We start from the raw sequence: 255580 nt of genomic DNA on the forward strand, positions 1-255580 counted from the left end.
ATCTAATTTTCCAAAGGACCAGTTTTTCATTGCCCTGTTTTTGGAGCTTCTGGTTACCTCTTATGGTAGGGACTTTATTAGCGGTTTGTATATATATTTATAATGTAGTTTAGTCACCCTATTTGTCCACCTATTTCTCCTGGAACCGCGTGGCGGCTTATTTCAAAGACATATACAAGATGACAACAAACTATTATGTCAATTTTTAATTATAATAATTAACTTCTGAAATCGCATCAACAACAACGGAAACATTAGACTTGCGTCATAAGGTATAGTTCTTATTGCGTTCAAAGACATACCCGACTATATTAATTGATCATTAAAGCTTCGTCATCCTATCAGGCTCTTGGCCGAAATTGTTCAAGGCATCCTTCAATTGAACATTAGATTACTAATTTTATGTAGTTTTATAGGAGATCCCGCTTACGAATATCAAAGTCATGGCTGATAGGCAGTTGTGAATCATTAACTAATTGGTTCATTTTGTTATGTTCATAAAAGGAGATACTCTGCAGCAATGTTCCCCAACCTTTTTTCATCTACAACACACTAGAATCGTTCCTAGCATTTCGCAGCATACCGAAAGCTGGGTCTCAATTAACTAATGTGTATAATGAAAAATTTAAATTTATTAATTTCAACTGCGGCACTCTTGTATCCGACCTACGGCACACCAGTGTACCAAGGGACACCGATTGTGGAGCACTGTTCTACAGTATACCATGTATTTATTACCTTTAGGACAATAAATCATTCTTATAATTATATACGTCAGAAAAATATTTGTATATAAGCCGAGGTATTAACTTAACAATACATAAAGAAAAATATTCTATCATAAAATTTGTGGATCATTCGCATGTTAGCTGCCTATTACAGTAAATGGAACTTTACTGTAATAGGTTGGGTTATAAGATAGCAACAGGTGGCCGCTGGGTGCTTAAGATTTAGGAGTAAAGACCACCGATAAGGTGAACAGATCTTCTTGTTAAGATCATCGGAAAACGCTGGAAGCGGGCCATCTAAAATTGATCCTGTTGGATGACATGGGGGTGGCCTAAGTCACCCGTGGACATCGAAGCAGTGAACATCATTTTATACAAGTCCAAAAATCTAGTGGTTAAATTTTTTCTTTAAATTTTTTAAGAATTACACATTTGTAAAGACTAATGAAAAGAATGTATAGTGAGTACTAGATATGACAGGGATTATTCCAAAAAAGGATTTAAAAGACTGCTTCGAGGCCTACAGGTTTACGAACAATGGCTGCTTCCAAACGTTACGTCTTATGGAAGTACAGACAAAAGAACCCATAACTTAAAAAAAACATTCTTTGACCTTAAAACACCTTTCTAAAATGTCGAAATAGGAAACAACATATAAACAATAGGGTAGGTACTGAACTGTTCGAGAAACAAACACACCCGAAACATTTCGTGTCCCCTTACTACCTTGACATTTATGGGTCGACCTACTTATTTACTAGTCGTGTTTTGTGCTAAACAGTGAAGAGCGACTGAAAGACAAACGACAATTTAAAACAAACAAACAATTAGATAAACTAACCTTAAAATATGCTGTAACAAATTAAACTAATTTTCCACAAGACAATATGGTAGTACGTTATTACTAATGCGTTGTAAAAATAATAATTTTCATAATTTAATTAACTTTTTTCTTTCTATCTAAAACTTTTTTACGAACGGTATAATGTCTGAAAAACGTCCTATATTATATTTTGCTAAAATTTCAAAAATATAATTATACATTTTGGTAGAGTCATAAGTATAGTAAATAAAAATTAAACTATTTATATTCCACAATGTATCAACTAATCTAAAAGTAACTTTTTATGTCAAGAAATACTCTATGATAACTTACACGCCAGGAAATATGGAACAGGTGGGATTGTCGTCGTTATTTTTGTTTATTTATTTATCATGTTTATCAAATAATGGTATTTTATTTATCACATAGTAAGCAAAAACCACAAATATCTCTCAACGACGGTATTAATCAGTCATCAACATAATAAGTTATAGGATAAACAACGTAAAAACATAAAGCAGTCAACAGCAGCATAAGTCACTGTGCAATTGACTGAAGAAGTACGACATTTTGCGATATGAGCAGTGGTAACATAGCAGTAGAGTAAGAAAAGGACCAATATTTAGCCACTTCCGCACATGTAGTGGTAGTCGTGCAACAAAGTGCACCGCGCGCCAGCCCGGTGATAAATGAACCATGCGAATCACATAACCGCCATCGCCAAATTACTCAACACGTGTTTTACCCCTCCACGGGGCATCTTCAGGAGTTTTGTTACACCGATTAGTGACTGTGTGCACTCTTTATACGCATTTATCAGTGTATTTTGTTGCACGACTACCACTGCATGTGCGGAAGTGGCTAAATATTGGTCCTTTTCTTACTTAGGATGGACTTCCGCAAGGTAACGCCTGATTCCATTAAATAGCAGTAGAGGACCAAGGTTTGTGATTGTAGGTTGCGGGTTCGAGTTTTGGGATACAATCTTTCATAATTTCACTTGGTATATAATTATGTAGGATTGCCACTGTTCACAAACAAGTTATAATATATCGCCCATAGATATCTTTAAAGAAGGCCTATACCTTTGAAATAGTGACAACGTAATGCACTGATCTAAAGTAAACTGCTCTTTAAAACTTTTACAAGAGGGAATAAATATCTGGGGAAAAGATAGCTACAGGAACTGACGTACTTGGCCACGACTCTCAATTGTGGTAACGACGAAGAAGAAGAAAAAATGCACTTAAATAAACACTGACAGCGTTTACAGTATAAACTAAATAAAGTTATGCGCGCATCGCTACATGTAGCAATGTGACGGTAAGCATTTTTTCAGATCTTGCCTTAAATACCTAGTCTACTATTAACTACTCTAACAGCCGTTTACAATTCAATATAGTTAAATTTACAAAGCAATGACTCGAGGGACATAAATTATTTCTGCATAGCTGCACGCTTCGCAGTCACGATATGAAGTTCAAGGTGTATCAACACTCAGCGTTGTCTACTGTAACAACTGAATTCCTTAGTGTGTGTAATGACTAAACCAAGGGTTGCTGATTTGATTAAATACTATATTAGCAATGTATTAATGTTTCCAAAGATAGAGTAAGGTTTATAATCAACGAGAATTAATGAATGTAATATATATCTGTCGGATTTTGGGGTCCTGCATGCCAATTTCCTTCCGACATTCCACCAAGTAACCTATCCGGTGGCTTGTAGACTAAATCAAAGAACTCTTAAAAAATCTCAAGTTTTGATAAGCTACCAACAAGGATACTCTTCAAGATATACTTGCCGCCCAAGTACTAGTTAAACAAAATTTAAATGTTATCGCAAATTTATACTTTAATAAAATATATACGTAAATAATTAATGTAACATTCATACGCAATATTTTTTGAGTGCATTACATCGTTTTTACATGAACATCACACCTGATAATATTGTCGTTATCATAATGAAGGTCATGTTATTTAATTTGCATTAGTTAAGCCACGTATGTCGTCACATAGCACTATGTTTTTTTATAATTAAATTAACAAATTAGTATTCCGTTCACTCGAATGTTGAGCGCAATGTTAGCTTACACTTGTGCTTGTTAGTGATCTCTTCAAATTTTTAAATAAATATAATGTTATTACATATATAACGTAGAGAAAGGGCAAACAATAAAAACACTAAAATAACAATGGTCATTCCTTTCGGGAATATAAACAAAAGAGCTATCGGCTGCTTCTTCAAGGTCAGATTCTTTAAATTATTTAGTCAAGAATTGAACCTCTAACTTGCGTTTACAGCTTCGGAGGCCATAAAACCCGAGGTGAATAAATTAGAAATTTATAACAGTCTTTGGCAAAATAAAACCTATTTCCTGCTATTTTCTTTCTAGTTTTACTATTCAACATTTATGTAATAATAAGAAAATAAACTGTAAGAAACTAAGAAAAATGTAGACACGGCAAAAATGTATATTCATATACTGAACACACAAAACTTTTTAAAAAGAAAAAAATTTTGACGTCAGTTATTTATAAAAATATATTATCTTGTAAGCCCAGCACCTTTATTAATAAATTTATTTTAAACTTAAAAATGTCTTCATGTCGAACTACGTACAAAGTTTTCACCGTTATCATTGACGTTGCTGTTGATCTTTATTAGATAAAACAACGACTAGGTTCGATTCCGAAGATACAATGTTATAGAATTCATATTTTGTGAATTCATTATAAAGGATTTCCACTGTTCGTAAATAAATTTCCGGAGAATGGAGAGCAGTGTCCTCTGCGATACGTCCAATAATACGCATAACATACAGCGATCGCTAACCCACTTACCAAGTGTGGCGATGGTATCCCTTATAAAATATATATATAAATATCTTTAGGGAAGGCCTGAAACGAAGAAATAGAATAACTAAAGATATAGAAGGATGTAACAATAATTTTATCGTAGATAAATTTTTACCAAATGTCTCTAAATTTGCTGAATGTAATCTTACTGCAGATAAGATTTTAAAAATGATTGTATTAAAGTTTATTATAGCCTGATCAAAGATTGTCGATCCATTTTCCTGTTATGAATATTCCAAGTGCAGATATCGGACTGTGTGCACTCGTTACACTGATATCGTCAATGCATGACCAAAATACTAAAAACTTATCGATGTTGCTAATAAAGTGATAACTTATGATACAGAAACTAAAAGTCGCCCAACAAGCCAAGTCAAGCCGTCAGGGCTGACGAGAGAAATCGGTAGATGAAAGGACAGGCCACGAAGAATTTATGGCCGCTGGGTTCTATGGGTTCCGGAGTGAAAAAAATCGTACCGGCAATCGCAGCACAGCCTCTCACAAGTGGACGGATAACATTATTAAAGACTTTGGAAAACGCTGAATGTTAACCATATCTTACCAGTCTTATTAGAAATCTATGGAAAGATATAAGTCCGGCATTAGATATCTTACAGCTGAAATGAGGATGATAAAATTTGATTAATTTCTAACGCGCTTAGAATTTTTTTAGTCCCACAGTTATCCATATAATGTTTAGTCACATATTAGTCGAGTTGACGAATACTCTCTAAAATTCGTTTGAAAAATATTATTTTGTCAATACTCCTAGTACCTGAGACGAAAAATACGTATAATGTATGTACGTCCCTCATAAGTAAGTAAGTAGGTTAACATATCCCATTATACGCAGATACTAACATATAACCTAAAAAAATGATATATGGTTTAAGGTAACCTTGCTTATTTCATATAAAACAAACTTAGTTCTGCTTGCTTCCAACCGTAACACATAAAATATATTTAAAAGCCTGGATACGAAATGTACCAACTAACCTGAGCCCAAAATTTTTTACGTCATAATTTCTTACGTAAGTTAAATAAAATATGAAATATTAGACTGACGGTAGTGATACGAGTACCTGTATTTCCTATAACAAACATAAATATTTCTGTATTCTTAAGAGCTAGGTATATTTCATATTATATATATTCTGTTTAGATCGTTTACTCCTTCTTACCTTAAATTTAGATTTATTTTCTTACGTGTCTTACAAGATAAGTTGCTTAGATCATCGGAGAATTTGAAATTGACTATGCCTGCTCATTCATATAAAATATGCCTGCTCATAACAATGGAGAAATCTTTTACTTTTGTCGCTAATAGGTTATGGAATGAGATACCAGAACCAATGAGATGCGCTAAATCGCTGTCAGCAAATAAATAAATGGTAAAACAGCACTTCCTTGGCCTCTGAAATAGGATATTGTGTATCATTTGTTATTTATTCGTATTTTTGTTATACTTTTTTCCAGGAAAATATATACATGTAGATGTGTATATATTTATAAGTATTTTTGTATGTGTGTACAGTATTGTATATATTTATATGTTTATTTCTATATGTATTTATGTAACTATGTTCGTATATATGTAAGTATATAATGTTTGTACACCCTAAATTGCCCTCTCCTTCATGTCTCTCATCCTCCATCCAAAGGTTGTCTGGTAGAGATCGTCTCGAACGATAAGACCACCTCTTGTACTCTATAAAATGTTACTTTTTTACCTTATATCTATGGTGTAGAATAAAGTTAGTAAAAATAAGTAAATAAATAGTCGGGTTTGTCAGCAGAATTTCTTGCAATTATGAGATTGGGAAACGTAGTCTACTTAATAAATTTATTCTTAAGTGACTGTGGTCTCTCTGAACTACTACTCTAAGATATCTGTCTTGAAATAAACAAAGTTCTTGTTAAAAATCCTTTTACTTATGTATATGTATAGACTAAAGATATATATGATATTGATAAACCCACTGTCGACCACAGGCATGCCGGCCTATAAAATAATATAAATTAATCAATGCCCGAGCGTTATCGTTAACATGAAATGCGGTTTTGACGCTGTAAAATGAATAGAGCATTAAGCTCACCTAATAATTGCGTAATTTCTGTTTTCGTTTCCATCTTTTTATAATTATGTACGCCTGCTACCTATCTATTAATAGATTTAGAGATCAAATCATTCGTCTTAAAGGTCCAAATCAAAAGTATTGAAACGTGAATTCTTGATATTCCATGAATTCACACCTCCTTACAAAAAACATGAAAATATTTTAGAGGCCATCTTTACTAGTATCACCGTCACCCCTTTACCTTTCGCAAAAGTGTGGTAAGTATTTCTTTTATACATTTTTTTACAATTCAACGTTTTGTAAAAATTTATAGCTTAACTTATATTAGATGACGATGGCTCCAGGCGCGTGCAGACATGTTAATCATCCATGATTTTTTGTCACAAATTTTTTTGTGATTAACATGATTAACATTTTGTGATTAGTGTTTGATGAATTTACATTTCATGGTTTCCTGTAAAAGACAATCCGGCACACCAAGACATGAAATAAAATCTTATTATAAAGACAATAGAAAATACAAAATTCGAAATAATACGAAAATTTTACACTGCCAAAGTAAAAATAAATCTTTCGATACAGTTCTCTTGTGCATTTGATTATGCTTATGCTTACGATTATGAACGCATGTGAAATAAACTCCAACGTAAATGAAAAACGTACCGTAAGTGTAATATATGTTATTAAGAAAAAATAAAAACACTGCCGAGCTCGTAGGTTATTACTAAATATATAAAAAAATTGTAGGAGAGCACAAACCTCCTTTCCTTAGCTATAAACTCAACGATAAGACCATTGAACACTTTCATGAAAACCTATATTATTTATTTTCATTTAACAGGGGTGCTGTAAAGACGTCGGCTGGACAAATGTATTAAACAAAGTAACGTATCTATTTAAAAAAAAAAAAACATAGAAATTTACGACGAATAGGTATTACATAAACCGCTGTAACGCGTCTTAGGAAAGCCAAGCGTCATAGGAGCCGATGAAAGAAAAGCATGGTCGTTGCAGCCGTAAGCAGTTTCAGTTGCACAATAGGCTAATAGTAAAGGATTGTGTGCGACAGATATGTCTAAATTGAGGATTCGATTCCCGTCAGCTCAAAATCGAATCCGCGAAAATAGTTTTATTGTACATTTTTATGATTATCACATACGATACGATTGCAATATCAGTGTTTCGTCAATTTGAAATTTTTTAGTAATATAATATTACATAATCATTAATTTAATTGTTAAAACGAAATCTTATGTATCATTTTTATCAGTAAATTATGCCTGAAAAATGCTTACTAAGGGAATTCCTTTCAGCTGATTATTCACCTCGCTGAATAGTAAACACCGAGACCGCTACAATATATTTCAGTGCGGTGCGAGCCTTCGTCGGCAGCGGACGTATATAATTTCAGTGGTCATCATTAGGTGTAACACGCGGGAATAATTTCGCCAATTATATCACGTAAGTGTTATCCTATATTAACTTGAAAAAGATGCAAGGGTTAATTTCAAAGCTTTTGTTTATCTCCGTTCGTCGCTTATGTTAGTGCAAGCAAATGTCTTAGCTGGAAAGTGGATGCTTTTTAAAACATCATACTGAAACGTAATCCGCCTCGCTGCCATATATTGGTTGACACAAATCATATTTTTAAATTTTCAATACCTTTTCATATATGTATATGTAGCAGATTACTCTTATTGTAAATGTAATTAATGTAAATGTCATAATTATTATACAAGTTCAAAACATTAGAACTATAATATATTGCACAGTTATATTTGTAGAGGGCTTTTAACAAATTATGTTTACACGATAACATTGCACAATTTTATTGAAATTTCGTTTTTAAATCATGACCGTAAGTAATTAATTTAAAAGCCTAATTTTTCATCAACACGATGCGAACACGTTTATGTCGTCAGTTTTACGCCTTTTAGGTAAGAAATTAAATGGAAAGAATAATTAAATTAAACGTGAATTACCTTTTTTTAACTACTTCCTGTAAAATTATTGAATGTGTTTGTTGTTCATACTTATAAATTTTTTAACTAATTATTCATAAATATGTTTTTGATGATTTAGTTTGTAGGATAAAATTGTATACTTGTTTTCTAAATTATAAAACTTTTTTATTTTGAAAGTTTCAAAAAATCAATCGTTATTTTTTACTTTAAAAAAGCGCTTTGTCCTTTTTTATCTATATTATGCTCTATACTTCAACAAAAAAAATATTACTAGTACTTACACAGTGTTGTAACAGATAAAAGTTTTTTTAATAATTAAATAAAGCTTAATTTTCAATTTAAATATCTTAATAATGATAAATTTGAAATCATGTTTACTATTTGGTACACTACTAGGCTTCATTAATAATGTAATTATGTTTTAATAGTAATACTTCACGATTGCGTTTGTTTTGTTTGATTATATCCTAACACGCCTTTTTGATTTCGAACAAGGTCAAATGTTTGACAGCTGGGGATAGGTATTTTAATTTACTTTGTGGTTTATATGGGAAAAGATTAGTGAACTTTTTATAATTTCACTCGCATTTGTTTCATTACTTCCCATTAAGAATCTTTCGACGTTCACTGCTGGATATACGCCTCCCCCGTAGATTTCCACTAGGACTGGCAGAAAGCGGCCTGACATTTTCCCACAACATTCACTAGGTCGTCTGTCTACCGTAATCTTCACTCCAAAATCTTTAGGCCCCAACGACCTTTCATTCTGCGCGCTTTAGCCGAATCGGTAGAGCCAACTTCGGGCTTTGCGCTTAGGAATATATCTGGCCATATTTTTATATAAGACTATCATGATCGCATCAAAAATCCATGTTGTAGTATTTACATAATGGATTTAGTAGCTTTTCATCAATGCTTTTTAATTCTTCATGAAGACTGAATTTATTTGGACGAATGTTACCAGGTATTCATTTTTGTAATATTTCTTTAGCCTATCACGAATTCTAGGTTGGTTGGGCATAAAATAAAACTAATTTTTCTGACATAGTTCAAAAAAAATAAAACAGTTTTTTTAACGTTAAAAAATGCTATTTTTAAAGGTGACTTGGATTTTTAAAGACAATCCTTAAAACCACTATCTAATCGGAACGTTTTATCATGAAATCGTTGCTTATATGTGATAACCAAAAATGTTAACTCACTGTACAGCTCGTATTATCTTTTTTTATCTTTTAAACGTTTTTTTTTTATTTTTTATCTTTAAAATATTATAGCGTTTTTGGCTTTTCATTAAGTATGAAATTTTTTAACATTTTTATACCACTACTTAGTACGCAGCGTTTTCCTAAACCTAAGTTGGTTGGTAGGTCGTTTACCTGTCAATAACAACGTAGCTTTACCAAACCTTTTAAATACGTAATATAAAAACTGTCGCAATATTATACTTCACACTACTACACATCTTGAAACATGAGAATATTTTTTATCTTTAAAATGGAAGTGATAATTAAAACATTATATGATAGTTTTTATCGTCATCATTTCGCCACTCCTGAACATAGGCAGACTTCCGACCAATACCTAACGACTAACATCCAGCGTCTTCCAACTACCTTAACAAGATGGTATTTCTCCCTTTTAGTCGGGCGTCCTATGATGCGATCGGCGGTTCCTGGTTCTCATTCCAGAACCTTATGCCAAGCGGCACCTGTTCTACGCGCTATGTGATCTGCCTTTTGCCTCTTTAACTAACTAATTCGCAACGCCATGTCGGTCACTTCCGTTCGGTTACGGATCTCCTCCTTCCTACATTAAGCTCATAGAAAAATCCCGACCATAGACCTCTTCATGGCCCGTTGAACGACTGCGAGCTTGCTCATGAAGCTGAAAATGCTAGGACTCGCTGTAACCATCACTGTACTGCCTTCTATATTAAAAGGTTAACAAAATAGCACAAGCACATTGTGTAAGAAAAGAATAAATTAAGTATGCTATTTAATATATATTAAAATAATATATTAAAACTGTTAACATAAGTTTCAGTCCGAAAATACTAACATAACACTTATAAGTTTAAGTTTTTGAACGCACCTTGTGCATAACCACACGAGGACAATAAGCTGCACGGTGATTCCCGTTACACTGCCTTCATCCGAAGGGGGAGGGAGGACTATCTACGGCTCGCAAACCACATGCAGCTCTTGAAGGATTATTTGAGGCACCCGACGTTATTTAATTTTCAGAAAAACATTCTAATGTAAATCATTTAATTTCACTTTAAATTTTTTTTAAAACACAAACCTCAACCAGTATTAACTAACTAAATTATTTAAAATGTTTTAAAGAATTATCGAGAGAAATAAAACATGGGTTAAAACATTTTATTTTAACATAAATGTTTTATAATTTTATTTACATGTTTTAAATAAAAATAAATTTAGCAAATTATATTTTTAGTATCTTTTTTAATATGTATTTAATTGCGACTGGCTAAACATTTTATATCTAGAATAATGGCTTAGGCTGTTAAAAAGTTTGGCCACTCCTGGTCTATTTTAAAAGAAACACTACAAGTGGTCTTAAAAAATAAGACCTTATTTTTTAATAATTTTCCTAAATTTTAAAATGGAAATAGAAGTGTAATATAAATACGGAAAATTTCGAGTTAAGTCGTTCAAAAAAAATACGTTCTACCTCTCTCAACTCTATAGAGATACTTCACATGACATATGCAATAGACGTTCCAATACCGGAAGTTCAGGTGCAAAGCGATGGCAACTTTCACATCTGTTTGCACGTTATGCATTATATAGGTGATTGGAAATAGTTGTAAAAGCTTTAAAGGTGTAAACGTATTTCTATTGTTGTTAATAATGTATGAGTATACTCTGTCTTGTAAATCAATGGTATCAGAAATAATAATAGATTAAGGAAGTTCGTTTTTAAAAATCAGATTACTACATATTGAATTGAAATAGTTTTTAATATCTATACCTGCAGACTTCGCACTGCCAAAAATTACTGGCCTGTCAATATTGTAATAGAAAAAATAAATATTTGAAACATATTACAAAGTGATCACTTTATAGAGGTTATTGAAAATAGTTGTAAAAGCTTTAAATAATCTTTTAAAGTAATGTTTTATAAATATATAGATCGAAATTTCACACAGAAATTTCTAGATTAAAATCCATATCACAGAAAGTATTTTCACGAAATAAATAATTTCAAATGCTAGTATTATTTCTACCGAAATCGAATTTACAATTCTCGAATCGGTTACACAACATTGCAAGTAGACATAGTCTGTCACGACCACTAGAAAATCAATATTATGCTTAAATATAGTCACAATACTTGTTCGTCTAAAATAAAGTATTGTGTTCAGAACAAATATATTCCGAACTAAAACTGACAGGTTTTTAAATTCAACCGCAAACTGTGAATCATTAAATGATTAACTAAACTAATGGACAAAGAATTCCACATATTCTGCTTCAAAAATAGTTTCCCCGTGAACAGTATTTTAATAAGTCAACAACACACGTATAATAGCAACAACACATTTATTTTTGTAATAGTTATTTGGCAAATGATCTCTCTCTATCAATTTATCATTTTACTTTATTTTACTTTTTTTTATTTATCATTTTACTTGATTGTAATAAGGTCTTCGTAATAATTTGAACTAAATAATGGATTTAACGCAATGAAAGCTAAGGCTTTATAATTCTTGTTTATGTTTGACAATAACAGGTCTCCACATTCGTGGCTCCCCAGCCTATATAAATAAGAACAAACAATTTAAATATCGTAATAAGTGTTATTGAGTTTCTGGAGTGAAGACCACGGACTGGCAAGCGCAGCGTCAAATGTTCACCCGCAAAATGGACAGACGATTTTGTTGTTTCCAACAGGAACAGTTAAAAGCAAACCGCTTCCTACCGGTTCCGAACGTCCTTCGGCTTCTCCTGTCACATTTGCACCAACTCTCCAGATTAGTAAGTCGAATCTAGTTGTGCCTTTAAATTTTATCACTTTTTTAATTACATTCTTGAATATTATAACTTTACGTAAATTTTGAGGGACCTCTGAGTGATCTTCACGGCACCCCGGGATTCCGCGGAACACAATTTAAGAAACGCTGCTCTACATCAAATTTTTCTATCATAAAAACGTATGTGGAAGTTTCTTTTTAAACATTACCCATCATGGCTTATACATGTACCTTATCCCATAAATCAACCAGGACAATTTTCCTTGTTGAAAAAGATCTGTTAACGTTAGATGTAATATGTACTTGCATTTTAGGGATCATTTATGGATAAAAATGCTATTTTCTCTGAGATAAATCTCTGCTCCTCCCAAACGGTTAACTGACAGAAAATACCTTCGACATTAAGTGCGCCCGTACACATTCATTTTATAAGGAAATGTTTAGATAAATAAATAGATTATCTAAAACATGTGAATAGTACATAAATAACTGTAAATCAACTAACTCATTAAATAATAAAACACCAACAGACCAAAACGTAGGCAATTGGAACATTCAAAATGTCTGGAATAAAAAGCCATCCGACAATAAAAACGAGAGGTCTTTGAACTCCACATCATGTTAAATATGATGTATATGACTGATAATAAAATCACATGATTACTAACTATTAATTTTTTTAATTTTTGTTTCACGTTAACCACTTATTGCTTGCCAACAACATCGAATTGCTTTAGAGAAATTGAATATAAAACAACCAAAACAATAGATTTTCAAGGCTCCCGGTAAATATTTAAAATTAAAAACATCAGTAGCGCGCCAACTTTCGACTGGAAAAGACTTGTATTTGTTTTACACTTACAACAATAGTGTTAAATATTGTTCGAAATTAATAAAAAAAACTGTGGTAATATTTTAAAAAATCACAAAGGTAAACATTAATACTTATATAATTAAACTATTAATAATATTAAAATTCTCGTATCAACGATGTGTGAGGAAAAAAAACTAATTCGTGCTTTACTAATAATTACAGAATAACCAATAAATGATTAATGATTCAATTGTTTAAACTTATTTACATTTGCTACAACACCTGTGTGTCACAGTTATTAAAATAATATAGTAAAAGAGGAAAATAATAATTCATTCATGTAATTTCTCACTAAACACATGCAATATTATATGAAATCATGAATTGGCACGCTTATATTTACTGTGAAGAATTAAAATCGACTTACGAATACCGGAAACCGGTTGCTAAGATACATTTAAATTTTTAAATGCCTATGTCACGAATCTGGCTGGCTACTAAACAATCTTCCGGCATCTCAACATCTTTGTTCTAATTTTCGAATTGTAATATTATTACATTGAATAATTTGTTTCTTACAAATAATAATACATAAATATTTCTTACAAATTACAAAAATATAATAATAAACGACATGAAGGAACAAACGAAACATATTATTTAGCGTGTATAATCATATATGTCTATGCTATGGCGTAAAGGAAAGTCTCCGATTTAAAAGATTTTGTTTTTAAAATGAATTTGTAATTATAACGTTAGCGTAGTATTTCAAAATTTGGACGTTTTAAATTTCAAACTAATTTATATTGCGATTTTAAAACGATATTTTTCAATTGCAATTAATTCTTAGTTCATTTTTCATGTTTGTTCTTGATTCAAAATAATGATAGCCTATATTTAATAGGTTCAGGTAATTAACTAAAAGTTAAGATTTTAGGTACACTTACACACAGTATTAGTGACCTTTGAATATTGTGTATATTAAAAGTTAATAAGATAAAATTCATTTATTCAAAATTGGAACACTTAATAGAAATTTTACTAATATTCGACTCATTATTTATTTGTTTTTAACCTATTTTATTTTTGACTCTACTCTGCTTCGTAGGGTGTTATAGTTGTGGTAAAAAAGGAGTAAGAAACTCCACAACAACACAACTTTTAATAAACTTTAGCCATACAGATTTTAACATATACACTTTATAAAATATATCCTACATCACTGACAAGGATTTTAATAACACAAGATATGGCTACATTGGGCGTGAACGATAGGTTCGATTTCTTAGTTCAGAATTATGTATGCGTGTATGTATGACGATTCGTAACCGAACTACTTGATTGTGTCACACAACATTTGATTTTGAATTATTTAAATGATTTTAATGTAAGTTGTTTATCTAGTTCGACATTTAACTTTTTTTTACATTTAATTAGCGCCAAATTAGAGCCATTTTAGGTCCCAGATTCGATGCCCTACAGACTCTACGTGTATTACAAACAGTGAAGTAAAACATAACGAGAAGTCTGATTTCAAATTCAATATAAAATTCACGAAATCTTAATTCATTACACATTGGATTACATCTTTTATTAACTTCAAATTTACTCTACTATTTGTTCAGATTATAAAGTGTAAGCCCTGAGACCACAGGTCAAAGAATCTCTGTAAAACTATATTATTATTATTATTTAAATTACAGGAAGTAATATGTTATATATTTAATATACATTGATATGTTTAATATACATTGATATATTCTGGTAAGTAAAATATACTCACGTTATAGTAACGTCAATGAAGCCATTTGCAGGGTAACGATCCTTAACACACAAACGTTCTTTAACATTTTTTTTAAATCTGGCAAGTTCAGCTTTCTAAGCATTTTCTGGTCGTGGTTTCGCGTCGTAAAAACATATACGCTGCCTCTAGAAAGATTTGCTAACTCGAAGAAGTCGAGCCTTAGTCTTAAAAGTCATCTAAGATATGTGAACCTTAAATTACGACCTGCAGCCTCTTTCCGTTCACATAACAAGTGTTTTCTATATTTATTTTACAAAAAAAAGGTCGGGATATTTATGGTGTAAAAGCTAGAGATTCCCTTAAAGATATATTTAAATAAATTATTGGTAGGTATGTTTATAATAGGTATTCTTACCATTGCTTCTTAATATTTATTAAGTAACAAGCGCTAAAATCAAAAATTTTATAAAAAAAAAATAGTGACAGATACATGATAAATACAAGAAATAAAATTATATTCGGAACGCCTAAAATTCTCATTCTGAAAGTTAACAAATCCTTTATGAGTCCGAGTGTACGCATACATAATAAAAAAATATATTTTATGTCATCGTTTTCATAGCACTAACTTTTGGTTTTTTTGTTCTTACTAGCCACTCACACCTTTGCCTATGTCAGTGCTATGAAATTAAAATCAGTCTACAAAGATATCGTAGAATAAATAGAAATAGCATAAAAGCCTTAAAACTGAAGTTTTTCTCATGCATAAACACGTCTTTACCTAGTTTTAACTAACTAATTAAAAACGTCAAGTATTTTCTTACATTAAGTCTGTCCGGCGAATACAATATTATCCTTAAAAAAAAGATCGTTTGCTAGTCCCTTAGAATACGTGAGTCGAAGAAAAAAATAATTAAAACGAACTCAATGTAACTGCTAAACGAGGGGACAATTAAACCGTCCAATTTACTGTTTAATTAAGAATGTACGTAGCAAAACGTTCATTTTTTCTGGAGTGCGTGGCTACGACCTTTTTTTCGAGTGTGAAATGGCACTCGTTAATTAAGAAAACTCAATTATACATGAAAATTACGCTTTTTTAAATGGTCTTCATAAGTTTACTTTTAACAATTGAAATCAGCAACTGCCCATTTGATGTTGTGGAGTGTAAAACAACTACTACATTTATTTCCGTGAATGTGCTATTATTGTTTTAACTCATAATATTGTCTTAGCAACAATATCCTTTAATTATATCACAATACTTACTTTATACATAATCAATTCAAATTATAAACCTAATCCATTAAAACAGCATTTCACATACTGCTTACAATTAATAAATAAAGATAAAAATTCAAGCAATATTCGAGTTTATCACCAAATTACATTTCTTAACACCCTGCGCATATAAATACATGGATTTGAAATTTTAAAAGATACAAAATTAGGATAAAAAATAATTAATGGTAATAAATTGACAAAACTAATAGAAAAATAGTCGATCTTTTTATTAAAATAGTTTATAAATGATTAGATATACAATGTATAAAAGCAAACCAATAAAAAAATTAAAAAATTCGGCAACAAAGATACGTATTGAGGCATATTTAGGCTGTTTATGTTATTATTTCGTGATAGAATATATAGATATTCTATCACGAAATAATTGTACGAGATATATAACTGACATCTGCAATTAATTCTATTATTGATGATATGTTAAATGCTTCATCTTTTATGCATTACGAAGTTTTGTTACCTTGCTATTAAAATCTAAATTATATATTATTTATACTATATTTTTCTTGTTAATTATATTATGGCAATAAACTAGATGATTGATGATAGGTGTAAAAACCTTGGGAACGTGAATGTATAGCTCATTTGCTGACAATCAATGTGTTCTTCGCCCTATCAATAAGAGATGATAAATAATTTATTGATACAACAAAAAGCGTTTTCAAAATTCGAAATATTACATTTAAAATATATATAATAGTTCACCTCTCGAATTCTTTTAGAAAAAAACCAATTAATGAAATTTAATCACTTTATACGGGGTGATTTAAAATAGGTGTACAAGCTTTATAGTTTTTTGCTTTTGTTTTATGTTTTTAAGAGCATACTTTAATAAACAAAATGCAAGTTATAAACATTATTTAATAAATACTATAAGAAGCAATAATTAATTAAATTATTGCTTCTTTAACTATATAATGCCATGCGAGCCTACTATATGTAACATAGAAGTTAATATGTACTTTTTTTACTTGCACGTTTTTTGTATCTATCTACTCCTACTCTCTATGTAATAAAATAAGTAATATCTACTCATTTCAGAACAGTATTTATTGAATTTTATATATTATTAGTTAACAAATCAACATAACAACGGAGGTAAGTAAAAATATAACTAGTATTTTTTTTATTAATGATACCGATTTTAATATCGATATCCCAATATTTCAAATATCAAATACTACCGGCATTCAGATTTTAATTCGGTATTGTATGTCCTAGCCTTAATACGTTATTTTGATTACTCCAATACGTAGTAATTATAATGACACAATTAACGTTTCCATTCGTTCTATTGTTGTGTCGCAAGAGTATATATTTGTTTGTCTATTAATATGTGGACATGCCACTCCTCAGCTTCAACTTGACGTGCGCATATAAAGAGCGTGTGTGGATTATCTATGTTATTATATTTAACTTTTATTTTATTGAAATTCATCGGTATGAAAATCACCAGAATGCTTATTCCATTAAACAGTGGTTATTTGTCTTCGATCTTCAAATTTCGTAGATAAATCTCTAAGGCAGTCTTCTCCATAGGTTAATAAGGATCTGTGCTTGTTAATGAAACACAGATTGGGAGATCATGTTTCAATTCCGTAAATCATCACTGATAACACATTTGTTTTAGACTTTCGTCTTTAGCTACTGAAGTACATTTTTTTGTTTAATCTCGTTCCTCTGCTTTGTTAGGGACCGGGACCTTACAATGCAGGTTTAAAAATCTTTTTCATTATTTAATTTTATTGCACTTTCTCCTTTCGTTTCTATCAATTTTATCTCTCTTTTCCTCACATTCTTCACAAAATCTTCCATTCTGATCTTCTTTCACACGTCGCCTTTCTTTCCTTGTCTATATTCGTAATTACATTGGTTCTTATTTCGCAGAACGTATTTAATTGTTTCGGCCATTTAATTTTTTTTTAATTTAAGGATATTACTCAGGTAGTAAAGTAACTGAACTTAAATGATGCACCATCTCGTCTCAAGGTTTTGACCACAAATGTGACATTACGAAGGTTATTGTTTGTAAGAAATTATATATGACGCATACGGTTATGAGCGGACCTTACTATCCGGTAGTTTTTGTACATCGCTGGTTTCCTTAGTCGCATTTAATGTAAATCTCGGGAAGTATTAATCTTAAACATCGTTTTTAATGACTACACTCATAGACTCTGCCAGTCTCGGCTCGGGCGCGGGTGTGGAAAACTAAATTAAAGATTATTAAGAGAGGATCACCGATTATCGGTAGATATTGTGGGAAACAGTTTACTTCTAGCCATTTTGATGACCTAAACCAGGTCATCTGTCTTGCGCTGCGTTTTCTGGTCTAAAATCTCCACACTAGAAGCTTAAGATTTCAGCTTCTGTTAGGTTCCCAATAAATGATTTATTGAAAAATATTACTTTGACATACAATCAACGAATATACGATCAGTTATTTTAATTTAGACAATTATCAAATTTACATATACCGGTTTAAAATTAAAGCATAAATAATTTTCCAAAAATATGTAAGAAAATAACACGCTGCACAAATTCAAGTATCACTATTATCTTTTTAAAATATTATTAAAACCGCTTCTATTTTTTAAATATTACTTCGATATTTATTTTAAAATTGAAATATTTAATGGAATACGTTATTACGAAATCCGTATTTCAAAATGGCCGATGTCTCAACGGAATACTCCGCACTGAAACAAAAGCATCTCATCTAGCTGGTTATAATTAATAATTAAAAGCCACTTGGATCGTAACAGCGCATGTAATTAATATTTGTTCCCGTCTGAACATTAAGGCGTCTATCACAATTATATATTATTAGGTCGAAGTGCCTGAACTTTTCATAAATAACATATTTTATATGCGTTCTATCTCAGAGATTACATTACCTTTATCCTCTTAAGAATAAAAACAAACACACGCAGAATGATTCTATAAATGTATAACTCATTTACTGACAATAATAACAATGTATAAGTATACCGTATTCAAAAATCAATTATTTCCGAAATAATTAAAGTTCAGTTAAGTTGAAGGATGCCATTAGAGGAAATCTTAATCTCAATCTAATTTATAGTAAATTAAGCTCTTCTAGCATCCTTCTTATGACTTACACAGGTAGTCACTTTAAATGACCCTATGTGGACCCTAATTATCATGTCAGGCGATAGACGCCCATTACAAGGGTTAGATCTCCTCCAAAGATCGCCTCGATGACTGTTCTTCCGCTGCCCGCATAATGATTGCGACTGTCTGGGTCTTTTAAAACCTCTTTATGTTTTTATAATTTTAATATTGACAGTTTGAGTCGTGATGCAGTTGTGCATGTTCGTTTGTTCTGTCAGTTTAATATTACGTATTATTTTACTGTTACTTAGTTTTATAAAATTATAATTAAAACACCACTATCATTTTCATTTATTTAATCCGTTTACAAAGTCCATACGTTTGCCAACATTTTCTAGACTTCGACTGTGTCGTCTCACTTCGAGTCTCTAACGTCGAGTATACCGGCTCGTGGTCGCCACTAGAGGACCGTAGATAAAAAAAGTGAACAAATTAATATAGCTGTACTAATATGATAAAATCTCCACAGATAAGAATATACATTATTATAACACGTGACAAATTATGTGAGTGGTAATGTTGGCAATTAATGAGAATTCACCGCACGCCCTCACGCGTTAACCGAATTGAACCTCGATAATTGCATTAACCTAGAATCCAGCGCGCCATCTTTAATGTTGATTGAATGATCGTTTCCAACGCGTTTCCCGCCATTGAAGCGATGATTTAATTATTCCTAGAGTTAATGCACTCCAAAATCGTATTTCTTAAGTTTTCAAGGTTACCTAGAATACAGTTAAATAAATCTTAATGATTTCTTTTTCATAAAGCTGACAAGTCTGCTTTCTGGTGAATTTTTATTCAATCCTGTCGTCTGTACTGTACAGGTCTTCATGTGGTGATGTTTTAAGTGCATCCTTTATTCAAACTAAAACGGAATCTGTTTCCGACGGCTTAGGTAGAGACAACCAGTTTCTTTTCTGTTATATAGAAAATAAGAAATGAAATTCTTACGAGTGTTCTTTATTCAATAAAGAGGAAATTGAAAGAATTAAGTATCAATAAATACCAATTTCCTGGATGATTGATTTCGATAATTTAAAAAATAAAGTTTATCTATACTCGTCTAAACTAAATATTTCATTATAATTGTATATTACCGTAAAATAAATTTAATTGTCCATTTCGTTCGCTACGTTGTTCATTTGTTTCAAATATTGAAACCAAGTGAAGTATATTATATATTTTTCCAATTTCTTTTTGTTTTTTGCCACTGTCAAAATATAATACTATAAGACAGGGATGAGCAACACGCGGCCCGTTAAACATGTTTATTCGGCCTGCCAAGTATTCCTGAAATTCAATCTTATTTATCGAATTTCTCTCGTAAATTATTATAAAATTAATTATAATAAAATTTTGGTACACGTTAATACCGACACAATTAATTAATAACAACCACCGATCAAAACAGTAATGCAGGACTAGACTAGCTGAGTTCGTATTATATCTAATATGACCGAAAAACGATGCCAAATTTCTCATTACAATTTTCAAGTACATTTGTTTTTCAGTTCTTATCTTGTTTGTTTTTATTTAGCATAAAAATGTGTTTATTTTATTATTTTAATGTTTATTAAAAATAAAGTTTTGTAAATTATTAATAAGTGTTACATTATGTGCGACCCGACAAATAATTTCTAAAATTTAAATTGGGCCGTTGGTTAAAAAGGTTGGTCACCCCTGATGTAAATAATATTTAAATCTGTAATTGTAATATAAAGAAATAACACCATTATGTAACTTCATTAAACGGTTTTTGACTACAAAATTGACGGTTCTATTACTGACCAATACTTTAGTCTAGAAGTCATTTACATATTTATTTTAAAAAAATATATTATTCCATCAAATAAATTCGCATATTTGCGATTGTGAACACAATTCACGCTATTTTTATTTATTTCATTTCATATTTTTTTACATGTTGACGTTTTAAAACTTGAGTATGTTGATCAAGTTCTTCCAAATTAGTTGTGTCTTCCATGGAGTACTCTCGAAAAATTATATATTAATTAAAACCCGGACTCGAGCGAGCGTATGGCTAGTAGCAAGAAGGTGCAAAAGATGCTCCAATCTGTATAATGATATACAGACATATGATATATATATATATATATATATATATATATATATATATATATATATATATATATATATATATATATATATAAATTTGCGTTGCACGATGAATGCAGGAGTATTTTGTTTAATTAAAGTTCTAAGTTTAAATCAAATGTTTTCACTGCCACATCGTAAAACCATAACTAATACTACTATTTTTTTAACAATTCAAGCCGGTGCTTCTATTGTATAATAACCTTTACCTTAATAACCTTTTAACTTAATATACAGTAAATTTCATTGAGGTAACTTCTTTAATTCTTGAAACACGCCATACATGTAAAGGTTCTTTTTCAATACAAATTTGAAAGGTTTATGGTTTTGCGGCTTCCTTTCATGTCATAAAACGAACATTATTTCGTACCGACGGTTTCAGTAAAAAATATAAAATTATCTTTTTCTTAAAAACATTTACTCATTCAGTGTACCGGTTAAATATTTATTATTATTGTGGTACAAAAGAGTTTTACATTTATATACCGTATAGAGGAAATGGTTATATGTAGGTTTCAAAACTTAAAGCGCTGAATGTAGCTCATTTGTCATATATCTAATCACCCTCTTTATAAAGTGAATACACCTATCCCCCGATTTACACGGTAGATACGTTCCTGAGAAAAACGTGTAAATCGAAAATTAAACATTTTCAAGTCAAAACCGTGTAAATCGAAAAGCTTGCATAAAATTCATAATTTTGCAGTTTAACAGTTGTGATTCTTTTCAATAACTTTAGGTGTACACAGAAATAAAAGTAAAATGCATTGACAAATTAAAATATTTAATATATTACGAAAAAACTATTTTTTTTATTTAATTACAATTCATTAAACGAAAGAACAAAAAAGAAATTACTCTCATTCTTTTTTTCGGAATCGAAGGTTCGAATTCAGTTTCATCACTCGAAGTTATTTGTGCCGATTCCGTTTGAAGCAGAAATATTTATATTACAAGAGATGGTAATAAAATCGGTTATTAAAACAAAAAAAATGAAAACTTTTTGGAAAACCGTGTAAAAGCGAAAACGTGTAAAACGAAGTACCGTGTAAATCGGGGGATAGGTGTACTCTCAAATATGTTACATTAATTTATTTATCCTATTCGAACTTGACATCCTTATAGCTTTTGGCAGTACGAAGTCTGCAGAGACAAATAGTCAGCCCATAGACTCCCACTGCATGACATAGGCTTCTTTCAAAGATATCTATAGGGGGGATATACCGTAATCGCCACGCTCAGCAGGCAGGTTGGCGATCGCGGTATGGTACTATTGTATTCTGAACAAATAATAACTATTTTTAACATGTAGTATTTTGAACTCTCATTTGTTTTTGAAATTTCAATTCAGAGTTTTCTATTTTTTTTTATTGGATGTACCATCCATTAGCTCTTTTATAGCTTTTATACCAATAATCAATCAGCTTGTGTTTAGGTCTATTGCTTCTATCATTTTTATAGCTATCCGCTCCCCACGGTACTCGAATCTTAAAACCATTTGCGGTTGGTTCGTATCATATTGTTTATCTTGCCTTCACTTATATTGATTAAGGCGGTCAAGTGTGGCTGGAGACTTGTCCAATTAATCTCCCGGTATGAGTCCAATTTTTAAGTCTACGATTTACAAGTTTAAAATATGTAAACCGTCGAATATTGCAGTTAGTTTGTATATCGAAGGTTTTTTTTAAAAAAAAAAACTTTTTATTTAATTTCTTCCGTTTCACAGGCAATGTCATTCTCGTCACGTCACGTCATCATTTTTCTTTAATTAAATTTGGAAAAAAAAACACCCGAATAATACAAAAATGATTCTTTTTGTAGTGGTCGAAACAAGAACCGTTTCGATTTCTGAAAGAACTCAACCGTCTGCATCAAACCTGTATATAGAGCAATGTCTGAAAGAATTAAAAAAATGTCTATATTGTCCTATTTTTGATTGAATTTAAAGAGCATGAGTAGTTTCAAAGAAACTGTTCAGTTAGAATTTTTCATACCATTGAATGATGTTTGTCTTCAAATAATTTATATTTGTCATTATTAGCTTCCATAAGCAATCAAAATGTTTAACTGCAACAAACAGTACTTCCTTTGAAACGAAACGAACTAATTTGTACTCCCTATACTTAAAAAGTTGTTCGAAACGATTTAATAGAATTAAAATGAACACTAAAACCCGAAACATAAATTATAATATCGTTTAAAGTGAATTATAAAAAAAATATTTACATTTGAATTTATGGCACAAAATGAAACGTCAAAGCGGGACCACGGTGGCACGTTTGCGCTCACTTTTATTTCCTATTGTCAGCGCTTGAGGTATGCGATATTGGATTTCTAAAACTACAGCAGTTTCGACAGTGTGCGAAATTTAACCTTTTGTTATTGACCCGTCCCGTGATATTAAATCACGGAATTTATATATACAATGTCTAACTTTACAACCTGAAATATCGTTTATTTCATCACGGATCCTGAGTTGACTAAAAGTCATGGCATTATAGTAACTTTATGTAACATGAAACCTTTATGAAACAGGTCTACTTTGTGTCTGCCACGTATATCTGAAGTGAAGTCTTCGAGAACAACGGTGAAGGTTTTCTTTGGATATCGTGAATGCTTTTGATAGAGTCTTACACTACAGCCTTAACAACAAGCTTTCTTCGTACGACTTACCCTCTGGCTTGTGTGCATCGACTTTCGAAATCAATTGATACTAGTGGTAATTGATGGCTGCTCGTCAAGTATAAACCCATTCTGCTATAAAATGATTACTAGTTGTATTTTAATTTGTTTACATTGAACGCCTCTGACGATAAATTTAAACACATACCCAGACTTTTATAAAATACTGTGCTACTACGATGTAGTCAAACTTATGATAGAATATGTTGAAACAATACAAACTTGTTTATGAAAGATGATCCTTGCTGTCCACAAGCTTACACCGAAATTATTAAGATCTAAACGCAACAACTAAGTTGTTTTTTTTCACGATTCTAAACTTTATAAAAAATAATTCTAAAATAAACAAACCTAACTAAATATTACCTCTTTACACAAGCACAATGTGATCGTTGATCAACTTTATGTGTAGTCGTGTCAGCTGATGACTATTCTATTTGCTTTTGTCTTGTGAGACAGATGATTTTGTTTTCCCGCAGATAAATAGTACCTCGTGATAAAACGATAAATTAATTATCTCGAAGTTTAGTTCGCCGCAGTTGATAAGAAAGGAAAGTAGTATATAAGTCGTCGGTAGCGTGAATAATGCTTCTGTTCACTTATCTCTCGTCTATATTCGTTTTGCTGTCGACATTTTTAGTCTTGAAGCGAGTAAAAACAAAACAGAAGGTACTTAGTCTTAAATATAGCCTAAATTTATATTTACGATTCCATAAAATTACAACATGAATTAATTAATAATACAATATATTTTCATTTAAAAAATCAGAAAAGTCGTCAAGTGTTTTCTTCAGAGCTATGAAGCTGTTTAAATATAATGCCTTTCTAAGCAAAGAATGAGTAAATTTTTTATTTATATGATACCATTTTATTTAGTGTTTTAGAATAACCAGTAGTAATAAAAGACTGCAGACGACGCAAAATGGGCGGATGGCTGAGCTACCTCTGGTGGGGAGGAGATCCCGACGTAGTGAACCCTGTATCAGGACTGACCCGCAGGGAGGTCTACGCAGTACAGCAATCCTGGGCACTTGTCTACAAAGATTCCGTGGGAAACGGGATTGAATTATTGAAGAGGTGAATATAAAATACAATTTAAATCTACATAATGGAAATGAACTGGTTCGAGATTTTTCTACTAGAACTAATCAGGAGATCCGTAGACAAACAAAAGTAACATAGCCCGGGCAAGCCACATAACGCACGGAATGGCTCCTGAGTCTAGAGATTATGGACTGGAGACAACAGTCCGGCAAACACAGCTTAGGACTTCCGTCTCACGGTGGAAAGACGACCTTGTTAAGGAGCTCAGAAGACATTGAATGCAGTTCGCTACCAATCGATAATTTTGTATATCTATGGTTGAGGTCTATGTCCATCAACGGACGTCCTGCGGCTGAAATAATGATGATGAATAAAAATTTACTTGTATGAGAAACACGAATCTCTAATTAATCGTATGAGAACAACGCTCCTTAAACACCTTGATTAAACCCTCATTATTTATGAACGAAATGTAAATTGGTTCGGGTTATAATAGAATCTCTTTGACTTGTGTATTTCACAGAAAATCCAATAGATTTATGCTCCTGTTTTAAGCCGTTTAATCTCTCTTGCGATCTTCTAGTACTCTTCTTTTGACGTGCACAAAACGATATTACTTCAATCAATTCAAAGTGGCAATAAAGTGAATAAAATTTCTACGGGCAGGCAAGCGCAGCGTAAAATGTTCCAAAACCGTGGACAAATTACTTTGTTAAAGTTCTTCAGACCGCTTTCAACCGATTCTAATGGAAATCTATGGCCCAGGTCCACGTTCATCAAACGACGACCTGCGGCTGAAATAATGATTATGAAATTAATTTATTAATTATTTTAAATTTAATTTGAAAATAATGCTATTCGTATTTCGAACAGATTATTCCGTGCGTATCCAGAAACAAAAGAATTCTTCAAAATGGTAAGAAAACTGCCCGAAGAAGAATACGACAAAAACTTTCAATTTAAAGCTCACGTCATCAACCTGATGTCTTCCTTAAACCTGGCCGTTACCAATCTTAACCAGCCAGAAATCGTTGTGGAAATGATGCTCAAGCTTGGCGAGTCGCATCGGAAGAGGAAAATTCAGCAACAACATTTCTTTGTGAGTACAATTTTTATCATGTGCCATATAAAAATTTGACTTTCATTTTGTCACATAGATTGGTTCACAAATTCTTACATCGTTTATTCTTTCTCAGATTTTTCTTTATGATAAAAATATTAAGAATTCTTTGGTCAATTATGAAAGAAATGTTTACTACACAATTTTTCATAGGGCTATTCTGTTTATTTTCCTTGCCATTATTTTCAATAGCACACGAATAATATTAAAGAAATCTCAATTTATACTCACAGGGAAAGTTGCTATCAAATTTTGCCGAAAATATTTTTTCAACCTGATGCCCTTTGTCAATAAATATTATTCGATACCTACGTGAAAACGTCAGACATACGTTCATTATTATTTTTAGGAAAAATATAATTTTATTAATCAAAATCTTAAAATTAGCCACGCATTTTTACTTACTAGGTTAAATTACTGAATAATAATATTAAGTTCATATTACATTCATATTCATATGTAATTCTTAATATGTAATAATATCATTCTTAATTAATCTACTATATTTATGGGGAAATCTTTGACTGTTGTTGCTGTCAAGTGGAAGGAACACATTACCAGTAGGAATAAAACAAGCTAAGTTTTTGTCAGCTTTTAAAAAAAATTTAAAAGAGCATTTCTGTGGCCTGTAAAGAAGAATATTGACTAGAATTTGCTATTTAGTCGTGTCTATGTAATACCTTATTTATAATGAATATACGATATGTATGTTTGTGTGTACAGTTAAGTATTTGTATGTACTATATTAGGTTTATGGGTATATAATATGTACTTAGTGTATAATAATCTAATATATGTATTATGTCTTATTTTCCTTATGTGCGCCCTAAACCACCATATCTTTCATGTCTATCATATCCATCAAAAGATTGTCTGGTAGAGATCGCCTCTAGCGACATATTTTGTTGACAGTAAAAACTATCAACAAAAGCCGCTCAGTACATGGGTAATTACCTCATTTTATTGAAACGCGGAATGTCACAGACGCCACACTTATATATAAAATAAATGTAACACAATTTATATAGTAAATTAAAGATGCAAGACATATCTTATTTTTATTAATCAATATTTTATTATTACAAAATATTTACAGAGATGTGCACTATATTTTGATTTCATTACGATAAAGTCATTGTTAGTCCTAAACAATAAAGAACTACGTTTTCCGGAAACTGAAATTTACGTTTTTGAAAAATACTCTATTCTGACATCTTCCTCGAAACTTAACGCGCGCTATGAATTACGGCCAGTTTTTCTATTTTAAGCATCATATATAAACGCGAATAATATTTAAAAAAGTTAAATCAAAAACATAGAGTATTCTTAATATCAATTAATATCGAATTATTCAAACATTCATCTGAAATTATTAAAATCTATACGATCAATGTTTAATTCGTAACACAAATTGTCAATTAGTAATTCAAGTGGTTACTAATATAACATAATAATTCATAAGGTTGATTGACAGGCCGTGCAAAACCGCTTAATTAGGTACTTCTGTTGGCCCCTTTCCGCTGCCTAGCGAAGTTGTATAAATTTTTCCTCTCGTATTTTCTACATTAAAGTCGAAGGTTTAAATGTAATCTTAATAATTGAATTGAATTACAAAAAATTAGTCTTGTATAACTATCATGCGACCTCCAAATCCGGTAATTCAGAGGAATGCCCAGAAGCTTTGCTGCCTATAAAAGAGGTTTAACGCCATCTTTGCCCTGCCGAAATGATTGTAAATAGGTGTCAACTTTACTGCAGGGCCGTAGATCACGACGTGATTAAAAGAAACAGTACCGAATAATAACAAAACTTGAAGATAGCAACAAAACATATAAAAAACACTAGAAATAATGTAATAAATTTAAAATCTTTCTTTTAAAAAAATGTGAAAACTATTACAAAATAAGAAAATAAACAGATTATTAACAATGTACAATCCTGTCTAAAAGTAAATAGTAGTAGAGTAAGTAGCAAGTAAGGGATGAGTGTATAGCTCATTTGCAAAAAGCTTTAAATTTTTACACCTATTTACAATCACCCGTATAAAGTGTTCGCTAATGCTAATGCGACAAACCAATGACTTCCGGCAATATGATTAATATTGTTTGATATATAGTTAAATTTTAAAGATTGGTAGACTTCTTTCTTTAAAACCACTATTAAATTTTACAAAATAAATATGTTTACCTAAACTTACTAAGAACCGATTTCGTGCCCTTATAGTATCTTATACTATGGAGTCTATGGAGATTATATCTAGGAGTCGATTTTGGGACTGGGAGTTCACCGAATTACTCCGTGTGCAGTGATTCCCTCGCAGCTTAAGTTAGATCTGGTGAAAGCGTCATCCGACGTCACTCAAGTTGTTTGTTTTTATGAGGCCTCCGCTATAGGGACCTCTCCTTCCACCCCTATTTTGTTGGGAACAGGGTTTTTTATTTCTTAACAATTTTTTCACATTAATTTTTTATTTTCGTCTTCCATAGTTCACAAAATCTTTTTTTCTTCCTTCTATTATTCCATAATTCCATCTTCCTTTCTCAATCATTCCATTCCTTTTATCCAAATCCACCAGTTTTTAACTTTTTATTCTAGGACGTTGGATGTTTATTTAATGTCAAAAACAGCTTGCTTGCTAAAGCCAATGTCTATGAATCTTCTTTTGCTTACTTTGCACATTAATTTCTAGGACAGATAGTAAACAATAATTGATTTTAATAGGTATTAATGCGAAATTTGAAATCTTTTTTTTTACTATAACAATGTTTATTTTGTGAGTACTTCGATTTTTGGATGGAGTGTACCAGGCACTGTTTCTCAACAAATGAGCAATAAATTCACATCTTTAAAACTTTTACACTTATTACCGAACACATTGATACTTTTCTTGTACCTTTTAAATGTTTTAAGATTCTAACAATTATAAATAAGTCAAAGTAACAATTATAAATTAGTAGAACACATTTACAATACATAAATAATATACATATCAATGTGCATATAATTAGCAATTTATGGATAAAAATGACAGAAACAATTAAAGTTAAAGTTTAGCACTAATAATAAATAATAAATTTATTATTAATGCTAAACTTTATCTTTAATTAATGAAATAATACAATATATTTTAAGATATTTCAAATATTTTTATAAATTGGCGTGAAAATAGTAAAATACAGAGAAAAATCTTAAAAAAATTACAGATTCCAATTTCACACGCAATTTTATATTTATTTTTAATTATAATAGTTTTTATGGCCAGACTAAGTATAGGTAACACAAGTTTTATAGATCAATTTGCCGCTGCTACATTGAGTGAATGAATACTGGCTCAAAATAATAATATATTTAAAATTAATACGACTTTATAAAGCTTACTCTGTTGCAATGCATTCACATCTTTCTTTATATACAATGTGAATATCAGTGTAATATGTGAACGGTATATATGTAAAGAATGTAAATGATGTTAGTCACAAATGACATAAATAAGGTCGTCGGAAAATAATGGATGCAGGCCTGTTCCAATCAGTTTTATTAGAAATCTATAGAAGGGGTATAGACCTCCTCCATGACGTTGACATTGGTCCAGCTGTGGACTTTCTTCGATGGAAATAATAACGATGATATTAACCAGAATAATAATATTTATTTTAATTGTCGGCAGGATTTAAAAGACGTCATAGTAAAGATGTTCATAGAAGTTTTAAATCTGGATTCGTCGACACTTGGCGCGTGGGGCAAGACTGTAGACTTCTGGTACAAACACATATTCGAAGCTCTGACAGACGGTGATGGAAGATAACAGATATCGTGGAACATCTGTAACTAAACTGTTATATGCATAACTAAGATAACATGCTGGCTATGTGTACATAGGCGAATATTGCTTTAGCTAAAGAAAGCTACCTAATTTAAGTCATATTAAAATACATATTGTATCAATTTCTTTTTAATATCCAAAGACTTCTGCCTACGTTTTTACTTCGACCATATATGATTTGTTTTGTTTTAAATCTGTTATGTTACACAAATAATAATTCTGCTTTTGTCAGACGAGGCAGAAAATAAGAGAAGTGATAACTAGTTAAGATAATATTATAATGATATTTAATAAAATGATACAATAAAACATAGTTTTATTTTTACCTAAACCTTTTCTATGTATCTCGAATTTGTATAGATTTTTAGAAAATCAGTAGCAAAAATAAAACTTCAAGGAAATAACTTTAAAATAATCCGTGTTTCAATAAACCAAATTGAAATATTATAATGAAATGTTCCAGCGTCTTTGACTTTGTCGTCGCTCCATCTAATGGGGGACCTAGCCACGTCGCATCTACTTGCGTGACCGATGTGCTCTGCCTACTGCTACTTCAGGATACGTGACGATATTTGCATAGGCCGTGCAGTGAACGTCTACAGACTGATATGATTATGATAATTATATGATGTAACATTCATGATAATGTATTATTGGAAATTAAGGCTGTTAGAAGTATTTTTTCGACAAAACTATCATGGAGATCTGTAGACATGTAAGTAACTAACATATCCCAGCGATTTGACGAGTTAAATTAGTAGTGGGCAGGCCAGTTACTGCGCAGAACAGATGACCGCTGTGGCCATAAGATCCTGGAGTAGTAACTACGTCGCTACTTATTACAGAGTTAAAAAAACATTTTAACAACAAAATAACGCGCAAACAAATCCATTGAATAGAGTCCATTTAAATACATGAATAAAAGCAATGGCTCATAAATATTTATGATTCTCATGAATATTAAATAAATCGACAATATTATTTTGTGAATACAAAATAAAACTACACTGCTGACTAAGTACTCCAAACATTTTCGTTATGTTTACCACATTACATTAATAACGGTGCAAACAAACAATAATACTGTATTTAAATTCAGACTTCTTTGTATCTTCTATATAAAATTACATCACTATAAAGTATACAAAACTTTCGAACTTGAGACCAAAACAACTTCTACTTTTCTCTTTTAGTCAATAACTATTATATAATTTGATAGGATTGTCTTTAAAATTATTTTTTTTTGTCTTCACCAGACCAGTCTATATTTTATTGATTTATTTGAATATGATTATTAATTGCACTATTTATTTGATATGCAGCGTTTGAAATATTCAATAAATAGAGCAGCACAATAGCAATACTTAACAGTACACTATCATGTCAAATTGTTAACGCCATCAAAATATCAAACTCCTTTAATGGTAGCTGCTAATATGCTCCATTTGTAAACAATCGATCATTGTTACAACTATACCTAAACCTAAGTGTCCTGTTTTGTTAAAGATTTTATCTTTATATTTTTAATTCCTTTGCTTCGTGCTAGGAAAGGAACTTGGGAAGGGTTTGAAATAAAACACACTCATTTATTGATTTTTTTTTATTTTTTTACAATTAATCAGATAACATACATATCAAACCAGCCGAATTATGGCTAAACCCATTTATTATCTAAACTTATGAACGATACAAGAAATTGATACATCTCAAATTCATCTTACTTTAAATATATAGATATATTATATATGCATCCACTCTACATATAGACTACAACCTACTTACTCATAATCTAAGTTTTGCATAAATTCAAAGTAAATATGCCCAAAAGAAATATTGTTGAACTATGAATATACATATAACTTTTTGGCAATTAATTGAGTATCATTTCTGTGCATAGCAAAAATTAATTTTTCTTTAACATGTAACTTAGATCTTATTTATAAAGAGGCCACAAATATAACACGCGTTTCTGTCGTCAGTTCGATTACATAGGGACTTTTTGTTAAATGTTAATTATTGCCTATACTATAAACGTTACTCTTATGAAATGTAAGAAAAATATCCTTACGCGATAACTGAATTAGCCTAGCAGTGCTGTGCAGTGAGTCGGGGTCTACGGGTCGGGGAGCGTGCACGGGCGCGTCGCCTCCCGACCCGCCTCACCGTTGTGCGTACATTGCGCTAACGACACTATCCGATACGACACGACACGACACGATACGATGCGATACGACGCGGCACGATACGACACCGCACCGTACCATACAACACTTCACATAATGATCAAAACAACTATTTGTCTACATAAAATTTGCTCCAAATGTTTATATTAAAAATATGTCTACTTATTGTAACTTCTAATTAGTTACAGCCAACTTTACAAATAATTGATACATTAGACTCTCAAATAGATCTCTACTAACTATTATTAATGGTAAAAAGTAAAGAATAAAATACTTCTAAACATTGCATTTCAATCACATAAGTTTAAAGGTTTATTTTAATTATACAATACAATAATAACATCTTTTTAAAACCCGAACATAACTATTACAAGAACATTGATATCGTTGAGTTCTGGAATGGAAAATAGCACACTTAAATTCACTAACTGTTACACTTACATAATAATTATTGTTCTCCTGTTTTGTTTGTAAAATACATTGCTTTTAGGTAGTTTCAGAAAAATAACAATATACCAACTATATATTAAGCTGATAATTCATGATAAATCTTAAAATAACTTAAAGAGAATTTCATAAGGGTGGGTGTACCAAATAACAGTGCTGTGCGTTTGATAAGTACGGAAAGTCAATATAATAGTCTGATTATACGTGAGGTTACTGAATGAGGTAATAAAGATATAAAGAACATGACACTGCAGACGCCGCGGGGGCGCGGGGTTGCGTCTCTTATTTGGTACGCTACTGAACGAGCAGTAGTCAGTTGTTACACGGTTACACGGACAGTTACAGATGCAGATTCGACGCACAGAGTTCAGCGGAGGCGGTTCACTGATACTGACTGATACTGACGACGGTTTACATGTCATATTTCTGTTTACTGCTCATACACCGACAACACACGAGTTACAAATAAATGCCGAAAGTTATACAAGAACAAAGGAACACTACAGCAGCAATCAAATTGCGAACACATTTGTACTACATAAAAATTAATACACAACCCTTTGCGCGAAAAGACTGAAAAGTTCAACTTTTTTATTAGCGCAACATAACCGGCGCGACCGGCCGCCGAGCGCGCGACGGTCGGTCGTGCCTGCTACGTCAACAATTAATACTAGTTCTTTAGAATTAAATTTTTCCCATCACAGAGATTTATTTGCACAGAAAAATTCATTTTATATTTAGCTTACTGATATAATTATGAAAAATTTAGTATTTGCCTAGTTCAATACATGTCCAACACGAATATCAAGGAGTTTACATTAGTGTTTGTAATATGAGACGAGACAGCCTTAATCTACACTAACTTATCGATTAGCTTTATTCTGATATTGTTTAACTTGAATTATTCCACTGAAACACACGTTTTTTTTTTTATAACTACATTGTACTTTAACTCAAAGGTGGTACCGAAAAATATATTTTATCGTAAGACAACGCCAATCGTTCATTAGTTTAGAGAGAGAGAGTCCACTCACTACACATTAGAAGGCAATCGATTGAGTTCCGTTTATTATGTTAACTCAAGCATCGTTCACAACATCAACCTAACGCATATTATGGAAATTACGGATACGAATACAACAAAATCATTCGAAATAGAAATGTTAGTCGATATGCAACGTTAAAGATCAAACACTAGGGAAATAATTTTCAGATGACATCGGTGGTATTGATACTAATCAACGTGTATGCAACAAGTTCAGTCTCTGTGCGTAGAGCGGATGTCACGTCGAACGGAACGCGCCTCGCCGCACTACCGCCCTGACGCCCTGACGCCCTACCGTACAATACTAAAGTAAAAAAATATGCGAAGCAATTATGTCTCGTCACATACATACGTGTCGCTGGCAGTAGGAAACCTCTAATAAAATAAATATTCTCATCCGACACACTGGATAATATTAAAAATATTTTCTTAATCACAGCTATCAGTCTGTCAAAATTTAAATTAAGTATATATCAGAATCGGATTAGTCGTCTCTCACTTAATTAAGGTTCAATATCCATGTACAAGTACGATCAAGGTACAAACGTGACTAATTTAAGACCGCAGAGTATTAAACTTTCGCTAACACGACACATACTGAGAGGATTAGTTTCGAGGAAACGGTCTAAACGCGAACCCGGTCGCCGGTGCTGCGTGATTACGTAATTACGTATATCAAAAGTACGGAGACGTCGAGACCAGTTCGCTTCTCTAACAGTACGAATGAACATTGAATATAAACTTGACCCAGGTACAACAGAGATCTAATGAAAGAATAATACGAATAATAACTACTTTCTTATTAGGATATGATGATTTAATAAAATTATGCTCGATAATAAAAGCTCGTCGAAAGCGATGTCCGAATGCGAGACAGACTAGAGAAGCAGTGTCTTGTGAGTGGGCTGGAGTGAGCTGGAGTGAGCTGGAGTGAGCAGCACAGCACGAGTCTACTGCATCAATTAACTGCAATTCCGTTGGTGGGGGCTCGGGGGAGGGTTGGCCTTGATACACATACATACATAATATACACTTAAATAGTGGTTAGACAGAGAAGGAATCGAATCTAAGTACCTACACGGTCACGGGTTGGGTTTGGATGCCGTTGGACGCGAGGGGTTGTGCGATTGCATCGCTCGTCCGCGGCGGCCACCCGAACATGGCTCCCGCCGCATCCGCGCTGCGTACTGCCCAGAGAACTACGGGTAATGTCCTTACTGACCTACGATATCTATACATATAGCAGTTAAAAATATTCGCAGCGATCACATTTATTAATATTACCACATAGAGAATTTAGCTTAGTTCAACATTTTAATCAATGGCCCGCTCTGTTTACACGTAAAGTCACTCAGTACATTTTGTTTAATATTTTGTATTAATCAGTTGCTTGTGTTTATCAAGAACACCCTTTAACTTACAGCTATATACCAATAATACAAAAATCCATTCACTATAATTAAGGTAAATTTTAGATATTTAAACACTAAAATGTAAAATATGAAACATCCTAAATAAACTCTGATATTCCAATTTTAGGCATTAGCTCAATTAATTAAATATATTCTTGAGTGACTATGACAAAAAGAGAAATAAATGCATTATAATAATACTACCCAACCATTCCCTTGTTAAGTTTCATAGGGTCCAAGCTGCTCGGGCCGAATCTATGGTACCGCCTACACGCTAACATCAAAGCCTTCGTTAATTTATATTTGGTATTCTCTTAACCGCACCACGTAACTAGACTAGAGGAATGATTGCCTCTCTCCGACGCCGCGTAGCGCCTCTGCCCTGCCCTCATAAGCAAGGAAGACTAGTTCTTTGTAGATATCACCTAAGTGCTTCTATCGTTACGTCCGTGCGTGCGACGCGCAATAAGACACGCATACGTAAAAACAAAGACAACAAGCGAGCTTTTAACCTCACCAAATCGAAAAGGCCTTCATTTATTGTACTCTATCACTACGACGCGCCGGCTTCGTCGCGCTAAACCGAATGCAAATGAGAATGTCTTTCAGAGTCGATTGGACGTCTCGTTATAAACCAAACTGGGTCCGTACATACTTTGGTCCCTACGAGAAGTTGTACCACGGATACATTAGGCTCACTGGTGACTAAACAGGATTAAAGTAACACAAAACTCGACAAGTCTAAAATAGTGATGATTATTTAAATTTAAAACTAATTCACAGGTAGAGCGATAAGGAAGAATACTTAAGTTTCAAAAGGAAACGTACACAAAAGAAAGTAAAAAAATACTATTTGCAAAAACATTCTAGGCGGTTTAACGGTTGTGCCAATACGATGCGGTAACCTCGGATAACAGACCGTTCAATTTAAAACATTAGAAGCTAAAACATTCGATATTTGAGAACGCAATTTCAAAGCGACACCCCGTTCAGTGGAGTTCACCTTCATCTACACATCAGTATTATTAAAGAAATAAAAAATAACAACAATATGAGCAAACCTACTATGAGAGTACTTGAGCTAATAAACAAACACCAGAGCAGCTTGGATGGAACAACCTCGACGGCGGCTGTGTATAAAATGGCTCCATTTGTACGATTAGTAGTTTTTGTGATGTTAGAGATCCACGCAAGTCAACTAAGAACGTAGCGGTCGTTAATGGCAATGAGATATCGACTTTGGCATACAAAGTGTTATGGAATCAGATATCGACCGGAACTAACAAAGATACTTTATAGAAGCAACTAAGCGAATAATTCGGGTAAACTTCATGAAAAACCCAAAAAAATAAATAGATAAAAATATTTACAGTTATGTATGTATATATAAAATGTTGATTGATGACATAACACTTATGATAAAAAGTAAAACAGCTAAGCTCATTTACGATTACACAAGGCATGACGCGGGCTCCGCTGCTCGCAACTTCATATTGTCTACGGCTGGCCACGACCCGCCACGACCGGCCACGACCGGCCGCTAAGAGCCGCGACCGGCGCCGGCGCCGACTCCCTACACAATAACATCTTCCGAGGAAACGATTACACCTGCCGTCGTTTACGGTAACGTACCACAGTTCATTGAGGCACAATCATTGGTTTATTTTAATTGCTTTTCGTTCATTTTTTTCGATTTTTTTTGTTTTTGTTTTTATTTTATTATTATTATTTATTATCATTACATTCTAACATTAATAACTATGATAATTATTATAATTACTTTTAGGTACGTAAATTTACTCTACATAACAGAAACAACTCACGAAAAAATTGTTAGAATTGAAAGCGTGAAGCGTATTAAAATCGTTTAAGGATAAAATTTCACGATATATACATATTACAAGTGTAAGTGTAAGATATAAATATACAACAACGTAATAAAATAACACAGACTAAATTGCACGTGGCGCAATTGTGTAGAGGAAATAATGAAGCAGTCATTGAACCGAGAGGAGATTCAGTATCGCGGCGCGACAGCCACTTCACAACCTTGCCGGCGGGTACCCTATGCTACCAGAACTTGCGCCGCTACGCCGCTACGCCGCTACACCGCTACACCGCTACTTCGCTACACCACAACGCTTACTTTTACGTCTCTTTTACAATTAACATACTCATTAAGTACCGTATCGTTTACACTGACTAAAGATTTCAAGGCGTGACTTCATCGTCTTTATTCTATGGACAACGTATTCTAATGGGCACTGGATCCTTATACTTTTCATTTATGTCTAAACATTAAAAATGGAATTTCTTTTACAAAATAATGAACTTTATTGCTGTTATAAATTAACTAGACCAAAGTAACGTAAAGGCTTGTTCGACATAACGTTATTTAAAATAATATACTTTTATTATAATCTATGAAAAGAAAACACCCTTACTCGATTGAGCTCAACAATAGAATTGACATGGGATGTTAAAAATTGCGTGCGCTATGGTTTCATAGAAATAACGCGTGGTTTAGGAACATCAGATCAATAACCCGTACCGCAAAATAATTTCAAATTTAATTTGGAAGATATCCATCTGCCTAGGATGCTATCGTATTATTCCAGATACCTTTACCATATCTTTGATACTCTCTCTTTGGCACCTAACATAAACGTCGCGATGACAAGGTTATTATGGCCCCTTGTCGCGGCAGCATTCGACTTCCTGGATCTTTTGTACTTGCATACGCACCAACTGGTTTCTACGCTATGTTGGTCGGGCCACTATTGATCTCAACATGGAATACGTGCCCGAAATCCTCCGCTAAACAGAGGATGTTGTCTTTTTTATCGCGAGGGCATAAAAGTTATTAAGGCCCCTACTAATGAAACTAATCTTTTTGTGTTCCTATTGCATAAACCCTGCCATTAAACATAGTGTTTTTCGTAATCTAATTTTCAATACAGCATAAAGAGATCGCCACACAGCGTATAGTCTAAAACTTAAATATACGCGAAAAAACTTGTGAACATTTTAAACTTTAAAAATAAGGCAACAGAGTATACGCAAATAAAAATAAGGACATTTAACATCGATCATCGGTCCCTCTATTACGGTGAATAGGTATTTATTATTAAGATATTAATTGTGTGAAGACGCTAGTCTGGTCTCTAATGTTTCTACATGAACACATCACACAGCGAAACATTTAGCACTACGTCTACCGCGAGTCCGAAGCGCCAAGTTCCAACGCGCTTCCAAACAGTTTGAAGCGTCACACTCTCACCTAAGCTTATGTCATTAATTTGTGAAATTGGCGAGCGTGCGCCCGACAAGGTACAGCGAGTACTTAACGACTACACTTAGTACTACGAAACGTTATTATAAATCGTAAGATCACTGGAAGATGCTCGAAATACAAAATACAATGCACATGTGCACGCCAGTCGTTCGCTTTGTGTGATCGATTGTTAATCGTAAAACGTGGTGGGTCCGTTTTATGAGGGGGCGTGTGGCCACCTAAGTCTCATCAAGGGCTGAAGGTGAGGGTGGCACGGTGTCACGGGTGCAACGCGGACAGGCCCGGGGAGTGCTGCCCGGCAAGGAAACCCCGCCCTCCTTCGCCGATCCCGTTAGCATTGGTAATGATATATTTTGGCAGAGTATCTGTGTGGCACGCCGTAATAAATAAAATAGTAAATAATAATGTAAATAAACTTTATCGTAACGACGTAACGAACATTCACACGCGCGGATCGTTGCCGTCGAATATCAGTACGCTTATCGAAACCTACGATAGGACTTAAGTGATACTTATTACCTACAATGATGTAATACCTGGAGACCTACAACTACAAGTATATTATTAACAGAATATCTAAAGCATATGTCACTTTGAATAACGTTCAAATTGAGCCTATAGAAAATACCACAAATCTTTTATTAAATAGATATTGATATGGCTAAATTTAAGTTAGAACTTTATCCTTACCTATACACAAAAGTGTAATATTTTAAATTACTGTCAATTATAGTACTTTATAACACTTCTCACAAATGTATGTAATATAAAATGATAAAACAATTTTCAATTTAATATATTAGGTTACCCTTACATTAATCGTATATTCTAGATAATCGTTTCATATATTAAACATAAAGTGGCACTTGAATCACAAATACTGGAAAAAATTTGGGGAAACTTCAGCTCCGGCGGCGTCGCGCCTACCGCCGTCTCTCCGACAAAATAGATTATCCTTACGTTAGGCAAGATACTTTACATCACAGGATAATGGATTGCGTTTGCGGTTGCGATCGCCATTGCCATTGCCGTTGCGGTGAGCGGGTGAACAGGCCCACGCCAGCACGCGCGCTCCACCTCGGACTATGCATGCGGCTACGATGCACTTCGAATCTCAAAATTTACGAATTTTGTTACTCTTAAAACGTTATCAACTAATTTTAAAACAAACTATACCGGGCGAAATTCACTTACACGTTTATTGCTGAATCAAATATCACTAATGAAAACGAGCGCTCGACTCGCCATTGAGAATTCATAAACAGAATAAATAATAATTAAAATAAATTCAGTATGCACAAAACTAGAATAATTAAAAAAATAAAACACGAAAGAAACTCGAAACGCAACCGCTCGGAGGGCGAAACAGCAACAGCCCTCGAGCGCAACAAAAAATAAATACACACTAAAATAAGGCCACGGGACGAGTGACTGAGGTAGCCCGCGACGCAACTACTCTACATCCGATACCTTACGTTATTTGGTAAATACAGGAGCGAGCCGCGGACGCGACCGAAACCACGACGCGAGCGCAGCGACCGTCGACACGACCGCCGTCGTAGCTCATCCGCGAGCCGAACGATGGCTACGAGAGCGCTCGCGGCGCAGTCCAAATTCCGATCACGAAAATCATTTTACAGACACGAGCGCGAGCACGCTTGACAACGACAAAGAACAGCGAGCGGGCTGGTTGAGTTTCACCCACGCTGTAGCCCGCCCCGACATAACCTAATATATTTCATATAGGTACAATAACCGTCGATACATTATATGTCTGCCGTTGTATATGTATAATTCTTATGTACACTAAATCTACATGAACACTTACGACACAGTAGATAATAGAATTGTGGACAGTTTGCTACAGCGAACGCTTCCAGTCGGGTCTCGCGACTGCAAGCGGCCGCTACGATCTGACTAGGCGAATAAAATTAGTCCTTTCCCATGTGGGAGACGACAAAGCGTAATTAAAACTAACACCTAAGACCTCCGGCGTCACGACGCACGCGCTGGTGGGATGTTAGGCGCTGCGGACGGGGCGTTAACAACAACTAATAAAACATTTCATTACACAAATCCAAATACGCAAGCAGCGTACGCAACGAGCCCCGTCACACATACTTTTTGTACATAAACACCGAGAAATACATTTGATTAAATATTAAAAACTCATTGCATAGCTTAAGAATTACTGACATAATCCCAGCAACGTTTGCGTCGTGGTGTTCGAAACCTTTGCCTCACGAACGAGAGTTGGTGTCGATCCGTAGGTACTTGGGTTCCTCCATTTCTTATATGGACTCACCACCAAGCAAGTCAGGAGGTAGGAAGGAATTAAGGGAGGAAGGAGTGGCTCGTTGTTCGTGCTGGTCTGGCCACAGACCAGGGTATCCCCAGCCATCCTTGCTCCCGCCGCGCCAACCACCTCCTCCTCCAGAGCCAAGATGCTGCAATATCAACTGAACTTCCGACTCGGCAGGCGACTCCGCAAATATCGTTGTGTTGCTCAACACGCAGTTGTTCAGAGCCATCTGCGCCTACAAAACAAAAATTAAGATTATGTCAGAACTTTAACCATTAGGAAAGGGATGACAATCAACACATTTTGAAAGTATAAAATTCAAAATAACATATGACAGTTTAAGTGAAGCTCAATAAATAATTAAGAACAGTCAAATAAGAAATATTTAATAATTATCTGCAATGTTTGAATATGTTTGCATACCTTAGCAGCCTCCTCACGAGTAGAGTATCGTGCCAATGCAAGCCCTTGGTTCAAGTAAAGATGAAAATTTTGTAGCGGGCCATGCTGAACACACAGCGTTTTAAGGGTTGATCCATCAATCTGCACATTAAATCAAAACTATGTTGGTTAAAGTATTATTTCTTATTATTATATAATATTATCTCTTATATTTAAATAAACTCATCAATATGAAAATTTATAAGGACATTCCAGAAAGTACAATTTTTCAAGGACAATATTGAACAATAACCAACCATTTTGTTCAAGTTTGATAGGCAAACTTGATACTCAAATTTACAATGCACAAAAATACTTTGCCTGTTAAATAGTAAACCATTCACGCCTCAACAAAAAAAAGCTTTTAATATATCTTACCTGTGCTGTAAGATTCTTTAAGAGCAGCCAAGTTGATGCCTGCCAAGAAGGAAGTGTCCTCTGGTTTACATGATGCTGTGGCCAGGCTTTGTTAAGGCCTGGAGGTGCTGGCTTAGGTTTTGCACCCCAAGCATCTGATTTCAATCCAGTTCCGGTGGCACTGGAATTGCTTACTGGTGGAGCATAGCTCCATGTAGAATTGGAGAGAAGGCGTTCACCTCCGGGTGGTGATGTCTTGCCTCCCAACATATCTGTGTCTTTAATTGTGGCCAATGAAAGAGGTGAGCGTACTACTGAGCCAGGTGTCATCGCCGGGTCATCTTCTACATTCTTCATCATCTGATTTCCCTGTTAATAATTACATGCTTTGTTTACTTTTTAATAGAATTAATATTAAAGAAAGCATGTTTCTTATGTCACATACATATATGTATATTGCTGATCTTCATCTTCTTTATTAAAAATATATATGTTGGTGCAGATCCATTTGACTAGTCAATTAACACTTTACAGCAAGGTTTTTGGATAGTCAACTTTTGAAGCAGTGATTTATTAATAATCAAGTTAGAAATTAAATAATCAAGGTGTGTCATCAGTAATCAATACCAAATAACTGTAATTACTTTCTTATAATTGTTATGCATAAGCAATTGACTTATCGGCCCAAATGCTACCTGTGCACATAGAATAAGCCTTGTAAAACACCTCTAGGGTCACTATCTTGTTGAATATGAGAAGATTCCGCATATCTGTGTTACATTGGAAGTGTGTCATAATCATCAAAATCACATTAGTGACATCAGCAAAGCTTACCTTCCATGGCTTGCCAGGTTCGAACTCTGGCACCAAATCATAAACAGGCTGATGTGCAGGATGTGAACCCCACGCATCCTTGCCGTCGGCTACGTCAGCACCACTATCACCCCAACCTTCTGAGCTGCGACCAACGCCCCATGTTCTGAAAATTACCAGAGAACCATGATTGTTTTCTCTTTATTGCCTCTTCCTAAAGATAATCACAATCACAGTTTGAGTAACCAAATAATATACATAATATATTAAATACTATTCTTTAAGTCATTATAAATTTTTTATTGATCCTACTGAAGAGAAACATAATGCCTGATATGTAACAGAGAGAGGGAAAAAGGATGTGAATAACCATGCCATAAATAACCTAGCCACACTCAGTATGCAATGGTATGCATGAACAATAATTTTAACTTTTTTATCCCAGAACAAATGATTTCATCACAGTGTTATAATTTTTTAGGTGTTGCTATAAATTCATATAAGATAAACCACACCACAACAATTGTAAATCCTTTTCCACTATACTACATCTCTACTCATGAAAAAATTGTTTGTGCTATTAATGAATTTTGTAAATCTCTTGTGTGCGAACCTAAAATCCCTTAAAATTTGACTGTGAAAGAATTTGAACGACTGAAATTGTAATAACAAAAACATTATTCTTACGAATCAGGCTGCAGGCCAAGTTGGTTCAGCTGAGGACTGGTAGTTGATTTGGCTGTGCCTGGTGCCCTACTGAACTCCGAACCTTCGCCATCCTTGTCCAGCGAAGGCAACTTCCACTGAGTAAGGCGTGACTGTTGATTGCTGCTTGCACCATAAGCCTGTATATTGTCCAATTTATTAAACATGAGAACTTCTAGAAATAGCAAACAGTTGTATAGCAAATTTTTTTCCACATATTTATTTATGTACTATGTTGAAATAATATTTGTTTATAACCGTAAACATTATATATTTATTATTATATAATAGCACTGTGTTAATGGTTTAATTCAGTAATTCTCATACTTTTTTCTTATAGTTCCAGTGTACCCCTTGAATGAATTGAAGTCTATATTTTAAGTTCTTCAATATCGAAATCACATAAATTTTCGTTGTCCCCACCGCTAGCGAATTGACAACTCACATTATTTTGTCACACCATCATAGACCTCCGTCGATTCTCCCGACAAACCCGGGGTGTCCACCTGAACCGCATTGGAAACTAATGTGCATCTAATTCAGTTAGACAAATGATGGAGACAAAGATGTGAAGACTTCAAAAGAATAACGCTAGTTTAATTTATTACCATGAAAATGAAAATATATTAAAAACTTACAGATTGCGGGTCCTTTGAGATACTAATTTCATTGAAGTTGTTTTGTAAGTGGCCCAGCGGATCATGGCTCTGTTTGAATAAGTCTGCTCCTCCGGCTTGTTGCTTCATGTACAAGGCTTGCTGGGTAGCTATTTGACTCTGTTTTAAATACAAAATTTATGTGGATATTTGATAAAGGCACAAAAAAATATTTCTCATTAAAGAAAAGTGCTAAATTTCTGCTAAACGTTTTAAGATCACTAACTTATGAAAAATGATACCAAGTGTAAGTCTAATTTTCAAATTAACTTGAATAATAAAAATTTCAGTTTACATTTTATTCATTTTCAAAAAAAACTATGCATACTCATTACTTATTAAAGTCTTTCTGTGGAAGACAAACTAGTCCTTTTAAAAATTCTTCATTTATTCTATATGTTTTACATGCACATGTAATACAACATTTAAAAAAAACTCACTTGTAATGCTGTAATTTGATTCTTTGCTTTCGTTATTTGCAGTGTGTATTGCATAGCAAGTGAAGTATTCCCTTTAGAAATAGCCAATGTATGTTGTTGCACCAATTGCTGGAGTACTTTAATCTGGAACAGAATGTTGCAATATCACAAACACACAATCACAAACAAATGATGCAATATCACATTAATATTACATACCTAAAATATTTTCAACAAAATATTAAATATGAGAAATAGTTGAAGACATTTGAATGTTCAATTCAATAAAAACATTTAAATACTTAACCAATTTTTGAAAATACTACTACACATAGTAATCATGTTTTAAGAAATTGATTTAAAAATTACCTGCTGTAACAGCTGATTTAGCAGCACTAGAGTTTGGGGTGCAAGAGGTTGGTTGAGAATCTGGTGGTTTAGATAGCCGGCAGACACAGCCATTTGAATCTGTTGTACCAGCATTCGTAGTTGTGCAGTACTTGGTTGACCACTGTTACCACTTCCACTGTGTAATTTACATATATACTTAAATGTTTGTATTTGCAGGCATTAGTTAAAGTATTACAAATAATAGATGTCAAATTAGACCTATATTAAAATATAAGTAAATAGTAATCAAATGATTAATTTTCTTAGTGAAAATTCTTTTAAATACCCAGGGAAGTGTATGATAACATCAAAAAACAACACAAGTAATAGTAAATAAATAACCAATAATATAGGGTTTAAAAGATTTTTTTAAAATAAAAAAGTAACACTTATGTAAAAGTGCCAAGTAGTGGTAAACCTGTCAGTAACCAATTTACATTAAAAATAATCAATGGGACATCTTTTATCTGTTTCCCACCATAGAGAATACAAAAAGATTTATCAACAGAACAACAAACACTCTCGTTTCACACTGACCTGTTTGGATTATAAGAGTGATGATGTTGTACAGGCTGTGGTGGCGGCTGATTAAGCATCTTTTGTACAACAGCAGGTGAAGGACAAACAGGTGCTGTGGGGGGTTGGAATGGCGCATGGTGGAAGTGGTCGTCGCGACGCCAACCGTCGCCTCTTGCTGCCGCTAACAGCTCCAACGCCTCTTCCGTGTTCATATCGCGGCTACGAAGAGCGGCTTCCACTTCCTCTTTCTTGTAGCCAAGTTCAACCAAATACCTATGATTGATTTTATATATAAATAACACAAGTCTGTTGCTAATCAAAGTTAAAAGTAAATGACCAAAGCACATTTTAAGTAAAAAAAATCAGGATATTTTTAAAACATATGTCCAATTAGTTATGAAAGAATAAAATTGTATAATATATAATACAGACCTGAACTGTTTGCTGTTCCAAACCATTTCTTTAGGAATTTGCTTGCCAAGTGGACCACTTTGAGGTAATTTAGGTCCACCCCATTCACCAATATCATCAGGCCAGCCACCGCTGGGACATGCAGGTTTGGGTTTTGGTACAGGCCAAAGTCCAGGGCCTGTTGCATCTGGCCAACCAGCAACTTCACGATCAGGCCATCCTGGAGTATGAGGTTCTTCCCATGAACCATTGCGCTGAGTATGTGCACCCCAAACAGCATCTGGTTTAGTGGGTGTTGGTGGAATTCTTTGAGGAGCTGGTGGTCCTTGTGGTGCTCCACGACCGGCCATCCCCAAACCAGGCCGTTGTGCCCAAAGAGAAGTACCGTCATCAAAACCTCGCCTTGCAGCTGGGGGAGATGGTTCTTCCCATCCTGTTGCTTTAATTGGATCTTTAGGTCCCTGAAATAACAACTTACAGTTTAGCCAAAGAAATTTATTTTGATTAAAAAAAAAACAAGTGTAGAGACATGCTCCAGTAAACAAAAATACTGTCATATTTAATAATGCTGATGGTTGATCAGATTGGTGTTCATAATATAAATCTAAAGCTTATGTATACACTTGCCAATCATGTAAACTAAAATTTATTTCTAACAGTTGAAGATAAACTTTAAAAATTTCCTATGATGACTTTTGCAATCCATCTTCAACATGTATTAATCACTTATATATTATAAATATGATTATTATAATTTTTTAACAATACATAAATACTGGTACCATAAATAACAAAAGACAATACAAGTGGTCAAGACATCTCTACTGTTTATATTCTCCAATGTTTGTTATTATTTTTTAAAGTATATTTACCTGTGTACCCCACTGGTTGACTCCGCCTGATGGCATCATCTTATTTGGACCACCAGCATGCTGATGATGCTGACTCCACATATCACCATTAAGTCTCCCTGAAATTCCACCGCGAAGATCGTGTCGAGGGTCTGATGGTTGCTGACGCGGATCTTGCGCACGATGGGGATCCAATCTGGGGTCTGTAGGTCTATGAGGCTCTCCCCAAGCATTCCAATCATCTTTCTTTGGCACTCCCCACTGTTGGGCATGTGGTGGAGGTACAGCTGTCCATTGCTGTGGAGGTGGGGGACCTGTCCAAACATTAGCGGAATCTGCAGCATCATCATCTTCACCCCAGGTACCACCAATATTAGTGGTAGGTGTGTGGCCCCATGGTGTCTTAGCTGCTGGTTGTGGTGGTGGTTGTCCACCATTTCTTAAATTGGCTTCCCATAAATCTGTTCCAAGGAATGCACCATTGTTAATATTTGGTTTCCAAGGAGGCGGTCCGCCAGCAGATGGTTCAACCTTTGAACCTGGCTCAGGAGATCCAGGTACATCCCAGTTTGTATCTTGGTTTACATGTTGCTAAAATCACAAAAGTAATTTTTATTATACATTATTATTCTTATTTTATTATTGAATAGGGAATATATAGATATCAACCTTACAAAATATACAAAGTAGTAATAATTTTGTCATTTGTAATAAAAGACGACTATGGAGAAAATTTGACGAAAATATGATTTCAAATATACTTACACCACCCCAACCATCTTGGCTGAATAAGGCTTCTCTCATAGAGTTTAGCTGTTCTATTTTAGCAGATGAAGTGGTGTTGGCATTGTTACCATTATTACCATTTGTAACAGAAGACCCGTTTGTGTTAGATGATGGATTAGAAGGATTGCTGCCTCCATTGTTGCCATTGCCAGGATTATTTGTACCTATACATGAATATAATGTTAGTTCATATTTTGACAAAGATTTAACAATAACATTGCCAAAATATTTATACCGTTGCTCGCAGGAGCTCCATTGTTATTTGGTGGCACATTTTGCATATTTGCAGGGGATCCTTGCCAGCTTTGTCCAACAGATGCACTAGTTGGAGGCATTTGATTGCCATTTCCTTTGTTGCTGTTTACTGTAAGACAGGAATGTTTTTAACCACCATTTTCTTGTTACATGTAAAAATAAAATACAAATTATAATAATACTTACAATCGGCTTGTGAAGTAGGTGGCCGCTGTGCTGAGTTGTTCCATTGAGTATTGCTTGTCCCATTATTAGTTTGGCCACTGGCGTTACTACCCCAATTGCCTGCTGATGTTGGCACACAAAGTTCTATCATGATTATTAATATATGATTTGGTGTTAAAAAATAAGCAATGTAATCATATTTCATACAAAATTGTACTATTGTACACTAAGAAAAATAATTTATTTTGATATAAACACACAATAAGATTATTTATAGGTGAAAAAACCTTAAAAGGTAATAATATATAACTCATTTGCTGTCAATTCATGCATAGTACATGCTATTCATAAATCAATAGTTTCACAAATAAATATTGTAATAATAATATATTACGAAAAAGCATTACCAAAATTCAGATTACTATATTTAAATAATTATTGTTTACTATCTATCCCTGCAGACTTATTCCAGATGTTATTGGCCATTTGCATTCCAATAGAAAAATAAATTAATATGACATATAACAAAGCTTGTAAGGTTTTTACTGACATGCAAAGCTTTTACACCCATAACAAACCACTTTATGTAATAATTACATTATCTTATTTACTTGCACATATTGCATGCAAACAATTTGAATTATGAGACTTTTTCATTAGCTACTTTGTGACATTTCTAAGAAATATTTAAGATTGCCTTGCTCGGAAAGGTTGCTGCATGTTGCAAAAATATCTTATATTTGTAACTTACAAAGTTATTTAGTACTTACATAAAAGGCTTCATCAATATATAATATTAATTAGATGAGAAAAAATTTAATGAATTACAAGTACCCTGTATGTATATTTATAGCTTTTTAATTGACCTACTAAACCAGTCAATATTTTTAACCTCTGACATCAACATCAAAAGATATGTGGCCACTATTACATGCATTTTTACACAGAATAAGAAACAAAGTTACAAGAAAATACTAAATAAATTGTTAAATTACAAGAAATTATTCTTACCATTATTAGAAGTGGGTGGACTGCCCCAACCTGTTGCAGCATTTAAGGAGCTCTCTCCACCCCCACATAATCGCAAGCGCAGCGGTACACCCCATGAATCAACCTCATTACATTTCTTTATGTCAGTTATGATTCTATGCTCTCTATCCACTAGTTCCAGCATTGCATCAAATGTGAGATCACCATTTGCAAAGGTTCTTATGGCTCGCTCACTAAGTATATGTTGATCATCAACATTTGATGTATTATTGTCATGGTAAGTTTCAACAGACTTCTCATCATAAGTATTCATTCGAGTTTTCGTTTTGCATATTTTATGAACAGACTTTTGGTTAAGTAGTTGCGTCTTATTCGTGCAAGGCTCATGTATAATATAAACAGAAGATTTAAAAGCGTAATCAGACTTGTTCATATATTCTGGCGCACCCAACGCCATCTTATATTTTAAGTTAAAGCTACTGAAATACGGGTCACTGTATGAGATACCCTGGACTGTTATGGCGTTAATTGTTAAAGGAATGCAGTAGTTAGGCATATCGCCAATCATTTGGTTTTGTTGGATACTATTAACAAACTCTACATTATAAATATTATTATCTACCATTTTTACACTAATTTGCTGACTTTCATTCTTCTCACCGACTCGCTTAAAAGCACCAAATTTATTTGTGTTCACCACCAACATCAAGGTGGAGTAATTACATTGCATTGGTTCGGTAACAGTATCAATAATGGAGTAACAATTATTCTTAATTAAATGTGGAACACATAATATTACAGAAACATTAGACATCAGACAATTATTTATAAATAGAACAATTTTCTACAATATCCACCTAACATTATACTTATTTTCACAGATTGCATATTGTTTCAATTAAAGACTAAGTAACAATGGTTCGTAGTGATGCAGTCAAAAAAGCAGGTAGCAGTGTTTTATGCCTCTATGGCAGAGGGCGGGGTGAGGTCACCACTGAAGCTGCTGTGGATTCGCCTCCTTGCCCCAATTGGCCCAGCCCTACAACATATGAAGTCATCATAGCAGTTTAAATTATATTGATCAAATATTACTATAAGTATGATACTAAAATTGAAAATATTACTTTATCTATTAATTATGCTTGTTTCAGAATGAAAATAATGAATGTAGATACATACATGTGTATATATATAATTAACTACAAAACTTAAGATTACAAACAAAATTGATAATGAAATTCTTACAAGATAAGTCTAGTTAATATAATAATAGATCACGAATATGTAAATTAAATTATTAATAAATTCCAATAATAAAAAAGTAACGTAATAAAACTCACCTTATAGGACGGACGAGAGGCTGAGCTGTATATCACAGATAATGCGGGCTCGGCAGATCCTTTGGAGCAGCTTAGCAGTTAGCTCGTGACGATTAATTTAATCTGTAGCGACGAAATAAACATTAAGTCAAACTACAACTCCTAATTTACACCAAAGAGAGCCGTTCGGAGTTGATGATGCCTTCGATCGATGAAGTTATCAAAGATACGTAAAAAATGTTTTGAGGTTACCTTTATGTACTTAACCATCACATACCTTTGAGTTCGTTCCTACATGAGGTGTTGTTGGCAAGTGGCACAAACATTTATAAAACGACATGAATTGCGTCGTAAACAGGCGGAATGAGCGGACAGAATAAGGTATATCAAAAAACAATAACCATTTGAAACTTAGTAAGAATTAGCCACTTTACCTAGCCATGTTCATCGAAGTCACAATTGATGCTCACCTAAGCTCCATAATAGTTTTAAATATATATTTATAGTCTCAACATTTCTATTCAAACTATAGAATTATTCTTCGAGCAGCAGGTACATATAGGTACATTAGTATTTGTGTATTTCGGCCTTGAGACTCGATGTTGAATATCTACAGACTATACTTATAGCTATCTATCCATGCTACGTATATTTATCTACAATACCTATCTATACATAGAGTGAAAGTTAATTCGACCTAATATCATTCAATTTAAGCATATATAACTAAAATATTATACCTTTATGAATATCGTTATTAGAACTTTAAGAAAAACATAAAATTTTAGCAAGATATATAAAATGTACTGGAGAAAATACAAAAAATCTTACGTGACACGAACGAGCACAACGGTGTTATATTACTAGATCGAGCAGGACAGAAAATAAACGCGATGCTGACGTGCCGTGTATTAGAACGAGACAAACTACGCCAATGAGAAAGCGATGCCATAAATGCTAAATGCGTTCAACAAAGGATTTAGCCAATGGTTTATGGAAAATAACAAATATCTGTAGTTACCTTCGTTTTGTATAGTTGTTGGCACAATAACTATATAGATTTATACAAAATCACAATCCCAAACCCCCGAGAACACGGCTTCGACGGCTGGATGGAATGATTTCGTCGACGGGGTTCACACGAAGTGTTACGAAACTGTACTAACTTAAGATGGTCGATGGTCTTACGTCAATGCCTGTTCATCTGAGTCTTTTTGCTGTAGTTGGGTTATAGCAATTTGCTATATACAAGTACATGGTTGATGTAGTATATTGCACATTAATACCGTACTCGTACGCTATACCAATAAGTACTCGCTATAGCCAATAAGTTAACTGTATAGAAGCTACACAACTTGCTATCTTTTTTGATGAAACGTTACGAGTTTATCCCTATTAAAAATAACAATTCGGTGTTTATAACAATAACTGTTATGATAAAAGCCAAATTGCTATTAATAAAGCATGTTGTGTAATTAAATGTTTTGTTTTTGTTATGAAGGTTGGCTATTTTAGTATACAAATAATGAAGCTCAAAAACTAGAGGTTTCAAGTTAGTAAGCAATGTAAACAAAATACAGGAGGAAACAATGTTCAATAGTATATTTCTTACGAACAATCTTACTAAAAATGTATGTAAACTATTAAAATTATAAATATACTAGTTTGAAACGAGATAGTCAATCGAAATCTATTCGATAAACCATGATAAATAGAATATAAATGTAAAATAATATTAATATTAGCCTAAAAGAATACAATGTCGATTGTAGTTGGTTATTTTCTTATTACGGTTCTTTATTTAAAGAGAAATATATAAGCATCTATATAATAAATAAAGTCCTATATCAAGATTACTAAATCTTTATTAAACTAAAGTCTAGCATAGGAAATAAATGATTAGAGGTCATGTTTGATGTAATAAATTGAGTAATATTGGCTATAATTTCACAATACACTTTAAAAATTATATGAACTCCTTAACAGGTAATTTATCCAAATTTGACAATACTTGTAAATGAATTACAATACTTGTAATGAATAAATACGTGCAAAAAGGCTTTTATGAAAGTAAATTATAAAATACATGATAGATAGATTATTTTATAACATATATATGTATGTATATATATATATATATATATGCATATATATAAATAAATATATATAGATACATTTATTAATTTATGTATATTTATTGGTCTAAGTTACCGGTACTATTATGGTTGAAATTAATATGGGCCGAGATCCATGGACTTCTTAAATGTTAAAATAAATATAATATTAATTAATGCGAAAATTGACGTAAATATGAAAATATTCCCGAAGCAGATTTATTTTTTTATAAGATATTCTTTAATAATAACGATGAACAAATTTAGAGGGAAATTTAAGTTATGATCAAATCTATTTTTAATGCGAAATATTGTATTATTAAAAATAAATTTTAACTCGGCAGGGCTTCTTATATAAAAAAAATTGTAAAACTTACAAAGTGACCTGATATGTCTATGCTAAAAGGAAGCAATCGACTGATTTTTTTGTCGGTTGTTTTCTCTGGGCTGTTAATCGATTGTAGCGATGACTATATCGACTACCATAAAATTTAATGATATAATTTGCCTATATCTTGTAAACAATTTCTTTATTGAATATATAGAAATCTAAATTATCTTATTTTGGCTAAAGGGTTCGAAGCGAATGCTTAAACAAAGAAAAAAAACATTCAAATGTTTTCATTTGTTAAAAGTATAAGAGTAAACTTATCGATCAAAATTAGCTTTAGATGATTTTTGTTATAGCCAATAAATGGTGAAGTATACGTGTATTTTCAAACATTCACGTATTAACTATCATCTCGACATGTTGTTCCAAAATTTTGTGAAATGCCGCGTCGTTTTTTAAGTATAAGAAAATTGTTAAGAATGCCTGTAACAGAGACAGGGGATCAGTATTCAATATGGGTAACTATATTATCGCATATTTAAAATATGTTTTAATTTATACCTTATACTAAGTTTAATTATTAACTATACCTTTATAATTAATGAAATTTTAAATATTTAAGAAAATTTTAAAGTTTGTGTTATAATAAATAAAGGATTCAATAAAATATTTAATTTAGATGTTTTTCTGCACAATATGTTTCGTTATTATAATTAAAAATGGAATGGAAATGCTTTTATATAAGGCTATAAAATATTTAAAAAAATTGACACGGGCTTCTGTCTTTGTCTCGTAAATACTTTTGGTCTTGTTTGATTAACTATTCATCTAAATTACTCATATTTGTAGTATCGTCCCAAGTATATTAGCCGTAAGCCGTACGCTGCTTAACATGGACCTCCCTTGTAGATTTCCGACAGGACCTAAAGTGTTTGTCAACGACTTTCATAAGTTCCTCTCCTACTTGTGGCATGCCCACTGCCAATTCAAATTGCCAATCCGTTGGTACCTATTGGCAACATTCATTCATTTATGGAGAATATTCAAAATCCCAGGCATAGCTTTGATGTATCTATTAATTATATTTTTTTTTATTATCCTACTTTAAGTAAACTAATATCTCAGAGAGGAGTAAGGGCTGCACTGTACTACCGAGTGAGTCAGGTGTAAATTGTTGTTGTAATTTCACTTTTACATAAATGTTTACAGGTTGGTTTGATATACATATTCAACCTAATTGTTGGCACGGGTGCTCTAACACTGCCTGCTGCATTTGCTCGGGCTGGCTGGGGCCTCAGTACAATTTCATTGCTGTTCCTTGCATTTATGAGCTTCATGAATGCCACATATGTCATAGAGACTATGGCATGTGCTAATGCAGTTTTTAAATGGAAAAGACTACAATTCATCAAAAGAAATAGTGTAAGTTTATATACTTTATAATAATCCTTATTATTTATAATTTATTAAAAGGATTTTGTCATAGTTACATAATATATTAATATAAAATAAATTAAAGACAATATTTGCATACATTTGTGTGTTAAGGAGATTCCAAAAATAGCCTTTCAAATATTTTTTTATTTACCCGATAGTAATTCGTTCAAGTGCCTTGGGTATATCCAATTATTAAATTTCTGCTGACTTTAGGTTTTGATGATAAATAAAAGTAGTTGTTGTATTGATATATTAATTTATTATGTACATGTTTCAAAATAAACATTTTCAACAGATCCAAGAACACGAATCAGACGAAGAACCTAATACTTCACAACATTCCTATGGTGATTTGGAGGATCCTCTTGTTTGTGGGGATTCTATTCCCTCAAGATATTACAGCCTGGATAACCGGATTGAACTTGGCGAGATGGCAAATCTCTTTTTGAACAAAACTGGGAGGACCATGTTTTACTGCACTTTATGCATTTATTTATTTGGAGATCTTTCTATATATTCTGCAGCAGTGGCAAAATCTCTAATGGATATAATATGGTATGTTATTAATTATATATAATTTAAATTGTTTAAGCATATCTTGGTAAGGCTGCTGGAAGACACTATGCATACACCTTCCAACAGGTCTTATTTGTAATCTATAAGGGAGACCTATGTCCAGCTGTTGACATCCTACTGCTGAAATGATGACAATGATCATATTATAATTCTTAATACAAAGTCACTTTATGTTCAGTGTGAGCCTCGTGTTCACTATAATATTTATACATGTAAACAGTTTATAAATATTTCTGTGAATTCTGTACTCGTGAAAATAAAAAAAAAATAAAAAAAAGATATGCAATTTTTTCTAAGAGATCAGATTAAATTTGCTTTCACATCTTTAATTAACCTGACTATTTTTCAGTGTTTTTCTTTACTTTCCTAATGTATAATTTTTGGATTTTTAATTAAAGAGATTTAGTAAAAAAATATTTAAATATAGTAAAAGCTAAATTTTAATTTATTTAACAAAGTAGACATGAATTAAATATATAATAAGCATTCTCTACTAATCAATGCACATTGTGGAGAAGTCGGTTTAGTTATGGATGTATGCAGAATTTAAATAGCAATTTATGTATATATTCAGAAAATGTTTATTTATTATTCAGTCTTTCCTTAATAACCAGATTATTACATCATCAACATCATTTCAGCGGTAGGATGTCTACTGTTGGACAAGGGCCTCCCCATATATAAGCAACACAGCATTTTAAAACTGGTCAGTACATAGACAAGGAGGACTGTATGCAGGCCGCTTCCAACCGGTTCTTTTGTAAATCTATGTCCAACAGTGGATGTCATACTGCACAAATGATGATGATGAACCCTTGTATCTTAATAAAAAATAATGTTTAGTAGTTTTGCATCGAAAAGTTGTCGAACTCCTCTTTATTGTATTTTGTTTTATACCTATCTACTGATTACGCGATTAGATAAACGTGATATTATTTGAAAACGTGTTTTATGTCCCATTAATCAACGTCAAGTCGAAATAGGGTGATATGGCAGGTATAGTGTGCGCGGAAGTGGTGTATAATGCCCGGAAGTGCTGAGGTATGTGAGCGGTAAGACATGGAGGATGCGGTTGATTGCGCAAGACGCACATGAGATATTTGAGAACTGACTGAACTGAACAGGCTTAACGTTTGTAATGTCCACCGCCCTGCCGCCTCAGAAAATGATTGGCACTTGCGCTCTCGCTATAGTGACAATTTTATTTATTAACTTTATGGTTTTGGCCAGTACATGCTATCGACCGATACGGCTAGACGTTAAGATACAGGACACCTGTATATATTTGACCGAGTTTTCAATTTTGCAATCTACGCAGCAGTGAGATTCGTTTGGAATCATTTCCGAATCCGTAATGAATTTAGCCTCGATGTTAAAATCATTGATGTGTTACAATTACACACGAATTTGGGGCTTGCTCAATGATTTCCCTCATCGTATAAAAACGGCGGTTAACAACCAATAGATGTATATCAGTGATTACTTACAGAAACGTGGTCTCTCTCTTTGGACTTGATTGACAAGCTCACAGTGGCTCAACGAGCCATGGAAAGAACTATTTTCGGGATTTCTTTACGAGATCTAATCAAAAGTAAAGACATCCTTAGAGGAACGAAAGTACCCTATATTGCCCAGTGGATTGGCAAGTTGAAGTGGCGGTAGGTAGACCATATACAGCGTAGAAGTAATGGTCACTGGAGCCTTTAACTCATCGAGTAGAGAGCACGGATCGGTAAGAGCATCATAGTGACCGGGTGGTCGGTCAAGAGTTTAAGGAACGAAAGGGTCCGTGAACTATACTAAAAAACTAAGGCATAGTGTTTCAGTGTCTGCATATGACACTCCGACGGAAGTGAAACGAGACGACCTGATCGTATCAATGTTGTGAGTGTAGAGTCCGGGTTGAAGGGCAGCGTGGTTACTGATCCTACCACGGATCGCTCACGCCCTGACCCAGAAGACGGGGTCGGGCGGCAGACGGCATACTTTTGGTCAGTGGAGAGTGTGCTTAATGTTTTGTCTAGCGTCAGTAGAGGAATGATATTTAAACAGAGCAGTAATACGAAAAGACCCTACTATACACATTATAAATCACAGTAGTAACTGCATACTTAGGATACTAGGTCGTTGCAAAGGGCGGAGGTTTTTGAATTTCATAACTTAAACGCCAAACGCAGTGGAAGACGTCCATTCACATGTCTGACAGATCCTCTTGTGGCTGTAATGTTGATGAACCGGTGGCAAAAACCTGGGTAATACTGTGTTTAGTTATATGTAAATCGCAAAAACATATGGATAAGTTGCAAGTAGCAACAGTTACATATTTAATCAAGTGTGAGTTGCTTTGCGGGGGGTGACGTCACATTCGGCTCGACGGACGCGGCGATACAATCGTTTCGATTTTATCGCAGCTCGCCGATTGTGAATAAATCAATTGGTACGCGTGCGGTACGTATACGGCAGTCGGAATATACTAGTTTTATACGTGCGCTAAATGTGCGATATCTTGATGAAATATATTAATGTAATATTTTAATGCTAGTTTAAGAGTAGAGTACTTAAGGAATAGTCTTTCGCCCTAAATAAAATAAAAGACAATTTAGTGAAGTAAACTGCAAACTGTTCCATACGGAATTCCACTAGGGAATGCTTTTATTTGCCAGTCACATGGCTATTTATACACCTACTGGAATATTATTACGGAAATGTCCTTTTGCACCTCAGCCGTTGCTCGAAGTCCGTCTGTCTGCCAACAAGACGATCAAGCCTGTAGAATCTGTAGATGTCTTTGCGCCTTCTGCGCTCTGCCTCAAGCGTGCAGAATCTGTAAATGTGTTATTAACGTTCTACAGCGTGCTTGCATAAGTGTAATGTACTACTACGCCAAAAGAAGTAATAGTGTTATCGAAGTATTTATTTCGTGTTCGAAAATAAACGAAATCATATTTATTTTTAGTAGAGCAAATCAATATTAAATGTTAAATGTACTCAGGCTACCATTGACATTGAAATACATTCATTCAGTTTTAGTATTCAGTTTAATTTAAAACCATCTGTGCTTGAACATCAAATAACAGCTGTCTGTATTAAACACTGAATTAATAATTTTTGATTTTTTTTGTTACTATTTTCATTGTTTCCTACGTTGTTTATTTAACTATTTATTCTAAGAAAAAAAAACATGTCTTTAAAATGTATATTTTTGTAATAAATAACATTTTTGTCCATAGATGATGCGAAACTATAGATTTACTTTATTAATAAGTTTTTAATTGGAAAGGATAAAAAATATTTTTATAAAGCAAAATGGTACTCAAATGTATGTGTAATGTAAAAAAATGTAAATATTACGTACAAGTTTATGAATTTATGAAAAAAAAATTCAGTGTCAAAATTTTGAAAATAACATTCCTGTATTCATCATCGTCAAAAAGCTTTGAAGTGGACTTCGACTACAACTAGCCGCAGGACATCCACTTCCATACATAGGCCCCCTCATAGATTGCTAATAAGACCGGTTGAAATCTACCCGTATCCAACGTCTTAGCAAGAACGTCTGTCTTTCTGGTGAGTGAACATCTCACGCTGCGCTCGCCGCTCCGTGGTCTCCATTCGAATCTTAGACCACGGTGGCCATCATCTGCCCAAGAGCCACTTCAGGTTCCTTTATAAACGTAAAAATAAAATACTATAGATAAAATAGTTTCCTAGTAATAATGTAAGGTTTTTCGTCATTTCTCACTTTGGAGAAATATACATATACACTATGTTACTAGAAAAACAAAATTTGAATGTTGTCATTTCAAGCGAATCGCTATAAAAAGAATATACGTATATTGATTTTAGTGTTATTTAACAAATGTATATTTGGAACCGGTTTTATAGTGTATGGCATAATATATGTAATGATGTCCGCCACCTAACCAAACTAGATCTAGCACGAATTAATGAGCAGATACATTAAGTATGCGCATATGTTATGTCTAGATTTTTAAACTGTGCTATACTGGGGTGCTCTAATAAAAAATTATTACGTAATGTGCCGAGTCGCGTTTGCTAAAAGAGCTCTTGAGTTTTGTTGTTGTACAACCACTTGGGTTAACCTGTAAAATGGTAAGGAACGAACGACGTTCGTGCTGAAATAAAATAACTGTTTAAATAAAATAGATTAGTTGAGTGTCCTTCTTATGTGTCCCGCACTTTCTCAAAGACCAGGAAGAGACGTTCTAAGCATGTTCTTACCGATTTCATGTCAGAATTTCCACGACCCAATCACCATACCACACCCTCCTCAGTCACTCGGCACTGCGAGTCAGACCTCATCTCAACAACAACCATTACGATGCAACAGAATGAGGCACTATACTTCTTACAATCCGCTTCGCTTTCGGGGATGGTCGTTGCGATCGTCGAGTATTCCTTACTGCCATCCCAAGTCGAACACTTACATTCACTGCAGTCTACACTCACCTTTTAGTCAGTGGACCTCTGTTTCTACGGGCTCATTTTCGATGAAGCTGTACAAAGCCTGGACCGGCTAGCAGCACAACAAATAGCAATATCACACTTAGCTTCATCGGTTTTGCGTTCGCGGACCCTTCAGTTCCGCGAAAAGCTACAAAAGCCCCCAAGCCTAGCAACAACTATATCACCAGAAACAATGTAAATAGTTTAATGCCCTTGTCTGTGCTAAATATATATATATATATATATATATATATGAATATACTTATTAAAGATATTCTTAAAAAACGGGGTGGTTTTTCACTTTTTTAGTACGAATATTGCATGGATGGCCAAAACTTTTACTGCCACAAACGGAGGTTTCGTTGTAACATTGGTCAGACTAAGTATAACTTTAATGAACCCCAATAATGTTGGTAATCACTGACTTAAGTTATTTGTCCGTAGCTCGTCAGTGCCGTCGAACATGACGAACACGACCGATTGGGACGACCTGCCGTGTTTCAACGCGACTTCGTCGGAGGCCGGCGCCTATACACGCCGCGACTGCTATCGCGTCGCTTTGCTTACATTCGTGGCTATCACTGCACCTTTCGTCTTCTCCAACGTGCAGAAGACGAAATACTTGCAGCTGTTTACATCGGGTATGAGGTGGCTTGGTACGTGTCATAATTTGTTTTGTAATTAATCATATTACCTCTTAATACACTCTTTCAAAAGTGTTGGACACTGCTTAAGTTTACAGACAAGATGATTGTTTATAAGTGTGAAAGTTTTAAAGGTGTGAATGCTCATTTGTTGTCCAATAATGATACGCTCTATCCAAAAGTCAGTGGTGTCGTCAGTAATAAACCTAAAATTATCTTAAGTATAATTTTCATAGACACAAAATTTAAAAAAAAATATAAATTAAAAAAAATTATGTTAATAATAATTTCGCTTTAATTTAATCAAATAAGACTGTTTTGAAAAAGAATGCTTCTTGATTTACAAAAGTGATCACTATCATGGGTGATAAATGGAAAATAAGTATTTGAGAGTAAATAAACAAACATTTTTAGCAAAATATATAGTACATATTTACAATAATTAAGTTTAATATGTAGTAATCTGAATTTTTTAAACGCTTTTTCTTACTGTATTAACATAACGTTATCTATTATTTAAAAAAAAATTATATAGATACGTTTATTGATAGCAACTCAGTTTTTACATTCACATTGTAATCTCGTGTTACACTACTGACATTTTGAATTGCATTTTGCAGCGTTCGCGATCATGATCACGATGGCAATACACCTGCTGATCGTGCGCGGGCCGCAGGGCAGGCCGCCCGCGTTCGACTTCACCGGCATGCCCACACTGTTCGGAGCGTGTGTATACTCCTTCATGTGCCACCACTCTCTACCGGCTCTCATAAGCCCGATACGTGGAAAGAATCGTCTCGGTTTGCATCTCGCTCTAGACTACGGTTTGATAAGTATATTTTATCTCCTTCTAGCGTTTACGGGTGCGTTCGCTTTTGCGCACTTAAGCGACCTGTACACCCTCAACTTTGTTCCCACGGACAACGAGAATATATTTTTGGAGATCGTTGAATATTTCCTCGCGCTTTTTCCGGTTTTCACGTTGTCAACTAGTTTTCCAATTATCGCTATCACGCTAAGGAATAATCTGCAGGGTTTGTTCTTGGACACTACCCGCTTGGAGTCGTACAATTTTGTGTCGAGGAAACTTCTGTTTCCAATCGTGACGCTTGCACCTCCTCTCTTGTTGACGTATTTCTTAGAGGATATTGGAATTTTGATCAAGTTCACGGGCTCCTACGCTGGTACTGGTATCCAGTACCTCATGCCCACGTTCCTAGTTATGTCCGCTCGGCGCCACTGCACCAACCTTCTGGGTCTGGGTGTCGTCAACAAGTACAAGAGTCCATTTTCGCACATCGCATGGGCCGTTTTCGTACTGCTGTGGTCTTTTATGTGTATCATCCTAGTGTCGGTAAATATTATCGAGAAAAAATCATGACGTTAATGTGCGTAACTGTAAAATTGTAATTCAAAACTCATATATTTTGTTTTAATTGGAATATGAAATTATATTAACAATCTGTATTGGCATAACAGTACTTAATGTATTTTTTATGCTTTACTTCGAGGAGAGCTATCGCATACCCGTGCTTGCTGGGTCAACGACAGGTTATGTCCAACTTGCACTGGCTAAAACCCTCATGATGTATTTCATCATCGCTATATTGCAAGAGCCTGAAAACGTTTTTACGCATCCAGTGACTGCGACCCACGAAGCCCCGTGTCAGAAAAGAAATCCATAACTCTTCGTTAATGTCTCCTTTTCCTTCCGACTACATTGGTGATCGTGAAAGTTTTTGTAACTGGCCAGGTTTAAAAGTAATATTTAAAAAATAATTAAAATTTGATCATTACGTCACTGTCATTAATGTTCTTAAGTAGGCAGCAACTAAAATTTACGTTTCAGCGTCATTGTGTGGATTTAACACATGAACATTTTGGTTCTATTTTTTTGGTTTTCGATGTGGTCTCAATCTGTAACAAACACGAAATTCGTTTGGTTATTGATACTAATGCTCGTTGTAATTATTACAAGTTATGTATTGAGTTCAACATAGTCGTATCACTCACAGTGATGATCGTATGAAGCAGGTTCTTCAACGGTCACTATTGAAACTGAAATTGAAGCTATGCAGTGCATGGTAGTCTGCGTCATACGCAGGTAACGGACCCCCTTCCCCTCCTACCTCTGTTCGTAGTCCACATGCTTATGAAGTCCACTCCTTGCGGCTACCATTGGCTTATCCTATACCTCGGACCGGCCATGACGGTTCCTCTTACCTTAACCGTGTTTAAATAGACCTCGGTTTCTGAGTAACCCTTCCTTCCCCCATGACAAGGAGAAAATTAGTTCGGAAGGGTGTCCTAACTCATTTGCCAATGTAACCATACTGAAATCTAAATATAAATATATAAAGGAATGGAGGAACAATATAAGCATACTTGTTTTCAGTAAAAAATAATATAAAGATTGTCTTGATTGTTCTGTGCGTTCATCGGGTTTAATTTTTTATCTATTTTAGAATAGCACGAATATGAACTGCTCGATTATAACTGAAGTAGCTCTCGAAGTTTTACGAATACTCACGAAGTTAAATGAATTTTTCTCCATAAAAAAGAATGTTACACGAATCAATAGTTTCTTTATAAAAATATACAAGACGGTTGGTTATAGGTTTTAAAGCTGTATAGAAGTGAATACATAGGTCATTTTCTGTCTGATAAATGTATAGTATACCCTATATCGAAGGAGTGGTAGCTCAGCTGTATAGGAGTGAGACCTACGGTCGTAAGTCGTGGGTCGATTCCTAGGATACACTCTTATACATCATTCACATTTTGTGTAATAATTATATAGGATTGCAACTGCTCGCAAACAAGTTTCAAGATGATGAGCACCAGCAATCTCTGCGTACCATAACACCACACTGCGATCGTCAAATTGTCTGCCAAGCGTGACTTATGTAATATACCCCATAGAAATTTTTGGGGAAAGCCCATGCCTACACCGATACCCCTATAGAAAAATTAATGGTTTTAGAAATAATATATAACGTAATGCGTAAAAAGTTTCAAAATTGAGATTACATATTAAAAATAATTATTGTTTGTTATCTGTCCGTATAGATTTTGTACTGACAGAAGTTATTGGTCTTTAGCGTTCCAATAAAAAATAAAATTTTCAGAATGATTACTTTATAAAGTACTTTAAAAAAGGTGTATAATCTTTAAAGTTTTTTGCTGACAGATGATCTAACATTCACACAGCTTTAACAATAATAACCAATCATCCTGTATGTTATGAGTTTTTGTGTATCTATAGTCGTATTCAATACGTGGAGATATACATTTAGCTTGTATAATTTTTAATCGAATTATTTTTTGAGGAATTAGATATGATGTTTGTGAATTTTAGTTCCATTATATTTTAAAATGGGAACGTATGTTTTTACATTCGACATTTTTTTGTATATCCAGTCAGTATCCATGTGTAATTATTTTTTAAACTTTAAAACTAGATGTAAAATGTATACAACTTTATGGTAATAATCGTTATGCATGACAATAATTAACTTTAAGGCTTTCTTTAATTTAGCTGAAATTGTTGATTAAATTTATGTAGTTTAGTTTGTGTTATCTGTCGATTGGATAAAAAATAAATTAAGTGTAAATTTTACAGGTGTCTTTTAAATCAATGTCAAGCAGATCGTGTGATATTTTAAATAGTTGGCTAACCTCAAAATTAATGAAAATATATGTGTGTATATATATATATATAAATTTTAGTCTGTTGTTTACAGACGGGTTACTTGCAGTAACATATATAGAAAACATTACAGGGTTCATAAAATTCATTTCAATTTTTTTTCAATAATTTACTGAAGCTACTAGCTGGCTCGATTTCAATATTGACGTTGATTTATGGGACAGCCTGTATGTATTTTTGTTTGTATTGTCATTTATATTTTATACAAATGAGGTAGCTAGTTTTATATTACGCTGTGCGTAATTTCTTGTACGTATGAATTAATTCATTAGCAATAATTTAAATAGCGCAACAAATTTATACTGTTTGCATAATTGAATGTGTAGAATCAACTTGTTTTGATGTTCAAATATTATGTTTGCATTAGTAATAGTTTTGCAAAAATACGGTTTTATATTCTCTATTAGTGTTTATGAAAATATGTTCGCGTCTTCCAAATATACGTCAGTAATGTACTAAACTGTGAAAAGCATAAAATAAACTTTAATAGTTTGCTTTAGAAATGTCTGATATACATTAAAATCTTTCCATTACTAACAAAATAATGTTGTTTAGCTTAGAAGTTTGCATTTTGTGTGAAGAATATTAAACTAACATATACATTATTAATGTGGCTCTAAATGTTTAATGAAATGAGGCTAAAAGTAACGTTATATAAGTATACTTCTTATAGCTGATTCTTGCCGTCTTATGTATGCGAGTATTATTAAAAGCTTTAGATATATTTTATTTAGAAGATTTTTATAATGTATCCGGATAGAGTTAACATCAGGTAATGCACAACTAATTCCATTGGTTATTGGTAATGAAGTAAGCTTGTGTTTACATGGTGACAAATTGTAACTGTCGTTAGTACAGTGTGTGTTTGGCATTTATTTCTTATGTATTTTGGCATTGGTTTTGGTAATAATAGTAGGCTTTCTGTTCTGCAAGATAGGTCACTTTAGCTTGCAGAACAGATAGCAGCTGGGGTCTTAAACTACTGGACTAGAGGTCATGGTACAGCAAGCGCAGCGTAAGACGTCTAACCACAAGGTGAACAGTCAACCCTGTTAAAATTGTCAGAAGACGCTGGATGCTGGATGCAGGCCGCGTCCATTCGGTCCTATTGGAAATCTAGGGGGAGGCCTACAATAGACCTCCTACGGCTGAAATAACATAATTTGATAATTCAATTGTTGACGCTCACTGTCCTATTGGATCTTTCCTCTTGTTATAAAATTGCTTGAAGGAACTCTACATTCTGTCCGATGAATATTCAATATTAGTTTAAAGGAAGATGTTAAAAATAGATAATTTTTTTAGTTTCATACGATACGAGAGTAGAGGACCTTGGTTTCTACGTATGCAATGTTACACTGTACTCCGATGTGAGTACAATATGGTGCAAAAGTACATTCATGAGTACATTGAAATAATTTAAAACATGTCACCATTGTCGACAAACTTAATGTTTTTGTCGTGATAACATAAACGCCAACCAACTTATAGTATTAAGGAATATAATTTCGATTAGCCTTCACGTGTGATTGTTTTGACAACTGTGATAGAACTACCATTATGTTGTTTACGGGGGTGAATGTGAGATTGACTGATTTATAACCATTTTTATAGTGTGAAAATATTTTTTATACATAATTAAAGATTATTTTGTGTGTTTGTATTCTTGTCTTTTATTCCTATCCTAGTCGCAGCAGTTTTAAGATTTACATACATAGATATGACAAGATAGGTCGTCGACGGGTATATGTTATGTTCCTGCAAGCAAATTAAAAGATAAAAGCTTGCCCAGATTTGTAGGACGCTGTATCATCTCTTTTTTAAATTTACTTATAAAAGAATTAAGTTAGGGTCCTCGGAAAGTGCTGGATGCAGGGGAGGTCTATATGGCAATGGACACCTTTTTCTTGCGTTCATATTTTGATTTTCTTTCTCCTTACATTCTTCACAATGTCTATTTTCCTCATCTATTTTTCGTCAGAATATCTTACTCTCCTGGCTTTCTTGTCTCCTTATACACACCTCTCCCTTACATCCGCACCTAAAATACTACAGTAAATTACTTCTTTATATCACAGTACAATTTTATCAATTGTATTTTTTCTTCCTTTTAATATCTCTGTCCGATTTATATACTTTTCATTTTTTATTAATATAATATTTACCTTTCTAAAATACAAATACAATAAACATTTTTGGTCATATGGTCGGGACCCTTCTTATTTGTTTTATTTGTGACTTTTTTGTAACAACTATTAAAAGAAATAACTATCGACAGGACCTCTGCAGGTCGGGCGCCATTTTGAATTTCGCAAATGTCGAGGTCATACACAAACTTTCATTGTCTTTTAGTCAAAATAATCGAACAGGGTCGTAACAAGAGGGAAAGAGGCATCATATCCGGGCGATAATTTTTATTATAATCGATTTTGTGAAAAATATGTTTAAAATTTTCTGCCAGTGTAATATAGTTATTTGCCATTATATTTTACATATAAAAATTTAGATACAGGGGCGCCAAAAAGTTATCATGTCCCGGGAGCCACGCTACCCCGCTGTAATTGAATAAATCAGTCGATAGTAGTTTTATAGAACGTAGCAATTAATATAACTCATATTTTAGTTATGTCGTTCGTTTACAAATTGCGTATGAAAATATAAATTTAATTTGATTGGGATGTTTTGAAGTGAAAAAGTAATTGCTTTAAACCATATTACTCCACCTTAAGGTCCACTGTACGATGTATGTTTACTATAGAGGACCTTTTTGAGTTAAGACATGCAGTAGCTGTTGCTATTTAGAAATTATAAAATCATACACAGCTTCAAATTTACACGCGTCAAGATGATAAGTCTAACAACCTGCCATAGATTTTAAATTTGAAATATTTGATGTAGTGTTATTAACCTATGTGGTCAATATATGAAAGAAAAAAACCAGTAACATATTTTTATGTTAAGCGATGTTATGTTAACTATAGTTAAAATAAAAACAAGAGATAAAAGGTTGAAGAATTATTTATTTTATTATCATCATTACATATATTTGTCACTTATCGCATACACAAGCGACAGAAAGCCTTTCATAGCTCAATTGACTTTGGCATGGAGTTACATTGTATTTGTGCTGGCGTTGCGGCCCGCTCATTGTACAACTGTAAGCGCTAAACAGTGGAAACGAACAAAAACATCACCTAGATAATTTAACGAGATTCCTGCAACAAACATCCGGACATTGCTCTGGAAATTATAATAAACAATTTAGATTCTATCGAATACAGGTTCCACGCTAGAGCGCGAAGCAAAACGGAAGTATGCATTTAGCTACAACAAACAGAATCACATTTTAATACAGTTTTGTTATGAGCATCACAATTTTAAAAAGTACATTAACATTATAAACTATGCAATTATTTAAATTTATTGCTAAATCGCTAACTAAGGTTTACTATTAAAATTTTTATTTTAAAAGGAAAATTGCAATGCTCGTTGATTTAAAAAATTTACAGATAGATAAAATTAAAAAAAATCTAATATTGTCGTGAAAATATATATTTTTTAATTTGTTACATGTAGAATAAATAAGAAATGTGATATTACAAGTGTCAGTTTTGTAAATTAATTTAAAATTCATTATTTATGATGTATGCTGACAAAAATGAGGTGAATGTAGTAAATTATGTCTTTCATTAATAAATAAATAGGCAATGGTAACTGAGAAAGAGAGGAATCCCATTGTTTGTACAATCGAGCCGAACCATCATCAAAAATTGTTTTTACACCTCGTAACTACAATATAAATTAATATTTTCCATTGTGTAAAACAAAATAAAAGTAAAAACTAGCATTACATATAAGAAATTGAGTGGACGCGTATCGACCACGCGACATTACAACAATATTAAAAGTAAAAATGAGATATTCCATACAATTCGACACTAAAAACAATAAAGAATCTCTTGATCCCTACAATAGGCTGCGGTAACCTATTCTACTAACAGAAAACTTTACGCACAGAACAAATTGTCTTTACTGTATCCAATGATAATGTGTTAAACAATGAATTGGCTTACGCATTAATAATTTATAAGTACTCAATAACATCATAACGGCGTATAATCGAAACGTACCGTCACTTTCAATAAAAAATAAATAATTTAATTATACACGCTACGATTACCTCTTGCCAGTAGTCATTAGCTATTACGGGCAATAGTAATGACTACTGCCAAGGTCGAGAATTACATTTAGAATTTCATTTCATATATAGCGAACTGTTAGATATCATATTACAGAGTAATATGAACAACAAATTCGATAAAGCGCCTCGCGGGCTGGATTTGGAATTAATTCATAATTATTATTATTTCATTAGCGAAAAAATAATCAATAATAACAATAATGTGACCTATCGCCCTGTTCGAACATCTAAAACGTTTTCTATAGTCGAAAAGTACATCACAATAAATACTATAACTACGTGTATTGTTTCATGAGACGCCTTGCATCCTGTGAGCGAATGTACCCAGCGGTTAACTGTTTACTTGTGTTGGACGATTACGAACGGTCCTTACTGTGTACAATCTTTTACACGGAGATGAAGCGACGCAAGCAGAACTGTAATTTTCGTATAGGATATTAGATCAATATCTAAAATTTAGATTTTAAATCTTTACTCACAGATTTTAAAAGAAAAATCGAATCAATGCGATTGATAGCGTCGTAAAAACTCGATAATTACGTTAATAATAAGGATCCATATAATTTTAAAACGGTAAAAGCAAATTATAAATATATTTAGACAATTTATACAAGTGTTGCATGCAAAAAATAACACACGAGTGCTTACTGTTTTTAAAAACCTTATATATAACTCTATACCTCGGACGATGTAACATCCTTCAATCACTTACAACGTGATATTTAAAACCCATATTTAAACTACAAATTGTAGATTTGCTATGTGTTTAGTTTAAAAATGGTTTCGTTTTAGGTGTTTTAGACTTGAATGATGTTCCAACATATGGCCGTCGATGAAAGCGACGCCACCAATCGCATGCAAGCACTATATATATTTCATTTTAGTATGAACTGATTTATTGATTTGTAAACAAGCCACTGGTATAATCACTAATATTTTTTCTATTTATATGTATTTATACGTAGCGTGCAAAAACTCGTGGATTTAGACTTGCAGTAAGTTAAACATTAATTTTTACAGTTTAATTTATAGTTGGTGAAGTTTTATTCGAGGTACGAAACTGTAAATTAATTTTTCACAGAGTACAAATCTTATAAGACCGTCGGCTCACTACGGAAATGTAAAAGAGCTTAGAAATCGTTAGTCAACCGTTCACAACTGTTCAATGTGGAGGGTATCTTGTGTATGTGTGAGTGAATGTACGCTTAGTGTGTGCGCGTCACATATACCTATTTTTCCAGTGTACAAATCTTATAAGACTTTTGGTTCGCTACGGAAACGTAAATATAGCCTAGATCGACATCCTCCCACAACTGTCCAACGTAGTGTTTTTATGTGTCTGTATACGCTGCGTGGGCGTATGTATGACGTAAGTAGATTTTTCACAAAGTATGAATCTCATAAGACTTGGCACGCTACAGAATGTGTAAGAGCGTGATGTAGATCGCTCGGCATTCGCTCACAACCGTCCAACGTGGAGGGTTTCTTGTGTGTGTGTGTATATGTACGCTGGGTGTGTGTGTGTGCGTGACGTAGCTAGTGGTAGGCGAGCGGCTATAAGACGGAAGGCGGGACTGCGATGTCGTTGCGTCGCAGCGCGGCGCGGAAGGCGTCGAGCGATGAGCGCAGCGTGAGGCAGAAGCCCCTGGAGGCGGGCAGTAGCGGGTAGTCAGGCGGCTGCGCGTCGGCGGCGCCTCCGCCGGACAGCAGCACGAGCGATTCGAGGCGGCGGCACAGGCCGGCCGCCGCGCCGCGCATGTGCGTCAACACTTCCTCGCGGAACGGCTCCGGCGGGTTGAGGACCATGCGCGTCATCGACTGCACCAGCTTTAGGAGCACCATCTCGTTGTACATGCGCGAGTTTTCCTTGCCTTGCTGTGTGCCTAGAAATGAATTCAACAATCCTTACATACATATTTCATTACAGTTCAACTAAAAAATATCAGATCACAAAGCTTTTGGTTATTTAATCATTTCACACTACATGTAGTAATTTTCCTTTAGTCGGATGCGTATTGCACTAATTGCGAACAGAACAGTAAATAAGTATTCTCTTTGGGTATTTTCTTCCGAATTCATTACTATTTGTTTTTGTATCGATTGTATGGATTTATTGGTAGTTAATTTTAAATTATACTGCTGGCAGAGAATTCGTCTAGGGCTAGGCATTATGTTCATCTTTTACTGTTCCGTAGCGCATGTGTTGACGCAGTTTTTAATTTAACTAGGTCCTCACCTTTCTGCTTCTCGTAGCCGGCCTCGTTGAAGTATGGCTCGGCGTTTAGTATGAGCCCCTGCAGCGACACGATGACCTGCAGCAGCGAGCTGTCCTTGCCCCACACCTCCACGCCGCGCCCCGACCACGTGCCCAACAGCGACACGCACACCTGCACCGCACAGTCATTGTATAGTACAAACGATTTTTTTTATTTGTTTATGAATATAAAATTAAGTATAAATGAATATACAAGCTGAATAGTTATAGTTGTTAGCACATTTGATGTCAATTTATATGTGAAAATAACGTGAATTAAAGTTTCAAGATTACTATACATAAAATTTATTGTTATTTACTATCTGTACAGACTTAGTGTCAGAAGTTATAAGTCTGTTTTGTCTGGTCTTCCTCCACACTTTAGGTGGTGCCGCTGGATCTTCCACAGAACAACGAAGGCAAGGTAAACCTCCCCCAGCACTCTCGTTGTGCTACAGAAACATGTGAGCACTTTGCATTGGTGCCCTCCTATGGGTTTTTTTATATTATGGCTCCTGTTATCTTGTTATCCCTCTTGTACACCCCTATCTGGTTTTGGACAGGTCTTTACATTTTTAATATGATTCCATCATCATTTATACTACAATTCTCTAACACGGCTATACCATAGTTTATTGCTTTCGCTTTTTATTAATACTGTGCTGTTTATTACCTTATTTTTATAATCTTTATCACATTTTTTCACAGCAACTTTTGAAAATGATTACATTATTTGTATATTTTTTACATTTATTTTGATATTATCTTCGTATTTTGTTTAAACGCCCTCCTCGGGCTTGCATTGTGTGGATGATGGTGCCTACCTTCAACGTCAGGGATACTTTAGCCTTATTGTAATTAACCCGGGCGAAAGGGTTAACAGAGGAAAGCAAGTTTTAATGTTGAGCTGTTGTAATTGGTGAACATGGCACGGACCTTGCCGTCCTCGTAGAGGTTGGGGTTGAGCCGGTCGCTGCAGTAGGAGTGATAGTGGCAGAGCGGTGGCGCGCGCGGGTACTCGCCGCCCAGCTGGACGTCGAACACGAACAGCCCGCCCTCGTACGGCGTGCGGCTCGGGCCCGCGATCATCACCGACAGCAGGTCGATGCGATCCTCAAACCCGCGCACCCACACCTGCTCGCAAAAATATCTTATATAAATATTACATCAATGTCCATATGTTATTTTTATAAATTTTAGTTAGAACCAAGAATACATATAGCAAGTTTAATTAGTAATCAGCAGGCCAAATACAAATACAGATGGACCACGGACCTGCAAACAAATGCAGGTCTCTACTAACCAATCCTATAAGAAATACGTTTTACGGCAGAAATAATGATCGTGATTTTTATATTTACTAGCTGACTCAGCAAACGTTGTTTTTGTCGTATGAATTATTTCTGCGGTGTATCTAATAATAACTAACTTATTTTAGGTGTATGCAGATGTGACATTTAAGTCACAGAGGCCAGTGCTGTGAACGATGAAGGAATGCGATAGTAACAAAATACTGAAAAAATATTTTTTAAAGTCCCTGGGAAAATCGGTAATATTTTTGTGCATATTTATCATCAACCTAACAGTTGATAAACACCACTACTAGGCGAATATCCCTCCACCGAGGATAGCATAGGATATTATCCCGTTAAAATTGCAAAGGTCACTGACCCCAGGTGGCAGGTCACTTTTGAGCAGTTTGATTTCGCGCTTGACGGCGGAGTAGAAGGAGCGCGGCTCGGAGGGCTGCAGCATGGACAAGCGGAAGCGGTGCGCGGCGGGGGCCGACTCCTGCACGCAGAAGCCTTCGCCCCCCTCTGCCACTTCCGTCGCCTCGCTCTCAGCTTCAGTAGTTTCAGCTGTCGCTAATGGCGCGGTGTCTGCTGTCGGAATATCTGCTTGAATTAAGAGAAAACCTATTAATTGTAATATAAACAAACATAAATAAAAATGAATTGTCAAATATTGATGCTGTGCGAAAATCACTAATGTCTCTACCAATTCATTCATTCATTCATTGTTTTCATATTTAGTCTTGAGGGAATAAATAGAAATATAGTTACTTCTTGTACCATCAAAACCACAAACTAAAATAAAACACCTGTCTTTAGCAATCAAATGTAAACGGATTGAGATTTAATGATTAGGAAACAGGAAAAAAGAAGTGTTGAGGTATAAACAAATATACTGTGTGCCTTAAAGCATCAAAATTTTATCAATTATTACTAAATTATTAAATTCTTTGCCCTTTCATTATTTTTCTAGGTACTGGGATAGGCAGAAACTTTTGAAAAGAAGTTTTATGAGGAAGCTAATGTTTAGTAAATGTTTATATTGTTAATTTTACTTTATTTTAGTAAAGGAAGCAAATACAATAAAATACAAGGATTATTTGTAATGGAAAACCAATAAAGTTTCTAATACAATTTTTTGGAAAAACATTATTGAATATCAATTGCTTAGTTGGCCTCCTCTTATCGTGCTTTTCTAATTAATGAAAGTTGAAAGCCACCACTGCAGCCTTCTTATTGCCTTTAGGAATACGTTATGGCCTGGTCAGTGAAAGAGAACTTTCAAAATTCCTTTTCCTTTAAAGTTACATAAGCCTTGTATTTATGCTATTTGCTTATATTAAGCTAGTATGTGTCAAAACCATTGTATTGCTTTTTTATGTCTGTCTGATTACACACATAACCAGAACGCATCTACAAAACCAGAATTCAAATGCTATTTGTTTCTAGAATAATTAAATTGAAACCTAATGGTATAAGAGGCAAATTAAAGAATATAAGTACTCACTCTTCGGATCGGGCGAGGCTGCGGTTGTAGTGGTGGCGTCTTTTAAGTCAGACCCAACCACCTTCTCTCCTTCTCCTTTCTCATCTTGATCCGCCATGCTGACCACTAGAGCACCATACTGACTGTAAACATATCGATATAAAATACAACTATCACGAAATTTATCTATTTATAAATATAAATAGTGTATCATCAAGAACAAAATTTGTTCTTATAAAAACAGAGAATAGCTCGAATTCAATGTTTCAAAAAAGCATGCAGATTTAGTATTAGTAGATATTTACGTACATTACACTCAGCACATATACAGGATAGTTAAAAACTATTATGTCTATAAAGGATTTACATATTCGAAATGTCAAATAAAATGCTGAACATTACCAGATTTAAAAAAGAGATTAAATATTCTAATAACTCCTAAAATATCAACAACCTAAAATTTATAAATCTAGCAAGTAATGTTATCTCAATCAGGTAAAAATATTTTGTAAAAATTACCATTCGAAAATAAGTTTAAACCTAACAAATTTACATAGTAAAGTTGACAACAGGTCTGCATTGGATAGCACCGCGTGATCCATCACATAAAACACTAGACAGGCGTTGTTTTAGTAAAATATTTCAGCTACTTATCTATAATATATACGAAAATAAAAATTCCGAAATTTAATATTTATCCATTTCACTATTATACCTTATTATACATAATATTGTTAAAGATATAGTAAAAATATCTAATTAGTCCTGGATAAGTTTTGATATTTATGTATCAAAAATGATACATAAAAACATAGTAATAAATAAAATTATTCATTCCTTAAAATATAGTTTTATATGATGTTGCAAATTTATTTACAAATTTCACACCATAAATAATTAAATACCAATAATAACAGCACATTATTATTAAGATATATAAAAATACACTGGTTTCATTCACAAGGGGTTAATTATAAACGGTTTATTCGAATTAAGAATGCCGGGAATCGTTGTCGACCACTGGCCTAGTACAAGTTAGAAAGTCAAGTTTACAATGACCAGTCAAAAGGCATGTCATGTATTATTCAATAACTATTCAGGAAATACTGGTTATAGAGCTTTTCTAGACCGTCAGACAATTCATTGCATTCTTAAATCTGTTGGCGCGAATTTATCATGCATATTATATCTTCAAACAAGATGAGAAGACAAACAGGTACTGTATGCAAGACTTACATTAAACAAATAATTGTTATGACAACACTACGCGGGAGCAACTACATGTACGAGGTTTATATAAAGAACTAATGTTTCGGAAAACAGAGAAATTAGTTTACCACTTTTTGCTGAGTCATCTACGAAATAAAACATAAAAATAAATAATAAACTAAATAAAAAGGAAATGAAGTGTAATGCGGATATTTTATTTATCAAAGTAGCTTCTTTCGTTAATTTTACAGACGTTTTATCCTTAATGATAACTAAATGAAAATTAATATAAATAGTTCGGAATACAACAAACACAGATAAAAACAAAAAGTTTAGAATGACTCGGAATAAAATATTATGTTATGAAAATTATTAATACTTATTTGTTTAATATAAGTATTGCAAAATAACTTTTAGTACATGTTACTCGAGAATAATAAAGTTTAAAAAAGACCTAGCAAGGATAATTCTTAAGGTAAACACTAATTTAATTTAAAAAAGTAATGATCATATCAGTGAATACAGAAAAACCAAAATTATAAAGATGTAACAAAAAATAAATGCAATATAGTTGTAACAGCAAATAAAATATGTATGGAAATCTGTACATACATTTGATAATTTAACATATGTTTAAGAATTTTGATTGATGATTCATCCGAATGTCGATTTAATATTTTTTATTACTCGAACCTTGTAATCAAATGTTTTGGGTTTTCTAAAGTTAATGGTGTAAAAAAAGATAATAGGGCTGTTTTATAAATATTGTATCGGAAGTATTGAGGTCTTTGTATACAGATCTCCTTACATGGAACATAAAGAGAGAGGCGTAAAACATAAAATGGAATCTCACACTGAAAAGTGGTAGGGTAACTTCTCTTCGATCGCGTTTGGATTTTTCATTAAGCTGTTAAGAAATTCGGCCAGCTCTTGCGGCCTTCTCCTGCGGAAAACAAATTACAGCCTTTATACAAAGCTTTCAAACGTTTCATTATCAATCTAAAATCTCAAAGATTACAAAGCCTAAACATTTTCTTGCTAAAATTACTATGTTTCAGCTGTAACATGAACGCCATAGAAATCAAATCAAATCTTACGTACTCAAAATAAAAACCAAAGACTACAAGCATTGAGACACTTCCAAATCGTATTAAATATATATTTAAATTATAGTTCAAAAATTAAAAAGCCGTATTAGTAAATTTAATGCGATTTTTAAAATATAGGTCCATATCAACATATTTATTTCACAAATTTTTCGTTATAAAAAATAATATTTTTTAGTAATAAATAGCTATAAATAAAAATAAAAAAATTTTGTAACACATCTAATGTTTTTTGTAATATTTGACACTTGATGTCTGCACAAGCTTTTTGCTTTCAAAGTCCATTTTCATTGGATCATTTGCTTTAGAGAGGTGGTGATAATTTATTGATTTCTTAACTTTATTTACCCTCCTTAAATTTAGATATTATTATAAATATCCATAATTATTCATTATTTTGAGGATGAGAGGGGTCTAGCTTTTGTGACCTAACATTTCCACTGTGTATAAAAAAGTGAATTTCAAGTGACATATTTTATGAACAGCCCGAATGAAAATGAGTCCTCAGTTTCAGACGTATGATCAAGCCTCTCTCGCATGTTGTCAAGGCAAACGGCTTTACGCAATTTGTCAATGTCAATGTGTTAATACATTTGTAAGCTTGTGCGAGTGCCAAAGTGGGTACGTACCGGCTGACCTCGGCGTGCGCCTTCACCAGCTGGGTATGTATGAGCGAGCACAGCTTGTAGCAAACGTTGCGCGTGGCACCATCCGCATCTGCCTCGCTCGAAACTGTACGTACATTGGGAATACAGTCAACGCCCTGAATCTGATTACCAATAAATACCCAAACACCTGATAGTTAATAAATAAATTATTATGGGATTTAACAAATATTCGACATATTTGTTAAATCTTTGTTGGTTACTTAAGAATTCTTAGCTAGATCATTTGGATCTCTGAAGACATTGTTGCACTGTAAAGATATTGTGTAGTATTGGAAATTTATTATCCATCACAAATATATTAGTATATTTGTGATGGATAATAAATGTTGGTAAAGTTGATGTCGAATATTTTTTTAAAAACACTACTGATGCTGTTTTTCCTGTATATAAATGTACTACAGTGACATTGCAAAACTAGGATATTAATTGAGATATAATATATAAGGACTTATAGTACTTGACTGTGCTCAGGTTATCTTCACTTTAAATCATCTTTGTGATTACTTGTGAATATTAAAAGAATACCCAAAAAGCACAATTTAAAATAGTATAAAATTGAGAACCCCTCACTTATAAGCCATTGACCATTAAAAATTCTTAGTTTTTTTTTTTAATTAATCAAGAAACTCACCATTGTCCGTCGACGGATTTTCAGACACCACTGCATCAGACCCTGAAGCTTGTATTGGTTCGATGTTCAAATGCAATGGTTTTTTGGGTAAATTCGCTTCCACCTGGTTAAATAATGATTATTCTAGAATATTTGCAGCTGTCTACTGCAAGAGGCCTTGTATTAACTTTAATTAACTTAAGGCCTCTTTCATGAAAACTGTCCATGCTACTTGAGCTGTCCAGTTGTTTTAAAAAAAGATGGTTGCTCATTTGTGTTCAAACCTAAATCTCGTCTTCAAAAGCAAACCAAAATTTCATGGGTATACATATTAAAGTTCCACAGAAGATATAGACCTTCCGTTCCTTAATATTAAACATAAAATTAAAAGTATATTATTAATTAAATCTTGTTATAGTGTTCAAGAGTTTCTATTAGCTCGAAATTATAACATACACATGAAACATTGTAAAATTTCAATTAAAAAGAGAAACTATGAAGTTTTTGGCCGGCTCTTCCCATCAGATCAGCATTTCCAAGCCGGTGATAGCTTTCTACATTTTAAAATGATTGACGAAACAAAATTGTGTGTAAATGTCTACTTAAATATAAAGATATTAAATTAGATTAATTATACCATAAATATATGTATGGTACGTGGTTAAGCTGCCCGTGTAATATACAAAGTTAAAATAATAAAACAAGTACCTATGACGGTTTCTTTTGAAGATCAATTATAGGAAGTAGTGAACAAAATTATAATCATGACGTTGGCAATGCTGACATCGCTCTTTTTAAAACAACACTGAGGTTATAAACACATCATATATTACAGCCGAATGCTTAGTGGCAACAACTGGATTTTAAGGTATATTTGCCTTTTGTATTTGTTTTCGTGGTATCTACAAACACACCTCGTTAAGGATGCAGTATTTCATCATGGTTCACTTATTTTTATAGCGAATAGTCCCCATATGGTACTATTAGATGGTTAGAAAGACAATCCGAAAACGGAGTCAAACCGAATTTAACCTTTCACTGTAATATAAAAAATATATAGATTACACAGGCCCTCATATAAGAATTTGAAGTTGATACAAAAAAAGTTTGGGAAATACTGCTCTAGAACATCCTGTCTGCCAATAGACAGCATAGGCCTCCTTCAAAAATTTACACGATAACCGGTCTTACCCTGCCCGCATTTAGTGATTTTTCCACGACCTTGACTATGTCATTGATCCACCTAACGGACCGTCTACTAGCTTGCGGTCGCCACTGGAGAACCTTTCAATCTCAATGGCCGTCGTTTTCACTAGCAATGTGTCCCGTAATAGCGACCTAGATTCTTCAGCAGATATCATAGCCCTTTCCATTGCTCTCTGAGTTACATTGAATGTTCCTTATAAACCCACTACTAATTCTGCAAGTCCTGTAAGTTTAATATTTCTCACCTCCATTGCTTCGACGGTGACATTGGCAGTAATAATAGCCTGTCCTTGTGTTTTATCTTCGTCGACTAGCATAGCTTCGAGAGAGGTCTCAGCCGGCTCGCTGGTGTCGTTGACGTCTAAACCGGGCTCGTTGGGTGTGAACAGGCGAGCCAGCTGCTCGTGCACGCGGCGCTCACCGGCGCGCGGTGTGCTAGCTCCGCGTTCACGTACACGCTCTAAAAGACCCTAGAAAATATTTGTATAGCGTGAAAATTAAAATTTGGTGCAAGTTTTTTTTGGTATGAATAGATCATTTTGGATTAACCTTTAGCTAAACCATGGATGATTCAATAGGAAAAGCGCTTGTCAGAACTATGTAACTTTTACGCTATTTCTCTTACAATACAATTTATTTTAATTTTAATAGACAGTATAAGCAGAACTGCTGCTAAAATCGAAAGGAGGCAAGTTTTCAGAACAACTTTTCAGAATTTTCTTTTTGCAGAAGACACAAACATTGAATTACGATTTCACCAAAAACTCGCACATATAGCCAGGTTTTTGGTTGATAAACATTCACACCTACCCGTGGATTTACTGCATTCAATACATTAAGCAAGCAAAGGAAATTTATATTGCTTCCTACAATTTAAATTTTCTTACCATACATGGTTATAAGTGTAAAAATTATGTCACATTTATATAATAATAAATTAAAATTAAAATTTCAAAACAAAAATATTTATTGACACACATTCAAATAATTATAATCAAAAGGATTCTAATCGAAGGAAATAAATATACAATAAAAGCTCTTTATTCGCCGGATATATAATATAAACATGTTTCAAATACAAAAACCGTGAATATGGAATGGTAATTTATATGGAATTAATTAATTTGGCGTCCATATTGTAAATAATGATTACTTAAAAAATATTTTTTTCAATTCTCATTAAACTTTTGATTATTATTCATATACATTAAATGATAATAAAAGGTAGTGTATTTACCAGAAAATGATCCTCATGGAAGAATGTTGTACCCATCAAACGATCAAGAAAACGACAGTCCTTGTAAAGATTCAGAAGTTTTCTCATTATCTGCAATGAAATACAAAATTTGTTCAAAGGATTTCGATTTTGAGATTGTTCAAGTAGCATTATTTAAAACTTTTGTTACATGCTTCTAATCTTTTACAATTATGTACTAACTTCAACTATTATTGTGTAAATTACAATAATTACAAGATAATTAAAAATTTTCGCTAAAAAGTAAGAATTACATTATTAATAAAAAGTTAATAATTAATGAGTCACTGCACTGAAAGCCAAACAACTATTTATAAATATCTGTATACTTTATCGAGTTATGTGGGCTTTAAGTTTCTTTCTCATGGAACAGTAAATAATATTAGTAGCATATTAAAGATTTTATTCAGCATGAATCTAATTTAGCTAGCCAGATCTAACTTGCTCTAAAATTTTCTATTGAAAGATTAAGTGGCTGAATTGACCCATAGAGTATTTAAATGAATGCATAGAAAAGCTTTACGCCCATCTTTATGTTGTCTGTAGACTGTTTACTTATTCAAGAATGATTAGGAAGAAGAGAAAGACACCGCTTCGTGATGGTACTGTCATGCATACAAGAAATAGAATGGTACCTCTTGGCTTTGCAGTGTCGGGTGTTTCGCGAACATCTCCTCGAGACGTCGCATGGCTACCCGCCCGCGTTCTATGTGCGCCGCCACTCGCGGCTCCAATAGACGGGGCACACCACTGCTGCTCACCACCACCGCCGTTGTACTGCTCACTATTTCCGGCGCATGTTCATCACTTGGACTTTCGCCTATTACTGTAACAAATAATTTTCTTTTATTTTCACCATATTAGCCGATAAGTGCCCACTGCAAGGTATATTCACGATGACTGGTCTCGCGCTTCCTGCATCCAGCGACTTTCTGTTATAGATTGTTATATTACCCTTTATGCTATATAACTACGTCATCTGTCCACCTAGTGATGGGCCTACCCACGCCCCTTCTACCAGCTTGTGGTTGACCACCAATTGCACGAACTATGTACCGCGTCTACTGCCACTTCAGATTTTAACCTGAATAAAATAGTATAATTATGATTGTCCGTAAGATATTGTCTTGCATGATAAGATCGCCCATGGTACTTTTTTTTCTTTTTTATTAAACAACTACGTATATCTTTTTTCACGTCTCCAAATAAGTATGTAACGTAGCTATGCAAACATGTTACCTACATGACCTTAGTAGATTGACAAGTTGCAATGTCAGTCGACAGGCCACATAGCGCCAGTCAATCGTTCAGCTTTGGGAGTCCTATAGCCGAAATGATGCAAACATGATTCAACCCACACTGATAAGAATAGAGAAAAATGATTTTTAGATAAGCGAGCTTAATAGACGATCAACTATTTTCTACGGGTTTTATCTATATTATTCGAAGTCTAAGACAATGCGACCTTAAAATATGGGACATTAAGACATTATCTAAGAAAAAATGTTTTACAACTTAGATTATACTTTTTATTTGTCATAAACATATAGGAATTTTGAATTGAACCTCAAAATTAAAATCATATTCAATGGCCGTCGGCCTTGTAAATCTGCTATATTTTTCTGACCTCAAAACATCAGAGATATCCATTAAAAAATATTTCACCTCCTGATCATGACTAAATTGGTACAAAATTTTTTCTCACGACATAGAATTATAAATTTGTCAGTACCAGGTAAGCTGATCTTCCTCCGGCCGAATGGAACGGGCAGTTGTGGGAAAAGAGCAGGTTGAGCTGGTGGAGGTTGTGCGGGCTGTGCAGGCGTGGTGTCGGGGGTACGTGGCTCGTCCCGCGCCGAGCTCTGCGTCTCCCAAGAGTCTTCTGAACCGGATCCCTCTGAGCCCCAAAGTTCGCCCTCTTCAGAGTCGTATTCACCAACCTGCAAAAAAGATATAGATATTTTTTCAGAATACTAAATTTATTTTTATTTGAGCTACTCTTACCTTTACATTATCTATTTAAATAATAAATTAGTTTTTTTGTGACAATAGGCTAGCCAATGTCGATAAATAATACACAAAATTATATTTCACATAATTACTAGTTCAACCTATCTATAATTAGTTCATTTATAATAAACTAGTAAATAATTTGAATCAATAGATGACCTTTATAACAATAAGTAAAAATTATTAAAAATAAAAGGGACTATATACTCCAGAGAAACAAGCCTACATCTAGATTAAGTTAACATTGGGCTTCTTAATTTCATTTAATTAATCATGATTGAGAACTAGAGTAACAAAGAGAGAATGTAACCGAATTTAAAAAGTAAATAGTATGATTTTAATTAAAATAAAAATAACTGCTATTATATTACAAAATTAAAATAATTTACATACCTTATACAAATCTTGTGGCCAACACATGCTTGTATGGCCATCTACCCACCATACCTTCACACGACCTGATGGAAAGTTGTCGATGACCTAAAATACAAAGTTAAATTCATAAATATTAATAATTCTAAATTATATTCAGTTCTTTAAAAAATTAAAAAAATACTATTATATTTTGTAGGATTTTTGGAGTGATATGGTAATGAATGAATTACTCTACTGTATTAATGAGATTGAAAAAGCGACCACAAAAAACCCACACAATTTGATGTCAATATATGGGGAGTATGGTATGATTATAATTTCTGTATAATTCGACTCTACTGGAATTCTTCCCATAATATATGAGTGGTCACTATAAATGAACCTAAGTGAATAGTATGAATTTAAAATACACGAAAAATCCAACTCTGGAAGTTTTATATTTTAGTCTAGGAACATCTAAACCAAAAGATTAAAAAAGAAATATATTAATGACATCTAATATTTTTAATTGAGTTTGTACCTGTCCAGCAGTACAGTTAGCATCTTCTCCTGTGAAGTTCGCAACCCTGATGACGACGGTGCCAGGGCGGTACTGGAAATCTGGGTGGTCTTTCAAGTCGTACACACTCATTTCGCTTTCGTTCAACATTTGTGGCCTGTTAAGAAATACAACGTAAGAAAAAATATATATATAAAGAGCGATATCAAATGTACATTAAATAAGAAAAGGACTAATATATAGTTATTTCTGTTATATAGCAATAGTCGTGCAATGAAGTGCACCGCTCGTCATCCCGCTGATAAATGCGCATGCGGCAAACAATGCGAATTACACAACCACCACCGTTAAATCACTCGACACGTGTATCACCCCTCCACGAATATTAGTCCTTTTCTTACTTAGAATGGACTTCCGCAAAATAACGCCTTAATCTATTAGAAATGTACAATACTTATAAGTTATCATCATCATCATGTCAGCCGACAGCGACCACTACAAGTTCTAGGCCTCCCAATGATCGACATAATGACCATGTCTTGCGCTGCTAGCATTCAGTAACTTCCCGCGACTTTGACAACGTGGTCGGTCTACGTAGTGAGCGGCTTACACACGCCGCTTCTACCGAGCCGTGATCACCACTCCAAAGCCTTTCTTGCCTAACGCCATCGGTTGTACGAGCGATATGCCCCGCCCCACTTTAGACACTTCAGACGATCAATTCTTCGGGCTAAGGTGAACTTTGTTATTCTGCTCCTTATTATATTAAGTACAGATAATGAAAAAGTTTTTTTTTTTTAACGTAATGCAGGCAAGAGTAATTGGCAAGCTAATTATTTCAAGTACTTACACAGGCTCATCGGCGCTAGTGTAGGTACGGTACCAGTTGACGATCGCAGTCCGACCGTGGTGGTCCACACGCTGCACTACGCCGTATTCCCTGTGCTTCAGCTTAAAAAATTTCAAATATTGTATTAAAAAAAATTGATGTCCCTAGTTCCATAATTCATATTTGGCGCTGTCAATTGACATTTTGAAACTTTTACATCTGCGTTAAAACTCGGACTCGTGGATTCAGATTTCGCAAGTCAATAACACTTCAAAGGTTTTATAGCAGTATAACTACATTAATTTCATCAGAAAATTTAAAATGATTTAAACAAACACCATAGCTGCATTACAAACTATGGTAATAAATTTTATATATTATTGACTTATTACTTATAGACAACTTGCTACTCCTTAAGCAGCCAGTCCATGTTTTTGTGTTTAAAGCTCACTGCTTTGTTTTTAGACATCATAGCCATGTAAGCCTATGGTCAAGGTTGATAAATATATCTATCTGCATGAGTTAGTGTGTTTTCTCCAAGGTGGACGAGATCACACCATGCTTGTTTACAAGTAAAGTTAATATGTATAAGGATAATTGAAGAATTTTCTTCACTCACCTGCTGATTCTCCTCGACATTGGCCGCTCCGCTGACAACAAAATCACCAGGGAAACATTCTTGACCATCCAAATGATGAATAGGATACAATTGGGTTGATGGTATACCCATTTCTATAGTGCCATCCTGTAAAATAAAAGAATAAGATTTTAAAATGGAAGTTGTGGTCTGATGTTAGAGTGCATATGTGTAATATGTGTTCCCTCATGATCTACTCGTTTTTTTTTCACTTGTCTCTTCTTTCTCTGCAATATAAGTGTTAACACTTTGCTGTCCGCACGTCCATAATTTTCATTTTTTTTTATTACTCTTTCTCCTTTCCTTCCTCATCTACATTCCTAATAACTCAGCATACATTCAATTATTTCCTTTTTTAGATCTACCAATTACTTACACATCTACTAGATGTTTATACACTCTCACATACAACACTGGTGTTGATGCTATTCGTGTCATAGGCGACAGTGGATGTATAAGGTTGCATGATACATATCTCGAAGACAATGTAGACAGCTTATGTCGTGTATGTGTCTGTGTGTACAATGTTAGCGCAGCTAGTAATGTTTGTGTCTGTTAGCAGGTGTACACTGCACACTCACAAAATATTGAATATAATGAGTACGGAGTTGGTAGTCACTCTCTGATATATACGGACGATGAGATGTGCGAGGGTGCAATTGACACGACGCACAGAAGATATTCGAGAATAGTCCCCTTGACATTTATTTGCCTTTCCCATCTATGCATTCACATACCTATTGTTAAAAATGTCACCTAGTCTAGTAATATTAGTTAAAGAACCTTAATTTTCTAAATATTTAATATTTTTATTAACTGCCGCAGTTTCTTTTCAAATCAATTTTTCATTAGCATAGATATTTTTATTCATAAATTAACTATTTAAACGGAAAACATTGCATAAACAGGAGTAAGAGAAAAGCTATTTAATAACTGTTTTTTATTACTAATTTTACAGTCAATAATACTTTAATTTAACACTTTACTAATGTAGGTCAGTTTGTATCTCGAGCCCTGAGTTATATCAAATTGTGACAGCCTCGCAATGCTTATAATAGGTTCAACAATTCTAAATAAAGAATGTAGGTCAGAACTTTATAACGGAAATTAAGATTAAAAATATTTTTTATAACGCTTAAGATAAAAATTTGATATGTATTTATAATGATAAACTGTGGTTTGTTAGTTTGTTATACTCATTCCAGTTTTTAACAAGTAAACACTACTAGTACTCGTGTGTGTGTTTGTGTATGAGTGTGTGTACGTTGCACTCGCCTGCCAGACGACGTTGGCGCGGCTGGTCGTGTGCAGCGTTTCGACGACGACGCGCTCCCCGGCGCGCGGCGGGGGGGCGGGCGGTGCGCGGCGGACGGTGCGCTTGAGCCGCTTACCGCGCAGCAAGCGCACCGCCAACTGCGGCGACCGCTTGCCGCGCTGCGACGCCGCCGAAGAGCAGCGCGACGACCACGTCGCACCACTACACGCAACACATCGTTACACATCGGAATATTATTTTAGTCCCCCGTCATCATCATGTCAGCTGATAAACGATCACTGCAAGGCATAGATTCCCCACAGACTGACGACAGCGCAAGTGTGACTTTGCAGTTTGTACCGACAAACATTTTTTTGCAAATATTAATATATTCCTGTATTTAATAGCAATGGCGTTTTAAATAGTTCGGTTTGTTTCTACATATATAAATGCCAATAAGAAAAAAATATATTTCAACTATTTTGTGCGGTAAAGGTCTCTAACATTCAAATTTGTACGCCCGTATCAAAAGAACTACACACAAACTTTTTTATACGTGTTATATGTTACGCAGAGCAAAATGCAAAAAAAATCGTATGTCGACATTTACTGTAAATTTGAAGATATGTTCAAACACTTTCAAAAATCGTGCAAGATGAGAACACACTAAAAACGATTCATTTTATTACAAAAAAAAATTAAGCTGGTGTACAGTGAAAAATCAAAGTTTAAAAAATAAATTAGCTACTATAAATGTTAATAACAATCTGCACCTTTATTGCAGACAGGTCCAAAAATGTTATCATCAGTAGATATAATAAATATGTCTAGCACAAGAATATTTAAAACAACGTGGCTTTGAAGAAAATTCTTAACGGCTTTTATTGGTTTTCTCTTTCGTTATTTATTAACGGATGGTATTTTTTTTTGTTTCTCAGATGGTTTTCATAATTCTTAATATCCAGCTGTAGAAAACTTTAGGTTTCGTTGAAATTTTAATGCTCGTTAAAATTATTTTTTGAATACATTTTAATGTCTATTTATTGTATTTATGAACCACGTTATTTTAAAATCGTGTAAACAAATATTCAAGTGTACTCATGTTTACATGTTTTTAAATAGTTTATGAAAATCATTTACATTATTTTTCTCTTTTCCCAGAACATCTCTGTAACGCAAATATTTAATCTTGGCTATAATTAATTAAATATACAAGTGATTGTTCGTGTTTTATTTTATTATTATTTAGGCGGCCGTTTAATATTGTTTTCTGTTTTTATTATAGTTATTAAATATAGACTATCATAATGTTGTCCTAAATACTGACTTTGAAGACTTTATTGAATAGATAAATGTTTCATTGCAAAGTTATAAATATAGTAATCTGCTGATAAATAAATAATTATTAAACCTTTAAATTAAACCAAAAGAACATTGCTTGCCTGTCTGTATCACTACCATCACTGCTGGTGTTCTCCCAGTTGTCTGAGTCATCATCGTTAAGGCAGGAGTCTCCGGTCTTGTTGTCTCCATTGAGTAGCTGGCTGTCTTCCTTCGCTGGTTCAGGGCTGCAGATGTGGGATTTGCTTAGCCCACTTAATTATAATTAGAGTTTAATATACTACTGGAAACATTTTTTTACTATAAACACATGCAATCAGTACCTACAGCACAGACAAACTAATGGAATAAATTTAAATAATTATAACAGAAAATTGATTTTCTAAAGATGAATGTAGAGACTATTAAAGTTACGTGGATTGTGCGCCGTAATTGTATTGCGAAAAAAATGTGGAAATGCGCACAAAAGTAGTCATTAAACTAATATGGGAGTGAATCTATAGCTCTTTTGCTGACAAAACACTGTATAAAGCAATCTTTGAAAGATGACACATAATTTATTCTTTCTATTAGAATGCAAAAGGCCAATAACTTATGGCAGTACAAAGTGTGAAGGGCAAATAGCAAACAATAATACATATTATCATTGCATTATATATTAGTTTTGAAAGCATTAATTTTTCGAAAGGGTGTACATACTTTAATTGAGAGCAAATGTGGTATACATTCAAACCTTTCAAAATTTTATACCCATTTCCAAACACCCTTCATAACACAGAATAAATATAAACTATGAGAGCACCACAGACAAGAAAATAAAAAAAAAAATGGTTTGTGTGTATCTACACATGCTTGTAGCAATAAGTTTTCTAAAAAGAAAGGTTTTCATTTCATTATATTGCTGCTTGCTAATTAACTATTTTAATTGAAGCATGCTTGTGGTATGTTGTCTTTTACTGTAATGGAACACCAATAAATAATACCAATGATTTATAACACATGAAAAATGCACATGATCAAGAATTTAAAACAAGATATAATAAATTACTCATAACTTGTATTGTTATAGTCCAGTCTTATTAACTACGTGAATCTTAGCTAATTGATAATCATATAATAAGTTGGTATGTAATACCCATAGGGCTACTTCACATTTATGGAATACATTACAATACATTATCAATGTGTATGTAATGTAAAGTTTTGCAAATATAGCAAAACTAAAATATACGTCATACTAATTTGTTATAACACTTAAATACCTTATAATACTTTTAAAATTACTAATGACTATTTGTAAGTGGAGTTGAGTTTACCTAATGCCGGAGTCGTTTTTCTCCTCTGTGGCCGTATCTTCCTGACTGCTTCCCACTGGTATAGTTACATCAGCACTTGGTTCGATTTTGATGCTGGGACAGTTGGCATCAGCCTTCAAAGCCTCATCAAGTGACTCTAATTTGTCATCCGCCGTATCCACATCCATTTCATTCTGAAAATAAATATATACTATTTAGTTTACTATACATGATTATAACTATTTAACATCTGAAAATAGATAATAAAAAGAAAAACAAAACTAAAAAAAAAAGAAAAAAGAAAAGCTAAAAATTATCAGCCATGTGGTTTAACCTTTTTTGTACTAGGTTTCCTCTTAATTTACTCGATGTCTCCAATTGAAAGGGATTTCATTTAATTGAATAGTATCAAATCAAAATTAAAACCATCGTCAATTGTGTTACAAATAGTTTACAAAAAACTCGATAATAGCTTTTTTACCCATTCGAATAATTTATTTTTGAATATTTTTTCATATTTTCATCAAGACAGGAAGATAGTTTTTATTGAAAGGATTGAAATATTTATAGAAAAATGGTTACAAATTACACTTTTCTCTTCTCATACAAACTGTCAAAAAATTGAAGTCCATTAAAAAAAATATATAGTGTTCATTATTACTAAATTCTTACTGTGTGATTTTTTATCCTGCATAATTGTGTTTGTTTTAAAGACATTAAAATTAATAAATATAGTCATCCCTCCATAATATTTTATTTTTTTCTGGACTATAACAGGCTGATACTTTGACAATGCATAGTGATTTGCAGCTATATTTTTTTAAAAATAGAAGCTTTTCGCATAAACCAAACCAACCAAACCAAAGATAAATAACTAAATTATTGAAAGATAATTATGAGAAGCTTCCAAAGCACAATGTGTAAATCATTGTTAAAAGTTTAAACAAGAAATTAATTAATTCTATGTAAATAATACATACATCAGTGGACTTTAGTTTACGATGTGACGACGCACGTTTTTTAGGTCTTGAAGGCAGGTGTTCGGCCGAATTTGTATCAGTCTTTGAGGGTTTCTTCACTGGCTTCGTCTGTTTACGAAGGTTCCTGTAATACTTGCCTGTAAAAAAGATTTTTTTGTTAAATTCTTATGATGAATATATTCATCCAGTGGGAATTATTATAAAGTTCTGTTTTATGACTTTTGTTGTACTAACTTTGGTGTTTCCTCCACTGTTTTTTACTAATAAAGGTGTCTTCTGGACCAATGGTCAGGAAGTTTCTGTCGCCTACCTGCAGTGTGCACGGTTCAAAAACGTTGAGGAGTTTCAAATTTTTCAAATCTTCACCTGTTGATAATTACAAATACAATATTGATTTAACAAAATTTTATCATTGTTAACAAAACTAAAGACTATTATCTCCAATTAGTATTACTATTACATACTTAAGGTATTTAAAATTGTCATCCGACAATTATTATAATCTTTTATATAAAAAAAAACATTAATTATTCCTCAGGATACATTCAAAAAGACAAAATCGTGTTGGTACAACGTTTTTACTTTGAAGAGAATTTTCGAAAGATTTCTTTTGGTAAATTTAGTCGACGTATTCTCAAAAATCAAAAATACCCAAATTGAAATATGTAATTGTAAATAAACTGGTTTTACAAGCATTCTTTTGTCTACCTACATCTAGGCGACTCTCCTCCGAATATTTGTCCTAAACTAAAAAGTCGAAATGGTTTACTTATATAATATTATAACATAAATTGTCTGCTATATGTACTTCAAAATGATCTTGTTAACTAAAAATTTAATAAAATTATGATTATAACCATTGAATTAGCAAAATATTGACACATTTTTAATAGTAGGTACGGTAATGTCACAAATACAGTTTTAAACCAGGAAAGTTTTCATTTTATGTGATAAGACAGTTTTATCGGCTATATACGAGTATATGTACTTCGCACACTGCACGAGTTTAATATTGTATATTTATACATGTGAGTCCTTAGCCATATGACTTGGATAAACAATTGGCTGTACGGGAAATAGATAGCTAAAGACCATAGTGATGATGATCACCTATCCGCAGGTCCGAGTAAGTTTAGACAATAAATGGATTCTTTTTCAGCACTGCCCTGTGAAAAGCAGGGGATCGGATGGCATATAAAAGATGGATACAACTATCAGAAATGAAGAAATAACTAAAGTGTACAACAGAACAAAGGTGTGTGTAACAGAATAAAGGTTCTACATAACTATCAAGATAAGTGTTCTAAAATTAAATACCTTCAACAAGGAACTTAGGCTGCTGTGGTGCATTGGTGTCTGTAAGGTGAGTGCACAGGGCACGACACTGCCAATGCACACTCACACTCTCTGTTACCACCGCTTCTACTGTGAACTATAAAGTAAAAACCTAATAACTTTAATAAGAATTTTATATATGACCTCACTAGAAATAACATAATTTATTAACTGTACAAAGTATATCACAACAACACTTTGGTCATTACTGCAGAAGAAACATAAAGATGAGTTTACATGAAGTAACTTTGTAATAGGTGTGCAAGCATCAATTTTGGCATTTTTTATGTTTTGGAAAAATATTAAACAAAGACCTATACAGGAATACGTCAAAATACTGGTTAAATAGATATCAATATTAAAATATGTTGTAGACAGTAGGATAATCAACAGGTACAATCAACTAAGATCAGCATCCACATCATACAAACAACAGATGCATACAAATAGATTGACTTGTTATCATTTAGTTAATAAGATAACTTGTCATTTTCAAATATCAACTGTTTCCAAGGAATATAGTCGGGGGTGGTCTTGAAGGATGAACCAATTTTGAAATAAAATAAATGAATCTTTAAAACATACTTTAAATAAAATATATTATGAATAAATAATTCTTATTATAAATTCTTTGTTGTTTTTATAATCTATTTTTGTACAGTTTCAATCTATTTCTTAATATACTTTACTTAAAACTGGAATATGCTTAGCGGGCTTATTTAATGCAACCCTATATGTCTGTTTCACTTTTGGATCTACATTATACGAGTTGACTTTCTTCAATATCTAGACTATATTTTTTAACATTCTGACTGCACAGCTTGACTAAGTAAAAAGATACCGCAGTTTTTTCTTGAAAACTTCCTACAAGGTCTTTTTTTTAGAACTAGATAAAAAATATTATACATAAATCATATATGTTTTGTGTAGGTCTTGGGTGATATGCCTAAGCAATCATTACTACACAATTTGATTATCTAATGTGAATTATTAAACAATAAAACAAACACGTTTTACTAACAATGTAATCACTCACTTATCTTAGACTGATATGATATAACAGTGCCTCGTTAAGAGAAATTAACACATAAAATAAACATAATTGCTTTAATTAACATTGGGTTTCAATTCACAATTAATTCACTTACCTTATGGTCATGCATCTTATGTTTCCTTGCAGCTTTCATTTCCTTGGTAACATGAAGCCAGTTGGCATTGTCTAAGGAGCCCAGAGGTCCGTAGACTACTTGGCCTGGGTAGAACTCGGATGAGGAATAAGGTGTTGATCGACGTCTGCGCATGGAGTAGTCTTCTAGAGGACAACTGTCAAGGTCTGGATATTCCAGGCGAGAACCATCAGCTGATACAAGACGAAGTTTACTATGAACAGCCTGGAGATGAAATTTGTTTTAAATAAATCTACATTGTTTGTGTATTTAACTATAAATATTATCCTATTGTATATCTGATTACTTCAGTGATACATGTGATGAATATAGTTGCACTAGAACAGAATAGCTTTGACTAGCATGGAAGGTAAATAATGTTATCACTAAATATCTCTAATTTATTTTGAAAAGTTTTTGTTAAGACATTAACTATAAGCTAAACATTAAATAAAAAAAAATAAGTGAGGACAGTAAGAAATGGAAATAACTATGCAAAATAAAAATTGAAACCTTTTATTCAAGGTAGTTCATGACAAATATAACAATAAGCCATCCTTTAAAACTATAAAAACAATTGCTAAAAAATGATAACTGTTAATATACTTTAAATTATTTTCTTAACAATATTAAAATTTAATTTAGTTAAATTTTTTCGTAATATAAGATTATTACCTACTATAGCTGCAGTTTCATTCTAGGGTAGGTATGGTGTTAACAATAAAGCTTAAAAGGTCTTTAAAAATGGATATCTTTAAGACTAGTATAGAGTATGTTATTTAAATAAAGAATTAAAATTTTCTTAGTTTAATAATTTGTAACTAAACTCCTACTGTCAGTTTATTTAAAAGCATTGAAGAGCAAAATTCATGGTATACAATTATAACAATTTTATCTACCTTATTATTTTATAACTATTTCAAACAGAAAAGTATAAGAAGGTAATTTACTCATTAATATTTAATGAAATATAGAAAAGTTAATGGATTAACAAATTATGGATCAATATAATTATTGATATATACTTTAGATACTTTTTTAATGAAAAGTAACTTGTGTATGTCCAAGTTTATAGTATAGTTTTTATTCTATAAAAAATTGATATTATTTCAGTATCAAATTTAATTCCCTTAAATCTTTAAGGTAATAGTTACATACCTTTGAGGTTCCAACCCATGAATCCAGACATACAGCAAGGTCAGGTGTGAATTCTTCTAGTGGTTGAAGTCTTTCACTAGCAACACTTGGTATCACATGTTTAGTTCCCACAATCTGCAATGCTGCTGTCATCACTATATCACGGCAATATCCGCGTTGTGTGTCCTTTCCAGCTATAAGGCGGCGTACAACATCGCCTGGCATCAACGAACGGTCTGCTAGGCCAACCTACAATGCATCACAATAGTACATTTAACAGTTCCACAAAAGTGATATTCACTCAAAAAAATGAACATTAACAAAAAATGAAATCTAATATTAGCAGCTGCTATTTATACCCAGGCTAGGCTTTGGGTACCCATAACTGCTTCTCCCATTGACAGTCCAGTGGTCCTCTACCCTTGTTTGCGACTCTATAGAGCATACATGTAAGCAACTTAAAAATCTGAAGACCAATTACAAATTGACATTACTCTTTCAGCCAAAATTTCTAAAGACACCCTTAAGCTGAATCATAAAGAGCTATATACTAATAACATTTCATTATAGTAATATTGTTAAACTTTTGTATACAATCTGGACACAGAAAAATGTAACCATTTTTAATTTAGAACATAAAAAAAATGATTTTAATTTTAGTATTGATATAAAATTTAATCAGCACATACTACCTTTCATTAATTGTTATAAACCTTTATAAGAAGGAATGACTGATCTATAATGTAATATATTTCATTTATATAATGTACCTTAACATCGAAAATTAGTCAATTAATGTTGATACAAAGAATTAAGATTTATTTAAATTCTCTTTTTCTTTTACTTATCTGGTTTTCATTATGTAATCATTGCATAAGCCTTTCACTAGCTAATAAGTATACATTCCAATTTTAGTAATTACTTTATTATTATGATCTGAAGTTAAGGAACAAAATAAGAACAAAGTAAGTTGGTTTAATTTTTTAATGATAAAGATTTACCATTAGAGTATCACATTTTCTCCAAACACACTTGTTATTATAAACATAATATTTAATAAACACAAAATATTGTTACACTGTTGAAAGTTACTTTCATGTAAGGCATTTGTTAGCTACTTTTATTAAGATAATGCCATCTCATGTTTCTCATGCTATATGCATATATATTATCAGTGCACCATAACACCTATGTTTAATAAAAAACTTTTTTGTCACATTTCTCTAACATAAAAAAGATGCATGTCTTTTGAAATTCAAAACTGTTGTTTTATAGTAGATACTGACAGAATAATAATAAATTGTAAAATATTTTTTTTAACATTTTGTAACTATTCCACATAGTATACAAATACTTTGTATTAGAAATATTTATTATAAAGGCAATACAAAGCTGGCTGTTGCTTAAACATATGTTATTCATTTTATTTTGAATATTGTTGCAATAAAAGAATATATCAAATCAAGTAATGGTTTATTAGGGAAATGAATGCTCTTCTATAGAATAAAGTCTAACAAGAAAAGTGTTTTATAACAATCCTATTAATGGGTAATATATTATTTTGAAGAGAAAAATTTATCTTGATAGTTTTAATTTTATAAATTTATAAATCTTACAAACCACAAACTTGCACAATATTGGCAATAATTTCAATTTAATTTGTCATAACACATTTGAAAAGTTATGCTATTAAATTTCATAATAAGTGACAAAATGAGAAATGTTAGAATGTTACTTGAATCTTCTGACATCAAAATGTTGAATAAATGATATATTACCTAGAAATCAATGCAATTTTATGAAAATAAGGGCTTTGTTTTATTCTGTATGTGGGTACTTATATCATAGGTACTTGATTTTATTTTATGCTTGTTAAAATGCACTTTTGAGAAAAACATCATTGTCAGACGTAATAAATCTTGTCGAAGCATTCTAACATGCTATGCTAAGTTTTCAATACCACACTCCGAATCACAAATGAAGTGCCCAGATGTTTTTTTCAGATTTGACAATCACTTACCGATTTTTCTGAAATTACTCGCTCGGTTCCCGAAGGATGCCACACAACACGAATTTCGCCTTTTTGGATAGGAGTTTCAATTTCGCTCTCCTGGTCGCTGGAGTTCGCTTCGTAGTTTTCAAGTACTAGACCGAATACAACTTGGCCGCGATTGTTGATTTTATATACTTCATCTTCGTAAAAATATTGGAAGTCAGTAGGAGAGCCTGGATTTTGCCCCGCCATATTGACGGGAATTATCTAAAGACACAAATAATTTTGTTTTTTACGTGATTATGTTCTTTCTGACAGCTGATTGCAATGTGTGGCGCATGCGTCAATTAATTATGCAACGGAAACGCCACCGTGCGGATTTTCATGCAAAAAATTACACTAACGTTCCATTACTCATCGTTTTGTCGGTTTAGATAAATAAATGTGTTTTGTCAATTAATAATTGTACATACTATGAAATTTTGATATATATATTTTTAATTTTACTTTAATGAAAACAATTGACAACTCTTAATTTAAATTTTTGACGATGGAAAATGGTAGATTTCATAGACTTTTTGTTTATCTCTTTTTTATTATTTAAACATGTTACTAATCAAAATCAAACCTTAAATTTGATGCATATGAAATAACTGCACAATTTAAATATATGAAACTGTGAGAGAATCACCTTGCCTGTAAAAAGTTTGCGGATAGATGAGTTTTGGGTTCAAAAAACTGTAAAAGCAGAAAAAAACAACAGCATTGAAAGAATATAGTTATAGATAGACGTCATAATAATTTTAACCTTAACTTATAAGACGTAAAAGTCAAAATTTAATGTAGTTCCAAAAAAGAGTACGTTTGTACCTTGAAAGTTTCTAAGACTTCCTTACTATTTAAAATCTTAGTTGAACTCTATAAACAAAAAATTAGTATGATGGATGAACAGCGTTTTAATAATTTTGGGTGTAATGGCAGGTGTATGGTTTTTTCTATTATATTTTCTCTGAATTCTTTTTCTGCCTAATTAATTTAAAACTAAGTTACCAATAATACATTTGACTTATATTATGTTTTTTTAGTCAAAATATCTTTTCTTATACGTATATGTATTTCTACAAATACGTGTTTTCTAAGGTCAATATTCATTAATCATATTTGTATTGTGAAATAAGTAGTTTTACATTACAGTTGAGCATTTGTTTACATTTTTCACAATGTATACAGCGAGTCAACTTTATTTACATCGATAATCTGTCATAGTGTACAAGGTACAGTTGTGTCACTCGGCCGACATTCACGTAAGTGCCGGCGCTCGTGTCCCGGATCAATACCGCGTTATCAAGCTGTGTAGGTGTTTATGTGCGCAGTCTTAGTGCACACACAGCGCTGCTCAAACGAACTAGTCGCGTCTGATAACGTCAAGTCAGATATTTAGTGTCAAATGCATTGCTAAGCATCAATAAGATGTGATAGAAATGCCGCTACCGGACCTTATTAAGAGAGCGTCCAGTTATTTTCTCGGCCTGGAGTTTGATGATAACGAAGATCCCCCCGATTACGTAGATAATGAAATATTGTTTTGTAAGAATAATGTGTGTGTCCATCCGCCGACGATTGCGCGACACGAGCTGGATATTGTCCACCATCCGGGCTACCTAACAGTGACTACAAAAGTTTTCACCGATCAGCACAACAATGCCAAACGGCCTACACTCTTCCTCAACTGGATACCTAATTCCACGCTAAAAAAATGTCCGTCTGCCGTGGAGAGTAGTCCGAGTGACGAACTAGGCTTCACAATCAAAAAGCCAACAAATCCAAAAGATATTCCATGTCCGAAAATTAATATGAAAAAGGCTAAAATTGATGCGAATAACGAGCATGCATTTTCGGACTCTTCGGAAACTACAAGTATTAATTCAAATTTTGATAAACAGAGTATTAAATCGACTGATACTAGGTTCACACATAACGACACCACGCAGGAGGAGTTATCGTCCAGCTCGAGGCCAACTGTGAAATCTACAGACACACAAAAAGATTTCACCCGTTTGTCGAAAGACGAGTCAAAAGATCAAATATTTGATTTCGAACGCCATACACGATCGCAATCAATGACGTCTGTTAACATAACAATTGCTAATCCGAACGTGGAGAATATCGACTTGACCCCGGACTCCCTGTCGAGCGACAGGTTCATCAGGTCGCTATCACTGAGCTCATGCGACGAGGGGAATCCCAACTGGATGAGTACGCCTGAATTTCTTGCTCTGAAACACAATTTGGTTTTTCCCGATAGTGTTCATAGTTCTCCTGTTCCACAACGTCGAGCTCCTATGAAATGTCGAAGGTAAGACCATTAATATAATACTTAACAATAAATGAGAACTTTATTGATGAAATTCCATATAAAAGGAAGTTGAACAGTAATAGGATTTAGGAAGAAAAAAATCTTATTTACTTTACGATTACATAAACTACTATCGGCAATGGAACAAAGGTCAAATGTCATTGTTATACGCTAATAATAACGAGTATTTTAATTTTGGTTATGCTAATCATTTTTTTATAGCACTTTTAAATTAAATGGAGGTAATTTTGTTTATTTTCATTTAAAGTTATATTAAAACAATCACTTTTTATATAATGAAGGAGTGTTTGAAGAGTTTTAAAAAAGGTTTTCACCAATTGTAGAATAACATTGTGTGGTGGGAGTATTTTATAGGACATATTAAGGACACCAGTGACCCAGTTTTAATGTACGCTCGGCGATATAATTAACGTTTCGAGTGTAATGTTTGAATTTCGAACGCAGTAAATATTTTTAGTAAATTTTATATTTAAAATAATTCTATTGAAGCCTTTGATTTTAGTAACATTCTTGATTATCGAATCTTATACTAACCGTAAAATGCTGCGACGCATGTTAGATCAAGTCTGAACATTTTGTTTATATGTAGTTTTTTATTCGTCACGGATATATACAGTTTGATGACATTTACAGCATTCACGAAAGTTTGGTAGAAGAGCGCTGAAGGCGCTGAGCACACACCACTTTATAGTAACTAGGCTTCTTAGAGAGCCTTGGCACGGAGTTTTCTAGAGCCACCGAAACCGTTGTACCTCGCCTTAGGAAAATGCAGTAAGGCATTGACGGCAAACTGAGTGGCCGATACTTCCTTTCATCTCACCGCGCAAATACCCAATGTGCAGTTCAGTGATTTCGATAGATATATACGTTATATATTCCACTAAATTGGGTGGTAGTTAATGTCTTAAATCGTTTAGACAGATTTTTTCCTATGGACTGCATGACTAGAAGCAATGGCTTTCAAGAGATGATAGATTGGCTATTTATAGAAAAGCGTGGAGCATTTTGATTGGAAAAGTGTGCTGGGAGATGAAGCGGAAGAAGAAGCTTTAGCAACGATTTTGATGTTAATAGAAGAAAACATTTTGTTAGTCTAAAGAAAAGAATTTCAAAGCGTTTCATAGATTAATGGTATGACTATCATCGAGGGTAGTAACAAGAGTCGAATCGAAGGCTTGCTACTATTGAATTATATGCCTATAAGTAGTATTGCCTACTTTAAATAAGAAACAAACTTTGTAATAAAAATACCCTGAAGGAACTACTAAATAATATTTATCATCATCATTATTTTCGAAAGATCTGGTCTAATACCTGCCAAGAAGCCGTTAAAGTACCTGTTACAATTTTTTACATATTTTAAATTTTTTTATTCTGCATATTAAAATGATAAACAATATTTTAGGCCCATATTAAAATTATTTTGACCTTGATTAGGTTAAATCGAAATTTTTTATCGGAATATAATTATTTGAATTTCGAACACTTTAATTTTAGTACAGCTCTCCCGATATGTCTATTTTTTCCGCGAGGGGTCATTGGCCTGACGCACTGTCGCCCAATAAAAAAAAATTAATGTAACATAGAAATAAATATCACATCAATAAATACTAACCTATGCAATTGTTTACCGAAAACATAAATTTTTTGTAAGTTTATTGACAAAGGCCAAAACTTTAAAGCCAATGACAAACGCGAGAAGTTTTAAATTGTTAGTATTATAGAAACTTTTAAGTAACTTTAAAAGAATTTTTGAATACAATTAGTATATTCTATACATATTTTTAGGAAAATTTAAAAAAAATTTGAATTGTCAAATCGGTCAAAAAGTCTACAATTCCATACGGCGTGACAAAGGAATATCCTTTTTATATATATAGACGACTTTACTTAAATTAATGAATATTTCAAAACTAAAACATCTAGAGAGCCATTTTACTAAATAAAAAAAAAAAACGTTGGTATATTTCATCTTATCACTAACACAAATGTTTATTGGCGGTATAGGAAGAAACACCGGTTAACCAATCATCCGCCAAGCATAACTATCTCGTTATTAAATTATTGACCACAACGATGAACAAATGTATTGGAATTTTTTAAGCTATTTGTTGATACTATCAAATCATTGCAAAAACTATATACCTTGTTTGTTTCTAATACAATCTTTGCCGAAGCAGAAATAATTTAAATAAATACTGATATATTATTATTATATTAGTTACATTAATCATTTAAGTATATTTACCATTTATGTCATATTTGTTATATTTAAACATAAATAATATCTCTTTTGTTTATTTGTATGCTATGTAAAAAATTATTAAAAATCTTTAAAATCTCAATACTTTATTCACAAAAATTTAAATATTTTTCTTTTTAATAGTTTACAGTATCTGAATTAACTTTTTTTTTAATTTGCCGATGACTTATTATATTCTGAGAAACTAACCTATGTTCAACTCGAGCTAAGCTTTATTTTATTTGCCGTATCATTGGCGTAAAAAAAATTCATAGGCATATATACTAAGCGAGAATTTCTCTCAACGATGGAGTATCTAAAAGATGACCTGAATGGGTGCTTTTGTGGGTGCACAGAGAGGGTTATAATGAGCGTAAAATTGCAAGCGCTGAAAATATTTGTGCGCTTCGTGCGATCGTGAATAGCTGCGAATTTTTTTTATATCAGCGCTGGTTTTAAAATATACAGAAAAAGCTACATTTACAATACGTAATAAAATATCACGATTCTATCTTTTTTTTATTCTTACAGTTAAACTAATTAGCTTATTGCTTTGTCAGCAAATACCGTTAAATAGCTGTTATATAGAATAGTTGCCAGCATATTGAAGTGCTAGCAGAGCTTTAAGACAGGAGTAGGAGTATATTGTCGTTAATTAATACATATTTTCCTTGTTGTTTAGCAAGTAGCTACAGTTCATTTTTTAAATTCAAGAGGCAAAATTGACATTTCATGGGTTGTCAAATAGTGATGTGACACTGTTAGAAATTGACGTTAATAACATCAATTATTTTTTTTATAAGATGTAAAACGCTATAATAACCACGATAAATTTTATATGTAATGAGAAGAATATTTTTTGAAGTTTCTTTTTAATTTCGAAAATACATTGCGTGAGTTAGATGTGTATGTTGAAGTTATTTAAATTACTATGTAAGAATTGTAAGTCAGCAAAGAGACGTGTATAATGCCTATTTATATAGATTTACCAGCATACACTTACATATACATACTTGTGTAATAAATCCATCTGTAATATCGACTATATAGGTCCCATGAACTTATTAATGATGATTAAACTAACAATTTCATGGTATAAATTGTCTTTCCGCTATTGCGAGGTCACTTGAAGCCTTTCTTCAAAAGGCTTCACATTGTATTAGATTGGATTTTGTTTTACCCCATTCCTATATGCCTTCACTTGAACCAAGAACAATTTAATGAGGTTTTGGTTGCATTGGTAAAAAGGCAGTTGCAAAATAGTAACTCTATGCTTAGCTGATATCTCTAATCGACGATATAAATTTCATAGGCTACAATGCGTAAAATAATGCCAATATTTCTGGTTTTAATAGTGTTTCTTCACTAAGAATATTTTTGGATGTCAGCCAATTGTCAACAGGCCCTTTTCGCCATTTAAAAAAGGTTATCGTTGTTTTAACCCATAGGGGCTCGCTGCAAGGTATAGGCCTCCAATAAAGATATCTATGGAGGGATAAGTCTTAATCGATACTCTTGGAAGACGGGTTAGCGATCAGTGTGGTATACTCAGAGGACGCTGCTGCTCATCCACTGGAAACTTCTTTTTCTGAGCAGTGGCAATCCTTTATAATTAATTCGAACTCGCGACCTACAATTGCAAGTGTCAGTCATTCCCGCTGGGCTACCACTGCTAGAAAATGGTAACTATTCCAATATCCTTGTGTGGAATGGAGTATGTATAATCTGTCACAAAAATTGTGGATCATTAATCATTTGGTAGACCGACAACATGGTGAAAGTTGTGGGAAGACGTTAGATACGGGCAGTGCGAGACCGATCATCGTGACTACCTTTGGGCGAGGCTGATGCCTTGCATTGTGCATCTATCGACTAACATGATGATTATAATAAACCTGGCTTCTTTCTCGTTCCTTGCACTAGTTGACTATAATCCACGAAACACTGTTCGCGTGATACTTAGAACAATAATAGTCGCTTACCCTTACTTAATGTGTAGCTAAAATAGTTAAACAGAACAATTTAAATATTTATTTTCAAATTGGACACTTATTTTTTCCTTGAAAATTTGCGTACGATTAGATGTTCTCGGAGAGCTCTTTGTAATCTTTTAGCATCCAGTTCATTGTAAATCCGTATATGTTAACAATTTCTAATATATTGTCTTTTTTGTATAATAAACTATAATGTATTACATACTTTCGATATGTTATAGTTATTATTCGCTTATTTTTAATTCTCTGAAATTATTAAACTTAATTAATTTTTAGTTTACGATCCAACTAACCGGTTTTGTAAGAACATACATTAAAAAGTTGGTGTCATTACTAGATTTGACATTTATTTAATTAGTTTCGGAGATTTAAAAACACAACATAAATAACCACAATGAAAATGAATACTGTCGCCACAAGGGCGACATTTTTTTTACGCAAATGGATTTAAAAGTTTCCTTATCTGAAAACTTTATCACGTAACGCTACGGTGTTAGCTAACAAGTTTGAAGGGTTTTCTTTTTAGTACCTACTAAAGTAGAAAAACGTTTTACTTGTTCGGTTATTTTTAATTCCTTTGACAATGACACGAATGCGCTTATAAATATTCAGCGTGCTCCTTCGCTTCTCCAATACCCAAGGATTCCTGAAGTTCTGGAATTTAATTACAGCTGGCATTGTAGTCCAAATTTCTTCTCTATTTATTAAAGTACAATTATACGGAATCTGTACCTACAATATTAAATAATAAGACCGCTTTGAATGTCTTATAACTTACATTGAAAACGTAATTGGAATTTTTGCTAGTTTGAAATTTGTTAATCAAAAATTAAATAGACGTTTAGGAGTAAAATAGCTATTGATGCATGTTAAAATTTAAAGACGATTTGATATGTTTACCATTATAATACCATTATAATATATACATAAAAAGAAAATGTTTAAGCAATAATAATTAAATGACAACAATAAAGCTTGATTTTCATTATTTATGCATTTAATAATTGTAATGTTAAAGAACCACGACGCCTTTATATTAAGACGTAGCTGGGAATAACTGTTTCATGTAGGCGAAAATGTAATAAAACCATGTACATCGTACTGCCAATATCAATATCAAAATATGTTAAACAATATCGACTTAATTAGATAACCCTTATTATATGAATCTTATGATAAAAACGATCTGATTTGTGGTTTGCGGTCGTTACTAAATATTTCTTTAGTTTTATCTCTTAAAAGTAATTAAATACCTTCGTTTATTGAAATTGTTTGTATTTATTTTTACAGACTTTTATATCCACAATAAAATATTACAATTTTCTTCTTTCATACACAAAACTACAAATTATTTCTCATTTCGGCGTGTTTTTGGCAGAGACAATTTTCGCTATAACTGGTCCTAAGTTACTCTTCTATAGTCCTGGCGTCATCTCAACAATCCGCATTTACATCTGCCTATTCAAGTTATGTCTTCGTAGGTTATTGTCTTCTTTTACCGTTTCTTGGATACCGCTTCGTTATATTCTTTTATTTCTCTATTTTTATCTTTAACAAAGTCAACAATATTGTGTACGTACACGTTTAGAAGTGGCCGTAAGATTTATTTTTTCTTCTTGGCCAGGCATAAAATAACGTTATTAAGTTATGAACAACTCGCGTTTTTCAGAATTCAGAAAACATTATTTAAATTCGTGCGATAATATGACAGCTACCGAATTCAAGTTAAAATTCGAATTAGGATTCTAAAGAGAACTGTCATGTTTCATAACGGAGACATAGGACGAAGTGGCCAGTGTAGTCATAAATTTAATCTGTTATTCCAGACTTTTAGAGTACTTTTATAAAAAACAATCGAAAATTTGCTGAAATTCTTTCACGGTTTTATTTATGAAAACGTTGAAAAAAAACTCTTTTCCTTAATTCGGATTATTTTTGCCAAGCTTGCGTCCACTGTCAGTTTTGAAGTATCTCGTTAAGCCTCCATCACAGTGTTGCAGTCTGCCAACTTTTTTATAGCAATTTTAAAATTTTGCTCCAAATTTCTCTTCAAATCGTAAATTTATTTTGCTCTGTTCACTTGCACTTCTACCAATATTTTTAGTTACAACTTCTTTTTCTATTGGTTTTAAAAATATATAATAAATAATTCACTCGACGAATTTGTTTTTCATAGAGCTTTAAAGTATTTTTTATTTTAATACTTTGTGAAACTATTGTCATTATCTTTTCTCCTGTAACTAAAAAATAAAGCAATTATAAAAAAAAAATAAAAACGGGATAGTATGGTTAAACAGGTGATTGGTTATAGGTAAAAACTTTTCAAGAGGCGAATGTTTGCTGTCAATTAATGTGTGGTATACCATATCCAAAAACTAATGGTTGGAGAAATAATGAATAACATAATGACATCATGACACAATCAAGTACAGGATGGTTGTAAATAGGTGTTTTTTTACGCTTTAAAACTTTTTGTTGACAAATGTTTACATAACAATATAATACATTTACCTCTTCAAAGATTTCAAATCTATAAATCATTTTATAGTAGTGCTACCGAAACCGCTATACCGCGCCTTACGTATGCGCGTGGTAAGCCGGAAGGGGGTGTATCAACCGCACCGTTCGGTTAGCTTGCAGTCATTTTTTTTTCTCAGCCTCCACTTCACCTCGCTTTACTAAAATACAGAGCAAAAAAACTACTGTACCACGCGTTCCTAATGCACGGGACCACGTTTCAGTAGCTCTAAAGTTGAAAAAAAGTCAATCAGTTTAGTTTCAGACTATAACTTGATTACTGTGGAAAACAAAGCGGATTTATATTTTAAAGCTTAACATTTACACAGGTTTTCAGTGGACCTAAGTCAGATGCGTTCTCTTCGGCTGTTCTTTAACGACGATAGCTGTACTTGTGGACAACTGGTGGTGGCGTCACGCGAATCTCAGTACAAGATCTTACATTTCCACCACGGAGGACTGGACCATCTCGCTCAAGTTCTGCACCGGTGGCATTCACTATTGCACAATATCAAACTGACACCAGGTAAATACAAAAAAAGCTTTTTTTGTGCTATAAAATAAATAGATAGATTTATTTAACATAAATAGCATAGCTATGTAGATGTGTTATTTAGTTATAATGTATAGAATGATTAATGTAAAGGTTAGGTAAGGTAATTTTTTTTTTAATTAAGCTAATTGTAAAATAATATCTACAGCGTATAATCTGTGTGAATGTGTGCACCAAATAAAAAGATAAGTTTATATGGTTCAATAATTGCAAATACCGTATTACTTGGATAGTTAATTAAAAAAATTACGTGTACCATTAAATGGCTTAAATAATTCATAACTATGTGCATAAAATATTATTATTAGATAATGTTCAGAGTCATCATTATGTTAGGCGATAGGCGCTCACTGCAAGGTAGATAGACCTCTCCGAAGGTCGCTACAATGACCGACCTTGCGCTGCCCGCATTTAGCGACCTTCATCTAAGCCGTTGGTCCCCCTAATTTAGAGTGCTTCACTTAAATTAACGTACAAGTTATGTTGCTACAATTGAAATCATTTATTGAATCATTTTCAACTCAGGATTTTCAAAACAAATCTAACATTGTAGTGCCAAGACTGCTTTGCGAAGAGTACAAAATTAACACTAGAAAGATAAAAACTCGTTATATACCTATATACACTAAACCAGTTAAAATGAATGCAATTTATGATAAAAAAGTTTTTTTTTTAAGTTTTATTTTATTTACTGTCTCATAACAAATTATCAGTTAATATTTACATAACAATAAAAATAACTAAAATTATTATTGATAAGCAGTAATAGCCCATCGCTAGAGGACTGAGCCTTGCGATAGTAGGTCGCGGGTTCGATACCCGTGATATTTACCGGATCTTATACAATTCGAACTTTTTGTGCAGTAATTAAAAAGTATTGCCACTGCTCACATACAAGTTTCCCGAGAACTTATTCCGCATCCTCTACAAAACATCGCAACAGCATCCTCCACCATAATACCACACTATGATCGCCAACCCGCCTGACAAGCGTGGCGATTATGATATATCCCCCTTAAGTATTTTTGGGGAAGGCCTATGCCTTACAGTGGGCATCTATAGGCTGAAATGACGACAATTAACAATAAAAAAGATATTAATTAATTATGTTATTAAGTACATAATTGTTTTTATAATTAAAATTGAAAGCAATCAATGCTTTCTTGCGTAATAAAGTGTCAAGAAGAATGCAATTAACGTTCTGGTATTTGAATATATGAACATGTATGTATTTATTTTTGTATGTTAAACAAAAGCTTGATATATTAACGAATGACATTTATTCATTTATATTTCATACCACGATAAGCTACTGATAGCATTTCATAAATTATGTCCACTATTAATGCAGTAGGTATTTTTATAAATTTAATGCAAAAAAGAACTTACAAATAATCGTAACATAAAAGTCATGACAGTCGAAAACATTTCTACTTTTTTTTAGAATAGAAAAAAATAAAATGTTTGTAGAACCACTTACCTAAGAATTTCATCTGCTGAAGAGTTTAAAAATGGAGTCTCTTTTTTAAAAAAGACATGTTCTAAATTGAAGTGGCCTATTCAACATCATCTTACTCTTAGAGTTATATTTTGTAATTTTAAAATATAATAAATCTTCAAGAACCTTCAGTTTGTAGATGCTCTACTTTTGATTCTGATATTTAATATTGATGATATACAAGTAAATAATACGATTACCAATATGTATTAAGTTATATATGTCTGTTACAATATGGCACACTAAGTAGCAAGTTTTTGAGAAAAAAAATAATCTTTCAGCAACTATAATTTTTCCTAATACCTTGAGGCAAAATTTTTTGCCGCGTACTTTTAGTATCCATTATGCTCTTAAATCGAAATATATTATTGAGTAAATAGTACAGGTTGTAACTGTAGTAGGAGAACAAATGGCCTGGGTCCTTAAGGTTCTAGAATGGAGACCACGCACCAGCAAGCGCAGTGCTGAACATGTGCCCACAAGGTGTACAAACGATCGTATCGAGGTAGTCTGAAGAAATTGTATACAGGCCGCTGCCAATTGCTATTTTAATGGAAATTTCTGGTAGGTTAGTATCCATCAATGGATGTTTCGCGGCTGAAATTATGATCATGACAGTTGTTCTTGTTTTTAATAATGATTCTACTGGAACTTCTGACTAATAGCAGACATCAGGCGTGATTGCGTAATGTCGATAATGTTTCAGGATCTGAAGAACCTAATTTACCCTACCGTCACTTCATGGTATGCCGTCCAGAGGTACAAAAATCAGAACAACATCCCGAAGAAGAAAAGGTACCAAAGATAACACCAGAACTATTCTACGGCAAGATTATGAATAGCAAAGGAGTCATTGAAGACGATCTCTTTTTGAGAAAATGCGTGTTCTTCGGAGGTCTAGACAAAGAATTAAGGCGCGAAGTGTGGCCTTTCCTTCTCCACTGTTATCCATATAGTTCTACAAATGAAGAACGAGAAATAATACTTCAGATACGGACAAGAGAATATGAAGAAGTAACTCGAAGGAGATTAGAGAAAATGACCCCAGAACAGCATGCGGTATTTTGGAAGACAGTGCAGTGTGTTATAGAAAAAGATGTTGTCAGAACAGACAGAGGAAATCCATTCTTTGCAGGCGAAAATAATTATAATATTGAAATAATGAAGAATATTTTGTTGAATTACGCTGTTTACAATCCAGTGCTCGGGTAAGTTAATGTATGCATTCACTTCGTGAACTTAACTTTTATACTTAAGCAGGTGTGTTTGACTTCCATTAGGTTCAAAGTTTACCCGGTTATATATTAATGTATTAAACTAACAAATAGTGATAGTGCTAAATGTTACGTATTATAAAAATATTTTGCTTTGTAACAATATTTATGGCAAAACTAAGTATGGTAGGAAAAGGAGTTTTTCAAATTCAGATTACTACATATAAAAATAAATTATTGTTTACAATCTGTAAGTATTTATGTGTTTGTAGATACCAATTTATTCCAGATTGTTGATTGACAATAAAATTGTCTGATAATTTAAACGGTAATAAATGTTCTGCTTTTGTTTCTTACAATCCATTATATTTTAGTGAATCGTTGGCAAGCTTTCTTGTTGTTAATTTAGGTACACGCAGGGTATGAGTGACCTCCTCGCACCCGTGCTGTGCGAAATTAAGTGCGAAGCGGAGGCGTTCTGGTGTTTTGTGGGGCTCATGCAGCGCGCTATCTTCGTATGCACGCCAACCGATAACGACATGGACAACAACCTTGTAAGTTAACTGTAAAACTTTAATTTTTGTTGCGGCAACCTCTGTTTGTACTTCTTAACAACAATGAAATCATAGTAGTGAAATCAGATTAAATGTTGTAACACAGAAAACCCGTCTGAGTTTGTTGTAAGGTCTCTTAGATCAGGATCTGTTTGGAAATCTCGTAGTTTTAAGTTGAAGGATGTCAATAAAGTGAAGCTCAATCTAATTCTAGTTTCTATCAAAATGGAAACTTCTGGCACTCTTCTCACATCGTATATAAATGGTCACTATAAATAATCTTATGTGAATATTAATATGAATAAATTGGATAAAAACAATAAATATAATTTCGCTCTTACTAAGCATTTATTTATTTTATACGCATATTTGTTAGTGTTATTTATTACTATAGCAAGTTTGCTATTACAAAAAGTTATGCTATATTTTCTCTTCCAAACTTCATCCCGTCAATATCATCATTTCACCCGTAGGATGTAAGTGGTGGACATAGGTCTCACCATGTAGATTTCTAATAAGATTGGAGGGAAGACGAGAAGAGAAGACGTTCTCTACCTTATTTTGTTCATTGAATTGGTTCATTGTGAAGATCAAAACACAATATTTACAGAGTTATCTGCGAGAGCTTATAAGAATAATGTTGCCGCATTTTTACAAGCACCTCGAAAAGCATGTCGACGCAATGGAATTGTTGTTCTGTCACCGATGGATATTGTTGTAAGTAATAAACGTTCTCATTATTACGGTTTCATCAATTCCCAGTCTTCCAGTTTACACTTACTTAACTTTTAACAATGCTATTGTACTTCATGATTATCGATAACATGCTAAGAAAGTTATTTTCAATTATTATTATCCTCTGGATTTTGGTGTATTACGAAGACTAGCAGAATTATCAAAAAATAAAAGAATTAGAAACAGTTATTTATATCGTAGATTACCATTTGTGTACATAAGTTAAGTATTTGTGTCGTACTCTGTTCGCTGAATAGAACAGAGCCTTTTTAACCGTATTTTTGTAAGGATGTGCTTTCACTTGGGCCTTAAGCCAGATAAGACTATTGTTTGTTAATACTTATTTGTTAAGTTAAAGATGCGTATAGCTTAACTTTTTATTAGAGCGAAGTAAATTTTTTACAAGTACTCAAAAATTCGTCATTTTCTGACTCACAGTAAATTTGTGCGTTTTTTATATTAAGTATACAATCTGATATTAAACTCTTTCTTCATATTAAATTCAATCAATTGTAAAAAAAAAACATTAATAAAATCACTTTGTAGTGGGGTTAACAGGAATAAGCGACATAAGTAGGCGTCTACGCTTCAAACAGCAGAGTTTGACTGACGTTTTGCTTTTATGTAAACACATCCTTACCTTGTTATCATTGCTTAGTTGTGCATTTTCAAGTACAGGCAAAAAGAAATTTGATTAAATCAAGTTGTAATAATGATATGTTTTGCATGTTTCGATAATCACTTTGCAATTGCTATTATCAACTATCTAGAAATTTTGTAAGAAATATTTTCATAAAACTTCAGATGCTTTAAGCGCGAGTTTACGGAAGCGGTAGCTCTTCGCATGTGGGAGGCGTGCTGGGCAAACTACCAGACCGATTATTTCCACTTGTTCCTCTGCCTGGCCATAATAGCTGTGTACGCAGATGACGTCATAGCGCAGGACCTAAACACAGATGAAATGCTGTTACACTTTAGTTCACTCGGTAAGCTGTTTAAACTCTGTACACTAAGTATATTTAACTATATTGTTTATGTGATATATCAACACAAGGTTTATTTCTATTAAAGTTAAAATGCGAAATAGAATATATATTACAAATAATAATACGACAACCAAAAAAAGGCCATTTAAAAACCTTCACCTGAAATTTTATTTTTCTTACCACCTAACCCCCATGCAGTTAATAAATATTAAGTCACAGAATATCTCCCCGCGAAAATAATATCCTAAATTTAATAATTATACCAAAATATAGATTTTTCAATAGTGACAAAATTTTAATAAATATCTAAATTATAAAAAAAACACCATAAAAAATTTCTTTTTTGTTCAAATGTCTAATGGTTTGTTAAATATTCTAAGTTATCTATAATCTTCTTGTAACAGTAAGAACGGTACCTTTACAAAGTTAAGAAGCATTTAATTATATTTAATTTACTTCTGCAGCAATGTACATGGACGGACGTCTGATACTTCGCAAGGCACGAGGCCTCCTTCATCAATTCAGACAACTGATTCGAATTCCATGCACCTTGGCGGGCATGTGCCAACGCTGCGGCCCAGGAATATGGGACTCGACACATAGACCCAGCGTAGAATGTACTGGAGCGCATGATTTTTGTGCCTATGCAGTGCAATAAAAGATTTTGAAACAAATCTCGAAGACTTGGGTAACCTACAGAACAGATAAAATATTAAAAAAAGCATATTAAATTTAGTAAAATAGGTGTTAAAATTATAAAGCTAAATATTTATGGTCTGTATTTATGTTGCAAAATTGACCAATATTATAAACCTAAACCATGCATTTCAATAGTATTTAATCTTATTTGGTTAAAGTTTATAATCATATAGATAAATTTTACTAGTTAAGTTTCACAAAATATGAGTAGTTTTTAAAAACTTAAGTATTCACCATCGCCTATAGCCGCATTTTAATTTTCGTGCGTGTTAACAGTTAATAATAAAGAATGCAGTGCTAAATGTTTCTAGTCACAATAAAACAAAGATGTATTCCTAACATATTTTGTAGTACAAATTAATTATATGCGGAGTGCATATTTATAGTATAGTAATTATATAAATATGCTGTTATTATAATAAAACTGATAAACGTTATACGAAATGTTTAACAATTTTATAAATGCTTAATATTTATGACATTCAATTTTCAACATTTCAAGTATAAAAATTTCCTACGTATTTTAACAAAACTGTTAAGTATAGATAATATAAAGAACTATCAACGCGTAATGTGGAGTCTAGAATATAAAATAGATTACAATTTTTTTTCTCCCATAACTATTTAGAAATAGCAACATTTAACGAACGTTATTCAAATTAAATTGTTATTCATAAACATTTCAATGAAATTATTTTTTTCTAATTTTCGTATCATCATCATAAAAAAATTATTTAATTAGAATATTCAGAAATATTTAGAACATATCAAAGATTGATTGTAATGTTCTGATTGAACTTAAGAGCAGTTTAACGAATGTGGTCAGTGCGTTATGAATTGCTTTAGTACAATATTTATGCAACAGTCTGTCGACCAAGTGTCCGTCGGTGTACTTCTGGGTACCCAAATGCAGATTTAAGTCAAAACTAACGTAAAACATAACGTAAATATAAATTGAGAAAAGTTTTTTGCATATATATCACTAAATAGCGGTTTATTACTGCTAAATAACGAAGAGCTATTTGTAATGTCACTTGGCATTTCGATTGTCTATAACTTCGGAGGAATAATGAACTATTGAAGTGGACGCTCTTAAGGAACTTTGACCTGTGTGCTATTAAACTTGGATTTGTAAAAATACGAAGAATGGCATACCTATTTGTTATTATATCATGTGAATATTACATGTTTCCTTGTACCTGACACTATATGATGACCATGTCAAATTTAAAAGTAAATAATTCATATCAATTCGTGACTGCCATATCGACAAGCCTAACATTGCTTGATATAAAAATATTGGCAGCCTATTTTAATAATACCACATTAAAGATTACACATTAAGATAACTTTGGCAAAATTTTAGAAAGGTGTTATACTTTTTAATTTAGCTAACATTTAGATCTTAATGCAATTAAAAACTGTTCTATTTCACAGAGTAGCGAATTAAAGTGTGTTCGATACTTTTTTGTAATTAATTATATTTCTGTAACTTAGGATTAATGCAACAACATCAATGTTTTCACTGTCGTTTGTTACTTATGACTATGTTGTGTTTCAACGTATGTATATTTTTGAATTTGAACTCTCAATGCCTATGTATGTATTGCTTCATTCTTCCTATATCATATCATATAAAATTTTCTTCATTGTAAACACAGGAATATATTTAAGTTATAAAGTCATGAATGACTGTCAAACATATTTCGCATATTGTGAATTGTTACGCGTATTCTGTGATAAATGTACATTGATCTGCTCGTAATATGTTGATTATGTAAAAATAAATTGATTTCATTGTATTAAACTATTTATATCATTTATTTTGCTTATTTTACTTTACTCTTTTTATAAGTCTACCTTAATTACAATTTGACAGGTTCAATAAAGTCAGCCTTGTGCTGCAATTGGAATGCAACAATTATTTTTAAAACAAACCTTAAGACGTATTTTGTTTCTTTTGACAAAAACTTTTACTAACAAAACTAATCTAGTTTATCATTTTAATTTTTTGCACTTTGACATAGATTAAGTGCGTAACCTCAAAAATAGTTTTTATTGTAAGCACGAGTTAAGATTCTTTTTATATTTTGAACGTCCTATGATACAGCGATACAAATAATTGCAATAAATGTTATAAGTATACTATAATTTTTATAACTGTCATTATAATATTATATAAGTTATACTTCTTTTTGCTCTATTATTCTTATTCCTAATTTTTGTTACATTGTCTTGCTATTACATTTTTCCAATGTTGTGAAACAAATCCACTCATAAACAATCAACAAAACAATCCACTGATAAAAACATACAAAACCGGTAGGAATCCATTTCAAAATGTTTTCAAATTTAATGTTTATTTTTAATTGCGATGCGATGTTTTAAATAATAGCTGTCCGACAAGATATGAATATCAAATGACGGCAATACATTATTTGTGTAAGGTTAGCTAAAAAATTAACAATTACTTTCAATACGTTCTTAATTTAAACTTTATTTTGTTTGATAATTTAACCAGTTTTGGTTAAGTACTAGCTAAAATAGCCGTCTCTTCTACGGGTATCTGATGGCAGATTTATACTTTTAAATATGATTATTTTTAAGGTGCGGGGGAGGTTAGTGATGTTGGAATCACCAACCGTGTGAATTTCTTGGTCATGGTGTTAACCCAATAAGTTATCGCGCGTTTACAGTAGAGGCATTTTTAAGAGTAATTATTTTTATTACATAACTGCTCGACGACAATTTTGTTTGGTATTTGAGGAATAAGTTATGGAGTTTAAATTTAATTCGTTCCTGGGTGCAGAGATTACGTGCAACTACAACCAGGGCCCTATCTTCAAAGACTCCCGAAGACATTGATCTGGTTGAAAGCAGTTTAAGTGAATATTCACGACTTTCGATGTATAAAATAAGCAGCCTCACTGGGAATTCGAAGAGTGATTATTCAGGTTCCATCCATATTGTTCAGGAACTAAAAGCTAGTGACATTCTTTCACGCTAAAATTTTTATCAAACGTTGTCGGAGTGTTTTCGCACTGAAAATCCGATTTTTTGAAGCGACCAGAACCTGAACTTTTTTGAATTTAAAAGAAAATGTTCGGCGCGAAATCAGCCTAAATCAACCTAATTTACTGATACCCATAACACAAGGCTCTTTTTGAAGTGACACCCGACGGAAGACATTTGGCAGTGGCGTAGCTACGGTATTTGGGGCCTGGGGCAGATTGGGGCTTGGTGCCCCAATCTGCCCCAGGCCCCCCCCCCAAAGCGTCTAAATGATTTCAAAATTCAGAACCGAATGTAGTTAATATATATATATATATATATTTTGGTTCGAAATAATAATAAATATATATAAAATAACATTAGACCTTAATAGAATTAATTGGGAAAATTTAAAAACGAACATTCCTCGCTTTTTGGCCTGCAAAGTCATTAATCACATTTTCAAAATCAATAGTGTCGACTAATTCATGTTCTATTGACATTATTGCAAGATTATTAATCTATTTATCATTAAATAATCTTGCAATAATGTAATAATTTATTATTTTGTCATTTAGGGCCCTTTTAAAAAACACTTTGTTTAGCGAATGAAAGGCTTTTAAACACTGTGTATATTATAATTTGTAACCGTTTTTTTTTAATGTTCATATTATTTTACAACTTTTTTAGCACAAAAATAGTAAAATTCGATATAATTTTTATGTTATTTACTTTTAATAATGGTTTTCATTTTTCTTTTAACATTTCATTATTCATTATTCAAAAAAAAATTCAAAAAAATTATTTTCAACTTTGGTGCCCCCCCTACTTGTGGTGCCTGGTGCGGCCGCACCGCTCGCCACCCCCTAGCTACGCCACTGACATTTGGATGACAAACTCTTTAAAAAAAATAAAATCTGTATTTCTGTTCTGTAGCTCAAGGCTTTTATTAAAACGATAAGTCAAATATTACATTTTTGTTTAAATTTAAACACATAAACCTGTCACCAGACACTTTGTATTAACAGAAGATGAAGAGAAGATTTTAAAAGATAACTAGAGTCTAGCTTCTTCAAAGTGTAAAATTTTTAGGCTAAAACATGAGGATCTTGATTTGGGATATTTCATAAAATAATGTAAAATATGTGCATAAATAAGTAATCTCTATCACAGTTTCAATTTTAAATAATAAATAGAGGTCAAAATGGCAGAAGCAGAGATATGACATTTTTTATTTTTGTATCTTACTAATGTATTTTATAATAATATCTTAATTTAACATTAAGAAAATAAAACGTATTAAAACATGTTGTTTTTGCGAACGGTACTAAAAAGAATACAGTGTTCTAGATGTTTCGAGATGGACCACATTCTAGGCATTCATTCATTTCGCATTGTTGGCGAACAACTTGGCTGTAACTTGTGCATTCATATTTGTACTTCGTAAAAATCTGTACAAAATATTGCGTTAGTTTGCAGTAACCATCATTTATTGTCCATTTAAACTACTTAAATTGTAAAGAAAAGTGCCGGTTCAGTTACATGCTAATTGATTTAGAAAAAAAAAAAATTTAATTTTAAAAGTGTATATTTTTAATTTTAATAAAAATAAAAGTGGAATATCTTATTATAGCCATAAAGAGTGATATAGTTTATATTTCGCGCGTTTTCATTGTTTACAATGTCATTTAAGGTTATAATGAATTCGATAAAAGTTATTTGCTTATTTATAACATTAAAATTGTGTTTCTGTCACTGTCACATTAGCCCGCAGGAAAGAAATATTACCATGACTAAAATTCTGCCAAAAACCATGAAAGCGGTTGGCTTATACAAATATTTACCAATTTCGGATGTAAACAGCCTAATCGATCTAGAGGTGAGTTTACCAAACATAAAGAGTAACGAAGTTTTGGTTGAGGTTAAAGCGACTGCAGTAAATCCTATAGATACGAAAATAAGAGCGCCTAAATCTAACATTGAGACTTTTCCAAGGATTCTGGGTTGGGATGGAGCTGGTATTGTCGTTGCTAAAGGTAATAACACAAAAAAGTTTAAGGTAGGAGACGAGGTATTCTTCACCGGCGATTTAAGTAAAAATGGTTCAAACGCCGAGTACGTAGCTCTTGATGAAATCCTTGTTGGACCAAAACCTAAGATTTTGTCATTTGAACAAGCTGCTGCTATGCCTCTTACTTCAGTGACAGCGTATGAATCGCTTTATGATCGGCTGCTATTGTCTGAGAAGGATCGCGGTAAATCATTACTTATAATTAATAGTGGTGGAGGAGTTGGGTCAGTAGCCTCACAATTGGCATCACATTTAAAACTTAAAGTAATTGGCACTGCATCACGTCCTGAAACTGTAGAATTTTCTCAAAAAAATGGGGTCCAAATTGTTCTGAACCACACCAAAGATTTGATTCCACAACTTGAGGCTAATGGATTTGAGAAAGGAGTAGACTATATTTTAGTCAACTATGATCCATATCCATACTGGGATGTATTAATGAAAGCTATTAAACCTCAGGGAAAGATTTGTCTTATTGTTGATAGTAGTGGGTTAGTAGATTTGCGACCACTCAAAGATAAAAGTGTAACATTGGTGTCAGAAATGATGGGTACAAGAATAAAATATGATACTGAAGATAAAAGCAGACATCAAGAGATCTTAAGCACAGTGTCAAAGATGTTTGAAGATGGTATATTAAAAAGCACCCTAACTAAGACCTTATCTCCCATTAACGCTGCAACATTAAGGGAGGCCCATAAACTTATTGAAGAAAAACATATGATTGGAAAATTGGTTTTGACTGGGTTTTAAAGGAATAAGATATTTGTAATATCATAGAAAGTTTTATGAAATAAATAAATTTATTAATGTTTTTGTTTTATTTATTGCATCTGAATTACACTGGGATCAAATTCTTTGCCTTTAAAAGGCGACCCTTCAGCATTCCAGGCCTTTTTTAATATTTCTATGTTACGAATCTCATTGCTTGTCGGCAATCCTTTAAGTTTTTGTTCTTGGTTCCACTGCAACTCACGAACCTAAAAGACACAATAATATGTGAATAATGTTGGTGTTACAAATTTGCAAATGAGTATTTAATATTTCTTATTCTTTTTACATGAAAACTGATGTTCTGTCTGATAGGATGTACCTGATTTAAAACCAAGAACATTAACAACAACTCAAAAAAACAAACTACCAAAAAGGACTTTAGCAAAACAGCAATTTCATAATGTGCAATGAGAATCCAGTTTAAGCTTATTGTGATTATAAAAGATAAACATATTTTTACCTTAGCAATATGATCTTCAGGCAGCTCATCAAGGGGTCTCGAAGCATCTATTTTATTCAGATCAATAGGTTCTTCACTACTCAACAGTCTATCCCACCAGCGTTCTTGTACTTTTTCTGTTCCATAAAATAGATAAAAATATGTTAGTTTACCCTAGAGGAGGGCCTACTAACACTGCATCTATTGGTTAGTAGTTGCCTCCCGAGAACCTTTTGGGCCCCACCAGTCTTGGTTGCATGAGCAATCTGTTCCTCCCACTTCTAACAAATACTTACATAATAATTATAAATGAGATTTCAATTATATTTTAATTGCTACAATGACTATCTCTTCATAACAAAAAGAAATCAAGAGGTTTTGATTCAGTACATCCAAAAAAATTTAAAGATTTTTCTAATAAGCAGAAAGTTAAACATAAAAATCAACATTCCTTATACCTAATAAATTTATAAAAATAACATGAATCAGTTAAAAAAATCTTACCAAGATGAATTAAAAGTTTTCCTTCACTTATACTCCAGAAGCTGTCTCCAGGTTTAATCTTGTATGGCAAACAATCCTTTATAATCACATCACCATTCCGAATTTGTACACAAATGTCACCATTATTTATACTCACTTGTAAATCCTTGGATTTTATGTTTGGTGGAAGTTTTATTGTTACATCTAAAAATATTCAAAAATATTTATCACTCTGGAATATGTAATATCAATATTTTTTTCTATAAGCATGCAATTGATTCATTACTTTTAGTAGTACAAGTCAAGTAGCAAGGGCAGATAGTAAACCACAATTTATTTTAATATTGTATATTCTAAATTTTCAAAAAATCTAAAGTAGAAGAAAATTTTTTCTCATTTTATTATCAATATTTTCTTTAGAATACTATAAAGAAACCATTAAGTTTTAAATAAGGTGTTTATTAATTATTACAATTTGACAATAAATAGTCTTACTACTTACATATTCAATGCTTTAAAGATTTTACATCTATAACATATCTCACCCTGTATATTTAATATTATGTCATTGAAGGTAAGATTGTGAAACACATACCTAATTCCATAATAGTTTGGGACCATGAGTATTCTTCCTTAACAGCACCATTGTAGGATTCACTGTTCTTTTGAACTTGAATAACTGGAGGCTCATAATCTTCTGGAAAAGTATTCTTCTCTGTTAATTGTTTCTCAAATTTATCATCTTTTGAGTTTTTATTTCTACCCTTAGATTCTTGTTCTGGCAGCTCATTATGGGTTGTTACATCTTCTTCAGAAATTATCTCTACTTCTTCTGCTACTGTATTACACATGATTTCATTATTTATTTCTGATCGCGGAGGTTTGTTTACGCCCTCCTGAGCATTATAATTCTTTGGGTCACAAGATCTTAAAACTTTTATTACCAGCTCTTCAGCTACTCCTGGTGGGAACCCCATGTTCTCATATTTATTTTCAGGTACATAATAAAAATCAGTTCTGGAAGAGTTAATAAGTATTAGGAAATTTAATGTATAAAAGATAATAAGTATTAAAAACTGTTGCACCTAAAATTTAGAAAATAACGTGTTGAGTAATATAAAAATATTTTCCATTAAAAGGCTTTATGTTTTTGTTTACAAATTTAATTTTTTGTCCATAAAAGTATATTTAAAGAGACTTTCGAATATTAAATACTTTTGCTCCAATTTTACCTTCTAGCTAAAAAATTAAAAATGGAAGATAGAAATCCTAATATTGATTTCTCATTTACTAAAATAGACGTTAGGGCATCATCATATTTCTCCATATTGTTATCCGACATTATATTTAACGAAGTTTTATTATTAACAGAATTTTACCAGCAAAACAAAAATACCATTAGTGTAACAAAATATTATTAATTCATTAAAAATGTTCTTTTCTAAAAAGGCTTAGATCTAAGGTCCGTACAGCCTATTCAATTCTTAGTGCAAAATGTTTTGCCGTTGTTTCATAACATAATGTATCTTTTAAGTTATTTAAAGTAAAATGTAAAAATTTTGTAACCAAATACAATTTAAATATAAAAATTGCATAAATTTTATAAGTCATAATCTGTAGTATTTCAAATCTATGATTGATAAATAATAGGTGGGTTATTATTCTAAGTCGATTAAATTTTACTTTGACACATTAATATTATTATTTCTCTTATAAATTTACTCAAATTTTATTAATTGTGGTGAAAATATCAATGTACATTTTTGATACATAACACCTTTGATGCAACTTTTATAGAAAGAGTCACTATAAGACAACTATGAAAAGTTATCAATGTTGATGATTAAAGTTATAAAGTAAAAACACGTAACATAATTATTACGTGTTTCTACTTTATAACTTTATAGTGATTTATAGATAAAAAAATTATAATAGTTAATTTTATATTCTATTAACATCTATAAGTTGCACTATACAGAACAAATTATTATGAAACACTGTGATGTAAAAATAATATAACAATTTTGGCTAAATAAATAAACTAGAGGCAATTACAATAATTTTGCTAACCTCAAAAACGAAAAGTCTTTTATTGAATTCATAATAATCAAAAAAATAGATGTTTAGGTATATATTAACAAAGTCTAGTTTATATAATTAAGAAAATTATATATTCATATATTAGAGTACGTATATAAATATATATAAAGATTTTGTTAACTGGTATCACAGAACCGGTTTTCTGATTTACATTCCCGCCACTTGGAGGAGTTGTTCGCTTTCGAAAGTTTCACATCCGCAAGAGAGCGGCAAGGCAAGGCAAGTCAAACCGAAGTAGGCAAAGTGTCGCGCGCTCACTTGGTCCGCTGCAGGCGATGACCGCATTTATATATTTTTTTTTATTGTGAGAGTGCTGTCGTGTTCTCCGTTCCATTAAGTGTTTACAAAAATGCTGCATAGGTGAACTTGTCGAATAAACATAAGTGTTGTGATTGTGCTAATATTTATATCATCTATTCTTCTTTATTTTATTGTCACTCGAAGGTTGTTAAAATGCCTTGCTCAGCGGTAACTTTGTCTATAGCGACCATTACAGCAATCGTGGCTGCTGCTCTGATGGCCATTGCGTTTTCAACAGATAACTGGCTATATATCGAAGTGAAACGGAGCAACATTCAGGTGATTATACATATATTTATAATATAATTATTATTATCCTTAAAATATTCTGACTACCTTCATTAAATTTCAGGGTATCTTTAACATTTCATAAGTTTAGTCTCTACTTCAGAAAATTCAAATAACGCTGACAAAAGTAAATAATAAAAAAAGAAATCTTATATTGAATATAACTGTCAGACACATTCACAGCACTTCGACAGTCATTTCTTGTTATATTTTTACGCTTTATTAATATTTTGCTTTCATTTATCTGACGTATGTTATTACACACGATAATTACCGAGTGTTGTAAGGAAACTGTTAACCTTTATTTGAGTTTTGTAAGGAAACTATAAACATAGCATGTTAACAAACATAGTTAGTCTCTTATTTTATGAACGTATAAAAACATTTACTACATTTTGTCAATAATATATTTGATGTAATCGTTAATTGTAACGCCTTTCTACGAATCGTGTAACACAGCATTGAGTCCTTACCACGGGACCGTTATAGCAGACACGGTGTGCATTAATATGCACGTATTAATGGCACGAAGTATAGCTAACAGTACATCGAGAACGACTCCTGTGCATCCATTCGTGTAGATAAAGAAATTACTGCCCTAATTATGGTAGATCTGTGGCAAAAAATGCTACAACAATCTGCTACGAAGAGATTTTATCGATACAAAAAAACTGGCGCATCACTAAACATGTTACGAATTCAAAATCCGAATTCGTAAGAATTAGAACATTTCTCAGATAATTGATTGTGATGTAGTTTTTGCGCGAGCTGTTTTTGGTTGCCTACTAGACGGGTTATTATTTTTTGTGACCTCGGAAGGCTTTGTCGCTTATGTTACTATTGGGGCTTACTTATGTAAAGTCGTAACAACCTTATGTGATAGAGTTTTGCAAATCAAAAATTCCTTCAAATATATTTTAACACTTAGTAATAAATTACTGGTAAATGCTTAGTTTTATAAGTTTTATTTTAAAAGTGGGATAACGAACTTCTAACATTAAATTATTATTAAAGGTTATTAATATGAAATAACGCAATTGAAATAGATAATAATAAGTAATAATTACGTTCTAAATTTTCTTGTAATTAGTTAATGAATAATTGCACAAAGGTAATTTTCGTTTTTAATTTACCGTTACATTAATTGCGTTAATTAATAGTAATTTACCAGATTTATTAATACCTTTATTGCATATGTCTGAATTATTTCTTGAACTTGAAACTTTATGGATAATTTTCTCTTGTATATTTTTCTTAGTATAATATTCGTATATATTTAAAATATTTGTGATTTAATTTTCACGATTTTTTGATATTTCAGTGTTACCGATTGAGAATTATCTCAAGTTGTATTTTATGGAAAAATTCAAATGTTACTTAACATAGGTTTGATGATGCGACGCTGAGGAAAGTGCGGGAGAAATCGTAATGTGAAAGTGACAAAAATTGTCAGTTATTCTGTAAGCACACTGCGGAAGTCTGACCGGGCCTTATTAGCAACGTAAAGTCAGAAGCCGTTGCTAGGTTATCACGCTTTCATCTGCGGAATATGACCGTGGAGGCATTTAAAAAATACGGAATAAATAAAAACTCATTAATATTTTGAAACGTTGGCAAATTTTACTATAAGTATTCAAATGTTCATAGCATTTGAATTCTTATGAATTTCTATAATGACGCCGCGATAATGGTTATAAATTACGATCTAGGGATTGGATGGATGGAGGGATGTAGGGATATGGATTCGATCCCGAGAGATGGTATACTTTGTGATGACATGACATACCTCTTCAAAATGGGAGTAACATTCCAAAGTAAGTTTCCAAATCGATAATACCCTCGCATGATGGCATGCAGCTCATGAAAACTTTGATAGGAAGCTTTAATTCCCACAGCTGAAACATTACAATGACAAATAACAGTAAAATATTCATAATCATTCTATAAATAAGGTCTAAATTTCCATAAATATATTTATAAGGAGCATTTTCGTATGTTGGTATATACGATGTTTATGTATTGTGCACTCTAAAATAATTTTGATTGTTAAAATGACGTTTTTATTACAACCTTATACTGTAACTATAAAGAGATAATACCATAAAGCTTTATTCAATAGAATGTAAGTGACAATTTTAAATGTTAGTAACAATAACTGGAGGAGTCAGTTGGAAGGTGTTTAATTCTGATTATATCGACGAAAGTAGGGTAGGCGAATTTGTATATGCGATTTATTTTGGTATTACGTTTATGAACACCTGACTTTTATATTGATAATTTATAAAAAAAGGTTTTTTGTTTAAAAAAACATAGGCCTCGGAATTTAAAAAAAAAAACACAGGAAGTGTTAGTTTTACTTACCTGGGCGAAGGACCGGATGTCACGGTTATCCCTTATATAAACGATAACTTTCGTTCCATTCAAAGTAAGTTCCAGCGATGAATTTTACAGATATTTTATTTTTATGATACCTTAAATGTTAAGTAATTGTGAAACGAAAGTAGACTCAATTTTTCTTATAATTTATTTTGCTTTTCTTTTATGTTTGAACTTAGATCTTTATCTGTGTTCGTCTAAATTTTTTTACGTATTCGATGTTCTATCTCATAATTATCTTGAATATTGTACACCCATGAAACAAGCAGGTGAATCAGAATTTTTAATTGTCATAAAGCTTAGTTATATCATTTTAATGCAACTGCTTCTTGTATGCTAAATAAATAAATAAATCGTCGTATTGCCAACCCTAAGTGTGACAATGTGTAATTGTACAGAAGTCACTTGCTTTCGAGGCGCTGCGACGCCCACTTCCCACGACTTCCGACATACCATCCGTTTTCTTGATTCGATTGTCGGATCCGGCCTGCTACTTCTAGTTGTCTCATTCACTCATTCACACATCCATACTTACACATAATTAATCTCAATTATTTGTCTATAATATAATCTGTTAATTTAATGTCCGCAAAAACCCGAGTCTTCTTTCGATTTTATTATTTTATAATATGCCGGATAAATGTATGGGAGTGACAATTTACAAAATTAAAGTATATATATGTATATATACACAGTTTTTGACATATTTTAAACTAAGAATCTTGTATAAAGTATTAGGAAACTTTAAAAAAAGGATAAGTCATTCACTAGTTTTGACTTGACCTGACTAAGGGAAATAATAATTATAATAATTACGTGTCAAATTAAATATATTGCAAGCTTGAAAATCTTGAACAAATAGGAAGGGAGAAAAGATAAGAAACCAACGAAATCATGAATAGCGGAATGTCGAGAGCTATGGTAGCAAAAATGATTTCTGTTTTAAGAGCATATGTACAGACCTCAAATAAGTAGGACCTCCGGATCCTGTAGCATATGTAATATCATGGCCTGAGCCACAAAGCTCTCAACTTAAATAATTACATAAAGGTTAAAGCTTGCTGAATAAACGACATCAGTAGAAAAAAAGTTGCATTAATTCAAAGGTTCGCAATTAAACGGTTTATGCCGGTTATTCCATATCTTACTCGTATAATAAAGTAAAGAAAAGACGTGAAAATTTGGATTATCACAGAATTTCCAAACAGATATCAAAATTGGTACGTTTATAAAGGATTTCCGAGAAGATGGCGTAAAATTAATATGACGTCGTTAAAGATAACACAAATTAGTGACCGTAATTACCAGCAATTACAATTAGCTGATGAGTTCCACTAAAATATGAAGCGGATTTAATTGGACTCACCTATCTATATACTGACTCATAACGATATCTCTGAACACATAAGGTATAGAATTGAAATAGAAGGAATATTCCTTTCGTCAGATAGAGATCTAATAAGTACGCATTTCACGAAATTCCATCCGTAAAAAAGATTGAAGGTGCATTTATTAAAAATGCATATTTTCAAACTCTGACGGGTGTAAAACTTTGCCAGCTTTTTTTTGTGTACTAAAAATTATAAGGAATTGATTTTATGAAATCACAGACAAAATGCAATGCGGAGTAAACAAAGCTTGGGTCGATTAGTATCACCTAAAATGCCGCATTTACGAACATACAGTCGTAGGTTCTTTGTGATATAAATTTACCTTAACTTAATAAAACTGAGAAAACTTTGTTAAATTAAACTTTTTTGACCTATGTTATTATACAATCTTGTAGAAACTTAGCGTAGACTTTGTACATTTTGAATTTATTATTCTCCCCGCGACTTGAACGCGTAGTATCGTTTGTAAATTTCCGGTTTAGAAAAATTTTCGCAGGATTTTTAAAACAAGAACAAGTTTGCTCTTGCAGAACATTATCTATATTTTTTACCATCACCATTTTTTTATTCGAATTACATCTGTCAGCCAAATTTTAAGTTTTTGCACTTTAAAAGTTTTCAACTACCCTACACAGTCACTCAGAAACATGTAACATTATTTTTTTTATTGGAATGCAACAGGCCAATAATTTTTGGATGTACAAGTCTGCAGGGATAAATAGTAAACAATATATTAACCTTACGTTACTTATTATATCTGAAACCATTGATTTTTGGTTGGTGTGTATTATACATTAATTGTCAGCAAATGAGCTATACATTCATCCCTTAAAAGATTAACCTATAACCGATCACTCTGTATTACTATAAATAAAAGTTTACACGTCGTTGCATTAGTAAATAAATCCGGAAACTTGTGATTCGTTACAAAACAAACAGTTGGGGTATTTTAATGCTTCGAAAGTGTGGATAATGAACATCGTTCGTTCACGATTATAATCATTGCCTTTCACGAATGCTTCTCCGTTCATATGTTTTATCGTTTTCCTTACTTTCACTTCATTTTCCTGATGACCCTAGAGTTGTCTTAGTAAAGTGCGAGAAATATTATTTTATCTTTAGTAAATATATATATACTTTGTTATTTTGGCTACGCATCGAACGTCTACAAGATTAAAAAAACGAGACTACTACCTTTAATAACCACCTAAATTTAAAAACTAGACGTTACATTGATCTTATAAAAGATACACATTCAAACCCGTTTTTGTTCGATAGATAAAGAATTGATAATAAACGCAAAATAACTTCAGCTTTTAAATTAAGAAAATAACTACAAACCATACGAAAGATGTTGTATCTTTTTTTTTATTTGCTGAAACATATAGCCATTATACTTCGTATTCTGATAATAAGTCAATTTTATTCAAGTACACTGGTTCAGAATCGTTTTAGTTTTATGATGATACTACTTCGTACTAGTTCTTTGATGAATCTTTTTAGCCATCGTATAGTGAATCATCATCGTATAGTGTCACCAAGAGACCAACGGAAAGAGATTTGTTTGGAATTTCGCTGCGTGATCTAATCAAAAATTAGAACTGTATGAGAATCAATGTCTCCTACTTAGGTCTAAAAATTGCTTGTCTGAAGAATAACCGAGTGACGACCACGAGTGGGTAGATGCGGCGTGGATAGGCCTCCATCCAGGTGGACAGACCACATAGTCAAGGTAGCTAGAAGTTACTGGATACGGGCAGCGGGAGTCTGGTCATCATGACGATTTTAGGAAGAGGCCCATGCCTTGCATGGCGTCTGTCGGCGGAAAAAAGAAGATAGTCGGTGATCAGTTTTTGTGACGACTTTCTTTTTAGTAGACGCATTTATTTATATCGGTAGAAACATTCTAAGCACTATTTATTCATATAACTTCGTCAATTATGTTCCATTTTGATGGTTATTTTCATGTAAAGCGCCAAAAAAGAACACACAAAAACAGGATTGATTGTTCAAAATCTGTAAATTATTTTTTTCGCGGTAAAGTCTTATTTTCACTTTTCATGCTTGTGTTGAGTTAGCGTATATAATCTGTCGAATCTTTATTATCACGCAACCTGGGTTTTGGTATAAGAAAACTTTTCAACATATTTTAAATAAATATGTCGTTTGTATAAAAAACAAGATATACGGATACATCTGAATTGCTTTACGTAAACTTTAATGCATGAGCGACGGCCACTTCATATGGCTATAAAATAATTGACGGTGACCCAACTGTTTCTAAATCGCTTATCTCGTCCACAACTCTCTCATAATTGTTCTTGATTCTCTCGCCTTATAATTATACATTCCTTTCGCCATTTTTTGTTGCGGAATATGCTGTTGTATTTGAACGTGTTAATCTAAACATTTATCTAAGGTATAGTGCTTTAGAACACGTGACAAATTACTAGTTGAATTTTAGTGAACAATGAAAAATGATTACTTTATATTTCACCTTTCATCTACATAAAATATACTTTTAAAGTTATACATGACGATGGGTTATAGAAGTAAAAGCTTTAAAGGGATGTATAGCTTATTTGTTGTCAATTAATGAATGTCAGAAATAAATAATAATTAGAATTAATAAAGACTTAAACCCGAAATTATAGGCCAGTTGAATCTGAGTGATAAATAGATTTATATAGGGTGATTAGAAATAGGTGTAAAAGTTTTTTAGCTGATCAATATTGTGACCCTGTATTTTTAATGTAATATTTCCTGAATATTTGTGTCAGCTGCCTACTTAAGTAGTTTTTAATCTAAATGTTGATCGTATTATAAAAGTAACATGTGCAGTAATAGCGTATTATCGTTTACTTAAATATGTGATTGCGTGTCCAACGAGGCCACGCGACAAGTGAAACTTGTCGTGATTGACCCAAAGCACGACAGCTCGCTAACTGTAAACGCCGTGAACATATTGTTGTAACGTTATATTTTACAATTAGCATCTTTGTCATTATTCTATGACTCTGTGAAAAAGATGAATAAATTCTATGTAAATGAATTATATATTAATTTATCCTTGCTTATTATAGAATATTGAGATGCTTCTTGACCTACATTTGAAGTCATGGCGTGTTCCTCATGTCCCTGTCATGGCCGGTCTATACCTCCGTCATCTGAACATGTCGCCAGCAACTCGTCATGTATGGGTCATAGTGAAATGGACATAGACGTCTACCATAGATTTCCAACGGGACCGCCTAGAAGTGGAATGCATCCAGCATTTACCAACGACAAAGTAATTACTTTCAAAAATATCAACAAATGATACGTACAACTGCCGTTCCAGTTTCACATTGTATTTAAATAATATATATATATATATATATATATATATATATATATATATATATATATATATATATATATATATATATAGAGAGAGAAGAGGTGTATTACTAGTTTTATTATTTCTATTTAAGCGTGCAGAACTAAGGGCTATTCAAGTTTAAGGGTCTGGACTGGACCGCGTCCGAAGCCGAAAGTACAGCCCGCTTCCTACCGTTTCTATTGGTAACCAATAGGGTAAGCCAGAGGTGATGATGTCTGAAATAACGATGATCTTTACTTATATTGTTTTTCTTTAAAATAAAATTTGTTGCGTCCTTGATTTATATATTTTTAAAGATTTTTTTATAAAGCACAATATAATACACGATTTACTTATTAAAAAACCTTCGAAAACTGACGCAATTAAACGAAAATGATTCTCATATTGCAAATGCACAACTCACCATATGTTGTCATAAACATTTCCGATAAAGTCAATTTGATACCGTGGTGCAACTGACTGGATACCTGATCTACACAGGTGTTGTCTATTTTTAACGCGCCAATAGGAGATGGGCACTCCGCGTCTGTCTCACTTAAAAAAATATACTCAGAACTGGTATATACTGCGTCTAGAACAACCGCAGGTAAACTCGCTGGTGTTGATAGAGTTTAATGCCTTTTTTTTTAAATCTGCACTACGCTTTATTTTGCCTTCGTGTTTTGGATACAGAGTGGCAACTTCGCGTAATGTAATAATTGTAAACAAAAACATTTTGCAATTTATTTGGCCCGTATTCATTATTTCTTCATGAATTATTTATATTTTTTATTATAAAAGCTACTCTACTACTGTTTACACTTCCTGGAAATCCTATTTATTTAATAGAATACAGATTATATCATCATTTAGCAGATAAGCCACTGTAAGGAATAGGCTTCCCCCAAAGAAAGCCACGATGACCAGTTTTGCGCATGTCTACCGGAAAAATACAGATAAAAACTGAAAACATAACAACACATTAAAAAGTAAATATTAACTAAATTGGAAGTAGTACCAACTCTACATACATTTTTCTTGTACTTCTCAATTAAGTTGTAATGACAGATGTTTCTCGTCTGGTATATTCCCGATTATATACTTACAGTCATGCTTAAAGAATAAATATAAAATAATAAATATTTATGATCGTTAATGCACGTAAAATGCGTTCATGTTAGCAGATAGATGCCAACTGAAAGGTAGAGGCCTCCCCCAAAATTCGCAACGATGGTCGTTTTTGCGCCGCCCATTGCTTAACTGTCCACCTAGCGTCTACCAGCTTGTGGTCCCACTCGAGAATTTTCCTGCCCCAATGGCTGCCGGTCGTTACAAATGTAAATAAGAAAAATATTTAAAAAAAAAATTATAACATTATAGCACAATTTGATCAAAAATATAAGTGTATGTAACTGACCACGCCATTCGTGCAGCCTTGAAAAGGTTAAACATAAAAAACAAAAAACAAAAAAGTTAAAAGGTCCGGTTGAACAGGGAGGACGTAAAAACGTTATTGTGTATGTGTGAGGCTGGCTCGTCGGCATTGCAAGGTGAGCGGGGCAAGTCCCGGGCACTCGGGTTCGACCTCGTATCACGGCCATTGTCCCGGCACAGCTGCGTTTTGTGTTCATGTATACCCCTTTCGTTATATTATACACGCGTCGTACAATTCAAATGTACATCATTACTTACAACGATCGAACACTAATAAACTTATTTCATCAATTTTCATAAGTCGAGGAATTTATTTTTTACATCTGAAAAATACATATTATTTTTGTCTTATTATTGTTTAGTTACGAAATGTTATTTAATTAACAAATTTCTTTTTAGTAAACACTACCTTTACTCACGGCGTAGGTAGTGGAGGAATCGCTGGATGTGACCTTTGAGAGAGGGCGATTCTTTGTAGTAGGCTTATGATGATGATCATGACTCTTCATCAAATACGACTGATACTAGCCTATTTTAGTGTACCATTTATTATGATAATAACTGATTTATTTTGAAAAATATGTAAAACGTTGAAATCTTTCATATAGAACAACGAATTTCAATGAGATTAAGTTAGAAATTCCGCTTTGTATTGTTTATTTTTTTGTTAGTTCTTTGCTGAATACGGGCAGCGCATGACCGGTTATCGTGGCGATTTTTGGGGATGGCCCAAGACTTGCAATGACGATGATAAATATTAACATTATTAACGGTTTTAAATTTGATACCAAAGTTTTTATTTTCCAAACGCAAGTCGTGCAAGGTCCGCTTTGTTTACAACTGCGTTATGTATATATTATACTTAAGTCTTAGTATGTACACCGTTATAAAAACCGTGTGCTCGCGTATTATTAGCTTAGTTCCACTGGACAAGCATCCAGATCTTAAAATTAGTCCAAGTTAAATAGTAATTATAGTTTGCTGAGAGGCCAGACGTATGCGGGTAAATAGAAAATGTCCGTGCGGAAGTGTAGTCGGTGGCGAAAGTCGTTAAACAATAGGCGAGCCGCAAACATAATTACAGGTGGACTCTGTGAGATGTGTGTCGAATATCATAGCTTCTTGACTTCGCTTTTTTTAATTCCACGTTTTAGAATGCTTGCTCTTGCCCAATGTACATAGGATGTTCCATAAATCAGCGTCAAAATTGGGTGATGTTGATCTATCTATGTACCAAAGTGTGCTTTGGTTTCCTTTTCTAATTTTTTTTATAATTTAGAATGATCGTCTCTTCTCGTCTACTAGATTCTTAAATACAATCAGACCTTTTATAGATCAGATATTGGCTTACTCAAGATAATTATTAATAATAAGTGTTTTTTTCTTTAATAAGATATTAGATTAAGGTTGAATGTAGTAATTATTTTGAGTACATAATTTTACAAAAAGTGATATTTTTCTTTTAAAATCAAACAGATGACAAAAGATTTGAAGTCGTAATAATGAAATGGATGCACAAATATTTACATAATTTTTAGAATAGCAATAATTTGAAAAATACAAAGGATTTTTAAAATAAATATTTTTCGTCTTTGAATTATAGATAATTCAATTATATGAGACAATAAAGGGATAAAATTTATAATACCTACAGTAGAGTAGACATTGCAGTTGTTATAAATAATACGTATTTACACAAAGATTGTAATAAATATAAAATATAAATATCTTGCTGTAAACACGAAGTCAGAGAGTTGAGTTGAGTCAGTGAGTTCATCTATATATTTATTAATCCTTATTTACCACGTTATCATTCGTGTGAAAGTTGTCTAGGGACCTAAATTTCAGTAAGTCCGGAAATATAATATTTTAAGAAGTGATTATTCTTCAATGATGTCGGTAGATACAAATATGAATCTTGTTTTTTAAGCGAAAAGTTACATTGTAGATTTTCGTTTTTTAGTCACACCGTATTAGAATACACGTGGAAATTGTTATGGCATTTCCACACAAGAGGTTTTACGAGGTGTATTATGAAACTATGTTCTCAAACAACGAGTGCGCGTTTCATTTCAGCATTCGTAATTTTTTTGTCTGTTGACATGCAAAGCTATATCGTATGCTCATATTCTCTGACGACATTCATTTTTTTAATATTCCGTAAAATACACAGTTTTATCTATGATCTATGTATATTACAGAAAGTGGTAGTCTATAGATGTAAAAGCTAGAAAGGGACAATATATAGCTTAATTATTGTTAACTATTTGGCTCTACAAAACTTATACTGTCAGAAGTTATTGGCTGTCGAGTTCTAATATACTCGTAGTTTCGGAGTGATCACTTTACACAGGTGATCGGCAAATGAGTTGTACATCCAACCCTTTAAACCTTTTAAATGAAGATAGTAGTAAATAGTTTTATTATTAGAATTAAAAGGTATTTTAATTAGATGTATTTAAATTTAACAATTTATATTTGAATTTAGTATTTCGTTTCTTCTATCAAAACTATGCAAATTAAGAATTTAATTATAATTAAGTTTTTCTTTAATTTCTTTAACGAAAAGTAGGAATATAAAGTGGGTTTTATTGATCTAATGATAAACGAATATCATTTTAAAAGTAAAACAATAATGTTAAAACCTTAAATACTTTAAAAAACATAGATTTTTACAAGTCGCCACGTGACCGTGTTGTAAATTGATTATTATAGTGATATCATATATTTTATATACATATATTATATAAATATTTATTAGTAAAAAAAATTATTGAGGACTGACGAATATAAGTTACTTGTTCAAAGACGCACCGACGGCACAACGGAGAGCACTATATGATTTTTAAAGGCGTGGTTACGCTGTTAGTCAAATAAAAAAAGATTCTCCGAATCTTTGTTTTATTAGAAGTGTGTCGTAATCACTAATTTTGTATTTGTTATTTCGGCAAATCTGACATCTTACACTTTTTAAACAAATATTTCCGAGGCTATCCCTCCGATATATACATCATGATTGGTTGTAGATGTTAAAGAAGCGAATTGTGATACATGTATATGCACTGTACATTCACTTATTATTTTTAGACCGATAACCAATCATCCTGTGTAAAATCAAAGCATCGTTAGTTTTATAGAGTTATCTTGAAACGAATGCTCGCAACTTTCTTTGACTTTCCCATCGATTACCGCAAGACGATATTCAAGATAAAAACCACGATCGATGAACTCAAGTTGAAAGAACGTCTCGCTCCGGTGCTTGATCATTAGGTTTGATACAATTTTTTCTTACTAGGGCTCTCATTCTCTTGCATTACGATCGAAAATAAATTTAACTGAAGCGTGCTAATTGTGTAAATCGCTCGTGGGAATTGGTTTAAACTTTTTTTTTTTGCATTTCTTTGATGATTATTATCGCTTGATTGCAGCTACTTGCTACATTTCAACATATATATCTGGCGCCCATAGTAGAATGTGTAATTCTGTTTTTATTTTAGAACGGTGCAATACTAAGATTGGATTGTTCTGAAGTGAATACCATAGACTACACGACGTGGACTGACGAACTTTCGAGAACGTCAAGAATCAACATGATCTCTTTAAACAGCGTTATTGGAAATAAGTGTATAGCTTTCATAGAGTGAATCTATATTTATTTGTTAACATATAATTCATATATGCTTTTGCTAACTTATTTGCATTTTTTTAACTCTAACCTCTAGGACTATAGATTCTTTTCGCTCTGTGGTTATTTGGAATACCATGTTTAAATTCGTGAAATACATAGTACCTACTAAAGTAACCAACTTAGTCCAGCGGTTTGGTTAGTTTAAGTGGCACGCAGAACAGATGGCCACTGGGATCTTAAGATACTATAGCAGAGACCACGGATTGGAAAGCTTATTGTCGTCACAAGTTGGATGCAGGTGGATTCCAACCGGTCATTATCGAAATCTATAGGAGGGGCCTTTGTTCAGTAGTGGACGTTTTATCACTGAAATTATGGCGATGAATTTCAAAAAGTTTTTATGTAAAAAAACATATACTAGTTAAAAATAACATATTAATCATGTAATTTCATTTAGATGGTTAATTGTGAAGTAGTTTAAAGGAATATCTTTGTACGACAAAAGTTTAATTTTAACGTGGGCGCCACGGAAACAGTTCGTGAATTTATTAAAATTCATATTTATTATTAGATTAACAAGAAAAATATTTAAATAAGTCTCGTCTTACCTGATAAACTTTCTTCTTAATATTTAACCTATCATAACGGAACGAAATGTGAAAGTCAAATATACAGTTAAACAGTGACTCTAATATTACTAAGTATAGAGAAATTGGGTTTCATTTAACATTATTTGATGATATTTCTTCTTGTTGGTTGGTTGTTAAGAGATTGTATCATTTAGCACCATATATAGGTATTTCTTAGTTTGTTTTTATATGAAGGTAAGTTGAAACGGCATTTCCAGACATAGGAAGACATTGTAAATACAAAAACATGTTTGAATGCTTTTTTGCATAATGTAAATATACGTTTTTTCTTGTGTCTGTCAAATGCTGCGTAGTATCACGCACAAGAACTGTCAAGATAAGAAGTTGGAGCAGCTTTTTGAGGCATACAAGTGTTCTTAGGGTGAACATGCTATTTTATTTTTTATAAGGATAATAATTTTTTCCCACAACTATTTTGATGACATAATGTCAGTTGAGCTGTGATAGTCCAGAGGTAGAGGACTGAGATTTGTGGTCGTAATTCGCGTATTCGATTCCCGGGATATAATCTTATATATTTCACACTCGGCAGCAGCGTCTTCTGCGTACCATAGTACTACACTGTTATCGCCAACCCGACTTGCTTTGCGTGGCGATTATGGTATATCCGCTTATAGATATCGTTAGGAGACCCATATGTTTATTGTAATTTTTCTAATGTACTTACGAACTATATTGCTATCGATAATTCAGGGGTGTCGCTACAGTGCATTTGCAATGTTACATTATAGTTTGCTTTTAAAACGTTTTGCTTTGGCACTTGCAACCATAAATGTAAACATCAAGGGCCAAACAGCATTTGTCCAGGATAAATGAAGATTGTTATAAAGGAAATACGTCTACAAAAAACTGTACATTTCCTTCTATATTCGAAAGTTGATGGGCGCTGTTAGCCGTTTTGGCTTTTACAGCTTCATCGGACTCAGGGCTCGCGGATCCGAAATCCGCGAGCTAATAAACTAAAAAAAACTACGTCAGATGCTTCACCTGGCGTATTGTATTAGCTAATTGATACCTAGTCGGTTTTCGGAGAAAGGTGTGATCCCTTCCTCCGAAGACATTTTATCAACTCGACTGAGAAAACCAAACATTTCCTTCAATGTCCACCGTCCCTTATCCAGCCTTAGGCGCGTCGAACCTCCCCCTCCATACCTCCGCAGGTCCGTCAAGATATCTTTAACCGGTTTGTTGAACCGTCACCATCCTAGATCGTGTCATTGCACGTGAATGTACGTTGTTATTACATTTTACGGCCTCTACGATGCTGTGATCGGTTTTACGTACATTTGTCATGTACAATTTATCAAATTGAATTTCCGTAAGCAATAATATATAATTTTATTAGATGTATTATATCTAAACATGAATTTCACTATATAAAGGAAATAAACAATTAAAAAATGTAACATTTTTTTAATGTAAGGTCTTTGTGTAAACTAATATGGAACGTACTGTAGACACAGACATAAAATATAACTATTTTATCGTGACAAAATAAAATATCGAATGTTATTTTTCAAATGGCGCTGGATGTTAGCTTAGGTTAGATTTTATTTTTAGATTTCTATAATATTGAGTCTTTTTTTTTAAAAAATAGCTTTTAAAAACAATTGGAAAAGTTACTCATTGTATTAATATGTATTGTATTAAAATGTAACTTCTGTTTTACCTGTCAGCCAAACTTCTGTTGGTTTAATGTCAGTGCAACCCTATTTTTAAGGTTTAGACACCATTGTTTATATCGACGTACGTGAATATCAAATTATATATCTATATTAAAATTTCAATATTTGTTCTAGTAATATATATATATATATATATATATATATATATATATATAAACTGTTAAAATTATACCAGCATGTGTAAACTTTTTGAATATGTTGATACTTCGAATATTGAGTAGTTTACAAATAATACTACCGGAATCTATGTACGGAGTTTCCGGTACAGAGGTTCCGGTCGGACATAAACAGATGTTTAAATAAAACGCTATATGATTCTAAGCATTAACGGTATACTGTGCTACTTAATCAGCGCTATATACGTTACTTTTCATGTTACATGAAAGCGTTATTTTAATAAAAATAATTTCCGCAGGTTATTATTATTGTTACTAACAGTTATAATTAGGAGGGTAGCTTGTTAAGCTTAACGCTCCTTTGGCTTTAAACACACTGTTTTTACACTGTTTTTCTATTAATCAGCTGTTAATTGCAGATCTTCGGCTGATTAGGGTCCGAGTCATGACTGAAAATCAGTGTTTTGCCTTATTCGGTACTATTGAATATATAAATGAATACCTGCTGAAATATTTTAATTTTGACCAGTGTTAGCCCAGCTTACCACTGCTCACAAAAAAAGGTTCTAAAGGATGGGCAGCAGCGTCCTCTGCATACCATAATACAACACTGCGATCGCCTATCTACCTGCCAATCGTGGCGATTATTATATATACCCACCAGCATAGATGCCTTTAGGGAAGCCATTGACTTGCAGTCTCTATGGGCTAAAACGACGATAAAGAAATATTTTTTTTAATAATTATTGGTTTTTACTTTATCAAGTTCTGTTTTAATGTAGCTTTTTGTCTTCAGTTTTGATTTTTTTGCAATTTGTTGAAGCTATTGTGTGTAAAGCGTCCAAAAAATTATCTATCTATCTATTTATAATAACTATTTCCTTTAACTTAGTTGTCAAAATTTTTCGTTTCATTCCGTTTTATTTTTGTGATGCGCATAACCCACGCTGTATTGTATTTCATATTACTTATCTTTTTTTATCAATGCAATCATCCCGAACGTCGTCCTGAGCGATAAGCAAACTTTCATATCTTTTAAAGCAGCGTTAGATAGAGATAGCGACATCCAAATTTACCTGACTATCCTTAATGTGGCTCTGTGGTAATGGTAATTTTTGACTTCTTTATTCGTTCAAAAGGTGATGTATTCTTAGGAATATGACCCTTTTCAAGAATGCCTTTATAGATATCGCTTAGCGACTATAGAAAAAACTGTTTCTGAGGTAAGGATGCATATTTGTTATTTAACTTCCGAAAAAACTTCTTCTTCACATAAAAAGTATATATATGATCTGTTAAAATTGCATAAAATTTTACTAATAAAAATTAATGTGCAAATAATTAAAAAAAAAACTTTTTAAATTTGGTTTTAGTATTATGAATAAATTTTATTGTGAACGTGCAGCGTTCTTAAACAACCATGTTGTTTTCACGCTACATAATTGAGTTTGAAAAAAAAAAACAACACAATCATTATAACTTCGTGCTCGGATGTTTCTAGAATCCTTTTTATCGGCATTCTAGTATCTGTATTTAATTGCTTTTTAATAACTACACTCCATTTACGACAGCCTACTTTTTATCTGTATTCAAAATATACCTACGTGTGTATATGCATGGGTAATTAAAGCATTCATGCAAGAAACGGATCTTTCTAGAACGTCGTAAATATTCTTTATCGTACTAAAATATAATCTAATTATAACATGATTGATTTGTTGCGTGATTTTCACATACTTTTAAGACTTCCAGAAAACAAATAATTCTTATCTAATTAATAAATTTGATATTTAGGATGTCAAAAAATAATACTTAATCGACATACTAAATAATTCACGAGGTTATCTGATATTATGATGAAATAAATATTGATTTTTTCGAACAGACTATGTTAAGCACTTTCTAAAAGTTAAAACATTGATATAAAAAACATTTAAATATTTATTTATGCATCGACTTAATGCCAGGTTCGTAATGTTGATTTTATAGACAAGAACCTCGCATGAAACTCTATAGTGATTCTTTTAACGCCTATTTTACAATTTTTAATAAAAAAATGCTGTAATATAATCGTCAATATAATAGTTATATAGATGTGACGTGAGTAGGCCTCCCGTAAGTTGGACCGGCTATATATGAGGTCGCTGGATACGGGCAGCATAAAACAAGTCATCGTGGCGATTTTTGAGAAAGACCTTTGCCATGCAGTGATAGTATAACGACTAAAAACAAGGAAATATATTAATTTTGTTGACGTGAAAATGATCGTGAAACGCATAGTCAATGGCGTTTGCTAAAAAATTTTCAATATACCTATTAATTGATGGTGTTCGCCCATAACATGTGTTGCATTAAAGTTACTGCGAGAAGAACTTACAAACAATTCTCGTATGATTAGACTAGATGCCATGTTTCTTTTTATTTTTTTTTGATTATCTCAATTATTTCGTGTAAATTTCGATAGATGATGATATTTATCTTAAATACGAAACTTTAGAGTTTACGTTTTGTCTCCATTATTTATATTTCTTAAAATAATCATATGATAATATTGTAACAGTGGTTTTTTAATTCGTTCAATGATATGTCGACATTTCAATTTAAAGATCAAATTAAAAATTTTACATGTACGTTAATTATTGTGTGGAAATATTAAAGAATTGTTTAGCCTTGATATCTTACGGCTTATAGATAATAACATCGCTGAAACGTGTTATTAAAAATTCATTACGCACTTCCTGTCCCCGAACGTCTTGTTTAAGGAAAATTGAGTGATTTCGCTATAGTTTGATATTTACAGAAACAATTTATATTCACATTTAAAGTATAGAAGACCAAGGCAAGTTTTCATACAGTATGTTAATTAACAGTTTAATTTCTTTATAATACCGATAAGTTTCGGATGCGGCATATGTGGATTGATTTGTTATAGGCGTAAAAGCTTAAAAAGAGTGAATTTATATCTCATTTGCTGTCAGTTAATGTATAGTACATCCTTTAAAAAATCAACGGTATCAGAAATAATAATTAAAAGCGTTTTCAAAATTCGAATAACTATATATTAAAATTAATTATTGTATACTAACCAACCCTCCAGGCTTTTTATTGTTTGCCTGGTCTGTTTTTTGTACTGTCTGAAGTTAGCAGCCTGTCGTATTCCAACAGAATAAAAAATAAAATTAAGATATTTATATATGATCACTTTATGAAGGTTGATTGTAAATAGGTGTAAAAACTTTACAGCTTTTTGTAGATAAATGAGCATTCACTTCTTTATAGCTTTTACCATTACAATCAATCTTTGTAATACCAGGGTATTATATATTTATGCATAAAAACAAATAATTTAATAATAAAAGGTTATAATACTAAGTATGTAGTTAAAAAACATGTCTGGCAAATAATTCAACGTCTCTCCAACCGTTATGTCTCTCACACGATACTTTCATTTCCGCGTCGCGAAGGTAGTACGGGGAATGTTGATCAACGCCTGCTGGAGCGCCTAACTAAAAGCATAGCGGAACATAAAAAACAACTCCAGTCAAACATGCGACAGAAAGATTCGTTATCTTCCAAATTTTTAAACGTAACATGTGTACAGGGTGATTGTTTATGTTGTCTTACTTTTCAATAAAAACATTTAAAGTTTTAACATCTATAACAAATCACCTGTGTATATACCAGAGTGAAATTGTAATTAGGATTGAAAGTAATATATTTTTAATAATATTAATTTAATTTTTTTGAACTTTGTGGTAGAAAATAGGATTTAAAGTTAAAAAAAAGAGAAATATGCCTTGATTCTTGATTTACTTCATTCTAGTTTTAGTTCTGATTTTTAATTGAAAAAAATAAATTAACTGAATGTAACTCGAAAAAATATAGCTTAGTATTGACGAAATGCTGAGCAGATATTTAATTCAGGTGACCATCATCATGTCAGCGGATAAAAGTCATCTACAAGGCACGGGCGGTTTTTAAAGATCACCTCGATCACCTAGTAGGGGCCTATTAGACCTTGATGCATCAGCTTACATTTACCAAATTAGTATCAAATAAATTCAATAACAAATAAAAGCATTTAATTAAGACGCTGAAATCAATTCGTCCGACTTATTCGGCACACAACACCCGGCCTTCAGAGTTCCGCTACTACCGTTGACAGTTAAAAAAACATTACTGGCTTGTTAAAACAGTCGCTTCCTTTTGTTCACCTTGTCGAAGAAGATTTTTTTCGTACTTTTTGTTCGATCTTTTCACTTCCGTGTACATTATTGATAGTTAACAGTAATTTTAGTAGTTTTACTAAAATTTAATTAAACATATATTATTAAAAAAAAGGAATGCAAAAGAGGGACGCACGAAATGTATAGTTTTTTCTTCGGCAAGATATAAGACGAGAGAGTCTCTTGTTTCCGCCTAGCGCAAGACACTAGACGTTTAAAGTCTAAAATCGACAGCCATGACCCTACTGGACATAGGCTTACCTCATAGATTTACAATAAGATAGTCTGGAGACGGTTTGCATCAGCGTCTTCTGACCATCTTTACAAGGTCTTCTGTTCACCTTGTGGGTATACGTGTGTTATACCTGAACTACGTCGATCATAGCCCTGCGGATATAAACTTTCCTTCGCCTACGGATTTCTCCATTTCTAATTCTATCTCGTAACATAATTTAGAGTATACCTTACAATAATGAAGATGATTTAATTTATTGAACAAGTTCTATAATTTTTTTAAAAAAATGTTGATTCTTTAACATTGTATTCATATGCATTTTATTCACATAATTGACGATGCAAGCGAAAGGTAAATAAACTAAAATAAAATACATTTATACAAAGGTGATTTCAAATGAAACATTATTTGTAACACGTATTTATTAAATTCGATAACGGTATGTTGAATATGTTATCGTGTGTCTGTTTGTTCACGGATCTGACCGTCTGCTCGGGCTCGCGCGACCGGATGGATTCTTAATTTACATTCACCTAACCAAGGACCTGAATGTTGCAACTCGACTTCATTACAATGTTGATGTAAATATTTCCGCTGTAAACCGAAATAATATTTCATCTTACTCAATATTATTTTACGTTCCAAGTCGCCATAGCTTACGCCTCCGGATTAGACTGGCAACCTAAATAGTTGCGACTGAACTTGAATATCATTTTGCAATTGTTTGGATTCTATGTCTGGCCAGTTACTTTATTGCACAGTGCTTTCACGGTCAAATATCTGTAGTTAAAATTATATCATAGATAACACTTTCGTAAACATGAAAAAAACAGCTATAAATTAATATTTAAATCTGTGAAAAGTCGTTGCTTATTTTTGACATTTATCCGAAAATGAATAATTGCGTTTTAAAATTTTCATATTGAATGCTGAACATGTTGTGGAAATAATAATAAAAAAATTACAATAAGTTCAACTTAAAATATCATCTAATGACCCTGATATTATAATTGTATTAATGGATAAATTGCTTCTATTTATCATCAGATTCGGACGAATGTCTGCTAATTTTTTGATTATTTTACGGTCTCATTTTCACTACTTGTAATCAAAATAAATAGTAATGTACTATATGTAGGGAGATTAGTTATAAATTTTAAAACTTTAAAGAGGTGAATGTTACGCTCATTTGTCAACAAAAAATTATAGCTTCTATATCTATTTCAGCTTACGCTCTATAGTGTTCACTCTGAGATACATTACAGAAATTTATATTTTCTATCATAATGCAACGGGCAAATCACTTCAGGCAGTACAAAGTTTGCATGGACATAGTAAATTATAATTTATTATGTAGTAATATGAGTTTTGAAAACGCATTTTCTTACTTTTTTATCTATATTTACATTACGTTATTTATTATTTTTTAAATCATTGATTTTTGGTTGTACCATACATTAATTGACAGCAAATTAGCTAAACATTCACCTTGTCAAAGCTGTTAAGCAAAAGTTTCTGAATAGCGAGTAATGATAACAAAGTGTAGTTATAAAATTCTTTAGTTATAATGAACAGTTTAGATGCTCTCGTGTTGGAATGCCGGAATTGAACCGGTTTTGTCTATTATTATCCTTTATGGGTTACCGACAGACCTCAAGCCCGCCGCGGTCCGATGTTGTTTCATAATGGATTTTTAATGCTTCTTTCTTTTCATGTAGAAATTATTTTTTGGTTATAGGGCCGAGAAATATGTAAACAGGACCATAATTATTAAATCAAGTGTAATAAAAATCAGACGCTGACAGCTGACAGTTATCTTCTTTTTGAATGAAGGTTTAACAAACGCAGTAAATATTCTGCCTCAAACGTATGCTTTATAGAATGTGCTGGTTTTCTCACTGCGGTTATTGTCTGCTATTTTTAAATAATAACGATGTTATAAAATGTTAATATAGTCTGCGTCCGTGGCGAGAATCGAAATCGATAGCTATGATTGAAAGTATCCCAATCTTTGACTAGACTACCTTCCACTGTTCAATATTTACGTAATTTCTTTTATGAAGTATTTATACTTTTTAATATAATTTATACACGGAATACTAAAATTTTATACATGTATACGACTTTTCTCACCTATGTGCAGACTAATCACGATTTTTCTGTAACTATATGGCTTAAGACTAGAAATTTGGTACGAATATTTCTTTCAAAATGCGACCCGGGTGGGGAAGTAGTTTTATACTAATATTTACATGAACTTTATCTTGAACCATTATTTTTAGTAAATATTAATATTAGAAGTAGACTCAATTTATAACTTAACTGATTTTTTTAATTTATTTGCAGTCGTATGTGACGGGGAACACGGACAACTCTCAAGCGATTCTCGAGAGCCTGAACAACAAGTACTACTTCTATACAAGGACCCGGGGTCTCTTCCGCATCTGCTACCCGAAGGAGCGTCCACCCACAGGTGAGTCCACAGTTTTGTTTCTTTCGTTCTTCTTTATGGATATGTTTTTTTCTTTTTCGTGTACCGTATTTAGCTGTAGGTGGTAAGGTGAAAAGAAAACAGCAACCCGGCAACAGAAGAAAAATATATTTAAATCAAAAGGGTGATGGGCAGAAGGCCTGGTTTGATTTTACACCGCAGCTCGGTACTTCCCTAATGATGGTGGTAAGCAGCCGCACGATCTCCCAGGACTGGTCGGTCAGGCGGCAGCAGGTCGAGAGCAGGGAAGGTACAAAAAGACATTCTTTATTTAGTGGACAGATGACCTTAGTTAAAATCTAAAGGCTTTTGTCCAGAAATCGGCGTCCTACGCCTGTGTATTACATAACATATTTTGAATTGCAAAATACTGAGCAGTGGTGAAGAAGAATCTAGGTCACAGACGTAGCTCTAAGAATTGTTTGCCTGAAATGGCAATGGGCAGGACACGTCATAAACCGATGACATAGTTAAGACCGCGGGAAGTCGTTGGATCCGGTCAGCGTAGGGTCGGTAATTGAGACGGTCTTTGGAGTCCTGTGCCTTGCAGTGGGCTTCTAAAATAAGAAGAACAAAAAGAAGAGCGGTGGTGTCCATTTTAGCTTTACGCTCTTAGTCATATATAGTTAAAATATAACTAGCTAACTATACTTGCGCAAATATACACCTTGATGGCAATCTTTTCGGATTTTTTTTTGGATTTTTCATTTTTAATTTTGTTTTTTTCTTAAGTTTGTTATTACTTTCACCTAATTCATGTGCTTATACTTCTCTATGTATACTCATTATTATATTTTTAAAACTAGACGCATCGTGTTAAAGAAAATACGAGTTTGTAAATCACGTAAATAATTGAATATATGTATACGTAAAGTAAATATGCGTAAGATTGTTATAAACAAAGTGATTTTCTTCCAGTCCAATTAAAATCCAAGTTACCAGTGAAACACGTCATTAGCAACCCAATTAATAACCGCAAAATGTCGCAACAACATTAAAATACGAATCATAGTGTTTACTCTAATTGAACGTATTTCACAGTAAAGATTACTCAAACCATTGGAGCGCGTAACGATGTTGAACATATGAAAATTTTATGGTAATATAGCTTCTATTTATGCTAGTATATGGTATATTTTCGTGTATAAGCTGTTATGGTCACTAACTAATATGGAACAGATGTACGGTATTCGCGGGTGTTTAACAGTTAATGTTAAATGTACCAACTGTGTTTCTGTATGTTCTCGTGTACCACAGATTAAACGCTTAGTCAGAATATTTTCTAATAAATCCTCATTTTACATTTAATTTTGTCAAAGATAAAATATAGCTTCACACTTAAGGTATGTTACAAATAAGTATACAGTTGAGACTGAATACTGCCCAAGGGACAACTTTGTATTTTTATTTATTGATTGGTTTAAAAATGGAATTAGTTTTTAAACGGTGTTTTTAATATAAGAAGGACTTTGGCTAGCCTCAATAAAGAATTAAATAATTATTTTAGTACTCTGTAAACATAATAGTCCTACAGTTGGACTACCTACATGTAACGCCCTAATCTAAATGACGGTAGTTTAAAAAAGTGTTGACTTCTGTAGACATAGTTTAAACTTTTTTTTCTGAAATAATAACATTTTTTCGGTTTGTTATTTTTTAATTCGTTTATCTATGTTATGATACTAAATTTTGTTTTAATCATATATAAAATAAATTTTGTAAGACAGTCATCGTTAAAATGTCACACGCATTCGATAAGATGTTCGGACTTGAAAACATTTATGGGTTTTTTATTTATTAAAATGAGAATTCTGTTGAATCCGAATATCCAAGACACATTAACGGTTGAAACGATTAATATTCGTTTCGTTGGTGCCACTTTCCTTTTTAAAGATTTTTCTGTCCGCGTGTGTTAGACGTGCACAGGTAGTTTCACCTCAAACCGGTATGAAAGGAAGCCAGCAGAGAGAATACGATTTAAAAGAGACGTTGTTGTGTTAAGAGCTTAGAAAATTACGCATCACAAATAGACTGTACAACCCGTGTTTATGATTTCACTATCCTCAGGCCAGGAATGTATATTTCGTTCCAGATAACATTCACAGCATTTCTAACTCTAACATGTACAGTTAAGGTTGATATTAGTTTGTGTTTCTAGTCGGCAGATTAACGTTACAAAGTTAACCATGTCCTCCCATTTCCTCGCCGTACATACCGTATTGGAAAGTTAATTGAGTTTCAACTATTCCTGTTGAGTTTCGCGCGTCGTACACAGTTCGTGTGCTGTTTGTCCGGGACAATAATTTGGTTATGCATCGTCACCAATACCATCGAAGGTCTTGGCCGTACGTGATACTTTTCAATGTCGTGCGTCCCACTTTTCCACGTATCGACTTAGACAGCTTACTGTCAATAGTTTTTATTGCACAATCACTGAATAGCTTCGTTGGAAATTGGCCACAATTGATATTATTTCCATGTTATGTTATGTAATATGAATTTAATTAAGCTTGTGATATTCTATCAAGTGGTATTAAGCGATTATACTTAGGCTGGTAAATGGCAGTCTCAATTGACATCCATCATTTGATAATTACCTAATAAAAATAAAATTAGACTCTAATGATAAAGCGTTTAAGGTCGTTACTTATGAAATTGTCGATTTTCAATATGTACATTGAACTAAAATAATTTTTATTTCGAATTCCAAATTCAAATTTTATATTTAGCTTGAAAACTAATTACTTTATTAATTGCCATTAGCTTTTTGGACATGGAACACTTTCTAGATGTTAACATATTACTTTCTAGAATTTTCTGTGTAACAAATATATTAGAAGTTGAGAATCTAATCGATGTAAACATTGTTTTACAACTAAAACGTGATATATGCTTTATTAGTATGTTAGCGTTGGTTACAGAGTTGTCACGTTCGGACAGCGTGATAAATGGCTATTTAAATAATGCACTATATATTTTCAGGCGTGTTTATTTGCTTTGCTAAAGGAAACAGAATAATTTTAGAATACCGTGAAATTTAATTATTCTTCATACGATAATTCCAATACAATGCGAATCTATATTTAGTATTTTATATGACGAAGTCTTTTGTTCTTGTTAAACATAATATATTCCTTATGATGATTCGGTTTTTATAAGTCCTACATATACTATCCCTTATATACGAAGTGAACAAAAAAATAAACATTTATTAAAATAAATATATACACAAATGTATGTTCTCAAAAAATATTCATTATTCCGTAACATAAAACATACAAGTTTATAGCGGATTAAATATTAATATATTAAGTTATTATTATTAAAATATTAATATTAATATTTTAATAATAGTATTTTTAGTTGTTTTACACGCTGAATTTTTCAAGGTGTTTTTCTTATTTCATGTGAGTATCGGCAATATTAAGTTAAACGTCGTTGATTCTTTGAGCATTTTCTGTATTACTGGTTCCATAGTTGAACTCATTTTAAAATTACTCAATATTTTTGTTAGTGCAAGAATGACGTCAGAACGAAAAGTAATTTCGCAAAGTTTATTTGGATTATTTTTTTTTATAAATTTGAATTTAAAATTCAAAAAAAACTGTTATTAGAATTTAGTTGCCAGAATTAAGAATCGTCCATTTTATATAATTCATTAGGCGAAAACCTAACCAATGGCTGATCTTAAGTTCTTTATTCAAATACTAATGGTAATGGTAAGTCAAATCATAATATCTGTTGTTTGCTCGGAGGCTTATGCAGCTTCATCGGAACTGAAGGGTCCCATGAGATTAATAAAATGGAATTAGTCCGATTTCGCCAGACTAAGACTTGCAACAAAGTACGTTATAGTATGCACGTGAGTGTGTGGCGTATTGAACATAAGTAAATTTTTATCAGGTAACATAAAATGAAAATAATACTATTCATGCTAAACTTCTGACGATATTAAGTACCTTATGAGTTCAATTTTATTGTTATTTTGCCATCAAAACGTTCTTATATTCAGGAAACAACATCGTTTACTAAATTAATGTCGACGAATAATTCAGCCGCTTTGTCATCGTTACAGCGAACGGCAAAATAATGTCTAGGTCGTTCAGTTATCGCCGTTGTTTGTAACTGTTTCAGTTTACCTTGTCATGGTTCCTTTTTCGTTTAACCGTGTTTTAGTCTCATATTAATAATTTACGCAGCGAATGTACAGCTAAGACTGAAGCAAATATTTGTAATAGATTACGCCAACAAAAAAAATAACTTATTTTCAATAGCCTTTATTATCACTACGCCGTCCGACGACACCACAGTGGTGACGTGGTGATTTTTTTATTGAAAGTTTGCTATTCATGGATAAAAGACCATGTATCTTCTTGAGCCAAACTTGGAAGTTGCCACTGCATCGCGCGCCGGCGACAAGTCAAGTGATTCGAATTAGCGCTGCCGGCGCCGCCAGTTAGTTTTTTTTCGAATAGTGCGGAAGGCAAAGTGTTTATAATCTTTTAATGCACTCTGCTATTCGATAAGGAACCGGTCTCGGCGGAAACATAGAGAACGCCCGTACAAATAAAAGCTTTGCTCGAGTGTCTTCCGTCACTTTTCTCAATTTAAACGCTTTTCGAAATGGTAGTAGTGATATGAGCCAGGCAACGGCAACCGACCAAGTCAAGGTTCGACTCCTTTGTGTTGGATTGATAAGATATTATCGACAAGTGACAGCTCAAGCCGTCCCTTTTTTTCCCCCTTTGCGACGGATGAGGCTTCACAATCCGGTAAAATAGTAGTAAATAGCAGCCCGAGTCAAGGCTCCCCCGGGAACTTGAACTTCGCTAACTTAAAAGACGTCTTAGAATCTCTGCCCTTCCGTACCTTAGATAGGTTGTACCATACATCAATTGACATGAAATGAGCATATTCATTTACCCTTTTAAAACTTTAAACCTATAACAAATCGAAATGTATAATGTTCATGTTGAATGTGGTGTTTAAAAATATGTATTTAAATACAATGACTTATAACTTAGTTTAATTTATTGATACTGAGTGGAATGCAACAGGTGTACATTATTCGCTGATAGATTGCTAACAATAATCACTATTTATTAATTATCAGTTATTAGAAGAGACTTACGTAAATACCGTAGTATCGTTACAGGATAATTACACTTTGGTATGGTATATTAATATGTTCTATGTTCTTTATTATTGTTTATGTATTAATTTTTATCATATAATTAAAAATTCTCTTAAAATTTTTTTGAAACCATAACTGTCTCTATAAATGCCTAAAAATTTAAATTAAAAAATTACGGCACGATTCGTAATTTTAAATTTGGAAAACGGTTTTTTTTACCTAATTTAAAGAAACGAAAAAATAATTTATTTACCAGTAATATCAAGTACGGTTTGACGGGAGTGAAAATAATCTTGTCTACTTGGTCCGTTTTGGCTTCAGAGGGTGACTAGTACATGCTCTGCATACTGTAATACCACGAGTCAGCATGTGTACCGATTTAAAAAAATATAGTGTTTCTTTTACAAAACAGTTAACAATATATATATATATATATATATATATATATATATATATATATATATATATATATATATATATATATACATAAATAATATTGATAGGTGGAAACTTGTGATGACCATTTGTTGTGTGTAAGTTGTCTATTACTGTATAACTTTTTTTAAGTTTCCTCAATAAGTAAAAATAAAATAGACTAATTCAAAATGAAAAGGTAAAGAAAAGTTAAAATATATAATGAACTGGTGATTGAAATTCTGCCTAGTCCAGAGAACCGACATAGTCCAGCGGATCGACAAGTTAAAGTGGCTGGACATACACAGCAAGCAGAACAGATGGGGTTCTGGAGTGGAGACCACGCCGACAAAATACTCGGGTTGTAGGTCGTTTTGAATTAGAAATCTATGGTGTATATGTATATGTGGGTGGCATGTGTCCGGCAGGGAACGTCTTACGGCTGAAATGATGATGAAAAACCAGACCTAATATTTACATTAATTATATTAATACTTCTTTAACAAATATGGAATCAGTACGTATGTAGAAAAATATGTCAAGAATTAAGAATAAGACCATATGACCATATTGTTAAATAAAGACAGAAGTTTCACCTTCACATATCTAATGCCAGATAAAGAATGCGTCAGCATTTCTGAGATGTAGGTTTAGTAATATAATGGCGAAGAGAATAAATGGGAAAATGCAACTTAATTCGTTTCGGGTGGGTGTTGTAAACTGACAATAACCGTGCTTGAGGTCGTTGCCTACAGTTTTTCGTATCACCGAGGACGCGGCCTTGACCTCCAAATTGCCCATGTTATGACACTTTCCGTTATTTTCAACTATTGCGTCTATTAGGAGTTTGAATTGGATATTGACTTACGCAAGGCAAGTTCTCAAACTTTGTGATAAATCACGTCAGAAAGAGGGAAAATATCAGTTTTATTTTTTATTTTTGGTCTATTTGGAAAGGCATTTATGTAAACGTCGTCATATACACCGCTAGACGACCAAAGCGAATCACGGGGCTATTTCAAAGATTGCCACGATGATTGATCTTACGTTGCCCGCATCCGGTTACTTCTCGCGTCTTGAATTTTTTATTGAAGTTTCGCAACGAAATCGTTTCAAAAATAAAGATATTCGATATGGCACCAAGATCGCCGGTGTAGCTCTACGGATAACTCGTCTGAAGTGGCAAAAGGCAGTACTCGAGTGGCGACCACGAGCAGGTGGACACGGCAATTATGTACCAACTACATAATAAATTATTTGACATTGCATCATGCAAACGGAAAATATAATATACGGAACTAATTTTCTATCAATGTCGAAATAGCGAAGCGTTTTAGGCAACTGTCAACCTCGATTTTAAATATTGCTGTAATATTATTTATAAACACTATTGTATGTGACTGTACTTCCATTGAATGAGGATTATTTTTGTATTCATTACGAAATATGAAATTGTGTGAATCGAAATGTCCTTTGTACGTGTGTTAAATTGATAATTAAATGCAATATGTTGCACGTGATGCAATGGCTGGAATAAGTGCCCACTGTCTCGCACCGTTTCATATGCGACGAATTATGCAAGATGTGCTAATTCAATTGGTTTTATAATCTGTGAATACATCTTTACCGTTTTTAATGAATATTACTGATAGTCGGTCTACAATGTTGTGTGATTTCTTACTTTAGTTTGTATTTGAAACTTTCAAATTTGAGTTTGCTTATACTTTGCAATGGCTTATAATTATTTATAACCTAATTTCTAAAGTGCTAGAAAATATAAAACATTCTATTTCTTAAAATCATTTACATTGAACACTTGTGTATATCATGAGAAGAATGGCAAAAGAGTCTATTTTGATAGAAACTGGAATCGAATTATGCTTTATTATAATGGCATCCTTCAACTTAAAGCTACGAGTGTTTCAAAAGTTTTTTTATTCAGAGGTATAATGTAGGAGTGCATTTGTGACGCTGTACATATTATTAGGGACATCGGAAAGTAATGTCGCTTTCTTAAGTTCAATTCACACGAGTACATTTTTAACAAGTTTTTATTTCTAATCAACAATGTATATACCTTTATCATCAACAACCTTTTGCCATCTAGTATACAACGTCTTCCAAGTACGTAATGAACTACCAAATGACAATCAAATATCGACATGCGCAGAAACGATATTACTTTCCGGTCCGCCTAATATAATTATACCCTACTTAAAGTTATTTTATTTTTAATTAATCATGTCTTAAACTAAATCAGACAGACATTTTGAGCTATTAACTTACATGAACAGAAGCAATAACGTCGAGTTATCTAGTTATCAAATCTTTTTCTAGTTCTTCACTTGACATTTTAACAGACAGTGAAATAAACATGATTAAGATTTGTTTTCTTTAAACAAAGATATTATTTTACTTCATGTCATCCAACTTGTTAGACAAGCGACTGGCAAAAACTAAAACGGAGCAATTACCATCGATCATACATCGATCGTACAAAACACGATTCTCGATTACAAATCATTCGCTCCGCGGTACTTTCTCGATTAAGTGAGGTGATGTTAAGCGACGTTGGCGCTTTTGCAGGTGAAAACATTGTTCCACAAAGCCCGACCGGTCCAGAACTGGTGTGACAGCATCGTGTGTTTAACGAGGTGCTTCTCAATGCTTTTTAATAATAACGGACAAAGGTCGCAAGGTCGAAAGCATAAAAAAGAACGTTCAATTTTTAAATTTATTTCTTTATCGATATTTTATAATTATCGATTTTGATTATCGATTATGACGGTTGCAAATAATTCTTTTTTCTTCAATATCAGAAAGATTCATAGTAAATTACAATTAAAGTCTATAAACTAACGTGAACCTCCAAGTAGTTAAAGTAAAATTTTTCGGAATATTTTCAGAACTTTAGTAATGTTATGGCGTTCAATATCAGTGCAATCGGACGAAAGTATACTATCTGTGTGTGTAACCTGTTATGATTAACGGCAATCAAATATGATCTCTCACTTGGGGTCCCATTACTGGGATTTCCTTACGAGATCGATTTAGGAACGAGGAGTTAAGGAGAATAGCAAACTGAAGTGACAATGGGCAGGCCATGTAGCAGGCAGAACAGATGGTTGCTAGGGCCTTACGGTTCTGGAGTGGAGACCACGGTCGACGACAAGCTTAGCGTAAAACGTCCACTCATAAAGTGGACAGATGATTAAATTAAGTTTGTCAAAAGACGCTGGATGTAGTCTGCTGATGAAATAAGTTAAATTTTAAATGCTAATAATTAACTAAATGGTATTAAAACGCTTAAAAGCTGTATTCTGTTTTACTTTATACAAATATAAACAACTCAAAAAATAAATAAACTCATATTAATCCAGTATACGTCTAACATAAAGGTGTACATCATTCAATGCGTAACTGTAGAAAATAAATAAATAAAGCTGCTTTGTGCTACCTGCATCGCATTTCGTCGGGATTAGAAACTCAAACCATGTCTATTGTCTTATCATGTTACCAAGCGCTCTTTATGCAACGAATAGTGCTCATAATAAAAAACACCACATGCTATAGTGAATATGTTATAACTAAGTCTTGGATTTAATTTTAAAATATCACGTATTTATACAATTAGTGCCATTTATATGAGTAAATGAGTTTTATGCATCCTTTGATATATTATCACAACAAATCTTTGTTTTTGGTATATTATTTCATGTTACTGTTCTGTCAACGACTCAATATTGCAGTAGCCTGATGATATCAACTTTTGTCAAAACATGAATTTATCTTTACTTATTTACTATGTCAAACTTTAACAGACTGTAAAAATACGTGCCAGTGATTTTCTAGTTTTTTTTTCGGGATTATCTTTTTTTTACCCACTCGTTTTGGGTTTGAATTTAGAATTGCTTGAAAGTGAATATTTGTTATAAAATCAATTACTCATGTTTGCATGCGTTCTGACTCAGTAGTTATTTGATTCCGTACCAAATTAATTGACAAAAAGGCATTACTTTTTTTAAATATTGCTTCGCTTATAATACGCTGCTGTTGTTTCTGCGTTATGTTGTTAAGATGACGCGTAATCAGCTAGGACATCGCTTGTTTTGGTTGCATGTTTTCATACGAAGCAAACAAATACAGTTATATTGTTTAAACAAAAGTCTTAATGATCTTATATCTCAACAATGTGGCTACGGACCAAAAAGTTTGGTTTCCATCTGTGAAAGATCTGCGTTTTTAATCTTTGGTTGCATATTCTTCACCCTCAACATTGTTTTGGGTACATTGTCATCACCATTTTAGCTGTAAGACGTCTACTGAAATACGTATGCTTTACCCAGATATCTCCAATAGGAACGGTTATTAGCGGTCTGCATCCGCCTTGTGTATACAAATGACAATCGAATAAATATTACAAAAATAATATTAGGTATATACTTATACCTATTGTAATGTATGGATATAATTATAACAATTTCCGTCTATCGTCTCGGGCTTTAATGAACACAAGCCGCTGGAGGGGAGGACACATTGTGTTGTAGACCCGTGCGGTGTGTAGACGTTGTTATGGCAAGCGAACCGATTTAGCACAATACAATAAATTCTTCAGACAACAGTGTAAATTACACCATATTTGGTGATGTTCGTAGCTTATTTATTGCTTTATTTAATTAGGAGTGATTATTATTAAATGTTTTTTTCATCTTTGGGTTTTACAACTCTCAATAAAAATTCTTGGAGTATTAAAAGTATTAATAATTAAAAATAAAATAATATTTCCATTAAACAAAATTTTATTTACCTTCTAATTGTGCAACATCCTGTATATTAGTACCAAGTACAGTATTACTTCTTACAAAATCATGACGAAGCTGTTCATACGTGTTTGGTGGAAGTGACGTCAGTCGTCAGTTCTTTGTTCGGTCTCAGAGGAAAATTGACAATAATTGCGCGTAATTTACATTGTCTTACCATCCAACAGCATCGTGTATTGTCAATCTTGAAACATCTAGGAAATCGATAATATTGTAATATTTCATCTCAGTTTTGTTTTATACGTTGTAATTGGTTATAGATGTAAAAGATTTTAAGAGGTAAATGTATAGTATAGTAATTTACTGGAAATTAATGTACAGTATACTCCGTTCAAAAAACTAATTTAAGTAATTTTAAATAAATAAAAACCACACATTAAAATCAATAATTGTTTACAAAAATTATTAATTTAATATACTGGTTGATCTCGCGAAATTCTTTCCGCCTGATATTCAACGAATTAATATATTCGGGACTTTAATACAAAATCATTAAGTACAAGTTTTTATAAGAATTCTAAATATGAATGAAATATAAAATATAAATGAAGTATTTAATGAAGTGGAATGAGACATTTGCTAATTAGCCATGTATTTTGGTGCAAGGGTTGCACTATACAGGGAAGCACTTAGGGATAAACAACATTTTATATCAAAATTGATGTAACAAATATGTAAGTATTTATTTATATATATATCAGAGTGATCACTTTATACAGGCTAATTTGGAAATAGGTGTAAAATTTTTCAGTTCATTTTTAAGGCTTTTGTTGACAAAAGAGCTTAACACTTTTAACCAATCACTTAATATACGCTTGTTTTACGTTGTAATTTTTATTTATTTAAGTTTAATTTTGATGTGTTTTTCGCAGATGTAATTTCGTCGATGAGTCGTATAAATTTGCGCGACACACACAAACATATATTTTGTGTTAAATTTTCTATTTAATATCCTTTTTTAATTAATCTATTTATTCGGCTACATTTGCTTTATGCAAATACGTCTTATCACGCGGCTAAATAATACTTTTATTTTTTTAACGTATCTATACTCGTATTAATAAAGACAATACCAGTTTAATTACGCATTTATATAAGCGTAAACAATATAATAACGGTGTATATTAATTTGACAGCTCGGTCAGTGATTATAAAAATCAAAATCACGTGAAATATGAACGTCTCGTCAACCTTATATTTGCTCGTTGGATTTTACAGCTTTGTCAGGTTTGAGGTAGCAGAACTCTAAAGGCGCTTAATCAAAACCTCTACTGCTAAATACAGGGGATTCATCTTCCTTTCTATATTTTCAGCTGATATACGCTCAATGGAAGGCAAAGTCGACCCTCAAAGATCGTAACGATGCCTTGCACTGCCTGCATCCGGCGACTTCTTTACCTTTACTATGTCGTCGCCCCGCCAATTGGTGGTCACCACTTGAGAATTTCTCGGCCCTAACGGTCATTGGTTGTGCGAGCAATATACCCCGCCCAATAGTGAAATAGAAGAATAGGCTTTACTTATATCATCGATGGATTAGGGGTTTGACTCTCGTTATCTACTTATCTGTAAATGCCTATTTAAGTGTGACACACAAACATACAGACACAGTATAATTACTATTTACCTCAGTTACCCAGTAAAAATAGATGTTACGTTTATACTATATTATAATAGTTATATTGGAAATTGATGAGTTAAACACTAGAAATTATTTCAAAATGTCGCGTATTAATGGAATATAAACCTAATGTTTCATATTTCAGTGATTACTATATACAGGATCATTGTTTTGCGATATTAATCATTAAGAATGTATTTTCTATTAAGTTTTATTATGTATTCTTCTATCTGTATACTTCGTTGGAGGTCCTTTAATGAAATTAAAAGGGGAACACATGACTCAGGCTTATGAGATTTAAAAATAATTAATTGCGACTTGTCAACAATTGATTCGACGTACTGTTGTCGGAGATATTGGATATGATTGAATTCGGAGAAACAGCGCTCATTCGGTTATCCTGTTGCAATATATCGAACCTTCTCACGTTGCATTTGCGATAACTGCTTTAGCGATATGATTAGACTATTTTTGCATACTTTAAAAATACCTTTTCAATTGCGTCGTGCGAAAATTTTGGCCTCTTGTTATATAAGATGGGAAAGTATCACTTCTTAGGAAAGAAAAACGCCCTAAAAAGTTAGTGATAAAGGTACACTTCCAGTTTTCATACATACAGTGAATATACATATAGAATGTTAGACATATATTATGATAATAACATTGTAATTTAAGTACAATATCGTCGTTTCTCCCATAGACGCCCATTGCAAGGCAGAGTCCTCCCCAAAGATAAGGCAATACATCATAATCGCCACGCTTGGCAAGCGCAATGTGCTATTACTATACGCATATCACGTTGACTCTCATACTCACGAAACTTATTTGTGAGCAGTGGCAATCCTATATAATTAATACACAATGTGTGAATTATATGAGATTGTATCCCGGGAATCTAACCCGCGATCTATGATCAGCAATTCTCAGTCCTCTACCACTAAACTACAACTGCTTCGCGCAGAATATAAAATTTTATATTATTAGCACTAGCGTCGTGCAACATGCCTGTATAAAATAACATTAAAAAGGCTATAATGAATTTAAAACAACTGATAATTACTCTAATGTATTAAACGCTATCGCACCATCCTTGAAGCTTTGCATTGTGATGATACGTGTACTTACACATTCAACCTTGTAACGTTAATTGCTTTACTGACGGTTCGTTCTATCGTAAAGAACTTTATGACAATTGAACGTGTGGTGTGGTGTATTAAATTTTTGATGACGTAATTTCTTATAATTTTTTTCTTAACCTTTATATCGTCTTTTTCAATTTATATATATCTTTTACCGATGAAAAGATGTCACCTAGAAGGATTATTATGCAGTTTTTAATTTTGTACTAAAACTTTACTATGATATTAATCAACTATATTTGGTTCAAGTTTTGTAACTCTCATATGTAAAAATTTGGCGACATTAATGAGCTAATGTTAAGGGACCGGAAAGTAATGTCGTTTCTGTCGACATGTCTGAAAAACCGATCGGATTTTACCACTCCGGCATTGAATATTTGTATACGTGATGACAAAAGGTTGTTTTTAACGATGGTGAATATATTGTTGATAAGAAATAAAAAAATATAGTCGTGTAAATTTAACTTAAGAAAGCGACATTACTTTCCGGTACCATTAATATTTGACGGTGATTTACATAGATTGTACTAAACTTTAAAAAACAGACGAAAGGTATTTACCATATTATTTTGTTAGCCGCGGACTGTGGTTACGTGTGACAAGTGGTAATTTTATAGAAATCGTAAATGTGATATAAACACACCATAACATTATTTAGAAAGTAGCTGGATTACAAAATGCTATCAATAACTTCAAATGATATATTGGAATGTGTAACAATGCAGTGGCTCTGTTCTCGTCTGTTGTGCTTCGTGTTTACAATAATAACAGATAATTTACTTCGTAAATAACTTCCCCGTTAACGTTTCGTTTTCCGCTTACTATGATTCTATCAGTAAGAACATGTGACGTCATTACGGAAGCCTTTATACGAAACTTATCTTTCTAAAGCTATCTACGTTCACATTGCACGGGAAATTCTTTGTGCTACAATCGCTATTACGTGTATAGATTCTTCTCTTAGATTAATTAGATATATTTCATGAAAGTTGTGCTCACTTCATATATAAGTTAAAGCATTATTAAGAATTGTATTATTTCGCAAGTGACTAAAAGATGTAGACATTCAGCGCACAGTTTCGTTCATATTTAACTTTCTAAGAGAATCGTTTATCATGATTCACTGTATGAAAATGACTTAGCATTACTTAGTCATTATTAAGGATTGTATATATCAAAAAAAAAATACACAAAAGATACGTTCCAAGTAAGTTAAAATAGCTATAGCTAAATAAACTATAGGATATCCGCCGGCAATGATATGATCACGAAGGAACTTTGGAAATTACTGAAGCAACAGCGATATTCGTTGATTGCTAGGATATGGTTCATAAGGGAAACTATGAAATACTAAGAAAAATATCATGAGACGACTATTTTAACTCGTAAAATTGTGATATTTGTATGTGAATAAATAATAAAGAAATCAATGTATAAATATTGCGCAAACGCAAAGGTTAAAGCATCCGTTTTTTATTTGATCTTTGTCCCGTAATATGATATATACCTTTTAATGACTACTTTTAAGCTTATTTAGCCCATGCGGCGGTTCACTTCATAGCATCCGTAACTTTAAATAAAAGAAAAAGAAACTATTAAAAAAATTATGGTGGAACGATTAGAAAAAACCTTCGTAACTAAAATGACAAGTGTAGGTGATTTAAAAGATTAGTTTTTGTTTTGTCATGAATTAGAGCTGTTTGCCAAGTGTTATTTAGAGCTTTACGAAGCAGTCCAGTGTGCTAAAGACGCATCATGTTTACCTCACTAAAGCTATAAGACTTGGTTGCTTTGTTATTTAATTGGTCTCAACGGCCTTTGGTGAAATGTCTCAGCATTAGGTCAATAAGGCTGATTCGCTTTGTGACTGGGCCAAATGTTCCTCGAGTTGGGCCCAGGTACAATTAGCTTCTTTAATCGGATTATGAGAAACGTCACCTTGGTCACCAAAACTGGCACAGCAAGAACTGTAAAACAATTACTTTTTTGTTTATTTACATACTTCTTATAAAATGTGTGTATGTATCGGTGAACATAATGGCAAAGGCATTCTACCAATTAACCATTTGAACGGTGCAGAGATAGAGTAACGAAGGTGATATAAGCAAATAATTAATGACAGCCTTAAGCAAATACTTATTCTGTTATGAATCGTCGTTATGTTCAATATTTTCTCGTTTAACTAGCTTGCAGGTGCACCAAAGTCGTCCAATTACCTGTTACTTCGACTGTTAATCGACGAGTTCCTATTTCTAAACGCAAGCGACGAGCTGGTACGAGGCAATCATTTCGTAAACAGCGACCGAATCTAAACCTATATCGGTTTTGTAACACACCTTCGAACCGTGAAGGAATGCCGTCTGACGCACCTTATGTGTGTTAGTCGGTTGTAGAAGCTCCTTTACATCGGAAATCTTGCCCGATGTCCCACTTGTTTTCAACAATGTTCGCTTTGTGAATTTTTATGGCGTGCTTGTGTTATCGTTTCGAAGGTTAATACACGTTTTTAAAATTTTATGTTTTTTCAGCTAATGCATTGTCAAGTCTACAAATTAAATTTATCGCTCACGGGCATGCTTTTATACCGTACAGTTCTACTTAGTATACTGGTTTTAGTTTGGCAATTTCACATCGACCTGTTTCTAATAATCCGGTTTCAGAAATGCTCATCATAGTTGAAGCTGGTTTTGCGTCGGCATGAATGTAGGTCTTGTCAAAATAAAATGTATAATGCGACTATGTTGTTTTTAAATTATTTTCTATGTCACACTTCTTTTAATTTTTCTGCATGAATGGCAGTGTTATTCTTTATTAATTTTATTTATTTCATTCTTAATATCATTATAAATATGTGTACATTATCGTAAAAATATTGATAAAACTGTATCATTATTGTTAATAAATGCATCAGGCTCGCGGGCTTTTACCGCAGAAGTTTGGGTGGTTACAATTACGATAATTATTTTATAAACTATTTGAAATAATACATAAAATTCAAAGTTACATCATGTGCCAAGGAGTTTACTGTGTGAGCGTCAGTGTGTATACGTTTTGTACGAATTATTAATTCAATTTAACGATACTAATAAACTTGTATTATTATTTCGGTAGATTGTGTTTTCTCGTTACGGTTATTCATTAAATAATCTTTTTGCCTTGCGAGCGAATGTATACTGCCATTGGACGACCATTCCGTCATAGCCTAGGTGAAAACGTTTTATATTATTAAATCATCTTTTTACTTATTATTTTGGTACACTTATATATAAAAAAAAGAAATAAAGTAAACACATTACTATTACCATTATTTTACCCAATGTTTATATACATTTTTAATACTATTGTTGAAGAGAGATAAACGGTATTCTGATGTTTACTAACCGCTGTTTTTTATTTATTTTTTTCTCAAATTTAATTATGTTAATGTTAACAGTTCCAGGTAATAATGACTTACAAAAAAATAGGTTTTTTCCTCGACCACCACGTACCTGTATAGTCTTTGATTGTACTCCTCATTTAAATGCAATAACCTTCGTTGTCTTTTTGTTCATTCAAATTTGTTATACTATTTGACGTATGAAAGTTTCTTGCGAGGTTCTTCTGAATAAAATCCATATTCCAAACCTGGCAGTATATGTATATCAATGTTTTCTATATTCGAAATAATTAATATTTAAATATTGAAAATTGAATTTAGAACAAGTTTTCTTTCGTATTCTATTTGATTTAATTATTATTAAATGCGTTATAAGTGAAAGCCTCCAAAAATAGCTTTGCTATTGTTCGATATGAAATTTTGATAACTAAATTTGGGAAGGAGAAATTAAATAAAAATGTGTGTTATGCAAAATTCGCATTCAACACCGCGTGCCGAAAGTATAGTTGTGAAAGACCGGGAGCCATTTAGAGTAGAGCGGAAAAGTGGCGCGAAAGTGATACCGGTCAATGGTCCATTGGCGGGAAAAGTGAGATGTTGAGGCGGACATATTGGATTTTCTTTCCTGTTTTTTTTTTTCACTTCATACTACGTACTCATCCTAAAATGTGACAGTTTTGTTTTTAATATTTTATTTTCCCTAACATAAATGTTATATTTGCGCAGTGTTTTATAAAGATATTGTCACGATCATTGGAATAGTAGACAATGGTTTAAGAAAAAAAGAAAGACTTGTTATGAATTTAAATGTAGAAATAAAAATCTGAAATAACGAACAACTTTTTCCTTAAAGTTTATTGTTAACACACATGAAAAACGCAAATTATCAAATACACTAATTGTCTATAAAAACATCTTTTTAACATTCATGAAAGGAGGTTACTTGTAATATTTTAAATTGCTATATATTGTATAAACAAATGATCAATAGGTCGTACATATATATTCGTAATTAGATTTTTTATTTAGTTCTGTAAAATAGGTATTAAACTTGTTCTTTGTACGATATTAGCATAATGCGTAATGTTTACGTACTTTTTTTTAAAGATATTTAAATTTCGCACTGGAATAACGTTGTACTTGCCTCTTTTAACTTTCTTTTGCATAACAATAAACGTAACCATCTGTTATAATGGATATGCATAAAACGGCAATAGGAAATTGTAAATATTGATGATTTTTGCATAATTCAGTTCCATATGTTGTAGCTACCTCTTTAAAAAGATTGTGTTTCTCTCTCTGATTACGTTTTTCCTTATAAGTTTTTTTTACAAGAGATTTTCTATTTACATCATCAATTTAGTACAACGCAAATATTATTCTATTTCGGTTTAAATAAAGGAGCTTAAGTATAAGACACCCAATCTCTAATATAATATTAAAGAAGTGCAGGCAGTTGGGTATATGTTGCCTTGGTAGATAACCTCAAATTAGTTAGTACAATAAAATTTCTTTAAGCTCGGGGAAAAAATATGTTAAAAAAATCTAGGTAAAAAAAATGTTTAACTTTTAAATTTGAACGATAAATTACGTGCATTACTTGCATAAGACAACGAGGAAGCATTATTGTTACCCACATGCAAAATTTTCTTGAATGCTGCATATGTAATGATTGCACTATTAAGCATTCATACATAGGTTTTTACAACAGTATATGGTAGTGGTTGTATAGTTTATTATTAGTATATTAGAGTATATTTTGAACTTATTCCAAATAAATAAATTAAATACTTATTGATCGTGTCGACGGACTATTCTTTCAGGAACTATTTAATCTGAATGCTAAAAGAGTCTTGAGGGATAGCCAAAGCAAGGGACTTGTACCTAGTTTATCTATTAGATGTCCGTAATGAACCTAAAAGGTTGGCAAACTCCCAGTTCAGTAGATGTAAAATCATGACTCGGCTGAAGAATCTTTTGAGAATAGTTAGTAAGTTGCATTTAAAAAAAATCTATGACGTACCTGTGTTAATTTTTCAAAATTTATTGGTTTTATTTTTGCTTCTTAATTATATTTTTTTTAAAAAACTACTTCGTTTTGAGAAATCTTATTTGTCATTCAGTTAAGAAAAAAATATGTAAAAACCCTCTTTGGATCGACCTCGTATTACAAAATTTTGCGGACAATTTCGTCTAGATATGAGATATCTCTAATCTATCTAAAAAAAAAATACTTATAACTAATTAAGGTTTTGAACTATAATATCCGTTAAAAAAGAGATAAACGGCTAAAATACTAATTCAAAAATGGTTTATAATTATATTTTAAAGCATTAACTTATTTTTAATTATATTTTAAAGCATTAACGTAACATTAAATCTTAAAATTTGCTATATGTATCCTGTGAAGTATTTTGACCTAAAGTTTAGTATATTTACTTCATGCTTCGTGTACCACGTTAAATGAAGGTCGTTGGGTTCGGTTCGTCTTTTTTGCATTCATCTCAAACTTGTAATGTTCGTATCATATATAAACGTTGTTTTTATTATATCTACCTAGGAAATATTCGTTTTGAATATTCATTAAAATTTTTATAAGAAGTAATTTTTCTTTCTATGATTTTGTCTATTGCACAGTTTTTTGCTTATTTAAAAGATCGCATCGTTGTCGATTTTTTAAAATAATTTAGGATTTATTATAGTATTATAATTTTTTATCACTTTGTGTTAAATGTACATATTAAGTTTTCTGAACAAGTATTAATATCATTTACATATATTACTGTATTCAATATCATCATCATCACCGAGCTAGTCTATAGACGCCCACTGTAAGTGATAGGTCTCCCTCAAAGTCTGCCACGATGACCGGTCTTGCACTGCTCGCATCCAGCGACTATCCGCGACTTTAGGTTTATAGATGTTCATATAATATATTTACTTAATTACATACGTTGTAATTTATTCAATTAAGCAAGGTTATTGAGATTTCAACAATTTCACTCCGTAGGTCAACATTAATTGACCTTTACAACGAGAGTAGCTTTTCCCTACGAAAGTGCGATAAGACGTTAATTGAATATGTTTAACATTAAACTTGAATCTGAAGCCTAGTTAAGTATTCTGCTTTTGAGAGGTTATAGGCACTTAATCTTGACCTTTTTGCGTTAACTATACTCTAAGGTTTGTACAGAATTTACTGGTAGAGTTATTACTTTAGCTATTTAAGCTAAATGGGACGCTGTTAAGGTTTTTAAGGTTGCTAGGTCTAGTGCTTTATGTAGAAAGAGAGTGTAAGGATCTTCATGAGGAGACCACGGCTTAGGCTGTCACTTGATACGCATTCCAATGCAATGCGGTTGGTCAGACTGTGGCGTAAATAATAGCTATTAGAGGATAATGCAATAATTCTGTTTGGCAGCCGACAGGCGTCTTCGTCCCCCTGACGAATGTGACGTTTGAATTTTAAATTTAAAAATTTAATTTTTGTTGTAAAGGTTTCACACGTCTTTTTGTAGCATCACACAATTGTAAATAATTGCTAACGTATCGAAATTGTAAACAACATAAAGTGATCTTTTATGAATGATTCGTTGTCTTTATTTTTTTTGTATTGATTTATTTTGTTTGATATTTTCGTCGTTTTCAATGTTGAGACAGGCTTTATGTCAGAAATGTGAAAGAGGATGCACCTCAATGCACTTCGTAAGTTCTTTATAAAAGGTGTATTTTTTCGTTTTTAAAAAATTTCTGTTTTATTATAATGATTTCCATCTGCGTGATTTAGTAGTGATGTTTATAACGTCCTTTCAGAGAACGAGAGACTACAGTACGGCTAGGTTCCTACTGTTCTTTGGTTTAATTTAAACAATTTCTAATAAGTAGTAGTATTGGCAATGTATTCATCGTTTTAGCCTATAAAACCTATTGCAAGGCATTGGCCTAAACCAAAGATATCTATTAGGAATATAACATAATTGTCATCATTCTTTGGAAACTTGTTTGTGAGCGGTAGTAATCCTTTATAATTAATGCAACAAGTGTAAATTATACAAGGTTGATCCCGAGAATCGAACTCGCGACCTAACGATCGTAAGTCCTCTACCGCTGGACCACCGTTGCCATTGACGCAATGATAGATTCCTAATAGACGTACTTTGGAATTGTTGTTGGTATATTTTAATTTGTAAACGGTATTTATATTCTTCTTAGTCGTTCCTTCATGACTGGGAGCCGTGGTCAAATAAGTCGTTTTCGCAACGATTCTCCAAACTTTTCTGTGTTCTGAAAGTTTTAAGGAGCTATACACAGTTGTGTTGCACGCCTTTGTAACTGCGTCAGTCCAGTGGATGAATAACCGTGCCATTTTACCCTCTCTATTGTCGACAACTATAAGCTTCTCCAGATTTTTTGAGTTTCTTTGTGCAATGTGGCCGAAGTACTTGAGAGTTATATGCAATCGAACGTAGAGTTTAAAAAATTTGTGTCAAGTTGTTCAAGGCCGTCTTTGTTAGGATCAAGCATTAACAAACCGTCTTATATGTCTGATTTATAATTCAAGTTAAATTGCAATACAAAAGAAACCGGCTTCAATATACGAGCTGCCCAAAGTAATATATAAGTCTGTACTTACGAAACAACCGACACCTATTGCGAGTCTGTTCAACAAGAACGCGGTTACGACTTTCGCTACTCCGACTTGCTGAGCAACATTTCTGCTAGGATAATACCCGTTTAGGTTTTTAATACTTGTAAACGTATGACTCACTATTTCTGCATGATTTCGTGAAATCATGTGTTAAAGGAGGATGCGATTTTTAATCATCTTACCTGCGATTTCATGTCACGTATGAATGCCACAAGGTTACACTGTGTCCTATAAATCAACGTCAGTGAGTGGCTAAACCCAGGAAATTAATTAAAAAATCATGTCATCGTATTTTTAAAATAGTCGTCGTTCAATAAAGTAAAAGTATTTTATTCACCCATGACGTTCTTAAAATATGACTACAAAACTTTATTTTTACCTATATTGTGAATAGTAGTATATTTGTAATAAAGCAAAATCGGGGTCGTCGTCGTTTCAGCTCATAGACACTCACTGCAAGGCAGAGGATTCCCCAAATATATCTATAGGGTAATATAACATTTGTCACGCTTGGCAGACGGTTTGGCGATCGCAGTTTGATATTATGTTATGCAGCGAACCATGCTGTCGATCCTCTGGAAACTTTTTTGTGAGCAATGGCAATTCTATATAATCAATGCAAAAAGTGTAAATTTTTCATAAAAACATTCCGGGAATTGAACCCGCATTTTTATTTCAAAAGTCGAACAAATGGAGCTGCTCAAAATCGTCCGTAATTTTTTTCCTTGATGGCTTTTACAGCAAGCAATCAGGAGAGGGTGCGGATTAATATATGCCCTAGTAACGCAATTTAAATATTTTTAAACAAAATTCGCGAACAAAGTATAAATATTCAATGTTTTTATTTAATATTCTGTCCCATAGTATTGTGATTATTATTACATGAATAAACGTTTAAATAATTTTCAATATTTTATTAACGAGATGTATTTATAAAAGTAGAGAATTATAAAACAAAACGTAATATGAATGCACGTCTAAATTTGATAATTAGTAAAGGTTTATGTTAAACTACTTTTCTCCTTGGATAACGGATCTAAAGGGCCTAGATATCTTAATGAGAATGTAAATAGGTCGGCGACCGTTTGCTGTAAGGATAAATATGTATTATTTAATCTTTGCCTTTACTATTAATGTACGGTATGTGTGGTCTTGGCTATTGTTCATCATAACTTGCGATTTTCACTTAATCAATTAGCAGAAAGCGTCAGTGAAATTTATTCACGACGTGAAAGTTTCTTTTTTATTGAAGCGTCTTAGCACTTATCAAATTTAGTGTCACATCTCCATATTCGGTTTAATGAATTTCACTTTTTTAATTCGAAATTTTTCGTATTTAATTATCGATCGAATTTTTAGTACTTCGATGAATTAGGCTAACGATATAGAGAAAGTATAACATAATTTAATTAAATAATGACGGAATTATAATGATTATGTTTCTAATAATAAAGATCGGCTAAGTTAGTATTGTTAATGATTTTCTGTTTAAAGTCACACAACAGCATTTTTAAGGATCAAATCCGGAACGAATAGATTTGACAACAAACTATAGTGTTTAACATAGCTTTCAAAATCCACTTAACGGAGGGGAGATCGTGTATAAAAAGAATAGGGAGAGAAGTATAGCCCACCTTTTAGATGGACTGAAGAGTTCAGAACAGCGGTCGGTAATAGAGGAGGAAAAAGGACGAATCCAGGTTTTTGAGAAGGTATGTCAAGCAGCAGAATGGCTTGATTTCATACGTAATAGAATAAATAATACTGGGAAATACAAAAGAACCTGTTCTTGTGTGTTCTTCCCGAGAACTTGTTTTCCTATTGGAATTGTAAAACTCATCGGTTTTAAATGTATTGGGAATACCCAGTCTCTTTTCCTACGATTAAAACAATTATAATAATTAATTGGCCTATTTTAACTATGTTGAACATAAAAATGTAGTTGGATATTTTGTTTTATAATTGAAATATATTACTGATCATACAAACCCTAAGTCTGTTCGTAAAATTTATATTTTTTTTGTCATATATTAGAATATACATTTTTACAATATATCCGTATATTATTATTGTCTGTATTTTAGTTAAGCATTAGTGTTTATTATCACTTTTATTTTTCGCAATTTGCCAATTGAGGTTTACAGCTTCATTGGGTTTAAGGCTGAAAACTGGCTCCTTTTAGCTTAAAACTATTTATTGATGGTCATTATTTCACTTATTTAGCTCTAAGGTCGTTTAGAGTGTCCCTCCATGAAGTGACTGAGAAAGGACCACGTAGAAGACCTGCGACTTGGGCAATCACTCTAAGTGTTAAGCATTCAGACGTGGCAGTATATAAGAAGGCAAAACTAGTCGATCGGGTGCTTTGATCTGTTTATGACAAATTGCTTATGATCTTAGTTACATGATAAAGGATCTACATATACAAATAAGTATAAATATTAATGAGGAGATTCGTCGACCCAAAAATATGATCTACATAGTCCAGCTAATTAGAAATTGGACAGTGTGCAGGCCATGTAAAGGTTGGCGATGGAGGAAGAGGCCGTTGGGGCCTAAATAGCTATGGAGATCACGGTATACGAAGCGTAGAACATCCACCCATAAAATGTGGACAGTAGTGGACAAATGACCTTTTAAAGGTCGTAGGAAAGCGGTCTATGCAGCTTCCAATCTGCATTATTGGAATACAGGTGACCTATACCCAGCAGTGGAGATGCTGCTGTTGAAAAGATGATGATGTACAAATAACAAGCTTAAAATATACAACAAAGGAGCTTATTACGGTTACAATTTAGAAGTGTACATATGGAAATCAGTGTAGGCTTTGACATAGTTCCACTAGTGTCAGATCGCCCGGCTATCTTCTTGTATTTACAAATGTGAGCGTGCCGCATACCGCTACGGACAGGCCAAGTCGGACAATACGTGACGCCTTTGTAAATGCTCATCGAATATTCACTTCTATAAGTTATGCGCTGATTGTACATGCTTGTGTATACTCAGTCGCGTGACGTCACTGTCACGAGACAATTATTTATTATTTATGTTGTCATTCCTCGTTGATTTTAGTATAGGATTTAAAAAAAAAACAATCGTAAAATTTTTACTCATACTAAAACTATCTCTACATAGAGTTTATTTACAGGTTAGGGAAAATTAATTATAAAGTAACAAATTTAAACATTAAAAATTATTCTTAGTGTACCACAAGCTTTATTTTACTTTTAGCAACTTTTGCAGAGAGATTGTAAAGAATGTTTTTAAATAAGATTGTTACGAATATGTATATGTAGTAACAATAGCAATAATATATATATCTATATATACATATATATGTATGTATATATGTATGTATATATGTATGTATATATGTATGTATATTTATATATATGTACATATATATAAGTGATCTTAGGTCACGAAGAAAAAGAATATGGTTAATAAAAAGTTCACTTTTGTTTTAAGGTGGCGTAAGTGCTATACAGGAAATTGTACTTCAAATTTGTTATAACACAGTTCCTTTATAATATATATATATATATATATATATATATATATGTATATATATTATATATATATACATATATATATATATTAGTATTGTATTTTAAATCTATATTTGTGAAATTGTAACGTTTGTATATTCAAACGCGAGTGATGTTGAGGATTATATAGAATACAGTTGTACGTAATAACAATTAGTGTTTGTCATAGAAATGTGCAGACAATTGGGCAAAGGTTAGTCACACCCGTTTTCATAACTTTCTAAGAAAAGACGTGCTTGTGTTAGTCGAGTTTTAATTATAAATAATAAGGACATAACAATAGTCAATTCATATAAATGGCAGTTAAAAGAAATGAATGATATTGGTGACTGTTAGGTAAAGAATTTATTAATGTGGGAAGATCTCTTGTCTATAACAACTGATTCTGTGTTCTTTACGACTATACGGAACTGGCATGATTTTTTTTTAATTAAGAAGATTATGAAATTAATCGTAAAGAATACGAAAATATGAAATCAAACACGTCTTAAATTAATTAATGATTTTATTATAACAATTGTATCTTCGATTAAGTTACTTTATAAATTTCGAAGTACTCATATCTTGCAATTAGGTGTCAAATACCATGCCGTCCACTGCAAGATTTTATGTTTCACTGTTGTCATATATCATTGCATATTGGACTTTTTGTTTAAATTCGTTTACAAGTAACTGTCTACTGTTTTGTTTCAATAGATCATTAGCATTAACCGTAGAACATTCACTGTTAAAATATGATAAATGTCTTTAAACACTGTTTCACTTGTTTATATTGTCCCTCGAACCAACTTCCTTTTTAAAACGAAGATGCAGTAAAATTAAAAAAAAAATTGAGTCTGTATATTTTAATATTTGAAGTAATGTACCAGTTTTTGCTATCAAAAGCCTTTCTCAGTAAAGCTGATAATGCATAATTGCATCTTTCGAAAAAAAAAAACAGTTCCATGTGCAGCGTCCCTTATACAGGTTGATTACTTATAGGCAGGCCTTAAAGGGAAGGGTAAATGAATATAGCTTATATATATGTCAGCAAAAAGCTTTGAAGTTTTTACACCAATAGCCAATCACATATATAAAGTGATCATTTAAAAAATATATCTTACATCAATTTGTATTTTATATTGCAATGCAACAGGCCAATAACATCTGGCAATTACAAGGCAGCAGAGATAATCAATAATTATTAATTTTGATACGTAGTGATTCCAATTTTGAAAACAATTTTTCTATCTTATCATTATGTTACTTATTATTTCTTAAACCATTAACATTTGGATATGTTCTACCATAAATTATTCGACAGCAAATGAGCTATGCTTTTACTCTAAAACTTTAACATCTAAAAACAATCATCCTGTATATCGTAGCGGCACGTACGCGGTTACCTTACACGTCTACATCTTCCTGGTTCGTTGTATCTGCAAGCATTCGCTCCCGCTACTCGCCTGTTACAATCACTAGACTCGATAGTTACGTGATGTAACAAATAACACGTGCTTCTTTATGCGCTTATTATTTATAATTATAAATATCTTATAATAACTAACATAACGTTGATATAACATTTATAATTTTTTTTTTCTTATAGAAGCTTTATGAGATTTTGATGAGTAATTTTATTGACAGGTGAAATGTATGTCTTTATTTAAACACTCTGCTTCAATCGAATGTCCGTAATTTCTAATTGAAATCTCTATCCATTCATCTTTAAGGTGATAAGAAAATCTTCTTATTAAAGTATAAAATAATTTTTAATTTTCTTTCTGAAGTTAACCTTCATTAAATTCGATGCAATGTTAAAAACAGTCAAAAAATGTTTTTTTTATTTGTTTCAAACCATCGTGCTATAAAAACAGGTTTAATTTTATTACAATATAATTTATTTTTGTACAATGTTTTAGGTCTAATAGCATTAAATAAGTAAAAGTACAAAATTCTGATAACTACAAATTAAAATTAATTGTTGTTTAATATCTGTCCCTTCAGACTTTGTAGACAGAACTTATTGGTCACATCATCACACATTCAAAAATAAATTAATATAACTTATTAGTGATCATTTTATATAGCGTGATTGAAAGTATTCATACACTTTTTTAAAGCATTCTAGCATTCTTTCTAGCATCTACAACCAATCACCTGTATGTAATTATATACAGGATGAATATATTAATATAATTATATTAATGAGCAATTTTTTTAAAATATTTATAATATAGTCTGTGCTAAAAAGCGGATATCTCGCACGAATGTTTGTTAGTCATTATAAAGGCTTATACAGTGATCGAATATAGTGACTCAGAGTTGTGGAATTTATAATGTTAATAATATTCCTTACGTCAAAGCGGTTTTTATGAAGGAAAGAACATATTCTTTATAATACGTTTAGAACTCTCCGTCCTATAATTTTTTAAAAACTACTTAAATTCACCGATGAAATCTTTTAATTTTTTGTTATTGTTAATGCCGTTGTTTTTGTTATATTACGGGTATTCTAACGTACAGTCACAATAAACACAAAGATTTACGTGGATTACTTTGATTCTTTCTATACTGTTATACGATTCTATTTGCGAGAACTCTTCCGATCAGCTCTTATAGTAACTACCTAAGCGGCTTCATCGTCATCACTATTTTAGCATTAGGACCACTGCTGAACATAAGCCTTCTCCATTGATGTTCAACAGCACTGGTTAGTAGCGGTCTGCATCCAGCGTCTTCCGAGGATCTTGCCAAGTTTATCAGTCCGGCGGTCTCCTAATTCGATAAAATAAAAAATGTGTCTAGTAAATAATGAACGAAGGTTCCTCAAGGCGTACTTGTGCTAATGTAAAAAGGTCTAGATTCAATATATAAGCGCTCTGATTTCTCCTACTTGTCTCAACTTTCAGCTATGTAATCCTAGTGTCTTGATCCGGTGACAGTGATATGAGAATCTAATCATAAATTATATGTAAACATCATTAAGCTAAGTTGACGTTATATAAGTTAGCCTAATTGAGCTATGGCTGGCCCCAAGCAATATGTGAACCAGAAGAAAGATGTTGCCATATGAGCTGTAAATTCCAACGTGCAAACATCATTGTTATTAAAATCATGTTAATAAAAAAATCCTTTAATTTGTAACTCATTTAGATAAAAAATATAATTTTTATTTTAAACTATATTCATTTTATAATACGTATGTACTTATTATGTATTGTTCATCATTCCAGTTGAGATCTACCTGTCCCCGGTGGAGACGCACTGCAGCAACGTTGACTACTTCATACCCGACGAGAACAACGAGACGAAAGGCTTCTCCGACGATGCGATGAACAGGTAACCTAATACAAACAACAGTTAGAACATTCTAGAATAAACATATTAATAATATAAGTATCGAATCGATCAATGCATCTATATTGGTTACGTCATAACGGTATAACATCATGTAATTATTAATACCAAGGTAAGTAACAATTTACAGGAAATTTTCTGGTGTATAAGCTTAGACTGAATTAAATCTTTAATAAACTAATATATTTTAGCAATGATGGTAGAATACAGATGTTACAGTTTTAGTAGAAGATATAAAAAACTAGTCATATAAAAATAATTCTTATTTTTAACCTAATAAAAAGACTTTTAAATCTTTTTGTTACGTTAAAAATTATTATAAATTGTTTTTAATTGTTGTGGTGTATTCATACAGTACCATATAAAAGTTACAAAATGTGAAGCTACCTATTGTAGTTACGTATGTTTAGTGATAATTTAAAATATTATTCTGGGTGAGAATACATTTTTATTTCTTTTTTGACATGAATATTTTATTTGAATGATTTGAATACTTTAGCCATTATTTTCTTAACCAACATAAATACCATATCAATAACTAATTATATTTTAAAGATCGACCAGAATTTTGTTGATTGCTTTCGTTGCAAGTAAAAGATCGTCGATTACATTTGTTGATTGGAATTGTTTTTAAATAGGATTTCCTTTTCCGGACGCTGGGCAATACGTTGACATTTACATTATGCGGTCAACATTAATTTATTATTTTCACTTTAAATTACTTAAGTTGCCCCTGTCCACTTCACGAACATAATGACCTCTATCTTCCGTCGCTTAAATCATTATATTTCTACTAAATTTCAAGGCTGTCGGTCTTATGGTACCTGAGATATAATGAGTAACTATTATATTTCCTATATAACATAATTACTATACAAATACACTCGCTTTTACGTTTAGTAAAGGAGGTCATATACTCAATCAAATGCCTTGGCTGTAATATTCATTTTAAATAATTGCGATAATAGGTCGCAAGTTCGATTCCCGAGATAAAATGTTACAATTTACACTTTCTGCATTGAACGCAATGGGGTTGTCATTGCTCACAAAGAAGTTTCTGGAGGATAGGCAGCAGCGTCCTCTGCGCATCATAATATAATACCAAACTACGATCTGCAAACTGGAGGAAGCCTATACCTTGCAATGGACGCCTATGGCCTGAAACAAACAAACAAAATTTTTATGTACTGTTATTATAAATAAGTATTCAAACTTTAGTAATACGTACAATTTGACAAAAAAAATTATTACATATAATTAATTGTGATTTTAATTGCTACTGTCCATGCTAGACAATACGACTTGAACAACGGTTTATTTAGGAATCCTATTACTAATTCTTAATAATATTATAGTAAAATAATTCGTAAAACTCGGTTATTTGAGAAATAACTAAATCATTAAAAAAACAACGTATAAACGAAGTTCTGTTTTTGAATGTCCGTTAGTGAATATAAAGTTATATATCTCAGTAGTGATTTTCACATCACGTAGCGATATATTAGCCGAGTTGACACCCATCGGTCTCGTCAGCATTCGTCAAACGGTACAATGAGACGTATCAAAACAAGTGGGTCAAGTTACAAATCTCCGATGTTCTTTTTTATATTGTTGTATCAATATACATATATATATTTTGGTCTGTGTTTTATTTACACATATTTAAAAAGACAAAGGTGTTGATAATAAGCTAGTTAGAGAGAGGGTAGTAGCCGACGTCCACTCACAGCGTTCCCGCCCGCTTTGCGTGGCCTGACGTTTCTGTTTTTTTTTTTTTTACAAAAATATAATCCTTGGTTGTTTTTAAAGAGCTAGATTTTGAAAATATGTAATTAAGTTTAATTTACGGCCTCCTCCTTGCCGGTAAAATTGCGTAATATTCACCTCTCACCTCTACTCTCTGAAAAGAATATTCTTACAAAATTTGAAGTCTCCAAGTCCCCAAGGTTTTAGAGATAGCGTGACGAGATAGTACTTAATTCTAATGAAATGTAGATTTTCATTGCTACCAAATATATTTAAAAATGACATGACTTTACTTACAATATCGATTCATTTAAAACCTACAATAAAATTTTCCGATTGAATGTCGCAGGCTGCACATGGCGAGGTCCACAGTGGCGCTGTTCATAGTGGCATTCCTGGTGCTGTTCATTTCGTTCTGGACGGGCGTGGTCGGCTGCTGGAAACGCAGTCCGGGCAACATCACCGCCACCGCCATACTCATGCTGGTGACTTGTGAGTATTTTATACTGCGTTATTACTGATTTTTAAGATTACTTTAAGCGTTTGCTATTAATGTCTTATTTTATATTCAAAGATTCATTTAAATAAAGAATCCAATACAGTGTAATTGGTTATAAGTGTGAAAACTTAAAATAGCGGAATGTATAGCTTATTTGCTATTAATAATGTGACATTCTTTATAAATATCAAAAGTTTCAGAAATAATAAATAACGTTAACACTATCTTCTTACTGTCAGAACTTATTGTCCTGTTAAATTCCAATAGAAAAATTTATTAATGTAATTTATTTATATAAATGAGATATACATTTAAGTAGTTAGTTCTAATGATAAACATAGTATTTTACTTAAAAAAAGGAAATTGTTATATATTTACATAATTACATAATTTCCTAGTAAATTATGTTACAATAATTTTTCAAATCTATGCAACAATCATTAAATATAGTATATTCAAACAACTGCTACTTCAGAACAATCATGTCAAACATTCCCGCCCTCACGTATGGCTCAAGGCGCCATTATGATCGAGATAGAGGCGTACAGTTGCGACCCACACCTTATGCATGTATTATAATGCATTGTATTATAATTATTAATTATCATACATATCCGTCATCGGCGTGCCACCGTGCGATGACTTTGTATTATCTAATTGCTTGCACGAATAACTCGATATCTGGCACCCACTGCAAGCAACCTGACACGGGTGCATTCACGTACACAATTTATAAGATAGATCAGTTATACAACTGTATTTTTTTAATTTAAATAATTAATATTTTCACTATTCTATTTATATTGTATTGAAAGGAGTATATTTTGGCAATTATAAATGCAAATTTATAATGGCATATATCCACGGCGATCAGGCATACAGTTGTCGATCCTTTAGCCAAATAGCGGGTCTTATTCCTAATAAATAGAATTGCAGTCGATCCTATTGGCTCTTTAGAGACCGGATTTAACATAACAATAACACTGTTCGTAAGTGTTAAATCAGGTTGTCAATAAAGCCAATTACCACCAGACTTTTAAAAATTACTTTATCGTGTAAGTTTGACTTGTAGTTTCCTTTTTATACCATATATCAGTGATTTCCAAATTTGTTAAAAAATAAAGCTTTTTTCTTCTTCTTTCTATATATATTATAGTTACAACTCTTTATGAGTCTTGATCTCTTCTACGATCCTCTTCTGTCGCTTTCTATCCTTCTATCTTCATTGCCAAAATTTCTTTCTTCTACTCCTGTGTTTTCCTCTACACATTCCGGCAACCTCTTCTTGTGTCTTGCTCGGAGTCTTTTTTAGTTGCTGAGACACTTGGAGATTGTGTGTTTACAGTCTTGGTGTTTGTCATTCTTTTAAATCCATCTAAACTTTTGCGACTTGCAGATATTGTTTTTAAGAACAAAATTTCTTGAACAAAATTTCTCGAATATTCAGCAAATAAAGTTGTTGAAAACTAACTTATACAGGATAACAATAAGCAAGATTGTACTTAAAATCTCAGCTTGAGTCAGTAAATTATTTTGTCTGATTCATTATTATGCTACGTTATAATTGTTATCTGTAATTCGCTCTTATTTGAACTTTAGCCAAGTCATTACAATGTAATATTTTATGGGAGATTGCCAAGTATCAACATCCTGCAACCCTTTAGTAAAATGTATTGACGCTTTTTCATTATGTATATGCTAATCTATGTATGCTATTAACATTAGTTTATTACTTTGGAGATCGTTGTGGGCGAATGTCTAACAAAAACAATTTACCGAATATTTTTATTCATCCTGAAACTTACGTATTACATGCTATATGTAGAGTGATAATGGTATAGCTTATTTGTCACTAAAATGCTTTATAGCTTTTATACCTAATTCCAGTCTTCATACATAAGTGATCAATCTGAAACTATTGGAATGCGATAGATTGTTAACAATAATAATTTTCTTTATATGGTAATAAGAAACTTAAAAATGCTTTTTTTACAATATTATTAATATTTCATAAAACATTTATATTTGGTTAAGGTGTACCATATATTAATTGACAGCAAATTACACCTATACCCAATCAGTCTGCATATTAATATAATGGAATAATGTTTTAAACAGTAATCATAATACATGGTTCGATAATGAGTAGCACGGTAAAAGTGTTAAAGAAGTGTCTTAATTTTTTTTACATAAAATAGTATTTAAAAATCCTTAAACAATGACGTCATGAATAACAAAATTGCTTTGGTATTTCAGGTCTGCTGTCAGCTGGTGCGATGGCCTTGTGGCACGGAGTGGAGTTTTACGAAAAGGAGAAGGTTGTTGGTGAGGAATACTATCAGCAGTGGCCCAATGTAAGTTACTTAATAAAAGTCCCCACCTTTTCCTCCCGTTTTTACCTCAAGAGCCGGTTTATAGAAAGAATATTTACGGACGATGGGCAGCTGCATCTCTTGAACATATTTGAAATAATGAAACTTCGCTCGCCAATCCGCATGCCATGCGTGGCGAGAATCAACACACTCCTTTATGATTAACAAAAAGACCAGCGCCCGTCCCAAGCAATTCTTCTGTTCTTGACGTGGTAGCAGCCTAGCGGGGTAGTAGCCTTGATTGCGACGCAGCAAGTGGTGCTAAGAATCTCGCTGGATGCAGTGCTCCCAACAGATTGTATTGAAAAGATATGTTCATGGCTTACGTCCTGTTGTGAAGTCCTATAGTTAAAATGAATATAGACGTCATAAAATAAAAGCTGCTGAAACCTGGCATTCAATTTCTCTTAATAATATTTATCTTTCTTTAGTATGATAATTATATTGAATTCAATGGTAAATGATTTATGTGTATATCAATCATTAAGAGCTTACATTTTTATTTTGAAACCAATATCGTTTTTCGGAAATGTTTTACTAAATAGAAATTTCTTATTTTCAAAATTAGTTGTAACTAAGAAAAAAAAGATTAGAATATTGATAATCAGTGTAGCAGGTTAAAAAATTAAATGATTAAGAAAATGAAAGTTATATATACACAAAACAGGTTTATGTATAAGTATACTTGTTATTGTTTGAGTATAAAAGTTAGGTTGCGTAAGAAAATTGAATAAACGATTAACAAGAAACATGTGTAACACAACTCGATACAGGTATTAAAAGACAACTCCGCGATTTGGTACGACTGGTCGTACATACTCGCTTGGTTAGCCGTCGGTGTCTCCTTCGGAAGCTCCATACTATTCTTCTCGGCCGCCATTTGCCTGAGCAAAGAGAAACGTCGCGAACAACAGAATAACGTGCAGTACATAATGCCAGGTTAGCGCGCCACGTCGCCGCCATTTTGTGGCGTCCGCCATCTTGTCGAGGAATGCGTCGGTGGTTGATTAACGCTTAATGGTTTTGGATTTTGTTTTGGCTGTTTTCAGGTTCTGGAGGACTTCTGTACATTTTACCAACCCTTCGATGTGTAATTTATTTTCATAGTGTATTTATATTCTGAATATTCATGTTGATTTTATTATTGTATTGTATAATGATCACCTAAATATAAAACTTTAAAATATGTAATAATTATTACATACTTAATATTTTTATGTACAAAAGTTCATAATATACTTTCTTCTTATAAGTTCAAAACATCTTATATTGAAATTACAATTATAACGTCATTTGAATGAGATGTTTTAATATCTCAGACTAACAAAATGCTTTTCTCTTTCTTTTCATGTTTCTATGAAACGTGGCTACTGCGTATAACGAAACGACCGATGTACGATCTATTAACGCCATATAAATAATCGCGCTGTATCTTAATATATCTGGTTTACGCCAATGCAAAACTAACATGCTTCCTACCTACTTACAAATAACACTAACGTCCTTCGTTGGATTGTACATAAACGAATGAATTAAACAACCCGTCCGATATAACCTCAACACAAACATGCCTGTACATATACACGCAACTTTGTGAACGAATATACTCTACACATTATACTATCATATCAAATCTCGATGCTGCATATCATGGTATAAACCAGATATTGCGAGATAATGTTCGCGTTTGGTACGATTGGTCGTACATAGTCGCGTGGTGTGGCGTCGGTCTGTCGCTGCTGTCGGCCATTTTGTTTTCATCGGCCGCCATTTGCTTGCGCGGCGAGCGAGAAAGAGAGGAGGCTCTTAATATGCAGTATCTCATGCCTGGTAAACAGCTTTCATCATTACATTCATATTTACAGGAAAATTCATGTTTTTAATATATAATTTGTACATCATTTTTAAATTTGCGCGAAAATAAATGTAAATATACACGAACCTTTGCTAACTCGCTTAAAGGGTGCATGCAGTTTAACGAATTTGTTAAACTTTTAATATTATTTTCTAAAATTAAACATTCTTTCTGACCTGTCGATGTGTTTGCAGTGTACCCACAAAAACAGCAGTACGCGTACGCTGGGTACCCTCCACCCCAAGCGTACCCTGGACCTTACTATACACACGGCTCTCAGTATGGGCCGTACAACTTCTGAGCATGCGACCAGATGAGGGACATTGTGGCGGCAAACTTCGCCAACCCGCCCGCACCCCAGGCACCCGCGCGAAACCCTTCCCCCCATAACGGCGTTCAATACAAACCCTATTCCATCTTTTCATTAGAGACGTACAACTCCCACCGTAAAATTAAACGACCCAAGCTCGGCGATAAGAACGTCTACCGTCCCGTCAGGCGGCATACTCTCTCGAGAATAGACGAAACACCCCCGCAAACATTACGGCCCAGGTCCAAAAGTATGCAGGTATCCACGGACTTCTCGTCTACGCGGCCGATGGTGCGGTCGCTGTCCAACGTATCGGCTGACACGAGTCGCAGCGTGCCCGTCTGCAACCAGAGCCACGACACCGAGAACCCTGCCGCAGTCAGCAGCAGCCCTCAGTACGCGGACCCTAAAGCTTACGATTCATCGTCGTCGTACGACCGCCCCGCTTCCATGACGGACTTACCCATCATGGTACCTTTAGACCCCATCACCGGGGCCTACATCCCCTACCCCGAATACTCTTACTACCTTGATGACGGTTGCAGACTCGACCGTTACAAGCGCAAGTGCAACAGGGACAAGCGGAAGGTGTCCAAACCCAACAATTTGTTTCTAGCGTTCATGTACTAAACGCGCGGTTGTTAAACGAACATATGTTATGAGTTTCGATCGAATGCCGTACAGTGTACGCCCATATTAACTACAACTCACTTGTGAAAACACAATCATTGCTTTCATATGGGCGGCCCGAATCTGGTTCAACGAATGACTTACTCATTGGCACGTTTTTATAACGGTCTAGACGAAGGTCCGTTTGAAGTGAACTGCTTTTGAACGGACCTTCGACTTGACTTCTGTGGCACGGCTTTACGAAACTCTTAACAGCACCGGACCTTTCAATTTTTCCGATTGAGACGTATCAATTTCGAACAAATATCTCCAAGAATTTAGTTGTTAATGTAAAATGTAACGAGGTGTAATTGTCGACGTAGGGTACTTTTAATTTAGGAGTAAGTCGATTTCCACTCGACTCCGCCATAAGTGTATCGCGAAAACAAAATATTTTAGCTTAAGATCTTTGTAAGATATCACGGTATCTTCATTTGAGTGTAACGGGTGAATGTGGAATGTAATTCGGATAGTGCCTTTCGGAAATATAAATGCTCACTCTATTACAATATTTTTTAGAATATACATATCCTTAAATAGTTTAGATAATTTTAGTTCAATATGTATTCTATTAAATATGTCTATTGGATTCAAGAGCCGCATTTTTAGTGCGTCTGGTAAATAATATCGGTGGTTTTGATATATTTGAATGTTTACCGCTACGGTATACGAGGTACGTAAACTGACTGAGGATCGATGTCCGTCCTTCCACTATATTATTGTACACTGTTTTTATTGTAATCAACACTTCATCGAATTAGTCGAAATAAATATATTATAGGTATTTTGTAAATGTATGATTATGTATTGGAACAACGAAGGTGTTTTTTTTACCATATTCAACTCGAATTTGTATTTAAAATTGCTGAAATAAAAATTGTAAAAATTTCCGTTCGTTTTCTTGTAACCAATCTCTTTTTCCCAATAATAATTTATTTGCCTTTTATAACTAACCAACATAACATAATTTTTTTACATAGACATCGAAAAGATGTATTTGAAGTTTATCTGACTAAAAAGTCCGCACTACTAAATCATGGTCACCTTAGTTATCTAGAGGTTAGAAATGAATACGAATTTCGAAATCAGTGGTCAAAAGATGATAATAGTATTTTGGCGAGTAATGATCACCCTTAGGCTTTTATTATGTAATAAGATAATAAATTACCCGCTTTATCACCACCATCGTTTAAAGACAACTAACCAACACATTATAAAAATGACATGGGATAAAAAATTCATATGAAACATTTATGACATTGCTCTGATTTTGTATTGACTTTAATTCCGGCAAAGACCAGCTGACTCTAACACGATAACGCTTGAGGATCAATATATTATCTGTATGCGACGGCGCCTTTTGAAAACTGAACAATTAATAAGTAAATTGTAATTTGATCATTTGTCTCGGTATAAAACAATTATTAAATTAATATAACGTTGTAATATATTTTTATGAATAGTAGAAACGATATAAACCTCTCGTTAGCAGCGCCGGGGTAGGCCGGCATCCACTGGACGCCTTGTGTGTACCAGCGTCAGAGTTAGGTGGCATCCATTTGCCGTTCCTTATGTGCATTGTTATTGAATACTCTTTTAGTCGAAAACAATTCTTTGGAAGTCCGTACTTCGCGGCGCACATGCCCGATTCAGTGGCGTCACTTCAGCGGAACGGACTGCGGTAAGGAAAGAGTTAAAGGAAGTAGATCCTTAAAATTAAGGAATAAATAAAAATTTAAATAAAAAACACAAATCTGCAATATATATAATGTTTATTAAAAAACTTTTGTACAAAAATATTTAATATGGCGGTAATGGATGGAATGGATTACATTTTAAAAATTATCACATATCACGAGGCATTCATTATGTGGTACGAAACACTTAGAATATAATTTCATATCTGCAAGTAACAACATTTATAACTTGAAAATATATTCGTAACATTTTTCATATAACACTGAAAAACTAGGTGGATAAAAACTGTGCGATTCAAATTAATTTAAAAAATTTTTGACAGTGAATACCAGATAAAATAAAAATCTTTGTTAACGGTGACAGTTCTCACAATTGACTTAATTATAACCTCATTTAATCTGCGGTTAATTAAATATTGATGTAAAGCATTACGACGACTATATGGCCGTATCTATGATAGGGCCTGGATGCGAGAGCGCTTGCTTTCTCTCTTGAACTGCGGTGACCAATTTTCTATACGGTCCAAGTGGCAGGCCCAGGGATTTCAAATCGCTTTCAGTTAGCAGCATGAGGGCGTCCAAGTCGATTTGTTCGTCTTTAAACTTCTGTACATACTGAGACAGTCCCCACGCGATGAGGAAACGTTCCAGGGACGCGTAGCCCGATTCTTCTACTTCACCTTCCTCGTCTGACGTTATTGTCGAGCTCCCTGAAAGTGTGAAGAATGTATTTAATAATAACGGGTTTTAAAAATATTTCACTGGAATTTAACGTAGCCAGCCCTGTGCAACAACGCCAGTACAGCAGGAAAGAAAACAAGATTTGGAAAGAAATGTGATGGACAGTAGAGGAATAATAGAAGATATTGAGAAGGATGAAAGAGAATGTAGAAATTAAGTCATGTGGAAAAATTATTATATTAAAATGTCCCTGTCTACTAACGACACCGGAGTACGAGAGGCCTCAAAGCGGAGTCATTTATAAAAAAAAACACAAGCACAGCGAGGATTAGACTAGACTAAAATTTATGAAAACATTTGACACAAAAATTTTGTAGATGTTTGCTTACTATAGTAATTTATTTAAAAAATACGGTAATTAAAGTTATCTTTTCGCAACAGTTGAAAATAAAAATAAGAAGGCATATTTGGTACGAAACAATATTTCAGGTGGAAAACAACTTAGTTTAACTTTGCTATTTCGAGCTAATTAAAAAATTTTAACTTAAAAAAATTTCGACCCATGTATGATTATTATATGTATGTGTAAATACACACACATACACATATATTATATATATCTTTGTGTGTATATACATACATACATATACATATATATATATATATATATATATATATATATATATATATATATATATACAGGGACAGGAAAATTAACACTGCTAATTCATGCGGTTTTGTTTGATAAAACTGTAGATAATCCACTGTCAAGTATTACTGTTGGTCTACTGTAACACTTACCAGAATGTACGGAGTTCCACTCTGCGGGCTGGTACGCGTGGCGCGCTAGCGAGCCTGCGGACCCGATGGACAGGTCCTCACCCGGGCCACCCGGTAACGCGCTGAGGGTGGCTGTTATCGAACGTCTGTACGTAAACAATATCATAAGATTAGTAGTATTTTAATTCACCCCTCCCCCTCTGATTTTGTCAACATGGTTGCACAACAGCGCTTTCTCTTGTGATGCTAATATTGTTGGCCACCTCCCACAAAACAATCACATCAGTCGGCATACAAACGGCGCCGTACAAAATAATTCAAAACCAATCGGATGGTAGGAATAGTGGTCGCTTTCTGTATTACACTGACCACAACCCCCTATCATTCTAGATAGTAGCGTTGCTTGCTTTTCTTCTGCCACTTCTACTACTAATACTTTTCGAAGTGTTAATAATGTTAATCTGGTAATAGTACGGGGCACGGGGGGTTCTCTGAGTACCTCCACAGGTTCAAGCTCTAGGAGGACCCCTCGTGCTTCTGTGAACCGGGCGTGGGCCAGACCGTGATCCACCTTGTGGCCCAGTGTCCCGCATTCGGGAGACTCCGGCTCGAATTCGAGTGCCGGTCTGGCGTTAAAATAAGGGAGGAGACAATAGCCTCCCTGATAGGCGAAAAAGAAACTAGGAAAGAATTCCTCGGTTGTTGCAAGAAAATAGTTAAAAACGTTATACAAAAAATAAAAATCCAAATATACAATAAGAAATGTGATAAAATAAAACTCAAATGTGATATATAATGTATTATAGAAAATAAGTAAAAATGTAAAATGTAATAAGAAAAGAGGAAAGAATGATAGATGCACAGAGCAAAAGGGTAAGAAAGTAGAAATGTAGCATGAAAGATAGATAATAGACCGAAAGAGAAAGTAAAATATGAAAGAAGAGAGTGAAAATAAAAAATCATGTGATGATGAATTGCAAATAAAGTCCCTGTCCCACCATAAATAGGGGTACGAGAGGCCCCCAATAGCGGGGGTCATAAAAAAATCAGGTAATAGCAACCGCACGTCGAGGGTCGCTCGTTCTCTCTCGGGTAACCTTTGAGTCGAACTCTTAAAAGGGTACAATCGAAGAGTGTGTGCTCCACTAAAGGTGGGAGCTCCTGAACCTTGTCACTATAGTATATAGCAAATAGTATGTAGTGGCATGAGCCGAGGCTTTACCAGAGCCATTAAGCTTCGCTACCTTAATAGAGGCTGAAGGTATAATAAATGATGGGTTTCCGCGTCTTTCCTCTCTTTAACTTTTAGGGCAATTTAGCTCCTATGGGCTGCAAGCCCCTAGCAACGATCATCATTCCAATATAAAGATATTTACAATAATTCACGCGCTTGAGAAATTATAACACATTAAACTTTTTATAACGGATATAACAGTGATGTATTTTAAGTACCTACGTGAGGGTAGATGTCTCAATTTTGTGGCAAGCCCAAAACATCTGACTGAATGTGACATTGATGAGTCATTTTATATAAAGAAAAACCAAAAGTATTTTACTCCACCAACTAAATAATTAATTTATATACATAACATATTACATATAGTTTGGTTCATGCTGCGTATATGTTATTTTAGTATTTTACTATATATAATATGTTATTTTTTTTTGTCTTCAAGCAACATTCATATTCTTTATTCCTTATCCCATTATTGTTCTAGGCGGAAGAGAAAATTTGTATTTCGTAATTAATATTTATGTACTTAGGTATTTTTGTTAGAGATTTGTGTAATGTAAAAATTCTTCGTAGCAAATACTTCTTGATGATCTTACCTGAACGCCACACTCCCAAAGCCAGGCCGGTCGAAGATACTGGCGGGTTCCTGCAGGAGCACCTCTTGCCCGATGCCACTGTCCTCACCCTGCGCCGCTAGGAAATCAGGCTGGCTCGCCGACCTGAAAGAAGTTACATTTTTGTCATTATAACGCAATTAAATGAGTATCCATGTATTCAAGCAATAATGAGGTTACACATATTTTTAAAAAATAAAATAACGTATATTTTGTCTACTAGCCAGGATGTAGAGATGTGCAGTGGTGTAAAGTCATCATTGAGTAACTTCAATGCTGAACATAGATATCAAAGAATAAAGAAAACTTGTAGACATCTGAATGACAAAGAAAATATTTAATTGTCATAACCATTATTTTATCTTAATTTCGATATTATCCTAAAATATAGATTAATTTACAATTATCCATTATTTCTAGACGATAGATTTAGCTTTGGTGATTTAAATTTCCTAGGGAGTCGCAGAAAATTAAGCGTTGTGTCAAAAAGAGGGATGGTGAGTTTAAAAAAGTCCCAAGTGACATATTTTATGAACGGCCCCAAATTTGTTACCAATTTTACACAATTCATTACAAAAATGCTGATCGGCGTTTTCGTACTGGTGGTAGCTTACTATTTATAATGTTAAAATAATTGACGATTTAAGTGTTTGCTTATGCCTACTTTTATAAAGATAATTTAATTTTACAGTGAAGTAAATTCTAATAATAAACCTATTAACAAGCGTTTTTTGCTATTTTTAAAAAATTTAATAATAGAGGATTTATTTATACAATTGAAACAGTTGACGTTCTGTGTACTAATGGGGGGTACCTGGTGAGCGTGGACTTCTTGGGCTCCGTGTCCGCGAACACGTCCGCTACGTTGGCTCGCTGCTGTGGTCCCGCACCGAAGGTCCCCACGTACATAACCTCGGAGTCGCGACGCAACCCGCTCAGTGACGTCACAGAGCGCCGTCCCGTGCGCTCCACCTCGCCAACCTGCCACCGGTACAATTTAACAAGGAAATGAGGCCGGATCGTATATCACTTGAAACGCCAACCAATGATCACAATAAATAATACATGGGCTGCATTTTACAATTTTACAACATTTTACAACCGTTCAAATATCAACCGGCCTTGTAGAGTTCAGCTCATGTATCAGTGGTCGCTTACCCCTGATCATTCTGAATAGAAGCGATAGTAGAATTTCTTCTTCAGAGCGGAAAGCGTTAGTTCCGAAACGAAACCGACCAAGTTGAGGTTGGGACCTCTTGGGCGCCTTTGTATCGAAATGCTAAACGGGTTTTATTGACAATTGCCAAGCCTGGATCCCCTCGACGGGCCTTTGAGCCTTTTGAATCTGTCATGGAGCAATCTAAGATCTCGGTGACCTCCCAACGCGTTGAAGCTGTAGTATGTAGCGACCCTAGCCGAGGCCTGGAAGCTTTTGTGTTTCGCTGGCTTAAAAGAGGTTTTAGGCTAAGTGGCACCCGCGAAATATTCAAGTGCCACTTGGGCAGCAGTGTAAGTCCAGTCTGGATATTAAAATAAATAATTGTTTATCGTCTACCCTGACGTTGTACCGCCAGAAGTTATTGAATAAATTAATGTAACATATTTCTCAGACATCTCTTTATACATTGTCATTAGAAATAGGTGCCAAAGTTGTTACATTTTTTAAAGGTTTTACACATAGAAGCTATCATGTGAATACATATGGTAAGTATTTTGTAGGTGATAAAGGAAGAGTCTATAGACTTGGTAGGATAGGGCGTATCACTACTTAAAATCAGTTGGGTTAGCAATTTATTAGCAATAAATTAAATTTGCTAATCTAACCTTAAAGTCGTCATTGTTAGTAGCAGTGTTCTTCCCGATCGTGCCGTTTCTTAGTTTGCTGGCGAGAGCTTTCTTGTAGACTGCACCGCGACCCCGGGCGCCCGAATTCACTGTGCCCACCAGCGCGCTGTATGTTGGCCGAGGCTGCTCATCCGCCAGGAGGTTACCTAAGGTAGAACATAATTCGGCTCATTAATATTGTTAATGATAGCTCAGCAATAATCAGCATTTATAAACGTTTGCACACACATCATAAATAGCTTATTATCACATGACGTAGTAGTAGTACTAGTAGTAAGAGCAACAACAGTCGTAGTAGAAGTAGAAACAAACAGATTTCCATAACTAAGTATACACTTAAAATAAATGCCAAAGTACACACACGTGTTTCATTATCAATTACTATTATTTAGTGTTTTAATTGAAGGGATAATGTTATGTATGTAGTTTATTATGTACTATTTCAACTTGTAGGTTAATTTCGAAAAACATTAAACTTCTCACCCACACAAACAAAACATTAGATACGTAAATTAATTTTTTGACATACATAAGTAGACGTCTCGCAGTTGCGCTGCCCTTGGTCTATGAATATTCCTATATTTAATAATATGCATAATATAAATGAAAGTCAACAAGACTTGCCCCGATTTCTCTAATTTACATTTCGACATCTTTTACGTTTTAGTAAAAATAAATAAACATTTAAATAAGATAAACAAATCGGATTATATGGAAGCTAGTTAAATTCACTAAAAGTTTGTTTGGGAATTAACTGAATAATATGTATTTTTTGAACCTTTAATTAAAATCCATTTATTCATACGTACGACGTATGATAAATAATAATTGCAATAAGACACCTCTAGAGTTTACACCACAGATACTGAATTCATTAATTGTAAGAAGAAATTTGTGTCAATAAAATCTCTTTAGTGTTGAGACGACATAGCCGAAACGACTCAATGGTGTAAGTAGTGCAGTGATGTACGCTGTGGGTTAAATTTTTCACGTACCTTGACTTGTGGACCTTATCATCCTTTGCTTCAACGCCATTAAAACATTGCTGGGTCTATGAGGCATGGTGGACACTTCCTCATTGTAGCCCTGTTCCCATTCTTTTGCAAGTTTCTTAAGTTCCTTCTCCGCCATCACCTCGGCTTTGCTTTGTCTCTTCGCGTACTGCTTTTGCATTTTCTCATGATCTTTCCGCGCTTTCTCTTTTAATGATTTAGCCTTTTTCCTTAAAAAAAAAAAATTCCAAATTATTTATAATATTTTTACATATTGTCTAATGGCAGACCTAGTGCCTGATCGGCATTTAGTACACAGATATAGATAGCAAAAGAGTACAAAACTATATATATTATTTGTATGTGATAAATACTATATTTATTATTTAATATTAAGGGTAATAAAATAGGTATATATATCTATATATATGTATACACATACCATATTATATACAACTAGAGAGGTTTTAGCAATTCTTTCGCCAATGAGTCTCGAAATATCGTAGAAATTTCGAGGTTGAAAAAACGTAATAAAAATATAGTTATAAAAAAGAAAAATAAAAAAAGATAAAGAACATCGTGATGTACCTGTAAAAATAAAACAGCGAATGATGTACAGATATTGACATTCCTCCGTCCGCAGTCGAAGAAAGTCGACAGCGCACTAAACTTGTTCGTATGTTTCTCTAAATATGCAAACTGAAGTAGCAGTGGCCATATATGTCGTGACGAACGACAGATGGAGGAGGAATGTATGAGAGTTGAGACCTGTTTAAGTCGAAGATCAGTGGCGCCCGCTAACAAAACTGACTACCTAAGAACAGTTGTCAGGAATGGGTATATGTAGAGATTGAAGGATTCCATGGTGCACACTTCGAGCCTCATTCGCAAGTTCACAGTCGCTCAGTGACCCTTAGAGATCATTATGGATTTCTGTATGAGATTAAATCAAGGATAAGTAGATCTGTAGAAGAATGAAAGTAACTATAGCCCAGCGAAATGGTACATAGAAATGGCACTAGGCAGGTCACATAGAAGAACTCATGCCCTAGTAAGCGCAGCGTAGAAACAAGTTTGTTTGAAGACGCTGAACCGATACTATTGAAAAGCTTTATAAGAAGCCTATGTTCAGCAGCAGACGTCAATCTGTTGACATGATGATATTTGAATGTAGGCTAATAAATACAAAATGAATTGAGATTCCTTAGTGATAAGTTCATGATAACAACGGCCTGTAAACACGTTCTGTACATTCTGAACTTTAGCTGATAGATGCCACTGCAAGACACAGGTTTCCCTCAAATATCCTTATAACGACCGCATCCAGCTACTTCTTGAGACCTTGACTATATCGTAGGTTAACACAGTGGGGTGCCTACCCACGCCGCATCTACCAATTCAAAGTAGCCACACGAGAAGCTTTCGGCTCCAATAGTCGGTTGTGCCTGGTGGTGCTCGTGTGTGCCTGGTTCATAGCCACTTAAGACGATTAAATCTTCGAGTTACGTCGGTGACTTTAACCGAGGTCCCTTCTAAAGAAGAACCCTTCTGCCGAAATCTTTATTCCTGCTTTAACCTCGCAGCGAAGCTTCGATAATCTCGATTGCTTTCCAGGTGACCTTGTGCCTGCTTATAAAGACCATCAATCTTCATCATTCGTTTACTTTCAATACTTACTTGTCATTATTCTCTAGTTTGCCGGTGACCTGGTCGAGGAAGCGAAGGATGTCCTCGCGTCCGTTAATAGCGGCCAGCTCCTGCGCGGTATGTCCGTCCACGTCGATGGCGTAAACGTTCGCACCGAAGTTCACCAAGAAGGTCACGCACTCCTTGTGTCCACGCGCCGCGGCCAAGTGCAGTGCCGTGTTGCCGAAGTAATCCGCCTTGTCGGGTTCTCCGCTGCAATAAGTAGGAATTAAAAATAAATAAGTGCAATCTGACTGACGATGACTTTTATACCAAATAGTAACAGACGACGTACGGGTGAGTGACAACACAGGAAGAGCTATACAACAGATATTATACCAATAGATGATGAGATGGGCAGACGACTTATACATTAGATGATATAGCAGTAGATGATGATATGAGCGGTCGATTGATTGACGACTTGCGTCGATTTAGCAGAGCCCTAAAACAGATGACATACCAGTTGGTACTAAAAAAAAATTATATTTATGGGGTAAGGGAAGGTAGCCTAAGTTATATTTTATTACATCAGTTTTCTGCCAGTACAAGTCCCATCAAAGTCGGTCCGGCCATTTCAGATATAAAGCCGGAACAAGCGGATCGACAGATAGTCAAAAATTTAAAAAATGTTGTTTTGGTATATGTATATACATATATATTTATATGTATGTAGTAAAAAGCGGTTATTTTAATTCTCCCAATTTATTTGTTTGCATAGATTAAAATTGGTGTACTATTTTCTTTCGTCACTAATAGAAGCATTAATAGTAAAACGCTAAGTATAGAAACGTCAAGACGTGCAGACTGCCTCAAATATCTCGTGTGCGATTTGTAAATCGTGTTCATCCGTCTTGCCGCTCACATACTTCAGGCAGTGACAAGCTTTTCACATTACAGGAATCTGCTCACTGTAACGTACCATGACCGTAACAGGACCGTGTCAGGAACGTAATAAAGCACACTCTATTTCTATAATAGATCCGTCTCGTTGGCATAGTCTTGTAAGTACTATATATGGTACTTTTGATTTGGTTTTTTCATATAAGTCTTATTGTGGTGTGTGGTACTTATTACATATGGCGTTGGACAAAAGATGTATCTACCGTCAATAAGTTGTAGTATCATATAGATTTTAATGAAATTGTTGTTTACTTATACAGGGTGTTTGGTTGCACGTAAAAGCTTTAATAGGGTGAATGTATAGCTCATTCGCTGTCCATTACATGGTACAGCCTAACCAAAAATCAATGGTTTCATAAATATTAAAAAACGTAGTGATAATATAGTAAAAGACTTTTTAAAAATTGTAATAACGATATATCAAAATGAATTATTGTTTACTCTCTCAGAAATTTTACTGTTTTCTTATGTAGCCCCGGAGGGTGTGGCATCGGGGGCTTCTCGTTTCCCTATCTTATTTATGTGACAGAGACGTATTTTTATTTTTTTTTCAAAAAATCACTATCTTTTCTTTTTTTTCCATACTCTTCAGTCATTCTTCACACAATCTATCTTTTTTCTACTTTTTTACTTACATTCCCAATTCTTCAATTTCTATCTTTCTTTTCTAATTTTTACTGTTAGAAGTTATTTGTCTGTCGTTAAAGAAAAAATAATGTAGCATATTCCAGAGTAATCACTTTATACAGGTTATGTGGAAAGAGATCTAAAAACCTATGTCCTTATGTAGAAAATAGATCTATTATGGGGTAGGTTTAATGTATGTCGGTACCGTGATACGGCGTTTAAGTAGTTTTATAGTATGGTTAAATATTACTTTACTAATTATACATGTAACTGGCTTCTCAAGAGGTCAGTCTTAAATTGATATTACGCACACACAGTCATTGAGTAATAAAGGTGAAGAAAGTAAGAAAAATCATTAGATAACGCTTGAGAACCGGCGCTGTGACCTCACGCAGCGGGTTAATGAGCTAATTCAGCGTAAAAACAGCTTAATTCATTACGACGAAAGTGAAATCACTGAGAAAAGGGATTGAAAGGCTGTGCGTTTTTAGTTGTAAAATGACATAATAATAACAGGTGAATATATGTACATGTCCATTTAAATTGCTACTGATTATATTTACAGTAATAACTTGAAATAACTCTTTTCATAATTATTATATATTCTGTGTAAAATTGCAAAATAATTGTAACGTAAGACAAAATGACAACATTTTTTTTATATTTTTTTACATTATAACATGGTTGCACAGACTTATTAAGACTAGGGGCCACTCGGGTAAATCATGAACTGATGGCGGGCCGGCCGCCAGAAGTATAGGTAATAAATTTGTTCTGGTTTTATTCTAGAATAGAATTCAATATTTTTCAAATGTACGAGCGTATTATTTTTGCTGTCGGCGGGCCACCAGTATTCAACCAGCGGGCCGCGGTCTATGCATCCATGCATGAAATGAAAACTTTATATCACTATCATATCAGCTGATAAACGTGACGTCACGATGACCCGTCTTGCACTGCCCGCGACCTTGTTGTCGGTCCTCCTAGTGGGTGGTTTACACACACCGCGTCTTCCAGTTCATGCCAAGCGAGCGAGGAGCAGTTAGTATAAAGATATGTGAAGGTTTATTATATTAATTAAGATGGGTTATTTCGTCTCTTGAATAGTCCAATCTGTGAGACCAGCTGTTCTCTTACAGGTGTTACTCTTACAGGTGCTCTGTTCTCTTACAGATGTTACTTGGTAGACATAATCGAAATATTGCTGTCGTACACTAGTAAACAAGAATCGATATATTTCATTTTAAATAACTATGTAATTATTGTTACATACTGTGGGTTCTTTCGAAATGAAACACTACTGGTTTACAAGAAGTCCTTTATTTATAAACCAGATGGTCACCCTACTTTAACACAAAGTATACTTTCGCCTAGTCTAAACTACGCTTCCAAATCATTTAAGAAATCACTGTCCAAACAACTTAACAAATAGTCACCCTGTATCATTGATCGTAGATCTTAATCTTATAGCTCGAAAAACAACAATTGTCGTCATGGGGAGTACACCTATTTATACTACGGACAAGGTTCTAGTAAGTTCGAGATAGTACTCGGGTAGAATTTCAGAGACCCGTACATAAAAATAATAAATAACTTCAAAGTCACGCCTGTTCTTGATCCTAGGGTTCATATTTATAAGGTTCCGTAAATCGCGCTTTGTAACATTATTAAAATTATTATAATTAAAAACAATACTGATTCACCAATTTCAAAATCGGAATCACTTTATTGCTAAGCAGAGTGTTTCAATTACTGTCACTATGAATCTGCTTCTCGCCTCGCAAAAGGTATATTATTAATATTTGTTATAAATATTAAAATTTCGTGTTCAAGCAGCCTTAAAAAGGTTGCGCAGAGCCGGAGTTAATAAACACCACACGATATGCAATAAAAGACGAAGCGACGACATGCGGTGTCTCGGAAAATGTATTGTACGGTTTTTATGGGGACGTCACGTGTGAAAGTGGCAGTGCAGTGTTATGGGCGTGCATTTAAAACCAAACCAAACTAACTTAAGGGCGTCCTTAATATTTATATATCGTGTTTTCAATAAAATCACTTTAAATTTGTGTCCAACCAGTGTAATAATATAATTTTAAAAATGATAACTAATTGATATTTAAAGCAATAAACAATAACATTATTATTATATTGTATTTTTGACTTTGTAGTTTACTTTTTATTATCACTGTACCTACAGTACCAATTTTTTTACCAATACGTACACACATACATTATTTACATACATTTATGTATAAATATAAATATATATATATATATATATATATATATATATATATATCTATATATATATATATACACACACACACATATATATATATATAAACACTAACGTTCAAAAACTGCAAAGGTATTTTTGTACAAAGTACAGCTACTTTCGTTCAGTTAACAATTGTTTCTTTATTTGTTAAGAAAATATGTAAAAATAGAATATTTTTTTTAATTACTCAATATTTATTTATTATTAACGACTTTTATGACTATGACTGTATAGATTATCATAAATTTACTGCGAACGAAACGTATGGCTATTTCGTAGTGTCATCGTCGTCATTTCAGCCGTAGGTCGTCTAGAAGGTCTGTCCATAGATTTTCAAAAGGACCGGGTGACCGTCTCCTGACGATCTTAACAATTGGCAGAGAAATTTCCACTTGCGGCGATGTTGGCGAGCTTACAATCGCTTTAAAAGCCATTCTCGAGATTTTTAAAAGAGAGATCGAATCATCAATGAAGAGATGAACAACCGACATGGCCCTGTAGATCGGAAAGTTAAAGTGCCAGTGGATAGACTACATATCACAAAACAGATGGCTTTAAGGTTCTGGAGTAGAGAATACCCACAAAGTGGACAGATGATCTGACTGGTCTTATTGAAAATCTTTCAGGAAGCTTATGTCCAGCAGTGAAAAATTCTGAAATAATAATGATGATGAAATATCATCCTAAGGTTGTACACGTCACGACCGTCCAGATAGAAAATAACTGAGAAATAGAACATCTTTTGAAAGTTTAAATCGCATGACATCACCTTATTGGTAAAGGACTTCTCTGAAATAACAGGTTGTCAAATATCTCCCTTCCGCTTTTTTGCACTTTATTCAATAATTTATAAAAAGTTTTACAGTGATCGGATTTAGTTCAAATATGCGCCGTTTTGTTCGATAATCTGTTTCCATCTAGACGGTAACTTCATAATACCTCCCTCGTAGAAGCCCCCCTCCTTATTTGCGAAGAACTCGGACAGCCACTTTTCACAAACCTCATCATTATGTCAGTGTTCGTACGTTGAAAACAGTTTAATATTAATAATTATCGTAATGTTTGCAAGTGTAATTGTAATTATTACCAATTTACACTTTTAGATTACAGCGAAGAACATACTTGATATTTAATTGTTATTTTATGATTCATTATGACGTTTGATAATCGCCGGAAGTGTTTTATTGCAGCGAAGATAAACGGCGCATGTGACGTGTATTAAACACGTTAATAACTATAATTACTAACGCTTTGTATTATCACTGCTTTCATAATTGTACTAAAATCACCTATAACCGCGGTATGATAAATCGACATTAATTACCGACGGAACAGATATTTTTATTATTTCAATTTATCGTTATTCCAGCCTGTATACACGCAATATATAGATATTCTACCCCATAGATTTTCATTTACATCTGTTGGAAGAGGTGTTTATTCAATGTATTCCAACGAAATTAAACATGTTTGTTTAACTTATAGGTGGATGTCTTGCGCTGCTCTCACCGGTCAGTGGTTTCGTTCCAGAACCCTTCTCCCACAATCACAAACTCCGGATCCTAGTGGCCGGTGTTCTGTGCTTTGTAGTTCGCCCCCTGCCACTTTCACTTGCCAATTCGATGGACTATATCGGTTACTTTCGTTCGTCTACGGTTCTTTGTATTCCTGTTTTGATCTAATAGAGAAATCCCGGGCATAGCTCTGCCCATTTCTCGTTGAGTGACAATTATAATTTTTCAAGTCGATGGCAAACTAAAATTTTGTGTTATTATATTTTGAACGAGTTATGACTAAATGTGTTAGTCAAGAACACCACTCAGTGAATTGGAATATCTGATAATACGTCAGTAATTAATGTAAGTTTTACTAATAATGCCTTCTACCTTATCGTTATTTAACGACTAAATAACATGTACATTTATCAGAAAAGTCAGATCATGGTAAATATATGGCAAACTATAATAAAGTAACTTCTGTTTTTGAATAGCTTCCTGCAAACAAAGCTTCAAGAGTTCAATTCGATTTCATGGCTTGGTTCCAACTGGACAGGCCTCTTGTAACATATTTAATGCGAACATGGAGTTTGTACGAGATATGTTCTCAAGGAAAGTCATATCTAATAGTGCCTTTTAGTGGCTCCCACGATGCCTAGATTTGACGCCATGTGATTTTGGTTATTCGGTCATCTCAAGAAGTCATTTATCAGTAATTCTCCGAAAACAATTGGTGAATTAACGCAAAAGAGTCTAAAAGAAAAGGCGGCAGTTCCAATAGTTTAAAATTGCAAGAGAGTCTATGATAACCTTCAGTATCGTTACGAAGATTGTTCTAGAACATCTGAGCGAAATCTCGGCAATGTAATTATAAAAAAAAAAAACCAATTACATTCCTTCCATTGTTTAATAAAAATATGTATTCGATAAATTATAAGTATTATTACAAATTATTTTTTAAAAAGTGGACTTAATTACGGCTCACCTTATATTACTCAAAATATTGAAATATAGTGAAGCGATTTTTATTATCTAAAACGTTCGAACAAACATGTCAGTAACATTTTAGAAAAATTATTTTGGTTTTTTAAACTCTAAAAGAATATAATAATAAGTTGATTATTACATCATATGTACACAGAAAATAGATGAAATTATGTTATTATATATGCAATAAGGATTCTTTATTCAAAAAAAAAACATTAACAGACGCAGACAATATAGCTACACAATCTTATCGAGTATTATTTGATTATATATTTCTAACAACAGTCAGAACATACTGTCACTTATATTTTTTTAATATGTTACACTTATATGAATTAGAAGTTAATGGAATGCGGCCCAAACCCTGCCTCAATGGAAAGCTTTAATTGCGAGGTTGATGGTGTGATTATAAACGGTTACTTGCTAAAGATTTGTGTGCAACGCTTCGTGTCGGATCTTCAAAAAAGATTATATGTAAAAAGAATCGCTAACGATACATTATCTTTAATTATTTTTTAATATTCTTTTACAAATTATTATTCGTCCAAAACCATTTTTGTTTGGTTTACTTATCAGAATTTCATCATCATCATCAGTTGATGAATCTTATGCGAGGCATTGCCTCCCCCAAAGATGGCCACGATACGGTTTTGCCCTTGACTATGTCGTAGGTCTACCAAGTGGGGGCGCGTACCCATATCGCGTCTATCGGTTGATCGAACCTTATGTTCCGTCCACTGCCACTACAAACGAGCAATTCTTCGAGCGACGTTGGAAACTTTGGTTCTTCTACAGTTCTACTCATTTTTTATTCGATCTCGCAGCGAAGCTCCATTCACAGTCCTCTCCAGTACTCTGTGAGTGACTTGAGTGTTCTTATAAAGCCCATAATAAATGACTATATTTGATATTTGTAAGCCATCACCGGCAACACGTATCGGTACTTAATATAAAGATACTTACCCTCTGCCACAAAGCAAGCGCAGCGCTGCAATGTGTCCCTCGAACGCTGCCCACAGAGTGGGCGTCATGCCGGACTCGTCTTTGTTGTTGCATTCTTTGCGTGTGGCCTCTCGCAGCACGTCGAGTAGGCCATCTTTGGCCGCCCTGAACACAGAACAGTCAGTTTTAATTACTTTATTGTTGCGAATGAAACCGCAAGAGTAGCAAACAGACGTAATATGCTCTTATGAGATGTAAAGCTCTTTAAAACAATTGAAATAAATAATAATTACGTTTCTATTGTAGATTCTGTTTTGGGGTTAGATTTTATTTGGTTAGTTTAAGCCTCTTTTGAAAAATTAATTTCGAATTAAGCGGCCTCCCAATCCGCTGTAATATTAGTATATAGCGGTCCAAGCCGAGGTTCCTCCGGGAGCTATTGAGAGTCGCTACCTCTTTCATTTCCTGCTTATGAAAGATGAATTCAGTAAGCAGCCGTCGCTGGAAAAGATATGCGTGTGTAAAAATGTTCCCGTGGTCCTTGCGTACAGCCATGGTGAAGGAGCGTCGTGGAGTTTAGTTGGTGCAAGTTCGACTAAACAGTCGTGGCAAGGACGAGTATTTAAAGACATTTTTTTCATGTAAGTAAAAACAAAATGCCTTTTGTTAAATATGAGGACTATATCTGTGTTTTGAACAACAAAAAAATACTGTCTCCTTAATTAGTAGTATATAAATGGAGTACACATTTGGAATAGCGAAATATCTCTTTTGGTGTAGTAGTATAAATGGACGGTACTGTTATTGTGAAACAAACCGCACTTATTGTTTTATTTCTATTGAAAATCAGCTTAACTGTGATTTTTTTATAGTTTATTTACATTATGCTTGTTTAACGCCTAGGTTTAGCGTCGATAGAAATATTGACTTCAGAATTTCGAAGCATAATTTGTTCCTATTGCGCAGAACTGAAGGCCGCAGGGAATGTCAAACGCAGCGCAGAATGTCCACCCGCAAGAAGGGCAGAAATCTTGATAAGATCGTCGGAAGACGCTGTATGAAGGCCAATTTCAACTGGGCTTATTGGAAATCTGTGGATGAGCCATAAGGCTCTCTACTGCACATAGGTGCAGTAAACCCTACGGCTAAAATGATCATGGTGATATACGTGGCGGTGATGACCGGTTGACGGCAAAAGAAACCTAACACAGAACTTAACGACCCAAATGATTTAAATAACGGATATCGAATGATTTAGCTAGTCTATATAGTGAGCTGTGGTGTCCCAGTGGACAGAGACTTACGATCGCGCGTTTGATTCCTGGGATGCAATCATATATAATTGCCACTGCTTACAAACAAGTTCCCAGAGGATGGGCTGCAGCGTCCTATGTGTATCATAAGATCATTCTGCCACAAACTATGACTTTAATGGTGATGATGTATTAGGGGGACCTGAAAGAAATATTGTTTCTGTCTACATATTTTACAGAAAAACCGATTGATTTTTACCTCTCGGGCATTGAAAATTTGTATACTAGATAGCAAAAGGCCTTAACCTTTTGCTCCTTCTTCTTCTATCCTTTTGTCATCTAGTATTATACATAATATTGTTGATTGGAAATAAGAACTTGTTAAATATGAAGTCGTGGGAATTTAACTTAAGAAAGCGACCTTATTCTCTGTTGAAGTACGTGTTTTTAGCCCGAAGGCTTTTACAGCTTCATCTGAGATGAGTTCAAGGAGCGGAAGGTTCCGTGAACTTAAAAAAAGCGACATTACTTTCCGGTACCCCTAATATATGTTCTTATAATCTACTGCTTTAATTATAAAGCAATGAAACTATAAAACGAGATAAACTGAACAATGCTTTTATTTATCGATATATCGATAATAATGTATGAAAAATGTTGTCACTATGTACATACATCCCAAATAATCAACTCGCACAAAGTTATAAACCAGAATTTGAATATAAAAAAAAATTAAAACTTAAATGTTAACTTTCACTGCACAGTGATCGGCAGCGGGCGTGCGAAATGTTCTAGCTATGATACATTAAGTCGGACGAACAATGCCACAGGCCGTCACAGTTTGCAACTACAGGAGAGCATGGCGGATGAACAATTGAACTTGTTACGTCACTGCGGTGTCGTACGCTAAACTATTTCAAGCTCTTTTCAATAACTCCCTCTAATCTTTTTTAGATATAAGAAAACAATATTTATTTAGGTATGTAGGTAGATAATATGTTTTATATATTAGTATGTTTTATACTTTTAACCGTACATCGTGGTTACCTCCTGTACAAATCATAATTACTCCAGTAAATTTTATTACTTTGATATTGTATGTGAAATTGATTTCGTTGATGATCCTTGACGTATTAAAAATTTACATTCAGTCTTCATTGGTTAATAATAGTTGACAAATGTTATAAATCCAATTTTTTTAATCGCCTTAAAGTGTACAGAATAAAAAATCATTTATGTTTGACGATGACGATATTCTATATAAAAACTCCTTAAGTTTTCCTGCCGTTTATTTCTGTTAAAAACAGATTTCTGTTTAACTGTACTAGCTAAATCGTTGTCGTCGCTTGAAAGATATCTATACTTTAATCTCCGCGATTAGCAGGTTGGTTGGCGTTCGCAGTGTGGTATCATGGTACGCAGACGACGCTGCTGCCCATTCTCTGGGAAATTGTTTGTGAGCAGTGGCAATTCTATATAAAGTGTTAATCATATAAGATTGTATCCCAGACATCGAACCCGCAACCTACGATTAGAATTTTAGTCCTCGACCGCTGGGTCATCATTGCTCACTAGATAGATTAGCTAAATCATTAGACCAATATTATTTAGATTCTTCGGGTCGTTAAGTCTATGTCTGTGTTTGTTTTCTTTTGCCGTCAACCGGTCTTCACCGCGGCGTATACCATCATCATCATGATAGTCATAGGAAGTTCACTACTACACGCAGACCTCACCCACAGATTTCGAATAGAATCGGTTGAATAAGGGTTTCTGTTGACTTAGTGGTGGAGGTTTTCCGCTGCGCTTGCCGGTTCTTTGTCTCCATTCCTCAATCTTGAGGCTTCAGCAGCCATCAGTTCTGCGCTCTACGTGGCCTTCTCACTACTAAATTACCACTCTATTAGTTATTTATTTTAGTTTCTTTTACTTACAGTTCAGTTTTTTTTATTTCAGTAAACCTGATACGATCTCGTAGCTTAAATCTCGAGCACAGCTCTGTTTGTGCTCGCCATATAAAAATATATGCGCATTACTGTTTTCAGTTTGCATTAATTCATATTATTACGGTGTTGATGTCGGTGATGATAATAAATGTATCGATAAATTAAATAACATTAAATATTTTTATAATTCCAATACATGTGTAGTTATCATTTGCGGCGGAAACTTAAAAAATTCAATTATCTGTAACGATAACGCTGGTATACGTAGCTGAATCGGCATTCGTGATTAAGCGATCGATTCGCAATTGTTGTAGATTTATACAATGTCTACAATAATGACACAACAAAATAACTATTCATTTGAAAATTGTCTTTCTTTTCATAAATATGCTTGTCGTCTTCAATGGTATTGCTTGGACGTAATAAAAGCATTTTAATTAATATTTTAGATACGTTACATACTATCCAAACATTCAATGCTTTCAGATATAATAAACAATGTAAGAAAAGGCGTATCCAAAATACGTATCGGTATTTATTTAAATTAATTATCGTTTATTATCTGTCTCTGAACTTTGGATTACCAGAACTTATTGACCTTTTGCATTCATTAAATAAATGTGACATATTTCACGAGTGATTATACAGAATCATTATAAATAAGTAAAAGCTTTAATACTATATGCTAACATATAATATATACATTCACCTTTCTACAGCTTTTAAAGCTATATACAATTACCCAGTATAAAGTTTTCGTCAACGTTTGACGCCTATTTATAACTTTTACAATAAAATCCTGGATAGTGTGAACATTACCTTACTGAAGTGAGCTTCTATTGGGTTAGGTTTTAAAAACAATATCAAATTACGTCCTTATGCTATATGATTTCATACGAGATAGAACAACTAGAAAATTGTGTTCGCATTCATTATTAAATAAATACTTGATTTTACATTATTTCAAACAACATACATATAGTTCCGCCGAGTTTCTTTCTCAGATCTAAAATATTTATCATCCGAACAGGTGATAGATTCGTCTTGACGTCAATAATAAGTAATTGCGTCGTATTCTTCGCTAATGGTGATCGTGACTCTTTTGGAAATTGTGTCGCGTACTATGTTAAATATATAGGGCATTAGATCGGTTGAGATATTTTACATTTATGCCGAACTGTTCTTTTCTTTGCCTAATTGCCTAAAAGTTACAAGGATTACCTAAATTGATTGAATATCAAAGCATCACTATCATTGGCAATAAAAGAAACTAGTACAACAGTAAATATTGCGTTTTCCCCGGCAAGTACCGCCGCTTCTAGGTCTATGAAACCTTTGTTATGCAAAAAGCCCAATTAGAGTTGCCAGTGCTATTGTACCACGCAACTGCCTAGCAACCTGACACCTGGCTTGAAACATCGACAATCGATATATCGATAACGACTTCACGCCCATTACAAATGGTTTCTAAACCGACGGCAGTAAAGTTGCAATTAGTCTGCGTGTTGCAATGTTATTTCTACCCTCTTTACAGCGCGCATGCAGGCGTGAAGGTGCGGGTTTGAATCATTTGGTATTGTGACGACGAGCTATTTCTAATTTTAATATCAATTTCGCAAAAAAAAAAGGGAATTAGATAGCGTTAGTTTGCCTTTTAATTTAACCATATTATATGAAATAAAGATTTATCGAATAATCTATGTTGTTTGAAACAATAGGTTAATAAGTACAAAACGTAATATTAGGTAATTGTAACTGGTCATTGTACATATTTGCGGCTCTAAAATAGCATGTACACTACATAAATAACATTGTTGCTGTTTCAAAGCTTTTAGGATATGCTATAAATATCGAGACGTGTCTAGAAGGTGGTATAATTCAGAAAAACGAAGTATATTTTTTGTGTATCGCTGGCCTTCTAATGCAGATGTAAATTCCTCATTCTATTTGAAATTATTGACAATAGAATATAGAGTATACTATACGAATAAAATACGTTATGCGAAAGATACCAAGCGAATACGCGTTCGGAGAATTAGCTTCAGTAGTGTTTTGTTAAAAAAAGTAATGACAGTTTAGCTAACATTACTAACATGATTTTGATCATTACAAAAAACAGTTTCGGAAAATTTTCTTATATTATAAAAATTTAACAACGTCAAGAAAGATTTGAATCCTTTGTGACGCCGCTGAGATATTTACATTTACCAACACAAATCAAATGTTCGTTAATCTTAACAATAATTTTATAAAGTTTATGTTTACACCGAAATAATTGATTTGTAACTTAATATTAAAAAAAATATTTGGAGGACATGTCCAGCAATGGGCGTCTTTCAGCTGAAGTAATAATGAATTATCACTACATATTTTACAACGCAATCACGCCAACACTACTTACTGCGTCATATAAATGTAAAACTATAAAGAAATCTAAGCTTTTCCGATAGCGTGTTGTTCAGTTTTCACCGCTCCAAACCAAAACAGTAAGCAGAGTATCGCATTTCCTCATACAGAGACAGGTTAGTCCGGATGTCACTGGAAACTTATCGTCTCGCATTTCTAAAGCCTTGCTCACCCATTTTACGACTGTTTGCATATTTATTCTGATTTCTATTGTACTAATATGATTGTCACACATAACCTATAATCTTTTGCTTGAGAAATTATACGCAATACGCATGAGATGAAAGGGTAATTACAGTGCTTATGCCATTATAAATATATTTTGTACGTTACATAACATATCATATAGCTTATCTTGTAATGTATTTGAAGGATAGAGTAAAAAATTTTTAGCGTATAACAAAGTCATTTTCTAAATATATACGATTCATTCTGTCCTTCTATACGACTTATGAGAGTGGCGTTTTATTTTTTTTAAATAGTTTTCAATCTGTGTATATATTGGTTTTGATTATAGGTTATGAACTTTCCATTATAAAAAAATATTCGGATAGCGGGCATTACAGTTGGCCGCTGGAGCCTCAAGGTCCTGGAGTGGAGACCATGGACCGTCAAGTGCAGCGAAGGACAGTCCGTGGAGGTTTAGTCGCAATAAATTAAAATGGTATCTCTTCCAAAGCGTAATCTGGGAACACCAGATTTCATATGACATTGCATCCCTCGGAAAAAAAGTGAAATGATGTTTTTCGTTTATTACATGAGTTAATTACGATAGTACATGAATGCACAGACCGCGGCTCACATGCGGCCCGCCGGTCGAATACTGGTGGCCCGCCGACAGCAAAAATAATACTCTCTCTCTCGTACATTCGAAAAATATTGAATTCTATTCCAGAATAAAACCAAAAAAATGTAATTACCTATACTTCTGGCGGCCGGCCCGCCATCAGTCCATGATTTGCCCGAGTGGCCCCTAGTCTTAATAAATCTGTGCAACCATGCGATAGTAGATAGTAAGAATGCTTGCCTGCCCGAATTTCTAGTAATCGTTATGAGTAATAGCGGAGCATAGTGTGGCAGTGCGTTGAACCAGAGGCGGCGCGCGAAGCGTGTCTCCTGCCACTTCCGGCGGGTGAAGGGCGCGATCATAACATTGGCTCAGGGTTACAGCGATTGTTTCTGCGGCAGAGTGATTAGCACTTCCGACATCGGCACTTCATTGTCCGCTCTTGTGTCCTTTTACATACTTCGTGAGAAAATGTTTCGTTCAGATAATATTATGCGTTAATAACGCATTCAACGTTTTCGCTATTGGAACCAGATATCCAAGAAGTGTTTTTTTATTTGAAGAATCATTTTGTGAACGAGCGAATGAGATGAATTAATATAAATCTTTGCGCGCTAAAACATCGACTGATGGTTCCTTTTGTAATATATGTATCTACAAATTAATAACTCATTAAATCCATAAATAATTTTATATGATTTTTCGTTGAAAGAAAACTCTTCTATGATGATAAACGGTTTTAGTCTACCACGTTGGCGCAATACGAAATCGTATACGTTTTTTGGAGGTAGTGGGAAACGTATTCTTAATACGTAATTTTACGTTTTTGACAAGGAAAGTAAGACACGAAAGATATTTATCACAGTTGTCATAAATATCTTTCGTGTATTAAAAAGTACACGTGTACTTACTAATGACTGCGTATTTCAATAATACAGCGACAATTCATCTGCCAGTGTCCGAATTTAAATATAATATGATACATAACTGGCCATTATACAATTACGAGTAGCGCTCTCATGCTACAATGAATATCACATTTCTTGCCAATTTTTGATACCAGGATATGCAGGTTTGCTCACGATATGTTTCTTCGTATCGCATGCAGAAGCTATGTTATATAATGTAAACAGTAGTGCTTTTGTGATAGCCCAGTGGTACATGGCTGAGACTTGCAATCGAAAGTTCGATTCCCCCCAGTATACAATCTTATGTAAATAACGCTTTGTGCATTATATACATAGGCTTGCCACTGTTCGTAAATAGTTTCTAGAAGATGGACAGGAGCGTCCTCTGCGCACTATAATACCACACTGCGATCGCTAAACCGCTTTCTAAGCGTGGTGATTAGAGTGTCTCTAGTCTAGCAATGGGTGTCTGGACTGAAAGAACTAAGATGTGCTTTTGAAGAATTGAACCCACGACTTACTATTGCAAGCTACTTTGAAGGTTAACTGCTAGTCTAATTAGAAGTCCAAAGCGCGTATAGTGGAGTGCTGACCACATACATGTCATATCGGTATGAATCTACTATTATGATCGCAAGTACTTATTTGCGGGTTTGAACCTAAATTTTTTATAAGTAACTTGAGGTCTTCTTCGGGAACTTTGACTCGGGCTGTTATATCACATGGTTTTACTGTATTAGGAAAACGTCCAGTTCTTAGATCGCTTAAGTGGGAGTTCCACCTTTGCATCCGTGGGGAACTTGGCTTGAGTTGTTATTCAATATGTTTTTAGCATTCAGATTCAAATGCGCCCGAGAAGGTTGAACTTCGATTTGGTCGGTTGCTTTTGCCTTGTTAACATTACCTATATGTGGGCGGTGAGACAGGCAAAGACGCAATTTACAAGACTTACACGAGGTAGGTGATTAGTACTTACACACGAATTCTAGTTGAAATGTTTAAACTTTTGTTTAAAAGTTTGTTAAAAACATTTTAATTTAAAAATTATTAATTTGGTATTTAAAGTTGACTACGGGTGAATTTATAAAATAAGTAATAATTTATTTTAAGACAAGTAACACACGTTATCACAAATGGCGCGAAAGATGAAAATATTTAAAGCTGCTCATTTTAAAACAAGTGCACCGTAATAATGTTCCGGACGTTTCACTTCAAACGCAAAAACACTAGACATCGGACAAAAAATCCGAATTTTAAAATTCATAAACAGAATTGCATTTGCATTAATGATTATGACGTAGAAAGGTATGATTCTTTCAACCGGAGATTACACCAACTGAAGTCCTTTTTAAACCAAAATATAATAGTATTATTTTATATTAGCTACCTCGACATACTTTGTACTGCCCGTGTAAAAATAAGTTATATTTATATTACTTACATTATACTATGTTATACGTACTTATATTTCAGATCGAACACTTTATTGATTGATTAAAAGTGAAATAACTAAATACTTTTTTGTATTCCGTACACACTGGCCGACGCAGCTATAAAATATATTTGCAGCATATGACACGCACGAAGATCAAAGCGAACTGTCAAACGCAAAAGTTTTAATAGTAATTAAATCTTCTAAATTATTATAATAATTTTATTCCTACCAGAAAAATTTTGGTTTTATTAATCTTTTGTAAAATTAAGGCGTGGCTAATAGAAATAGGGATTATTTTTTTATAAACAGTCCTTGATTAAAACAAAGAAAACTGTAATTTCTTTTCATGCAATCATTTATTACATATTTTTTAACATCATAACGTTAAAACGTAGACTATTGTGTTAATTTTCTACGACGTTCGTTTTTTTCGTTTCGTACGAAGTCTGGCATAAACACTGTTATAATTAAAAATTAATAGTATATTACTTTTGAATTTAAAATCCGTAATTTTTATGACAGTCTTTTTTAATTCGCGCCAATACATTGTAAAATATTAAAATGGCGTGGGGTGAGAACCGAATCGCTGTGGTGATTGGATTACATAAAGTAGGTATAGTGCCAAATAAAAATTTTAAAATCTTCAATAAGCTTGGAATTAAATTAAATGTTTGTGCACCGGACTATTGATAGGTACATTGAAACCTACTCTGTTTGTGACAGAAAAAGATCTAGCCATCCATGTTGTGTTCGTACGACAAAAGGCGATCAAAGCAGCAAGTGAAAGAATTCGAAGGAATCCTGCTCGAAAGCATAAGATTTTATCTCGGGAGATGAACATAGCACTAAGAACCATGTCACGTATTTTTAAAGCAACGTATGACTTGCAGCAATTAAGAGACGCACTGGTCATTTCTCAACTGATAATTTAAAAAGAATAGGGTGGTAAAATTTTGTTTCCGGATGAGAAAGTTTTTACAATTAAGCAATATTTTAACAAACAATGACCTTGTTTATGCTGAAAACTCACAAGAAGCTTCTCAACTACTCAACAGACGACAACGTGGGCATTATTCGACTTCAGTGATGATTATGTGGGGTGTTAGGTATGAAGGAGTGAGTGAGCCACATTTTTGTGATAAAAGGCTCAAAACATCTGCACAAGTAAGTAATGTTTTCGATTCTACAGAAGGTAGTTGACTTAACCACACCATAGTCAATGACTAAGAATGGTCTTATTTGGCGCCGGGTCATAAAGCCAGATCCACCCAACCTAGGTTAAGAATGGACGTTCCGGGTTTCGACAGGCCTGAAGACTGGCTGTCATCTACTCCTGGTTTGAATCCACTGGATTATGATTTATGGTCAGTTTTAGAGAGTAAGGCTTGCTCTAAACGCCATTATGTATTTTCCCATAGAAAAAGTGAGTGATGCTATTGATTACTGACCTCAACGTTTAAAGGATTGTATTGCCGCCAATGGAGACCACTAACAATAACCAATAATATTTTAATGGTTTTACATTAATGTATTAAACTTACACACTGTAAAAGTAATAAATGTTACGTATAAGAAAAATGTTTTCCTTTGTAACAATAATTATGGCAAGACTAAGTACGTACGTTACAGCATTACATCTTATTTAGCTTTACGATGGTACAATTGCAGATAGAATGCAACCCTGAAATGATAATATTGCACGGTTGATGTATTACGTAGCTGAGTAAAGAATTTTTTGTCATGGATTAGCTCTGTTTGATCGTTGGCATTTACCGCTTCACCGGGTGTGAATTGGGAGAGCGAAGAAGTCGTTTACTCTACTTATTTCGACGAATTAGAAAAATAATACCTGCGCCATACTGTAAGAAAGAAATGGGTGCCATGGTGGAGTCCTGGGTGGTCTAGTAAATCAATCTAACTAGTATACAATAATTTGTGATTGAATATAGTACGTCTAATTTTCGGAACTTGACGCCAAAAATTACTTTAAGATCAAAATTTTTAATCCATCAATTTGTAACAAACAAGGCTGGATCAATTTTCATGATTAAGGTGTTTTAGGGTTTGTCTTCGAAATAACTATTAAAATGTAAGTATGATAAAAAATAATATAAGGAAAAATTGCAAACATCAGTATGATGTTACAAAAAAATTATAATTTTATGTAAATATATAAATACGAAATATAAGTACTTATTCATTGACTGTTGTGCGGAACGAAGTTCGCCAAGACAGTTAATTCTGTTTATAAAAAAAATCCAACATATTTGCGATTTATAACCTAGTCTAGGACTGTTAGTGTTTCTTAATTTATTGTTTCACTGCTTTGCTTGGCGGTAAAATGTCTCGTGTTTTAGTAATTGCTATCAAAGATATAGCAAAATTAGCTAATATTCATAAAAACTAAGTTGACTTCCATCTGTTGCTCTATATTCTTTTTAAAGCAACAAGATTATCATAAAATATATTTTTGGCACTATTATATTAACAATACATAATTTAGTTTTTTATATTCCAGGTAATAAAATAGTGCGATATTTGTGTGATTACTTAAATAGTTATATCCAATTTATTGCCGTAACATATAGCAGAAATTAGGAATAAAAATATTGGAACATAATCCAACTAGTTAGCAAAATCTATATTATTTTATGTTATAATCATTATTACAATCTTATCTATTCGTAATTCACTAGATATGTTCAAAAGATATAAACAAGAATAGATACCAGTGAAATCAAAATACTTACTTGTGAAATCTGTCAGTAGTCATATTTTAACAAAATTGTTTAAAAAAGTCAGTTAATTAAGGTCCAGAACTAAATGCTTCAGTTTCATAAAAGTTTGTTTAACTCATTTTCGGCGAATTCACTTTCTGAACAGCGCGAAATTGATAATACGAGAAAGTATTTTTTCACACTTCACACCTCAATACTTCTAAAACTTAGTTAATTTATCACATAATTTGTTTAAACATAAATACTGTACCGGCGAAAGTATACTAAATTGAAATTATGTTCAATTATTTGTTTTTCTAATTGACACAGGTGAAAAACACATTCCACGCAAATATTTAACAAAATAAGCCAAAATCGACGTTAACCGCGCTACGTTTACTTGCATCTGTTAAAAAAACGAATAGTTGCCGAACAGGTGTGAACTTAGCTGTGAATGAGTCATTGAACTTCTGATGTACATCTGTTGTATTTGCGCCATCTATCGGATATATTTTAATTCATATGAATGATTAGAAAATTTATCACTTTAATGTTACTGACATCTAGTGTTCAATAGTTATAACTATTACATATGTTTATCCTATTGAACAATAGATGCCACTAAAATATTTTATTGAACCATAATGTGTTAAAACAAATTTACCGGGCTTATTTTTCAACAAGAACGTTATATATTAAAAAATTCGCCTTGCCTGTTAGAAAGGTAAGAGGTACTAGCCCTTAAGAGTCATACTGTTAACTATTGATCAGTATATGTCACGTCATAAACGTGTAATGGTGGTCATAGTAGTAACAACTTTATAACTACAGCGGATAAAAGTCATATAGGCTTCAGAGGCAACGATGCTGCAGATGAGCTGGGCCGGAGAGGCTCCAGCATGGTCGTTTACGGCCCGGAGCCTCATCCCGCTACCAATCGGTAAGGTCAGATCTACCGTATCGGAGCGTACTAGGAGTCAATGGCAGCTTATGATAGGCATTGTACCTATCATAAGCTGCCGGCATTCCAACACCCTACCTTCTTAATCTTCTTAATCTTCTTCATCTTAATCTGTCATGGTCTTTTTAGCAAACATTAGTTTGCTTTAGGTGTTACGAACAGTGCCTGAAAGAAGACGAGATTGCTTCTCACGTACCACATCGGTGTACCGGAGGGCACCATACAGAGCTACCCATCTCGAGTCACCGAGGTGTCTCCCCGGGGTCGCTCACGACATAAAGAGTCTGTTCGGATTGTAGTTGAGTAAGGCTAACTCCAAAGCAAAACGAACGCCAGGCCGCTTTGGTGGGGAAACATGCCCGCAGAGACAAGGCAAAGAGATTAAAAAATTATATTTTACCTAAATATTTTTCATTTGAAACAATATTTTATATTTCTCTTTTTTTGGTAAAAAAAATCTCTAATTATTTATATTTGCGAAAAATTTCGTTAGTTTTCCAAAGGTTTTAATAGGATATTTGATGAATAATGTGTATTTATTTACTTAATAATAAAGTTTTGTGGCCGTCGTGGGCAGCAATACAGACAGTGAACACTGCAAATATATGGGATATTTCGTTTTGTATTACATTAGCAAAAGTAGAGCAAAATAAAGGCGCTTATTATATAAATAACATTTTTTTCAAAAATGTATGCATGAATCGTATGAAATGATTTATTTTTTCATATAGATACATCTTTGTGGTATGAAATGTGAGTATTTTGAATATGGTGCCAGTATGTCACAGTTGCTGAATTCTAATCCTGAATTCATAAATTTTCTATTACAAACGTCGCAGTACTTAGTGAAACAAGCACGCAATAAATAACTTTTGTATCTAAAGCCGGGCTCAGTACTCGGGCGTTATCAATTGAAGCCAATGCAAATATTTGTCGTCCATTAATGCCATTACGGCGTCTAATGTGTTTTTCATGTAGTCCTCTAAACTGTCACATTTTGCCGCCAATTTATTGGTTAGAGATGATCCTTTTACCAGCGAAAAAAGGTAACGATAGATTAGACCACTTTACGGTGCGTAATATGATAATAAATGAAAACATCGAAGCTGATTCAGAACTAAAAGTTGTCTTCTAGCACAAATAATTAAATTATTTATTAAGTCTATGTCAATTTATTGCATATATCGTTAAATTTCTGAGATGTTATTATACATTCATACTTCCTTGGTGTATCTCATCTTAACTGTGGTTTGCATTTAAAAAGATACATTTGTATTTAATTTTAAATTAAAGCCTTGAAAATATAATGGTTAGTTTGGTAGAAAGTATTAAGCCAAGCGAAAAAGCCTGGTATATGAAAGTGGTGTTGCAAGGACGGTTAAAAGATAAGTTTATGTTATGCTCAAATTTCGAGAACAGCTTGATCAATTTGGCTAAGTTTTTTTTTCACATTTCTGCTATGGCACAAGGATGTTTCTTATCACTGTAAAAAAATGAGAACATTGCAAGGAACGTCGTAACAACACTTTTCCGTTCCCATACAGACCACAGACTAAGTTAAAAAAGAAAAAGTTAGTTAATCATACTGTAAAGCATAACGGTGAAAATGTAATTCCTTTATTAATTAAGCCATGCAATTTACAAAACGAAAAACTTGTTTTCGTATGTAACAGTTGCTTATTATTTTGGAAAAGTAAAAAAAATTGAGTGATCACTCTGAAATACCTTTTAATTACCTAAATTTTCCATTGAAATGTATATGACCAATAACTTTGGCAGAGAGTAGTCTGTCGCGGGAGATTGTTGAATATAAAAATATATTAGACCGTTAAACATCAACGGTAGTGTACAAAAAATTGCATGTACCAATATTAAAAAAATGAATATTAAAAAAAGTGAAATGAAATTTTGGAGTGATTTTTTATTAGAGATCTCATATTGTTCAATTTCATTTAACCGAGGAGCTTTTGTTTCATATATGATTTAGGTGATTGTTTACAGATGTAAAAACTTTTAAAAGGGGTGATTGTATAACTCATTCGTCGGCAAAAAGTTTAAAAGCTTTTGTACCTATTTACAATCACCATAGTTTCAAGTGATCATTCTATTTTTTTTTAGATTAAATTATATTTTCTATTGGGATGCTATATGCCTGCCTATAACTTTGGCCGGTACAAAGTCTGCAGAGATAAATAGTTAACTATAATTAATTTTAATACGTAGTAATGCGAATTTTATAAACCCTTTTTTCTTATTATATTATCATTACATTATTTCTTATTTCTGAAACCATTTATTTTAAACAGGATGTATAATAGAATAAATGACAGCAAATATGCTACATACAATCACCCGTTTGAAGCCTTTTCATGTTTATAGAATAACATTGTATGCAGAAAATGTAGCGTCACATGTCTTTCCTTTCCATAAATAAATGTGTTTGAATCCTCTATCTGATTACCTGATTACTTACGAGGAATCAATTTAGACACGCATTTTTGCATAATTTTCGATTTGATCCTAGATATGGCTGAATCAATTTTGATACTGATTGTAGAGTATAGATACGGATAGGTAGAGTAAGCTGAAGATTATAAACAATTACTACAAGTGATGACTTGAAAAAAGGTTATCAAAAAAGGTCTAAAATATCGTTTTGTTTATTTTATCATCGTGTAAGTGGATAGGCGCCCCCTTCTAGGCACAGTTATACCTCAAAGATCGCGACGCTAACCGATCTTGCATCGCCCGCATCCAGCGACCTGATCTGACTAGGTTTTTGGGTCGCATTGACAAGAGCTTATAGCTGTTAAGGTGTTTATATATGTTGAAGTGAATTTAGTTATAAAATATATATAGCGGTTATAAAAAAATGTTCAGTGAACGCGGCGAGGTACACGCATCAAACAACAGCGAGGATATTTGATTGCGCTAGTGGCAACTAATGCCGGCGTCTAATTCCTAAGCCGATGATTAATGGACTCCCTCCGTACGCTTCAGAAACCTAATTAGACCGGCTCGTTCCGATAAATCCACACGAAACAGTGTAATAACATCGTAATCCCCGTTCGAGATGATTGCTTCGCCGCGATATATCTTTTTTATGCCCGTTTATCGCCCAATAATATAATAATCATATCAGGCTGACAATAATGGCATGCCAAATAAAATCTACCTACCCCATGCTACGGGAAACGACGAAAGTTAACGCGAAACGATCCAATACACTTTTAACTATAAACACATGGTGTTAGAATACAAATTTTAATGCACGAAACAGAAGAATATGATGTTTTAGCCGTTTGTAAAATGGCGCCGCGGTTCGAAAACGGAACATGTACAAATTGGGTGAAGTTCGGTGCGCGCGGGAAGGCAATATGTTTTTATTTCTTTTTAATTTCCGGTTCGTTTTAATGGCGTCGAAATCAATATAATGGTGAAGCGGCCAGCGCCATATTCGCATTTTGTGGTCTGGCTCATTTAACATCATCGAGTTTAAACTGTGAGCGCGATAATGAGCGCTGTCGTTGCGTCGTTCGTTGCGCATTTATATTTTCAATTGACAATAATTAGGTGGCAAAAACATTTGTTCCATGCGCTAAATGTATATCAATTATTCAAATCTGTTTACATATGTTAACTAACAAGTGTAATTGATTTTTAATATTTAAATTATGAGGTACACTTACTGACACAGGTTTTTGTTTTCTACGGGGATGAAGAATGGCTAATTAAACTTATAAAGTGCTGTACACATATATTTATTTATTCTTTAGGCATACAAATGTACGCGGTAAAAATGTAAAACAATACATAGAGGTGGTTGCTTGTTGTTGTTATATATATAAAAATTGACTGTTTACACATATATGACATATCATAAAGACGTATATAAATATTTGTAACTAATACTTATTAAAACTTTTTTTTTCGTCCGAGTCAAGTTAATTAAAATTTAACACAAAATGATTAACTTAACTTATCTTGCACTTTAAATTGTTAATGTATAGCTCATTCGTCACCAAAAAGATTAAGGGATTTTATGTAAATTTCCAACAATCCTGTATAAAGTGGTCACTCGGAATATTACCCAAAAATATGTTTTTCATTGGAACGCGATAGGCCAATGAAAAATTCTGGCAGTAGAAAGTCTCCAGGGACAGATAGTAAACAATAATTATTTTAATATGTAATTACACGGATATTGAAAACGCTTCTCCTTACTATATTAAAACTACGTTATTTATTATAGACGAAACCATAATTTTGGGATAGGATGTACCGTATCTTAAATGAAAGGAAATGAGCATTTACCCCTTTAAAACTTCTACACCTTTTAATCGATCATCCTGTACTTTAATCATGAGTGTTTCCTATACGAGCGCAGGCCTCATTTTAAAAAGGCCATCTGGGTGGGTACAAACGTGACCTGTTTTATCGCAGGGTTTAGAAAACCATATTTTAATGGAATAGTTGAGAACAACCAGATCTCAGCATAATTTAGCAACCGGCAAAGGCCTTGTACAGCTTGTTATTTTACTGTTTCATTATTTTATTTTCATTTTTTATTATCTTTATAATAAATGCACTGCTATTAGTGCGTAATACTATTTTTATCTAGTAGTTTCTGTGTACTGAAATGAAACTATTATGGCTTGAAAGACGCTTTTCCGATATTGCTCTAGATTAAGTCGTGGTTCATTTATCTTAACTTATTAAACACCAATTTAACTTAATGATGATGCAACTAATGATTGGATTCTTACTATTTTCCCTCCTGTAGTCAATTTTTATATCAGCTTAGATGGACTGATCTACCTCGTGACACTAAGACTTTAAACTCTTTTTAATACAGGATTCTTCTTTCAACTTTGTACAAACTTCCAGAAGTTATCAAGATCATCATGAAAATGCCTTATTAATTTATACAATCATCGTCTTCCTAATCATTTCAACATAACTCCTGACGCTCTATGACATTCACAGACGGAGATCAGGTCTGAGACATAGATTTGCAATAACAACGGTTCTCTTTCGACGACCTTTTTCGACTAGCTACATAATGTCGCCTGTCTACCGTGTCGTTGAACGTGTTGCCGGTACCAATTCATACAGTAAGTTTTGATTATTATATCAAAATCTACCATTTTTTCATTTACTATTATGTATATGAAAATGTTTGTCTACAATGTGGAATTTTGGAATGATTTATTACGTAAATAGGCTAAGGAGGATAGCCATCAAAATTGTCGCCTATCTATGTCATTCTTTACACACCTATGACTACTTAGTTATTAAACCAATATTGAAATGAATTAATCTATGTATAAGACATTAAAACTATTGTAATATAGGATAGTAATAATGAGATAATTGGGACAACACAGTGATAAAGTAGTGAAGCATTTGAAGAAGGTATTTAGTTGGAACTCTGCTAGCTTTCATAAGGACGAAAACTAGTCTATGCACACACTTTATGTTAATTATATTACTGTTTACTTATGATGAAAAACGCATCGTAAGGGAACCGATTTATATAAAAGAATATGTCTAGGTGTTTTTGAATCTCCTAACGTACATATTAATAATGTTAATGCTACAAATGTCATAGAAATATAATATCAAGTTTATTCGCTCACGTCGCTGGATACCGGGCATTGTGGTGATCTTTGCGCAGTAGACGTCTATGATGGTGATGATGATAGTATATAACAATGTTATTTGACCAGCAGTCATATCACGATTTTGTTGAATATATCAATCAAATCGTCATTACCACAACCCCTTGTCATAGCTTTTCATAATTTGTTTTATGAAACATTGCGCACAAATCACAATGGAGTTTTTACATTATAAAAAAAAAATAGAAGCATCTCTTTAAAATTCCGTTTCGCTTCAAACGATGCACGATGCGCCGCGCCTCGCTTGCGACCAGCATCACTTATTTTTCGGGTGTTTGATGTTTAAATTTAATAACAAGTAATATCACCTTCAATGTACTCTTCTTGTACATTCTACTTATCATTGAATTGTCATGTGATTCATTATAATAATTGAATTTTATTATAACAACTGAAGCTAAATTTTAAACTAATAAAGAATCTTTAGAGTGGCATGACTTAATTCGAGGTTAGCTATGTCGCCAGAAAATAACATTCCTATTGCAAGAGTTTACTATAATGAAGAACATGGGTTCAGAAAAGACTACAGGAACCCATAAATACGAAGAACTACGGCGTCATTCAATCCCGATCATTAAAGTTTCGGTGACAAACACAGTTTTTTGGCTTTCATCGAAAGACACTGTGTTTATATATAGATGGCCTCTTGTCAAAGATAAAACAAGTAAAATTATAAATGATTATAATATTCAATCGTGCTAAAAAACAATAAGACGTTTCTTCAAGTTGTGTTGTGATGTAAATATGGTAAAAACCTTTGAAATAAACCTTGAAAAAGCATGGAAGTGAACACCTCATGTCTAAATTGTGTTCCTATCTTCTACAAAGTCATTTACATTGTTTATAGTCATTTACATTACACACAATACACAAACGTTTTTTAACCCTTTTTTATTTAGCAATGGGTGTTTTCTGGTCATTATTTGGGATTATTTTGTAAAATAAATATTGCCCGTAGATAGGTTTAAAAACTCGATGAAATCGAGTCTTACATATTGTTTATTTTAATTTATTTTTGTTTCAGATACTTTGTATATATCGCATCTTTTGGAAAAAAAAATAGTTTTTAGGCACCGGGGTATTTGCGATGAGGAAATTTGGCGGAAATATTAAAATGATGCCCGGTAGTGCCATAGAACTCCATAGGTAAATTGGCGAATAAGGTCTAAGGGCTACTTCGCCCGACACAATCCTTCAGCATTTTAATTCAACCGTCAATTTTATTCTTTATACACCCAATCTTTGAAAGATATTAAACAAGCATCAATAAAAAGTAAAACAACTCTAACATTGTCATTAAAATATATTGGTCTCTCTCGGTCAATGTATATTATATTTACATGCGTTTACATAAAAAGTAACCATATTATATTACCAAACAGCTACGGAGGGGTCCGTGTCACTCCAGAGGAAGCCCTCGCTTCCGCCACTTACCGCTGTGTACACAGAGCATTGTAGCCAAGTCCATTAACTTCGCGAAAACGGAACACATTAAGCTGGTGTCAAGTTGTTTATAAACGAATTTATATCGAACGTAAGACGGGTAATAAAAAAACAATTGCAATGTCATCTAGAATCAAAAATATACGGGATGATTAGTTATAGGTATGAAAGCCTTAAAGAGTTGAAAGAAGTGAATTCTTTTCTTCTTTTTTTTTAATACACGCCCACTGCAAGGCCCAGGCCGCTCCCAAAGTACGCCACGATGACACCATCGTCGGTTTACCTAGTGGGGGCCTATCCACGCCGCGTCTATCGGCCCGTCATCACTCCGAACCTTTAATAATATTTAAGAAAATGTATAATATATTTATTGTAAACATTTTTTTTATATTATTTGTTCAATTGAATAATAACCATTGATTTTTGGATAGGATGCATTTAATATAGTTCATGTTTCAAAAATAATTACAGAGCCAATGGATAATATAGTAAGAAATATACTTTAAAAATTCGTATTGTTATAAATTAAAATTAACAATATTTTACTAATTAGTTTGAATATCTCGGAGGAATTTCCTTGCAGGCGTCGGAATTATGAATAACGAATTTGTACTATGAACAGTTTTCTTTCAGTTGTAACAGCTTTGACCATCAAGTTTCTAGTAATATTTATTCTTTAGTTATATTTATAAACTTACCTCGTTATAACTTCATTTGAATATTCATCAACGAACCTTTCTGAATAATAAATATCTAAATGAAGCTAATATTAAACTGATATACACTCTATAGGCTTTTTAACAAATTTCTCTAACATTGTCAAAGTAAATTAGGTTTATTGGTATAAGTTAAGAAATGTTAGCGTACAAATAGGAAATATACACAATTATATCATTTAAGACAAGAATCGGGGAAATATGAAAACCATAAAACGGTTCGGATAAATATTACAACCAATACAAATTATTGGTGAGAGAGGTTTTGAGTTCTTGTTGTAAATATACAAGTATGAGACTTTTTTATAATCTATTATTAATTCTTTGGTTCTTTTCATTAATGAAAGTATCGGTGCATTAATGTATCGGTATATTATAATTAAATGTAATATATATTTCTGATTTGTGTTTGTGGTAGTCTTTTGGACATGTTTATTAATTATATTTTATTTACAATGAAAATATACTGTTAATGTTAACATTTTCGACACGTTACTTTAGAAGACTGCAACGTAGCATTGGTCGCGAGAGGAAGTTAACAGGAAATAGCCACTAATGGCGGCCATGCCGGAAGTGACGCCATTACGTTGTTAGTGCTACTCAAATAATTAACTTGGATCGGATTTATTTTGCGAAATCATCAATAAGTGTGTAGGTATAATATGACAAAAATAAATAAAAGCAATTTAATTAAAGCTATAAATTTAAAAAAAATGCATAACAACAACAGTTCTACTAACAAACTGGCTTCTAGAGGTTTAGAACAATAGATTACTAGTAGCGTACATTATAGGCGTAATGTTCACCTTTATTTATTCTATTTCTGTACCACATATTTTTACTTTCTTAACATCATTACATTTTATTTAAGTAGAAAATGAAATAAGTAATAAAACATATATAAGGAATGATTGTACAGTTCTTTTGATGTTCATTTTCGTTTTTGTGTAAATTTGCGAAATAAATATTAATATTTATTATACATTTGACAGTCTTATGATGTAATGATACTGATTTATATGTAATATAAAATTGGATCAAAAGTAATTTCAAAGTTATATTATATTTTTTCAAATGTCAAGATATGACGAGGGAGGTTTTATTATTTATTTTGACATTTTGATGTTTAAGGAGTATTTAATCACAAGGCCTTTATTTTATTTTTATAATAGAATTAACTGTTGTATGTCTACATTAATGTTGCAACTGTACCTCTCAAAATAGAGTAATATATTGTGTTTTGATAGCCCGTGACGTACATATAGGTAGAAACTGTTATATATGAAAATTTTAAATTGGCTAGTTATTAAAATGGTCTATAAATAATTCACGCTGACAATTGTCATTTGTCTCCACTTGCAGTTTGCAAGAAGTTTACCAATAAATCCCGTGTCATGTTCAAGTGAAAAAGAGCGAATAAGCCTGGCATCTCTTGTAACGAGTTTCAAATTGGAAAATCTACTTAGGGACTAACTTCGCTAGAACTCGCGCTTCCGCTTGTGGTTTTTTTTGTCAATTTTCTCCCCGAGCCGCGAATTTGCCATTACATAAGCTTTCAGACAGACTTATTTCCTTTTAAATTTATATTGTGTGCCTAGTTACGTTTAACGTTATTTTTTATTTGTTTAAAACAAAATAAAAAAGTACATCTTACATTTTAATATACATTTACTTTAAAGTTTAGTATAAACAACTAACAGCAAATATTCAAAACTGTTTATTTTTCATTGGATCGGATAACCACTGCTGTCTAATGAGAGTTTTAGGTTCTGCAGGTTCGTGGTGGCAGGGCGCAGAGGGCATTTTTTAAAATAGCAAAGCTTGAGGGCTCCAGGAGGAGCCTCGGCTCATTAAAACTGGGTCCTAACGAATTATTATACTTAAACTGAGCAAATTTTGCACAACTCGTTAACATTTAAGCAGAAACAAACAAATTTCATATACACTAACTTATCAACGAATAAACAAAGATTACTTCGTAAATCGAAACACAATACTTTTGCTTATACAGTTAATTGGAATATAGCATTTAATTACGTCGATATTTAAATAAAATGATACAGACGACTTTTACGCAGTTTATAACTGGCACAGCTGCTAATGATTTACTAGAATTACGTATGGCGATTCTAAATAAATATAATGTAAGCAAAACTTGGCAGACGAAATTAAGTCAAAGTTCGAAGATTTGCTAACCAACGTGTCCAAAAACTATAAAACAGAAATAATTGAAAATAGTACTTTTGTCGTTTATTTTTCACTGTATACTAAAATTGCATTTACTATGAGATGAATTGTGGGTCTCTTTGTCTTCGAGCACTCCACGTAAGTTGGAAGAATTAAAAAATGATTAACCTTAATTATAAACGTTGCAATAAATTAAGGTACAGAAGCCCTATGCGGCCGTTGACTCGGATTGTTCTATGAAAAACGTAACCTCAATTTAATACGAGTACAACACACAATGCATTTGCTAATGTGAAACTTGAGTGCGAACGTAGATTAAAAAATCATCCAGGATAATAAAGAGCTTATCGGCTGTGAGATCTGACGCCGGTGCCTAGCGAATGGGAAAAAAGTAAAAAGGCGGGAATTTGATTCATAATGGCGTCAAACATGGCGGCACTGATTGCGATCTGAAAGGGAGATAACGATGGGGTGGCTAGCTTTGTCTTGCGGTTGATGAGTTTTACAGTACATTGTGTAAATGCAAAATGAGCATCTGCTAGGAAAATGACTCTATATTATTTCCTGCAGATTATATTGATTCATTAAAAGCGTCATCATTATTAACTGTGAACAATCCTTATTAAACTTGGATGCAAGAAGCCACCATATACTTTATTAACACTGTTGTTGTTTCTTTAATAATTATAGACAATTTTAGAATTTATAATTACATTCAAATCACACTGACATAAATGCTTCTTTCAGTTTTTATTAATAGTTATTGAGTTTTTGACTTGACATGTTTACCTTAGTTTAACTATTATTTGTTAATAACATGAGAATAAATATCAGAATCCACATTTTTATATTATAACTCTAACACTTTTGGCGTTTATATTTTTCCTAAAAACCTACCAGCCTAACCTTAACACGATTTATAGATGTCGAAGGTAATGTAATACAATACATTATTCAATGTTTTTAGATCAAATTTATTATAACTTAAACCTTTGTTGGAATTTTGTGTAAATTTATTCAATTCTTTTATCACTCAGTATTGTTTAAATAAACAAATCGACAGGTGCTGTTTTTGTTTGAAATTGTTTATATAAAAACTTGTTACAAGCTAAGCATGCAAATTCTTTGTAAATCTTACGCCTTGCGAAAACCCCTAGCCGAAATGGGAATTGGAATTGCTCAATGGGGTAAACACGCAAAATCACTAGGTATTTTAAGAAAACCGCCGATCGAAAAAGGGGTAATAAAAAAAATCTGTAATCCAACAAATCGTCTATCTGTTCTATTACTAAGGTTTAAGGTTCATTTTTGTGTAACAAAGTCAACGGTGACTGCAAAACGCGAATGGTATTTTCAAGGGTATTTGAATACAATACAAAGTGTAATAAAATAAACTGGGCGCAATAATTTTTATTGTAAGAAGGGCCCTCGAATTATCATTTAGATGGGGAGATCCGCAATATGGCGCGAATTTGGATTCAGGGATGGAAAAAAATAGATCGGGGAAGAGCCGACGCGTCGATTGAGTTACGTGTGGGATGACCACCGCGGCGGGGGTTTGGGGATTTCGCGAGAACTGCTTATTGCCTTTACAACCTAAACCTTGTTTAACGGAAAGAAAAACGAAGGAATTGTTTGTGTTTTTTGCACTTTATCGTTACATTAAACGATGTATATCTATCTGTACGTCTAGGTATAGTTAAGATTTCTTAAGGAAATTTCTAGAACAGCTCTCTGTTCAACAATTATCTAAGACTCGCATGAAGATATCTGCATTCAACAGATATTTTCGAGTGCCATGTTCTTGCTTTCTCTAGTCATTCAGTTTTGGTCGATCAACAACTAGCTATAAGCGATTATTTTGTTGTTGATTTGTTGATTGTTAATATTTAAAAAAAGCGTAAAAATAATTTTATATGTCAATTTTTATTAATATTACACATGTACTATAGGTCATAAATATAAAATATTTTCTTCAATACCTTGTATGGATTCGACATCGAAGTTGATGTATTTGCAGTATTTATTTCCACACCGAATCAAGTGCAGAGCTTAATCACTTAAAAGTGGTTGTGTATTCATAACAATCGGCGAGCTTTAATACAAATATTAAATTTTAATGTAAACGTCGTCACCAACAATTATTAATGATGATCTCCCCACAAAGATGGTATTCCCCTGTAACACATTAGTCTGCCGTCTGAAGGGGGATGGCGAGCTGCTGCGTGATGAGCGATAGCGTTTACAAAATAAATAGTGTCTTATGTTTCGTCATACGTTAAATTCACCAGATTATTGAAATAAGTATCTAAGATCATTTCAACTTTAATCCGGGTTCATATGTCACCAACGTAGATTTTCAATACAACGACCTAGAAGACAAGCATCTAGCGCACTGCTACGACCTTGACAAAGTTATCTGTTCACCTTATTTATTCACCTTATGCTTGGATGTCCTACGCTGTAATTGCTATGACTAATAAAGTTGGTCCTACACAAGTCTTTTTCTATTTACATAGAATAATAAAATGGGTTAGTCTAACATTCCTTTGATGTGATTGGAGAAAGTTCATAACTAACCTATTAGGTAGGTAATTATCTAAAAACCCTTAAAAAAATATATTAGACTGTGAACAAGGCAGGTTCAGAAAATAAAGTACATTTAAGTGGCCAAAAAGCATAATTATTTAATTATTGAATTTACAAAATCCTTTATCACAGAAAATGTAAAATAAGTTTCAAAGTTTTATATAATACAAATCTTTATGAGTATCGACGTGCATTTGTGTATATAACACTTCATTTTGACATAAAATAAAATATAATAAGTGGACGTGAAAGTCTTTTCCAAGTTATTAAATAAAGGCAAAAACAAGTAAAAATATGTATTAAAAAATGTAAACGAGTGGCAATAGTACATATTTAAGAGTAAAGACATTTTTAACTATTTTCATTTCATCTTCATTAATTTACCTCTGCACAGCCTTAATGGTGGAAATGGTGAATCTTGAGTATTATAAAGTTCGCTGTCCTATGTTATATAAGGATTACATAAATAAATAATTAATGCAGAGCATTAAACTTGATTCTTAGACCAATGAATAGATCATTGTTGTATTGATAATTGTAATGCAAAGGTGTGAAATACGATAGTGGGTGAATTAAAAATCGCTATTCTATGTACAATGTGATCGCAGGCTTAGGTTCGCGGACTAACAAGTCGCGGCCCGGGCCGGGGGCGGGCATTTCCATTTGAAAGAGAATCGGCGCTGATAAATGATTTCGGTACAAATGTTATTTTGATCTTTAGCGATATCGCCGGATTTGTTTTGGGGGCGCGTGATTACAATTCACCCGCGTTTATCCCGATTGTTTTGCTAGTGTGCGTGGGTGTGCTATGAGACCAATAGATGTTCAGTGATCTATACTTTTTCATATAAAATTATAACGACCAGTAACCGGAGTACATTTAGCAATATACTCATACTGTTTAAGCGGTACATACCGGCATTTATCAGAATACATATCAAATTAGTGATGTAGCAATCTAAGCAACTAATTTAAACAACAATTATATATATATTTTTAATTATGAAAATTGTCTTGCCTCAAGGGGTTCCCGCAACTATGGTTCATTGTGCATGTTTTGCGAAATAATTATTTTACAACATGTTATTAATATTGCATTTCTGATTGTTAATGTTATCAACATATTAAAATTTTTTTATTAATAAATTAAATAATTATTTTATATTTATAAAAGTACACCAGGTCTTAAATTTTAAAAATGTAAATATTTATAGCTTATGAACATTATAGCTATTATAATAATATACCCGTTTTCTGTTTAATACAAACATAATTAATTAGGTATGATTAAAATTTTACTAATTGCAAAATGAAACTCTTAAAATCACTTAAAATATATTTATTATACCAATATATTATTTGTAAAACTTAAAGTTATTACTTCTTTTGGAACTCTTAACCTGTAAACAAAAACAGTAGTCATGTTTTAGTTAAACGAATCACTGACGCATTAATAATACCGTAACATTGACTTAAAGTTTGTAATATTAATTTTAAATACTATATAGAACTATTACAGAGAAAAACTCTATGCACAAAGTTATATAAAGTATTCCATGCTATTCCTTGTTTAAGGTGATAGGTTATAGGTGTAAATATTATAATGTAATGAATTTTTAGTTAATTTGTCAGTGAAAAGTTTTAACAATTATAACACTTATTTTCAATCACTTTGCATAAGGTAAAAAAACTTTGAAATATGTCAAATTAATTAATTTTTGCGATATACCAATAACTTCTAGCGGTAAAGAGTCTACAGGGACAGATGATAAATAATAATTAATCTTAATATGTAGTATCGTATAATTTTAAGAGAATTTTATTGACAGCAAATGGGTGAAACATTCACCTCTTTAAAGTTTTTACACCGATTACCCTGTATAAATCATGGAATATATTACGTAACTTGACACTGATATTTGACAAAATATATTTGTACGTATTAAATATTAAAAATCGTCAAATATATGTGTGCTTATGAAATCTTGATGTTTTCTTTTAGCATATATTCTAGCAATATTCTCGTATAAGCCGAGCTAAAGTCTATTATATCATAAATAATAAACATTAAATGAATGTATGAAATACTATTTACATTTTCATGTCATAATTTAAATGATTTGTTGTAAAAATATATAGAAATTATTGTATCTATAATTAAAATGTATTGAAAGATTTAGGCCGCGAATATATGAGCAAGGTTCTTAGAGCGACAATTTAAGAAAGCAATCTGTTTAATTTAAGTTTAACTTTTTTATTATTTACTATCATAGTAGATTTGTGTCGAACAATTAATGTTACTCTTAGATCTATTTGCCATAGATAACCATAAAAAAGCACATAAATAAATTACTATTTTTTATATTCTATTTATTTATTCTCTTTTTGATAATTACTTTTACGTCGAGCTAAGTTGAGAGATAAGTTTATATAAACAATATGTTAAAATACTTGCTTAAATTATTAAGATGATCACACTTAATCGTTTCCCTCTAAATCGTGAGTCTTGACTGGGTTGCCCTGAAAAGTTAAACATTTCGTTATGATAATCGTTACTTTGTATACATTATTGTCGGAACGAACAACAATAACCTGATGGTAAAGTTATAAAATAATAAAAAAAGGTTAAAAATACAAAGTAAAACGTTCGTGATGATGACTGTAATATAAAAGACGATTGTTGATCCTTGAAGGTAATATTCTAACCTCTTCGGTTTGGCGTCATTTAAAATTAGAACGAAACTTTTCGAAAAAAAAAACTATTTAATTTAGAATGTTGTTGGTTAAACAGTTAGCTAGTGACAATTCACTCCTTGTATTTCATTTCCGATAAAGCAAGCCGCTTCCATAGGACCGCCCATATGGAAGCGGCTTGCTTTATAAAATCTGTGACCTATGGCTGAAATGATTATAAAAATCTTTTTGAAGTAATTGATTACTGTACACATTATTTATTACTTAAATTAAAACATATTTTTAGCTAAAAATATTTTTGTTTTTTTTCGACTTTTAAGCTTATAATTTATATATTAACATATTTAAAATGCACAACAATGTCAATAACATAACACCTAAAAACATCGTAACGTTGAACCAAAAAATTCCAGTTTTTAATGATAATTATAACAATTCACACGAATGAATGATGAATAAATGAAGAAAACCATTCATCTGGTTTCGCCCTTTCACGACTATCCAGGTTTTTTAATTATACCTGTTAAGATTATCTTACTTATTATTTTATAATATGGCATGGCTCTTGTTAGCCCACTTATGCGAGAAATCAACTGTTCTTTAAAATGGGAGACCAATGTTTGCATACAATTAAACAAAAAACTTGTATCTCGTATTCCGCTACGGATTATTGTGCAACTGATCGAAATATTATAGAATCTTACGTATTTATACGCCATCCAGGCGACCGTGGTGTTTCGCACGCGAGGACCCATTATCGGATTCATCTGCGCCAGGTAAATCAGGCACCAACTGGAAGATATATTTATACACGAACCATAGTTAGCACGAGGTTGCACGTCGAATTGTTTGCCGCAGACTGCGGATAAGCAATTATATTGTTATGAGACGAAACAGATCAATAGAATTATTTAAACGTTAGAACTAATCCGTTAATAGCAACCGATCGAATCAACCATCTCTACACTTGAATATGGAATGCTTAATTCTTTTCGAGTTATAGCCCAAGCGTCCACCCAAGTAAGCTAACAGTTTGGCTGCCTCCCAATAATGTAAGCTAATGTAACGCCTCATGCAAAAATTACTGAGGGATTCTTAGAGCTTAGACAACGAAAAGAGGTAGGCATCATTAAATCGAGACAAAAATTGAAACATCATAAAAAAGCTCACCGAAGACACATCTAAAATCAGGTTACCAATACCTTTACACGTTCGGTAAAAATTAAGTAACTTAATCCATTTCATTAGTTCAGACAGTTTATTTTCTACTTTAAATCAATTGTAGTGAGCACTTGTCCACGTTAAGATAGAAACTGTTAAACAAATTGAATTACCCTGTAATGACTGTTCTTACTACTCAAAATTAAGTTATAATGGTTCTAAGCGCATCTGAGAAGATTATATATAAAATTAGATTTTACATGTTATTTATTGTATCAAAAAAGATACTCACAACAGCCATAAGCAGAATGCAGATAACATTAAGCAAGACTTGATGATTCTGAAAACAATAGACATTTCGTTACAAGTCGTACATCATTACAGTAGGGTATAATGAAGTCAATACCTCACATCGCATATCATTATAAATACACATGATATTTTAGTTAGTTATAATTACTTCGTTCCACTCTCCGTTCAAAATAATGCTACATCTTTCATACATTATTTTACATTTCTTTAAACGTCAAACGAAATTATTACAAAATTTGTAGATGCAGGCAGAATTTCGACTAAAAACATGGGAAGTCATGGAGGGACTACACCTAGAAAGGGATTTGCCTATAAATGTCTACTGTAAAACTCTTTCTCTCTAATGTTTCTACAGCTGTTTCAGTTAGTTGCCTTACGTTGTTTGATGTATTGCGGTACTAATTTAAAACTTTAGTTCTTGCGCTATTTGATCTAACTACCGGAGTTTCTGCCTCTCTATCTCTTTACTTCCACCTATCCAGTCACTATCAAGCACCTGAAGTTATTGTCATCCTCATATGCATTACGCATGGCAAACGGGTTGTAGACAGACGTTGATCGCTGTCTTTTTAATTATTTCAATATAGAGTTGTTTGTGAACACCGATATCGGTGTTATTCTTAACATACTGCGTCAACTTTACATTTAAAAGTCTTCAATTTTCTGCCTAATGGAAGCCTTAGTTGTCCACGACTTGACTCAAGTACGAGACGTGTTTTGTGTAGGTGTATGGTTTATTTTAATCCGATTTGTTATATTTTTGTATTTCTTTACTCAGTTGAGTCATTATATTTTCTCTTGCTTCATCTTATTTCATAATTTATTATATTACGCATTATAGCCCGACCGGAACTGCTGTACCGCGCGACAAAAAACATGTATAGCAGTTCTGAACGGAGTAGGAGTATATAGTTCCTCGCTCGTTAGAAATTGATTCTTATAGAAACAGTCATAAATTTTCTTTCTTACCCTTTGTTTGGTCCACGTCGCACAAAAAGAGGTCCAAAAATAAATATTGCACCGAAAACACAAGTGATAATAACAAGCGGCAGAAAATGAGGTTGAGGTTCCTCTGGTTCCTCCGAAGGTTGACCGGTTGACGAAGGGAACTCGGACATCTCTGACGATTTTTATGTTTAAAGATAATATTTCAACATACGCCTATTCTATTCATTCAGTTTTGGATATGACGTGTTATCTGTTAATATGTTGTCATGACAAATTATTTTTTCTTTTTGAAATGAAAACTTCTTTAATCGCGTTTAGCACTTTTATATGTCTGCCTATTATTTTTGATAATGGTCAAATTAGAAAGTAGCATTTTGTGAATTCAAAATTATAAAATAGCGGCATGTTTTAATTTACCGCCAAATGTTTGATAAGGTCAGGTGTTTAATTTTAATCTATATATATTTGTAAGGAATGAAATGTTTTGTTTTCACTATTTTCCTCGAGGTAATTCTATTTTTCTCTCCATAAGAACCTTCTTTGAAATGTCAATAAAAATTAACAAAATTTAAGTGTTTTTAATGATAAATTATTTTTACTAAGGATTAAAAATTGTAATAATTTAGGCTATAAACAAATATAAAATATCGACAAGTTTTGATTGTTATCAAATGTTTTATAGATGGGAACCGGTGTCATATTTTCCTTACCATATGTTTGTTAATACAACAAAGTGTTTTTTTTTTTACCATTTTCCTTAGAGTAATTCCACTTTTTGTCTCCATTTGAGGAACCTTCTTCGAAATATGAAAAAAATATCCTTAGCCGTTTTGAGTTTTGGTCAGAGAAACCTATTTTTATTAATAGATTAAAGCATTACTATAGTTGTTTACAGTACATTGTTATGAAACAAATTTAAATATGACTAGTTAGTAAAACTAAAACTAAACTAAAAATTTATTACATTGATATGGATTTATGAGATAATTTATGATATAAGAAGAAATCTGTGCGAGCATCTCTCGGTCGGATGATCGTTTCGAAATACCCGAAGCTCGCTGTAAGTATCTCACTATCGCCCGATCGACGATAGTGGCGGAGCGGGGCATGCGCGAGCGCACCTATAATGACTCAATTACCCGCTTAGAGGAGGCGTGGTCTCCTACAGTATGTCTTCATTACACCAGTTATGATAGCCAACTATAGAAACGGATCATTAATAAATTTGTATTGCGTTTATTAATATTCATGATCGTTGACATTTTAGCGGAAGGAAGTTAATTGTTGGACTTAAGCCTCCCGCAAAGGTTTTTAAAAAGTCCGATTAAAAACGGCTTGCAACCATTGTACTACGACTTTAACAAGATCTTCTATCTATTTTAGGTGGATTAGTGGTCTTACGTTGCACTTGCCGATCTGCGATCTCTACAGAACATTAAGTGGTCCGAGTGGCTATCTGCTTTGCACGCTTTGTGGCCTGCATACTGCCACTTTAATTTGCCAATCCGCTGAACTATGTCAGTTACATTCGTTCGTCGACAAATCATCTCGTTCCTGTCTCGCAGAGAAATTCCCAAAATAGCCCTCACTATAGATGGTGATAGGTGCAAAAGCTTTAAAGCTTCTAGCTAATAATTGTGCTTTTAAAACTTTTATCCGTGTAATCAATTATCCTGTTTAAATATATATATATAACATAGTTATACTTGTTTATGTCCGGTACCTTTTACAGCTTTTTACAACTCAGGACACGGATCCGGTATTCGCGAGCTATAAGTTAGGCTCGATCTTTTTTAATTTCAAAAGTTAAGCTACAAACACACGCGTTACAAAAAACAGTTTCACTTCCTCATTTATTTACAATCACATATTCTTAAGTGAATAATATCAATTACACTTATACACCTGTACGAAATGATAACATGAAGCCTGAAGTTAGCTCATTCCATACTTTGTTAGCATAAGGAAGAGTACACGCGGATCGGTTCAGAGACTTTATCTGTTGGTAGTATGGAGTGAAGCATAGAATTTATTGGTAATATTGATAGCAGCTTTGATGGGTATTTATAAACAACGTCTCGGGCATCTAGACAACGAACTGCAAAGTGTTATCGGCTGTGATCTATTACCCCGCCGACCTCCGGGGTCAATAATTGATTTTTAAATTTTCTGTTCTGGAAACACTGAGAACTCAAGATGTTATGTGGGAAGTGCATTCAATAAATGATATATTATTTTTCTATCTTAATAAAATAAACACTTTAGATCAGATTTATATAAAGGTAATCCAGTCATAAATATACAAAATAAAAATTTAGTGTTTGTTTATAATATTAAATAACCGCTATTTACTATATGCACCTGATTATATATATGGTTCATAAATCAAAAAACTTTTAAAAAAAAATTCAATCTGTCTGCTTGTTCCGGCTAATGTCTGAAATGGGTGGTCCGATTTTGACGGTATTTATACAGGCAGGTAGCTTATGTAATAAGAAGTAACTTAAGCAACTTTTATTTCAAAAAAGTCTCAAAAGACAAAAAAAGTATATAGACTAAAAATTTTTTAGTTTAATTTTACGCGAACGAAGTCGCAGGCACAGCTAGTAAGAACATAATCATTAAACGCAAAAAAAAAGGGTTACCACACGTGATGGAATCAGAATCGAGATCTGTGTATGAACAAAAGTAATCGATATAGCCCTGCGGATTAGCAAGCAGAAGTAGCAGTAGGCAGACCCTATAAGCGCAGAACCGATGGTTGCAGGGATTCTAAGGTTCTAGAGTGGAGACTACGGGCGGAGAGAATCCGTTCATCCGAAAGATGGTGTATACACCGTCTCGACAATCTTGTTAAGGAAGACGCAGGCCATTTCTAACTTATTGAAACCTATGAGGGAGGCTAACTATATATATTTAGTCCTGGACGTCCTCCGGTTGAAATAATGATGATTATTGGAATAAAAAATGACATTCATTGAGGATAAAATATATTTTAACATTTTAACGTATAAGAAATTTTAATAAATTTTTAATGAGTTCTGTAATTATATTCTTCTTTGCTAAAGTAAAAGAGATGTTTTTGTATAATGATTTTTAATAACTTTTTAATCAACAGTCACAGATCTAGTTTCCATTTTTAAAATGTTTTTTTTTTTTATAATTATTGTTTTATGTTAAAATATTATTTACAAGATGGAATAAAGGAATGGTCGAGGTGACTGGAGGGATTTTGATAGGTGTCAGTTCGAGGGCAAGTGACGTAAGGTTGAGAGGGTACCGGGATTCAATTTCCGGATTGGTGGACGGGCAGAGCGATTTGAATTTTGATCAAACAATAATCGTTTGATGTGAGTTTAAAGGAATTTTGCTACAAGTTTAGTAAAGTTTAATAACATAGGTCAGTGATCGGCAAAATGTGGTTTTATGCTACGGTTCCTTGGCTGCCGGGATCTCCAAATGCTTAGCGTTGGCACGAATTATTATTTGTTTTTTTAACTGTAGAAACTGCTAGCTGGCTTCATTTTTAAATAAAAAAATACTAAATATAAAATGCCTTTTATTTTAAAATACTATGGTAACAATAACATTTTTAATAAAACAAAAATTGGTATGAATTTATAAATGATTAAATACGTTTAAATTTCCTGTCATCACTTCAGCTTAATATTATTGTTTCTTAATTCTGATTTCTAATAAGACAGAGAGCATGTGGTCTCCATCCACCGTTTTCTAACGATGTAAATATTATTTATGTTAAATTAATGAATATCTCTGTTAAATAAAAATGACTGTTATTAATTTTAATTCATGTACCATCAATCTAACTATAAAATATTTAACGGTAAGTTCGATTCCACTTGTATAATTAAATATTTAGACAAAATGTTTAAATTCGCTCATTGTGATGACGTATCAGTTGACATAGTGGTCAGGCTATTTAAATATCATGATAGCATTGAATAGTTAGGACTAATAAAAATGAAGCAATAATTCTGAAAGTAAAATATGTAATAAATGATTTAAAATATTTCGAAAATGTAAAGAGTAGCATCTTAATAGATAAATAAATGTGGGGGGAGCCGAGAATGCAGCAGTCGGTAGTCGGAGAGGCTCCGTATTGCACTCGCATTGGGGCGAAACGAACCCGTACTATGCGACATTGCCGCTGGAATAAATCAAGCCTGATTTATTTTTATTCGGTTGGCAACACAGCGTGTGCATATATTCCCGTTCGCCGATGCCGTTTCCATTCTTTATTTAAATTATTTTCATTCGTTTTTCCACAGACACATAGCGCGTTTTGGTTAGAATGACCGGAATGTTATGGTTTTAAATGATTTGGACGCAATAGTTATACGTGTATTGTTTAAATGTTTTTATTCACCTGTAGGAGATTCGTTCTACCTTTTATAATCTGTTGCTATAAAAAGCCTCGTTAGTTTTCACCGCCTTCAGATATAAGATGGTACCAGTGGCGTACCTAGGGGGGAGCGGTGGGTGCGGTCCGCACCGGGCGGCATTTGCCTTGGGGCGGCATTTTTTATATTTACTTATAGTTGTAAAAAGGAACTTATTCATTTTATATTTTCTCTTTCTTGAATAATAAATTATTATTATGATTATTAGAAGAAGAAAATTGTAAAACGAGATCAGATGCTGGAATATTACTCAATTCTATGTAATCTTTTTCTTTTCTATGTTACCTTCATTTATGGAAACCCGTCCTTTTGGAAATTAAGGACGCTCAAAAATACCTGCAAGTAAAAGGGTTAAATGTCCACCAATGCCATATAAAACTAAATTCTTTGCAAACACATTTCATGGAACAAAGAGATACGCTAGTACAAAACGCTGTTATAGCAGCCAAAATAATTTGTGAAGAGTTAGAGATATCGACTAAGCGTCGAGTTAGAAGGAAAAAAAAATATGAGTGGGGAAAATTCGTTACGTTGGGACGTGGGGCTATCCTTAGAAGAAGAAGTACGAAGAAAAATGTTTTCATCTATGGACAGAATTATAAAGGAATAAAAGAACGCTTCGATCAGTTGCATGGCCTTAATACTAAATGAAGAATTTGAATGTCAAATAAATGATTTGATTGACATTGATAAAGAACAGTTCCATATTAAAAGAAAAAGGATCCAGGTTTTAATGGCTGTATCTACACTAAAAAAAGAGGCAAAACATTAGAAAAACGGGGAGAAGGGTCCTCTTGATCTGCTAAAATTTATTCAGCAGCATAGGTTGGAAAATTCTGTTCCCAACATTGTAATTTTGTTAAGAATTTTTTTAACAATTTCAATCAATGTCGCTAGTTGCGAAAGAAGCTTCTCAAAATTGAAGTTGATAAAAAATTATCTTTGTTCTACAATGAGTCAATTAAGACTACAAAATGTTGCAATATTGTCAATAGAACAAGAAATTACAAATAATATAAATTTTGAGAACATTATACACATTTTTTTCTAGTATGAAAGCTAGAAGAGTAGATATTATATATATATATTTACGAGTGCATACAAATATGTCTAAAAAAATTACTTTGTGTATTAATTAATATTGATTAAATAACTTAATAATTTATTTATGTGTAATTAACACAATTTATTTATTAATTAATTTATAAAAACCACTATTTGATTGACTTATAAGAGAAAGGGCGGCAAACTGGAGATCGCCCCGGGCGGCAAAAGTTCTAGGTACGCCACTGGATGGTACGCCTCATTGGTCCAATAATTTTATTACCACTACTACACACGTCAGGAATATTGCGTGGGTATGACCGCCTCAGGCAACACAGACCTTCCTAAGTGGACTGTGTTATACGGTATTTTGTAAATCAAAATTTTTAATATTATCGTTAGTTAACATCATCGTCTATTCTCACGTTATATACGTGTTAGTAATCAGTCATTGTTGTTAATGTAGAAAGAAAATCATATTACCTTTGTAGAAATTTTAAGTTTGATTTATTTTTAGTTTGTCGTTTCTGTATTAGTTATTTTGTGCTTTAAAATTTGCGCTATGTTGTTTCTTTATTAAATTGACTCTAATGTAGCTATATCATTATATCTAAGAGTCACTTCTTTTTTTCATAACTTATTTCTTCGTATGAAGTCAAGTCTCCTAACCTGCCTCTGCAATTGAATTTCTTTGCTGTTTTGTCTAAAGCAATCTTCTACGCGTTGTTAATCAAGTAGCCAAAGATATTCAATGGCGTCGTGAATTCGTTTTTGGTATATAGAGAATATTATATTTTGGAATAAGATATTTTGAATTTAAAAAGTATTAAATTAGTGGTTGAAGACTGTAGTTTCTTGGTTACAGATTTTGTCTTTGGTAGGCAGCATATTTCAACTTAAATTGGAAGGAAACTTGTCAAAAAAATTATAATATTATAAGCCGAAAAATATAAACGTTATATTTAACAATCTACACTCTCTGTGGTAGAAAACGATTTAAATTGTTATCATTATCATATCATACGATAGACACCCTCTGCAAGGCATATGCCTCCCTCAATGATCGCCACGATACGCCGTCCACATCCAGAGACTTCGCACAACTTTAACTACGTCTTCGGTACACATAACAGAGGGCATACTCATGACGCTTCTACCGGCTCGTGGTCGCTTCGGCCACAAAGAAGGTCGGTTGCACAAGCGATGTGCCACATCCACCTCCATACTCAGACAAGCAATTCTTTGAGATACCTACCGAGGTATCTAGTCACCGGACTTCAGTTCCTCTGCTTTCTTACATACTGTTTAATACATACATAGGATATAATATCAACTAGCGTAATTAATTATTTTTATATTTTTTTCTTATATCTCACTACCATAAAGTTTCAGCCGCGTGATACTAAACTTGCATTTTTAATTTTAATTACCATTTGTTGTAATTACAATTTTGACGATTATTTTTAAGAATCATTTGGAGAGCATAAAATTTCAACTTTTCTTATTTATTGCTTCGATTAAATTATGTTCAAGTGAAATGATAATTTAGATGGAGGCTATTATGGTGTTTTATAATGTAAACACTCTCCTTTCTTTTCTCTATATATTACAGACACTAGGGCAGATTGTTTACGTTTTAAAGTTATTCAATTTTTTAAAGTCGATTCGCTCTACAAAGTCAAAGATTTTATCAAGTATAATGTTATATTTTTAGTACTGCTTTTTTAATTACTGACAAGTATTTGCTATTAAAAAAACTTAACCTGTGGATTATATCGCGAGCAATAAGAACAGTTCTTCGTTGTGGTAAAAAATTACATTTTTGTCAATCACTTCGTTTTAATTTTCCTGCTTCGATATGATTGTTTGCATTTATGTATATATACAGGACGATTTGTTATATATGTAAAATTGTTAAAGGTGTAGACTTGTAGCTCGTTTATCACCATAAAGCTGTATAGTCTTTACTACTACTTCCAATCGCCTGTGTAAAGTGAGTGCCTGTGTAATTTTTTTTTCAGTCAAATTCGACTGGTCAATAACAAATAATATAAAATCTGCAAAGATGTGTAAAAAATAATTTATTTAAATATGCAGTTATTTTAAAAATGCTTTTGCTTACTATACTATCATAACGTTATTTATTATTTTCGTATCGTACATTAATTGGCAGCAAATGAACTAAACATTCAGCCCTTTAAAGCTTTTACATATATATAATGCTACATATGTTTTATATATCATGTTATATGTTATATATAGCGCTAACATCGGCCGTCGACAGCCCTAGCTCGTAAATGAGACGCACGTAGTGTTAGCATATTACCGCGCCGCGTCCTCAGTAGCAACAATGCTGTGCATCACAATAGAGAATAACAAAGGCCACAAATCACTTCGGGAATGGAGGCGTAGACGACTTATTTAGTGCCGTCTAGGGTTCCGCCTGACGGTTACTAAGTCTTTTTATTGTAATGTCTGCATTACCTTGTTACGCGGAATGGATTTTACATCTTCACCTGCGCTTTCATTCTAACGTATTCGATATGTAATTTTCTAGTATTGAAAATAAAAATACATCTTGTTTTTAAAACGACACACCTACAACGGAAGCCTGTGGATAACAATTCTAATTCATAGTGTTTATAGTACAAAAAGTCTACTTCTAAACCGATCATAAAACTAGTAACTGTTTGGTGGTTTGTCTATAATATTACAATACACTCCCGTCAAATGTCTATGAATTATCACGTAATAAATTAAAGAAGAATGCGCAGCTTGGGAACTATATTAACACGACGGATAGACGACTTAGTTAAGCCGCCGAAAGACTGTCAAAGCCGCTTCTGATCGGTCCTATTGAAATACTCCTGGGGAGGCACATATCTAACAATAGACGTCTTGCGCTGAAATAATGATGATGAAACTGAAGAAATTTATTGAAAAAAAAAATAAAAACTTTTACAGTACATAGGATATACATAGGATTTCAATGTTATAATAAAGTTGAAATTGATAAAAATCAAATGCTGAAATTGTTTGTTGTGATTCTTGTCGTCATTGCACATTTGGAACGTTCGTTGCTTTAAGTTGAAGGATGCTATTATAAGAAAACTGCATATGATTCCTTTTTCTATCAAATTGGGCTCTTCAAAATGTGTCTTCTTCAAAGCGATCACTATAAATGATACTAAGTCGATAATAACATGAATAAATAAATGAATCTGATGGATTCTGATGCGGCATGATCTCCTCGGTGTAAATGCTGAGCAATTCGCCACAGATAAGTTTTAGTGGAAACATTTAAATCCTTACCCTTAATACTGGCAATAGTAACGTGACTTCTTAGTGTTGCCTACTATACTATACCTACTACTAGGAATACATAAACTCTGTTCTTGATAAATCGAGATTACAATACCAGTTATTTTACCATTAGTTAAAACAAATAAAATGTTATATTTTAATTAATTAACAGTGGACCTTGTTCGATATAAATGTTTAATTTTGACCGTAATCTCTCTTCCTAATAATTGTTATCTATTAATTAATTCATATTATATACATATTTAATATTAGCAAATAACTTTTAATTAGTGAGAATATTTGAAAGATTTTAATTAAGTTTATATTACAACATCGTCTACTTTATGTACACAAACGTATAAAAACGCGAACAAACACATTAGTATTGTTATTTGTTATTGTGATTTCACCATGCAACATAAAGGTACAATGTAAAATGCGGCGCTATAGGGCTTCATTATCGTTACAACTGTCGGATGTTCATAGCTGGATATATTCCCACATAGATTCCGAATAAAATTGGTTGAAAGCAGCCTGCATCCCGTGTCCTCCAACGACTTCAACAAGGTCGTCCATCTCTCCACTATAGTAACTTAATGCTTCAGCGAGCGTTTGTTCTACACTATGTGACCTGTCCACCGTAGATATAACGTGTTTTATTACCATCAAGCAAATGAACTATAATTTCCTCAGGTTTTCTTTTACATTAAATCCGCGGTCTTGAAAGCGTAGAACGCAGAAGGCGCTTAGTTAGGCTCAATGGCTGTTTGGGTAGCCTCGGCTCGGGCGTTACTTATTATCTTCATTACCGTTGTGAGGCCACGGAGCCTTTAGATCGTTTAAGCGGATGTTCCTTAGAGTAACCTGGTGCAAATGCCACCAAAAAGGGATCTGGGCTTGAGCTTTCATTCAGTACGCGTTTATCATTCCGACTCAGGGGTACCCAAGAGGGCCTAACCTCTTCTAGGATGGTCCCTATTGAAGCATAAAGAACTGAAATCATTTACAAGCCCCTATCGATGTTATTATTGTTTTTGGAGTTACAACTAAAATTAAGTTTTTTTTTTCAACGAAGGTGTCCCGATAAATAGAGACTTTTTTAATCGATGCTATATAAACTACGTGCTGTTTAATAAAACAAAAATCAACTTTTATTATTAAGTTATTAAACCGTTACCATAAACATGCGATAATAAATCGAAGTGTTAATGATTTCTTTATAAACGCTAAATAAGCAGATAAAATAAGTAATGTCACTAGTGTGGAAACTCATCAGTGGATGCTCTGTCCACCCAATTTAAACAAAATAATATCCATGGCGGCGGCAACAATAAAATACGATCACGTTATCGTGCACGAGAAACAGTGCCATGCCCGTTTTTAATTGCGTCGAAAGCGATATTAATATTCAATAAACATAATTATCTATGGCGGTTACTTAAAAAAAAATGTACCAAGACTTCTTTATTATTTATTGAGTTTTCGGCGTAGATAACCTTCATATCGTAAAGACTCATCTCTACAAATTATTACGCGTTCACTTGAAAGTAATCGCCTGCGGTCCAAGTTTATAAAAAGTTATGACGTAAAAACAAAGCGTTTTGTTATCTCCGCTTGTAAAAAGCTTATAAATACAATTATTCTTGCTTACTTATGACCTAAACCTTTACAAAGACTAGACTCTTGCATTAGGTTAAAAACTTGCCGAATACAGAGCAATGATGATTGGTAAGACGCCAGGGTAAGATCACATGTAGTAAAAACACTGACCTGAAGGCAATAACAAAACTTATTGTCAAACAGTGGTTTAGCGCTCGTTTTCGATTTCGTTACGCCTTCAGTTTATACAAATACTTAATGACTCGCACTCGCAGTTTCAAGACGGGTCCTGTGAGTGAAACTGGGAACTGAATCATCGCAGACAGAAACGTACATTGTCCGAGAAAGCATAGCTACGGCGAGACTAACAGAAATGAAAGTGGTCAAGCCATTTGATGCTTCATAGAATAAGCTTGATTAATAATGTCTAAAAAAATCAATGATATCAAACAGACGGTAAAAAACAACGGAGAAATACAATGCCAAATGGGATGGGGGTTAAAATTTTTTAAATGTTTGTACCGTAGAAAATTATTTTACCCTTTTCAAATCGGACAGTCGTCAGACAACAGTCAAAATGTCGGAACAGAGAAGTCTTAGCCGAAATCGGAAACATTATACAGGTAATTGGTTTTAGGTGTTAAAGCATTAAAATTCATTTTGAATTTACGAGAATAGCTCTACTGTCAGCAAAAAGTTTTAATTCCCTTACATTTGTTTCCGACCAACCTGTATTATGTTACATTATTTTTTATTCAATCTATTCGCATGTACCGGCCCAATGACTTTTGGTTGTACAAAGTCTGCAAGGACGGTTAGTATATATTAATTAACTAATTCATTTAAAGTAATCTTAGATTTAAAAACGCTTTTTCATACCATTGATTTTTAGATATATGGTAATATATACCATACAGTAATTGATAGCGAATGTGATAATCATTTTGAATTTAAGACAAATTAAATTGTAATAAAAAATAGAATATTTTATGCTTTTAAATATTTAAAATATTTCATTAATAGACCTATTAATTTTGTTATAACATGTAGACCTGGCGTGTTAAAAAAAAACTGAATATTATTAAATTTGTATCTGTTACACAAAAAACGCATTGATTAATATATGTAGTAGGCCCTATTGAATTTCCATATTGTATAATAGCGTTAAAATATGTTTTATTGTTAAAGGAGCTGCAATCACTTTTAACCAGTAGGGTTATACAAAGCGCTTCGTCTTACGAACCGGCAAATTAATACACGGGTTTTATCAAAGGGCCCGTAACCTCCGCTTGTTTTGGTTGTTATATTATTGGAACAAGATGTTATTCCCTTATCTTTGTTTTCATTATTTCGGCAATCGTTAATTTATTAAAAGAGTTTTTGTTGATTAATTCGATGCACGCCGGTCAACGTGTTTTCTCTTGTGTTTAATTATTGACGAAACAAAAAGCCGAAAGAAATAAATGGCGCCTGATAACGCTGTCATTGGCTGACATTTTGGCGTCGTCTACCCTTGAACACTACCGATATTACATGTACCGATGTGTACAATTATACGTACTCTTTAAGAGAGTAAATTAATATTACAAACTGTTTTTGATTTATTTATATTTTTTTCTAGACCTGCTAGATAATGATCAAGCCTTTTACCTGATTCTATATACTAGTTCTTTTCTGTATGTAATCATGTATTCTTTGTGGAAGAATGCCATTAATAAGGGAGCTTATTAATTATACAAATAAGTGGTCGAATAGCATTAAAGGGCGCCACAGTCATCTTACATAGCTTCCAACACAAACCTACCAGAACAACATTTCATCTTTGGAGGTATTTTCTTTACATCCATTTTATTAGTACAGGTTTCTGCACATAACAGTTAACAACGCATAGCATTGCAATTTTTAACATTAATAATGAAAAAAATATAATAGAATATGATGAACACTAGATTTAGATTGGGTTTCTCTGTACCCATCAATTTAAAACTATGTTCCAAACTTACCCTGATTTCAAACGAGCCCACTTAAAACTCAGACAGGTTTTTTTGTGGTCACTGATCACAAGCTCCCTATTTTTCTTTTATGTAATAATATTCTTGTATATTATTGTATATTATATACGTTGGTTTACGGTATTCTTATATATAAACTATGGCTATGTAGACTGTCGATACAATATGCTATTGTTTTTACTTACAATGTAGAAAAAAATAAAAATATAAAGTGTTGCTAAAAATTAGCAATAATTATAAAATATTTCGTCATTTCACCTCCTAGACGTCCACTACAAGGCATAGACCTCCCCTACAGGAAAAAACTGATATAACATAAATTGACTTTCTTTTAATAACACTCTCTCTCTTTTAGAAGATAGACGCCCACTGCATGGCTTAGATCTTCCGTAAAGATATCTATGAGGGGACATACCATAATCGCCACGCTTGGCAGGCGGCTTGGCGATCACAGTGTGGTATTATGGTACGCAGAGGACGCTGCTGCCCATCGTCTGGAAACTTGTTTGTGAGCAGTGGTAATTCTTAATCATTAATGCACAGAGTGTGAATTATATAAGATTGTATCCAAGTCTCAGTGCCCTGATGCGCTACCACTGCTCATAATATATATATATATATATATATATATATATATATATATATATATATATATATATATATATATATATATATATATATATATATATATATTAGATAAGTTAACGCCATTATGAAATCAATATAATCAATAGCCGAATCTTTGGATGACGCGACGACCTTAAGACGGAAATCCACAGCCATTACATTTTTCCATTCCACAGCCGTTCAAAAACCAAAAATTCTTCTAAGCAATCCAAGAACTCGGTGGCCTGCTAATCCGCTGAAACTGAAGTAAGTTGTAGTAGTTGCGGCCCAAGGAGAGGCTGCGCAAGATGTCCGCGAGGTTCGCTAACTTAAAAGAGATTTTAGACTAAGTTGCGAAATCAAGTGGTCAGCTAAATGCAACTAGGCTAGCGGTATTCAGAAGCATTTGTAAGTAGGTTCGATGAAATAAAGACATTCAACTGTGGAAAGACCAATAAGATCATAATATACTAGGTATGGGAGTCTGTACTTTGAGAGGCTTAGTTGAACTTGTTAATAATTAATGAGACTATTTTTCGCATCGGTCAAGGAACATGACTATCCTAAGTAACATAATAAGTCACTACTTTCTTAATGCTACAGATAAAAATAAAATACTTTTTCAGCTCTCGCTTTCTTAAATAATGAAATGTATTATATTTATTATGTTTTGGTAGAAAACAATACTATTTAAATTTATTTTGGTACAAACAAGTCTAATAGTAAATATAAGTGAAATGAAATTGTACGCAATGAGCGTAAGGAGTACAAGCCGGAGCGTAGCACTAACACAAAGCGTTACAACTATTGGTGTATTCCAGCGCCATGAATCATCTTTATGGGCAATTCCGGCGGTATATTTTGGCAATTTGTTGAATTATTGCACTCCATCGCGGAGTCCGAAGGCGCTGTGCAGTCTATTGCTCCTTGCGGGGTGAACTATGGCCGCCTTTGTCTTTCGATTATTGCGAAATAGACTGCTCTGAAGCGTATGTAGTATTGAAGCGGAATATGGCACCGACTCTTTCAAAGTACGATAGAGAAGTAATTTCATTCTATAATTGCAAATCGTTCTTTCTAAAATAATAAATGTGGCGGACTTTTCGAAAACAAACTTTATTCGAATGTTTAATGGAAATGTATGATTGTATTCAGATGTAATACCATACACAGTTACCCAGTTACTAATTTCATGAAGCCGAAAAGCGTTCTAACTGTAGCGCCAGATAATGTCATGTTACGAGTAATTAACTCAGCTATCTTCACACACCGCGAGAGCTAGCCACGGCTTGCGTTTAAACATTAGATAGGTGACATAATTAATGCGCTAAACAATTCTTATCCTGTACTACACTACCTGGTAAGGTATCGCGCCAACAGAGACATAAAAATAATTTAAAGTGTCGGTTAAATCAAATATTATACGGCAAATAGCAAGTAGCAATGTGATGAATGTCCATTATAATTATATAACTCGTTTAAGAAATCAATTGTTGAGAATATTTCCAACGCAATTAAATTTTAATCATAATCACTTTGACTATTGCAATAAATCAGTTAAATTATAAACAAATGTTATCTTTATTGCTTGTACTAGATTCGAAATAATAATTAAATTGAAATAACAAGTGATTCTCGGAACACTGGGAGCTAGGCCACCGAGGTTTACAGGCAGGATGCGACGAGCGTGTCGAGCAGACGTTTCGAGCGTACAAGCGTGTATCAGCAGTAGCTCTGGTCACCGGGGACACATAACTTAGGCAGAGCACGCCAGATCAAAAGCGCTGGAGGCGGTCGACACCCGGCCACGATTTACGGGCGGCCGCCTCGATAGCGCGTCGCACGGCCTATAGTGAAAAATAATGGCCGATAGATTGACTTTATGGGGGCTTATTTCGTTCGTTTTGGGAAACTGATGCCTTTTTATAGCTTTATTATAGCACTGTTTGGTTATAAATTTATTATATGTGTTGTTATGTTTTTGCAAAGAATCATGGATGTACCCGAATTTTTTTTGATGAGATTTAATCAGGAGTGAGAAAATCCATAGACGAACAAAGTAATTTAAGTAGCCGAACGAATAAGTTGAAATAGCTTTGGGCAGGCTACATGTCTCGTAGAATATATAGCCATTGGGCTCTTAAGGCGCTAGAGTAAAGAGCACGGGTCGAGAAACGCAATGTAGGAACCACGCACAAGCTGCAGAGGCGGCTTTGTTAAAGTTTTCGGAAGTAGCTCTAACCGCCTATAACTCATCCAATTGGAATTCGGGGAAAGCCAAAGCCCGGCGGCAGAGATGCTATGGCTGAGGATATGATGATGATGTGCTTGTAAATCTGCAAGAAAGTTTAAAGCTGTTATCATATAAATATAAAGTAGTATAAATAAGAAAAAGACTAATATATAGCTACTTCCGCTATGTTGCAGTAGTCGTGCAACAAAGTGAACCGCTCACTAGCCCGCTGATAAATGCGCATGCGGCAAACAATGCGAATTACACAACTACCACCGTTAAATCACTCATCACATAAGTACTAAGTACTTACGTACTTCCGCAATGTAACGCCTATAGTTAAATAAACGCTACCAACAGGAACTTGCCAGTTGAAACTTACAAGATTGACAAATTATACTGGAACGAGTATAACCCATACATAACTAAACAAGAATAATATATGAAAACAACGATCACTTTTACATGTGTAACGATTTAAAATAATAAACAAGGTTAAGCATAGACACTTTTAATATCAGTTGTTTATCGTTATTTATGGAAGCAAGGTTATCATATTACATAGAACAACGTTTATGATAGATACTACATCATAGACATGAAGTTTAGTTTTGTTAAGATCAAACATCGAAGTTGTAGGTTATAAAAATTGTCTACATACTAAAAGATTCTTAGTAGCCAGTCCTATTCTATAATTATGTTATTATGCGTTATCGGCGCTATAATATTTTGGCTACCGTAATTCTCAAATTCTAAGTCTATAGGTATGGTAGAATACACTGGAAGACCATTTCTAAAGATGAAAATTAACGGTATAGCTCTAAGTATATCGCTATTTATGATAGCTATGATAAGAAAAAACATTATTTTGAGTAAAGAACAAGAGAAGCAAGGTATACCAGGTAAGTCTTCCCTAATGGAAAACGGGACAAAAATTTATTGCCTAAGTTGAGACTGCATAACTGACTCTACCTGGGCGGCTAGTTCTACTATATGGCGATGATAAAAAAACCCTATCCTTGCAGTACGCGAAGGCAGTAGAAGTAAATACCTCGTTTAAACATCAGACATTGTTACGTCTTGGTTGGTTTTATGGGTAAGTTTTTGTAATCTAGTTCCGCTAACAAATTTAGTTTAATAACTGCTGATGTCTGCATGTCCCGTAATACCCACGTCGAGTATTGGTAGCGGCAGAGGACTGTGACTTGCAATTGTAGGCGGCGGTTCGATTCCCGGGACACAATCTTATATAGGATTGCAACTGCTCACTATTTTCAAGACGATGGGCAGCAGTGTCCTCTGTGCATCACAATACTACACTTCGATCGACCAAATGCCTACCAAGCTAAGCGATTACGGTGTTTACCTCCTAGATATATTTGGGGCGGCCTATGTCTTGCAGAGGGCATCTACGAGCTGAAACGACTACAACGATGACGTCATGTGGGTTGTGATGAAAATTTGTTTCTTATAGTATTGCAATGTAATTTGAGAATATTTAAATGGTTACAATGTTAATGATAAATCTAGCGCTAGGTAATGGCTGTTGCGAGCGGATGCAGCGAACGCTCAATCGCTCAATGAAAACACCGATAACCTTTGCGGCAACAGGAGTTCGAGATACGGCCGCAGTAACCGACAGCTCCTTTGACACAGTGCGCTGGTGGACGGTGTTATGCAATAAGTCGATACATTTATCATCCATACTGTTTATTTTACTGTAACTAGTTTAATAAAAAACACATGTAAACACTTGTGTTAGCAATCATTGAAACTTGTGTTAGTCATGGGGACATAGCTTATAAAGGCACGCATTAGTGTAGCAGAAATACCGTTACAATAGTAGTCCTTGTGAGGCGCGCGCTGTATTAGATTGTTATTTAAAAGAAGAGAATTTGACATTATATAGCAACATGACATTATAAAGCATATATAGCAACATCTTTTGAGTGTCATTAAATAAGTAAAAGCGACAAATAGGTATTTTCTTACAAATTACTATGATTAATACAAAAAGGATGTAATTATCACGTTCTTAGTTTTACTGTGAAGGTTAACACAAGTAATTTGGTATTATATCGTATTTTGGTTTAAGATAATTGCAAAGATTTATGTTGCAAATCTTAAGTCTTAAGGTTGAAGACACAATATCTGTAAAGATATTTTAAAAACTTTCGACTAGCGAACAGTTATGGGTTAATTATGTAATATATATATTTCACAGCAAAATTTTCTGTTAGTCTAGCCATTTGTCTGTTATTACGAACATTGTTTTATACAACCTAATTAAATGGATTTATTTTTAATTATAAGGCTTGTTTATATACAACGGGGCGTCAGAAATAAGTTATGTTACAATCCTGACGCAATAAAACCCGTTTTGCTAAAGAGACTTATAACTTGAAAATGATCTATTGTTACCAATTAATAAAAATGCAGACGTGAACCATATTCATCACCATTATATTTATTTCAGCTCTAGGATATGTGCTGCACAGAAACCTCCCTCATAGATTTCTAATGATAACAATTGGGGCAGCGCTTGTCGGTTCGAGGTTTCCACTCTAAAACTTTAGATGACAGCGGCCACCTTTTGTTACTATGGAATGTTTTCGAAAACTTCAACTTGACCTTCCACAAAGAAGCATTACAAAAAAAATGAAAACACAGGATAGACGTCAATGATATGCAACACGGTATGGTCGACCTCCGGGTCACAGTTGCACGAGGAATTCTCCTTGAGCTTGAACCAATACAGATACTCAGAGGATCCTCCTAGTACATCTGGACTAGAAAAGTATCCAGCTGGACTTTTCGGAGTACGCGATAGGCTGAAACGGCGTCTGGGATGCTGCACACGTTTGCAACCAGGGTAAAACGGTAAATTTCAGAGGCGATTTAGTGATATACAGCATAGTATTCAAATTTGTGCTGCGTTTATTGGAAATTTTGCAGTCGACAATCATAAGTCGGTTCTTAATCTTCAGACTATTGATACATAATTTAAAGGAAAATTACTTAGAATTAATATAGGGCCAGGTAAGCAGATTAACGTAAAGAATAAAAATAAAGTATACTTGTAAGTATCAAAATGTGATAATAAAGTAAAAAGCAAACGAAAACAATGTATTGTGATAAATGTAAAATTTGGGAATGAAATAAAAATTAAATCATTAGAATACGAAATAGTGTGATGAACTGTGATGAAAACCCTGCACTGTGATAATTGAGAAGATGAAGAGAGGCAATGCAAAGAAGAAAATTAAGAATCAATAAGAATGTTATTATGTGTATTAGAAATTGAATGAATGATAATATGAATATCGATAGAAGAGAATGACAGTAAAAAAAAATATTATAAAAGTCCTATTCCCAAATATAAGAAAGGGTGTATGAGAGGTCCTCGATAACGGAAGCCATTAAAAAACCTCCAGACTAAGTGTTAGTCTCACACAGTTTTTAATAGATAAATAAAATTAAATAAAAACTACATCTCAAGTACACAAAAGGAGGTTTTATTAAGGTTATTTTGTTGATCTCTGAGGATGTTATTACGACGTTAGTCGAATATAAGAAGATTCATCGCAACTGTGTGGTGTTAGAAATCCGAAAACCTGACATCGCTATTATAATTTTAGCATACCTCTGTTATCAGAGTTTAGTACTTCAAAATCTTGCATTATCACCTGTTGCATAATGCGCTTCAAACAAATATAATTGGACGTTAACTATAAAATGATAATAATGATTTGTGCCCATCAATCGATATCGCTACGCTAATTATTACTTTAGCTCATTGAATAACAGCGGCTATCGGCGTTATCGGTCCCATTGGGCACCAGCATGCGCCCATTCATCTAATGCGACCTAATTATCTATGAGCTTGTTTACTAGAGCCCACAATGTTTGAATAATTATGCTACAAATTTTCACTTATAAAAATATTTAAAAATACTTTATAACAGCTATATCAAATTTATCGCAATTTACTGCTATATTAATTATTATAATAAAATACTACTAAAAGTTGTGTACATATAGAGTAGATCACATCACACACGTTTTTACTTCGATCAATCCCAATGCTGTCTTTTTAAACGCTGTCTGTATAAGAAACCTAAAATAAAGTGAAAAAAAATTCTTAGCAAACATCGTTCTAAGCATAAAGCTTTGGACATGTTTCATCTATCAGTGAAATGTCCAATAATAAACAAAAATTTATAAATAATGCATAAATTACAATACAAAATTCTCCTATCCCTTTATTAATATATTGCAGTTACGAGCAAACTCAGATTTTATGTCTAACCCAAGTCTTTATTGTACACATATAATATTCCAAGTTTTCCTTTTCATGAGTCTTGCAATATTATCTTAAGAAAACTTTATTTAATAGATTATGCGGGGTGAGTGCTACAGGTGTAAATGCTATAAAGGGTTAAACACATAGCTCATTTGCTGTCAAATAATGTATTGGTTACCCTATCATATCACGTTATAAGTAGGAAAAACTGTTCAAAGAATTTCGATAACTGTATATTAAAATTAATTATTGTTCCAATGGACCTTGTAAAGCCAGAAGTTATTGGCCTGTTACATTATAATAGAAAATTAATTAATCTAATATATTTCAGAGCTATAAGTTTATACAGGTTGATTAGAAATAGGTGGTAAGTTTTAGATTTTTTAGACTATACATTCACCCCTTTAAAGCTAGTTATATTACTTTTTAGCACCATGTATAAGATAATTATTGCAAGATTCAATAAATAAGTCAATTATACCGTTGATTTTGACCACCGTTTATATTTAAAAATAGTTTTACTGTGAGTAGAAAAAAATAACTCTGTAATGACATTTAAAATTCAGCAGAACGTAGTCAAAATTCAAACGTAGTATTTTTCTTCTGAATTGTGCTTAATACTAAATGTCGGATGAATATTATTTTTAAGTTTATATTTATTCATCAATATGATAATTCGGAACTGTCACCGAGCGGATTCGGGATATTGAATAATCGATTTGGGCCGCGCGTATAATCGCGGGTATCATGAATCAACTGTTAATTAACCCACGCGAAACGCCTCCGCGCACCTCTCAATTAACGCCGTGATCCGCGAAGATTAAATGTAAATTTAACACGAAGCTATCTTTAAAGCGCGTCGTGTATTTTTTTTTGCACATATGGTCAAATTAATCTTTCCTCTTGTTAAAAGAAAACGATTACAATTACATTGTACATATATACGGTGTAAGTTTTTCATTAACAATATAAAATGTGTTATTTATATTTATATTTTTTAAGGACTCACTTTCATAAAATAATCTCCTTTTTATCCATACAAGGATCTTACTTATACAGCGTAATTGGTTATAGTTTTAAAGAGGTCTTCACCTCTCTGTAATCCACCATGGTATAAGCCGGTAAAAGCTGGTAAGAGATAGGCCTTCACTAAAATTGCTTCAAATATGTATAATTCATTTCCTGTTAATTTTAGTTTATGAATGGTACACTACTGATAAAACAATGGTGAAGAAATAATAAAAATTGTATCGATAATAAAGTAAGAAAAAGCATTTTCAAATTTCGGATTACTACATATTAAAATTAATTACTGTTTTTAACTTCTACCTGCAGTATTTGCACTGCCGGAAGTAATTGGTCAGTCGTATCCCAATAGAAAATATCAATATTCCATATTGATCACTTTACACACAGTAATTGGAAATATGTTTATAAAAAATACACATATACAACCAGTCACCCTGTATATAGAAAGATTACTAGCCACGATAGCACTATTGCCAGTTCAAAATGAGAACAGTGGTAGCCCAGCTAATACTTGGTGTGGTAGGTTGCGGGTTCGATTCCTAGTATATAATATACGAGCTTATATAATTAACACTTTTTGAATTAATAGGATTACCACTGGTAACGAATAAGTTTTCTAGAAGATGAACAGCAGCGTTCTTTATGTACCATAATACCACACTACGATTGTCAACCCGCCTACCAAATGTGGTGATTATGGTATATTCCCCATAAATAAAGCATAAGCATGATCCGACTTCAGTAATGGTTTGGTGGAATGTTAGTTATAAAGAAGTGTATGAGCCCTATTTTTCTGAAAAATATATCAAAACATCGGCACAGATGTATCAAGATACTATTCTTAAATAACCGAGAGTTCCTTTCAACAAGACTTGGCGCCAAGTTATAAAAATCGATCCACTCAATCTTAGCCAAAAACGCAGGTTTCCGACTTTATCATAGTTGATGACTGACTGATCATCTAGTCCTGCTCTTAATCCACTGGATTATGAATTATGGTCAGTTTTAGAGACGCAGTGAAGAATTTTCCCATAGAAAGAGTGCGTACTGCTGTTGATTACAGGCCTGAACGTTTAAAGAACTGTATTGCAGTCAATGAAGACTACTTCGAATAAGCTTTTATATATTTTAATAGTTTTATATTAATGTATTAAACTAACACACTGTAATAGTAATAAATATTAAGTATAATATAAATTTATAATATATTTTTAAAACCAATTTTTATTTTATCACCAATAACATGCAAGTAAACAGGTATATCCAAGACTAAACAACTGATGTTCATCTGGCATTAAGTTTCAGATAAGTATGATCTCACCTGTAAGGCACCCGTTGTTGGATTTAGGCTTCCCCATAGATTTCTTATAGAACCTATTAAAAGCGGCCTGCATTCAGAGTCTTGCAACAACTTTAATAAGATTATTTGTCTTCTTTATGGGGGACGTCCCTGTAGGGGGGACGATGTTGCGCTTGCGGGTCCGTGGTTTTCACTAATATCCACGCCTAGCTTTTTAAAATTTAGTTTGAAAGTAGCTGTATATTACAATCTTAAAAACTTTATATGGGTACAAAAATTTAGGTATAGGGTAAATAATGTTGAAATAGGGAATTCAAAAACCCTCGCAGCACGAGGTCAATAAAGCTGTAAAAATCATAAAGGTTAACATCACCGAAACGTAATCAAATATCTATAAGTACATTATATTAGATAGAAAATAGTAGGAGACCACTATAAAGGAGGCGGCGGTTTTATCAGCTAGCGCCCTACTTGCTGGTGTCGCGACTTGACTTGCGCTTCCGTTCCATTGACTCCGGGCCGTCTTTGAATCATTGTACCGATCCGTTCATTGATAAACACCCGTGCAATGTTACGATCCTTATAAATGTGTTTGGAAATATTGCTGATAACACAGCTCTAGAATTGTTCACTAGAATGATTGTAAAAACGTAGATATAGTTTGTTTCTTTAAACATTTTGGAATACAAACCACCATACGCTTTAATTTCAGCTGTTACTGTGATGAAGATTATGTATGAGACAAAAATGCCAGGGTTTCGTATCATGCTCATTTTCACGTGACAAATAGACGATATATAAATAGAAAAAAAATGTAAATTTAGCTTTTAAACAGTAACTGTCAGGTTTCTTGTCCAGTTCTTCTTGATTGATACAATATTCCGCACCAGGCAATCTTTATATAAATACATATTTAAATATTCGTTATATTAATGTCCTTAGCTAATGTTAATGTTACTATTTAAAAAATTAAATATTAGTTTCATTGTTTCATTCCTGAAACGAGATTACCTAATAACTTGCCGTAATACATTTTAAATGTTAATTTAAATAAATAATACAATGTGTATTATGTAATAGGTATATGTTAATTTAAATTTTATTAAATTGTAATCTGTTTGATGCTGCGTAAACACGTTACTATGTATTTTTAATTTACTCCGCTATGTGCTGTCTAATGCAACAAATTCTTTTATTATATAAATATAAAGATTCTTGTACATTTGTCATTGTAAAAATATTATGTGTAGTATCTTCTTATAGTTTTCTAAACATATTTAGTGTCTAATGACGTGTTAGACTTTATCGGAAAAATAAACGAACTGGACAAGAAATTAATTGCGAGAAAATATTCGTAGATCAAAATAATCAGACATAAATATTGGTATAATTTACAATCAAGAATCTTCTTTCCGTATCATTGGACGTCACGGCGGTTTTAGGATAAGACTCAGCGGGGCGTCGACTCTTATAGCGCTTCAATTAACAGTCACCGCAGCCCGACCCAATGACGCTGTACTAATGTATTGGCGGGATGCCCCTCGGGGTGCCAGCTAAATAGGTCAATTGTGACTGCTAATGACCCCATCCTTGATTGACGTCTGACAAACTGACGCTTTTAATTGTGTATTTTCAATTAAAATTACTAATTTAAAATATCCTATTTGTAATAAGTGAAAATGAAATCGGTAAGTAATGTAAACCTTAAAAAAATTCTACGCAATTATTACTTATTTAACCTTATTTATTGTCATTGTCCATTCCTGTTTATACGTTGACATCACTGGGCTTAAAACCGGTGTACTGAAGGTGTTAACTTTTGGACATGGGGCGTTTATCATATTTTTATTCATTTTAGGGTTTACTACGAAGTATCATTTTTCAAAGTAGATGTATTTAGATATGTCAAAGAAGTTCGATATCAATAAGTATACTGTTCATCTCTTAATCATCTCTTAATACTTTTTACGCTGTGCTGGACCTCATTAGCAAGCACATAGTTACTCAACGAGCCATGGAGAGTGCTATGCTCGGGGTTTCTCAACGTGATCGAAACAGGAATCAGAAGATCCTTACAACCGAAGTTACTGATATTATCCAGCTGATTGGCAAGTTTAAGTAGCTATACGTTGGACATACGGTGCGTAGAACTCATGGTTTTAGAGTGGATACCGTGAACTAGCGAGCGCTGCATAGAAAATCCACTCACAAGGTAAACAGATGACCTAGTTAAGGTCGCCATTAGGTGCTAAATGCAGGCCACTTCTAATCGATCCTATTGGAAATCTATGAAGGAGACATATTTGCAGCAAAGGACTTCCCGTGGCTGAAATTATGATGATGAAGAAATATCACTTTTCAGGATACATGAATTTAAATATGCAGTAGGAGTCATTTATTTTTTATCTATTACTCTTCTCTAAATACTTGATAATTTGATAGATTTATATATTATATATTTATTATGTTAACAGTGTTTTTGAAAGTTACGTTTAAACTAAGACTTAATAAAAGTGAAAAAAACGTTCCAGCTAATTGCGCTTTTTGTTTATTTTATTGTTATTAGCGATTGGTTAGTTATTGAAATATTGCAGATGTCTTCAGTCACACTTGGATAATTCGAAGAAAAACCGAAAAGCAGCACTAAAACGCCTGGAATGCGCGTGACCAATCGGTCGCCTCTTTCGGCAACGTTCGATTAAAAAATGACACAGTCGAAAAACCTTCGAACGGAAATGATCGCGCCACGATTGATGAGAACAGTTCTCGAAATTGAATAAGTCGATACGATACGACATCACCAAAGTTCGAATTGAAAGACGAACTAATAAAAAAAAGATTAAACGATTTACTGCACCGGTTAATTTGGAGTTTTGGCTGTGAATAATTGAAAGGTTGTTCTTAGCTGTATCGATAGATTTGCTTTATTTTACATTACTTTTTACAGTATTATTTTTCTCAAACTTATTAACCTAATATCGGAACTGATCATATAGACACTGTTTGTATACCAAAATAAGTAGGCCTTTGATATTGTTAAAAAAATTTAAAATAATTACGTCTGCGTAAAGTCAATACTTATGGATTACCTCAGAAAGCTATACTTGGGATTTTCTTACGATATAGACATGGGATATTCGTCAAAAAAACGAAAAATAATCGACATAGCCCAACGGATTGGCAGGCCAGGCAAGTGCAATGACACAACTGACAATTTATAAGGATTACAATTCTTTTTCTGTATTTATTTATGATAGGTTTCGAGGAGCTGGCTCGCAAGGTGATTCGGCGCACATTATGATGCTCTCCAGTACTTCTATAAGTGGTCGATACATCGACAGACCCGTTGGATCTATGGTATTATACGAAAGTGTTCGCGAAGTTTTTGCAACAGGCGTCAAAAAAAGGCCGGTTTTATCCAGTGATAGTGTGGCATAAAGCTTTCGGAAAAGTATCCCATGTGGGATTTCCCCGCTAGAAAAAAAGGTCTGTGGGTGAGAATCTAAATACGCGTTTCGCTTTTGTCTGTTATTACAATAGGTTCTACGTAAAACTGTTGGTATGTGTACCAGGTTAATGCTATAATATGTCTTTTTTTATGACCCCCACTATTGGGGGCCTCTCGTACCCCTATTACGGTGGGACAGGGACTTTATTTGCAATTTATTTTTTCACATAGTTTTTTATTTTCTTTCTCTTCTTTCATACTTTTTTGTCTCTTTCGGTCTATTATCCATCTTTCATGCTACAGTTCTTCTATCTTTCTCTTTTGCTCTGTTCAATCTTTCATTCTTTCCTCTTTTGTTATTACATTTTTCATCATTACATTTTTTTTATTGTACATTTTTATTTTACATTGTTATTACTTATCCTATCATTATTCTCTATCACAGTTTTATGTATCATTTTGGTCCTATTTTATTCTTTTTTTTATCTATTTTCTATTTATTTATTGTGTTTGCGTTTTGTTCCTTTCAATGGCACATTTTGCAATTGTTTTGCAGAGGGCTATGAATGAGTTTTTATCTATTCCGTTTATCAGGGAGGCTATTGACTCCTCCCTGATTTTTACGCCAGACCGGCACTCGAATTCGAGCTATAATATGTCGATATACATACTCCACACGAAACTATCGCAGCTCAGCGCTGATCGCTTAGAACAGTTGAGAATGACATTTGAAAACGGTAGCTGATCGCGCTGCAGGGGGCGGTGCTACCAGCGCCATCTTTATTTTTTTCCAGTCCTTGTTTATCCAGTGTGGTGCGTCTCGCTTGACTGGATCGTGCAATCAATAAAACGCTCTGACCGTAAAACCGCGCCGGAATTAAATACGGCACATAGCCATTGTGGGTACCTACCTACCGTTCCGCTCTGAAGCGCTATGCGGTGTAATTATTTGTTGTATAAACGATAAAAAAACGTATTGAACGCTTCGAATTATTCAAATCACTTACCTGTAACGTGGAATAAATTTGAATACGTTTTGTGCTGTGAATTTTTAATATTTTTTTCAGAGATGGCTGATGTACTGATAAACATTTATAAAAAACAATAAATGCTCATTGTGTTCTTTATCACGAGCAAGGTGCTATGGTTGTTCACCATTATCCTATACAGAATGATTGGAAATAAGGAGTACAACTTATCTGATAAATGAGCTATCCATTCAGCCCTTTAAAGTTTTAGATATACCTATTTCGTTTTCATAAAATGATCGCCTATTTCCAATCTGTCAATTCAATTGTTTAGGTGTGAGATATTTTGATATATTAACACATTGTGATATTTTTTGGCGATTGTGTAGATTTATGATAAGAAAGACTTGAATAGAAAACAAAGGTACACTTGATAGAAAACTAACAATAATTGTATAGAAATAAGTTTGTAGATAAATAAATGAGCAGGAAAATTACCCTACAGTAAAGACTTCGAGGGACTGCGCTCAAAAAACTTAATAAGGAATTATAGCAAACACGGGCGGTCGGTGGCAATTTCACACTTTATTAATGCGAGTATTACAGCTAATTCCATCGGATGACACGTGCCGAATTTGCTGTTCCCATAAAACGAGACTCCCCTACGAGTCCGCGAGCGGCGCGTAGCATTTTCAATTCACGATCTTACACTTATAGTTATAAATACGATATTGCCTTATTGTTATTTCACTGCCACAACTAAATCACCCTCAAAGAATTATGTTCAGTACAGAATTAGTAATAAGGCTCAAAATTTATTTATTACCTTATTACTTTTACAAACCGCTGTCATCTCGCGTGAAACACTTAAAGTTCCCTCCATTTTTTGACAGATACAAGTCAGAAGCGATCCATAGCCAAAATTGCGCACACAGATTCCATGGAGCATAGATCACAGAGTAATGCGGTCACGCTCTATGGTATTAAGTGTCAGTTATCGTCTGCATGGGGCTTAAGGCGAGTATAATACATTTTTATGTTTGTTCATTCCCCTTGTTGTAATAACAACATGAAGTGAGGTTTACTCGGATTGAATACGGTATTATAATGAAATGATTCATATTTAAGTAAGTCCACCCCTTCGTAATTCGTCGGCGTTGGGGTTCAAAAGCGATTTTTCTTATTGCAGTCACGTTTTGACTTTCTCTTTATTTTGTTCTTTAATTTCGTTTGTTAACAATCGAATAATTTCTTATCGTTTAAAAATTTTACCGCGTTCAGTGGCTTGGAATTAGTATTTCAAATGAAGATCTGTGGTAATTATACTAATTATTTTTACAACTAATTATAGGTTAATAGGAGAAACTTTTAACAATACTGTGCTCGAGAGGTTTCTATTTAAGATAAATAATAGATAAATTCTAATTTTAAGATAAAAACGATTGAAACAGAGCTGGAGATGATTTTGTACTTTCATATCCTAGTTAACTATATCTTGTTATTATTAAAACACGTCTCTGACACTGAGTAAACTCTATTAGAGAACATTTAATTTTTAAAATGTTGTAATATTGTTTATTGAAAGATTAATGTCTAAATCACTAAATTAAAACCATATCTAAGAAGCCAGTCTTTTCAGCCGATAGATGTCCACAGCAAGGCATAGGCGTTTCGCGAAGATCGCTCCGATGACTGGTCTTGCACTGCCCGCACCCAGCGACATCTCACGATCGGGACTGTGTTGTAGGTCCACCTAGTAGGGATCCAGTGGTCACCACTCGAGAACCTTTTGGTCCCAACTGCTGTCGGTTGCCCGAGAGATGTGCCCTGGCCTCTGCCACTTCAGACTAGCAATTCTTTGGATTACATAGGTGATCATATTTCTTCAGTGGAACTCCTCATTTCTGACGCCCCCTTGCGGAGAAGAAAAAGATATTAGAATCATATTATTATACAACAGTTCAGTAATAAACAAATGAAACTAAACTCACACAGGGATGAAGGCGAGACAAATCTGCATTTTGTTCCCAGGGCGACCAGAAATCTGGGATGAGCCGATTGCGAAGATAACGCGATAACTGGCCAGTAATAGCGGAAATATCTCCTTAATGTGTACGTAATGGATCGGCACGCGGCGTGGCGCGTGGCCGCCGCCGTCCGCTGTTTGTGCTCGGGGATTTACCGGGATTAGCACTTTACTCCCCGACTGTACTCAAGTTGGATAGTGCCCGGTTTTAATTACTGATCGATCCTAAGATACGCTCGCAAGTCGTAAATTAAACAATGGGATTTCTGTACAACTGTCCGGATTTTATTATATGTAACAAATGTGTGACATGTTAAATATTGTATTTAATAGTTATTTATTTAGTAAGGGTTATTTGTTGTGTTTCATTTCATTTTCTTGTCCTTTATGTTTATTAGAACAACTTTACATTTCAATATAGAAAGTATAATTAAATATCAATATTTAAAAGTAAAACATACGCAATGGTAGCACAGCGACAGAAAACAGAGACTTATGACTGTAGGTCGCGAGTAAGATTCCCAGGTTATAATCTTACTTAATTTACACTTTGTGCGTCAATTATTTAAGAATGTTACTGCCACAAACAAATTTCCAGGGATTTGACTGCAGTGTGCTCTGCCTGTTATAATACTACTCGGCGATTATGGTATATCGGCCCATAAAAATCTTTGGAGTCTTATGCCTTGCAGTGGGCGTCTATGGACTGAAACGACGATGCAGCAAGATTGGTTATAATTGTAAAAGCCTTGGTGGGGTGAAAGTATAGCTGATTTGCTGATAATTAATGTTTAGTGTACCGTATCCAAAAATCAATGGTTTCAGAAGTAATAAATAACAGGATGCGATATTAAAAATAAGCCTTAAAATATTTTTACTGACAGATACTCTGCAGAATTTGTGTTGTCAGAAGTTATAAGTCTGTTTCATGGTGATAGAAAAAATATAGTAACATATTTCAAAGTTTTATTTTCAACGGGTTTTTATAAATATGATTGGAAATAAGTGTAAAGGCTTTAAAGCATTTTGCTAACAAATAAGCTATAGATTCAACACTATAAAACTTTTACACATTTACCGATCACCCAGTATAATATATAATATAACAATCGCTAGTAAAATTATAAATAATAATATTAATAAAAATAAAAATCACAGATAACTTACATGCAAATACGTTAAAGGTAGGCAAATAGTCTGTTGCAGATGAAAACGATAAAAGCCCGCGATCAAACGAATAGAGACGGATTGGATACAATTTTGATGGCCGATGACTAAACGAAATAGTTTGGATGGTGTATGTAGAAGGTAAACAAATATTTTAGGGATTAACTATTACTTTATACTGCAATACAACATTGCATACAAATATTGCAAATTGCAGAAATTAAAAAGTCATACAACAGACTTCGGATTAAAAATTGTTAATTGCTTGACTAATACAATGCGCTGTTATTCTATCTACTATGCTCAACGAATGTTGAATTTAAATCTTTGAAATCGTGATACATCACAGTAAAACCCAAAGAACATTACGGTCGTGAAACTAAAAAATATTTCCCGTTGCAAGTAAGATCGTTATTTTCAATAGTTTTCATAAAAAAGAAAAATGTAGGTAATTATACGAATAGTGTAAATGAAAAAAAGTAAAAAAGTTCGTCGCAAATGCTGGATGCAAACCACTTTCAACTAGTCCTATTAGGAACCTATATAGCTAATGTTCTGTAGCGGATGTTCTCAGGTTGAAATTATGATTAAGATCTCCGAGTACTTGTCAATTAACTATTACTAACGTTAAAGCGAAATACAAAATAAAATAGTGATAGCAAAACGTTTGTGACAAAATCAAAACTAACTAAATTTTTTTTAATTGATACTTGGCCTAAACAAACATTTATATTTGGCTATTGTTTTTTAATTATTGTATTTAATAACCATATTTGTATAATAATAATGATTGATACAGTTCCAATTAATATTTTATTACACAAATTTGTTTAGTTCTCTGACTTTGCTTGATAGAACTATGTTACAGAAGTTGGCGTCCTCAAAAATACGCCTAACTTTTTGGTAGCTTACAATTATTGTTATGGTGATATTCTGTGAATTTATTTCGTAATATATTGTAATTAATAATATAGTTTTGTATCTATATTCCATTATAAGAAATGGTGATAATAGCTAAATGCTCATACTAGCGGAAATGATAGAATATAAATATTATATTCTAACAATGACATTGTTGGTTACATGTTGGATAAATCCGTTCCATCCATACCGAATCAGAATTGCGAGAGGACAGACAGTACATATTCGCGGTGCGAGCTTGTTTCAGGGAAACCTGCGCGATTCAATTTTGTTTTATGTGTCGAACGCGTTGGCGAATTGACTGCGCCGAGTGGACAAAAAGACTTTATAGCGGCATAAGTTATAATGTTGTTATTTAACGTGTTATACTAAAAGCAGTATGATATAAATATACTCCGAATTCATAAATCACATAAAATGCAGAGATAACCAAGAAGTCTAATCGATTTATTTATATAATAACCTTTTTTGCCTAAAGTTTAATCAAAGGAAGCTTTAATACCCAGAGGCATTAATAAGTAAATTAATAAGTAAAGCTTGACAAAAGTATGCAAAAATGAGTAAAAAAATTATGAATAAAAAAGATTAAAATTAGGATTTAGAACTTGTACTTATAAACATGTATTTCTCTGTATATATACATAAAAATAATAATGTGTTAATTTCATTGTATACACATAATTTGTTTATATCACGCTAACCAGTAAAGTGCAATCAAAAAAAGTTTTTTTTTCTTACAATAAAGAACTGATGAATCAAAGATGTAACACAGCATGATAGAAGAAAACTCCACGAGAAAACCCATATTTTTTGTATAATGTATTGCTTAATTTATAAAGATACATCTAATTTTGAACTCCGTATCTCTTTAATGTTATTAAATCTTAGTTATAATATTGTTACTATTATCCGGTTTAAGTATTGCAGTCTAATATACGACATCGCATCCGAAGCTAAACCTAAGATTTTTTTTATTTTAATATTCTTTATTGTACACGTTAAAATACATTAAATAAGTTTTACAATAATATACAAAAAAGTAAAATGAGCGGTCTTAACACACAAGGCAATCTCTTACAGACGACCATAGTATGGAAAAGGTAAAAGTACTACTAATGGGTAGTTCACGTGTACAAAAAATACATATTTACTAACAACGAACATAAACATGCATAGACATACATACTTAAACATACGTTATTATGTATATATATAACATATATACTTAAACAAATTTAAATGGAACTGGCAGTTATGCTTTTCTATTTATGAATTATAATAAATTTCGTTAACACGTTTCTTTTAGAGAATTCTTACCCCTCCTCATTGTTTATTCTATAAAAATAATAGTGCTTTTGGGTGTATATCATCATAAAAATAAACAAAATGGGATATTATATTGCAGCGCAGCCCCGAGGCGATGAAAAATAAATAAAAACGAAATGTGGGGAAAGAGTACGCCGGGAAAAATGAAAAGTCGCTTAACGCAAAGCTTCGCACATCCGTGTTGTGAACATTTTCTAATTTTACCGATATAATTGTATTATCATTTAATGTCCTTTTTTACTTTATAATTTAAGTTTTGTGGTCTCCGTCAGAATTATCGGTTGTCATCGTCATGCAGCAGCTATTATTTTTATCGGAGCCACTTGAAATCTCCTCCTATCACTAGGAAGATACCTTCAAAAACTTGTTACAATTATAGTTCGAATTTCGTATAACAATATTTACTGAATTTAATACTTTTTAAACCATATGTAAACTTAGAATTATACCTAGAATTATATTATATAATCTGCCATTGTTGCTTATGGTGGTAAGTACCAAGTATTATATTGAGCTGACTACAGCAGGGTTGCTAATATTTTTTTCTCTGCCCAATGGCATTAACGATTGCCATACGCATAAGTAAATGCAGCAGCGGTTAAGCTGCAATATAAATTTACAGCGCGTCAACTGCCTCATATCCGCAGAATCTACAAACTCCATTTGAGCAGCAGTGTCTAGCAGATTAAAAAAAGGGAACTGTCAAATGCGCTAAGTTGAAAGACAACTAACACATGCGCGATGATTACAGCAAGCTGGCAAATGCGTAAAGTTTCAATGGTCATTATATTTTTTAGAAGTTTCCAACTATTTGTGCATTTTTCGAATTCTCAGGCAAGACGCAGTCCGCCTTCTTCCCGTCCTATTGGAAATATATGAGTATCGCCTATGTCCCAAAGTGGACTTCTTGCGTTTCAAAATGATGATAACCTAATGGTGATGTTATTAGGTTGATAAGGTCACAAATCAGGGCCCGTACTCTGCCTGTAATCCACGACGTACACTTAGTGCGGATTGAATGATGTCGCTTATCTTTTTAATATTTATTTCTCAAATGTACTGATTTTTTCACTTTGTTTTCCTTCACTGTGTTCGAAATGTGAAAAAATATAATGTGTTTAATACAAATTATCGAATAGCAAACTTGCTTTACACAATTTTTAAATACATTTTGTAAATACAAAAGTACAATTGATTTAAAATTGTGATCGCATGAAACTAAAAATATACACCACAAATAATATATATTTGATAAATCTCTGCATTACGATTGTATTGATTATATAAGGTCCTTTTTAAAAATAGATTCGTGACGAATTTTTACAAAAAACAGATAAAATAATACACCTTTTATTCACCTTCTAATAGCAAATGTGAAATAAAAATGGAGCAAATGCCGTCATTAGTTGGAATCTTTTACGTCGTGTCTATGGGCTAGCGAAAATAAAATTTACGAGCTGTAATGACATAGTCCGGACGAGCCGGTACCCGCGGCCATATTTCATAATTTGCGCGGGCTTTTCTTTGCCGTACGTTATTTTTTCCGTTCCAACATGGCCGTGATGTCTTTTCGTGGACTTTTTGCATGTTCCGAATAATAATTTTAAATGAAATGTTTTATAATATGGGATTATTAGTAAAAAATAATATGTTATA

At 33.1% G+C, this 255580-nt stretch overlaps 10 protein-coding genes across 19 annotated transcripts; 6 read left to right on the forward strand and 4 right to left on the reverse strand.

Annotated features, from left to right (window-relative positions):
- The first annotated feature begins 7863 nt into the window (after positions 1-7863).
- Positions 7864-30482, forward strand: LOC137932280 (cytoglobin-like). 3 transcript variants are annotated; one of them, XM_068775885.1, is made up of 4 exons: positions 7864-7951; positions 25123-25323; positions 26164-26389; positions 30078-30482. In XM_068775885.1, the coding sequence occupies exons 2-4, from the start codon at positions 25169-25171 to the stop codon at positions 30213-30215; spliced, it is 519 nt and encodes a 172-aa protein (XP_068631986.1). In that variant the 5' UTR covers positions 7864-7951; positions 25123-25168; the 3' UTR covers positions 30216-30482. The 3 variants fall into 3 exon arrangements, with proteins under 3 accessions (XP_068631986.1, XP_068631988.1, XP_068631987.1); XM_068775887.1 differs by lacking the exon at positions 7864-7951 and adding an exon at positions 13310-13382; XM_068775886.1 differs by lacking the exon at positions 7864-7951 and adding an exon at positions 24852-24915.
- Positions 30483-31861: 1379 nt separating this feature from the next.
- On the reverse strand, positions 31862-51124 carry gw (trinucleotide repeat containing adaptor protein gawky). 6 transcript variants are annotated; one of them, XM_068776010.1, is made up of 17 exons: positions 51016-51124; positions 50016-50117; positions 48697-49714; positions 47707-47808; positions 47501-47629; positions 47245-47429; positions 46501-47070; positions 45650-46089; positions 45236-45490; positions 44678-44834; positions 44330-44452; positions 43872-44009; positions 43216-43373; positions 42550-42694; positions 41737-42084; positions 41341-41460; positions 31862-41152 (listed from the first exon to the last, which is right to left on the reverse strand). In XM_068776010.1, exons 3-17 carry the CDS (start codon positions 49487-49489, stop codon positions 40907-40909), a joined length of 3909 nt encoding a protein of 1302 aa, XP_068632111.1. In that variant the 5' UTR covers positions 49490-49714; positions 50016-50117; positions 51016-51124; the 3' UTR covers positions 31862-40906. The 6 variants fall into 6 exon arrangements, with proteins under 6 accessions (XP_068632111.1, XP_068632105.1, XP_068632106.1 ...); XM_068776004.1 differs by having other exon boundaries at positions 47707-47829; XM_068776005.1 differs by lacking the exon at positions 51016-51124 and adding an exon at positions 50826-50854 and having other exon boundaries at positions 47707-47829.
- Positions 51125-52567: 1443 nt separating this feature from the next.
- LOC137932054 (transmembrane protein 104 homolog) lies at positions 52568-61518 on the forward strand. Its single transcript, XM_068775612.1, has 5 exons — positions 52568-52957; positions 53649-53861; positions 54172-54431; positions 59364-59575; positions 60184-61518. The coding sequence occupies exons 1-5, from the start codon at positions 52880-52882 to the stop codon at positions 60942-60944; spliced, it is 1524 nt and encodes a 507-aa protein (XP_068631713.1). The 5' UTR covers positions 52568-52879; the 3' UTR covers positions 60945-61518.
- Positions 61519-68463: 6945 nt separating this feature from the next.
- On the reverse strand, positions 68464-93755 carry LOC137932028 ((E3-independent) E2 ubiquitin-conjugating enzyme). Its single transcript, XM_068775580.1, has 25 exons — positions 93439-93755; positions 91440-91667; positions 90264-90506; positions 89098-89212; positions 88015-88146; positions 87781-87917; positions 86822-86994; positions 85607-85759; positions 84185-84386; positions 82892-83017; positions 82294-82394; positions 81465-81600; positions 80963-81049; positions 80292-80499; positions 79195-79385; positions 78542-78631; positions 77550-77774; positions 76120-76222; positions 75450-75552; positions 74568-74657; positions 72527-72648; positions 71399-71622; positions 70664-70861; positions 69710-69860; positions 68464-69356 (listed from the first exon to the last, which is right to left on the reverse strand). The coding sequence occupies exons 1-25, from the start codon at positions 93661-93663 to the stop codon at positions 69028-69030; spliced, it is 4092 nt and encodes a 1363-aa protein (XP_068631681.1). The 5' UTR covers positions 93664-93755; the 3' UTR covers positions 68464-69027.
- A 1059-nt stretch (positions 93756-94814) lies between these two features.
- TBC1D16 (TBC1 domain family member 16) lies at positions 94815-108794 on the forward strand. The gene is made up of 7 exons (XM_068775825.1): positions 94815-95767; positions 102871-103067; positions 105299-105800; positions 106216-106360; positions 106971-107077; positions 107900-108081; positions 108546-108794. Exons 1-7 carry the CDS (start codon positions 94893-94895, stop codon positions 108737-108739), a joined length of 2202 nt encoding a protein of 733 aa, XP_068631926.1. The 5' UTR covers positions 94815-94892; the 3' UTR covers positions 108740-108794.
- Positions 108795-113144: 4350 nt separating this feature from the next.
- On the forward strand, positions 113145-114642 carry LOC137932068 (zinc-type alcohol dehydrogenase-like protein SE_1777). Its single transcript, XM_068775629.1, has one exon. The coding sequence runs from the start codon at positions 113453-113455 to the stop codon at positions 114593-114595; it is 1143 nt and encodes a 380-aa protein (XP_068631730.1). The 5' UTR covers positions 113145-113452; the 3' UTR covers positions 114596-114642.
- LOC137932069 (nudC domain-containing protein 3) lies at positions 114639-116939 on the reverse strand. The gene is made up of 5 exons (XM_068775630.1): positions 116771-116939; positions 116134-116555; positions 115560-115742; positions 115077-115192; positions 114639-114822 (listed from the first exon to the last, which is right to left on the reverse strand). The coding sequence occupies exons 1-5, from the start codon at positions 116878-116880 to the stop codon at positions 114667-114669; spliced, it is 987 nt and encodes a 328-aa protein (XP_068631731.1). The 5' UTR covers positions 116881-116939; the 3' UTR covers positions 114639-114666.
- An 883-nt stretch (positions 116940-117822) lies between these two features.
- LOC137932204 (transmembrane protein 178B) lies at positions 117823-174631 on the forward strand. Of its 2 annotated transcripts, none has more exons than XM_068775805.1 (7): positions 117823-118217; positions 139675-139801; positions 167735-167840; positions 169954-170096; positions 172360-172457; positions 173249-173414; positions 174525-174631. In XM_068775805.1, exons 1-7 carry the CDS (start codon positions 118092-118094, stop codon positions 174629-174631), a joined length of 873 nt encoding a protein of 290 aa, XP_068631906.1. In that variant the 5' UTR covers positions 117823-118091. The 2 variants fall into 2 exon arrangements, with proteins under 2 accessions (XP_068631906.1, XP_068631905.1); XM_068775804.1 differs by lacking the exon at positions 173249-173414 and adding an exon at positions 174140-174305 and having other exon boundaries at positions 117826-118217.
- A 12-nt stretch (positions 174632-174643) lies between these two features.
- On the forward strand, positions 174644-176197 carry LOC137932205 (uncharacterized). Its single transcript, XM_068775806.1, has one exon. It carries the CDS (start codon positions 174644-174646, stop codon positions 175268-175270), a length of 627 nt encoding a protein of 208 aa, XP_068631907.1. The 3' UTR covers positions 175271-176197.
- Positions 176198-177121: 924 nt separating this feature from the next.
- Positions 177122-203920, reverse strand: Sans (SAM_USH1G_HARP domain-containing protein Sans). Of its 2 annotated transcripts, none has more exons than XM_068775679.1 (9): positions 203560-203920; positions 192096-192239; positions 184830-185051; positions 183156-183382; positions 182140-182306; positions 181130-181296; positions 180298-180420; positions 178489-178613; positions 177122-177716 (listed from the first exon to the last, which is right to left on the reverse strand). In XM_068775679.1, the coding sequence occupies exons 1-9, from the start codon at positions 203580-203582 to the stop codon at positions 177445-177447; spliced, it is 1470 nt and encodes a 489-aa protein (XP_068631780.1). In that variant the 5' UTR covers positions 203583-203920; the 3' UTR covers positions 177122-177444. The 2 variants fall into 2 exon arrangements, with proteins under 2 accessions (XP_068631780.1, XP_068631781.1); XM_068775680.1 differs by lacking the exon at positions 203560-203920 and adding an exon at positions 194023-194109.
- Positions 203921-255580: the final 51660 nt, after the last annotated feature.

The sequence above is a fragment of the Battus philenor genome, unplaced genomic scaffold (assembly GCF_028537555.1).
Source record: "Battus philenor isolate CCGP_79_NKW_IND1 unplaced genomic scaffold, ilBatPhil1.0.hap1 SCAF_9, whole genome shotgun sequence".
NCBI classification, from domain to species: domain Eukaryota; kingdom Metazoa; phylum Arthropoda; class Insecta; order Lepidoptera; family Papilionidae; genus Battus; species Battus philenor.

Coding starts and splice junctions, on each gene's coding strand:
- LOC137932069 (XM_068775630.1), bottom strand. CDS start 116,880: ATGTCGGATAACAATATGGAGAAATATGATGATGCCCTAACGTCTATT. Junction 116,556..116,770: donor TTTAATTTTTTAGCTAGAAG/GTAAAATTGGAG, acceptor TAACTCTTCCAG/AACTGATTTTTATTATGTAC. Junction 115,193..115,559: donor AAAACTTTTAATTCATCTTG/GTAAGATTTTTT, acceptor TTTATGGAACAG/AAAAAGTACAAGAACGCTGG.
- LOC137932068 (XM_068775629.1), top strand. CDS start 113,453: ATGTCATTTAAGGTTATAATGAATTCGATAAAAGTTATTTGCTTATTT.
- LOC137932205 (XM_068775806.1), top strand. CDS start 174,644: ATGAGGGACATTGTGGCGGCAAACTTCGCCAACCCGCCCGCACCCCAG.
- LOC137932028 (XM_068775580.1), bottom strand. CDS start 93,663: ATGGCGGGGCAAAATCCAGGCTCTCCTACTGACTTCCAATATTTTTAC. Junction 90,507..91,439: donor CATGGGTTGGAACCTCAAAG/GTATGTAACTAT, acceptor TTTCATCTCCAG/GCTGTTCATAGTAAACTTCG. Junction 83,018..84,184: donor GCGCCAACGTCGTCTGGCAG/GCGAGTGCAACG, acceptor TTTATTTTACAG/GATGGCACTATAGAAATGGG.
- Sans (XM_068775679.1), bottom strand. CDS start 203,582: ATGACTACTGACAGATTTCACAA. Junction 183,383..184,829: donor AAACTAGAGAATAATGACAA/GTAAGTATTGAA, acceptor TTTTTTTTTAAG/GAAAAAGGCTAAATCATTAA. Junction 182,307..183,155: donor GATAAGGTCCACAAGTCAAG/GTACGTGAAAAA, acceptor GTTCTACCTTAG/GTAACCTCCTGGCGGATGAG.
- LOC137932204 (XM_068775805.1), top strand. CDS start 118,092: ATGCCTTGCTCAGCGGTAACTTTGTCTATAGCGACCATTACAGCAATC. Junction 172,458..173,248: donor ACTATCAGCAGTGGCCCAAT/GTAAGTTACTTA, acceptor AACTCGATACAG/GTATTAAAAGACAACTCCGC. Junction 173,415..174,524: donor CGTGCAGTACATAATGCCAG/GTTAGCGCGCCA, acceptor ATGTGTTTGCAG/TGTACCCACAAAAACAGCAG.
- LOC137932280 (XM_068775885.1), top strand. CDS start 25,169: ATGGGCGGATGGCTGAGCTACCTCTGGTGGGGAGGAGATCCCGACGTA. Junction 25,324..26,163: donor GGGATTGAATTATTGAAGAG/GTGAATATAAAA, acceptor TATTTCGAACAG/ATTATTCCGTGCGTATCCAG. Junction 26,390..30,077: donor TTCAGCAACAACATTTCTTT/GTGAGTACAATT, acceptor AATTGTCGGCAG/GATTTAAAAGACGTCATAGT.
- gw (XM_068776004.1), bottom strand. CDS start 49,489: ATGTCTAATGTTTCTGTAATATTATGTGTTCCACATTTAATTAAGAAT. Junction 47,630..47,706: donor ACCTACTTCACAAGCCGATT/GTAAGTATTATT, acceptor CCTGTCTTACAG/TAAACAGCAACAAAGGAAAT. Junction 41,153..41,340: donor CTCGTGAGGAGGCTGCTAAG/GTATGCAAACAT, acceptor TTTGTTTTGTAG/GCGCAGATGGCTCTGAACAA.
- TBC1D16 (XM_068775825.1), top strand. CDS start 94,893: ATGCCGCTACCGGACCTTATTAAGAGAGCGTCCAGTTATTTTCTCGGC. Junction 106,361..106,970: donor ACGACATGGACAACAACCTT/GTAAGTTAACTG, acceptor CAATATTTACAG/AGTTATCTGCGAGAGCTTAT. Junction 108,082..108,545: donor GTTACACTTTAGTTCACTCG/GTAAGCTGTTTA, acceptor TTACTTCTGCAG/CAATGTACATGGACGGACGT.
- LOC137932054 (XM_068775612.1), top strand. CDS start 52,880: ATGCCGCGTCGTTTTTTAAGTATAAGAAAATTGTTAAGAATGCCTGTA. Junction 54,432..59,363: donor TCTCTAATGGATATAATATG/GTATGTTATTAA, acceptor ATTTGTCCGTAG/CTCGTCAGTGCCGTCGAACA. Junction 59,576..60,183: donor ATCGGGTATGAGGTGGCTTG/GTACGTGTCATA, acceptor TGCATTTTGCAG/CGTTCGCGATCATGATCACG.